General features: G+C 42.8%; 5 protein-coding genes across 14 annotated transcripts; 4 read left to right on the forward strand and 1 right to left on the reverse strand.

The window, feature by feature from the left end:
• The first annotated feature begins 17,436 nt into the window (after nucleotides 1–17,436).
• Nucleotides 17,437–75,013, forward strand: MIA3 (MIA SH3 domain ER export factor 3). 4 transcript variants are annotated; one of them, XM_058275255.1, is made up of 29 exons: nucleotides 17,446–17,600; nucleotides 20,334–20,467; nucleotides 29,491–29,577; nucleotides 31,804–34,624; nucleotides 36,062–36,223; nucleotides 39,142–39,278; nucleotides 53,799–53,930; nucleotides 56,560–56,581; nucleotides 59,303–59,391; nucleotides 59,669–59,746; nucleotides 59,839–59,949; nucleotides 60,939–61,010; nucleotides 61,178–61,282; nucleotides 61,923–62,045; nucleotides 62,127–62,238; nucleotides 63,488–63,543; nucleotides 63,634–63,724; nucleotides 63,891–64,029; nucleotides 68,824–68,925; nucleotides 69,565–69,625; nucleotides 69,744–69,779; nucleotides 69,856–69,923; nucleotides 70,047–70,147; nucleotides 70,292–70,429; nucleotides 71,108–71,194; nucleotides 71,302–71,381; nucleotides 71,521–71,592; nucleotides 73,062–73,212; nucleotides 74,174–75,013. In XM_058275255.1, exons 1-29 carry the CDS (start codon nucleotides 17,468–17,470, stop codon nucleotides 74,479–74,481), a joined length of 5,808 nt encoding a protein of 1,935 aa, XP_058131238.1. In that variant the 5' UTR covers nucleotides 17,446–17,467; the 3' UTR covers nucleotides 74,482–75,013. The 4 variants fall into 4 exon arrangements, with proteins under 4 accessions (XP_058131242.1, XP_058131238.1, XP_058131239.1 ...); XM_058275256.1 differs by having other exon boundaries at nucleotides 71,126–71,194; XM_058275259.2 differs by lacking the exon at nucleotides 71,521–71,592 and having other exon boundaries at nucleotides 17,437–17,600; nucleotides 71,126–71,194.
• A 1,930-nt stretch (nucleotides 75,014–76,943) lies between these two features.
• Nucleotides 76,944–141,032, reverse strand: AIDA (axin interactor, dorsalization associated). The gene is made up of 10 exons (XM_004482076.4): nucleotides 140,693–141,032; nucleotides 124,740–124,809; nucleotides 114,595–114,648; nucleotides 114,149–114,203; nucleotides 101,005–101,068; nucleotides 100,705–100,811; nucleotides 83,712–83,834; nucleotides 81,414–81,536; nucleotides 78,942–79,059; nucleotides 76,944–78,799 (listed from the first exon to the last, which is right to left on the reverse strand). The coding sequence occupies exons 1-10, from the start codon at nucleotides 140,800–140,802 to the stop codon at nucleotides 78,703–78,705; spliced, it is 921 nt and encodes a 306-aa protein (XP_004482133.1). The 5' UTR covers nucleotides 140,803–141,032; the 3' UTR covers nucleotides 76,944–78,702.
• On the forward strand, nucleotides 141,016–161,525 carry BROX (BRO1 domain and CAAX motif containing). 5 transcript variants are annotated; one of them, XM_004482082.5, is made up of 15 exons: nucleotides 141,293–141,420; nucleotides 141,771–141,882; nucleotides 144,528–144,629; nucleotides 145,339–145,455; nucleotides 147,878–147,984; nucleotides 148,326–148,422; nucleotides 151,213–151,308; nucleotides 152,345–152,417; nucleotides 153,317–153,422; nucleotides 154,296–154,385; nucleotides 155,608–155,693; nucleotides 156,632–156,713; nucleotides 157,010–157,160; nucleotides 157,968–158,127; nucleotides 159,329–161,525. In XM_004482082.5, exons 4-15 carry the CDS (start codon nucleotides 145,355–145,357, stop codon nucleotides 159,413–159,415), a joined length of 1,236 nt encoding a protein of 411 aa, XP_004482139.1. In that variant the 5' UTR covers nucleotides 141,293–141,420; nucleotides 141,771–141,882; nucleotides 144,528–144,629; nucleotides 145,339–145,354; the 3' UTR covers nucleotides 159,416–161,525. The 5 variants fall into 5 exon arrangements, with proteins under 5 accessions (XP_004482138.1, XP_004482140.1, XP_071063855.1 ...); XM_004482083.4 differs by lacking the exon at nucleotides 141,771–141,882 and having other exon boundaries at nucleotides 141,028–141,420; XM_004482084.5 differs by lacking the exon at nucleotides 144,528–144,629.
• Nucleotides 161,526–166,731: 5,206 nt separating this feature from the next.
• Nucleotides 166,732–182,515, forward strand: FAM177B (family with sequence similarity 177 member B). 3 transcript variants are annotated; one of them, XR_011645573.1, is made up of 9 exons: nucleotides 166,732–166,903; nucleotides 171,454–171,802; nucleotides 171,926–171,992; nucleotides 174,693–174,790; nucleotides 175,412–175,665; nucleotides 175,782–175,970; nucleotides 176,485–176,530; nucleotides 177,159–177,257; nucleotides 178,135–182,515. XR_011645573.1 is itself a non-coding variant. In XM_004482080.4 (6 exons), the coding sequence occupies exons 2-5, from the start codon at nucleotides 171,635–171,637 to the stop codon at nucleotides 175,640–175,642; spliced, it is 564 nt and encodes a 187-aa protein (XP_004482137.1). In that variant the 5' UTR covers nucleotides 166,732–166,903; nucleotides 171,454–171,634; the 3' UTR covers nucleotides 175,643–175,665; nucleotides 175,782–176,449. The 3 variants fall into 3 exon arrangements, 1 of the variants encoding a protein (XP_004482137.1); XR_189139.4 differs by having other exon boundaries at nucleotides 176,485–177,257; XM_004482080.4 differs by lacking the exons at nucleotides 176,485–176,530; nucleotides 177,159–177,257; nucleotides 178,135–182,515 and having other exon boundaries at nucleotides 175,782–176,449.
• Nucleotides 182,516–210,000: 27,485 nt separating this feature from the next.
• Nucleotides 210,001–215,157, forward strand: LOC131280822 (ral guanine nucleotide dissociation stimulator-like). The gene is given in 9 exon segments (XM_071207311.1): nucleotides 210,001–210,852; nucleotides 211,156–211,188; nucleotides 211,190–211,372; nucleotides 211,657–211,760; nucleotides 212,244–212,328; nucleotides 213,471–213,539; nucleotides 213,990–214,076; nucleotides 214,749–214,869; nucleotides 215,039–215,157. Coding segments are annotated over 9 exon segments (1,653 nt in total).
• The last annotated feature ends 26,479 nt before the right edge of the window (nucleotides 215,158–241,636 follow it).

Here is a 241,636-nt window from a genome sequence, read left to right on the forward strand (position 1 = left end):
AGTCTATCTTAGAGAAGGATCCATGAGCACTTGAAAAGAAAGTATGTCCTGATATTCAATGCTCCTTAGATGTCTGTCTGGTCTAGTTCATTTATCATGTTATTCAGGTTCTCTGTTTCTTTATTTATCCTCTCTCCAGATGTTCTTTGCAATATTGAGAATGGTATATTGAAGTCTCAAACTATTATGGTAGAGATCTATTTCTCCATTCAGTTTTGCCAGTGTTTGCCTCATGTATCTTGGGGCACTCAGGTTAGGTGCATAAATATTTAGTATAGTTACAGCTTCTTGGTGAATTGCCCATTTTATTAATATATAATGACTTCCTTCATCACTTAAACAATTTACATTTGAAATCTATTTTGTCTGATATTAGTATTGCTACTCCAACTTTTTTGGTTACTATTTACATGGAATACCTTTTTCCAATCCTTCACTTTTAACCTGGTTGTGTTGTTATGTCTGAGGTGGGTCTCTAGCAAACAACATATAGATGGCACATGTTTTTTTAATCCATTCAATCAGTCTGTTCGTTGATTGGGGAGTTCAAACCATTAACATTCAATGTTATTATTGTAAAAGCATTACTTACTCTATTTTGTTCTTTGACTCTCTGTTGTCATATTATTCTATTGTGTCTTCTTATCCTTTTGTTTACCCTTCTAATAATCTTCATTTTTACACTCTTCTCTAAATCTCTTGCCCTTGTTTTTTCCTTTGGATGCAGCACTCCCTTTGGCATCTCTTGTAATTCTGGTCTTTTGTTAACATATTCTAAACAGTTTTGTTTGTCTGTGAAGACTTTGAACTCATCCTCATTTTTAAAGGACAGTTTTGCCAGATACAGAATTCTTGGCTTGCAGTTTTTCTCTTTCAGTACCTTAAATGCATCATACCACTTTTTTCTCACCTTCTTGGTTTTTGCTGATAAGAGGTTGGCACTTAATCTCATTGAGTTTCCCTTGTATGTGATGTTTTGCTTTCCTCTTGCTGCTTTCAGAATCCTTTCTTTATCTCTGATATTTGTCATTCTGAATAGTAGGTGTCTTGGGGTAGGTCTATTTGGATTTATTCTGTTTGGGGTGTGTTCTTCTTGAATATTGAAATTTATGTCCTTCATAAGGGCTGGGAAATTTTCAGTCATTGTTTCCTCAAGTATTCTTTCTGCCCATTTTCCATTCTCCTCCTTCTGGGACACTGATAATGCAAATGTTTGTGCATTTCACATTGTCATTCAGTACCCTGAGACTCTGTTCCATTTTTTCCATTTTCTTCTCTTTGTGTTCACCTGTCTTTTTCAGTTCAGATGTTGTGTCTTTGAAATTATTAATTCTGTCTTTGAGCAATTCATATCTGCCCTTATGTGTCTCTAATGTATTTTTTATTTTATCCATCATGTCTTTCATTCCCATAAGGTCTGTTACTTTTCTTTACAGGCTTTTAGATTGTTATTTATGCTCACAAAGAATCTTCTTACTATCCTTTATTTCTCAGTCATATTTTCTTCAAATTCCAGAAGTAATTAGGAGAATTGTGAGATTTTCACTTACTAATTATCTTAAATCTTGTTTCTCTTCAGGATATTTGGTTAATTCCTTTGGCTGGTACATTTCTTATTTCCTAGTATGGCTTGTAGTGTTTTGCTGATGTCTAGCATCTGAATATGTTGGTGAATTTACTCTGATAGCCAATTTTGCTCTCTTGCCTATTTTTTCCCAAAGCTCTTTTTGATATTTGGTTCAACTTATTCTAAGTCTTTAAAATTTCCCAGGTTAAGTTATTAAAACTGGGCCAGGGACTCACAAATGGGGTGCAGATTTTCTTCCATAGGTTAGGATACAGAGAGAACGGAGAATCATTTTTTTCTCATGCAATTTCCAGGATGGCCAGCTGTTGGTGCTCATTGGTGAACATTTCCATGGAGGTGTATTAATCTCAGCTTTCCTATGTTCCTGTGTTGACTCTCCAGAGTGGAGATTCAAAGCAGGCTCTGCTGGCCAAATTCACTGAAGAAAAGCCCCCAACTCCCTCTCTCTTCTCCCTGGAAACAACTGACAGGGAAGAAGATATCTATTCCACTCTTAGCTGCAGTGAGCCAGGGGTTTTATCCCTGCTTATTATCTTGGGGTGGGGGAGGGGAAAACCCTTTCTGGTGTCATGGAGGCTTGGCAGCTCACTTTTGTTGTTTCAACTTCTTCCTCTCTCTATCCCTTAACCTCTTGAGAGTTGTGTAGCACTGTTCTGGTCTGCTGACCCTCAGAGTAGCTCTTTGGGACAGCTTGATGAGAAGAGAGGAAGGAAAAAAGTGAAGACCAAACCTCTTATATTTTTTAATGTAACATTTTGTGAATCTTTCAGAGATCTTTTGTTACTAACTTCTAATTTTTAAAAAAAGATAATGATTTAAAAAAACATATGAAATACAAAAAAAAAAAAAGACCAAACCAGAGATGGTGGAATGAAAAGAAAGCAATGGAAGGGGGGAAAATGAGGGAAAGAAAAGAAGTAAAGAAACTAAGGACAAGAAATATGGAAAAGGAAAAAAAAAAAAAAAAACAACCTAGAAAAAACAGGTTTGCCTCTGAGGCCCCTAGGAACCATCTCAGGCTGCCAGTGCGCATCAATCAATCACCCTGGAGCCAGCCCTCCACAGGTAAGGAACCTGGTTTTAGTGAATAAAATGAAGAATAAAAAAGTAAAATAAATAATAAGTATAGCAGATTGAAAAACCTAAGGCAAGAAAATCTCGGGCACCAGGTGCGGCTGGGCGCCTGAGAACCCGCTGGGTCCCTTGGACCCCTTCCCTTAGGAGGTCCTGGGAATTGGACCAGGGGCCGAGATCCTGAGGCAGCCTTCCTGCACGAGCCACGCCCACTCCACCCTTGGGTGGGCTTGTCCGCTGGCCCTGTCCTGCGCTCCTCAGGGGAGCTGGGCTTCTGACGGCTCGCCGGCATCGCCCTGGCTTCCTTCTCGCCCTGGCTGGGAGCCCTGGTTCCCACCCACCTCCTCACTGACCGAGCTCCTCTCTCCCAGGGCGGCTGGGTGAGACAGCCTGCCTGATCCGACCCCCTCCCGTCTCCCTGGGGCCTCTTCAGTGCTGGCTGGGGTCTGTTTTGAGATTCCAAGGGGCTCAGCTGGCCCAACTCACTGAAGAGAAACCACTCTGCCAGACCCCTCTCCGCCCAGGGAGTGTTCTTTCCCCACTCACTTGGCTCAGTGAGCCAGGGCTCTGCCAAGGCTGTTCGCCGTGGGCATGGGGTGTATGTGCCGTTCCCAGTTCCTGGGTGAGTAACCCACAGTCTTCATTTGGCCTCTTGGCCTCTCTGTTCCTCTCCCTCCTGGACGACGAGCAGACTATCCTGGTCTCAGATCCCCCAAGCAGCTTTTTGCCCTTCCTCTGTTGTTTTTGTGAGAGACCTGAGTCCTGACTACCTATTCAGAAGTGTCTTCCTGGAAGTCTCCCATAAAGTTTATTGATATTCTCAAAGAACCAACTTTTGATTTCACTGATTTTCTCTGTTTTCTATTTTATTGATATCTGATCTTATCTTTATTACTTTCCTTCTTCTGTTTATTGGAATCTAATTTGCTCTTCTTTTCCTATTTTCTTATGATGGCAGCTGTGGTTATTGATTTTAGATCTTTCTAGTTTTCTAGTTCTAGATCTTTCTAGTAAAAGGTATTTAGGGCTATAAACAGCACTTTAGAGGAAAACCACAACTTCTGATATGTTATGTTTTCATTTTCATGCAGTATGAATTACTTTAAAATTTCCCTTTTGATTACTGCTTTGACTCATAGCATATTTAAGTATTACACAGCTTTCAACGTCTGGAGATCTTTCAGAGATCTTTTGTTATTGACTTCTAATTTAATTCTGACTTCTAATTTTGGTCAGAGAACATATTTTGCATAACATGAATTTATTAAACTTCATACACTTTAAATAAATGTGCATTCTGATGTTGCTGGGTGGAGGGTTCTATAAATGTCAATTAGGTCAATTTAATCTATATCCTTTCTGATTTTCTGTCTACATGCTCTATCAATTATTGAGAAAGAGGTTTTGAGATCTCTGACGATAACTGCAGATTTGCTCAGTTTTCCCAGCAGTTCTATCAGTTTTTGCTTCATGTATTTTGAAGTCCTGTTATTAGTTATATAAACACTTAAAATTGTAATAATTTCCTGATAAGGTGATTCTTTCAGTTTTATGAAATGACATTCCTTCTTTACCTCTGGTAATATTTTTTACTCTAAAAATCTATTTTGCCTGTTATAATATGGCTTCCTTTTAATTAGTTTTATCTCGGTATTTATTTTTTATATTTAACCTGTTTGTGTCTTTATATTTAAACCATGAATCTACCTTTTGTCTGCATAGATTTGTCTATTCTGCATAGTTCATATAAATGGAATTATACATATGTGGTATTTTATGACTGGCTTTTTTTTACCTCTTTTACTTAGAAAGGTTCACCCACATTGTAGCATGTATCAGTACTTCATTCCTTTTTAATGCTGAATAATATTCCATTGTATGGATATACTGTATCTTTTGTATCCATACCTCAGTTGTTGGACACTTGGGTTTTTCCCACTTTTTGTCTCTTATGAGTAATGCTGTTATGAATATTCATGTACATATTTTATGTGGCTATATGTTTTTTATTGAATATATACCTAAGAGTGGAATTGCTGGATCTTATCATATGGTAATCCCATTTAACCTTTTGGAAAACCACTGTTTTCCAAAGTGGCTGCACAATTTTCCATTCCTACCAGCAGTGTATAAGGGTTCTAATCTCTCCACATCCTCACCAATACTTGTTATTTTCCATTTTGTTGTTGTTGTTATTGTAGCCAACCTAAGGAGTGTGAAGTGCTAACTCATTGTGGTTTTGATTTGCATTTTCCTAAAGACTAATGACAGGGAAACGGACTTGGCCCAGTGGTTAGGGCGTCCCTCTACCACATGGGAGGTCCGCGGTTCAAGCCCCGGGCCTCCTTGACCCGTGTGGAGCTGGCCATGCGCAGTGCTGATGCGTGCAAGGAGTGCTGTGCCACGCAGGGGTGCCCCCCCGCGTAGGGGAGCCCCACGCGCAAGGAGTGCACCTGTAAGGAGAGCTGTCCAGCTCGAAAGAAAGTGCAGCCTGCCCAGGAATGGCGCCGCCCACACTTCCCGTGCCGCTGACGACAACAGAAGTGGACAAAGAAACAAGACGCAGGAAATAGACACAGAGAACAGACAACCGGGGGAGGGGGGGAATTAAATAAATAAATAAATCTTAAAAAAAAAAAACCACAACTAAAGACTAATGACATTGTGCATCTTTTCATGTGCTTATCGGCTATTCTATAGCCTCTAGAATAATTTTTGTTGAGATTCTTTGCCCACTTTTCAATTGACTTGTCTTTTTATTACTGAGTTATGAGTTCTTTATATATTCTAGATACTAGTCCTTTATCAGGTATATTCTTTGCCAATATTCTTTCCCATTTTGTGGGTTGTCTTTTCACTGTCTTGATCTTGTCCTTTGAAGTACAGGAGTTTTAAATACTGATAGAGTCCAGTTTTTCCATTTTTCCTTTGGTTGCTTGTGTTTTTGGTGTCATGTCTGATAAAACTTCATATTTTCTTCTTTTTTCTCAAAGATTTCTGTTTTTAAAATTATCCCTTCCCCCACCATTCACTGTTTGCCGTTGCTGTCTGTTCTCTGTGTCCATCTTCTGTGTGCTCTCTGTGTCTGCTTGTCTTCTCCTTAGGAGGACTGAGAACCTAAACCCAGGACCTCCCTTGTGGAAGAGAGGGGCTCAATCACCTGAGCCCCCTCAGCTCCCTGGTTTGTTATATCTCTCATTGTCTTTCCTCTTTGTGTCTCTTTTGTTGTGTCATCTTACTGTGTAAGCTCACCATGCCTGCCTGCTACACCAGCTTGCCTTCTCCAGAAGGCACCAGGAACCAAACCCAGGCCCTCCCTTGTGGTAGGCAGAAGCCCAATTGCTGAGGCACATCCATTTCCCCTTTTCTTTTTTTTTTCCTCTCATTTTTAAAAAATGTTACATTAAAAAAATATGAGGTCCCCATTTACCCCCCACTCCCTAACCCCACTCCTCCCACATCAACAACCTCTTTCATCATCATGGCACATTCACAGCATTTGGTGAATACATTTTGGAGCACTGATGCACCACATGGATAATGGTTTACATTGTAGTTTACCCTCTCCCCCAGTCCACCCACTGGGCCATGGCAGGACATGCAATGTCCAGCATCTGTCCCTGCAGTACCACCCAGGACAACTCCAAGTCCTGAAAATGCCCCCACATCACATCTCTTCTTCCCTTTCCCTACCTTCAGCAGCTACCGTGGCCACTTTCTCCACATCAGTGCTATCATTTCTTCCATTACTAATTGGTCTTATATTTGGCCCATTTTGAGTTAATCTTTGATACTTTTAAAAAAAGATTTGTATTTCCCCCCTTTCCCTCCTTCTGCCCTGCTGTTTTTGCTGTCTGTGTTGCCTTCTCTTCTCATTTTCTCTCCTCTAGGATTCACCAGGGTTCAATCCTGGAGACCTCTGATGGGGAAAGAGGTTCCCTGTCAATTACGCTTTTCCCCAGTTCCTGGTTTCTGCTGGGCTTTACTTTGACTCTCCCCTTGTCTCTCTTTGAGGCATCATCATCTTGCTGCATGACTCTCTTGTGCAGGGCATTGGCTCACCACACAGGCACTTGTGCGGGCACTGGCTTGCTGCTTTCTCTTTTTCTTTTTCACCAGGAGGCCCCAGGGATTGAACCCAGGTCCTCCCATATCATAGGTGGAAGCTCTATCACTTGAGCCACATCCGCTTCCCTTGAGTTAATCTTTATGTATAATGTGAGATAAGAGTCCAATTTCATCTTTTGCATGTAAATATCCAGTTGTCCTAGCACCATTTGTGTAAAGACTTCACCTTCATGTTGAAAGGTATTTTCATTTTGTATACAATTCTAAGATGTCAGATTTTTGTCTTCAATATTGTATTGTTTCCAATGAGAAGTCTTTTCTCCTCTATACATATTGTGTCTGTTTTTTCCAGATGCTTTTGAGATCATTTTCCTTATCCCTGGTTTTAAACCTTTTGATGTGCATTGGTATAATTTTCTTCATGTTTCTTGTGTTTTGGGTTTGTGGAGTGGCTCGGATATGTGAGTTTGTAGTTTTCATCAAATCTGGAATGCTTTCACCCATTAATTCTTCAAACATTTTTTCGGTCTTGACTCCTTTTGTGATTCCAGTGACAAATATAATGGGTAGCTTGAAGTTATGCATTCTGATCTACTGTTTATTTCGTTCTGCCTCCCTTTTCTCTGTGTTTCATTTTGGAGAGTTTATATCATCACTATGTCAAGTTCACTAATCTTATTCAATGTCTAATTTGTTGTTAACCTCATCCAGTGTATTTTTCATCTCAGCTATGGGATTTTTCATCCCAGCTATGGGATTTTTCATCCCTAGAAGTTAGATTTGAGTCATTTTTCTATCATTTATGTCTTTTCTCTACAGGCTTATACTTTTCTATAGCATCTTGAAAAAATGGAATATAACTATTTTGGTATCTTTGTGTAATAACTCTATCATCTGTGTAATTTTTAACACAGTTTCTATTGACTAATTTTTCTTTTCTTTCTTTTTTTTTTTTTTAAAGATTTATTTATTTATTTAAATATCTCCCCTCCCCTCCCCTGGTTGTCTGTTCTTGGTGTCTATTTGCTGCGTCTTGTTTCTTTGTCCGCTTCTGTTGTCAGCTGCACGGGAAGTGTGGGCGGCGCCATTCCTGGGCAGGCTGCTCTCTCTTTTCACGCTGGGCGGCTTTCCTCACGGGCGCACTCCTTGCGCGTGGGGCTCCCCCACGCGGGGGACACCCTTGCGTGGCACAGCACTCCTTGCGCGCATCAGCACCGCGCATGGGCCAGCTCCACACGGGTCAAGGAGGCCCGGGGCTTGAACCACGGACCTCCCATGTGGTAGACGGACGCCCTAACCACTGGGCCAAAGTCCGTTTCCCTTGACTAATTTTTATTTCCATTATGAGCTACATTTTCCTGTGGGTTTTTTTATTTTTATTTTTTGCATGTCTATTTTTTTAAAAATTTAATTCCTGACATCAATTACCCTTGTTGAGTGTTGGATATTTTAAATAATCTTGAGCTTTTTTTCTGGAATGAAGTGAGTTTACCTGGAAACAATTTGATCATTGAAAGACTTACTTTTTTTAAAAAAACACTTTTAGGTGGCGGAATTGCCCCAGTGGTTAGGGCGTCCGTCTACCACATGGGAGGTCTGCGATTCAATCCCGAGGCCTCCTTGACCCGTGTGCAGCTGGCCCATGTGCAGTGCTGATGCACGCAAGGAGTGCCCTGCCATGCAGGGGTGTCTCCCGTGTAGGGGAGCCCCACGCGCAAGGAGTGCACCCCGTAAGGAGAGCTGCCTAGCGCGAAACAAAATGCAGCCTGCCCAAGAATGGTGCCACCCACATGGAGAGCTGACACAACAAGATGATGCAATGAAAAGAAACACAGATTCCCGTGCCACTGATGACAACAGAAGCGGACAAAGAAGACGCAGCAAATAGACACAGAGAACAGACAACCGGGGTGGGGGGGGAAGGGAAGAGAAATAAATAAATCTTTTTAAAAAAAACTTTTATTGAGATATATATATTCACATACAATATAATCCATCCAAAGTATATAATCAATGGCTCTCATAATCACAGAGTTGTGCATTTATCACCACAATTTATTTTTAGAAGATTTCCATTGATCCAAACAGGATCCAAACATACCCTATGACCCCCTTTAATTGACACTTAACATTGGTGTGATACTTTTGTTACAATTGATGAAAGAATATTCCAATATAACTGTTAACTATAGGCCATAGTTTGCAGTAGGTGTATTTTTTCCCATACACCACACCATTATTTTTTAGTTTTTTAGTTGTCTAATGTGGAGAGTGATTCTGGTCCCTGTTACTCCGTTTTGGCTGGAACCTGAAGTTCCCAAGAAATATTTTACACGATTCTCTGAACGCTGATTGATTTTGTCATTGGCAACAGACTGAATTCTTTCTGGTAACTTAACTGTGAGACCTTCAGGACTTTCCTGGGCAGGCATCATGGCAAGTTTACAATGATGTATGTTGTTACGCTATCTCTGATTTGTTTCAGATGTCTTATTCTTGTCTTTTCAATCAGACTGTAAATTTCCTGAGGTCAGGAACTCTCAGTTTTTTAAAATATATTTCTACCACCACCCCATCCCAAGAATCTAGTAGAGTCTGGATCACATTGTAAGTACTCAATGAAACTTGATTACTGCAGTTATTACTAATTAGCTATTGTAAGCCCAAAACCTGACACAATGTTTTTAACTGGCACTGAACCACAACCCTACCTGATCTGGATAAACAATACACTTGGGATTTGAATTTATGTTGATTAAACATCAATGCCACATATTCAAATTCTATGAGTGAAAACCAATGCTGATTCACTCACTAATTATACATGTTGCCAAGAAGAACTACCACTCCCTCTCCTGTACTATGGTCAGCTGAGAAATTTTCTCTCATTATCCACCAAGTTTGTTATTAATAGCATGTTAATATCTCTTTAAGGCAATTTGAAACACTGGAAAATTTACAAACTGAGCAGCCACTTCTCCAGCAACTGAGAGCTCTGACCCTTCATAAAAAGGAACATCTAAATACTAGCCAAAGTAAATATTAGGTAAATTAAGATTCAATTAGATCATTTTGAAACTTTGCTCTTTCCACCAATGAATTGTCATGTCATTCCACTCTAAACAGAAAAACAAAAAACTAAAATTGTTCTTTATCTTCTTTAATATTCTGATAGTGTAATGGAAAAAACCAAAGTATGATTTCATTCACTCTCTCCACAACACATATGCTCTCATTCAACAATAAATATAATCAAGATTCTGCTCCTGATGCTCAGGATTCTATTGGGGGCAGGCAGGAAGACACAAATTGACTTATTCTCATAATATCTTCTCCCCTTGGTACTCTTTCTATATCAAAGATTTGCTTAAGTAAATAGTTTAATACATTTATAGTATGTGAAGAATTGTATGCAAAACCAACAAATTGTGTGTTGAGAACCTCATGCATTCCAGGTCTTTTCCTGGGCACAGAGGTAACAGCAATGAACAGAACAAAACCTCTGCCTCCGTGGAACTTATACTTGGGCTGAGGGGTCAGTCAAGTAGTTAAACCAATGTTAAGTCAGGTGGTAAATGCTCTAAAGAAAAATAAAGCAGGGCACCAGGATAGATAAGTCATGAGAGGGAATTCTGTTGTACGTGGGGTGGCCAGTGGGGTGGTCGGAGATGGTCTCTTGATTAAGGTTGATAAGGAATTGTTAGAGCCTTGAGGAAGTGAGGGAACTAAGTCAGCTGGGGGTCTGTCTGGGGGACATATTCCAGGTTGAGGCAGAACAGCAAGTGCAAACGCTCTGAAGCAGGATTGGTCTTAATCTGTCGGGTGGAACTAACAGAGCAAGAGGAGAGGAAATGGGGGTCAAGGGAATGAGGGGAGTCAGATCAAGGAAGGAGGTGGCAGGCCAGCAAAGTCTTTGGATTTGACCTCGAAATGGGAAGCCATGGGAAGGTATTGAGCAGAGGAGGGGCATGACCAGATTTATGTCATAATACTGTCATTCTGACTGACTTTGGGAGGATGAGGGCAGAAGCAGGGAGGACAGTGAGAAGGCTGTTGCAGTATTTCAGGTGAGAGGTAGTGGCTTGTCTCGTGGTAGCCTAGGAGATGGTGAGAAGTGGTCAAATTCTAGATATAGTTAAAATAATTTTGCTGAGTGATAGAAGGCAGCCAAAAAAGAATACATGCCGTATGACTCCATTTATATTAAATTCTAAAAAGTGCCAACTAACCTATGACTGTGAAGGTTGCTTGGAGACAGGCAGGAAAGGGAAGGAGGTGCTAAAAAGGGGCACAGGGAGTCTTCTGGGGGCGATGACGATGTTCATCATCTTGACTGTGATCACCACATGAGTGGCATACGTCAAAACTTAGCAAATCATACACTTTATGCAGTTAATTGTGTGTCAATTATATCTCAAAAGAGCTACTGAAATACAGAAGGCACAGGATCGAGGGATGTATTGGATCTGGAGCATTAGAAAAAGAGTGGTGTCCAGGATGGTGTATTAGTCAGCCAAAGGGGTGCTGATGCAAAGTACCAGATGTCTGTTGGCTTTTATAAAAGGTATTTATTTGGGGTAGAAGCTTACAGTTACAGGCCCTAAAAGAGTAAGTTACTTTCCTCACCAAAGTCTGTTGCCACATGTTGGAGCAAAACGGCTGCCTGTTGCCGAGAGGGCTCAGCCTTCCTGTCCCTCCCAGGCTCCGTGGTCCCAGCTTCTCCCAGTCTCAGCTGTAGGCTGCAGGGTTTGTCTCTCTCCCCGGGGCATGTTTCTTCCTGGACTCAGCTGCAGCTGTAGGCTGTCAAGCTTGTCTCTCTTCCCAGAGCCTCTCCAGTCTAGTGAGCGGTCTCTCTGCATTCTCTGTATTCTCCTTTTCCGTGTGCTTCCTTCCATGTGAGAGTCTGTTTTACCAACCCACAGGGGCTGGGACTCGACAATGAGTTGCACTCTAATGACGTGGCTTGATCAGAGCCCTAATCTTAACATAATTTAATCAGACGTCTCAGCTAAATCTAATACAGTTACAGGGTTATCACGCCAGAGGAACCAACCAGTTTAAAACATAATCTGTATTTCTTTTTGGAATTTATAGATACTATCAAACTGCTACAAATGGTTTGTATATTTTTGGCTTGAGTACCTGGAAGATCTGCAAAGATAGAGAAGACTAAAAGGAGCTGGTTTGAGAGGAAAATAAGTTTGGTTTATGATACATTAGAGATACCTATTAGTTACACCTAAGAGGCTAAAAAAGAAAAGTAGAAAAGAAATAAGAACTCCTAATGGCAGCACTGCTCAGGCAGATGGTGCCTTTCCTTGACCTTATCCACACTGTATGTTTTCTCTAGACAGCTTCTGAACTACACAGGACCAATGCAATTTCTAACAGCATCTGCAGACAGACATCAGTGATCATCTCTTCCTCACCTTTTCATATGGATTCCATGTATAGCTCCCATTCATTTTGTTGTTAAGGGATCTGTTTAGTTTTGGAAACCAACCGGTAGACTTGATTGGGGTTTGAGGTTGATGAATAACCTTAGCCCAGTCTGCAGTTAGAAGCTCCTGGCCACAGACCAATGCAAAGTGCTCCAGATAGAATGGGGGAACTGTGGCCACTGCCCTGGGCTGACCTGTAGGCTTGTGTCCTTTTTTTATTATTATTATTGTGCATGTAGATAATTTAGTTATATTACAATTTCCTCTCTTACTCAGAAAGAAAATCCAAAAACTGTCGCTTTATGAAGAATTTACAGAGCTGTGATTAAAAGGGAGGGCGCTACCTGGGCTTGAATCTTCATTCCATCACTCACTAGAGGTGTGAATATGTCAATTTACTTATTCCTAAAGTGGAGATAGTAGGGGGACCTACTATTGTGGTGCTACAGCTGTGAAGACTTGAATTGAAATATACAAAGAACTTTGAACATCTGGTCATTAAAGAAACTCGCTCAGTAAATCTTAGCTCCTATTATTTAGCTTTTCCCTACTCTGATATTTACAGTTTATTCATTTTATGCTCGTTGTTTCCACTAAAATGTGGGCTTCCTTAGACAACTGAGGCAGGTTGATATAGGGACAGAGGGCAGGGGCTGGACGTGGCCAGAGGACAGGGCTGTGAGGCCCGCCCAGAAACCCGAGGCGAAGCTGCTACTAGCCGGAAAGACCCGCTACGACCTGGCCAGGAGGTCCCGTTGGAACTCTTCTGGAAAACTCCACCCAGGCCTCCCCTTTGGGCCCCGAGAGCTGCCAGGCGGGGATCCTAAGGCCACAGTCAGAGTGGCAAACAGTGGACCCCTGCCCGGCAGCAGCAGGAGAGGGGAGGGGCCGGTAAGGCCGGACCTGGGCCCGCGAGCCGTCCCCCCTGCAGCCACCTCTAGGGCCTGTCCTGCTCTTCTTGTTTCTTCATAACCTCCTCGCCCGCTGCCTGCCCTAAGGCGTGGCCTTATATTCTAGAAGCCCAGAACCCAGAGCATTCTGCTAAAATATTTGGGGAGTCAAGCCAGGAGACAAAGAGGCAAGTAATGCTCCCTGACCCCCACCAAAGTCTGGTGAGTTTTAAATTAAAGGCTTTCTGCGCCCTCTTTGGTTTTCTTATGGAGGCCCCTGAGACTCTCACGCTGGACCATTCCCGGAGGTCTGTTACTTGCTCAGTCCCCAGGGGGCTCTGCAATTCCTGGTACTGCATTACCCCTGGGGCTCCAGAGGCAGTTTGCCTGTGAGCTGCAGAGCAATCAGTCTTTGACTTTTTAATGTGCCTCTTTAATGTCTGGTTTTAACTGCAAAACTTGGTCCCTGGCAGTGGCCTCTCTCATGGCCGCTTCCTAAGACCTCTGCAAGAGTAGGCCGAAGGAACGGTCCCTTGTCCAGTCCCTCTTGTAGGAAGAAAATTCGGCTTGGCAGCTTTGGTCCAGAACCTAGGTCCAGACGTCTCCCAAGTCCTGGGTTGCCCTGGGGACACGTGGAAGCATGATCGCTGCAATTTTCTGGATGCCGGCAACCAGAGCAGCAATTCCAAACGTCCCCCAAGACTTAAGTGGCTTGGGCACTTCAGTTTGGAGAGCAAAAGTTCAGTCATGCTGGGATCTGTGACACCAGATCGGCTGACAGACTCTTTTCCCCATTTCTCCCTAGAACAGTAAGTGCAGCCTCTAGCATTCCAGCAGATTTCCCATCAGGGTGTCCTCTCAGAAATTGAGACAACCTGCCTACTGATTGGTCTGAAAAGGAAAAGGCTTATCTTTCCCTGCCACACTACAGTTGCAATTCGTTTTGATGTCTTATTCACAAGGGGAATTAGTTTAACTGCTGGAAAAGCAGAAAAACTTAGCAACATTAATATTACTAATAAAATAGTTGTAGTTGCTTAGTTAATAAACAAAAGTGCCCAATTTGATTTCAAGTAAAACCTTAACTAGAAACTGTAACTAAGTTAAGATCATTATACAGAAGCCTTTATTATAAAGCAGCAAAAGTGAATATATCTCAGTAAAATTGCTTAATAAATTTAAAATATACAGCAAAAGGATAATATCTGAAATAGCTGTAACTGGGTGGATTTAGCCTAGACCTACTCTTGTGATGTTAATCTTAAACTAATTTATGATTACTTCAGGTCCTGCCTCACCCTTGTGTATACTTGCTATAGTAATGGTAATTATAAACTAAACTTACCTTTGATTATGGTTACTTTGTGACTAGCTTACTAGCTTTGCCCTTAGACATGAGCTACTAAATTAAACTTACCTTTGTGGTTACTTAAAGTCAAGCCTCACCCTCCTGTACGCTTGCTATTGTGATGGAATTTCCACTTGAGTTGGCCTTTGCTTATGGTGATGTCAGGACTGGCCTCACTCTTGGGTGTGCTTGCTCACCACTGTAATAGTAACTACTCTGCGCTCCTGTTTGCAGCCATGGCCACTTCTGCCCCCCATGGCTCAGGGGGAATACAAGTTTGAGACACCTCTGTCTCCTGTCCTTCCATTGGTGTTAACGGCCCTGCTTTCTCTCATGATTATCCAGGTGTGGCCTCCAAATCACCAACTCTGGGCAAGAGCCCAGAAGGACCCCGCAACCTTTGAGGAAATTGGTGCATGATGGGAATCTTTGGCCCTGGGGTTTGACGTCAACTCTTCCAGTCCAGTGGCTGCCAGAGTTCTGTTATCTTCCCAGATTGGGGAGTGTGGGGGGGGTGGCAGTTCCACCTTGAGTGTCAAATATTCTGAAAGCTGCAATTCATGAGAAAAACCAGTTTTCCTTGAGCCTGCAATGACCTCAGTGAGTATTTACTCCAATTGGTTGTGCTCATCCAAGGTCGGTCAAAGTTGAACTGGGAAATAAACAAAGCTCTGAAGTAAAGGAAAACGTAGGCTATTTTAAAGCAGTGGGAACATTTTGGTTATAGGCTAATAACTAAAAAGGACAAAATTCTTGTGCAAAACTGCATGGTCACAGTGCAGAGTAGAATAATCAGAAATAGCCTTCAAAGAGATCTTTTTAAATGTTATTGTACAGTTAAAATTATTTTGTGAAAATTACAAGTAACAGTGAGTTGTGTGTTTTTGTGTCTAATACTACTTGTGTCTGCCTTATTGCTAAGTTATATTGTCTTATACAGTGGAATGGTAAAATCAAATAAACAAATGAAAATATTTAAAAGAGGTCTATTCAAATTGTTGAAAATTAAATATGTGCTTAAAGGTCATATAGAATCTGAATATGGAAACTATTGGGAAAGGAAAAAGTTTTTCCTAAGTTCTTTGACCTACCCAGACCTGGGAGCTTTCTCTGCAAGAGCTATAGGGGAAAGAAGGGCAAGGTGACCAGATAAGGAAATGGAAAGTTTAGGTTAAAACTGTTTTCTAGGCTGGGGATTAAGAATCACAGATTGTCCTGTAATTCCCCAAACCTTTAACAGCCTTAAAATAATCCAGTTGTCAAATTTCAGTAAGTTAAGGAAAAGTCCTTGAAAGCTATGGAAAGATTTTTCAAATTTAAGATGAAAACAAATTAAACAATTACAACACATTCCAGATCCTGGCAGTCATTATGCTTTTAAGGTTCTCCACCTTTTTAGAATTTTATTAGGAAAGTGGAGGAGGAAAGTCTTAAAAGACCCAACCAGGGCTGCACATACCTTATTATAGCATGCCTGCAACCACGCCTAGGGTTGTGTACTACTTTTTTCTTATTTCTTAATAAACTCTTTACTCCCTTGCCTACCCTTTGTTGTGCCCTCAAATTCTTTTATGCAACAGAGCCAAGAACCTAGAACTCCAGAACACTGAGCATTCTGCTAGCACAAGGACCAGGGTATGTTGTCTTCTGACTGCCATCCTCCTCCTCCTCCACAATCCAGCGCTCGGCCAGGGTCTGGCATGAAATGGACATTTGTGTTGAATTAAATTACTTCTCCCCTCTGCAGATAAAGGCCTAGGAATCTCAAGCTCTCAGGGGCCCATTGCCACTCCATCACCCCCCCACCCCGCCCTCCCCCCAGGAATCCAACAAAGACTGAGTAGGGCCCAGGCTCTACTTCACAGTCCCAATCCACTCCCCTTCCACATCGCCCTTCCCTGAGCAAGCGGGATGGACCGCAAGGGGCCGCGGGGAGTCTGAAGGGGCAGGAGCCAGATGCTTAGCGTGGCAAACCGTGGGTGGAGCGTGGTAATTCGGGGAAGGAGGGACCGAACCAAGAATGGGGGCAGGGTATGGGCGGGTTTGGGACGGACCAGAAACCACCAGAAAAGTCTTGTTGGGCTGGCGCGGGGCTGCGCGATCCAAGCGTGCAGAGAGGAGTGTGGGACGCCTGGAGCGGCGCGGCGGGCCGCCCGTGAAGGAGCAGGGGCACCGGCAGGCGGCTGGGGAGGGAGGGCTGGGGGCCCGGGGCCAGGCAGCCGGTGGGGGACGCGGCGGGCAGCGCGGGCAACTCCCCGTCCTCCTCCTCACTGGGCCTCCTTCAGACCCCGCTGACGTGTCACTCGGGAACAGCGCCAACCTTCCCGGGCCGCGCGCCCCGCCCCACTCGCGCGTCGCCGGCCCCCCTCCCCTCTCCCCTCCCCCACCCCGCTCCTCGCCCCGCCCCCGTGAGGCCGCCCCCGCCTCCCTTCCCCCCCGCGCCGCGGGCCCTCGCCCCGCCTCCTAAGGCCCCGCCCACCGTCCCTCTACGTCTGGTCCCGCCCCTGGCCCCGCGTCCGCCGGCCCCTCCGCGCTCCGCCCCGCGCGCCCCACCCTCGCGGGCCCGCGCCTGCCGTCCTCCCTGCCCCTCTACTCCCGGCCCCCATGCCCCGCCCCTCGCCCGGCCCCCGCCCCCGCCCCCGCCCCCGCCCTCCGCGGAGTGGGCCCCAAAATGGCCGCGGCGCGGGCCCCGCTGCGCTGGCTGCTGGTGCCCCGCCCCTCTCCCCGCCCCCTCGCCCTCCTCGCCCTCCTCGCCCCGCCCCTCGCCGGCCCCCGCCCCCGCCCTCCGCGGAGTGGGCCCCAACATGGCCGCGGCGCGGGCCCCGCGGCGCTGGCTGCTGGTGCCCCGCCCCTCTCCCCGCCCCCTCGCCCTCCTCGCCCCGCCCCTCGCCGGCCCCCGCCCCCGCCCCCGCCCTCCGCGGAGTGGGCCCCAACATGGCCGCGGCGCGGGCCCCGCTGCGCTGGCTGCTGGTGCCCCGCCCCTCTCCCCGCCCCCTCGCCCTCCTCGCCCCGCCCCTCGCCGGCCCCCGCCCCCGCCCTCCGCGGAGTGGGCCCCAACATGGCCGCGGCGCGGGCCCCGCTGCGCTGGCTGCTGGTGCTCGGGCCGCTCTGGGCGCTGCCGGCGGGGGCGGCCGGGAGCCTGGGCCGGCGCTTCTCCGAGCACAAGCTCTGCGCCGACGAAGACTGCAGCAGTGAGTGCCCGCAGCGCGGCGGCGCGCCCCGGGGGCTGCGCGGCGGCGCGGGGCGCGGGGCGGGGGGCCGCCCGGGGGCCGGGTGGGGGCGGGGGTCGCAGCTTGCGAGGGGCGCGGGAGTGGGCGAGCGGGCGCCGCGTCTGTCGCCTCGGCGCTGCGGGCGCCTGGGCCCGCCGGCCTGGCCGCGGGGCTCGCCTCCCACTTGTTGCCCGCGTTTGATGTCGCCTTCGCTGCCCGGAGCGGGGTGGCCCTCGGTTCGCCCAGGGCTCCTCACAGGGTCGCCCCCGGCCCCCGGTGCGCCTCGGCCCCGAGGGGACTGGGGCTGCGCGCCGCGGGCTCCCCGCGTGCCTGCGCGCTCTGCTGCCCCAGCCCCGGGCCTGGGCCGCGCAGCTGCCGGCGGGGCGCGGGGGCCCGGGCGCGCCGGGGCGGGCCGTGGTGGGCTGCGGAGGGCCCCGCCCGCCGGCCCCCGCGCCCTCGGCTCCTCGGGTTTGGGGTCGCCCTGCGCTTGGACCCGGGAGGGGAGGTTAGGCTGGAGGGGGGCCCGAGTCCGGGGTATTCCACCCAGAGCCGCGCTGCCCTGGCCTTTCCGTGCGTGTGGGCTCCTGGCACCTGCCGGCCGGGGCAGCAGAAACGCCCAAATTTTTCGCTTTTGGAGGAGGCGAAGGCTCTGCCCTGGCCCCCTGGGACTGGCAGCCTCTTCTGTGCGCAGCAGGCGGAATGATCGCCAGTCCCGGGTCGGGGGTGGGCCGCGGGAAGGGCCGAGCTCTGCGGCTCGAGAGGGACACTGGGGTGTGATAAATACCTAAAGGGTCTTACAGGCCGGCCTCAGCCTTCGCCACTTGGGCGATCCTCTTCCTGTGTGTGCGGAGCCGGGGTCATTCCTGTGGCTTCCCGTCTGTTCTCACACAACCTCGTAACATTGACAGCGGCTGCCCATGCCTTGGAAGCAAAATATAGAGAGATGGGAAAAAGTCATAATGAAAAGGCTAAGAAGTATTCAGATTGGTGTTTTCTAAAGCAAATTTCCTAAGTTGAAGAATTTGTATCACTCTTAACATCATTAAAGAAAGAAGGAAGGGGGTTGATATCTAATCCGTGTTAAGCCCTTCCTGGAGGTAACCCTAGGGCTGATACAAACACACACTGTGAAAGCGGAACAACTTCCACAACTTCTTTTTCCTTCAGTTTTCCCGGAGTGAAACCAGGCGTTTTTAGCAAGCAGGGTTGGATATGCCAACATGTTTGCTCTTCTTTGCTTCCAAGCACTATCGCACCTGGGTTCCTCAAAATAAGTTACCTAGAGATCACATCACTGATACCTCCTCAGTCCTAAGAAATACACTTGTGCTGGAAGGGTCCATACTTGTTCAAAGTAATTTGAGAAATGGTGTGTGTCCAAGCAGATGTGTCCAGACACAACAGGCAGCTGTGTGCATGGGGCCTGGGTCTGGGTTGTGTTGTATAAAGAATTTAGTAAGGTGTGTGTATAAGGTGTCTTTGGATGCTTTTCAAGTACCTGTTTCACAGTGTGCACTAGGTGGTTTGTAGGATATATGGTTATAAATTTCAATATCTTCTAAGGGGGAGCAAGAGTGACATTGCCATTTCCAGTTCTGATAGAAACCCCAACCTTAACTTGTCCAGTTTTCAACCTTGCCTCCTGCCCACTCATATCTGAGTAAAGATGCTGACAAGTTTTAAAATCAGATTTTAGCTTCAAAAAACAACCTCCCCAAATCTATATTTATTCCTCAACTATCCTCCTATGTGTTTAAAGATACTTGCCATAAATTTTATTGCTAATTGGCTTTTTAAAAAGACATTATTTCCATTTCATCTCCCCCCACCCCGGTTTTTAAATGCATTTATTGACTGTTACATCAGAAACTATTTGTCCCACAAAAAGAAAACATTATCAGTTTCTAGATTGTCATTTAAAGTCCTGCATTTTAGGACCGAAGGTAACTGAGTATCCTCAGAGCTTTGCTTGGTCCCTGCCACTTGGGATGTCTGTTTTCGAGTTTGTAGAAAAATAAAAGGGCATGTCTTCATTTGTTTTGAAATCTTAACATTGAATACAGTAGACATTATTTAGTTTTAGAAAATAGTGCTTTTTGATGTGATGGGATCCCTAATATGGTATGATGTCCTGTCTTGTTAATTTATTCAGATAATGTACAGAGAGAATAGCTTAATTGGAGATGAAGCTGACAGTGTTTGCTGCTGTATGGTAGCAGTTACAGCCACTTAAAGGTAGTGCCTTTTAGTGGTTAGTTCAAGTTAATTGACCCCGTGGGGGTTCCTGGGGACTCTTCCCAGTTCCAAATTACCTCTGTTTGTAGCCATGCTTCAGCCATTCAGCATCAGCCTTTGAAAATTTTTGTTTTTAATGTATGAAACAGCAAAGATTGAGGTTTGGAGGGTTAAACAGGGAACTGAGAACTGCCCTTGAGACCAGCCATGTGTGGCAGTGAACACACCGCTCTGTTTCTCAGCATCCTCCACAGGGAAAAACAGGAAAAGCTTTCCCTTCCCCTGGCTGCTGGAAAGGGGGTACTGTGATTTGTAACAGTAAAGCACTAAGGATTTTAGGTGCTTTGAGCATAAATGGAAAGGGATTCCAGAGAGTACTGGAGAAACTTGATTGTTGTTTCCAATATTTAAATCAATGTGGGCTGTACAAGTTGAAACCTGAGAATTGATTATGTTTTTTTTTTTTCTCTTTATGTACAGTGTTAATGTACCGGGGTGAGGCGGTAGAAGATTTCACAGGTCCAGACTGTCGTTTCGTGAGCTTTAAAAGAGATGACCCTGTATATGTCTACTATAAACTGGCAGGGATAGCGCCTGAAGTTTGGGCTGGAACTGTAAGTACAATTTTGACATACCTTATTTTCTTTTTATTGACTTGTTTAGCACTGTACATTTAAATAAAAAAACATGCATTATCAGTATCTTTCTTGGGGTTAAGTTGTCCTCTCTGCTAGCCTGGGAAGAAAGAAGATGCCTGTGTCCCAGCTCCAGGTCTGGTGGATCGGGCTTAGCAGAGACCTCTAGTAGGACTGAGCTGATTCTGGCTATTGCTCATAGCATCAGCTTCTAGGTCTTACTGACCGTGGACATTCCAAACTTCTCAAAGGTTGAAATGGTGAAAACCTGGAAATTCTTAACTTCATTTCTTTGAAAAGGAAGGAGCTCTCATAGGGCCCTCGGACATTAGACTCACTCCTCTAAACTAAGTGCACGATAGCCACCTTAGATTCCAAGGGCTGCCCTAAGTACTGCAAACTGGGCTAGCTCAAAACAACAGATTGTCACCGTTCTGGGGGCTAGAAGTCCAAAAGCTAGGTACCAGCAGAGTCACAGCAGGGTCATGCTCTGTCTGAAGCCTGTAAGGAAGACTTTCTTCTACCACGTCGCTCTCCTTTTTTTTTTTTGAGGAACGAGGGCCTGGGGATTGAACCTGGGACCTCACACACGGGGAGCCCATACTCAGCCACTGAGCCACATCAGCTTCCCTGGGTTGGTTTTATTATCTGTTTTGCTTGTTGTTTTTGTTTTTTCAGGAGGCACCGGGAACTGAACCTGGGACCTCTCATGTAGGAGGTGGGCACTCAACCACTTGAGCCACATCGGCTCCCTCTCCTGTCTTCTGGCAGTGGCCTGCTGGCCATCCATGGTATTCTCTGCCTCAGTTGTCACGTGGCATTCTTTCTCTCTGTCGATTTCTCTCCCTCTTATAAGGACATCATTTGTATTGGGTCAGGACCTACCCTAATCTAACTCGCCCTCCTCTGAATCACATCTCCAAAGACCCTGTGTCCACATCAGGTCACAGTCACAGGACTGGGCTTCAGGATTTGAACATGTCTTCTGGAGGATACAGTTCAACCCATTTAATAGTGTGTCCGGCATGCAAGTTTAGAGTCGATTTTATATGTATTTCTTTTTCTCTATAATTACCTTTTTCATATTTGTAAAAATTTAGTGTCCTGGGAATGGTGTTACCTAATTTTTGTGCTATTATTAGTCTGTTAAAAAAAGGTAAAGGTCATCTCTGTTTGTTGCTTTTTAGCAATTTCTGAGTCATCCCCTTCCTGAATTTGGGGTACCTGTTCCTGGAGGCTCCCCCAGGGACTGTATTTCCAGCCAGTGTCACGGGTGTCCTGATAGCAGCCATGGAAGTCAGTGAATGCACTGCGCTTTGATGCTTATAATGAGATTCACTAGGAGTAACCTGACCGAGAGCCTTGGGAATTATTCCTTTCCTTTTTTTCTTTTTTTAATCCCCCCCCTTGCAGCTTGCTTGCTGTCTGTTCTCTGTGTCCATTCACTGCACGCTCTTCTGTGTTTTTGCTTGTCTCCCTTTTTTTGTTGTTGTGTTGCCTGCCTTCACAAGGAGGCCCCAGGACGTGAACCCAGGGCCTCCCATGTGATGAATGGGAGCCCAACTGATTGAGCCATAGCCGCTTCTCTCCTTTTCTTTTTAAAAAAAGTGCTTACTTAAAATAGAAAGGGTCCTTGAGGTCTTTAGATTGTCCCAACATAAGGAAATGCCTGGCCCCACTTGTGAATGCTTTCATTTTCAACAAATCATCAGCCAGTACAGAAAATAGACTGGAGAACTCCGGAGAGGGAAAAGGATGCATTTTGATGGCATTCTGGATTTCTAGGAAGGAATCTTGAGAGATGAGGTGGTCAGATACAACCCTTGTGTTCAGGCAGACCCCAGTTGAATCACTCCATACAAATAAGGATCTATGCTTTTTCTTTCCAGTCCACCAAACGAGATTTCTTGATAATCTGCAAGCTTGGGAGTGCTTTTCCTTGTGCCTAGGCGGCATTTTTCATATTGTGGTTAAGCTCCTTTCCCCTTCCCCCTTGAGCATTTGGATAAATGAACTCGACTTGTATTTTCCCACCTCCATGCTTTTGCTGGTGACCATACTCATGTCTGGAAATCCTGCTAGATTTTCTGAGTCGCAGCTGTCATCCTGCCTTCTTAGGGAAGCCCTGCTTCCACCCCCACCCAGAAGGGATCTTTGCTGTCCCATAATTGTGCAGGTAATACTTTGTTTTCATTGCTCTCAAGGCATTCATTTATACTGCCTTGGATCGCAGTTAGTTTGTCTATTGTCTTAGCTCCATATTAAAGTTAAAAACTCTGCAATGGGGAGCAGATGTAGCTCAGTGTTGAACACCTGCTACCCACGTACGAGGTCCCAGGTTCAATTTCCAGTGCCTCCTAAAAACAACAAATGAAAAAAACCAGCTCTCACTGGGGAGTGGATGTAGCTGAAGAATTGAGTGCCTGCTTCCCATGAACAAGGTCCAGGGTTCAATCCCCAGTACCTCCTTTAAAAAAAAAAAAAGTTCTGCATTGGAAGAGTCCATGTCTTATCCATCTTGCTTTTGATTATTTCATTACAGGGCAGCGGCATCTATTCACATTTATCCTATAGTAGCTTACACAGGGTTTATTCTCTTGAAGTGATAATCTACTTTATTTTCCATATCAAGTCCATGATTCCTTGGCAGGGATGATATGTGGAAGCAAAATCAAGCAAAATCAAACAAGTTGGAAATAAAGATTACTTTCTGGGAAACGGATGTGGATCAACCAATTGGGCTCCCGTCTACCATAGAGGAGGTCCAAGGTTCAAGGGCTCCTGGTGAGGGCAGGCTGGCCTGTGCGGCGAGCTGGCCCACATGGAGTGCCAGCCCATGCAGGAATGCTGCTCCATGCAGGAGTGCCCCCTTACATGGGAATGCTGCCCTGTGCGGGAAAGCCACCCCATGCAAATGTGCTGGCCGACACTGAGAACTGGTGCACAAGATGACGCAACAAGAGACATGGAGGAGAGAAAATAAGAAGACGTAGCAGAACAGGGAGTTGAGGTGGCACAAGAGAGTTATTGCCTCTCTTCCACTCCAGAAGGTCCCAGGATGTTCCCGGAGCTGCCTAATGAGAATACAAGCAGACATAGAAGAACACACAGCGAATGCACAAAGAGAGCAGACAATGGGGGGAGCGATAAATCTTTAAAAAAAAAAATTACTTTATGTCATAAGGGCCTGTGATTTTGCAGCATTTTTTTTTGTGAGCTCATAAGAAATGGGACATCACCCAGTGTATAACTATTGGTTTTATGTGGTCTCTGGTCTTAGTTGTACAAAGATTAAACAAAGAAAAATGTCTTTCCTTTTTCCATATATTTCTGATATGTTTCCCTTTTCCAGATTCTCCCTTAATAAAATTTTCCCCAGAAGAAAAAAGTATATTTTCCCTCAGTCCCCCCTCTCATTTCGTGAGTCTTATATTTTAGGAAATTAAAAATTCTCTCTAGCTTTCAAAACAATTCTTGTTTCTGTGTTTTAGTTGTCATTCTGCTGTCTTTTTTAGAATTTTAGACTTTAATTAGATTTTAATTGCCAACATGGTAGCTTTTTTTGATGTGCCAGGGCTGGAGATTGAACCTGAGACTTCATATGTGAGAAGCCAAAGCTCAGCTGCCACACCACATCAGCTCCCTTAGTCGGTTTTTCCGTTTGTTTGCTTCTTGTTTTTTTTTTTAATCAATTTTGTTGATACATATTAATAAAGCATATAATTTACCCAGAGTGTACTGCCACTGGTATTTGTTATAATCACATATTTATTTGTGCATTCATCACTTCAATCATTATTAAAGACTTTTCATTATTTCAATAATAATAAACAAAAAACAAACAAGGAAATTCCTCCCCTCTCAATCTGTTTCCCCTGCTGTACAAAGCTGGTATTTCTGGCTCTTCTTGCACAATTATTTATTTGTTTATTAAGCAGTTTTATTGAGATATATTCACATACCACATGATTTAGCTGAAGTGTTTAATAATGGCAATTTTTTAGCTATAAAAAAGACCTATATTGTAAAATTGTAAAATAAACAGAAAAACATATTGAAAGAAATTACAGATTTTAAACAAAAGTGCAAGGCCAGGTTAGATTTAATATAATAAATTACAAAAAATATATACAGGAATACCAATTGGGCTCCCATCTACCATATAGGAGTCCAGGGTTCGATGCCCAGGGAGTCCTGGTGAGGGCAAGCTGGCCTGTGTGGTGAGCTGGCCCACGCAGAGTGCCAGCCCATGCAGGAATGTCGCCCTGCGCAGGAATGCCACCCAGCGTGGGAAAGCTGCCCTGCATGGGAGTGCCAGCCAACATGGAGAGCTGGTGCAGCAAGGTGACGCAACAAGACACAGAGTAGAGAAAATAAGACGGAGCAGAACTGGGAGTTGAGGTGGTGCAAGAGAGTAATTGCCTCTCTCCCGCTCTGGAAGGTCCCAGGGTTGGTTCCTGGAGCCGCTTAATGAGAACACAAGCAGACACAGAAGAACACACAGTGAATGGTGACAGGGAGCAGACAATGGGGAGAATGGGGCGGGGGAGGGTAGAAATAAATAAAAAATAAATCTTTAAAAAAATATATATCATAGCAACAAATATTTCTAAATGTAAATAATTCAAATATAGAAATTATAACAATTCTAATTTTTATATTACAGCTCTAATTGTTGGGACATAATGATCTCCAAGAATGAAATAAATTATTGGTTTAGTTAATTTCCATTTAGGCCATAATTCTTTCTAGATAATCAAATTCCTATTTGAGAATTTTTCACATCTTATTGGAATGAATTACAGCAGATAACAGTTTTCTAGTTCACAATTTTACAAGGCAGAAAAACTCAGAATCTTGTTCAACAGTAAGTTCTGTGAAATCATTGATCCAGATAGATAATTTTAATTAAAGAGTATGAATAAGAAATGAAGTATCCAAAAATATATCTTTTCTTCTGCCCTCCTCAATTAAAGCAAGTGTTTATCTTGTATGAAAAAAAATTGGAGAATACTGATCACAGTAACAATTTGCCAGTTGCACCGAGTAATTATTGTTCATAAACTATAATATTATTTTACATTTATTTGGTCGTCTTCTTTTTTGGTTACTATTTGCATGGAATACCTTTTTCCAACCTTTACTTTTAACCTGGTTGTGTCCTTCCATCTAAGGTGGGCCTCTTGTAGATGACATATAGGCAGCTCATATTTTTTAATCCAGTATATCCATCTTTGTCTTTTGATTGGGGAGTTCAATCCATTAACATTCAGCGTATTATTGTAAAGGCACTACTTCATGCATTTTGCCCTTCAGCTCTCTGGTCATATTGTTCTATTACCTGTCTTCTTATCCTTTAGTTTACCCTTCCTAATAATATTCATTTCTAAACTCTTCTCCAAATCTCTTGCCCTTGTTTGTTCCTTCCAGACTGCAGCACCCCCTTCAGTATCTCTTGCAAAGCTGGTCTTTTAACATGCCATCAGTTTTTGTTTTGAAGACTTTGAACTCACTCTCATTTTTTAAGGACAGCTTTGCCAGATACAGAATTCTTGGCTGGCAGTTTTCTCTTTCAGTACCTTAAATATATCATACCTCTTCCTTCTCTCCTCCATGGTTTCTGATGAGAGGCTGGCACTTAATCTTATAGAATTTCCCTTGTATGTGATGCTTTTCTTTTCTCTTGCTGTTTTCAGAATCCTCTCTTTACCTCTGATATTTGTCATACTGAATAGTAGGTGCCTTGGGGTGGTCTCTTTGGATTTATTTTGTTTGGGGTGCATTGTCCTTCTTAGATATTGAAATTTATGTCCTTCATAAGGGTTGGTGTAGCAGTTTGGTATTATTGATGAATTCCGAAAAGAAATACTGGATTATGTTTGTAAACTGGTCTTTTCTTCTGGGTATATGAGGTTATATTGATTGCTTAATCAAGTAAACCTCTTGTGTCAATAGGGCATTGAGTACCTGCCCTTTGGTGGGTGGGGACTTGCGGATAAAAGGCATGGCAAAACACAGAGTTGGGGTTTTTGATGTTGGAGTTTGATGGTGAAGCCTTAAGCTGGATCCCCAAAAGTAAGCTCACAGAGGAAAAAGAAGCAAGCCCCAGAAAGGGAGGAACCCAGGAAGCCTGAACCCTCACAGATGTCGGCAGCCATCTTGCTCTAACATGTGAAAATAGACTTTAGTGAGGGAAGTACGTATGCTTTACGGTCTGGTATCTGTAAGCTCCTACCCCGAATAAATATCCTTTATAAACAACCAATTTCTGGTATTTTGCATCAGCACCCCTTTGGCCGACTAATACAGAATTTGGTACCAAGAAGTGGGGAAGTGTTTTTGCAATTACCGAAATGCTGGAACAGTTTTATAATGGGTAAGGGGTATTCTTTGGAGGAATTGTGAGGTACTTGGAAGAAAAGACCTACAATGCTTTGAAGAGACTGTTGATAGTAATATGGATGCTAAAGAGACTTTATGATGCCTTAGAAGTTAATGATGAAACTATTACTGGAAACTGGAGGAAAGGTGATCCATGTTTTAAAGTTACAGAGAACTTAGCAAAATTAACTCCTGATGTTTTATGGAAGGCAGAATTTGAAAATGGCAAGCCTGGGCATTTAGCTGAAGGAATTTTCAAAGTAAACCTGGAGAATGTGACTTGGCTTCTGCTTCTAACTTATAGCAAAGTGCTAGATGAGAGAGATATGCTGAGGACTGAACTGTCGGGTACAAAGAAAACAAACTGACTCTGGAAATTCCAAGCTTCTGGAAATCAAGATCCCAGATGAAAGTGCCCAATTGGAGGACTTAACTAAACTTGAAACTTGTAAATCAAGATTGAAGATTTAGATATCTAGGAAAGACTTGTGGAAAGTCTTACTGTCTGAAGGCTTGGACCCCTGGTTCCTGCATGCTTAGCCAACAAGGTTTTTGAGAGAGCTGTATGAACAAAACCACCATCAGCTTGGACTAAAAGGGACATGGAAAGGAAAGATTGAAGAAGAAACAGCTTTAAGAGGAAAACCATGGAATTTAAGAGGAAAACCATGAGATCTGGAATTAAGACGTCACCTTGGGCCAAGAGTGGAACCCCACCCTTGTATACAGAGAGGGTGAGTTTGCCCCAGCAGTTCAAGAGGGGGATGTTCCCACCTGATGTTTGGGGGTTCTGGGAGAGTTTTGCCACCCAGGGTACAGAGAGGGTGGAGCACATTCCCCAGTGATTATGGTGGTTAAGGTCAGCCCCCCACAGGTCTGAGAGGGGTAGACCTGTCCCCCATGGATTAGGGAAGGCCGGGTGGTCAACTTGTTGCTCTGAGAGGGTTGAGCCTGTATGTGAAAGGTTAGGGAAGACCAGGTGGTCAGCTCATTATTCTGAGAGGGTTGAGCCTATATGCCAAAAGTTTGGGGGGATGTTGTCTTCACATCACTGTACTATGGGGTTAAGACTAACCCATAGATTGGGTAAGGTGTGGCAGTTACCTCACTACTCTTGGAGGGTGAGGTCTGGATCGTGGTCGACACTCAGATGTTTGATGAGGGTGGCACCAAGAAAATGGCCATTGGGCAAGCATGTGGAGAGGGTGGGTTCTTCTAAGGCACCAAGGAGAAGAAACCATCACTTAAGAATGACTCAGACTGAAATCCAGTGGAGGATGCCCTGCAGGTTTACTCAACTGTAGAGGACCTGTGATTCATGTTTCCCTGTCTGTTTCTCCTTATTGTAAAGAAAATGTTAATCCTTTGTCCATTTGTGTATTGGAAACAGATAAATTGTTTTGTAGATTTCAGAGGTCTATAGCAGATAAGATTTTGCCCCAAGACAAACTGATTTTCTTTAAAAGCAGATCCCTCCCCCCTGGACAGCTTTTGGCTCTTCGTGGTTATTTTATTTTTTGTGATGGCATTCAGTTCTGCCTGGTAGTCTGCTGCCATCTTCCCACAATCCTCCTGTTTTTTTTTGTTTTTTTGTTTTGGAGGCCCTGGGATTGAACCCAGGGCCTCAGGTGTGAAAAGTAGGCCATCAATGACTTGAGCCTCTTCCCACATTGCTCCCTGTGGTAGCTTTTAATTGCCCTGTCTTATCTAATCTTCATGGCAGGATTCTCCTACTATGCTGGCTTTTACATAGTTGTCAGATAGACCAGAGCATTCATGAAATGAGGATATTTTAGGAGTTAGTGATAAGATGGCCTTCTTTATTTTTGTGCATTGAGTCTGCATGTTAGGGTTCTTCTCTAATGATGGGAAGAGACCTACCCCTCCTTTTCAAAAGTAGCTAGTAAAGGATAGTGTATGCTTCCTAAGAGGACACACTGTCTATACTTTAGCTGTTAGTGCTGAAGACGAGTGGGCTTATATTCTACAGAAGTTTTAATTTTCCCAGAACTAAATTTGGTGTGTAGATTAGTGTGAATTACATTGCAATTTTGTTTTCTCCCTAAATACCTACTGAAAAAGCTAGTACATCAGCTTAATATTAATAAAATGTGCCATTTGTTGTAGTAGACATACATTTATAACTTCCATATTCTTTTTATTAATTTTCCTGAGTATTTATTGATTTAAGAATGACTTTTGAGTACTAGTTTATGGGCAGTGCAGTGAAATATGCAGGCAAATTCTTCCTAGAGGTTATTTCTAAATGTGTTTCTAACTAGTTTTGATTTTCATGGTTTTAATCATATAATGTACAGTAATATATTTCTTATGCAGATATTTTCCCTTCGAAAGTTTGGCTTTATATGCCTTGTTTAAAATTAAGCTGAATGTTGAGAGAAAATGTCAATGGTTTTAGAAACGTTGGCTTAACAATATTCTATACTTAAATTTTTATTGGAATAATAATCTCAGTGTAATTATTGTAGCAACTGTATCTCTGGGCTGTTATCTACCTTGCCTATATATTTGTGTATTTCCTCTCCCTACTAAGAAGACTCATTTATATTTCTCATAAAGAAATTTGCTTATCTGTTGCCTTTGCCTATTTCTTCTTGTAGGTTGGGCGTGTTTTTGGGTATTTTCCAAAGGATTTAATCCATGTAGTTCATGAATATGCTAAAGAAGAGCTTCAACTTCCAACAGATGTAAGTTGTGGATTTCTTTTTTGTTGTTCTTAATTACAAATTAGCTTATAAATTTGTCAGTTAAACTCAGTTAACTGTCTTCGAATTTTATATGGGGAGATATGGGTCAGGAAAATTTAAAAAACCCTAACAGTCATGTATCAGTTTCATTTTGAACCAGACTACCTTAAAAAGAGAGAAAGTTTGAAAAGAACTAAAAGAGGACTCTCTGTCATAATCTGAAAGTTATCTAACATAACAAAGTACGTGTTTTCATACAAGGTTGCTTATGCTTATACAGGGTTTTTCTTGGCCTGCTTCATATGTGAAAAAATTTAAGAATTCTATATCTTTGCATCTAATTATTAAATTTAAGAGGTAAACCATTTCTTTTTGTAAGCAAAAAGAAAAGATGTCCCATTGAATAGCAGTTAGACATTTTACATATATATATATAAATCTGATTAAATAAATCATACTCTAAATTATGTATAGGGTTAGAAATGCAGACTTACGAGGATTTTCTTATTATTGACTCTTAAGTGATTTTAGGAATTATATTTATGTTATAGATTGGAAAAGAACTTGGGAATTTACTTTCAGGTGAGAGCCCATCTCTAATCTGTATGGTACTGACTGTACATTCTATAAAGCGTTCCTCTGTGGTGCACTGGCTTAAAGTGGCTTTGTGACTAAAAGGATTTTGTGTTCTGAGATCTTCGTTCTAGCTGATGATTTTCTGGAGTTTCAAAATTCATAATAACTGACATTTCACCTGTATTTACAAAATCTTTGAGGGGCTCTTTGTTTGGAGTTGCTGCGGAGCCTGCAAGCTGCTGGCAAATCTTAGACAAGATGGGCAGAATGAGTGAGGCCTCAGCACGATTGCTATCCTTAAAGTTTAATAGTCTAGAGGGTCATAAAATCAGCCCTAATGCCTATTTGGCCTCACTTCTAATGAAGAGACTGCCTGGGATATAAATGAGGGACAGGAGTTCCTCACCTCTTTGAGATTCCAGCTTCTCAATGTAGCTGCCACTGCATGCTTCCGCAATATGAAGAAAATGGCTTAGAAATGCATGTGATGGGAAGAGGAAATCACTTATCCCTATTGCACTGGGCAGGTCTCCCTGGAGGACTGTGAAACTTTAGTTAGAAGAAGAAAATTGCCTGTAGTGTTTTTTTTTTCTTTTCCCTCAGTTTATACTTCCTTTTGAGCCAGTTTGCTTATTAGTGAAGGAACAGAAGAATATAGATTTACAGATAATCCTAAGAGCAGATCTTAATGACTTCTCAGAACCCTTGTTTCGATTAGTGTCTGTCCCTGACTAAATCTGTGCTGGTGTCATTCTTTTGGTAATAATTAAGTGAGAAAGCCCCCCTGGCACCATTCTTTGTCTCTTTAAGTTATTTACTTGCCATATACCTGCATCTCAACAAGATACGATTTATCTTACCCAAACTAGGGAAAATAGAAACAAACAAACAAAAAAATCCATTGAGATTTAGAGCCTGATAACAAGGTAAATTCTGCCTATTTCTTGCTGGGTGAGCAGAGAAATATAGTCTGGAGGGCATGATGTAGAGAGACTGGGTGGTAGCCCAGCTTTTCCTGGGCTAGTTATTAACAAGGTAAATTCTCAGAACATCAGGCACAGATGTTGGGAGACCCAATAGATGACACCCTGTTTTTTTCCTTATCTGTGCTCAGATCAAATTGAGACTCCTAGAAGTCACGCAAATGAAGATCAAAATGTCTCCATCATTTACTAATGAATCTTTCTTGGGTAATATGGCTCAAGTGTGTAGCAATAATGGGATTTCTAACATTGGAGACTAGAATGAGACTTAATCAGCCATGGACAGAGCCAGCCAACGGGAGGGCCTCCCCCAGTGGGAATTGTTACTATAAAACTGACAGCATGAAGAACTGAGGATGGGTATCCCCAGTTGGCAGGTCCCAAAGAGTGAAAAGGGCCTGGCTGAATAAACTCTCCAACCACACAAGTCATTCCTTCCCCTTCCCGGGGAAGAGAGGATGAAGGGAAGCCAGGGGTGTTACTCAGGTGGGAGGAGGAAGCCACTGAAAAGAGGGTTCCAGCCGCCTACCCCACTACTGCCTAAGAACAGTCCTCACCTGCGGTCATCTTAAAAGCCCCTCTAGAGCCAAACATGAATTTGAATCATGGGTAAGAGTTTGCTCTTGTGGCAGTTGATTACACACTGTTGTTTTTCTTTCTCTAACAGGAGACAGATTTTGTTTGTTTTGATGGAGGAAGAGATGATTTTAATAATTACAATGTAGAAGAAATTTTAGGATATTTGGAATTGTACAATTCTGAAATTGGAGATTCTGAGAAAGCTATAGCAAAACCTTCTCAGCATGTGGAAAAACCTCCTGAAATACCTGAGGATAGTGACCCTGAACCCGAACCAGTAGAAGCCAAATTAGAGGAACGTGAAAGTTCATTCTCTGAAGACACTAAAGATAAAGAGGAAAGATTTGAGGTTCAGAAGAACCACCCTCATGTACACAGTCAAACAGATAACGCTCATGGGAAGCATTCTTCATTTGAACCTTTTGAAGAAACGCTGCAGGATAAACTGAAAGTGCCAGAAAGTGAAAACAACAAAACGAGCAATAGTTCTCAAGTCTCAAATGAACAGAAGATTGATGCTTATAAACTTCTCAAAAAAGAAATGACCCTGGACTTGAAAACCAAATTTGGCTCAACTGCTGATGCACTTGTTTCTGATGATGAGACAACCAGACTTGTTACTTCATTAGAAGATGATTTTGATGAGGACTTGGATGCTGAGTATTATCCAGAGGGGAAGGAGGAAGAAGAGGAAGATAAAGAAAACTTTGATGACATCCCGTTATTAACCTTTACAGATGAAGAAGATACGAAAACTCCAGTGAAATTGAGAGTTGAGAAATATTCAACAGATGAAGAACAGAATTTGAATGAAGAGGATAAGGTTGAGATAACTCAGGCCCCTGGCATCAGAAAAGATGATAAAAGTATTCTCACAACCTTGGGGGATACTATCCTCTCTATTGTCACAGGAAGTGAAGAGAAAACAGATACTATGGATTTGAAGAGTTCTAATTCAGAGGAGGAAAAGGAAGATGATGATGTATTAGTCCCAGGTAGCAGTTGGAGAGAAGCGCAATCAGCAGATTTTATGGAGCCTAAAAATGCAGAAGATGGTCTTTTGATTGAAGAAGTCCCTAAAACAAATGAAGACAAAGACCCAGAAATGGACACAGAACTTCACATTAAAGGAAAAGAGAGGAAAGTTGGGGACTCCCTGAGGGGCCTAGGGCAAGACGGGACAGAGTTAGAAGGTGAGAAGCAAGGAGGGGGGACTGCACATGATTCTACTCAAAGCACTAATCTTAAATCTCTGCTAGCTGCTGAAATAGGTAAAGAAACATTAAAACCAGCCTTTGAGAACAAGGAAAATGACCAAAAAGGAGCAACTATTCATATCTCAAAAGAAAAGCCTGGAGAGCAGATTTTGGATGGTGGTTCACAGAGTGAACCTGTCCCTAAAACTTTGGGGACTCAAATGGACGAAGCCAAGGTGAAACAGGAATCCATGGGTGTGGCACCACTCGTAGGAGGTAATCAGCATAATGCATCCAAAGACAGTGTGGAGGACGCAGATGTTTTGGTAAGTGGACCAGAACCACACACACTTCCAGTGGAGCATCAAGGTGAGGAATTTAAAGAGGAACTAGTTCTTAAAACCCCAAATCAACCTCGATTCTCCTCTCCAGATGAAGCTGGTTTGCCAACAGAACAGGAAGACAAAGTTTCCATTCTGGGAAAAAATCTCTCCTGGCAACAAGAAAGAGATGGGGCCGCTGCAGTTGGTAAGCAGGTGAATGGGAAGACAGGGCTGTCTGAGGACGAGGTCAAGGAGGAATCCTCAGATGAAGAGTTTGTCCATCACGAGGCAATGCAGGATACACAAGAACTAGAAAAGATAGGTCAAACCGATAGCGTGGAACTACCAGGTTTCCATAAGGAAAAGCCGGAAGTGGAAGATACTGATTACATGCCCGAAGAACTGCTGGAGGATGAAAATGCTGTAAGTGCAAAACAGTCTAAAGAAAAAAACACTGGGCTTCAGGACAGGAGCTTCGATGTTAAGCTACAAGTCCCTGAAAGAGCTATTTTAGGGACCAGCAGTCCTGATCCAGAAACTGAAAAAGACAAAGAAGAAACTAGTATGATTTTGGAGAATGAAAGGAAAAGTGAAACCATGGCCAAAGGAGTAGATTTTAAAAACAGAGAACCAGCTAATGTGGTAGAAAAAGAAGAAAGCCCTCTTGTGGATAAGAAAACACGCTGGCCATCTCAAGTGAGTGACCTCCCTGAAGAGCCACAAATTCAGGCTCCAGGGTTAGGTGAAGTATTTCAGAGGAAGGATTCTGATTATCTGGGAGAGGACAACCAGGTGGGACACCCAAAGACCTCGGGGCTTACTGAGAAGCCTGGGGTAGAGAAATCCTCAGAAGAGGGCCAGGAGGATTTGCAGACCCTCCTGGATGTGGAAAGCCAGGGGTCTGCTTCTGAAGAACGTGAAGATGACCTGTTCCACTGGCCTCCACCTACAGCTGTGCAGCCGGAGTATGGTGACCCAATGAAGGACTTGCCTATAATAGGGAGCTTCTTCAAAGAGCAGCAGTCTTTGCAGCGGTTCCAGAAGTACTTTGACGTCCATGAGCTGGAAGCCATGTTCCAAGAGATGTCATTAAAGCTGAAGTCAGCTCAGCAAGAGAGCCTGCCCTACAATGTGGACAAAGTCTTAGATAAAGTTTTTCGTGCTTCTGAGTCACATATTCTGAGTGTAGCAGAGAAAATGCTCGATACCCGTGTGACTGAAAATAAAGACCTGGGAGTGAAGGACAGTAACATATTTGAAGAGGCCGCAGTGCTGGATGATATTCAAGACCTGATCTATTTTGTCAGGTACACACACTCCACATTGGAGAAGTCTGTACCAGTGGCAACAGCACAGCTTCCAGTCGAAGGCTGGGATGGACCTATTGAAGGTAAAGTACTTACCCATGGCCTTGTAGAGTTGGACTTGAGGAACAGGTAGATGTGTGTGTGGGGTTCATAGAAGTACCTCAAGCCTTGATTTAAAGCTCTCTTCACAGTTTATCTTAGGAGTGTGCACACTCCTAAGTTCACAGTGTGCCTTAGGAGAGAGACAGCGTAATGAGGACCGCGTGTCCCCTCTTGCCTTTCTTTAGGCTGCAGCCGTTGAAACTGGCTAGTATGTTTAAAAGCAGACTTTTTAACAGGCAAATGAAGCACAAGGAGAGCAGTTAACTAAGGGCAGATTTCATATAGTACCATGAAAGGGCTTCAATGAACAAATTTCTTTAACATAAAATATCTCCTTTCCTATGAAGGACTGACTGCCTTTAACTTTTAAATGGATGCCTTGCCTGAGTTTTCTCCTTGCCCCCCAACTTTGCATCTTCTGTGGATTCATGTGCTTTCTTGCTTCCTGGGAGCACTTATGGTTAAACTCTACCAAGCCCTCGGGATCTTTTCATTCAGATTACCCCAGGCAAGACCCAGGATGAGGGCCTTTGTCGTGTAGCACTTGACACTTGACATGTAGAAGGCATTCGGCAAATACTTGCTGAACTGACTGAGCCAAAACCTGACTGAACACTGTGATTCTTAGTTCCATGCCTATTCTCTATACCTATGCTTTTCAAACTGGGGTACTTGAGGGTTTATACCATAACCTCAGGGGAACACAAAGCCACAGAATAAATGTATCTTCCCAGAGTGCCGATTTTTCCTGAGAGCTGGGGAAGGGGAGCATTCTTGCATTTAATCAAAGCACGCATAGTTGGGGATTAGAATGCAAAATTCAAATGTATTTTCAGGCTCAAATGTGAGACTTAAAAGAAATTTATCTTTGCTATGGGTCTCCTTGAGCTGTTACCTGAGCCTCTCAGGGAAGGGCTCACTCTTTTTTACTCTAAGCATTACTTTGAAAGTATTTGAGAGACTCGTGAGCAAGGTGCCTTTCTTTATGTGTAATGCCCTTCTCCGTACTACCTCTATGAGACAAGCATGCTTTGTGTGTGTAAGTTCAGCTTACTTGTGTGTAGAAGAGATGGTTTCTATTTCTGCTCTTGACTGGAATACTCTTTTGCATATGTATATGTGTGTGCTTATATTGGTTTGCCAGGAGAAGTTAAGTTATTGAAGTCCCTACTATAAATATATTTGTTTATGAAATACTTGGGAAAATAAAAGTTTCATTGTAATTTTTATTATGTGGATGAGCCACCTCTGAAGTGGGATAAAAGACAGTGAGGCTCCACGGGGTGCCAGTGACAGGGAAGGCAGTGCTCTGGTGCCCCTGGAGGTGTCTGATGAGAGAGTACTGGTCAGGCGTGAGCTGAAGGGGAGGGGTAGTGTCACTCAGATTTGCTAGCCTAATGCAACCTTCTCCCCTGTAGAGGTGCAGCCACCGCATGAGGATGATTTCCCAGCAGAGATCACCGAAGATCTTAAAATGCAGGTTCCTGAAGAACCTGACCGCTTGGATCAGCCCGTGACTAGTGACACGGCTGCCTCTCAAATATTGGAGAAGCTGCATACCGAGAAGGATTTAGACCCAGGTAAAGCACACTTATTTTTCTCTTCAAAGTAGGGGCATATCACAAACCAGACCACCTAGGAGATTTGTTGTCAAAGGTAGGAAATCAAGGGAAAACTGTTACAGGTGTATGCCAGTAAAAGAAGAAAAGAAATCCCAGAACTAATTGAGAGAAAAGCAGAAGTTAAGACAGATGGAGATCAAAAGTAGGAAGGAGGCCAGAGACCCTAGCTAACCCACAAACCAATGTTGGCTATCACTTGCTTGTGTAAATAATTTTAATGTAAAACAAGAAGGCCTTCTGCTTTAAAATAGTAGTATTCACCTGGACCGATAGCATCAACCACAGTGGGAATTTTAGAAATGCAACTTTTCCGACCCTGAATCAGAAACTCAGAAGTAGGGCTCAGCAATCTGTTTAACAAGCCATCCAGAAAATTCTGGTGCAAGTTGAAGTTTGAGGACCACTGCTCCAAAACTAATTCTGTGCTTTTTCCTACTTTCTCCAGCCTCCCCAGTAGAATACAGTGTAGCTCAGCTCTTTCTCTGATTTGCTACCTGAACATGTTAAGTAAAACTTGTTTAAGGAACAGTGAAGAGGATATTTATATCCAGGTATCTTTATATTATAAGGTAGGAAAAAATATAATACGAACTTTGCAGTGTATAATAGTCCAGTGTAGGTTGACACGTCAGCAGTACTTAATCACAGTAAAGTTCATAGTAACTACCCTCTGGGAGAGCAACTCAAGGCATTTGAATTGAGAGAGTTGTTTTGAAAATTAAAGAAGACGGCACATGGTGTAGCTCAGTGGTTGATTGCCTGCTTCCCACATATGAGGTCCAAGGTTCAAGTCCCAGTACTTCCAAAAAAAAAAAAAAGAACAAAAATTAAAAAAGAAAATGCAGTCTCAGTGATGGTATCAATGCTTTCTCATTTTTTATATAGCTCATTTTAGCAGTAAATCAGAAGAACAGCTGATTGGTTATTTTATCTAATGTGGTAAACTGATGACAGTGTTACTGTTTTTTGTGTTTTGTAGACATTATGGTCTATAAGCATAGGTATAACATTACCCAGTAACACTTGCAAGGCGTGGCAGCACTGGTCAGACCAAACCTCCAAAGTCTTGGAGAGGTCCCAGCAGGGAGATGAATTCAGTTAATCTGAGAAGGAGTGGCAGTATCAGAGGACTCCCATGCTCCAGTAGACATTGCATTCATGTACAGTACTCTGTATTTGCAAAGTCTTTTATTTTATTTTATATATATATTTTTAAGTCCACAATTTTATTTATTTACTTTTTAATAAGTTTAAATCTTTGAGGGGTACAGCATCACACAGATTCGGTGTCCAATGGCCTTAGGTGGAAGGTTGTTTCAGAACTTAGCATGAACCATGCCACTAATTCCATGGGCAAGAGTTACCTTTCCTCAGATTACTCTGGTTTTAGTAGGTTTGCCGCCAGGAGTCACTGTGTTGTTTTTTGCTTTGTAGACATAAGCACATCTCCTGCCCAAATAGAATTCAGTTTCATCTCGGGCATAAACGCCTTCAATTCTAAGAAGGGCTGTGTGCTCTCTCTGGTTCTGGAGCCCCCACTTATAGCCAGCAAAAGTGGCTTTGGACCACAGCCTTCTAGACATACTTGCCGTGTTAGAAGTCCTGTTCCCAGCAGGCCTCCACAGGCTCCAAGACGGCGGAAAGAGCCAAAGTCATTTAATTCATAAGACTTTCCTGCCTGTTGAAGATGTCACGTACCTCATTACTTTCTTGTTCAAATACTTGCAGGATTAGGAAAAATTCTGCTTACAGGGTTAAGAAGTCTTTGCCATGTCTTTTAAGTTACAAAATGGCATAAACTGCCTTTGCAGGCCAGTTTTCCTAATCTTTTCAATATGCCTACGTGCATCTCAGGTGCCATCCGTGGTGGACTCTCCTGTTGCAAAACGTGCCCAGAACTCACAGACTTAGACTGAAACCCCCTCCCCACACCTCCTCATGTTCAGTCCTTCAAGGCATAGCTGGGATTTGACCTCTTTTACAGAGCCTCCGCCCTATAAGCTGTTCCCTTTAGTCTCTTGGCTTTTACCATACTCTGTCACATAGCTGTCATCTATCCATTCTTTTTTTTTTTTTTTTTTTTTGCGTCATCTTGCTGCATCACCTCTCCATGTGCGTGGCGCCATTCCTGGGCAGGCTGCATTTTCTTTTGCGCTGGGCGGCTCTCCTTACGGGGCGCACTCCTTGCGTGTGGGGCTCCCCTACATGGGGGACACCCCTGCGTGGCACGGCACTCCTTGCGTGCATCAGCACTGCTCATGGGCCAGCTCCACATGGGTCAAGGAGGCCCGGGGTTTGAACTGCGGACCTCCCATGTGGTAGATGGATGCCCTAACCACTGGGCCAAGTCAGCTTCCCATCTATCCATTCAGTAAGTGTCCTCATGCTCCTGCCGGGTACCTGCCATCATGCCATGTAATGGCACATTCCACCTGCTGATTTGCAAACCGAGACTCACTCTTTGTCACTTACTGTTTTCCTGAAGTTTCTAATATAATGCCTTTCCCGCACTAAATAAATATTTATTAAATGTGACTGTGTATGGAGAAAGCATACAATTCTGTTTTTTTCTCAGTTCTCATAAGTAAATAATGGTTTTCATAGCAGTTGCCTTGCCAGGATGTTGATGGAGTGAGTTGGTGGGGAAGTCGGGAGGAGGTGGGACTGGAGATGTGTTCATTTTACAGTTGAAGGGAATGATGGCTCTAATTGGGATTCTGAACTTTTCCTCTATATAATTGTCCTTAGCAGAACCACACACTTCAGGTCCAGTGACTAATATTTTAGTGGACCCTCAATAAATACTTAAAGTGAATGGAATCAAATTTTCTTTAAAAGCATAAACTAAAACATCAGTTTCCCCCCCTCAATTTTAGGGATAATTGCTACTGAAGGCACTCCCGTTGATGTGGAAAAGCAACCAGAAACAAATGCTGAAGAGCCAGCCAGTGTTACACCTTTGGGAAATGCAATTCTCTTAATATATTCATTCATTCTTTATTTAACTAAGATGGTAAGTTTGGTACATATAACTTCTTCAGATAGAATGTTGATTATTAGAGTTTTAAAGCTGATTTTGAACAGGGGGTAAAGAACTTAAGATGTCATTATGAAAATTACTCCTGATCCTTTGAAGATAGCTTGGCTTTTATGGCTTCTTAGTTTGGTTCAGTGCACGCTTGAGCAGGGTTTATTGCATGCCAGGGCTGGACACAAACACAGCCCATCTATTAAATAATGTGATTCTTCCTCTCAAAGTCCTTTCAGTCTGGCAGAGACCTGAAGACATTCACTTGAAACATAATATAGTATAGGCAGAAATAGAAGTGTTTACCTGGTAGTAGAGTGAGTTATTCAATAAATTGACTCATCATGGTGGGGGGATGATCCGGGAAGTTCAGAAGAAGTTAGTTGAAACATGTTTTGAGCAGAGAGTTAAAGGACAAAGGGAATTAATTGGACATGTGGTTTGTTGACTAGAGGGGCTGTGGGATGGGGTACAGAGAGAAGAATTAGCATGTACAGAGAAATGGAGGCATAAAATTAGGGTGATTTGGGGAGGCCAGGGAAGCATGAGGAGTTGGTGTTTTTAAAGTGTAGAAGTACACTCCCTGGTGGAGGGAGGCAGGGATAAATCATACAGGATGCTGTGTGTTATGATAAGTGGCTTTAGACCGTAAGGGATAGGGACCCTTTGAAGGTTTTAAGCAGGAAAACGAAAGGGTCAGATTTGTTTCTTAAGAAGAGTCACTTGTGGCAGAATATTTCTAAACAGCCAGATCCGAAAGAGACATTTATTCTGTCTGGGTATTTATCTACTCTTTTTAAGGCTTAGCTCCTAAAAAGATATATATAGGACACATTTCTTGGTAATTTATAAGGCATGGACAGGCTTTTAGAAGTTGGAGATCAAGTTGCCTTTGGGGCTAAAGGGAAAGAATCCTCCCCAACAAAAAGATTTTCCTTTTTGGTTCTGTTAATTCAAGACTTTGTGGGAGAGAGAAGGTTTTTTGTTCTGTAAAATGTGTGGGTTTTGGAGCCAGGAAGATCCCAAATCCATTTTCTAAACTTAGTAAACTTTGAACCTCAGCTTCCTCATCTGAAAAATGTGAATCATTCCCTGCTCCAGGGGTCAGAGTTGAGCGAGTGGATCTATGTGAAGGGTTTAGTGTGGTGCCTGGCACTTCCCATTTGGATGGTCAGAGGACATTGATTCTCTGGGGTCACTCCTGAACGCCTGGGGCTGACTGGCCAGAATCAAAAATCTCCTGGCCCTGAGTTAGCTAGGGATTTTTCAGCGTTCAGCTTCCTGGTAGTTGTTTTTCTCCAGAAGTAGTTCTTTGCCTATCCTCAGGGAATCTTAACCTATATAGTGCACAGCTTAGAATTCAGTCCAAGACTCGAATGCCCCCTGGCAGATTTTGGGAACTCCTTTTCTTTGCAGCGCCTATCTTTCTGGTATCCTTCCTTGCATATTTCCAGCATCTCAGTCTTTCCACACTGATCTCCCTTACCTTGGTATCTCTGTACTCTGCTTGGGGTCCTTTGCCCTTTCCTGACATCTGGAGAGGGCCTCCAGGTAGAAAGCTGGGTGGTGCAGGGCTCACCTCATTTGTTGGCCTTCTCCCAGGGATCACAGAACTGCCTGTTCTCTATCTTTAAAGCAGGGTTGTTTTTCTCTTTCATATATTTTGTCTAGTTCTCTAGTAGTTTACAGTAGGAGGGCAAATCTCATATCAGTTACTTTGTCTCTAGAATTCTTTTTATTTATCTTAATTTATTTTTAAATTGTGTATTCATTGAAGAAACGGGTCTGTTTGGCTTCTAGGGCATAATATGGCCTGGATTTTGCTAAGTACATCCCCATGGTATAGTTTGACATGTTTCTCTGGTTCTTTATATTTCCTGGGCATTGGTAGTCAGATTCAGGTTTAATGTTGTTTGGCCAAAATACTGGATTTTCCATCAGACATTTCCTGTCTGGGTGCGCCTCCCTTGGCGATGTAACATGCCACTGGTGACATTGCCTACATCTAATATATTACAGGTTGCAAAATGATAAATTTCTGATTATTTTGTTCCTTTTTCATTTAAAGAGTCAAATACCTGTACAAAGAGAAACTGAAAATCCGCTATTCTTTTCCCTGAGATTCAGTTTGTACAGCTATGGCAGGGTAAATGCCTGGTTCTTTTCCTTTATTAAAAGTTTTCAGAGTGATAAGTTCTTTTCCTGACATTATTCAATGATATCGGTCCTTTCTGAGAATCATTATGATCTCATGGTTTAAAAAATATTTGGTGTGTTTCAGCTCCCATAGTTCTTATACTTGATGTTCAGTTCCCCTCATTGTGGGCTAGTGGGAGCCCCCTTGTGTTGGCTCCCGGCCTGCTGGTAACCAGGACACCAGCTGTGGTCACTGATCCCTTCCTTGCTTTCTAGTATGACAAGGGGTTCCAAGCTTATCTTGTCTGTTTTGTGCCCAACACTTGAAGGAGCCATTTTTCTAAGGTGCCCTCATTCCCTTTAATGGGAAATGGGAAATGGTGAGACCACATTTTGGGTACTAAGTTGCTTTTTGCTATTGAGTTGGCCATTATTTCTAGGCCTTTTCAGAGGACAAAGCTAGGAAGTAATGTGGGGTTTTTTTAATGTAAAAATTCATCGCAAAGTCGAGGATACTTCTAACTGAAAATCAAGAAGCTAGATTCAACTATCGTAGGTTTATATTTTCTTTCACCTATGTTGGAAATTCCAGTTTTCAATAGCATCAACATATTTATCTTACAGTAGTCACCCAAAAGTATTAAAAATGCCAGTATCAGTACTACCACCAGCCATGTTTTGTGTTATTGAAAATATTTTAAGGATGTTTTGCAGTTCTTTTCATCTTGAAACTATATTATATTCCATTAGGATAGGTTTGAACTAGTTCCTTTCTGTGATCCTGCTACCAACTTGATACATGGTTACATTGTTTCCCTTTTGCTTTTCATGAAATGCTTAAAGTTTTCTTTGGTTTTATAGTTCTTTAACATATTTACAAGATCCAAAGTCAAATGTACAAAACAAGACATATTCAGAGAGGACTAGATTTTTTTCCAGTTATATCCACCCTGTTGTTACCTCTCTATAGGTAGCTTTTCAGATTGATTTCATTGTTTATCCTACCATTAAAAAATAAACAAATGACTTCCACACCCAGCCATGATAAAATTATAGGTAAACCAGATTTACCCTCCCAACTGAAACCACTAAAAAGAAAAACAGACAAAATAAATGAAACAGCAGTTTTCAAGATACTAGACATTAGGCAACAAAGGACAGGAATTCCTGCGAGATGGGGAACAAATGCAGGGAGCCCTACTGTTCTCTCAGATTGCTGCCTTGAGAGAATTTCCAGCCATGGTGCAGGAAAAAAGGAAACAAAGTAGAGTTCAGTGGACATCCTGCATTGAGCAGCAGCTGAGAGTCCAGAAAGACCAGGGTAGCTGGAGTTCACCGGCGGAGTACCACAGAAAAGAGAGGTAGAGAGAGAGAGAACTCTGGCAGTCTGCAAAGGGTCTTTCAGATACTCAGCAGGGTGCTGGTCAGCATATGAATGCAACAACTACTCAAGGCCAGTGAAACCTTCTAAGTGATTGGAAGGTACAGTTCCTGATAAAAGGCCAGGAATAATGCCTGGAAAACCTCTTAATTCTAGAAGAATTGGGTAGAAGATTCAGAGAGGTCTTGCTTCAAGCTAAATGCTGCTCTGGTATTGCCTAACAAATCTTAAAACCATGACCCCAAAGAATCAGATTGTTTCCCAGTAACTTAACTGGATCCCAGAACAAAGCTCAAAAATTCACAATGCCTCATACCTAATCAAAGATTACCAGGTATGCAAACCTGGAAACATAACCCATGATGAGAAACAAACAGGAAAATATAACCCATGATGAGAAAAAACAACCAATTGAAACTGGCCAAGAACTTATAGTAGTTAGAATTAGACTTTAAAACAGTTATTATTACTGTATTCCAGATGTTTAAAAGTTAAGTAGCAACATAGAAGAAATTTTAAAAAGACCCAAATCAAACTTCTAGAGATGAAGACTATAGTACTTGAGATGATACAGTGGATGGGATTAATACCACATTGGGCATTGCAGACAAAAAGATTAGTGAACTTGAAGACAAAGCAATAGAAGCTTTCCAAAATGAAACAAAAAGAGAAAAAAATTCAAGAAAAATGAACAGAGCATGAATGAACTGTGGGATACTTTCAGGAAGCCTAATATAAGTGTAATAGGAATCCTTGGAGGAGAGGAGAGAATAGCTGTTCAGAAAAGTAATAGAAATAAAGGCTGAAAATTTTTCCAAATTTTATGAAAACTATAAATCTTTAGATTCAAGAAACTCAGTAAAACCCAAGCATAAGAATCACGAAGAAAACTATACCAGTATAGCATTATCAGATTGCCCAAAACAAGTGAAAAAGAGCAATCTTAAAAGCAGTCCAGGGAAGCGGACTTGGCCCAGTGGTTAGGGGATCCGTCTACCACATGGGAGGTCGCCGGTTCAAACCCCGGGCCTCCTTGACCCATGTGGAGCTGGCCCACGCACACTGCTGATGCGCGCAAGGAGTGCCCTGCCACGCAGGGGTGTCCCCGCGTAGGGGAGCCCCACACACAAAGAGTGTGCCCTGTAAGGAGAGCTGCCCAGTGCAAAAGAAAGTTCAGCCTGCCCAGGAATGGTGCCGCACACAGGGAGAGCTGACACACAAGATGACACAACAAAAAGAAACACAGATTCCCGCGCCACTGACAACAGAAGTGGACAAAAAAGAACACGCAGCAAATGGACAAAGAGAGCAGACAACGGGGGGTTGGGGGGAAGGGGAAAGAAAAAAAAAAAAAGGCAGTCCAGGGGGGAAAAAAGAGACATTTTACATAGTAAAGAAGTCAGACAGGGATGACATTAGATTTCTCAGTGGAAATACGACATGGGAGAATACAATGGAATGCTTCTTTAATATATTTGAAAGACAAAATTGCCGGCTTACAATATCATACCCAGTGACATATCTTACCAAAAAAAAGGTGAAATGAAAATCTTTTCCAATATACAAGAACTAAAAGAATTCACCACCAGTACACCTGCACCATAGTAAATGTCAGGCATGAGGATAATGGCAACAGATGGAAGTAATGGAGCTACTCAAAGGAGTGATAAATGCCAGAAAGGCTAACTACATGGGTAAATACATTTTCTGTTTTCTTATTATTATAAACATATTTTAAATATATTTTCTATTTTCTTATTTAAATATCTTTAAAGTTAATGACTGTTTAACAAAAATATTACCTATCGTAGTGTGAGGTTTAGAACATATGTAAAAGAAAATGTATGACAACAATAGTATAAAGGCTAGGAGAGGGAGAAACTGTAGTATGCTGTTATAAAGTTCTTATTACACACATGAAGTGGTATAATATCACTTGAAGGTAGACTGTGATCAGTTAAAAATATATACTATAATGTCCCAAAGAATCGAAAAGTAGGGACTAGAACAGATACTTATGTACCTATGTTCATAGCAGCAATATTCATGATTACCAAAAGATGGAAGCAGCCCAAGTGTTCATCAGCTGATGAATGGATGAACAAAACATGGTATATATATACACAATGGAATATTATTCAACCACAAATAGGAATGAGGTTCTGATACCTGCAACAACATAGATGACCCTTGAAGACATTATGTTGGGTCAGATAAGCCAAACACAAAAGGACAACTATTGTATTCTCTCACTGATATGAGATAATTAGAATAAGCAAATTTAAAGAGTCAGAAAGTAGAAGATATATTACCAGAAGCTGGGGTGGGGTTCAGGAATGCTTAATTGGTACATAATTTCTGTTTGGGGAAATGCAAAAGTTTTGGTAATGGATAGTGGTGGTGATGGTACCACAACATTGTGAATGTAATCACCACCACTGAACTATATATCTGGATGTAGTTAAAAGGGGAAATTTTAGCTTGTATATATGTTATTAGAATAAAATATTAAAATAAAACAACAACCATAGGGCTGTACAACATAAACAGTGAACCCTAATGTAACCTATGGACTATAGATAATAATATAATTATAATACTCATCAATTTTAACAAAGATACCGCACTAATGCAGTATGTTAATGGCAGCAGGTACATGGGAACTCTCTTATTTTCTGCATGATTTTTCTATAAACCTACAACTTCTCTAATAAAATTTAAAAAAAATATATGTACTATAAGCTCTAAAGCAACCACTAAAATAACAAAAAGAGTTATGTTTTTTAAGCCAACAAAGAGATAAATTAGAATCAGTAAAAAGACTCAGTTGATCCACAAGAAGGCAAAATATGAGGGAAAAGGAAACAAAGAAAAGGAGGGACAAAAAAAAAAATGAAGCAAGATGTAAGCAAGACATTAAACTTAAACCTAACCATATTAATAATTACATTGGATGGAAATTGTCTAAGTATCCTAATTAAAAGACAAATGTTACCAGATTAAATAAAAAAGCATGACCCAAATAGGTTCTGCCTACAAAACTACACTTTCAATTAAAAGGACAAAAATAATTAAAAGTACCAGGAATGAGAAAGTGTGACAGTTTGAATTTGGTGAATACCCCCAAAAAGATTTTTTTTTAACTAACCCATTCCCGTGGGTGGGAGACCCTTTGATTGCATCAGATTGTTAACCTGGATTATATCACTTGATTAGATTGCTTTTGATTGGACTACATCAATGAGTTGTGACTCAGGTTGGGTCTACTCCCTCTTGCTGCATCTTATATAAACTGAGAACAATGAGACACAGAGAGAAAGAAAGCTGCCATTTTGATCCTGCCCTGTGAGAGAGAGAGAGAGAGGACTCAAGGATCATTAGCAGCTGAAGCTGAAGCAAGAAGTCCCCAAGAGGCTGGGCCCACAAAGCAGCCCAAGGCTGAAAAGTCTGGCCATATGTCTGATTGCCCAAGATGGCTCAGGAAGAAAGCAAAGAAGCCAAGGCAAGAGAGGAGGCCTAGGAAGAGACAACCATATACCCAATCACCCACAGCTGACCTACAGAAGATGTGAGCCTTGAGGGGAAGGCAGGGAGCCTGGCAGAGATTGTCTACCATCTTGCCTTGCCATGTGGCAGAATGCCAGTATCATCAGATGCTGACTTTGGTGAGAAAGCATTTCTGGTGGTGCCTTGGTTTAGCAATTTCATTGCTTTGGAACTGTGTTTTTACCTTAATAAAATTCCCATTATAAAAGCCAACACATTGGTACTTTGCACTGGCAGCCCCTATGTCAAACTAAAATAAAAAGATCTCCATGCTCACACTAGTCAAAAGAAAACTGGAATGGCGTAATACCAAAGGAGATTCCAAAGCAAAGAAAATTGTCAGGAGTTAAGAAAGATATCCTATAATGAAAAAGGAGTGAATTAATCAAAGTGATCATGACAATCCTAAATGTTTGTGCTCTTGATAATGAACATTCAAAATACATGAAGCAGGGAAACGGACTTTGGCCCAGTGGTTAGGGCGTCCGTCTACCATATGGGAGGTCCACGGTTCAAACCCCGGGCCTCCTTGACCCGTGTGGAGCTGGCCATGCGCGGCGCTGATGCGCGCAAGGAGTGCCGTGCCACGCAAGGGTGTCCCCCGCGTGGGGAAGCCCCACGCGCAAGGAGCGCGCCCGTGAGGAAAGCCGCCCAGCGTGAAAAGAAAGAGCAGCCTGCCCAGGAATGGCGCTGCCCACACTTCCCGTGCCGCTGACGACAACAGAAGCGGACAAAGAAACAAGACGCAGCAAATAGACACCAAGAACAGACAACCAGGGGAGGGGGGGAAATTAAATAAATAAATAAATCTTTAAAAAAAAAAAAATACATGAAGCAAAAAATTAATAGAACTACAAGGAAAAACAGATCAACCCACAGTTCTAGTTGGAGATTTCAACACTGCCTCTTTAATAATTGATAGAACAAGTAGACAGGAAGCCAGTGAGAGGGGCATTTTGATATTATTTATGAATTCCAAAAAGATATAGAATATGTTTATAAACTGGTCTGTTTCTCTGGGTCTGATACCCTTTGTATTAGATTCAGCTGAGATGGCATTGATCAAATTATGTTTAGGGCTTTGATTAGGGCATGCAGGCTTGATTCCCTGCCCCCTTGGTGAAATACAGAGAGGAATAATCAAATCAAAACGTCAATTGAAGTACATACCCAGAGAAGAACAACACAGAGGAGGAGAGACAGCTCATTAGACACTGCAGAGGCCTCGGGAAGAGAGATGAGTCAGATAGTTTACAGCTGACCTTGTGAAGAGAACAGAGCAGCTGAGCCTGGAAAGAAATGAGCCTTGGGGAGAGAGACAAGGCTTATGCCAGCCTATAGCTGAGATCAGAAGAAGCTGGGACCATAGAGCCTTAAGAGGAAAGAGGAATCCGAAAACTCACAGACATTGCCTGCCACCTTGCTTCAACACGTGGCAACAGAGTTTGGTGAGGAAGTAACTTTGAGTTGGACTCTTTAGAGCCTTGTTACTATAAGCTTTCACCCCAAATAAATACTCTTTATAAAAGCCAGCAGATTTCTGGTACTTAGCAACAGCACCCCTTTTGGCTGACTAATATAGTAAGTTTTCAGTAGGTGTGAACAGCTAACTTGACCTTATTTACATTTATAGAACTCTTCACCTAATGAGATCAGAACACTTATTCTTTTCAAGTGAACATGGAATATTTACCTAGAAAACCACAACAAGTCTCAATGAATAAAAAAGGATTCATGTCATAGAGTATGTTCTCTGATCTCAATAAACTAGAAGTCGGTAACAGAAAGATCTCTGGAAAATTCCCAAATATTTGGAAACGAAATGACATACTTCTAAATAAATTATGGGTCAAGGACAGTATCAAAGGGGAATTAGGAAATTTTTTGAACTGAATAAAAATGAAAATACAACATACTAAATTTGTGCACTGCCACTAAAATACTTGGAAATCTAAGAAAAGTCTCAAATCAGTGGCCTCAGTTTTCATCATAAGAAATTAGAAAAATAGCAAATTAATTCCCAAGTAAGAAGAAAGGAACAGTAAAGGTAAGAGCATGAATCAGTGAAATAGAAAAAAAGAAAATAGAGAAGATGAATAAAACCAAGAACTGGTTTTTTGAGATTAATAAAATTGGTTGACTTCTAGCCAAGCATAATCAGAATAAAAAGAGTTACAAATTATCAACATCAGCAATTAAAGAGGGCACCTCACTACAGATTTTACAGATATTGAAAGAAAAATAATGGAATATTATGAACAATAAGGCAATTATCTTGATAATTTAGATGAAATGAAGAAATTCTACCTAAAACAAATTCAGAAGCTCATTTGAGAAGAAATAACTAACTTCAATAGTCTTATAATTATTAGAGAAATGGAATTTATAAGTTAAAAAATCTTACCTTAAAGAAACTCCCAGCCCAGAAGACTTTAGTAGTGAATTTTATAAAAGATAAAGAAGAAATAATACTACTTCTACACAGATTTTCTTAGAAAATTGAAGAGGAGAAGATACTTCCTAACTCATCATATGAGGCCAGTATTACCATGATACTGAAACCAAAGACATACAAGAAAAGAAAACCAGTGGCCAGTATCTCTGATAAGCATGGGTAAAAAAATTCTAAACAAAATTTTAGCAAATAGAATTCAACAATATATTTTATTATATATATGCAACATAATGCATCATGACCAAGTAGAATTTGTCCCAAGAATGCAAGGTTGGTTTAATATCCAGAAATCACTCATTGTAATTCAGTTAAAAAAAAAAAAAAAGCAAACTAAAAAAAAAAGACAAAAAGCACTAAAAAAAATCCAACATTGATTATTGATTAAAAAAACTTTTAGTGAACTAGGAACATACAGGGATTTAAAATAACCTCTATGGAAAACTTGCAGCTGACATTCTTAATAGTGAAGACTGAATGTTTTCCTCCAAGAACAGAAACAGCACAAGGATGCAAACTCCCCACATCTATCCACCGCTGTCCTACTGAAATGCAGTAAGATGACAGCTAGTGTACTAAGGCAAGGAAGAAAATGCACCCAGACCGGGAAGTAAGAGGTAGAATTCTCTTTATTTGCAAACAACATGAATATTTATATATAAAATGTGATGAGATCTACAAAAAAAAGTTGCAAGGACTAATAAGGTTGCCAGATAAAGATTAACATCCAAAAGCAATTTTATTTCTATATACTAGCAATGAACAATCAGAAATGGAAACTTTAAAAAATTCCATTTACATAACATCAAAAATATGAAATATTTAAGGATGAATCTGTCCAAAAATTTTTCAAGGCCTATACATTAAGAACTATAAAATGGTGATAGAAATTAAGGACCTAAGTACATGGGGAAAAATACCTTGTTCTTGTGTCAGAACACTACATATTGTTAAAATGTCAGTTATTGCAAACTTAACACAATTTCTATCACGAGCACAGTAGACTTTTTTTTTTTAAAGACTTATTTTTATTTCTCTCCCCCTGTTCCCCCCATTGTCTGCTTTCTATGTGTTCTTCTGTGTCTGCTTGTATTTTCATGAGGCAGCTCTGGGAGCCGATCCTGGGACTTTCTGGAGTGGGAAAGAGGCAATTACTCTCTTACACCACCTCAGCTCCCTGTTCTGCTTCATCTTCTTACTTTCTCTCCTCTGTGTCTCTTGTTGCGTCATGTTGCTGCGCCAGCTTTCTGCATCTGCTGGCACTCCTGCTTGGGGCGGCTTTTCCCTTGTAAGGCAGCATTCCCCTGCAGTGCTGCTCTCCTGTGCAGGGCCGCATTCCTGCATGGGCCGGCACTCTGTGTGGGCCAGCTTGCCCTCACCAGAAGGCCCTGGGCATGGAACCATGGACCTCTTATATGGTAGGGGGGAGCTTAATTGGCTGAGCCACATCTGTTTCCCACAGTAGACTTTTTTTTTTCTGTAGAAAATGACAAGCTGATTCTATAGTTCATATGGAAAATGAAAAGAGCCTAGAATAGCCCAATATTACCTGACTTATAAAGCTACATTAATTAGTACAGCATGTTATTAGCATAAAGATAGGCAAATAGATTAATGGAACAAAATAAAAGTCTGGAAATGGGTCCACACATATAGGAGCAACAAATTTCTGACAAGATGGAAAGACAAGTCAAGAAAGGAAAGTCTTCAGCAGATAGTGCAGGGCCTAATAGATATTCATATGCAAAAAAAATGGCTTTGATCCATATCTCACCTGAAATTTAAAAATTAATGCAAAATGGGTTATGATCTAAATGTAAAACTTGTAGAAGAAAGCCATAAGAATAAAGAACATCACAATGAATCTCAGAACAAATTATATGGAGTAAGAAAAAGCCAGAGAAAATAGAATGCATGGTGTATTTCCAAATATATAAAACACTAGGAAATGTAAACTAATGTATTCTGACAAAAGTTGTGCCGGGGGTGGGGAGGGGTGGTAAGGGGCAGGAGGGTGGGATTTCTAAAGGAATGAGGAAACTTTGGGAGGTGAAAGATATGTCCATTATCTTGATTGTGATGATGGTGAAATTCTGTCAAAATTTATCTAATTGTGTGCTCTAGACTTGAGTTTATTACATGGCAATTTTACCTCTAAAGCTAATGAAAAATACATTCATCTTCCCTGCCCACTTTCATAGATAAAAGTAATATTCTGTATTTACTTTTCTCTACCTTGGGATTTTTTTTATACAATGTACTCTGGAAATATTCCTTAGCAAAATATGTAGAATTATTTTATTTTTTACACCTTCATCCTATACCTTGATTTATTCAAGTAATCTTCTATTGAAGGGCATTTTAATATTTCCAGTCATTTGTTATAAATAATGACATAGTTTTAGATATATATCTTTTTAACATTTTGTTGGTATCTTTGGGATAGAATTTTTTCAGAGTGGGATTGTTGTGTCAGTAGGTAAATATACAAGTGATTTTGAGAGATGTTGCCAAATTTCCCATTTTGCATAAAAATCAGCAGCGCCTCTTTCCCCCACAGTCTGTCACTACAGAGTATGTTGTCAAACGTTTGGACACTGCCAATATAAGTGAGAAATGGAATCTCAGTGTATGTTTAATTTGCATATCTATTATTATGAGAGAGCAGAGCATGTTTCTATATGGCTGTGAAACTGTTTACGGTTCATTTTTTTGAGAACTATCTGTTCATTCTTCAGCTGATGGTTTTTTTTTTTCATAGGTTTGCTGGCTATTTAGTTCCCTATTTGTAAAGCTCTTTATATTTTAGGAATAGCGATCTTTTGTCTGTAATGTAACAAATATTTTTTCTCAGATTGTCATTGGCAAACTTGGCTTATTTTGTATTTTTGTGAGCTGAGGGAGGTTGGGCAATACTTTTGAATACTCAAATTTATGTTTTTCCCTTGTTGGTTCTAGACTTTGAGGCGTAATTTTAGGAAGGCTTTCCCCACTCAGTTCACAGAAAAATTCATCCTTGTTTTTTCTATTATTTTTTTTTACATTCAGCCTTCTGATTGCTTTGTATTCTTGGGCCAGAACTATACTGCTTTAATTACAGAGCCTGCCCTCACCTCCCCACCCTCCAGTGGTCTTTTTTACAGGGTTTTGCTGCCTGTTCTTATTTTTCCAAATTAACTTTAAATTCAACTTGAAGACACGTCATTAATATTCAATTACCTTTTTTCTCCCCAGGTTAAATGTTCTCAGTTTCTTCAACTCTTAGAACGTGATTTCAAAGTAGTCATTATCCTTGTCCTTTTTCTCAAGTCACGTAATCTTAAAATGTGGGACCCCGAACTGAACTCTTGGGGATCATGGAGTAATGCGTGATTGCAGGGGATAAGGCCTTTTGAAAAGCGTCAGCACGAGCGGGGCAGTCGGGCATCCCGAGCTGCGCAAGGGCGGGCGGGAGGCCGCCGGCCGGCAAGGCAGGCGCCCCTCCGGCTGCGGTGGGGCTATGCCGGGTGTCTCGCCGCGCGTGCCTAAACCGCGAGCCCTCTGGGCGGTAGGACTGGCCTGCCCTTCTCCTTACCCAAACCCGCGCCCTTTCTCCCAGCTACCCGGCCTCCGACCTCCCTTTCTCACCTAGTTTCTGGTCAGCTAAGCGCTCTCCCCGCCGCCTCTCTGTGCTTGGTTTCTTCCGAGGTCTCTTTTCGTCCCCGCCTCGCTCTACAGTTGGTTTCTTCCGTTCCGGCCCCTCCCACTGCGTGTCCCGCAGCCGTAGGCACGTTTACGTGGGCTCTGGGGCAGTATTTGATGACGTATTGGACGGCGGCGTCGGGCGGAAAGTGTCCCCAGCGGGGAAGGCGAAGTTCATTCTCGGTCCCCGCCCCCCGGCCGGTTTCTTAGCAGAGGGGGAAACACTAAAGAGAGGGGCCTAGCGCTTCTCCGTAGGAAGCGTCGCCTCTTCTTTGCTGTCCCTCCGCAATGGACTCAGTACCTGCCTCTCTTCCCTCTGTCACCGCCTCCCCGGGGGACCCGGAACTGCTGGGACCCCTGTCGGTGCTCTACGCAGCTCTCATAGCTGAGCTACTGGAGGTGACGGGCCCTATTCCCAGGGAGGGACCCCAGCTCTCGAAGGCGGGTGGACGAGTTCTGAGCAGAGTGGGTGCACTGACTGACAGGGCGAGGGGAAAATGGAGTGTCCAGCCCGAGGCAAGCAGGACGTTGCGTTGCTGTTTACGGGGACCAGTGTCCTTGAGGTTTTCTCTGCGTGTTCTTTTTGTATCGAGCACTGTGTTAGGTTCTGGTATGCAGTCATGAGCAAAACACGCCCTGCTGGTCCATTTCCCCTGACACTGGGCACTGTGGAGGATAGGGCCCGGATGGTGGTTACTTGTGTACTTGTGGATGACAGTTTCATGTACTGTCTTCGAGGAAGCATTTAAAACTAAGACACTGAGTTTTATAGAAGGCAGTTAAATTCAGAGCATTCTATCCAGACCAGTTACGAGTAGTTGACTGAATTTACTCAGCGTGTGTCATAGTCTTTAAGAGTAGAATAGAAATAAGATTAAAAGTCTTAGAGGAATCACATATTATTTGTGTTATTCATTATCATTTTGGTTTTATTTGGAGCCATAAAAGTTAACTACTACTAAAGTATCTTCTGAATTTTTTGTCTTATGTGTTTTTTCCAACAAAAACCGACTTTTCCAGGTGAAAAGTATGATCCAGAGGGATTCTAGCCATGTGTGAGACAGAAGATGTGGTAGACCCTACTGCAAACTTTAAATACATACTCAATTTAAAGACATTTTGATTCAAAATGTTTAAAAACACTACAAGCCAAACAAAATATGAGGCTGCCATTATTCAGTCTTAATGCAGTGGGAGCCATTGAAGCTTTTGAGAGGGTTGGATTTAGAATTTTTTTGGGTAATTCTCTATGGCTGCTTTATTGTAAATTTCTTTAAGGCTTCCTGTTATTCTCATATTTCTATTTCAGTTAGTTGCTACATTGCCTGATGATGTTCGGCCTGGACCCGATTTTTATGGACTGCCATGGCAGCCTGTACTTATCACTGCCTTCTTGGGAATTGTTTCATTTACCATTTTCTTCTGGAGAACCATCCTTGTTGTGAGTAGATTAACTTATATTTTGCTTCATAAATACAAGAGGTAGTTTGTAATCACCAGTCCTTTTGTTTCTTTTTCACTCACTTGTATACAAATTGGTGCATATTCGCCAAGCTAACCTTGTAAAATAATCCCTTGTAATCTTCCTTGGTAAAAAAACTTAAAAGGGACAAGACCTGTGTATCTTGATGGGAAAAATTCAATTTATAAGTCCCTTATATAAAAACTTAAAAATTAAGTATTAGGTGAGCACATATACGCTGTAGGACTTGGAAGTTCTTAGAGCCGTTCTGAAAAGCGGTTTAATAATATGTACTAGAAGTCTTAAAAATGTTCACATCAATAATTTTATGCAGCATAATACCATATCTAGTAATCAACTCTATGGAAATAATCATGCATTAAAGATCTTGTATAAAGACATTCAATGGGATAGTATTTATTAGGGTGAAAACTTGGCACAACCTAAATGACCCATAGTAAAAGAATTGTTAAATTGTCTATTGTACAGTCATATAAGGGAATATTTCGACAGCTCTTAATGTGTATATTTTTTGAAGACATTGGAGCATAGAAAATACTTGATTTAATGTTAAGTGGAAAAAAGCCAGAAATCAAAAATTTTCAAATGTAGATAAACTATATTCTTATATAAACACATGTGTACACACACAGAAAAAAAGTGCAAGGAAATACAACAAAATGATAAAAATGCTTATATCTAGGAGATGATGTAATTTTTATTTGTTTTCATTATAAATACCTGTTTCCTAAAGTTTCCTCTTTGATCATGTCCTATTAGGCTCAGAAAATATCTTACAATTTGGAAATACCACTTATAGAGTGTCCAAAGACACACTATTCAATTTTTTATTCCTTAGTCTTTTTTCTGTACAGTTTATCTTTCATGCTTGTATGTGTATGTATACCCATTCATGTACATATATTTATGATTGTACTGTTTGTTCTCTCTCTCTTTAAAAATTATTCCTTTGCATTTTTTGGAATTCTTAAAAAATTTGAAACATTTCTACTTAAAAATGAAAATGTTTTACTGGTTTTTTGATTATATTGATTATAACTACGGCCATAAAGGAGCAGCTTCAACACCCCAAGAAGTTCTTTTTTTTTTTTTTAAGGAGGCACCTGGGATTAAACCTGGGCTCATGTACATGGAAAGCAGGCGGTCAACTACTGAGCTACATCTGCTCCCTTCCTCATTCCTCTTTACAGTAAATTTGCCCCAGGGCCCCAGGAAAGCATTGATCTCTTTCTGTATCTATAAATTAGTTTTGTCTTACAGAATTTTTCATTTTGTATCAATGAAATCATAATGTATACATTCTTTTTTGTCTGAACTTCTTCCACTCAGCATAAGGTTTTTACATTTATCTACATTATATCAGTAGTTTGTTTTTCTTGCTAATAGTGTAGTTTATCTGTTCACCTGTAGATATATTGCTGATAAGAAAAAATTTTTAATTTAAAAGGATGTTTTCTGTTTCTTACAAACTGACTTTTTTAATGAAAAGAACTTCACTAGTTTTGTGATTATATTAGTAGTACATGCACATTGTAGAAAAATTCAAATAGTATATAGAAAAGTACAAAGAAAAAAGTAAAATCACAATCCCACTACCAGAGAGGCTGTATTTGTTAACCCTGATTAAAGATATTTCCAGACAGCTTTCTTCAACCATATTGCTAATTCTAAATAAGTGAGATTTTATTATATGTTGTTTGCCCTTTTTTCAGTGTTTCTTGCATACTTATAATTGCTGCGAAATATTTTATGAAATATTGCACCAATTTTAGACCTTGAAATTATTTCAGATGTTTTGCTACTATAAATAACACAGGTGAGAGGAAAATGCCTGGGAATATGAAAATTTAAACAAGAAAATAAATAGAACAATAAAATCTTAAAACTAGTGTATGTTTCTTTATGCCTTCGTGTCTGTTTGTTGAGAGTAATATAAGGCTAACTTTTTAAAAGTCAGCTATTTTTGTGTTAAAGATTATAATTGGGCTTGTTTTAATTTTTTTTCTTCAAGAATCAAAAAAGACATTCTTGTAGAAAACAGAAAATATATAAAAACCAAAAGACCACCACCCAGAGATTATCATTATTTCCATTTTTATGAATTTCATTTATCTTTCCTGCTTTCTCTCTTTCTCTTCTCCAGATAGCCATATATTTGTTATGTCGGTTGTGTATGTTTATGTTGATATCTTTATATAAAGTACACTATATGTTGTGTACTTTGTAATTAATTGCAAAGATAAAAGTATATATTTCTAGTTCATATTTACTATGAGAATATTATCTATTTACATTATTAAAATTACATGCTCATTTTATACATTAGGTCCACTTAATAGATATGTAAGTTTATCTTTAATTGCAAAAGAAGGTATTTATCTTAGTGCTTTTATTAGAAACTATTTATGAAGTAACACTGCCAATTATAAATAAATTTTAACCATTTCTTGTTTTTTAATCTCATGAATTCATTTTGCTGAATTAAATTATTAAATTTTTATTTGGTTACAATTTTGACTGTTATATTAGAAAATATTATATTGCCATTAATGTTTTGACATCAAATTTAATTTTATTTCTCTCCTAGGTAAAGAATAGAGTATATCAAGGTAAATTTTTAGACTTATTTTGTTATTTGTACTATTTCTTCTGTATTGATATTTAAGCTAGAAGTCGATAAATTAATTTCTAGTGCCTGAATGACTTGACTTCAGGAAATTTAATAACCCTAAATTTCTAGCTTGGATGATAGAGTATATGATGGTACTACCAACTGAGATAGGAGATGAGGAAGAACGAGTAGTGGGAGTAGAGAGAAGATAACTAGTTTAATTTGGGCAGACTGACTTTGAGGGACCTTAGGGACATTTGGGTACAGTGGTTTTGGAGGCAGTTGATTATATGAATTTTAAGTTTGGAGAGAGGGAAGAGTAAAGATTATTAAGAACTGTGTGCCTATCAAGAAGCATATGACCTGGAAGATATAGATAATATGAGGCAATATATGTGTCTAAATAGAAATTTTAAAAATATGTATTATAATGATAGCTAAGTACACTTCCAGTGGAGAAAAAGTAGAAATAGGGTACAAAATGGTGATGAGAAATTAGGTATTTGCTATGTAGAAAGTGGGATTAAATGGGATAGTCTGTTTTGGCTGCCTGGCCCATAAGGGTAGGCTCTCAGATACTGTTTTATCATAGTGGTAGTGGCATTGGAGGTAGTGAAGTCTTGACCTGAGGGGAGGAGAGCTCTAACATTGGGTAACATGGAAGAGATATTTGGATATTGGGTCAGATGATAGAATTAAATGCCAGTTACAGGAGCCTGGGATTCTGGGCACTGGTGTAGATGCTTTTCATATGTTACCTTACTATAAGACAGTTACTTTACCTATGATATTTATGTATAAGGTGTTGGCAACAATCTCATCTTAGATGAACAACATTAATCAAGGCTTAGAAAGGTTAGTTGTTCAAGGTCCTATAGCTACTAACTGGTGAAGCCGGGATTTCAACCCAGATATGTATATTCCAAAGTCCATGCTTTTCAGACTACACTACCCTAGTTTTCTTGAAGTAAAATCTATTGGGGAATATAAAGATATTGTTGCCTATGAGTAGGCCAATTCAATTATATTTTAGGGCGTGGATGTGGCTCAAGCAGTTGAGTACTTGCTTCCTGCATGGGAGGTCCTGGTTTCGGTTCCCGGTACCTCCTAAAAACAAAAAAACAACGAGCAAACAAACAAAAAAGCCAACTCAGAGGAGCTGTTGAGGCTCAGCAGTTGATACCGGCTTCCCACATACAAGATCCCCAGTTCAATCCTTTGCTTCAGTTCCTCAAAAATATTATATTTTAGAAGGATCTCTGGTAGATACTGAAAAATATAGCTTGAAGTGAGGAGAACATGGAATGATCGGGGATTTTTTAAAGTGGTTATCATGATCTAAGTGTACTGGAAATAGTAGAACCTTGGAGAATGATATGATTTGGCAGTAGCGTGAGGGAGGTATCTGCAAGTTCTCAAGCCTGTGTGACAAGAAGAATGAAGTGGCAGATGATAGGAAGACAAGATGAGAGAGAGGAGTCTGTTGAGGGACATGGGTAAGAAAAATCTGAGCATGGAAAAGAGATTGGTTTGGGGTGTTTGAAATAAAACCTCTGGGGAAATTTCAGTGAGCACTAAGAAATGTTGGACTTATATTTAGATGAAGGGTAGTTCTAGAGAGGCAGATTTAGGGGTAATCACAGGAGATAATAGGGGAGATTGAGCTAGCTGGATAGCAGCACATGGAACAAGACATGCTATATTTTAAAGCTTTAGAGGAAAGTGTGTAAGTCATATAGCTAGGAATAATTAATACTAAATGCTAATTAAAATAACAAATATTTGTCTTCTGTGTGTACTACCATCAGGTTCTTTTAAATGTCATGTAAGCTAACTTGACCTCATTCTTGACCTTTGATAAATTAATTATACAGGCAATGACTGCTGTTGTAGGATGGAAAGTAGTGAGAATATTTGCCTGTTTGTTTTCTACTTTTTTTCTATTCTTAAGGCTAACTTGTATTGTAAGATCATCTTTTGAGTCATTGGTGTTTTGATCATGAAAATTGCAAATATGAATATTAAAAATGTACTAAGTTTGAAAAGACTTGGGAAGTTGAGTGTAACAAAAATTTGAGGGTCTCTACTCCATGGTAGGCACCTTGATACTTGTTAATTATTGAAAAGTTTATATTTGACCAAAAAGATAACATATAAACTGAGTGTTGATGTGCTGGTGGTTTGATCAACACAGTATTTTTCATAGATAATTTGAGGAATAGAAATGAATATTGAAATGCTTGCATTTTCTATGTGTTTCTTCTTTGTAGATGACTTATATTTGACATCCCATTTTCTGAAAGAAAGGTGTTTTTTGTTTGTTTGTTTGTTTTTTACGGTAGTACAGGGACTTGAACCCAGGACCTCATAATGGGAAGCAGGTGCTCAACCACTGAGCTATATCTATTCCCCAAGAAAGGTGCTTAATGAAGGGAGGGAAATTAGGCTAAAACATTTTACTGTGTTTTCCCATTTTTGAAAAAAAAAAATTAATTGAAATCTCATTAAAATAAGTCCTTATTGTCTTATTTTTCTTAAGTTTCAATCATATTTTTATACCTTTAATGCCATTAATTACAGATTGCTTTCTCAAGGGATAGTGGTTATCCTAACAAGTTCTTTACCCTCGTGGTGCCAGATAACACGCCTTTGCTGCTAACATATTGGGTAATTTAATTTAGTAGTCATAATAATCTTATGGATTTTTCTCCCTTTTTAGTCACTGAACAACAAATTTCTGAGAAAATGAAGAATATCATGAAAGAAAATGCAGAACTTGTGCAAAAATTGTCAAATTATGAACAGAAGGTACAGTTACTCTTTCAGTTCTCCCCTCCTCATGGGTCCAGCTTGAATTATTTCTACCTGTGTTAGAGTTCAGTTATTATGGTGCTATAAATCATATTTTCTTATTTCATTGCTTTTTTTTATTTTACAAAACCTCCAAATCTAAGGCAATCACAGTATGTGTAAATTAATACTATTTTCTTTTGAAGGGGATATCCATGAGCAGATAAATTTTGATAGCACTAAAATCTCCAATTCTGAGTTCTGAATATTTTATTATATATTTATATTTATATAGATCAAGGAATCAAAGAAACATGCTCAAGAAACCAAGAAACAAAATATGATTCTCTCTGATGAGGCAGTTAAATTTAAGGTAAAAATTCCCTCTCTTTTCAGTATTATAATCTAAAAATAGAAATGAAACTAATGAGTAATTATTACTAATGCTAATACCTCTTTTGGTAGGATAAAATCAAGAGACTTGAAGAAACTAATGAAATTTTGGGTGACCGAGCTAAAAATCTTCGTGTTATGTTGGAATCTGAGCGAGAACAGAATGCCAAGAATCAGGACTTGGTGAGGGAGTTGCTGCTACTTGTTACTGTAATTTTGGCTTTTGTGCTATTTTGTACATTGGGTGAGTTGAACTCTATATTTTTCCATGCCGTTACCTAAAATAAGAGAGGACAACAGGAAAGTTGAACCTAATTTTGTCCCTTTTTGTGGAATTTTATGTACTGATTTCACAACCTAACTGTTTTGGGAGAGCCTAGGAAGTATTTCCCCGTTCTGGGTAATTTTTATATTGCTTGACTTCTGTCTTCCAAAGCATACAGGAAAACTAAGAAACTCTAGCCAGTTTGAACAGTCCTACTGTTTTGTTTTGTGTTGGTTCTTTTTTCAAAATAAACTTTTAACTTTAGAATAGTTTTCAGAATTATATAAAACTTTCAGGGATAGTACAGTGGGTTTCCTTATCACTCAAACCCACTTAAACTTGAACACTTAGCTGAATAGTGTTTACTCGGTTTTCCCACTGTGAAGTTACTCTTTTCTTCCTCCTTTGCATACTGACCTCATTGGAAGGAAGTCACTTTGCACAACCCATGCTTAAGGAGGCAGTATCTTCAAAAAATTATCTGGAATTCCTCTGTATTGTAGATTTGTCTATTCTCCCCCAAGTCCTACTGTTTTTAATCCAGACAAGAGAATCTTTACAGTCCACTTGGAGATTTTTTCTTCACCATTAGGAAGAATCATTGATTTGAACTGTTTTACTTGAAAGCTTTTCCATCTTCTTAGATTTTACCTTTTTGTCTGGTCATTTCCCATATTACCTTATAACCAGGAAGGTTGTAGCTACTATGAAACACATATACATGGTATTCTTCCTTCTTCATCTCTTTATGTTTTTGACTTTGATCCTAGGCCAAAACTGGATCACTGTTTTTACCCAAAGCCTAGGGAATGACTGGGATATGTTTTGTTAGTGTTTCTTTTTAGCGTATATCTCTGTTTCTACTGAAATCCTTTGAACATGTTTTGTATTCTGTCTCTATACACAGATACTGGAAAACAAGAAATCTATAGAGAAGCTAAAAGATGTTATTTCAGTGAATGCCTCAGAATTTTCAGAGGTAAAACTGCTCATAATTCCTGCAGGATATTGATAGCATACCTTAGTTTTTTTGATGTATGTTAGAATATGGAAACAGTGGAAACTAATATGATGTCTGGTTGGGAAAGTGCAACCTTTTCTGTTTTTCTTGGGAATCAACTTGTTTATAGGAATGTTTTGTGTTAGGTTCAAATTGCCCTTAATGAAGCTAAACTTAGTGAAGAGAAGGTGAAGTCTGAGTGCCATCGGGTTCAAGAAGAGAATGGGAAGCTAAAGAAGAAGAAGGAGCAGGTACAGAGAAGTAATGCTATAGATGATGTCAGCTAAAGAACTAAATATCATTGTCTCTTGAGTATCTTTTCTCAGATCGTTTTGAAAATGAAATATGAGTGCAGGGTTTTGTTCTTAGACATGTAAAATGTGAAGCATGGTCCCAGAATTGAGGACATAGATATGTCTTCCCCATCGCTTCTAAGTTTCCTCTCCATCTGCATAGCTTCTGGTGGCTGTGAGAGTGCTTGTCTTTGTTTGTCAAACACCAACTAGTTATTAACTGGGGTGGCCGCAAAGGGCTGATGGATAGACTTTTTATACCAAAGAATTAGATACTTTATAAGCCTCCTTGAGCAGTTATTGCTTCACTGACCTAGCGGAGATTGCATAATCTGTAGTTCTGGGCCTGGGAAACAGTGAGATGTGCCCTTCTATTCCATTTTCTGAAGGGTGCAGTGAACTGGGTCAGCTTTCTGGACAGCTCTCAAGTTTCACTGCATCTGAGGTTGGGACCACTCTCCTCTCTCCCTTTAACGGTGACCTTAGCCTGCAGTCACAGGTCCAGGAGGGGCTTTTGCCTACTCCCTTGCCTCGTTCACACGTCCTGGGGGCTCTGGTGTGAAAGCCTCCTTTGGTAATTCATGTGATGACTTTTCAGTTGCAGAAGGAAATTGAAGACTGGAGTAAGTCACATGCTGAGCTCAGTGAGCAAATCAAATCATTTCAGAAGTCTCAGAAAGATTTGGAAGGAGCTCTTTCCTACAAAGATGATAATATTGATGTAAGTTCATTCTCATGAATACAGTTTTAAATATGCTTAATTTGAGATTCTCTTTCTGATCTCCTTTTTCTTCTCTTCTAGGCTTTGACTAATTGCATTACACAGTTGAATCGGTTAGATTGTGACTCTGATTCTGAGAGTAAAAATAAAGGAGGAATTGAGTTGGATGAATTAGCAAATGGAGAAGTGGGAGGTAAGATCAGTCTCAGGGCTGGATCCCTTTTTGTCCTCCTGTCATTTATTAAGTGCACTGACTCAACTTTTGGGCTGGACGTTTTCCTCTTGAGTGTGAGCATCCTTAGATTTACATGTATGTCTGTGTGCATTGGGTGACAGAAGTAGCTGGGGTGTGGTAAGCAGTGGGCAGGAGAATTAAATACTTGTGCACTGGAAGTGGAGCAGCCTCAGTGTGTCTTACTTCTCTAAGTATTGGACACTATAGAATTAAGGTATAGTAGGAGGAGAAACTTGTTTCTTAAGTCTCGGGAGGTGACATTTGATTTTTTTTCCCCCCTAAAGATTTATTTATTTATTTATTTCTCCCCCCCGTTGTCTGTTTGCTGTGTCTTCTTTGTCCACTTCTGTTGTTGTCAGCAGCATGGGAATCTGTGTCTCTTTTTGTTGAACATCTTGTTGTGTCAGCTCTCCCTGTGTGCGGCGCCATTCCTGGGCAGGCTGCATTTTCCTTCGTGCAGGGCGGCTCTCCTTACAGGATGCACTCCTTGCGCGTGGGGCTCCCCTCCACGGGAGACACCCCTGCGTGGCAGGGCACTCCTTGCGCGCATCAGCACTGCACATGTGCCAGCTCCACACGGGTCAAGGAGGCCCAGGGTTTGAACCGCGGCCCTCCCATGTGGTAGACGGATGCCCTAACCAAGTCTGCTGGGCCAAGTCCACTGCCCTGACATTCAATTTGAATGCTCCTCATCTCAGTTCTGTGGTTTTAAGGCCCACACCCAGTTTTCAGATGTAATAGGAGCCATAAACTAAGGCCATGAGCGTAGAGGCTAAATAGTAGCAGTGTTTATCCTGCTCATGAGGACAGTGTTTCTAAACACTGTTTCCCAAGTTGATTATGACTTGCACAGTGGGGGTTTTGAGCCACATTTGGTAGCAGATTCAGGGGTAGAAAAAGGAGTGAATGTTTCTGAAATATGACATTGGACCAGGCAGATCTAGGAGAGAAGAGAGCTTTAGCTCCTGTATCCCATCTTGGCTCAAGAACAGCACAGATAACATTTTTTAGTACAAACTGAGAATTCACTTTTTGAATCTAACTTTGTGATTCTCTTAAGAGTCAAGTAGCCTGATAAATCCTGTTGATTAATATATATTTTTAATGTCTGAGCTGGAGATAATTTTTAATTTTTGGAAATCAGGAAACTAGAACAATGTTAAGAAGCAAGGTAGAAAAAAACAACTAAAGCCTTTTGTTTTTTTAGGTGACCGGAATGAGAAGCTGAAAAATCAAATTAAACAGATGATGGATGTCTCTCGGGTATAATCCTTTTTATAGTGTACCCTAAGTGCCTGTGAGTTCTTTGTATGCCTCTTTTCTAAGAATACTTCTCTCTCATGCAATTTTCAGACAAAAACTGCAATATCAGTAGTTGAAGAGGATCTAAAGCTATTACAAGTTAAGCTAAGAGCCTCAATGTCCACTAAATGTGACCTGGAAGGTAAGTTGTTTCTTGAGAAGAAACTGCATTGTCTTTAATTGGTTTTGCATTGGAAAGATAAAGAATGGCTCCCTGCTGTCATGCATCCCACCTCTCCCAGCACCATCCTCAGTCAAGTTCTCAAGTTCATATGCACACATGTAACTCAAATATTTACCCTTTGCAGACCAGATAAAGAAATTAGAAGATGATCGCAATTTGTTGCAGTCTGCCAAAGCTGGCCTGGAGGATGAATGCAAAACCCTGAGGCAGAAAGTAGAGATTCTGAATGAACTCTACCAGCAGAAAGAGATGGCTCTGCAAAAGTAAGATTTTTGTTGGTCATTGTTAAAAGTATTGTATGGCTGATGTATACTAAAGTAATTTATAAAAGTTGTTTACTATTGTTCCCTAATTTACAATTAGTGTAGATATGTCTTTCTTTCTGACTCATTTTCCATAACTTGCATTTTTCTTTTCATTCTAATTAGTTTTCAGAAATTGTTGCCTGTAATTTATTTGAGGGAGGAGTAGTTTACTGGTATTAATAGTTACTGTTGGAAGTGCTACTTTTTTTAAAGATCCATTTCCTTCTTGTGGCTTCACCACTTACTTCACTTTGCTTTCTTTGTGATTAATTCTGAGTTACCTTCCGTTTGTTTTAACTGACTTGTTATAGAACCTTTAAAAATCCTGAGTGATTTATAGGACATGTTTTTTAGTAGAATAAAAGGAATTTTCTTCATGATAAAGTACATTACGATACAGTGAATAAAATGCAAGTTTATTCAGTTTCTCCAACATCCATTCAATCATCATGACTCGTTGGGTCCCTGCTCTCCACCCCAAAAGCCGCTGTTCACACCCATCTCGTCTTTTCTGCCAGCCCCCTAACTAATCGCCTTATCTCTGATTTCCCTTTCTTGTATCGCTTCTTCCAAACTCTTGGTGTTTTTTTCTACAACTACTACAGTGGACCCTTGACCTTGGCAAACCCGCAGGGCACTTCTCCCAGCTGGCCCCGGGCTGCTCTCCAGGTGCACTTCCCGCAGCTCCTGAACCGCAGGAGCTTCCGGAACTGCGGCCACAGCCACACTCGGCTGCTTCCTCCACACCACATGACGCCCCTCGGTCTTCATATGTAATGTTGGTTTCCCTGCAGTGCAAATGTCCTTTACACTGCTTTCACTGGGCAATGTCCTTCTTACTCAAATGTTATGCTTCTTAAAGTATTCTCTGGGGTGAGTTATGGCAAAAAAATAGGTAGATAGTCATAGAGTCTGGGTAAGTACTCATTTTTTTCTTAGACTGTAACTGACATATATATTTGTGTTTAAATCTGCATATTAGTATTGGCTTTCTATTTGAAGACCTGTTCAGTGTTCTTCTGTCTTTTGGAATCCTTTTAATGATTTTGCCTTTCCCCCATTTAAGTTATAGGTTGTTGCACTTTTCTTTTTGTAATTACTCTAAAGACTGTAGCACCCATCCTGAATTGTAATATTTAAAGTCTGATATAAACTAACAGATTTGCCTCTCCCTGGGCTTTAATTTCATTCTTCACTTCCTCCTGGTTTACATGCTATTATAATGCTTTTCCATTCTCTGTATACTTCAGAGTGCACATGAGATTTCTTTTACAGTTATCTGATCAATACTCATTTAGATTTATACACACATCTGTAGCTCCTGAACTTTTTATTCTGTCTTAACTCTTCAGTCTTTCATTTGAGGTCATGTTCATTCTCCATGAAGAATATCTTTGAATGGCAGATTAAATGAGTTTATCTTTATCTGAAAATGTTTTAACTTTGACTTCATTTTCAAGGCTCTTTCTGCTAATTGTAGAATTTTGGCAATTATTTAATTTCAGCACTTTAAAGAGAACCAACTGTCTTGTGGCTTTAAAGTTCCTTTGAGGAACCCAGTGTCATTCTTATTTTCCCTTTTTGTGTGTTACACCACTATCCTTGCTGCTGTAGTCATTTTCCTTTTTTTTCCTTTCTAAGTTTTGTTGGGAGGTGACTAGGTGTCTGTCCATCCCCCACACACACACCTTTTCTCTGCGTTTATGCTGCTGGGGCTCTTGGCATCAGCACCTCTTGAATTTTGGGATCACTGTCTTTCCTCATACATTGATTCTGCCTTATTCTCTCCTCTTCTTTTGAGATGCCAATTAAATATGTTAGACTTTTTTAAAAAAAACTGTTGCCCTTATGTCTCTTACTTTCTTACCTGAATTTGCTTCATTCTGGGTATTTTTTTCTGACCTGTCTTCCAGTTTACTAAATCTCTTCAGTTGTCAAATATGCTGGTAAAATCACTCATTGGGTTCTTGATTTCAGTATTCAGTGTTTCCATTTTATATGTTTTAATCCTCCGTTGAAATTCACAGTTGTTGATTTTTACTTTGTTTGCTTATACATAAGGCACAGTTATTTTAAAGTCTGCATGTGTGTTCCTTAGGGGTTCACTTTTGTTGTCTTTTAGATTTTGATCACAGTGTATTGTCTTGTGGAGTGTCTGATCAGTTTTGATGGATTTGTACATAGTTGTTGAGGAAGTATGAGGCCTAGGATGATGTCACCTTCCTGCAAAAAAGATCTGTGTTTACTTAAAGCAGGTGGTCATCTCTTCAATCCAGTTAGCAATTGAGATCATTCAACAGCGGCCCAGTCCCACTGAACACTGTATTGCCTGTTTGGTATTCCACATGTGCAGCTTTATCTAGTTCCAGCCCAGTGCCTAGGGCTCTTTTAGGGTCCCTCCTGCCCCCATTGGCAGACTCTAAATTCTGCTTGTTTTATCCCTAAACCCATAAATCTGTTAAAAGCTCTGCTCACCTGCTTACTATCTCTCTTTTATTTGGGAATTCATGCATGAACCTAGGGGAAAACTTACTCTAGATGTCAGGCCTACCTGTGATTCTGGGTTTCCTTTTTTCTGGATCTTATTCTGATATATTTTCATTGCCATTTAAAGCTCTGATGCCGTCAAACACATTTTTTTGTATTTTGGCCGGCTGTTCTCTCAGTGTTCTCAGACTGACTCATCCATTATTAGAATCTTTCTTCAAGACTCACTTTTCTTAGCTCCCTTAAGCCAGATCACAGGTTGCTCTCTTCCTAGTTGTATCTTTTATACATTAAACTGTGAATCCCTTTAGTGCAGGGATAGTACTTCACCCACATTTTTATCTGTTCAGCACCTTAAGGGTAACCAGTGTAGTATAGCCACTGGTCTATAACGTATTTGTTGTAGTATTGAATAGGTGGCTATAAAAGAATTCTCTTTGGTGTTACTGACCTGTTTTGCTGTTGCCCTTTAAATTTTGCTACTGACCCATAAAAATTAAGTTTCAAGTTAAGTATCTTTTTAGTCAGAACTATTGGTTCTGGGGAAAAAAAAGGGGGGGTGGGGGGAGGAAAGAAATACAAGGATAACCAAGAAGTAATGTTTTCAAATCATTGTGTTGCTACCTTTAGTCTGTATCATAGTGATTGACTTCTTTAGCTTGAAGATTATATGATTAAAACCTGTTTCCAGCAGGTTAAAATGGTGATTATGGTGCTTATGGAAAAGTTCGGATCATTTTTCATTTCAGTAAACAGTGCTAATGAACAGTAGCAATCCTGTTGCAGTAGATTGACATTGCTGAGCTTGAAGGTTAGCCAGTTAAAGCCTGTGTCCAATAGATAACACCCTGATTATGGGACAGTATGTATTTTTTTTTATCCCCCACCTTGTGGCTTTTTATGTGCTGTCTGCTCTCTGTCTTTTTGCTGTACATTCTTTTGTATCTGTGTTTTTATTTCCCCTCCCCCCTTGCAGCTTGCTTGCTCTCTGTGCCCATTCGCTGAGGGCTCTTTTGTGTTCTTGCTTGTCTTCCTTCTTTTTTGTTGTGTCACCTTGCTGAGTCGGCTCTCTGTGGCACCTACAGGCTGGGCGGCACTCCGTGGCAGGTGGGTGAGCCTGCCTTCTTCACAAGGAGGCCCCAGGATGCGAACTGAGGGCCTCCCATATGGTAGATAGTAGCTGCTTCCCCATTATGTATTATTTTTCTCTTTGATAGACGTTGCCAATGCTAAGCTTGCCTCTTTCTTTAATCAAGATTTCATTGATAGATGGTTGGAATTCCATATCTGAAGTGTGGAAATGTTCTTTGGTTAATTGTGTACTTAGAAGATATGTTTGAAAAGGCTTTTTTGTCAGCTATCTTTATCATGGTACCAGTCTTGTATTGAGAAATAGTCTTCCCATGGTAGAAATAAGAAAAGTAATTACAGGTAGAAATAAGACAACTGTCCTTTTTGTCTCCTAATAGACCTAATTGTATTGGGTTGATCACTCTGGCTTTCTGCATTATATTAAAAATAAAATGAGCTTTCATCTCAGACATAAGAGACTTGCCCATAATGTATTTTACAATTGTTGTATTTACTAGTGAGTAGAGAATTATGAGAAATTAGAAAATGTGGTCAACTTGTCAGCAGGGCCAGACTTTGATTTTTTTCCTTAAATGGTAGGTTTGTATTTCTTCTTGTGATATTGTCTGTATGTTGATGCATTTTATTTTTATTTTTATTTATTTATTTTTAAAGATTTATTTATTTCTCTCCCCTTCCCCGCCCCGCCCCAGTTGTCTGTTCTCTGTGTCTATTTGCTGCATCTTCTTTGTCCGCTTCTGTTGTTGTCAGCGACATGGGAATCTGTCTTTCTTTTTGTTGCATCATCTTGCTGTGTCAGCTCTCTGTGTGGGCAGCACCATTCTTGGGCAGGCTGCACTTTCTTTCATGCTGGACAGCTCTCCTTATGGGGTGCACTCCTTGCGCATGGGGCTCCCCTATGCTGGGACACCCCTGCGAGGCAGGGCACTCCTTTGCATCAGCACTGCGCGTGGGCCAGCTCCACACGGGTCGAGGAGGCCCAGGGTTTGAACTGCGGACCTCCCATGTGGTAGACGGTCGCCCTAATCACTGGGCCAAGTCTGCTTCCCTGTTGATGCATTTTAGAGAACAATGGGAAGTGCCATTGAATAGAGGATTCAGACTGCTTAGAAGAGAAATAACCACTTTCACGTGGTAACTGGTTTTATGTCATTTATTTTTTGCTCATCTTAGGAAGTTGAGTCAAGAAGAGTATGACCGGCAAGAAAGAGAGCAGCGACTATCAGCTGCAGATGAAAAAGCGGTTTTGGCTGCAGAGGAAGTGAAAACTTACAAGTGAGTTCAGCTTCTAAAGAGGGCGTTAGTGATAATAAAACTACTGTTTGTCCTTTTAAAAATACCATTTTTATACTGTATGGAACAAAATAGCACAGAAGCATAAATAAATGGTCCGAGAATATGAACACAGTTGACTTGAGAAAAAATAAATTTTAAGTTGACAAATGAAAAAATAAGTTAACAAAACCTGGTTCATACAAATATTTTTGGGTGGTTTTGTATATTCACATTATTCTTTAGGAAAATAGTTTTTGTAGGAAGTATCAGAAACTATGAAAATGATCATGCCATTTCATAGAGCCAGTAATCATAGGGAAATTTTCTGTAGATATGATTAAAGGAAGATAAAAGCTTTATAGGTGAAGATACTTATAGCAGGATTATTTGAGAACCTAATGAAGAAGGGTTAGGGAAATTACATTGTATCAACTCAGAATCTCCAGCCCTTAAATAATAAGGAAATTATGTAGCATTAGTTTTGATTATAATGTAGTCTCACTATAACCATGTGAAATATATTTTTATATGTTTGGATACAATCTATAGTTGTACAGTCATTAGAATAAGGGAAACATGGTCATGTTATTTAAATTTTTATTCAGTTCTTTAATTGATAAAAGCAAGTATAATTCTTAGGCGGAGAATTGAAGAAATGGAAGACGAATTACAGAAAACAGAGCGCTCATTTAAAGACCAGGTAATAATTATCCTACCCTATAGTTGTAGAATTCTTTGTTATCTAATACAGACTATTAATTATAATAGCTATTATAATGAATTCCTAAACATATTTTTTGATGTCTTGTCTTTTTTAGATTGCTGCCCATGAGAAGAAAGCTCATGATAACTGGGTAAGACTTTTTTTTCTTTCCTTGATTTTGTGCATAGTCTACCACAACTGAATTTGAATATTTTTTTCTTCAATAGCTCAAAGCTCGTGCTGCAGAAAGAGCTATAGCTGAAGAGAAAAGGGAAGCTGCAAACTTGAGACACAAGTATGCAATTTCGATACGTAGTATTTTCAGTGTTTTAGAGATTTAAAGGCTGTGCTATTGGCATCTAGTAAAGGAATTGATTTTCTGTATCATATTCAAGTCCATTCTTTCTCTGTATTTGAGATTACTGGAAATAACCCAAAAGATGGCAATGCTGCAAGAAGAACCTGTGATTGTAAAGCCAATGCCAGGAAGACCTAATGTACAAAACCCTCCCCGGAGAGGTAGGGGGTGCTTCGTAAAGGGCAGTTGTTTTTTGTGTGTGTGCACGCAAATAAATGACTTTTTATTTCTGTGTGTAAGAGCTATGATGCCCAAGCACATCCTCACGAAGAGGTTATTGTTAAAGTGGTGCCTGTCTTCTTCAGGTCCTCTGAGCCAGAACGGCTCTTTTGGCCCATCCCCCGTGAGTGGTGGAGAGTGCTCCCCTCCCCTGACAGCGGACCTGCCTGGGAGACCTCGCTCTGCTACTCTTAACCGAAGAGAGATGCCTAGAGGCGAATTTGGTAAGCAGCCACGTGTTACCTTGCGATGAATGATTTCAAGAGTTTTGTTTTTTTTTAAGATTTCTAATGCAAATAAGAATTTGGGTTTATCCAGAATAGAGAATAATTATTTCTTAATTGGTCTTGATGGATAAATAGTCTATGGCAAGATATGCTTTAGAATAGAAAGCATTTAATAATTTCCTGGAGCTTCCTTTATTGCTTTTTCTTCGTTTTAAAATTTTTACTACGAAGGAGAAGCTTTTATTTTTAAGTTAAATTTCTACGGTGTTCTCCCTTCTTATTAGAAAAGTAACCTTAAAACTTTATAGTTGGTGCAGCATACATCCATTTCTCACTATAATATTAAATGCTGTATATCTATTTTTAATTAGGCATTTATGTAATACTTGGGAAGATATGACAGATTTTGTACACACTGGAAAAAAGGAACCTCTAGAACTGTAATAAGCCTGTAGTTTGAAGTACAAGACCAGGGCAGTTAAGTGTTTATTGCTACTCTTTCAATCCAAAGCAGTTCTTCCTTTAACTTTTAAAAAAGTCTGTGTTTAAATTTTAGGCAATTCCCCTTCATGTGTATTGGGAGACCTATTTTCAGTGTTGCTTTCTAGGTAGAATTAAACCTTGACCTGTCCATAATTGGTTTTGCTTTTTTTTTTCTGAAAAAATACCTGCAAGGAACTCTTTCTTTCTCAGGGTCAGTCGATGGGCCTCTACCTCGTCCTCGATGGTCATCTGAGGCCTTTGGGAAACCTTCTGCCTCTGGTAAGAACCTCAGTGTGTCAAGGAGGAGGAAGTAGGTGGAGGATTTTTTATTTTTCCTCGCAGTGTACAAGTCAGTAAATCTAAATCAGTTCTCTGGCCTTTAACAGATCCAGGACTTGGTGGTGCAGCACCCGTGATGAATAGCTCAAGAAGCTCTTCCCCTGCTAAGGTGATAGATGAGGGCAAGGTAAGATCTGCAGTCATTTTTGAATTTTAATTAGATACTTCAGGAAACATTTAACTTTTGCTACAACATCCTCTCCTTGCCTCATCTCCTGTTTGTGTGTTCTGTTATGTATGTATTATCTTATTTATTTTTTAAAAAGCAAACTGTTCCTCAAGAACCTGAAGGTCCCTCTGTCCCCACCATTACATCTTTGGCCGAGCATTCAGTAGCAGTAAGTACTTAGAGGTTGAGGAGTGACCTGAGCTTTTACTTGGTGTATTTCTGGAAAGGATCTGAGGAGCATGATACTGATCTTCACTGCTTTAAATTGCATGGTGATATATATGGCTCTGGCTATTCTTGACTTGGGAGTGTTGCTGGGTTGCCGAAATCTGGTTGGTTGGTGGTTTTTTCCTCCTTTCTCCTGGTTTAGTTAGGCGATTAACCTGTTTAGAACATTTGCTGTAATTTTAATAACTAAAAAATGTGAAAAGTCACCACTCTCAACCGCTTCAGTGTTGAATATTCTTCGGCACAGTAAATTTTTGTTATGCCTTTGTTTGGAAGTGTGCTTTTATGAATCCTTTAAGTTATAGTTTAAGTAAACCCTGTTTTTAATGAGCAAAAATTTCAGACTAGTAACTGAAGAATGTTAACTGAAATAAAATACCGAATAACGAAAATCTGTAATTACCCATTGAGCCAGTTCCCAGCAGTGGCCTTAAATTATACTCACTTGAGTGTATTCCCTCATAGCCTGCCTAACAGTTAAGTCCTGTGATCATATCTCACAGTGCTTCACCACATGAAGAGCAGAATGAGTTTATTTATACTTCCCAATTGATTACTAATATGATGCACAGTATTGCTAGTGAATGAAGATAAATAGTAGAGCTATGCCTTAGTAACTTGTGTTTATAACATTGTGTTGGAAAATACTTTCAAGTTCCACTGCAGGAAGCCAGGACATCTAAGAACTCTTTTTTATCCAAGGGCAACTTCTACAGAGTAGAAGACCCCTTTGTTTTAGAGGGGAAGCAGAGGTGGACGCAGCAAGGACTTATAGCCATTTTATTGAATTCTGGCTCAATCTCTTATGTGCTGTGTGACCATTACAAATTATCTGATACTCTCTGTGCCTCTGTTCCCTTGTATTTAAAACAAGGTGGTCATACATAGAATTGAGGGATGTGAGAAATGGAGATAATATATGAAAGGCCTCTTAAAGATATTCTGAATAATAGCTATTTCATGTGTAGAGGATGGATTTTTCATTTCCTTTCATTATCTGCATTCTTAATATGGAAATAAGCTGTTGTGATGGGAGCAATGTGGGGAGGGGCGCACAGGTTGTCCTAGAAATAGATATTGCTGTGGATAGTACGTTTTTATTATTTGGGAATTACTGCTGTTAATATTCTGACAGTCTTCTTGCTTTTCCTTCCGTTTGCAGATACAGGTACTGGTGTGAACGGCAGGACTGTTTAGACCTCCGGCACCCTTTTCACCCCTCTAAGCTGTCAGTGGGAACAAATGGGAGGGGTAGAGATTTGTTGCATGAAATCTGCTCTGTAAATCTGGTGGAAAGTAAAGGTGCCAGCTGTCAGCTCTTGCTTCATTGGGTTGCAGCTTGTATTGGTGTTGGTGCTTTTATCTGTCATACTATGGTAATTAAAAACTGTAATTTCTTTTGCTCTGCAGGTTACCATGGCTGCAAAGGGGCCCCCTCCTTTCCCAGGAGCTCCCCTCATGAGCTCTCCCCGGGGAGGCCCTCTGCCACCACCCATTCGATACGGACCCCCTCCTCAGCTCTGTGGGCCTTTTGGGCCTCGGCCACTTCCTCCACCATTTGGTATGATGATGTGAACAGTAGTAACTGACGTGTAAAGCATATTCATGTCATCTTTCTATTCCTTGGTTAAAATTTAAGTTGCTTTTGCAGGGCTTGGCAGTGGAAACCTTATAGATAGATGACTACATTTTAACTTTTTCTCAAGTTTCTTGGGACACCTGTGTTGCTACATAATCTTCCTATACCCAGAGGGCTACAGGTAGCTCTTGTAGAGTATGAAAGGGTTTCTTCCAAGAAAGCCAGAAGTATGAATTCTGTGGATGTTCATGGAACACCCAAGACTATGTAACAGGCTCTAAAGGGTAGAAATGTGGCAGGATACAGCCCTTAAGTCCAGGAGTTGAAGATGTCATGTAGGACCAGATACATGCAGTAGACCACATGAAGCTTGTAACCACGCACACTGGAGCAGACGCAGTGGGCCGGAGTACGAGAGGGAGAACTCCCTCGCTCCCCACCCTGGGAACAGATGGAAGGGAGATGTTAAAGAGAAAGCAGGATTTTATTGCTACCTAGTGAACATTGTTGAATTTAATAAATGGAGCTGGAAGGCCATGCAGTTTGTTTTGATGTTACTTGTTAAGTCTCTGCTGAGCTCTGCATGAATTTTTAAGAGCTACATTAGTAGACAATGGAAATTATTTTTTTCAAAATTTCCTGGTTGCAGTGAAGCTCTTGTTTCATAATCTATCATCTTTGTGTGGTATAAGGTACTTACAAGTGCAGCTCAAGCTCTTGTGAGATAATTGTGGCAGAATTGCTTAGTGGAAAAAACAGTCTGGAACTAGGTAGAGCTGCGCTTGTGTGACTGGCTGGCCTGTAACTTAATCTCGCCAAGCTTCAGTTTGCCTGATGTATGGAGTGTGGGTAGGTGTGTGAGAAACTGAAGAATGTATTAGTGTACCTGGAATCATCTTAATTTCAGTGTTTATACTTATTTACATAACTTTTCTTCTTCCAGGTCCTGGGCTGCGTCCCCCACTAGGCTTAAGAGAATATGCACCAGGTGTGCCACCTGGAAAACGGGACCTGCCTGTTGATCCTCGAGAGTTTTTACCAGGACCCAAGCCATTTAGACCTTTAGGCTCTCTTGGCCCGAGAGAGTATTTGATTCCTGGTACCCAGTTGCCACCTCCTCATGGTTCCCAGGATTATCCACCTTCACCTGCTGGAAGAGACTTACTGCCTTCAGGCTCCAGAGCTGAGCCCCCACCTGCTTCTCAGAGCAGTAGCCAGGACTCATCACAGGCTTTAAAACAGAGCCCTTAGCCATGACCTCTGACCCTCAGCCTGAGAAAAAGAGTGGACTGCACTAGTCATTAAAGGATTTCACTGGCTTCAAAATCCAAAAATTGATTTAAAAAGTTTTGTTTGTAGAATTAAGCTGCCCTGGCAATATGCATTTTTGAGCCAAACAATTCAAAAATATCATTTCCCCCCCTACTATGAAGACTGCCTCTTAGGCTAGAGCCTCCTTACAACTTTGAAATGTGCAATAAAAAGTACCTGTGTTCTAGTTAATGTAGCATACGTAATTACTAAATGATTTAGAGTGTCATGAAATATACAAACATTTCCTGTGGAAATGCTTTAAGAGCATGTATTTCCATTTATTACCCTGTTTTTAGTGTATACCAGTTGATTACAGAGTAATGGGATTTATAAGCTTGATTTTTTTAAAGTATCTGGTCACAAAGACTGTTACGCTAAAAATGTTTACTAAAAAATCACTGAACTTTATTTCCCCTCTTATAGTTCTTTGTAGTAATAGTAATAATTCATAAAAATGTGTTTATTACTATTTCTCAGTTGTCTGTTGAGTCATTGGATTGTTTTCTCAGCAGTCTTGTGCCATCCTACTGACCTGTAAGCTCATATTCCCATAACTGAAGAAAGATGACGACTTTGTAGCACGCTGTTTTAAAGGTTCAACCTCGGGGTCACCTGTGAACTCACAAATGATTTCAGCGGCCCCCACCTGTTTAGCATTTAGTACCTTTCTGTGATCCTCATTGCCTATTTGAGAATAGTGTTCTGAATGTGAATTACTAGCATGAGTTGTTTATTCCTTTTACCATTCTTGTATTAATGGTGGATACTAGAAAAATGGAAATGTCATGACCGTAAAAGATAGGAAGCGACTTTAGAATTTAGGGTGGAGTCTATTCTCTCTGCCATACTTAGCCACTTTTTTCAAGGAAGATTAAAAAAAATTAGAAGAGTATATAATGTGCATGAAAAGACAATTCAGGACTATAAGACTTCTCTAACCTGCCCTAGATCAACAACCGTAGGCTGAACACAAATATTTTTGTTGATAGGTAATACTCCAAGATTAATATTTGAACTTTGGTGCATCTAGTTAAAAATTAATAAACCTAAGAATCTGAGATCGCATCATACAATTTTTTTTTTTTATACACATTACTACAGGGACTTTAAAACAATATTTCTAAGAACTCATTGATGTTTTAAATTACAGTAACTTTCTGGCACATTTTAAGAAGTTGATCATTTAGATTAAATAGCTTTCCAAAAGGCTGATACTCTAGTTTACAGCTAAGCTTATACTCTCCCATTCCCTGAAATTCTATAATGTTGTTAAAGCCTACAGAATGTCCTGTCACTGTTGTGATATTTAAGCCACAAAAAGATACCTTTTCTAAAAGGAGCAGAAGCTTCGATATGAAAGCTTTCTCTTTATACTAAACTACTCAAACTATCATCTCTTTACTTTAGAAAATAAGGACTTTTGAAAGAAGAGAATTGTCTTAACGTTCAAAAGGAATATAGACCAGTTCCAAAGGAAAAGAGAGTTCAATCTCCATGTCCTCCCATTTAATGTCAACAATAGAAGAAATTAAACCTAAGAGGAAAATGCCATTGTTAATCACATAGGCCGTATTTTTAATCACCCCCCCACTTGTGACTTTCTGTGCTGTCTGCTCGCTGTGTCCATTTTGCTGTACGTTCTTCTGTGTCTGTATTTATTTTCCCTCCCCCCTCTGCTCTCTTTGCTCGTCTGCCCTCAGCTCTTCTGTGTTCTTGCTGGTCTGTCTCAGTTCTTCTGTTGTGTCACCTTTGCTGAGTCAGCTCTCCATGGCACCTGTGGGCCCGACGGCGCTCTGCAGCGCTTGCAGGCTGGGTGGCGCTCCATGGCGCTCGCGGGCGGCTCTCCACAGCGTGTGGGTGAGCCTGCCTTCACAGGGAGGCCCTGGGACAGGAACTGAAGGCCTCCCATATGGAAGGCGGGAGTGCATCTGAATGAGCCACAGCTGCTTCCTGTAAGCCATTTTTAACCATGTAAAATAAGTGGAAGCCACTAACAGCTTTTGAATTTGTCAGTCTCCTCAGGACACAAAACAATGCAGAAGTTAATATAATTTCTAGTTTTAAACAGCATTTAAATATAGATTATACCAGCTAGGAAGACAGTTAAGTAGGAAAAGTAAATCTATTTTTTATTCAAAACTAGCCTTTTTATGCATTTGTTGCATATCTCATCTATGGAGAACTCAGTAAGATGCCGACTGATGGCATCACCTGAGCAGCTCTGAACCAGCCCCATTTGCTTTCTAACACCCACCTAGGGGCACGCTTCTGCGGCAAAGCCCCAAACAGGCTGCGGTGTGCATCCGGCGGGTGAAGCGCTCTCCCGTTTAAATCAGACTTACCTAAAAAGTTATCCTTTGATATACATGTCATGGTCTAAGAAAAAAGAATAAACAATATCAGTTTTGCTACATTTTAATAGGTTTTTTAAAAGTGATTATTTTTTAGGTCTCCTTAGCAACATGAAATAAAAGGTACTGAGTACTCCACAGGGTACAGAGTGCTGCCAAGCACCTTAGAAAATGTATGACACGGAGAATATGTGGTTCTTGCCCCTTGAGGAGCTTACAGTCTAGGGATCTAACAACAGAGTCTAAGTGGTAAGTGAACAAAGTACCTTATTAAGGCAAATTCTTCATCCCCTAGAGTGAATCACTGTAGAATTTGGAATTAATCTAATCAAGATTAGACAAGACTAGATTTGGTTGAGAACTCTTTTAGGCTTTTATAGTTTTTATTAACATCTATCTAGTAAACAGAATTGACCTAATAGACAATTGAAAGTAAAGACTAGATCTCTTGAAGTGCAAGGGCCAAAAGAACTTACTGTGGTTACTTAATTTAAAAAGCAAACATACGGAATTGTATGATTTAGGATTATACTAGGTTAAAAATGGGCCAGTACTGACACTGCATTCCCCTCATGTCACTTAAAAGTGACTATTAAAATAAGTGGGCTCTGCATCTAACCCACAGAAAGCCCACTATGACCCCAAGGTCTGTGTATCAAATATCACCCCATGCATACTATGGGAGTTTCATTTAGGCCCCACTGCTCAGTCAAAATAACGTACATAGTCAAATTACAATAAGCTAATGACCTGCATATTTTCATGTGGATGAATACCAATGTATCTAAATAGGAAATAAATGGCAATCTATCTACCTGTATCAGAAAATAGAATGATCTTTCCAGATGTGCATACTCATCACTATAAGAGGAGGTATGCAGGTCTTAAAGTTTCACAATCAGTTGTCCGAAAACAGCAGTTACTCCTGCAGTATCTTGTTAGCATCTGACTCAGTTTTAGGTTACATGATTTAGTAGACATTACAAAACCATCTGCCAGCTACTTTATAGTAGCTGAATACTCATGAAATTTGTAATTATTCTGAGAGGATTCCAACATTAACCTTAGAAACTTTATCGGAAAGAATAAGAATGCGATGTAGAAGACCAGCTAATCAACATGACTAAAAATATGCTCACTTTTCAAAAAGTAACCTGGTCATTTGGAGAAATCATGGCTGTAACGTGGGGAACAAACGCTCCCACCTGGGCCGCTGATGGGGCCACGGCACATGTTTCTAATGAACACTCAGATCAGGATGACATTAAGCCACCCCTGAGGAGCAGCTTAGGCATTTCCAGACCTTCTCAGGCAGGCAGGCAGGCAACATAACTGTTGCAATGAATTCTTCTCAAAGCAGTTTCATATCTTACCCACATCAACCCAAAGTTTGAAGTTGCCTCAAAAACCAAAAAAGCATATGAGAGCAGAAGTGAGCAGATGTGTAAACTCTGGCACATTCTTATTGCTGTATTGAGTCTGAAGATGAGCATGTCCTACCCACAGCAGTGTTGTTCCAGGAGGCAGGGTAGGTAGAGTGGTAAGTTAGAAAATAGACGATTAATTGCACAATTAATAGAAAAGTAAAAACATCTCAAAATCTATTAAGCCCATATCCAAAGGAGTCTTCTATGTCAGTGATGTGCTGGCCTTGAAATTCTGTGGAACAGCTGTGCATCAGACTCTGGCCTCCTGGCATGGGTACAGCCGGCTTCCCGCTCGTGGGAGGGTGAAGATGCTACACAGAGCTATGATGGTTTCTACTGAGTGGTAAATTTCACAGAAGTTCAGGACTTTCATGTCAGAGTCATTCCTTGTGCAAAGTTTGATGTAGGTGAAGATAAAGTGGTTTCTTGGTCAATAACTGCAATTTCTTTCTTTTAAAGTCAGTGGGTTTCTTGTATCTGTAACCACAGTAGAAAGATCATTGTTTAAAAATACCTTGATGATCTATTCTAAGATTTATATACTGGATAAGGAGGGACTAAGAAGAAAGATACAATAGTGACCATTAAATTAATACTAATTCTAGATGTTATCACTTACAGTTCTATTACAATTGGCCCAGGTTTAAGTTCATCCATCTCCATGAAAGCAAAACACTTGGTGCTGGTAAATCTTTTCTTAGGCTTGTAGTGTTTGAATTCAAAGAAGATAGCTGCACCTAAAGAATTTTTAAAAAGCGAAACAAAAAAAAAAACGACGTAAGCTGCAGACAGCACATCTGTAGCTTGACAGTCCATTTTCTTTGATCTCCAGAAGTATTGGAACAAGCAACAGTTAATACATTCTATGAAGTAACCTGTTTCAAACAGTCTCTCATGATATAAGCATATAATTCTAGTTGTCACCCAAAAACACTTCTGTATCTGAATGCAGTGATGTTTCTCTACATGATCTGATTTTTACAAACTTCCTGAGCTAAACTGACTGAAGAAAGTATAGAAGTTTTATACACAAGCAGAAGCATAAACTACTAAAGAAAACAAGATATTTGTCAAATACTAACATTACCTATAGTAACTCATTTGGTAGAAAGGGCATTTAAAGAGTTCCTAGAAAAAAATTGAAACTTTAATCACTTCTCCCTCTGAAACAAAAATGCAAAATTTCAGTCTTTGGAGTGTTCTGGACTTGAAACAATGTACATCATGTGATGATGCTGTTTTTAAATGGTACCCGTTTTTCAAAGCACTGTTTTTCCCTCCTGAAATCGCACAGGTCTGTATGAAGACGGGGCTGAAGAGCAAGCCTAGCCCCACCATGAACAACTGGAAATGAAAAATTTATATAGTTTTATCTCCCCAAAGCCCAGCAGATAAGCTCCCCTTCCCCCCAAACAAAAGTTAAAAATAGAGAAATAACTTGCCTTATCAGTGTAGCCAAGAACAATTTCTAAAGAAGGCATAAAAACTAATGCAAGGAAATCAGTTTCACTCCCAACTAGTTACTTATTAACGTTGCCTTAACCAGAGCGCTGCTGTGTCTTGGCTTTTAAAGACCACCGACACACACCTAATACTTAGAACTCCATGTGGCCAGAAGCTTAGCACTTCAGAAATGGTTGCACAGCCCTGGCGCTTGGGTCCAAAGGGAGAACCTCGCCTCTACGGGGGGGAAGAAAAGCCAGTCGCCCTGGAGAGGGGATGTGGGGGCGGGGGAGAGGGGCACACTCAGCCAGTCTGTTCCAACTCACACGGCAGAAGGGTTTGGCCCAGGCGGCCTCCCTGGTAGGCTTCCCTCTCCCTCCCACGGCAGTAATGCCAAAGGGGTGGTTAAGAGAGCAGACCACATTCCTCAGTCTCCCCAGCTAGGGAGCCCATCTCCCTTCAGGGTACCTCTGAGGTCTTAGTACATGTGAAGATAAAATTACATTTGAAAACAATATTAAAGCCCCATCATTTTGAGAAAGTGAATTTTTAAATTATTCATCTGCATCACCAATAAATAATAGATTTCTTGTATCCCTGGTATGCACAGCTTTGTACATCATGCCATATATAAGAAACAACAAATGTGAAATGAATATAGTTTAGAAGATTAACTGAAGTGCTTGTAAACATGAGGAAAGTATGTTCATCGGCACCGATAGAGGTAAACGACAGTAAATACTAAATCCAAAGCTGAAGAGAATGAATAAAGTCATCCTGAGTCAAGTCATCAACAACACAATGTTAATAAAACAGGCTAGCCCGTGGACACCCACCCCCCATCTCCACACCAGAAACATTTCTCAAAGCAGTGGGGCTAAAAAAACATGTTGTTCATCTTTCTTTATTCAGAAAGCACACTTGATGCTGTAATTCCTTCAATGTTCCTGATGAAGCACCTACTGTCTACATTCTCCTCTAACACACAAGTGCTCACACTGCGGGGTGTATAGAATCACCTAGATGTCGTCTTCACACCCAGACACAGAGCCCCACCCTGAGGTTCAGATGCATGAGGTCTGAGGGGGGGCCCCCGCAGTGGTTCGAACCTGGTGACAGAGGATTCTGAAGTCTTCCTTTCAGAGAACAATGACATTCCCACTAGGAAAAGGATGGGGAAATATTTGATCCCAAGAACTGTTTAACTTAGAAATGTAACTTCATCTTTTAAAAATTATGCTTTTGTTCTTTTCCATCCTGCCAGCTAACTGCAAGTTACAGTATCTACAGAATAAATTCAACAGGAAGAAAAAAACTGGTTCTTTAAACTGTAAGAGAATTATTTTATTTAGAATCTGCTTCCCCTAAACTCTTGGGTATAAGGAAATTTTTCATTCTATTTTGCTAAAGGCAATAAATTTTACTATAAGAAGCATTTGATTATTTAAAGGTATCATATATTATGAAACTAGATAATACAATTCCTAATTCCCACATAAAAAAATATCTTCCATGCAACTCAACAAATACTGTGGCATTTACTTAGGTCAGATACCAGTATGGCTGGCCCATGCGACACACAAATAGGAACAAGATGAATAAGATAAGGCCTCTGTCCATAAAGAGCCAACTGTTCATGATTACAAACCTTTGGTTAATTTTTCAACATGCTTCTGGAGCTCAATGTCCACATTAAAATGAACATATGTATCTTCTTTTCTTGAAGCCACAGGAGTATCTTGCACAGGAGTTAAATCTATGCCATTCAGATCTAGTGAGAAAAAAAGTTTCTGCTTAGAACTACTTAAATATACACATACTGAAAAAAAAAACCCTGCAAATAAACTGCAAAAGATTATTTTTCGAAAAGGGAAAAAGCTGAGAGAAGATTCTCAGACTAGTAGAAAGCCCTATGTGTTATGATCAGGTACCTGAAGAGCTGCTGATATCACAGATGTGGAGTGAGTGGCAGAGAGGAGGGGGAGACCTCATGGAAGGGAGAGCAGGAAGACAAGATTTCATCCTTGTAGTTAAGAGGTGAGACAAGAAGGACATCTGGCTTTCCTTACAGAGTAGGCTACTGTATTTTTGTGTGCAATAAAAATGGATGTGGCTCAAGCAATTGAGCCTACCACATGGGAGGTCCCAGGTGTCTCCTAAAGACGACAAGCAAGACAGCACGCTGATGCAACAAGATGACAGAACAAGAGACAAAGAAAACACAGTGAGAGGTACAACAAAGCAGGGGGCGGAGGTGGCTCAGCGCCTCTGCTCCCACTTGGGCAGACCTGGGTTTGGTTTCCGGTGCCTCCTAAAAAGACGACCAGCAAACGAGGGAGTGGGGAGAAATAAATAAAATAAATCTTTAAAATAAATTTTTTTTGACTATGAATGATATACCATAACAGGGTCTCTGCCCTTAATGTCCAATCTTATTCAAGAGTAATTAATGGTTTGGCAAGGCTGTTAAATCTAACATTATCAGAATTCTGTTGTGTTCAAGTCAGAGGACCAAAAAGTGAACATAAAACCTGCCAATGAAACCCTTCTGTCAATTAATAATTTGCTGGACCCATATGTTACCTAAATTTTGGTTATACTTGCTATTATATAACCTGATTTATAACAACCAGAGCCAAGAATCTTCCAGTTCAATCAAAGTCAACATAAATCTCTTTGATGACTACTCAGTGTTTCTGTGTTATTCAACAGACCCATCTCAGTTTAGTAGATTGTCTAAAAGAATGTAACCGATTGTTCCAGTTCCTAAAGATATTTACACAAAAACATACTTCAGTTCAACTTGTACGCAAAAGTAACATCTACCACATTACCGTTAATTTTTTTTTTTTATTTTTTTTTTTACAATGTACATTCCTGGCTGAGATTCGCAGTTCTGCCTATGGCCTATCAAACACGAGAGCATACGTTCTAGTAGACCATGCATGTGATAACCAGTAACAGCAGAAGCTGAAGTATCACAGCCTTAGCGTTGTGGATCATGGTCTCAACATAGTAAAATTCTTTTCTGTGGCTTAATTTCCTTTTCCTTTAATTGACACATGGGTTGTCTTTGGTACTGATGAACCCATGAGTATGAATTTATTTCAGTGATTGATAAAAGTTTCCTCCAATTTGGCAACAGAAGAATCCAACCACTATGATTTTCCTCTCAAATCAAAGACTGAAAAAATTATTTTCAAGGAATCGCTGGATTGCCATTGGATAGGAGAAATAAATCCTAAAAAATAACCATGTTTAATACCCACGGTACAAGTGAAGGATAAGAAATACTTCCCTTCCAAAAGGCCCCTCGGGATCACATTCAGGAAGTGGATGTTTATAGCTGGGCCCTCTCTTCCTGTCTCCACCGAGGACTCCCTGAAGGCCTGACTCTCATCCAAGCCTGCAGAGGCTCCTGCGTACGAAGCTCTTTTGGACAGGAGCAATGAGAGACCACAGGAGGAGGGAGGGAGGGAAAAACAGGAGAGAACCACACATCCTTGGAAGGTGAGGGACATTTTGCTAACTTTGTTTCCTGAAGGGTGTAGCTTCTGCGATTAAAGATAGTGTGTGTGTCTGATCTGCTCCCTGGATGGAATTTTAGAAATAAAAAAAGACATGTAAAAGAAAACCTCAAAAGCAAAGGTGAATATTAAGTTACATAAATATGAAAATATTTTAAGTAAATCTCTCAGAAATGTTTGGAGGAGTGCAATCGCCTTCCAGGTGTTATGCCTTGTAGAATGGATTAAAATGAGTTGTCAGGGGAGCAGATGTAGCTCAAGTGGTTGAGCACTTCCCATGTATGAGGTCCCAGGTTCGATCCCCGGTACCTCTGTTAAAAAAAAAAAAGAATTGTCACAGGTAGAAAACAACCACAAAAGTTGTCCCAAATGAGAACAATATCAAATTCACTGGAGGAAGAAAATGTAGAGTTATTTACCCTTTACACTAACTGTAATATAGGGATCGATGCACTGCCCCGCATCCTTCAGACCGATCTTCTCAATTCTGATGGTGAGTAATGTCATTCCTGGTTCTGACGGTAACCTTGGTAATAAAGTCCCTGGCAACAAGGAAACAGCAATAAAAATTAGCTCCACCAATAACTTCAGAGCAGGCATTTTAACAAACACAGAAGACTTAGCCTTACTTTTAAGTACTTAGAAACCACCAAGTATTATGTTGGTTTCCAAAACCCCCAAACATTTGATGTTGTCTTTTTGAGGCCACTATTTAATTATACAGACAAATCTGCCCTTACAAATCTCATATTCAATACTAAAACAAATTACCAATTCAAGTTCCAGGAAGCCCAATTACAAGTTGCCAAATCATTAATAATGCATATAGTATACTCATATAACAATTTTTATATGAAGTGGTAGAACAAAGACAGGAAAAGCTTTTTAAGCTTTTTCCTGAAGCTTGGGAAACTTAATACCAGAATTGATCAACAAATCTTTTAGTCACTCCTGATGGAAAAACTAATTTACAATTTAATATTTACTTAAATAATTTTACAGACTAACTTTCCACTCCTTTCCTCAACTTATTCTACATGACCTCTTTTCTCAGAAGTGAATACCACTGAGAATGCCATCTAACACTGCAAATGCAACCCTATGCTTGAAATCTTTATCCATATATCACATTTTTAAAAAATGAAAATCACCCAGAACCACAAGAGAGCATTTCTCCACTCAGGAAGTGATATGAAGGAAGAAGTCAACTGTGCAGTTTGTTCATTTGTTTCAAACCATCTATGGAGAACAGATGCCCACAAAAGGGTTTATTCCATTTTAATCCAGTATATATATAGTATCTCAAACTACAGAACCAAATAATTACAAAGGACTTTGACTGACATCTTTCAAGTTTCTATTCAACAATGTTTTATCCTACCCTTGAAGCATTTGGTGCACATGAATCAACCAACTTATTAAAAATGTGTTAGGGAAACGGACTTTGGCCCAGTGGTTAGGGCGTCCGTCTACCACATGGGAGGTCCGCGGTTCAAACCCCGGGCCTCCTTGAGCCGTGTGGAGCTGGCCCATGCGCAGTGCTGATGCACACAAGGAGTGCCGTGCCACGCAAGGGTGTCCCCCGCGTGGGGGAGCCCCACGCGCAGGGAGTGCGCCCATGAGGAAAGCCGCCCAGCGTGAAAAGAAAGAGCAGCCTGCCCAGGAATGGCGCCGCCCACACTTCCCGTGCCGCTGACGACAACAAAAGCAGACAAAGAAACAAGACGCAACAAATAGACACCAAGAACAGACAACCAGGGGAGGGGGGGAAATTAAATAAATAAATCTTTAAAAAATAAAAAAATAAAAAAATAAAAAAATAAAAATGTGTTAGCATTTGATTGGCTTAGCACAGCCTTGAGGAAATTTTTTAGAGTGATGGAAATGTTCTAAAATTGGATTGTGGTGATGGTTTCACAACTCTATAAATTTATTAAAAATCATTACATTGCATGCTTCTAATGGGTAAATTTTATGATATGAAAATTATACCTCAAAAAAGCTGTAAAACTGTACTATATATTGCATATAAAATGTAAATATAGGTCAATATAAAGATGAAATTAGATTAGTCATTATGTAGGGGTGGGGAAAGACAGCGATTGAGAGGCGACTATTAAGGAAGGAGTGTCGACTTTTTGTTTTTCTAGTAATGAAATTATTCTAAAATTTTTGTGGTAATGAATGCACAACATTGTAATTATACTAAAAGCCACTGATTATACACTTTGGCTAGATCATATAGTATATGGATATATCTTAAAAATAGAAAACTGCTTAAAAAAATTAATATGCAAGAATAGCCAGAAATAGCAGCTATGCACAGAAGGGGAACCAGAGAGGTTGAGAGGTGATGAATTTTTTTGTGTTTTTTATTATGATGGAAATAAATTGCTCTAAAATTACTGAAGGGATGAAAGCACAACTAATGTGATTATACCAAATATCACTGATTGTATACTTTGGATGGACTATAAGCTTTATTAATCTGTATCAGTAAAATTGATTTGTTTTTTAAAAATAAAGCTGTAAAACTAATAGCGGTAAAAATGTCCAACAGTTTTTACTTTCTAATTTAAAAATGTGGGAATGGCACAGAAAATGCAGGTATGGGAAAGAGGCTTTGTTACACTGTTGCACTGAGAGACTTTCTTGGGCTCAAGGGTTTATTCTCTACACACACTTGAAAGGAAACATTCTCAGGGTCTCATCCTCTGGCTGACTCTTTTACAAATGAAGGCACCTCCAGAACAGGGGCTTTTAACTGGACTCTAAGGGACGAGCTTCAGAGAGTTAAGAAACACCCCTGAAATGTTATGTTAATTTGGATGCATGAATTTTTCTGAATTTTTCTGGAGAAAGGTTTGTACTCATATCAGATTCTCAAAGGAGTCTGTTCCCAAAAGAGATTCTCAAAAATTGCTTTAGAAGATTACCATTACTCTAAATAGAGATAGGTTTAAAATCAAAGCTCTGTTGTGTTTGTGTGGAAGACTGGTTAGGAGAATTGCTGGAAACAGAGATTGAACTTTTTAAACGATTGAAGATTACCTATGAATTTTAATTAATTTTCCATATGCTTTCTGTTTTCCAATATCACAGAAATACAAGAGTCAGTAAAAGACAAATTTTGGTGGTGACACAAAAGAATTATAAAAAGTAGAAAATCAAAATGGAACACTCAAAGCAGTACAGAATACCATTTTAGAAGTAAAAATATAACATTACACATTGAACGTATCTTAAAAACCATTCTGCCAAATTTGAACCCATTTCAAAAATAAAGTTTTCTGATATTAAAGATAAAAGGTATTGAACTGTACCCGCTGTCTAGGCCTTTTTAACCTTTTAAGTCATGAAATCTAATACATATTCAGAAGAGCAAATAAACAAGTATACCACTTAGTGAAAAACCAGAAAGCAAGCCTCCAGAGGACCAGCCCTCAGGTCATCGAAGTGGACACCACCCAGGAGCTCCCTCCAGCCCCCAGGGCCTGTTCCCAATCAGTCCCCACAGGATGATCTGGCTTTTAACCTAAAAAGCATCCCTGCATAATACAGTTTTGCCTGCTTTTGAAGTTCAGATTTATTGCCAGTAACTGTAATTTGCTCATTTTTACCATTATATAGTTTTAGTTAATATACCAGTTTACACATCCATTCTTCTGCAGATGGACACTTGAGCTGCTTCAAGCTGCTGGACACACTAACATTGCTGCTATAGACATTCTTGTGCATGGGTTTTGGTGCACATAAGCACACATTTCTGAAAGAAAGCAATGACCGAGTTACTATGTAATGACCAAGTATCTTCCAAAGTGGCTCTGCCAACTTGTATCGCCAGCACGATGGCAGTAACATTCCCACTGTCCACATCCTCGCTAACAGGTCCATTTTACCCAATTCAGGGTATGAGGGAAAATGGCACTTAACATGCACTTCTCCAATGACTAATGAAGTTGAGCACCATTTCCTATTAAATTGAGCATTTGGATTTCCTCTTTTCTGAAGTATCTGTTCAATTATTTTGTCCATTTTTCTATTGGATTATCCCTCTTTTTATTGAAAAAGAATATGAGTTCTCAAATATTTTTCATATAAGCCATTTGATGGATACATGTTTTGCAAATATCTTCTCACTCAATGGCTTCCCTTTGGGAAAAAAAACACTTTTTATAAAGTGTAACATATGTATTAAAAAGTACACTGATTTTAAGTGGAGTTTAATGAATTTTCAAAAAGCACGCATACCTGTACACCTAGCACCAGATCGAGGAAAATAACTGCCATCATCCTAGCAGACCTAGCTGTGCCCCAAATCACTGTCTCTCCCAAAAAGATAACGATCCTGGCTTCCAACACCCAAGATTAGTTTTCTTTGCTTAAAATGCCTTTTCTCAGCTAACAGTGTCTTCTGGTTGGCATAAATTCTTAATGTTTACACAAATTTCTTAAACTCTTCAGTGCTTTCTGTGTCCTATTCAACAAATCTTTCTCTCTTCCAAGTTCATGAAGGCATTTCCTTATCTTACAAAAGTTTTGTTTTGAAATTTGCATTTGGTTCTACAATCCTCTGAGAATTTTTTGTTGATTGGGGTAGCCCAATTTCATTCTATTCCACATGGATGCTCAGTTTCCCCAGCACCATCTAGACTGTCATTTCTCCCATGGATCTGCAGTAAAACCTGGATCATAAATCAGAGTTTGTTTCTGGGCTCTCCATTCCATTTCACTGGACTGTTTCCTTATCCTTGCATCTTAATTATTATAGCTCTACAAAAAGTCTTGACATATGGTAAAGCAAATTCTCCCACTTGATTTTATATAGTACTTCAACAGCATTAATTACTTTTGGCCCTTTGCATTTCTATGTAAATCACAGAATCTGCTGGTTAAGTTCTTAAAAAACATCAACAGCAGCAACAAAAAAAAACATTAGAATTGCAGCAAAATTCAGAATAATTTCAGAAATAATCCTATCTTTACAGATTGCTTTTTCACTTCCTGAACAGGTATATACCTCTCCATTTATTTAGAACTTGTTAATTTTTCTCAGTAAGTTTTACTGTTTCTTTTGCAGAGGCCTTGCATTTCTTTGGTTGGATTTATTTAAAGGTACCAGATATATTTTTTTAATACTATTTGAACATCTGAGCACTGGATATGCTCCTTCCTATTGGAACACCATGCTCCTGGTCCTTTCAGTAGAGAAACCTACAGGACATCATTTCTGCTTTTTTCTTTTTCTTTTTTTAAATTAAAAAAAATTTTTTTCTTCCCCTCCCCCACCCTGCTGTTTCTGCCATCTGTCCATTTGCTGTGTGACCTTCTGTATCTATTTCTCTTTTTGTCTTCTCTTCTTTCTCTTCCAGGATTCACCAGGATTTGATCCTGGGGACCTCTGATGTGGCGAAAGGTTCTCTGTCAATTGCGCCACCTCAGTTCCTGGTCTCTGCTGTGCTTCACCTTGACTCTCGCCCTTGTCTCTCTTTCGTTGCATCGTCATCTTGCTGCATGACTCACTTGCATGGGCACTGGTTCACCATGCGGGCACTTGGCTTGCCACACAGGCGCTTAGCTTGCCGTGCGGACACTCAACTCACCACACAGGCACTCGTGAGAGCACTCAGCTCACCACGAAGGCACCCACGTGGTCACGTGGCTCGCTATGCAGGGTCTCGCTCACTGCATGGGCACTCGGCTCACCTTGCAGGCACCCTCTCTCTTCTTCTTTTTCACCAGGAGGTCCCAAGAATCAAATCCAGGTCCTCCCATATGGTAGGCAGAGGCCCTATCACTTGAGCCACATCTGCTTCTCCGCTTTTTTCTTAATCCCTTTCGGTGGAGAGACCTAGGGGACATTGTTTTTGCTTTTTCTTTTTTAATCTTGAACTCATACTGATACCTCTTATTCTAATCCAATACCAAGAGCGTTCCCTACCTTTCTTCCATTCCATATTCACAGCTCTCTTCTCCCACATTGAGAACCTTGGTTCCTAATTACATCAGTATATTTACTTCATTGTTCAATCCTACAATACACACAAAACAGTTTCAAAATTGTGATACCAGTATCACTACAAACCACAAACTTACTAAATAAAATCTAAGATTTTTATGTGGTTCCTTTTATCACTGAAATATATTCTATTGAGAGTGTACAATGTATTTTATTTGAAATTACTTGGATTATAACTTTTTTCTTCATCATCTTTCCTTCTTTATTTTTATTCATGTGATAAATAGTTAAGTTTATTTGTTGCTGTTTCCATCACATAGTAAGTTATTTACCCCTCCATCCCTGTTGATTTCATTTTTGTTTTTAATATGTTGGTTCAAAATTCAAAAAATATATAAGAAGTTATACTTAAAGGTATGACATTACTTTCCCTACCCCTTCCATCCTCCATTCCTACCCAATACCTCTAGACAATTAATTCCATTAATTTCTGCTTTGTTTTTCCTATGCCTTTTCATTGTTGTTGTAAAAATAAGCATAATAAGTTAGACAGATAAAGATATCAATCAGTATTGTCCAATAGAAATGAGAGCCACAAACATAGGTTGCATATGTAATTTTACATTTTCTAATAGCCACAGTTAAGTAAAAAGAAACAGATGAAATTAATTTTAATAATATAGTCGAACTCAAAATAGCCAAATTATTTCTCATTTCAACATGTAACCATTACATTAGCAATTATTCCTGAAATATTTTACTTGCTTTTTTCATACTAAGTGTCTTTGAAACCTTGCATGCATTTTACACTTACAGTCCATCAATTTGGACAAGTGCTGAATAGAGATACGGGGCTAATGACTACCATACAGGACAGCTCAGATAAATGAATAAGAGGTAAAAACATATTCTCTCCCCTCCTTCTATTTTGTACAAAAGGTGACATTATTAGGTTCTTCTCTAATCCAAGGTAGAGTGTAAAACATGTCACTCCATAATGCAGGTTCAGTTTTACTTTTATTGGAGAATAGCTTCTTCTGACTCTCTATCTAGGACTACAGATAATACAGAAAGGTGACAATTCAAAGTATGGTTTCCAGTGTGCTCTCTCCCTGCACAGTCAGCTCCTACTCACCGTTTCATTGTCAGTTCAGGCTAAATTGCTTTTTCTGGACAACCTCATTTAGCCTCGTTTGCTCACTCGTTTGCACATTTCCTGTAATTATTATGTATTTACAGCCCTGACTCTCTAACTACATACATAGTAAGCAACCTGAAAGAAGGGTCTGGATTGTATAGTTTGCACAAGCAATAGATAAGTCATTGTGGAGTGAATATTTTGTTGAATGAATAAATGAATTTTATAGTTTTTTAGATGTTATTATGGTCTAGTAAACAAATGGATAGAAAATATAAAGCAATGTTCTTTCTTATAATGTCCATTAAAGATAAAATACCAGAATAATACCATATCATCTATAGTCCTGGAGTTAGATGAGAAAGGTAGCATATTTGTTATCAAAGATAAAACCACATGATACTTATAAATCAAGGCAATACATTAAAAGCAAGATTTCCAAATGATGAATTAAAATATCCAACTATAAAAAGTAATAAAAGAATAAGTAGCTATGTTTATAAAACTTGAAGAATATAACTGAGAAAAGAAATCATCGTACTTGAGCCAGTGTAAACTAAAGCTTTTCCATTAGAATTAGATTAGATTATTTGCTGTTAGATATAAAGCAAGGATCCGGAATAATAAAATGTTCTTCCACATAGAAGAGTTGCATAAATAACAAATAGTCAACCTTTAGAGAGCACTAGTTATGTGCCAGGCACTGTTCTAACCATTTATATACATGTTACCTCATTTAACCTTCATAATAACTATGACATAGGTGCTAGTGCTAGTCTGATTTTTCAGAGATGAAAACTAAGGCAAAGAAAAGTTAAGTTACTAGCCCATTATACCAGAGCAATCTGGCTCCAAAGTCCATGCTTTTAATCACCATCCTTCATTTTCCCAATCTGAAATTTTACTTATTCATAGAACCTAAAAAGGACCTACATTTCGCTTTTCATAGCAGTAATTTTTGCATCTTTTGACTTATAGCAGGTTTTGGGAAACAAAAAACAAAACAATGCCTATGCATTATACTTAAAAAGGACAAGTGTTAAAGAGATTTAGGAAATAGCATGCATTGCTGGTGGGAATGTGTGATGGTTTGAAGCTGTATGTACCCCAAAAAAGCATGTTCTTAAAGTTAACCCACTCCTGTGGGTGTGGACTCAGTGTAAGGAGGGCCTTTAGATGAGTAGGATCTTAACTTCAGATGTGACCCACCTCATTCAGGGTAGGTCTTAGTCCTTATACTGCAAGAGAATGAAATTCAGACACAGAGAAAAAGCCGTAGAAACAAAAAGTTGAAAGCACAAAACCAGGAAGAGAAGGGAGAGACCAGCAGATGCCCACACGTGCCGCGCCATGTGACAGAGGAGTCCAGGATCACTGTCAGCTGGTTTTTGGGGAGAAAGCATTGTTTGATGATGCCCTGATTTGGACATTTTTCTCAGCTTTGACATTGTAAGCTTGTAGGCTAGTAAATTCCCACTGTTAAAAAATGACCGATTTTATGGTATCTGCTTTGAATAGCTTTAGCAAACTAAAATACAGTATAAAATGGATCACTCTGGAAAACAGTTTGGTGGTTCCTCAGAACACTAAGCATAGATTTACCATATGACCCGGCAATCCCACTTCTAGGTCTATACCTAAAAGCATGGACTCAAACAGATACTTGCACACTCATGTTCACAGTGGCATAACTCACAATTGCCAAAAGATGGAAGCAACCCAAGTGCCCATCAACAGATGACTAGATAAGCAAAATGTGGCATACACATAAGAAAAGAATATTATTCAGCTGTAAAAAGGAATGACGGGTGAGCTGATGTGGCTCAGTGGTTCAGCACCTGCTTCCCACATACAAGGTCCTGGGTTCAATCCCCAGCCCCTGGTACCTCAAAAAACAGAAAGTAAAACCAAAGCAGGGAAACGGACTTTGGCCCAGTGGTTAGGGCGTCCGTCTACCATATGGGAGGTCCGCGGTTCAAACCCCGGGCCTCCTTGACCCGTGTGCAGCTGGCCATGCGCAGTGCTGATGCGCGCAAGGAGTGCCGTGCCACGCAAGGGTGTCCCCCGCGTGGGGGAGCCCCACGCACAAGGAGTGCGCCCGTGAGGAAAGCCGCCCAGCGTGAAAAGAAAGAGCAGCCTGCCGAGGAATGGCGCTGCCCACACTTCCCGCGCCGCTGACGACAACAGAAGCGGAGAAAGAAACAAAAGCAGACAAAGAAACAAGACGCAGCAAATAGACACCAAGAACAGACAACCAGGGGAAGGGGGGGAATTAAATAAATAAATAAATCTTAAAAAAAAAAAACCCAAAGCAAAAAGGAATGATGATCTGATACACGTGACAAAACAGATGGACCTTGAAGACATCATGTTGAGTGAAGAAAAAAAAACAGACACAAAAGGACAAATGTTCTATCATCTCACTTATATGAAATAATTAGAATGTGCAAATTTGTAGAATCAGAAACTAACAAACTGGTTACCAGGGGCTGGGGTGGGAGTAGGAAATGGGGTATGAATGCTTAATTGGTATGGAGTTGCTGTTTGGGGTGATGGGAAAGTTTGGGATGGTGGTGATGGCAGCCCAACACTGTGAATGTAATTAACTGAATTATATACCTGAATGTGGTTAAAAGGGGAAACTGCAGATTGTATATATGTTACTTGATTAAAAATTTTTTAAAACACAACCATAGGACTGTGTAACACAGGGAGCCTTAATGTAACTATGCACTAAAGTTAATAGAGTAATCATAGTAATAATGTTTTTCCATTGGCAACAAAAGTACCATATTACTGTAAAATGTTAATAACAGGGACACTGCGTGTATAAGGGAGGTTAAATAAGAGCTCTGTACTTTTTGTATGATTTTTCTGTAAAACTGTTTCTCTAATAAAATAATTTTTAAAAGATAAAAATTTATAATCTCATGGTTCTATAGGCCAGAAATCTTTTAAGGGTCTCTTCCTGGGATAAAATCAGGGCGTTGGTAGGGCTGCACTCCTTTCTGTGGCTCCAGGGGAAGACTCTCTTTGCTCTAATTGTTCAACCGGGAATTAGCAACATTGGTGAGGTTCCTCTCTTGGCCCGAGGTGATGTCCTAATTCCAGATCTCAGCTTCCATGGTTTTCCTCTTAAAGCTGTTTTTCCTTTAATCTCTCCTTTCCATGTCCTTTTTATTCCAGGCTGACAGTGGTTTTGTTTATACATCTCTCTCAAAAAGTCTGTTGGTTTAGCATGCAGGAAGCAAGAGTCCAAGCCATCAGACAGTAAGACTTTCCACAAGATTTTCCTAGGTAATTGCACCTTCAATCTTGCTTTACCAGTTCCAAGTTTACTTAAGTCCTCCAATGGGGCACTTTCATCTGGGAGCTTGATTTCCAGAGGCTTGGGATTTCCAGAATCAGTTTCTGTTTTCTTTGTGCCCGACAGTTCAGTCCTTAGCTTATCTCTGTCGTTTAGCATTTTGCTATAAGCTACAAGCAGAAGCCAAGCTACATTGTCGAGGTTTACTTTGGAAATTTCTTCAGTTAAACGCCCAGGCTTGTCATTTTCAAATTCTGCCTTCCATAAAACATTGCGAGTTAACCTTGCTAAGTTCTCTGCAACTTTAAAACACAGATCACCTTTCCTCCAGTTTCCAATAATGGTTTCATCATTTACTTCTGACGCATCATAAAAAGTCTCTTTAGCATCCATATTGCTATCAACAGTCTCCTCAAAGTGATCTAGGCCTTTTCCATCAAGCATCTCACAATTCCTCCAAAAAATGCTCCTTACCCATTTATAAAACCATTCTAGCATTTCAGTAATTGCAAAAGCACTTCCCCACTCCTCAGTACCATATTCTGTTTTAGTCAGCCAAAAGGGTGCTGATGCAAAACACCGAAATCTGCTGGACATTAAAAGGATATTTGTTTGGGGTAGGAGCTTACAGGTACCAGGCAATAAAGCATAAGATACTTCCCTCACCAAAGTCTATTTTCGCATGTTGAAGCAAGATGGCTGCCGAAGTCTGTGAGGGCTCAGGCTTCCTGGGTTCCTCCTTTTCCTCCACAAGATCAGCTGTAGACTATGAGGTTCTCTAGGCTTTGCCTCTCTCCACAAGGTTAGCTGTAGACTATAAGGTGAACAGCTCTGTCTCTTTCCCGGGGCTCCAGCTTAAGTCTTCAGCATCAAACTCCAACATCAAAACTCCAACATCAGAAACCCACAACTCTGTCCTTTGCCAAGCCTTTATCTGTGAGTCCCCACCCACCAAGGAGTGGGGACTCAACACCCTAATGATGTGGCCCAATCAAAGCCCTAATCATAACTCAATCAGGCCCAGGTACAGATCAGATTACAAACATAATCCAATATCTATTTTTGGAATTGATAACCATATCAAACTGCTACAACTGGTGTAACAGAAAATTGGGGGGAAGTTTCAGTCTGCAGAAAAGAAGTTCTTCATAACCCTTGCCCTCCCTCTCGTCCCTTCCTTCCTGGTGCTGCAGTCAACCAAAGACAGCATGACTTACCTGCATAAATTTGAAAGAACTAAAGATTGCTGGTTATGTTATGTGCTACAAGGAATGCTAGGTCTACAGTTTTGATGTATACACTTGATTTTAATCTCTTTATAAAAGCTTTTTTCTAGATTTGACATTTTTCCTATATCATTTTACTGTATTTTCACATGGTTCTTTATTGCCTTTCTTTACACTTGTGGAAAGAAGTTATGGGCTTGTGACCTTAAACTTGCAGGGACGATTGGCTGCTTTAGTAAGCTGAATTGTATCGTCTTTTTGATTGTTTTACATAGTACCAGTCCTTGAGAATTATTATTTTTTTAGTCCATTACTAACTTTAAAAAAAAATCCCATTACTAAACCTTAATTTAATTAACCATATACTTTAGTTTATGTATAAAGATCCTCTAGAAAACAATAACGTTGTATATTAAGACATTTTTAATTAGGATAAAATTGCTACTGTATATTAACAATATAGAGTTAGAGTTCTGAGTTAAATACTATCCTTATCACTGGTAACAGAACATAAACCATATTTAATCAGATGCAGGTGGTATTCACATCACTAGAATGATCAATATGAATTTCTTGGGTGTATCCCTTTCCTTTTAGTATAGTGCAGATAGAGTCAAATATTGATAAACTACAGTTAGATTTCTCTTCTGATTAGAATCTTTTCCTACATCATTTAAAATTTATTGCCCTCATTCAATTTTTGCTCCTGTGAAACATCTTCAATGAACAGTAATTAGTAATTTCAACTAGGTGGATTGTATATACTTGCAGATTTACCAAATTTAGAGAAACTAGAAAAGATGTAGAATTTTGTTCCGTCTTCTGTAAGCCCATATAGTTAAGACACCTGCTTACATTGATTTTCAAATACATCCAGTCAGGATTTAGAATTGCAGTCATTGGCAAGTATCTACACCTTCATAGAACTGCTAAAAGTCCCAGGATCACTTTTAAGGAATTTTTATTAAAGATAAACAAAGCCAGCTGAGTAAAAAAAATAAATAAAAAATCTAAATCAGAGACCTAAACTCACAACTGGAAGATCTAGAAAAGAAGAGAAAACTAAACCCAAAGTGAACAGAAGGAAGGAAACTATAAAGATAAGAGCAGAAATAAATGAAATAGACAAAAAAAAACAAAAAACAACCCGGAAAGAATCAAGAAAACCAAAAGATGGTTCTTGGAAACCTCAATAAACTTGACAAACCTTTAGCTAAACTGACGAAGAGAGAAGACACAAACAACTATAATAAAAAATGAAAGGAGGGAACACATTACTACTGACCCCACAGAAACGAAAAGGATTATAAAAGGATACTATGAACAACTGTATGCCAGCAAATTAGATAACCTAGAGGAAACAGACAAATTCCTAGAAACACACAAACTACATATACAGCCTCAAGAAGGAATAGAGGCTCTCAAAAGAACAATAAAGGTAAAGTATTTTAATGAGTAACCAAAAACCTCCTTAAAAGAAAAACAAACAAAAAAAACCCTGCAAAACATAAAAAACAACAAAGCCCTGGACCAGATGCCTTCACTGGTAAATTTTACCAAACATACTAAGAATTAACACCAATCATGTTCAAACTCTCCCAAAACACTGAAGAGGTGGGAACACTCTATAACACATGCTAGGAGGCCAACATCACCCTAATACCAAAGCAAGACGGCTAACACAAGAAAACTACAGACCAACCCCCCTTATGAATATAGATGCAAAACTCCTCAACATAATACTAGCAAACTAAGTCCAACAGCACATGTAAAGAATTCTATTCCATGATCCCAGGTATGCAAGGGTGGTTCAAGCTAAGAAAACCAGCTGAAGTAATGCACCACAGTAACAGAATGAAGAGGGCAATGTCTCACACCTCACTATTTCTTTCCTAAGTGAGGAAGGATATCAACAAGTCTCAAGTCTTAATGAAAATCAGCAAGAAGACTTGCAGAAAAACAGCATTGCGGGAAGCGGACTTGGCCCAGTGGATAGGGCATCCGCCTACCACATGGGAGGTCCGCGGTTCAAACCCTAGGCCTCCTTGACCCGTGTGGAGCTGGCCCATGCGCAGTGCTGATGGGCGCAAGGAGTGCTGTGCCACACAGGGGTGTCCCCCCTGTAGAGGAGCCCTGAGCGCTAGGAGTGTAAGGAGAGCTGCCCAGCGTGAAAGGAAGCGCAGCCTGCCCAGGAATGTCGCCGCACACAGGGAGAGCGACACAGCAAGATGACACAACCAAAAGAAACACAGATTGCCGGTGCTGCTAATAAGGATAGAAGCGGTCACAGAAGAACATTCAGTGAATGGATACAGAGAGCAGACAACTGGGGAGGGGGGGGGGAATAAATCTTTTCTAAACAAACAAATAAAAACAGCATTGCCTTACTCTTTCGATACAAACCTATGCCTGGGTGAGGGACTCTTTCCCCAATTATTCTGCTTAGCCTGAGAATCTGACTTGGAGAGAAAAGAACACGGAGCTCAATCTAACTGTGTACCTTAGATCATACTCACTGCTCTGCCCTGAAGACATGTTCTGGATTTCTGTGAAGAATGCCCTGATATTCGCAAGAAAACAGTGAACATTTTGCTGCATTTTTCAACACTATCTCGCAAGATGAACCCAAAATCGAATATTTATTTGAGCAGCAAAAAACAAGTACAGACCTTACAGTAAAATTTATTTATTTTTTGTTTCAAATATGTTTTAAGCCTATGTAGGCTATATAAGAGATCAAAGAACTAACATGTGGGAAGCGGACTTGGCCCAGTGGATAGGGCGTCCATCTACCACATGGGAGGCCCGCGGTTCAAGCCCCAGGCCTCCTTGACCCGTGTGGAGCTGGCCCAGGCGCAGCGCTGATGCACGCAAGGAGTGCCCTGCCACGCAGGGGTGCCCCTGTGTAGGGGAGCGCCACATGCAAGGAGTGCACCCCGTAAGGAGAGCTACCCAGCGCGAAAGAAAGTGCAGCCTGCCCAGGTGTGGCGCCACACACACAGAGAGCTGACACAACAAGGTGACACAACAAAAAGAAACACAGGGAAACGGACTTGGCCCAGTGGTTGGGGCGTCCGTCTGCCACATGGGAGGTCCGCGGTTCGGACCCCGGGCCTCCTTGACTCGTGTGGAGCTGGCCCATGTGCAGTGCTGATGCGCACAAGGAGTGCCCTGCCACGCAGGGGTGTCCCCCGTGTATGGGAGCCCCGGGGAGCCCAACGCGCAGGGAGTACGCCCCGTAAGGAGAGCCGCCCAGCGGGAAAGAAAGTGCAGCCTGCCCAGGAATGGCGCCGCCCACACTTCCCATGCCGCTGACAACAACAGAAGCGGACAAAGAAACAAGACGCAGAGAACAGACAACTGGGGGAGGGGGGGAATTAAATAAATAAATAAATCTTAAAAAAAAAAAAAAAAAGAAAGAAAGAAAGAAACAGAGATTCCCGTGCCACTGACAACAACAGAAGTGGACAAAGAAGATGATGCAGCAAAATAACAGAGAACAGACAACCCGGGGCGGGGGCGGGAAGGGGAGAGAAAGAAAGAAATAAATAAATCTTTGAAAAAAAACTAACATGTATCTATAATAATTTTAAAACTACTAGGTCCATATTTGAGCTTGATCATGTTATTACTCAGTAAGAAAATGCTTTTAAAAGCATTTTCAATAAATGTTCAGGTTTAAATAACAAGTGGTAAATTTACATCCTCTATTTAAATGAACTCTTCCAAGCCTTCCTTTAGAGAAATTAAAACCCATTTTGGCTTAAGTCAGTTATTTAGTGGAAAGTTACTATGTTTGCTTTTAGTTTTTAAAACTTTGAAAAATATTAACATAAAGAAAGGTAAGCAAAGCTTAACTATTCCCCCACTCCCCAAGAAAGAGTGGCTAAAAGCCATTTTTATTTATAAACGGGAAAACTACTCAGGGTCATACCACATCCACATACCATAACATATCCCATACTGCATTAGTAAGAGGTGGCAGTTACACAACTATGCATTTACCAAACTCTTAAAAGTGCACATGACAAAGATAAATTCTACATATGCAAATGATACTTTAAAAAAGTTAAATTAAAAAACAATGTCACAATTACTAAAACTACCCTGCCACTGAAATGCAGGCACAGTCCAGCCATCACTGAAATCTTGGGTTCCCTCAGGCTAACAAGGAAAACTTTCCCTGTTTCACAAGTAAGTTAAAAGCTGAGTATCACCTTGCTATTTCATTAATATATAATTTCAATGAATATAATTAAAAAAAATTTTTTAGAGGGTACCAGGGATTGAACCCAGGACCTCGTACATGCAAAGCAGGTGCTCAATCAACTGAGTAACATCCATTCCCTCAGTGAAAATAATTTTATAGGTTATTTTTTAATGATATTTACAGGCTCTGGACAATATAGTGCCTGTAATTTTCCCAATAATTCTATAACGTACTGTTATTCCCATTTAAAGATGATTATGATGAGAATAACCAACAGTAATATTTAGCATAGGACAGGTACTGTGCTAACTGCTTCATTTTTTTGTTTAATATTCACAGTAACCTCATGAGAAAGGCATTATTATTCTATTTATAACTAAAGAAAGTGAGTTTTAGATTGATTTAAGAAACAGGTGCAAATTCACCCAACTAGCATTGGCAGAGCCTAGAATCAAACCAGGTATCTGTAGCTCCAAGCTTACGTTTTTCTTTCTCCATAATGCTCCTGGCCAAGGAGTATTAAAAATACTGGAATATTACTTTACTTTTATAACCAAGAAAGACATGTATGAAACACAAATTGTATTCATCTGTATAATAAAGCTTCTAGAGTCTATTCTAAAATGCATCACTACATCAAAGCATGCTGCTCTACTTTCTAAAGTAAACTAGTTTACCAGAAATGAAAACTGTGCACTGTATAAGAACAGAAAACAGAGCAAAGAGGTCACTGGGCAAGGTGAAGAATTCAGTCAGGGTGCCTCCCTAGGTTACTGACAGGAAGAGAGATCTTCCTCGAGATTGCCTGTCAATTAAAAAAAGCTTTCCATAAATTCACTGCTCCCTAAAACAAGCTGGAAGAAAAAGGGCAATCGTTCAATATCCATTCTGCCCCACTACAATTTGGTTGGTTAAAGAAGTACTTATGACAGTGTGAAGAAAAGAGTTAACACAGCAGGGTCAGAGACTGTTTTTCTCAGAAAGGCCCCCTTGCAAGGTTAGGCCTTGGCTGGCATCTGAGAACTTGAAATGGGGAGGGTTCCCACCATTCCCTGATAAGAACAGCCAACTATGCCTAAACAGTTTGTACAAACAATATGGTTCATGACAGGCAGAGCTGGCCTATGTGACCAGCCCCCATAAAAACCCTGGGCACTGAGGCTCTAACGAGCTTCCCAAGTGGACAACACTGCACATGTTATCAGAACTCACTGCCAGAAGAATTTCACACATCCTGTTCAACTCTGCAGGGAGAGGACTCTCAGATACTTGCACAGGGTTTCCTCCAGACTTTGCCCCTTCAAGCCTTTTCCCTTGGCTGATTTTGTTTTGTACCTTTCGCTCATGTACATGACTAAAGGCTGAGTCCTGTGAGTCTTCCTAGCAAATCACCAAACCTGGAGGTGGTCTTGGGACCACTGATACAGATAATAAGACACTTCCAGACTACACTTAGAAAATAGCTACTGCTGATAACATGGCCTTGAAAAGTCCTCCCTGCTAGACAAGATGAAATTCCAAACACTGCGTCACTGAACTAAGTAATGTGCATTTTTAGGAAGTGATACTCACCAGGAACTCTTGCAGGAAAGGAATCAGGAGACCCAGCGCCAGCACCCCCCTCCTCTTCATCTTCTTCAAATTCCAAATTCTCTTCTTCACCAGGAGCTAAAATTCTTCTATATAGAAAAGGATAGAAAAAGTAGTGAGCTACAAAACTACATATAGTAGTGAAGCCTCATGGCTATCACTTCCCAGTAAGATACCCAGAGATGATTAAAAACAAAACTAAACAAAATAACAACAGCAAAACAAATATCTGAAAAAGAAGTATAAAATAAGAGGACTAATATGGATGCTTATTTATCTTACCTTAATGGGACAGGCTGAACGTCAAATGGGAATTCTTTATTATAAGTAAGAATATTCTTTAGGACTAGAATAGAAGACAGAGAATGAAAAAGAAACATGAATTCTTCCATGAACCAGATCAAAAATTCTATCTTAAAATGACTAATTTTAATCAATTTTACTATGCCTATTCATAATTCTAAAACAATTCTCAACCTCACTATCATTCCAGAGCCAAAATGCATTTGCCCATTGAAGATCTTGGCAAAAAAAAAAATCCCCCCAGTCTACTCAAGGTATCAGTAATCTCAGAGCACTGTCAGGGGTCCAAAGAGACTAAGTTCCAGAGGCCCAGTACCTTCATCAAAAAGAAACCTCAAAATAGTTCTCCTATATACAATATCCTAGGTGAGACACAGGGCACACAGCAGAGAATGCCTCCTTCCTGGTATCCTTTAATTATAAGATTGGCATCAAAAATGACCAAGTAGAGGTATATGAGCACATCTTATTCTATGTCCTGAGTAAATGTTCCCACAACCCCATAAAACTGGTAAAGATTGAAACAGCAAGATTATAATTTACAGATTCCTTTCATGATAAGTTTGTTTTACATATATATAAAATCTTATTAGAAAATATATTATATATATTTATCTGTATATGTGTATACATACACATACACATGGACAAAAAGTATACTCAAGATGTCCTCAAACAACATAGTACCACCTATTGTATCCTGGTTGCTACTGATCTATATTTCAATGATTACATTCTGGCACGTAAAGGTAAAGAAAGATTTCTACAGTTCTGGCTATATCTGTAGAGCTACTGTTAATATACAATTTAGTACTCAATTTCTCCCTTTATGGGTTCCCAGTAACTACCTGCAATTATATCAAAGTGAATTGACAGCATTCAATGGGCATTCCAAAACGCTCCCATGAATTTGTACTGAACTTACTAAGCCTATCGTTTTAGCACCCTGGAGTTTAGTAACATGAGTATAGCATATTGCCATCCCAAAGGAGCAAACCCCAAAAGTAAAAGTTACAATTACATAACTTACTCCAAATAGGAGCCAGATTCATTTATCAGATTTCTTATATATGTATTTCTACTAAATCCTCCAGTGAGAGAAGACTGAGATTTATGTCTATATTCTCATTCTTATTTTTCCTCTCTCCCTTCAGCTCTCATCCTCTCCCTTCCTTTTTTGATTCTCACCAAATATACATTAAGTGCCCATAATGTTTCAAGCACTGTTCAGGTGCTAAAGATCTGGCAGTGATCAAGACAGAGGGTTCCTGCCCTCAATATGTGGGACTTGATTCTGGTCATGAAAGGCAGATGATAGATAAGTCCACAAATAAATGAGATAATGTAAGACTGTGGTTACTATTATGAAGGATACAAACAGGACGATTTTGAAAGTAGAGAACTTCAGGTAAGGTGGACAGAAGGCCTTTCAGAACTAAATTACTAGAAAACATTTGAACAGTGGCCCAGGATGAGAGGAATCACACAAAAGTAGCTCTAGGATAAGGGTTTTCCCAGTATTAGAGAACAGACCAGAACAAGAGGAAGGTTCTGAGACAGGAATGAGTTCGGCTTGTTCAAGGGTAGAGCGGCTTGTATGCTGATGTCTGATAAGCAAAGGAAAAGTAGCAGAAGACAAAAATTAAGTTTGAAATCAATTACTAGCCCTACGATCACACCGCATGATTGAAGCATTCAACTATTCTAAATCTCAGTTTTCACAAATGGGAATAACACTTCCTTCACAGACTGTTGAGAGAATAATGTAAATGAAATTACATGGAAAATTTTAAAGTACCATACAAGTATAAGCCTGCTTTATTACATGGGAATTATTTCTCTCTACGATTTTCTCTATATAGTTAATTAGAATCTTAGTATTTTCAGATCTCGCTAAGAAGCAGAATTTTTAAAATATAAAACATCCTTTCTAGACTTGGTGCATGACTGCTCACTGTGAGTACACTATTAATGGAACTCAACAAATATCAATTAGTTTCTAACATAAATTGTGCAAGATACTGAAAATGGGGGAGTAGATGATAAAATAAAGAAAGACCATATAGCATTCACACCAAAACAAAAAGCATGGATATTTTTCATAATAATAAAAAGAAAAAAGCCAACCCTTAAAAATAAGTATAAAACAACATCAGCGGAAGCGGCTGTGGCTCAATCAGTTGGGCTCCCATCTACCATATATTTTTAATTTTTTTAATTTCTCTCCCCTTCCCCCACCTCCCCACCCTGGTTGTCTGTTCTCAGTGTCTATTTGCTGCGTGTTCTTCTTTTTGTCCGCTTCTGTTGTTATCAGCGGCACAGGAATCTGTGTTTCTTTTTGTTGTGTCATCTTGCTGCGTCAGCTCTCCGTGTGGGCAGCGCCATTCCTGGGCAGGCTGAACCTTCTTTTGCGCTGGGCGGCTCTCCTTACAGGGCGCACTCCTTGCACGTGGGGCCCCCCTACGCGGGGGACACCCCTGCGTGGCAGGGCACTCCTTGTGCGCATTAGCACTGCACATGGGCCTGCTCCACACGGGTCAAGAAGGCCCGGGGTTTGAACCGCAGACCTCCCATGTGGTAGACGGACGCCCTAACCACTGGGCCAAGTCCACTTCCCCCATCTATGATATGGGAGGCCCTGGGTTCGCATCCCAGGACCTCCTTGTGAAGGCAGGCTCGCCTGTGCTGTGGAGCACTGCCCAGCCCGCAAACGCCGTGGAGTGCTGCCCAGCTCACAGACACCACAGAGAACCGACTCAGCAAGGTGATGCAACAGAAAAAAAGGGAGACAAGCAAAAACACAGAGGAGCATACAGTGAATGGACACAGAGAGCAGAGAGCAAGCAAGCCACAAGGGGGGAGGGGAAATAAAATAAATACGGACATAGAAAATGCACAGCGAATGGACACAGATCAGACAGCAAGCAAAAAACAAACAAACAAAAAGACCACAAGGAGGGGGGATAAAAAAACAATCCGTAAAAAGTTGAGGCCCCACCCTAAGCAAGATGGCAGAATGAGATGCTTCAGGTTGTGAACCCCACAGAATCTTGGAACAACCATCAAGAAATGGCAAAAACATCTTCCTCAAAGCTCCAGAAAATAGTTCAAGGACTGCAGAAATAGGGCAAGTATTGAATCAAGAAAGAGGCTACTTAAAAGTGCTAGGAGGGGAGTGGATGTAGCTCAAGTGGTTGAGCGCCTGCTTCTCATGTACCAGGTCCTGGGTTCAATCCCCGGTACCTCCTAAAAACAAACACAAATGAAAAAACCAACTCTCACTGGGGAGCAGATGTAGCTCAGTGGTTGAGCACCTGCTTCCCAAGTATGAGGTCTTGAGTTGATTCCTTGATATTTCCTTAAAAAAAAAAAACAAAAAAAACTGGTAGGATATGGTGGCAACCTGGCTGGCCCGTCCCCCACACCTCACCAGCTCTGTACAGAGTAGGCAGGTGCTCCCAGTACAGATCTGGTCCTAATACCAGAGGGAGCATGTATGTCCGGCCCAATCTTGCCCTGCTTGTGGAATTCTCCTACAGAAGGTTGAGGGAGAGTGGCCAAGTCATGCTGCCTGGGGTGAGGGATTGTTGGCTGTAAGACATATAGTACAGTGCTCAGTAGGAAATAGTTTCCTAGGGAGGAGGCGACAACTGGCATGGGGTAAATAGGGGAAATCCAAGGACCCGAACAAGCCCAAGATAAGAGGGAGGTGCAGAACAGACCAGGGAGGCCCAATGCTTTGGCCTGGAGATATTCTCTAAGCTCTTTGCATGGACAAGCCCTGAAGGAGAGAGCACTACTCACAGGCCAATCTGCAAAAACTGGGTAAAGTGATTTCTTTTTTCATTTTTTCTTTTGTTAGCTCTTGGCATTCCAGGAAAACTCTTATCACAACACTAGCTGGATGCAAGCTTAAGGAACAGTTGCCTCAGAGTCTAAATTCCAGATATAACACATTAAAATATCAAAATTTCCAGGTTTCAACAAAAGGTTACAAACACACCAACAAACAGGAAGTGATGGCCCAGGCAAAGGAGAAGATTAAAGCATTAGAGACCATAAAAGAGGAAACAAGACCTGGGACATACCAGACAAAGACTTTTAAAAAATGGTCCTAAATAAACTTAAAGAGTTAAAGGAAAACATGAACTAAGAACTAGATGAAATCAGGAACACATGAGAGGAACACAAAGAGAATTTCAACAGAGAGATGAAAATTTTGAAAAGGAACCGAACAGCTGAAGACCACGTTTACAGAAATAAAAAATTCCTTAGAGGGGTTTAAGAGCAGATTAGAGCTGGCAGAAGAAAGAATCAGAGAACATGAAAATAAGATGATTGAAATCATCCAGTCTGAGGAACAGAAGAAAAGAGGAAAAGTGAAAGAGCCCGAGGAAGCTGTCGAGATACCATCAAGCATAAGAATACCCACACTATGGGAGTAGAGGAGAAAGAGACAAGGTGCAGAGAGACTATTAAAGGAAATAGAAGCTAAGAACTTCCCAAATTTAATGAAAGACATGTATATATTAATACAAATCTAAGACACACAACAAACTCCCAAAAGGACAAACTCAAATAGACCCATTCTGCTGGTATTATATTAGACTGCTGAATGCCAAAGATTTTAAAGAAAGAATTCTGAAAGTCATGTGAGAGAAGCAACGGTGTCATGTAACAGGAAGCCTCAATAAGATTAAGCGCCAACTTCTCATTGGAAATCATGGCAACAGAAGGTAGTGGGATGGCATATTTAAAGTGTTAAAGGCTGGAAGCAGATGTGGCTCAGGTGACAGGATTCCCACCTACCACATGGGAGGTCCCTAGTTCCAATCCCAGTGCCTCCTAAAGAAGACAGAGAGCTGGCACGATGGATAGGTGGGGCAAGCTGACACAACAAGAGACATAAGAAGAAAAACATAATGAGACACACAACAAAGCAGGAAGCAGAGGTTCCCAGTGCCTCCTAAAGAAGACAGCAAGCTGATGCAACGGGCAGGTACTGTAAGATGCACAACAAGAGACTCAAGGAGGAAAAACATAATGAAAGACACAACAAAGCAGGGATCAGACGTGGCTCAAGTCATTAGGCACCTCCTCCCACATCAGAGGTCCCAGGTTCAGCTCCTGATGCCTCCTAAAGAAACAAGGAAGATGAAAAGACATAGCACATGCAAACAATGACGCGGTGGGGAGAAATAATAAAAATAAAAATTTTAAAAAGTGCTAACGGCAAAAAATTGCCACTCAAGGATTTTTATGTTGCATAAAATGGTCTTTTAAAAGTGAGGGAGAGGGAAGTGGATTTGCTCAATGGATAAAGCATGCACCTACCACATGGGAGGTCCAAGGGTCAAACCCAGGACCCATGTGGTGATGCTGGCCCATGCACAGTCCTGATGCATGCAAGGAGTGCTGTGCCATGCAGGGGTGTCCCCCGCGTAGGGGAGCCCCACACGCAAGGAGTGTGCCCCATAAGGAGAGCCGCCCAGCATGAAAAAAGTGCAGCCTGCCCAGGCGTGGAGTCACACACACGGAGAGCTGACGCAGCAAGATGACGCAACAAAAAGAGACACAGATTCCTGGTGCCACTGACAAGAACACAAGCGGACACAGAAGAACACACAGCAAATGGACACAGAGAGCACACTATTGGGGGGAAGGGCAGAGAAGGGGAGAGAAATAAATAAAAAATAAATCTTAAAAAAAGAATGACGGAGAGATGAATACATTTGCAGATAAACAAAAGCCGAGGATGTTAATTGCCATTAAACCTACCTACAAGTTCTGCAGATTGAAAGGAAAGGACAATAGACAAGAGGTTAAAGCCGCATAAACAAAGTTCTCCAGTGAGGCTAACAACATGGGTAAATATAAATACCAGGACTGTAGTATTTTTGGTTTGTAACTCTACTTTTTATTTCCTTCAAAGTCTAAAAGGTAAATATCTAAAATGTAATTATAAATCAGTAATTTGGACTCATGATGTATAATCATATAATCTGTGACACCCATAAAGGTGGGGGGACAGAGGGCTATAAGAACACAGTTTTTGTAAACCACTGAAGTTACACAAGATTATTGTAGATTCAGAATGTTAAGTTTAAGGCCCATGGTTAACTACGAAGAAAACATCAGAGTATATGCAAACCCACAGAGACAGAAATTAGAGTACAGGTTGCCAGGTCAGGTGCAGGGGCAGTGGAGAGCTCACGCACAATGAGGGAGGGTTTCTGTCTGCGGAGAGGGGACCACAATCCTGTGACTGTGACTAATCCCACTGAAGGTTATGCTTGGGAGTGCGTGAGATGGTAACGCTTATGCTGTATATGTACTACTATAAAAAAAGAAAAGAAAAAGAAGAAAGAGCAACTGAAGAGACAATGACAATTGAAGGCAATACCTGATCCTGGATGCGATCTAGCAATACAGGAGAAAAGACTCAAAGGGCCATTACTGGGACATATGAAACAATTGGAATATAGACTCTAAGGTTTACATCAATGTTCAATTTCTTACACTTGATAATTGCACTTAAGGTGGTTACATAAGTGAATAATCTTATTCTTAGGAAATGAACATGGCAATATAAAGTATTCAAGGAACATAATGTATATAACCTATACTCGAGTGTTCAGAAAATGGAATGATAAACAGATGGACAGTCAGATAAATGGATAGACAGAATGATAGGGCAAATGTGGCAAGATGTTAACATTGGTGGCTCTGGGCATCTGGGGGGTTAGGGTTTATTGGTATTCCCTGTATGAGGCTTGTACTGTTTTTGTAATTGTCCTGCACTTAAAAATTAAAAATTAAAAAAGTAGAAAATTTTATCAGTTTGAGAATATCTTGCATTTGTATTGTAATAGAAAAATGAACCAGTGTTTTCTTTCTTAGGTATTAAAGCTTTAAAAAGGAAACGTTTGTTCTGGCATAAGAGCCTTTCATTATTTTATAAGTACAGAGTATAAAGATATGTAATTTATGTAAGTAATTTTGGGAGGAAAAAAGATCCTCTCTAACTTCCTGTAACTGTAGGATAGATTTCCATTTTCACCAATAATGGATATAACAGATTCTAATGTCCTTGGAAAACAGGGTTCTACTTAAACTTCACATAGGCTTTGCTGTCCATCAGTACTAGTGACTTAGGAGATTTAGGAGAGGTCTGGGCAGAGGAAAAGCAAATTTATAATTTCATAGATGGTACTGTTATGAGCATATCATGGGTAGGGGACTAATTGGATCATTCAATGGAACTTACATACTTAGAATCACTCAAAGGCAGGCATGTGATGATGTGCTATACCCTGGTAAAAATTCAGCCTACCTGAACTACTCTCACTTCCCTGAACCTTATACTCTAAAAATGACATACATACAAATATCAAAATGTGATCTGCTTTGTGGCCTACCTATTTTGCTTTTGTGGTAGGCAAAATGGGCAAGTACTTCCCAAATGAAAACTTATGGGACAAGATTCCTTGATATATTCAATTCTATTCAACTTAATGAAATTTTACTGAGTTCATACTATATGCAAAGAATTGAATTAGGCTCTATGAGAAAAATATAGAGGTTATTCACAATCTTCTTGAGGAGATAAATATAGTAATAATACAGGGCAGACTATAATAATGGATAAAGAGTATTCCTACAAAGGAGAGAAGGTAAAGTTTAATATTTTTTCAAAAGATTTATTTATTTTTTCCCTCCCCACTCATTGTCTGCCTCTGTGTCCATTTGCTGTGTGTTCTTCTGTGTCTGCTTGTCTTCTCTTTAGGTGGCTCCAGGAACCAATCCTGGGACATTCCAGAGTGGGAGAGAGGTGCTCAATCCTTGTGCCACCTCTGCTCCCTGGTCTGCTGTGTCTCTTATTGTCTTCCTCTGTGTCTCTTTTTGTTGCTCCATCTTGCTGCACCAGCTCTTCAATCCAGCCAACCTGCTGCATGGGCCAGCACTACTGTGCAGGGCAGCTCTCTGCTTGGTCTAGCTCGCTGTGCAGGCCAGCACTCCACACGGGCCAGCTCTCTGCTTGGGCCAGCCTGCCACAGGAGCCAATTTGCAGTAAAGTTTAATTTTGACTGGGGAAAGCAGAGACAGCTTTCTGGGAAAGGTAGAAATTTGAGGGGGACAATGAAGAAAGAATCAATGGGAGAAAATTTTCCAGGGTAGTGGTGGAAGATACAGTTGAATAAGTAGTAGTATATTACTGACGCTTAACATAAGGAAATTAAATGACCAGTACTTTCAAAATCTCGGTTTTTGTATGGATTTGAAACAAGATAATTAGGAGATTTAAGAAATTTTGGAAGAAATGATATATTGGCAACATAAACCAAGTCCAACATACTAATTGTTTCACTTATTAATTCTCCTTTTCAACAGTCTTAGAAGAGGCAGGGGCTATTTTAACCAAGAACACTTAATATGAAATATAGTCAAATACCAATCTGTAGAAAGTGTTCAAATTAATAATGTAGTTTAACTCGTAACTTAACTTGTACTTAGCTGTCATAAATTCAGAATTATAGAATATATCCTACTAAGTTACAGTATATGTACTTATGTTCCTTTAAAAAGCAATATAAAAAATGGGATCAGGACCCAAGGAAGATATATAATTAGCCAATAAGCAGGTGAAAAGATATTCAGCATTAGTCATCAGGGAAAAGCAATTTAAAGCCACAGTGATTGTATTCTACCAGCTTCAGAGACGGGAGGGAAAGCAAGCCTGGCAGAGATGCCCACTCCACTTCCAGTGTACTGAGTGGCTGGCTACTGGAAGACGCTCTGCGCCTGTGTTCAAGCCCTGGGCAGGACAGCCTCCTTCCAGACATGGTTCCAGCCTCTTTCTTGAAGGCATCATGGCTGCCCTCAGACCCCTCGTGAAGCCCAAGATCGTCACAAAGAGAACCAAGAAGGGAGCGGATGTAGCTCAAGTGACTGAATGCTCACTTCCCATGTATAAGGTCCTGGGTTCCATCTCTGGTACCTCCTAAAAACAAAAACAAACAAAAAAAACCAACTCTCATTGGGGAGCGGATGTACCTTAGTGGTTGGGCGCCTGCTTCCCATGTACAAGGTCTTGAGTTCAATCCCTGGTATCTCCCCTCAAAAATAAAGAGGACCAAGAGGTTCACCTGGCACCAGTCAGATAGACAGGTCAAAATTAAGTGTAACTGGCAAAAACACAGAGGCGTTAACCACATGCAGAGACAATTCAAAGGCCAGATCTTCATGCCCAACATTGATGATGGAAGCAACAAGAAAATGAAGCACATGCTTCTAGCGGCTTCCAAAAGTTCCTGGTCTACAGTGTCAAGGAGTTGGAAATGCTGCTGAGGTGCAACAAATTTACTGTGCTGAGAATGCTCATGACATTTCTTTCAAGAACCACAAAGCCATAGTGGAAAGAGCAGCTCAGCTGGCCATTAGAGTCACCAATCCCAGCGCCTGTGTGTGCAGCAAGGAAAATGAATAGATAGCTTATTTTCAAGTTTTATTTGTGTGAAGTAAAACCATAAAAAGTGAAAAACAAACAAAAAAAACCACATTAAACCTTCTAGGGAGCTGGAAGCAAAGGTCAAATAATAATTATTGGTGAGGAAGTGGTGAAACCAGAACTCTTTTACTTTGATGGTGGGAATGCAAAATGGTACAGGTGCTTTGGAAGACAGTTAGGCAGTTCCTCAAACTGTTAAACATACAATTATCTTATGACCCAGCAATTCTATTTCTAGGTATGAAAACATATGTCCACACAGAAACCTGCATACAATTCTTTATAGCAGCATTATAACAGCCAAAGGTGGAAGCAACCCAAATGTCCACCAGATGATAAGTGAATAAACAAAATGTGGTATGAACAGAATGGAATATTATTCAGCCATAAAAAGGAATGAAGTACTGATATATTTTACAACATGAATTAACCTTGAAAACATTATACTAAGTGAAAGAAGCCAATCACAATCACTTATTGCATGATTACATTCATATGAAAGTCCAAAGCTGGGAAACCGACTTTGGCCCAGTGGTTAGGGCGTCCGTCTACCATATGGGAGGTCCGCGGTTCAAACCCCGGTCCTCCTTGAGCCGTGTGGAGCTGGCCATGCGCAGTGCTGATGCGCGCAAGGAGTGCCGTGCCACGCAGGGGTGTCCCCCGCGTGGGGAAGCCCCACGCGCAAGGAGTGCGCCCGTGAGGAAAGCCGCCCAGCGTGAAAAGAAAGAGCAGCCTGCCCAGGAATGGCGCCGCCCACACTTCCCGTGCCGCTGACGACAACAGAAGCGACAAAGAAACAAGACGCAGCAAATAGACACCAAGAACAGACAACCAGGGGAGGGGGGGAAATTAAATAAATAAATAAATCTTTAAAAAAAAAAAAAAAAAAAAGAAAGTCCAAAGCAGGAAACTCTACTGAGAAAGCAAGTAGAGTAGAAGTTGCTTAGATTGGGGGGGTGGCAGAAGGAGAGCAGGATGGATGGGGGTAGTGGTAGCTAAAAATTATGAAGTATCCTTTTTTATTTTTGTTCTTTAATTAGACAAGTTGTAGGTTTATAGAAAAACCATGCAGAAAATAAAGAGTTCCCATTTTGCATTAACGTGGTGACTTTGTTAAAATTAATGAAAGAATTTATTATAATTGTACTATTAACTAAAGTTTACAGTTTACATTAGAGTTCACAGTTTGTGCTTTACAGTCCTAAGGTTGTGTTTTTTAAAAAATTTTTATTCTAGTAACATATATGCAACCTAAAATTTCCTCTTTTAACCACATTCAGAGATATAATTCAATGCTGTTAATTATCTTCACAATGTTGTGTTACCATTACTACCATCCATTACCAAAACTTGTTCACCACCCCAAACAGAAATAGGGTTTCTTTCTGGGGCAGTGAAAATGTTCTAAAATTGACTGTGGTGATAATTGCACAACTCTGTAAATACATTAAAAACCACTGAATCGTACATTTTAAATGGGTGAGTTGTATGGTACATGAATTATACCTCAATACAGCTGTTTTTTTAAAAAGCAATATCAAATTTAAAGTCACCTAAAAAGATATTAGGTGCCAAGAAAAGAGAAGCTGAATGAAAATCATTAAATAAATTCACAACATAATAAAAGGAATACCAATAGTACTATCTTTCCTTTATATTACCACTCCAAATTTTAAAAAGAAAAAGAAAAAGAGAGAAATAGAAGACTGATATAGACTTTAGTCAAGCTTCTACTAACATCTAGGTCAACTACCTCTCAGGAGCTTGGACTGGATAACTATAATGTTTAGGGCTGATGTCAGCATTGCACTACTGCAGGAACTAATAACGGACAGTGCTGGAAGGAACCTCCGGAGCTTCGGGGACACTCAGACCAGGGTTGAAACCCAGTTCCGGCATTTATAAGCTGTGCGGTCACAAGCAAGAGTCAATATTATTTGCAAAATGCAATTGAGAGAATCAATCCAAGTTTCTGGCATATAGCTGCTTCTCTAAAAAATGGTAACCATTATTACCAACAAAATATCTTGTTAGGTAATAGGAGAAATATTGAGCAGGTTTGTAGAAAGAGATCATAAAATGTCTGGGGTTAAATGGCTTACAATCTTTATCATCATCCTATTTCTGTAAGAATTTTAAATTTTGTATGGAAACCAACTAAAAGACTAATGGAAAATAGTGACTAAATAAGGTTAGCCAAATTCCTAATTATTCTTATAACATTATAATTTTCTTTAAAACTATTATACAAAACAGACCTAACTGTAGTTGTAATCTTTTACTTAAAGCCACCAAAGTCCTTTTCTTAAAATAACCTTAGATATATCCAGTCACAAAAGACCAAATGTTCTATGATTCCATTTATATGAAATCTAGAATAGGCAAATTTATGGAGACAGAAAGTAGATTGGTGGTTGTCTAGGCTGGGAATTGGAGAGTCGTAGAAAATGGGGAGTGATGCTAACGGGTACAGGACTTCATTTTGGGGTGATGAAAACGCTATGAAAATCTCCTGTGGTGAGGGCTGCACACACAACTCTGAATATAGGTGAATTGTATGGTATGTGAGTTATATCTCAATAAAGCTGTTATAAAAAAATCTTATACAAAAGTATTTGCTAATGCTTTAAAAAAAAAAGAGCCATAAAACAAAATCCCAGGCACAAGAAAATATGGTCATTAAAAATAAAAATTTGTGAGAGATTTCAATTACTTGACTGATGGTCTATATACATTGACCCATGCAAGGACTACTATTTCTGAAAACAAAAGTAGTTTTTATAAGAAAAACCTTGATTAGATTAAGTAACCAAAACTATCAAATTGGCATGTTAATCATAATTCTTGCCATCCTCAGAAGGATAATACTCTGAAGAGATGATACAAATATAGTTATCTAAAAACTACAAGAGTCAAAACAAATCTGATATGGATTTTTACTTTTTGTTACTTCCCTCTGCTAAACAGAAACAAAAGAAATCAGATCTCCTTCAGTTCAAACTGTGAGAATTCCTTTCTTGTTCCAGAGCAGGGGTTTTAACCCTTATTGCTCCACGGGCCCCTCTGCCAGTCAGGTGGAAACCGCAGACCCCCTCCTAAGCCCACACTCCACTGTGTGTTATTTAATAATATATCACACCTGCACCAACACGTCCTCACGAGAATGTTTTTTTCTGAATTTCAATTCAACTGTTCTAGACATACAGCTTCAATCAAATTGCTCCTACTTCAAATAATATATAACTATTTTACAGAGCCGCTAAAAACAGTTGGACTATACTTTTCAATGACATATATTGTAAATGGGCATAATGACTATAACTTTATGTTCTCTTTCAAGTGTTTACCAAAGTAAATATAATCTTATTAAAATGCCTAAGGCTCATATATATTTAGATGAGGTGAAACCTACCATGAAATAATTGTCCACATTACATAATGAAGATAAAATTCAAACAATAACTATAGATACTGTAAGAATTATGAAAACACACCAAAAAATCACATGACTAAAAATTAACATAAATCAACACATATGCTAAGTAATATTAATATCTATGGTAGATTAAATATTTTCTAAAGGAATATCACTAAAACATATAAAATAAAACTTACTTGGTTCTAGCTTCTTCAAATCCTCCAGTTTAAATTCTTCTTGGGACTGTGTAGACTAAATTTAAAATATACATATTACATCTTTTTATTACAAAGATTTCACTACACTTGCATTATCTAGGGAAAAATAGCCAAAATAAATGTATCTATTTCTTGCCTTCAATGTACAAAATGAAAAGTCACAAACTGATTTTTGTTCATTTTTACCTTCTTGGAAACATTCAGGCTAAAAGTAACAGAAAAAAACTGAATTCATATATTTTATTTACAGAATATTATTAACTAATTCCTGTAAGGATCAGTTTAACAGATAAATTCCTACTATTCTAAAACCCTTCTGCACAGTAATGCTGCTTTGGGATAATGCTTAATGATTTATCTGAATAATTTAGAATAATTCCCTTTCCTTGTGTTGTAAACAGAAAACCCCCACAAAACCCTATTACCTGTAAGGCTGCACTTCGCAATTCCAAGCATGCTGCAATTTTGCCTATTGTTTTCTGTAAGAAAAAGAAAAACTTGTAAGTACCCAAAATATTTTAACAGTTGTCAACATAATCAACTTTTTTTCCTTCTTCCCCTTCCCTCTCCCACCCTACTGTTTTTGCTGTGTGATCTTCTGTATTTCTTTTTTTTTTTTTGGTCTTCTCTTCTTTCTCCTCTAGGATTCACCAGCATTCAATCCTGGGGACCTCTGATATGGAAAGAGATTCCCTATCAATTGTGCCATCTCAGTTCCTGGTCTCTGCTGTGCTTCACCTTGACACTCCCCTTCCTCTCTCTTTTGTTGCATCATCATCTTGCTGCATGACACATTTGCACAGGCACTAGCTCACCGCGTGGGCACTCGGCTCACTGCACCGGCACTTGGCTCGCTGAGCTGAGCAGGCACTCATGTGGTCACTGGCTTGCCACGGAGGCACTGGCTCACAGCTCACGCATGTTTTCTCTTCTTCTTTTTTACCAGGAGGCCCCAGAGATCAAAACTGGGTCCTCTCGTATGGTAGGCGAAGGCCCTATCACTTGAGCCACATCTGTTTCCCTCAACTTACTTTTTATTGAAAAGGAATCTTAAATCTTTCAAATAAGTAAAATTTTACTTCTTTCTGTCATCTTACAGACTATAGAGAAAATAGGAGGAAAAGGGCTGGGATAAGACAGAGCAGCTGAGTGCATTTTCTCTCCTGAGCTCACTTGCCATAACCAGCTAACTCTAAATAAGTTTTTGACAACTGCTTTAGATATGATTGCAAGGGCAATGAAAAAGCCTTCCCAAAATGTTCCTTCTCAACCTCTGCCTTCTTTACTTTTCCATAAAGCCTCAAACTCACTAAAAAGCCTTAAAAATGAAACTATGAAAGTTAGCCTAATGGTATCATTTAATTTTCGCTTAAGTACCATTTAAATAAATAAGCAATGCTAAGCAAAATTAATATTTGTGATGAATTTTATAATCAGATATGTTTTACATAATATAGTAAGCTATAAAATAGATAAAAATGATACGGCACAGTCCTTGCCCTTGATAAACTCCATTCTATTATGTGAGATAAGACAAGTACAGAATCATTATAATATAAAGCAGAGGCCCTCAATTCTATAAGCCTCAGCAAAGAGAGTTGTTACATGTCCTGAAGAAATAAATGGGACATGAGTGGTAGTAGCAATTAAGCTCCAATGACTGGAAGGAGTTCTAAAACCACAGAGTTTAGGAAATTGTCACAGTTCAATTGTCTAAAATTCCAAACTGAAAGCAGGGGGAGATAAATGAAGTAGTGGCAGTCATCCTGAAGATTACCTTTAGCTGAGGAATTTGTTTCCACTTTAGCAATAAATTACAGAGAAAGCGTCTGAATGCAAGAATGACTCCATCAGTTAACCCACTTAAGATTTCTGTGATGATAGTATACATAGATTGAAGTGGAAAAAGGAAAAGACTAAAAGTAAAATCAGTCAGTTTATTTCAACTGAACAGAAAAATAGTAATCAGAACATGAGACTAGGGTGGGATTGAAAAGGAGACAACCCATTCAAAAAATATCTATAAAAGCAGATAGCTTGATTATGCCCACCCACCATACTTTCAAGTCCTTTCATAGAGGCATCCCTTAAGTTTTTATTAGAAATAAATTCAGAGCATAAGACTGAATTATTTATGTACAATATTTTGAATGACTGCACAATAAAATATTCTGAAAAAAAAAAAAGACCCTTTTCTAAAATGTATAGATGACTTGGAAAAGTTTTGTAAATGATGGGGGCAGGTATAGCTCAGTGGTTGACTATCTGCTTCCCATGTATGAGGTCCTGGGTTCAAACCCCAGTGCCTCCTAAAGAAAGATAAAATTAAAAATAAAAATTAAAGCATGCATGACCATATTTTAAAAAAAAAACTGTAAATGAGATTTGGTGTTTTTCTCTTTTGTCAATTTTCTTTGGAAGGTAAATGAGAAACTAAGAAAAGTAACAAATATTGCCCTGGCCACTGGTACTTGGGTATTAGTCAACTATTATATCTGTAATAAACAGCTGGTGTAGTAACTTGCAAAGTAATCTATTACTAGGCAAGGTATAACTCTTAGCCAAGGAACAAGTAACAATATTTAACCATCTCCACAACTTTTAGAACTTTCTTTTAATCCCAAAATAACAATTAAAAACATGCCTGATTTTATTCTGAAGTTATTACACTTAAATATAGTAACAGCAAGATTCAAAATACACATAGATTTATTTACCCTCTTAAATACCTACTACTCTGAAACCAGTAATAGTTTTTCTATTAAAATCTCATATCTTCAAATTGTTATTCAAATATACAACTCAAATCTCACAAAACTAGTAAATAATTTAAAACATAATAAAAACAATAATGGTTACAACTATTAAATATTTACTAAGTGAAAGACTCTCCTCAATGATTTACGAACATTAATTCCTTTAATCCTCACTATAACCCTATGAGATAGAATGTCGGGGGAAACGGACTTGGCCCAGTGGTTAGGGCGTCCGTCTACCACATGGGAGGTCCGCGGTTCAAACCCCGGGTCTCCTTGACCCGTGTGGAGCTGGCCATGCGCAGTGCTGATGCGCACAACGAGTGCCCTGCCATGCAGGGGTGTCCCCCGCGTAGGGGAGCCCCATGTGCAAGGAGTGCGCCCCGAAAAGAGAGCCGCCCAGCGCGAAAGAAAGAGCAGCCTGCCCAGGAATGGCGCCGCCCACACTTCCCTTGCCACTGACAACAACAGAAGCGGACAAAGAAATAAGACAAGACGCAGCAAAATAGACACAGAGAACAGACAACCGGGGTGGGGGGTGGGATTAAATAAAAATAAAATCTTATAAAAAAAAAAAAAGAGACAGAATATTACTTTTCCCACCATTTTACAGATATGAAAACTGAAGCACAGAAATTAAGCAACTTGCCTTGGACATCAATGCCTCTGGACTAAAAAGCAACACACTTATTTTAATATGGTTTAGTTATAAAACTTACCAATTTTATGTACCTCCAATTTTGGTTTTTGCAAAAGAATTTTGTCTATACAAAGTGAGATGTATCAATGAATAAGTCCTTTAAAATATTAACCAATTCATTTCCTGTTTTTATCATAAAATCCATTTAATGAGATGCTTTTAACATTAAGGTAAAATGTTAAACAACTATGAGTCCATTAAAATATTTTAAATTTAAACATTTCTTGAAGACCAACAAAAGTAATAACTTTCTTTATATTACAGAAGTTGTCAGCTTATAAAACAATCATGCATAATGTGCAGAATTCCCATACATCACCCCACCACTGAGTATTTACATTTTGTGGAACACTTGTTACAAATTATAAAAGAACATCATCAAAACATTATTGTTAACTATGGTCCGAAGCTTACATTTGGTGAACTTTTTCCATAAACCACCTGATTGTTAACACCATGTATTATTATACATTTGTTATAATTCATGAGAAAACACTCATATTTGTACTGTTAACCATGGTCCATCTCCTATTGGGTTGTGTAGTCCCATGCCTTGTACACGCCATCCAATGTGTACACTCAGTGGCTGTTTCATCACAGAGTTGCAGAAGCAATACTTTTTTATACATAACCTACTGAATGACTCAAAATACCAATAGGCATTATTCGTAAATATGTTAACAGATCACACCCAACCTCAGTATTTAAAAAGGATTGAAACACTGCCAATTTCAGCTGTAGCACTTTCAAAACATGTAGCACTTGATTTTACTATTGATGTCAAAATCAAGTACTTGCTTCAGCAATTAAACTTCACCTTTTTTAGGAAAAAAGGTTCAGAAAAGTAATTAAGAAGCATAAGGAAGGTCATGTGTACCAAAGTATAATTATCAATATTAACTAATTTACATTAAGATTAAAAACCGAAGTTTGATTTAGAAGGCTTAAATTGTTAGAACTTTACTTAAATTAATTGCTCATACCTAATATGGTATTAGAAATGGAAAATGTTCTCAATTTTCAGAATATTGGCTCTTTTACTTGGTTATTGCTAGGGAAGGTGATAACTCAAAAAGAGCAGTTAAAGAAAAGATGGAATAAAAAGGACGATAAAAAGCTAAATTAATTTTGCTAAAATGTATGCAATTTATACAAGGAAAAATAGGTAAAAAAAAAAAAAATACACACAGATTAGTAAATGTATTCATTCCCCAGCATCTTCTACCTGTTTTGGATATTGGAACCCTTGTACAGTGTTGGTATGATTGTAAACTGGTGCAGCCATGGTAGAAAACAGTTTGGCAGTTACTCAGAAAGTTGAACATGGAATTACCATATGACTCAGCAATCCCACATCTAAGTGCATACATACCCCAAAGAACTGAAAGCAGAGACTCAACAAGTATCGGTAGACCAGTGTTCATAGTGTCGTACAGCCAAACAGTGGAATCAACCCATGTGCCCGTCACTAGTGAATGGATAAAGAAAATGTGGCATACACACACAATGTAATATTATTCAGTCATAAAAAGGAATAAAAAAACTCTAATATATGCCACAACAGGGATAATTCTTGAAGATATTATGTAAAATAAGCTAAACATAGAAGGACAAATACTGTATGATCTTATTTACATGAAATACCTAGAATAAGCAAATTCAGAGAGACAGAAATAAATTACAGGTTACCAAGAGATGGGGATAAAGCAGGGGGGATGGCGAGTACTGCTTAATGGGTACAGGGTTTCTGTTTGAGGTGATAAAAAAATTTGGGAAAAAAAAGAGAAAAAGAAAAAAAAATCTGGGAAATGGATGATGGTGGTATAATATTGTGAATATAATACCACTAACTTATACTCTTGAAAGTGGTTAAAACGGGAAATTTTGAGTTGAACATGTGTGATGGCTTGGAGCTATGTATCCAGAAAAGCATGTTCTTAAAATTAATCCATTCCTACAGGCTAAAGTTAACAGTCATATTTTAAGGATGTTCTTTCACAGTTTGTAACAAACGTGTCACTACAATGCAAGGTGCTGGTGGTGGGGTGATGATGTATGGAAACTGTGTATGATGGTATGCATGTTTGTTTTTTGTTTTTAAGATTTATTTTTATTTATTTCTCTCCCCTTCCCCTCCCCCCGCCCCCAGTTGTCTGCTCTCTGTGTCCATTCGCTGTGTGTTCTTCTGTGACTGCTTCTATCCTTATTAGCGGCACTGGGAATATGTGTTCTTTTCGTTGCATTATCTTGTTGTGTCAGCTCTCCGTGTGTGCGGCACCATTCTTGGGCAGGCTGCACTTTCTTTTGCACTGGGCGGCTCTCTTACAAGGCACAATCCCTGCACGTGGGGCTCCCCTACGCAGGGGACACCCCTGCATGGCACGGCACTCCTTGCGCACATCAGCACTGTGCATGGGTCAGCTCTACACGGATCAAGGAGGCCCGGGGTTTGAACCGGGGACCTCCCATGTGGCAGGCGGATGCCCTATCCATTGGGTCAAGTCTGCTTCCCTACATGTTTGCTTTGTAAGTTCACAACTTTACTAGGCACTTATTATTTATGTATGTTCATGTACGAATGATACACTTCAATAAATTTTTTAAGTGAAAAAAAATTCCATTCTTATAGGTATGAACCTTCTAAACAGGACCTTTGGATGAGGTTGCTTTGGTTAAGATATGACCTAGCCCAATCAGGACAGGTTTTAATTCTATTACTGAAGCCCTCAAAAGGAAGGTCATAGAGAAAGGGAAGATGCAGGGAGCAGCCAGAACCTGGACGTCAATGGACCTGAGGAGCCTGGAAAAGTTGCCATGTACACTGCCATGTGACAGAAAAGCCAAGGACCACGGACCACCAGCAGCCAGCCCCAGAAGGCCACAGTCTTCTGAGACGAAGCATAACCTTGACGGTACCTCCTAGCTTCAAAACTGTGAGCCAGTCAGTTCCTGCTGTTTAAGTCAACCCACTGCATGCTACTTGCTTTAACAGCCAGGAAACTAAAACTATGTTACAATACAAACGGTAAAAAAAAAAATAACAGAAACTGTGAGTCTTATTAGAAGTTATGGAGAAATTGGCACTATCCTTGCAATGAAACAAATGAGTAATATTTCCTTATAATCTATGTTTGAAAAAATAATTAGCACAGTAGCACTTAATCCATTCTGAATTTTTTAGATTCACACAGCTAGTCATCTACTGTCTAGGTAGAGCTGGAGAAGAGGAAGAAAGTGAAAAGGGAAGAACCTATAAAATATAAAAAAGAAATAAAGTGCTGGAACTTTCATTACCACCAAGTTTGATTCAAAACAGGGAAAATCTTTCTAAGCATCATGAGACAGGATGTTCTAATCTATCCAGAAACTTACATGAGAAAACCTACTACATGAAAGAAGAAAAATCAGTGGAATGAACACTTCTGGCAACTATTTTTTGGCTACTAAGCCCAGTTGTTATGACAAAACTATTGAGAAATTAAATAAAAGCTAAGTCAACTAATCATGAGGGAGGATCAAATAAGAATCACTGATGTTCTTATTTTATACCAGAAATCTTTGAGGATATTATGCATAAAATTCCATAGGCAGTTTTTATACTCTTTATCATCAATTAAAAAACTTTAGAGATCAGTAGTTGTTTTAGAGTTTTTTACATTTAAAATATTATGAAGATGTACACAAGTTAATTCTCTCAAAAATAAGGGTCTATCTTAAAATAATATTCATATATGAATAGACATCAATAACCCAAGACCTAATAAAGCATTTGTCTATCAAACATTTTTGAGAGTTTACTGTGGGCTAGACAGCAAAGAATTTCATAAAGTTTTTTTCATAAAAAATTTTTTCCCAAAGGCATAATTCTAAAAACTGCCACTGCTACAAAAACATTTAAAATATCTAAAGAATATATAATTCAAAAGAGAAAACATAAAGAACAATTTTGCTTAAAATAGCATAGGCAATATTCTCTATTTTCTTCTTTTTTAGAAAATAAAACTTAGGTTCCTTTCCTTTGGCTTATGTACCAAGTCTGGCATTCAATTATTTTGCAGGCCCAACAGTCTGTATCAAAATTACCCATATGTTCTTCAGAACAGTAGATACAATGAAATGTTCTAAGAAAGGTGCAGGGGAACTTCCAAAAATAAATTTAAGAAACACTGCACACCCAAACGCTTTTTTAAAAATATGACATACATATTAGCATATTAAAAGCCCCAAGAAGTCACCACCTCTCTCTGTTCAAATACTATCTATTAATTTTTCAGAACCAATGTTCCCCAGAACATGTCTGGGAAATCTTTGTTTTCTAATCATTTATTAACTTGGATTCTCTGGTAACTTTTCCATAAATGACATTCAAATAAGGCCTATATATCAGCATGAGAGTTTTGGTCCTTTGTGAATGTTGCACTTGCAGTTCTTAAGAAAATTAAACTTTTGCATCCAACTTGCCTTATATTCATAACATAGTACAGAGTGATTTCAGGGTCCTTCTCCAAGCCCAAGGAATAAGCAGGCAGGTACAGTTCTCTCTGTAGTCACAACTGCAGCCACAAATACCTCCTAGGCAGGTATTATAAATAATAAATACCTCAGAAATGAAGCCTCCAGGAAAGGAGGAGGTGCAGAATGCTTCAAAGGGAGAAGCTGTAGGGACACTTTTTATGAACATTTAGTGTTATCTAATTGCTCATTTCATATATAAGGAAGTTGAGGCCCAGAGAAAGAGCCAGGATTCAGACTAAGTCTTCTGACTCCACATCTCAGACTCTTTCTCTCTACATCATGCCACCTTCCAAGTCCTTTTGCAGTATAAAATCTGGGGGCCTTTACAATGAAAAAGAAACTGCCAAAAGATAGACAGGTGGCTGCTAAGAAATAGCGATAAATTAAAGAAAAATTTCAACCTTATAAAGTTAAAAAACAAAATTAAGGAAAAGATAATTGTTTTCACTAGACTAATCGTCATCATGATGATGAAAGAACAAGGTTCATTTCTTGATAGTGTTTTGTGTGTGTGTAATTTTAGTATGTTTTAGAAGGTCAATTCACTTTATATTTGGTTAGAGAAAGTATGCAAATTCTAGGCAAATAAATTACTCAAATCATTAAAAAATTGAATTTCCTAAAATTTCATATTCATATTTTGCTAGCTGTTAATTTACTCAGATATTTGAGAAACTGTTCATCAAAATGTAGGTGTCTTAAGTTCCAATTCTGTGATGCCAGCTAATCAGTTTCAATGTAGTAAAGAATATAGTTTTTGCTCCTTTCCTTAAACAAGTCAACCATTTCCTCTGTGGTCATTCTTTTCCAGGGCTAAAATTCCAAGTCTCCTAAATCTACAGAGATGTTCTAACAAAAGGTCATCTCACTCTGGGTAAGTCTCCGGGTCTGGAATCTAGATTTCAGAAAGACTAAAGTAAGCTCTCTCAATGTTCTAAGGATTACAGCATATCTCCTACAACAGAAGTTGTTTCAGATAAATTGCAAATTCTAAGCAGAACTGTTCAAAATGTACACTAATACAAAAATAAGGAAACAAGGAGAAACAAAAAACAATAGGTCCACAAAGGCATAAATAATTCTTATGGTTATTAGCAATTCATAAGGAAAAAAGAAAATGTCCTTTTTAATTGTAACATGTTTTATTGGAGGGAAATACAAAAACAAAAACATTAGATAAAGGATTTATTTATTTATTTTTTTAAAGATTTATTTATTTATTTCTCTCCCCTTTACCCCCACCCCGGTTGTCTGTTCTCTATGTCTATTTGCTGCATCTTCTTTGTCCGCTTCTGTTGTTGTGAGTCACACAGGAATCTGTGTTTCTTTTTGTTGCATCATCTTGCTGTGTCAGCTCTCCATGTGGGCGGTGCCATTCCTGGGCAGGCTGCACTTTCTTTCACGCTGGGCGGTTCTCCTTACAGGGCGCACTCCTTGCACGTGGGGCTCCCCTACGCGGGGGACACCCCTGCATGGCAGGGCACTTCTTGCGCACATCAGCACTGCGCATGGGCCAGCTGCACACGGGTCAAGGAGGCCCAGGGTTTGAACCGTGGACCCCCCATGTGGTAGACGGACGCCCTAACCACTGGGCCAAGTCCGCCACCCCCTAAGTATTTAAAAAATGCAAAAATACTAACTTGTACAGGAAATGTGGCTAACCCAAATAACTGGGTGTTTTTTCTTCCTAAAATCCTAAAACTAAGAGTAAGGACTAATACAAAGCTGTTTAGACTTGACTTAAAATGTGTGCAAAATTTCACTCCTGCCCCTAGCCCTTTGTGCAAAAGAAAAAGAGTAGAAGAAAATTAGTTTACCATAGTTTGCACATTGCTTTTTCTTAAGAGATGAATTTTATCACATGAATATTTAAGGGAAGGACTAACACCAACAATAATTTTTTTTTTTATCTACAAGATTAAAAGTTGACTTAACAGTAGATACTTTGAGCCAGGAGAAAATGGGAGTTGTTTCCTCCCCTTTCTTAAGGTACCTTAAAGCTTCTTAAAGTATCCCATTTTTCATAATCTCTAATAGTATAGGGAGTCAACTTGACACACAAAAAATTTATTCAAGGAAAAAAGCAGCATTGAAACATTTTGCAACTGTATGCATTTATTTTGGTGACAAATACTTATGCAATATTCTTGACTGGAACTAGTTTTTTCCAGCAGTGGGTCTTTTTTGTTTATTTGTTTTTTGATTTGTTTTTATTGAGAGGAAATAGAAAAGGAGTTAAGAAAGTTCAGAGTGAAATAAGTGTTGAGGTAGGATGCAATTACTCACAATCCTTCTAAATCCCCAAGTGACTCTAGACAAACTCCAGTCTCTGGATACCCAATCAAAGTGTGGATGGCCTCTACTAGGAGTTAACAAAGGCAAAATGGCTTCTGCTAGGCCAAAATGATTAAAGAAATTCATTAAGTGATAAATCATATGAATCACTTGATAAAAATTCAACTTGGGCAAAACAAAATTTGTATTATTCTCTTTAATTAAAAGTAGAACAGTTTTTTGTTTATTCTTTTGCTTAATGGACTATCAAGACAGAACACTTCTCATTTGTAATCTGATATATCTAGAGATTGTTTTATGGTACCTTTTGTTCTTCTGTGAATTCAGAATTATTATGTTGCGCTTGGGCCTCTTTTTGTAGATGTCTTGCTAATCTGTAAGAAGAAAAGCACATTCTTTAAAACTTAAGGAAAGCAAACTTTTCAAGTACAACAAGGTGAAATAATTTAAATCTTTTAAAAAGCAGACAGTGAAGTACAGTAATACTTTGTTCTATGTTCAAAGTATAAATCTACATGACTTCTGGAATCATATTCTTTATACAATGAGGATGAAAATAAGATACAATACTGTTCATATGATTTCACTGGGACAAACTCCAGCTCCAGGAAATAGAAACAGAATCTCAGAGCTGGAAGGAATCTCAAAGGATATCCAATCCAAAAACCTTTATTATGCATGAATTTCTTCTATAACAAGCCACTAAGTAGTTGTCCAGATACTGCTTTAACACTTCCAGAGAATACCAGTAATAGTACCAACCAGAGACAATGTATCATCATTAATTTGCTGATGGGATTAATCGAAAACGAAATTACAGCATAAAGAGTACATTTTCAATGACAAAGCAATAATACTCTTATTTATCCAATTATACTTCTGAAAACATTTTTCATAAGAAAACCGTCCTTCAGTCAGACATGGAAATCTGTCTGCCCAACTATCATCATACTTAAAAGTAGCAGTGAGACCTTAAGTATGTTTTCAGGGGTGAATCTATGCCACTAACCCAAGCTCAACAGTGAAGAATCAAAACTATTTCTGAGACAGCAAAAGCCAAAAGATTGTCTCTTATAACAAAACAAAAATATAAATACCCCAATTAAAAAACAGGCAAAGGATTCAAATAGATATTACTCCAGAGGAGATATTAAAATGGCCAATAAGCATATGAAAAGATTTTCAATATCATTAGCCATTAGGGAAATGCAAATCAAAAGAACAATGAAATATTACTTCACACCCACTGGGTTTGCTATACTCAAAAAACAAAACAACAAAAAATGGAAAACAAGTGCTGGGGAGGATGTGGAAAAATTGGAACCCTTATATATTGCTGGCGGAAATGTAAATGGTTATCACCACTGTGTAAAACAGCCTGGCAGTTCCTCAAAATGTTAAAACATAAAGTTAACAAATGATCCAGCAACTTCATTAATAGGTACATACCCTGGCCTACTGAAAACATGTTTCCATAAAAACCTGTACATGGAAAGATGGAGGATTAGAGAGGCAGAGAGTTCACTTCTCTCTCAGAAAAATAGCTAGAGAGGTGGAGACTGCCTGGAGGGCTGCTCTGGAGTTCAGGATACCAGGGGAAGGCGAGACACGACCCAGAAGAGAGAGGAGCGAAGGAAAGGAGTCCAGCCTGGCTGAAAAGTCCCGTGAGGAAAGCTGCAGCAGCTCCTGCTGCTACCTATCCTTCTACTCTCAGGGCAAACAGCAGGGGGCCACTGGCCCCTGTCGGGAAGTTATGGACTGCAGGGGTTGCAGGGGCCCACTCTCTTAGAGAGGGGAGAGGGAGGGACAGTGCCTACAGCTCATCCAGATTTTGGCCAGTGAACTTGGTCTGCTGCCTTGGAGGGAGCACACACTTTCAGGCCCAGGTGGGGCCAAGACATTGCTTTCCTTGCAAGCTGGCAGGCAGCTAAGGATAACCTGCCTTCTCAAACACCCTCCCTGCTGCCTGGGCTGGTGCTGAGGACACAAGGGGAGAGAGGGGGAGAAAAGCCTCTGAGAACGTTTGCTTGTGAGGCTTAGCCTGACATGAGGACATGGCTTCTATACTGCCCACCCACAGAGTTAGAGAATGCATTCTCCATGGGCATCTGGGATCTGAGGTGAGAGGTCTGCCGAAGAGCACCACCCACTGGCAGACCAGAAAAGTAAAGGTGCCTTTACTACCCGCTTCTCTCCAAGGCCCTTGAAAACTGGCCTGCACTCCATCACTAGGTCCTTAGCCCTGGTTTGAGCAGTTAGACAGGGGAAATCCTAAATACCTAGAACAAGTTGAACCAAGAACCAAATAACAGTGGTAACACACAGCTACTTAACTGTAATCCCTAGGCAAGAGAGAGAAACTGAACACCAGAGTAAACTCAGCGTCAGAATCAGATGCCTGGACATGAGCAAAAAATTACAAGCCATACTAAGAAAAAGGAAGATATGACTCAGGCAAAGAAATAAATCAAAGCTCCAAATGACACACTGTACTTGGAATAACTAATCAATGAGTTTCATAAAAACCTCCTAAATCAAATCATGGAGTTGAAGGACAATATGGCTAAATAAATAAATACATTAAGAAGAAACTGGGTGAGCACAAAGAAAAATTTAAAACCTTGGATAGAAAAATAACAGAGCTTCTAGGAATGAAAGACACAATAAGCGAGACTAAAAATACAATGGAGGCATACAACGGCAGATTTGAAATCACAAAAGGAAGAATCAGCAAAGTAGAGCTGATTTCAATTTCAGCAGAAATTCAAAAGAGAGAATAGAGCAAGAAAGTGGAAAAAAGGGGCAGGGACACAGGAGTGGAATGACAGCATGAAGGGCACCAGCATCCACGTTATGAGAGTTCCAGAAGAGGGACGGGAAAAGGGGCAGGAAGAACATCGGAGGGAACAGTGGCTGGAAATTTCCCACCTCTCAAGAAAGACATGACTACACGTGTCCAGGAAGCACAGCACACTCCAATTTGAATAAATCCAGATAGACAGCTGCACTCTCTCGGGAAGTTTCCAGGGGGGTCGTGCATAGGGAGGGTCTAGTGGCCGTGCTCTCTGTGGAACCTCCACTGTGATGGCTTCGGTTTTGTTCTGACCAGCTGCCTTCCTTTGTTTTCTACACCAACCTTCCTTACCTCTCCCTTCAAAGAGTTTACACCCTTATTCTTAAACCACGACTAAAGGGTGAGGGTCATTCTTCTATAGCTGAATCCTGCTGGTTAGGGACAATAGTCCCTACCTGACGGGGTGTGAAACTCTCAGACTACCCTCCTGAGGTCAAGGGAAGGCCTGTCCAGCACCATGGCTGGAAAGGAATGAAATCCCTGCATCACTACAATTTTCTCTGTAAAGCATCCAACCATTCTTCATCAGGTGTTGAGGAGTGTTTCTTGCCTTCTTGACTCCTAGTTGGTTTGTCAAAGATATTGCCGGTGGCTGGGTTTCTAGGTTCTTGGCTATGTCACAAAAAGAAACTTAAAGATATGCCAAAAGATAGGCAAACAAAAGGGTTTTCTCATTATATTAATAAAAGGTACAATCCACCAGGAAGGAATAACAGTCATAAATACTATGTACTATGTTCTAACCAGGGTACCCCAAAATACATGGCCAAACTCTGGCAAAACTGAAAGGCGAAATAAACATCTCTACAGCAATAGATAGAATACCTAGACAGAAGATCAACAAAGAAATAGAGAATATGAACAATATGATAAATAAGCTGGACACAACAGATATATACAGAACCCTGCACCCAAATCAGCAAGTTATACATTCTTCTCAAGTGCCTGTGGATCTTTCTCCAGCATAGACCACATGTTGGGCCGCAAAACAGCTCTCAATAAATTTAAGACTGAAATTACACAAAGCACCTTCTCTGACCATAAATGCAATGAAGCTGGAAATCAGAAATAGGTGAAAATGTGGAAAATTTGCAAATATATGGACACTAAACAACACACTCCTAAACAATGAGTGGGTCAAAAAAGAATTTGCAAGAGAAATTAGTAGTTATCTCGAGATGAATGAAAACAAGAACACAACTTATCAAAATGCAGAGAGGGAAATTCATGGCCTAAATGCCTGTATTAAAAAAGAAAAAAGGGGAAGTGCACTTGGCCCAGTGGTTAGGGCATCCGTCTACCTCATGGGAGGTCCGCGGTTCAAACCCCGGGCCTCCTTGACCCATGTGGAGCTGGCCCATGCACAGTGTTGATGCGCGCAAGGAGTGCCCTGCCACGCAGGGGTGTACCCACGTACGGGAGCCCCATGCACAAGGAGTGCGCCCTGTAAGGAGAGCCGCCCAGCGCAAAAGAAAGTGCAGCCTGCCCAGGAATGGCGCTGCACACATGGAGAGCTGACACAGCAAGATGACACAACCAAAAGAAACACAGATTCCCGTGCCACTAACAACAGAAGCAGACAAAGAAGAACATGCAGCAAATAGACACAGAGAACAGACAGCTGAGGTGGGGGGAGAAGGGGAGAGAAATAAATAAATAAATCTTTAAAAGAAAAAAGAGCTAAAATCAAAGACCTAACTGAACTGGAAGAAGAGCAGCAGAACCAACCCCAAAGCAAGCAGAAAGAAAGAAATAACAAAGATTAGAGCAGAAATAAATGAAATTGAAAACAAGACTAAAAACAATAAAGAAAATCAACAAAACCAAGAGCTGGTTCTTTGTGAAGAGCGATAAAACCAACAAACCCTTACCAAGACTAACAAAGAAAAAAGAGAGAAGATGCAAATAAATCACGAATGAGAGGGAGACATGGCTGATCCCACAGAAATAAAAAGGTTCATTAGAGGATACTATGAGAAACTGTATGCCAACAAATTAGACAACCTAAAGAAAACGGTCGAATTTCTAGACATGCATAAACAACCCACAGTGACTTTCCAAGAAATACAGGAATTCAAAAAACCAATCATGAGCAAAGAGATTGAATCAGTGATCAAAAATCATCCACAGGGGGAAGCAGATGTGGCTCAACTGATAGAGTCTGCCTACCATACAGGAGATCCAGGGTTCAAACCCAGGGCCTCTTGGCCTATGTGGTGAGCTGACCCACGCACAGTGCTGATGCGCACAAGGAGTGCTGTGCCACCTAGGGGTGTCCCCCACATAGGGGAGCCCCATGCATAAGAACTGAGCCCCGCAAGGAGAGCTGCCCTGCGTGAAAAGAGCGCAGCCTGCCCAGGAGTGGCGAAGCACACATGGGAGAGCTGACGCAGCAAGATGACGCAACAAAAAGAGACAAAGATTCCCAGTGCTGCCAAGAATGCAAGCAGACGCAGAAGAACACACAGCAAATGGTCACAAGAGAGCAGACAATATGGGGGGGAGGGGAGAGAAATAAAAATCTTAAAAAAAAAATTATCCACAGGGAGATGTGACTCGAGTGGTTGAGCGCCTGCTTCCCACACGGGAGGTTCAAGGTTCAGTTCTCGGTGCCTCCTAAAAACAAACAAACAAACAAACAAACCCAAGCAATACAAACAAACATACCAAAAAAAACAACTCAGGGAACTGATGGGGCTCAGTGGTTGAGCACCAGCTTCCCACATGAGTTCCCAGGTTCAATCCCTGGTTCCCAGTACCTCAAGGGAAAAAAAATCATCCACAAAGGAAAGTCTATGACCAGATAGCTTCACGGGTAAATTCTACCAAACATTTTGAGAAGAATTAACACAAATCCTGTTTAAACTCTTCCAAAAAACTGAAAAGGGGGGAAAATTACCCAACACATTTTATGAAGCCAATATTGCCCTAATACCAAAGCCAGTTAAAAACACAAGAAAAGAAAATTACAGACTAATCTCTCTAAAGAACAAAAATGCAAAAATTCTCAACAAAACTCATAAATACAATCCAATATTATATCAAAAGAATACACACTATGAACAAATGGGTTTTATTTCTGGTATAAAAGGATAGTACAATGTAAAAAAATCAATTAATGTAATCACCACATTAACAAATCAAAGAGAAGAAAACTACATAATCATCTCAATTGATGCAGAAAGACATTTGACAAAATCCAGCATCCTTTCTTGATAAAAGCACTCTGAAAGAATAGGTATAGAATGTAAGTTCCTCAACATAATAGGGCATATATGAAAATCCCACAGCCAACAAAGTACTCAGGCGAGAGGTTGAAAGCATTCCCTCTATGATCAGGAACAAGACAAAGATGCCCGCTGCCACCACTGTTATTCAACATTGTGCTAGAAGTTCTAGTTAAAGCAATTAGACAAGAAATAAAAGGCATCCAAATTGGAAAAGAAGAAGTAAAACTCTCACTATTTGCAGATGACATGATCCTGTATTTAGAAAATCCTGGAATATCAACAACAAAGCTTTATTTTTTTTTAAGATTTATTTTTATTTCTCTCCCCTTTCCCCCTGTTGTCTGCTCTGTGTCCATTTGCTGTGTGTTCTTCTGTGCCTGCTTGCATTCTTGTCAGCAGCACTGGGAAACCGTGTCTCTCCTTCAGTGCGTCATCTTGCTGCGTCAGCTCTCTGTGTGTGCAGCGCCGCTCCTGGGCGGGCTGTGCTTTTTTGATGCAGGGCGGCTCTCCTTATGGGGTGCGCTCCTTGCTTGTGGTGCACCGCTTCGCGGCGGCGCCCCTGCGTGGCACAGCACTCCTTGTGCACGGCAGCACTGCGTGTGGGCCAGCTCACCACACAGGTCAGGAGGCCCTGGGTATCAAGCCCTGGACCCTCCATATGGTAGGTGGACTCTCTATCAGTTGAGCCATGTCCACTTCCCTAAAGCTTTTAGAGCTAATAAACGAGTTCAACAAAGTGGTAGGATACAAGATCAACGTGCAAAATCAGAACTATTTTTATACACTTGCAGCAAGCAACATGAGGAGGAAATAAAAAAAAAAAATTCCATTTGCAAGAGTAACAAAAAGACTCAAATACCTAGGAATTACTTTAAACAGGAATGGAAAGAATCTGTATTCAGAAAACTACAAAACACTGCCAATAGAAATCAAAGACCTAAACAAATGAAAGGACATTCTGTGTTCATGGATTGGAAGACTAAATACTGTGAAGATATCAATTCTACCCAAACTGATGTATAGATTACACACGATACCAAGCAAAATTCCAACAGATGACAGAAATAGAAAAATCAATTACCAAATGTATTTGGAAGGGAAAGGGGTCAAAAATAGCCAAAAACATCCTAAAAAAGAAGAGCAAAGTTGGAAGACACACACTTCTTGACTTGAAATGTATTATAATGCTACAGTCGTCAAAATGGCATGGTACTGGCATAAGGATTCACACATTGATCAATGGAATTGAATTGAGAGTTCAGAAATAAATTCTGATCTCTATGGTCTACTGATTTTTAAAAAATATACTCCCCCCCCCACACCATGGCTTGTTACAGACTGCTCTCTGTGTCCATTCGCTGTGTGTTCTTCTGTGTCTGTATTTATTTTATTTCCCCTGCCCCCTTGCTGCTTGCTTGCTGTCTGCTCTCTGTGTCCATTCGCTGCACGCTCTTCTGTTTTTGCTTGTCTCCCCTTTTTGCTGCATCACCTTGCTGAGCTGCTCTCCACAGCACTTGCGGGCCAGGAGGCACTCCGCAGTATCTGCAGGCTGGGCGGCGCTCCACGTCGCTTGCAGGCTGGTGGCTCTCCGCAGTGTGCGGTTGAGCCTACCTTCCCAAGGAGGCCCCGGGACGTGAACCCAGGGCCTTCCATATGGTAGACGGGAGCCCGACTGATTGAGCCACAGCCGCTACCGTCAAATGACTTTTGATAAGCTAATAAGTCTACTTTTCTGGGGCAGAACAGTTTCTTCAACAAATGGCACTGGGAGAACTGGATATCCATACCTAAAAGAATGAAAGAGGACCCCTATATAAGAATTAACTCAAAATGGATCAAAGACCTAAACATAAAAGCCAAGAGCACAAAACTAGAGGATAAAGTAGGGAAGCATCTACAAGACCCTGTAGTAGGTGGGTTTCTTAAACCTTATACCTAAAGCACAAGCAACAAAAGAAAAAATAGATAAATGGGACCTCCTCAAAATAAACACTTCTGTACCTCAAAGGCCTTTGTGAAGAGGATAAAAGGCAGCCTACTCAATGTGAAAAAATATTTGGAAATCACATATCTGAAAAGGGTCACATATATAAAGAGATCCTACAAGTCAACAATAAAAGGACGAATGGCCCAAATAAAAATTGGGCAAATAGGGAAACGGCTGTGACTCAATTAGTTGGGCTCCTGTCTACATATGGGAGGCCCTGGGTTCGTGTCCCGGAGCCTCCTTGTGAAGTCAGGCTCGCCCGCACACAGCGGAACGCCACCCAGCCTGTAAGCGCCCTGAGAGAGCCGACTCAGCAAGGTGATGCAACAAAATGGGAGACAAGTAAAAACAGAGGAGTGAGCAGTGAATAGACACAGAGAGCAGACAGCAAGCAAGCCACAAAAGGGGGGGGGGTGATAAAAAAATTTGGGCAAAAGATCTGAAAAGACATTTTCTAAAGAAGAAATATAAAAATGGTAAAAAAAACACATGAAAAAAAAAGTTTACCATCACTGGCTATTAGGGAAATGCAAATCAAAACTGCAATGAGATAACATTTCATATCTACTAGAATGGCCGCTATTAACAAAACTAGGAACTGTAAGTGTTGGAGAGGATGTGGAGACAGGAATGCTTATATACTGTTGGTGGGAATGTAAAATGGTACAGCCACTGTGGAAGTCTGTTTGGCAGTCCCTAAGGAAGTTGGATATAGATCTGCTATGTGGCCTGGCAAAACCACTAGTAGGCATATACCCAGAAGATCTGAAAGCAGTGACACAGACATCTGCAACCGATATTTATAGTGACATTATTCACAACTGCCAAAAGGTGAAAACAACCCAGGGGTCCATCAACTGATGAATGGATAAACAAATTGTGGTATATATACACAATGGAAAATCACTCAGTTTTAAGAAGAAATGAAGTTGTGAAGCATATGACAACATAGATGAACCTAGAGGACATTATGTCGAATGAAGAAAGCTAGGCACAAAAGGACAAATACTGCATGATTTCACCATTATGAACTAAATATAATGAGCAAACTCAAGGAGTTAATAGCTAGAATCTAAGTCACCAGAGAATAGAATGTGGTTAGAGAATGGGAAGTTGAGGCTTAATTTGTGAAGAATTGGCAAAAAAGTTGTTTGTAAATGGTTGGAAATAAATAGAAATGGTGAAAACACATCATAAGATTTGTAAGTAGTAGCACTAACATATGGGTATGATAGTGGTTTGCTTTTTGGTTTTCTTTTTTTGAATAATGAAAATACTCCAATATCGATTCAAGCGATAAATGCACAACTCTGTGATTATACAATATGCCATGGTACACTGTAGATAAACTATATGGCCTGTCAACAACAACAAAAAAGTAGGGTGGGTTGGGGGAAAATAAATCGAATGTAAGATAATGACTATAGTTTGTAGTAGTACTTTAATGATGTTCTTTCATAATTTGTTACTAATGTTTCACAATCATGCAAGGTATCGGTTTCGGGGTGACGTATGGGAGCCCTATATGATGTTATGCATGTTTGTTTTGTAAGTTCGCAATTTTTACTATATATTTATTATTTACGTATGTTCATGTATGAGTGATACACTTCAACAAACTTTTTAAATGAAAAAGAAAAAAAATTGTACATAATATTAATAGCATAATTATTCACTATAGCCAAAACTGGAACAAGCCCAAATATCCATCAAGGGATGAATGATTAAGCAAAATGTGGTTTATCTCATCAGAATATTACAAAGGAATGAAGCACTGATCCATGCTACAACTGGGATGAACTTTGAAAATATTATGCTAAGTGAAAGAAGCCAGATAAATGGCCATATATCGTATGATTCCATTTACATGATATGTTCAGAAAGCAGAACAGTGGTTCCTAGGGGGTAGGAGAGGGGGAAATTGGGAGTGACTGTTAACAGGTATGGGATTTATTTTCAGGTGATGGGTGTGCAACATTATGAATATACTAAAAGCCACTGAATTATGCACTTTAAAAAGGTGAATATTGTGTTACATGAAATGTATCTCAAAAAAATTTATGGGTACAGAGGGAACCCAAAAGATTCAAAGGATCCACTGGTGAAACATAACTGGCAAAAAAGTTTTTGAAAATATGATTCCTAAGCACACTATACTATTCTGGATAGGGAATGGGGTCAAAAATAGAAAGGGTACCAAGTGCTAGATTTTCTACCAAGCCAAATGCAGAAGATAGTTCACTGAGTTTCCAAAAAAAGGTAGCAGGTGGGAGTTCTAGTGTAGGCAATCATGTCTTTATAGATCAGGCACACTCTACATTATACTCCAATCTATGACACATTTGTATCCTCCTCATAATAAAGCAAGAAATTCCTACCAAAAAACAAAAACAAAAACAAAACCCCTAACATTTGCTAGAATAGATGCACCACATTACTTAAATGATTTCCATCCATTTCTTTCTTTTCCCCCAAGGCTGGAAACTCCATATTTTTTCCTAAAATGTCTTTTATATATCCAATTTTTATGGATTCTATACAGAAGAAGGTACAAATAGGAAGATACATAGCCATCGTCTTGGTTTCTTTTCTAAATCTTGCTGGCCTACCTCCTACACAGAGCACTCTTTAGAATTATATCTGTACCCTTACCAATGTCAACTATACATATACCTCAACAGAGAGAAGTTATAGTGTCCCAGGAATTCCTTTATGTGAATTCCACACATCATTTGCTAATAGTAGCTATTAACCTAAGCAGGGTCATTTTCAGAAGAATGAACATATAGCTCTAAACTCCTGTTCAGGGAAGCGGACTTGGCCCAGTGGATAGGGTGCCCGCCTACCACACGAGAGGTCCACAGTTCAAACCCCAGGCCTCCTTGACTCGTGTGGAGCTGGCCCATGCGCAGTGCTGATGCGCACAAAGAGTGCCGCGCCACGCAGGGGTGTCCCCATGTAGGGGAGCTCCACGCACAAGGAATGCACCCCGTGAGGAGAGTTGCCCAGGGCGAAAGAAAGTGCAGCCTGCCCAGGAATGGCGCTGCACACACGGAGAGCTGACACAACAAGATGATGCAACAAAAAGAAACAGATTCCCATGCTGCTGACAACAACAGAAGCGGACAAAGAAGAACACGCAGCAAATAGACACAGAGAACAGACAACCAGGGTGGGGGGGGGAGGGAGCGATATAAATAAAAATAAATCTTAAAAAAAAAAAAAGATAAATAAAGCAGACTATTTTTTAAAAAACTGTTCAAATGTTAATAGTAGCAAAAAAGCTAACTTCAATCAGAGAATCCTGTTTTTTTAAAATTAGGCAATAGACTAGATGGAAATATCTGCAAATCAAAAATCTGATAAAGGACTTATCCAGAATATACAAAAGAACCCTTACAACTCAGTAGATATATGATAGTGAACTCAAAAAAATCAAACGAATTACCAGACAAGTTTTACAGATAACAAATGTGCATCTGGAAAGATTTCCAACATCATTAGGGAAAGGCAAATTAAAACCACAATGAAATACACTACACACCCACTAGAATGCTACAATAAAAGACAATAACTAATGCTGGTGAGGATTTGGAGAAACAGGAAATCTCATACATTCCTTGCGGAAATGTAAAATCCTACTAGACACTTTGAAAGACACTTTGACAGTTTTTTAAAAAGTAACAAATTTACCTTATGACCCACTCTTAGATATCTACCTCAAATAAATGAAAAGATTCGTATGTGAATGTTCAAAGCAGCATTACTGATAATAGCCAAAAAGCACAAACCCAAATGCTCCTCAACTAGTGAATAGATACACAAAATGTGGTATGTCCATACAAATATAACAATACTCAGTGATAAAAAAGAACGAAGTACTGATACATACTGCTGCAAGGATGAACCTCAAAAAGAGTATGCTTAAATGGCAGGCCATGTATTTTATGATTCCATTTACAAGAAATGCTCAGAAAAGACGCAGTCAAAGAGACAGAATGGGACTAGGAGCAGGAACATGGAGGGACTGCAAAAAGGGATCGTTTGAAATGATGGAATTGTTGCAAAATTTCGTTGTGGCAATGGCTGTACAACTCAAAATCATTTACTTGTATACATAAAATGGGTGAATTTTATGGTATATAAATTATACCACAATAAAGTTGTTACAAAAAAAAGACAAAAAAATTTTCTAAGTCCACAAAACATTGTGCCATTCTAAGAGAAAGTGAGATATGATTCTGTTCACTTTGGAAAAACCTTCATGCTTTGCATATCAGATGAGTAGGTAGCATTTCTACTGGTAAAGGAGAGAAGCCCGCCTACTTGTTCTTTCAAGACTCACCTCTGAATGGCACAGTCCTTGCAAAGGTGCCTACAGGTAGAAGACAACTCTTCTTCCGGGACAGTTTTAACTAGACTTGAAACACACAAACAAGTGGATGGCTGAACCCCAAAAGCACTCCATGACACAGAATAGTTCTCAAACTATCTGTAGTGAAGCACGAGTTTTTTCTCCCAATCTGTTCCAGACTGATACTTTTGTAAAATACAATTAAAATATTATGAAGATGTCAAATTGTTAGAATGTTTCTAAATGCTTACTGGCAATTTATGGTTGCAGACGAGGAACAGTTTGCAGACTAGCATCAATTTGTGGACCACCCTTTCAGTAGCACTGATTTAAAAGCATGGTAAAGTGACTAAAACCAGGTATTACCTAGTCTTCAAACTCATCCACTCATTTAATAAACAATTACTGAGCAGCCACCTGCCAGATAAATACCTCAGGAGTGATCCTGTGAAATGTCTGATTCTCAGCAACAATTTCTGTATAACCTAAGGGTCGTATATCTCCAGGTGGCTGAAAGAAGTGGCTTGCTGAATAGTTATTTTTAATTGACCATGTACATTTAGGGTAATAATTTTAGTTTTGACATAATTTGTTAAAATTTTCCAACAGTATTTTGGCACCAACTCCTTTACGCTCCCAAAGCATACTCGTTACTTTATCTGTTTAACAATTATTTATTGACAGCCTAATACTTCTGTGGACACCAAGTATACACCGGAGACCAAAAGAGACTCCATCCCCAATTCCCTGCCCTCAAAGAGCTGATTCTAGCAGGGAAAGAGTAAACAAATTGAATATGAACAAAATACTGTGCTTTAGATGGTGGTAAGTATTATGGGAAAAATTAAGCAAGATGCAGGGTAAGTTCAAGACTTTTACCATTATTCAAGGAGTGGATGTAGAGAGCCGGTTTTGCAATTTTAAGCAGGATGCCCAACAAGGATCTCACTGAGGAGGTAACATCTGAACAAACACCTGAAGGAGGTGACCAAGCAACCCAAGGAGATAATGGGGCAAAGTGTGCTCCAGAGAAAAGGTACAAGCAGCCTAGGCAAAAAGCATGATTCAGGATTTAGTGAGGAATATGGTAGCCTTATTCCTTTCATACATCTGTGACAATATTGACCAGTTACACTGACATTCATTATTCATTAGACTCAGTGCTTTGAGGGCAGAAGTTATACCTTACTCATCTTTGTATGCTCAGCTCTTGTTGAGCGATGAGATTGTTTAAACTACAGCATTACTACATTATGAGAGCACAAACCTGCTCATTCTCTCAACAGCTTTCCCCACAAACCCACGCCTGTATGCTGTATGATTATAAAGACCGCTGCTTACTCAATTAGAAATCCCAATTATCCTATACTCTTACTTCTCCTTCAGTCTCAATATCCAATCAGTGACCAAATCCTGTCAATTCTTGTTTATATAGTTACCACGGTCCTCACTTGGTCTTCTTTACCCCAGACTTTTCTCCCAAATAGATTATTTAAACCAAAAGGGGCGGCGGACTTGGCCCAGTGGTTAGGGCGTCCATCTACCACATGGGAGGGCCATGGTTCAAACCCTGGGCCTCCTTGACCCGTGTGGAGCTGGCCCATGCGCAGTGCTGATGCGCGCAAGGAGTGCCCTGCCACACAGGGGTGTCCCCCGCGCCCCACGCGCAGGGAATGCGCCCCGTAAGGAGAGCCACCCAGCGCGAAACAAAGTGCAGCCTGCCCAGGAATGGTGCCGCACACACGGAGAGCTGAGGCAGCAAGATGATGCAACAAAAAGAGACACAGATTCCCCTGCCGCTGACAACAGAAGTGGACAAAGAAGACGCAGCAAAAAGACACAGAGAACAGACAACTGGGGTGGGGTGGGGGGAAGGGGAGAGAAATAAATAAATCTTAAAAAAAAATAAAAAATAAACCAAAAGGCCAATTTCCTTTCATTTCTAGATATACAAATTTTAAACTCAACTTTATTTTATATGTAATCCGTATGTTTACAAAACTTAATCCAATCATTACAAATTTCCATCCAAATTTGACACTATCAGTTTTTATAATAGTTTGGGGACTAATCTGAATCATGAAGTTCAAAGGTTAGTACTGAGGTCCAACAATGGGTTTGGTCTGCATGTTTCTATAACCATCATTAAGATGTTTGCAGAAATTCCAAGTAAACAGCTCGTATATTCAATTTTCCCTTTTAAGTCAGTTGGACATGGTATTCTTCACTCTCCATTGTGAGGGCTGGTGCAGAACGCCAACAGCTGCTAGGGCCCACCCCACCCACAAGTGAAAGGCTGCTTTATATTTCAGGCTTTGCAATTTTTAGGTAACATACGGACTGATGATACATACACATAGATGCTCGCTGTCCCACCAGCTATCCAGCATGGAAGGCTATGTTCTCTGGTAATGAATGGAGTCCTCTAATTTTTCCATTTAAAGACCATCCTATTAATGCATCTTTCACAGCCCCTTAAGCCCTGTGTAATAGGGAAGACAGGATTTGGAACTTTAAAATCCTGATTTCAGTGGTATAGTTTTGTGACCCTGGGCAATCTGTTTAACCTCAGCTTCGGTTTCCTCATATTGTAAAATGAGACTATTAATGATATTCTCACTGGGTAGTTGCAAGAGCAAACTACCGCGTGAACGCACCAAACAATCGTAGTTTTACACATGGCCCAGGGCTTGGCTGTTTTCAGGGCATCTGAAATTACAAGCACTTCAAAGTCACTAGGACTGGGGAGAGAACACTGACACATTTAAATGACCTTAATGCTCAAATAAAAAAACATATTGTGGGGACAGGATAAAAATTTAGATCTTCCAAAGACCAGTACTGTGTTCTTTCCAGAAGACACTGCGAGGGAAAAAGAAAAAAAAAGATTTTACTCGCACACGGTGTCACACTGGTAAAACATCAGACAGTATCTTGCTTTAAGCCAAGTAGTAAATGGCCAACAACTTGCAAACAATAGCATTTTGGTAGGCCGTGTTTATTTTCAGTAAAAGGCGTAGGAAAAGCAAGATTTTACATACACAAAAATTTTGTCTTTTAAGAACGCCCCTTAACGTTTCCTGAGGAAACCAAAAGGAGAGACATCCGACCTCGGCGGACCCAGGAAACGGGTCCTCCCAGGGACCCCGCGGCTATACATCACACCCAGGAAGAGGAGGAGCGCCCGAGGGGCGAGCGGCGGCCCCGGGGCGAGCTCCCGTAATTCATATTTTGCTCTTTTCTGTTCACATCCTGAGCGGACTCCACCCAAAGCGACCGAGCGGAGAGGTGGGTGGGACTCACAGCCCAGCAAATAACAGTCCCAGAAACTGGAAGAGAGGCGCGGTGCGCCGGGCAAACCCGGCTCCCGAGAAGGACGGGGGCAGGGGGCGCGGGGAGCCTCCTTCCGGCAGGAGCGGCGCCCTCGGCCCCGCCGCCTCCGGGGGGCGCCGCTCCCCTCCCGCGCCAGCAGGTCCCTCCCGAGCTAGAGCGGGAGAGGGGAGGCGGAGGGGCCGCTCGCTCCCAGCGCGGGCGGAGGCGCACGACGACTCCTCGGAGAGTTTGAAAGAAAGCGAGGGCAGCGGCGGGAGGAAGGACGCCGGCGGCAGCCCCGGGCCCGCGGGGCCGCGAGCGGGCGACCTGCGGGGACGCCGCCCCCACCGGGACCGCAACCTGTGGCGCGGAGGCGCGCGGGGGGCGGCGGCGCGGCGAGCGCGGCGGGCCCCGGGGCCGCGGGCCGCGCCCTGAGGAGGCTCGAGGCGGGCGCCGCGCGGAGGGCGCCGGCCGAGGGCGAGCCGCCGGGCCGCGCCCGCGCCCGCGGTTAGTCACTCACATCTGATACTCGTCTATCGCCTCCACCAGCTGGCCCCAAGAGTCGAAGTCGGCGCCTCTCCTAAAACTGGCGCCCCAGCGCTGCAGCAGGCTCCGGGTCACTTCCGACATGGCCGGTGCCCACCCCGTCCCCTCCCGCCCCGACCCCAGCAAGGCCGGGCTCTAGGGCGCCATCCTCCCCGGGCCTGGCCCCGACATTAACAGGGCCAGGAGGAGCCGCAACGGTCACCGCCGCCACCCACCGGGGAGCCGCCCAAGCCCATTTGCCGCCACAGCCAAACTTGGCGGCTCCGAGGCGGCCGCCCCGCGCCAGCCCCGCCCCGAGGCCCGCCCCGCGTTTCGTTGAGGCCGCCCCAGTCCCCGCGGCGGCCGCCATCGCTACCGAGGCATCTTCCTCGGCTTGGGAGGCCTGGCCGACCCTTCCGTTCCTCTACGGGGAGGTGCCGCCGTTCGAGAGCTAAGCCCGTGGAGGAGAAGGCAGGGAAGGCTGATGCACGGGGTGTTCTCGGGGGGCTTCGACCGCGGGGCAGCCTCCGCCTTTCGGCGGCGCGCGCTTCCGCCTCGGTAGCCGTCATGGCCGCCCGGGCCACGTGACGCCCGCGGGGCTTGGCCTGGTTTCCTGTCCCTCCGGTTGCGTAGCCTCGGTGTCCCGACTCCCTTTTCCTTGCTTGTGCACTTGGGAATTGCCTTTCTACCCTCAGGAGGACTGCTGTACAACTCTGAAGTGCGGTAAGTGTGAGATGGGCGTTACCCAGTACCCTCCCCTGTGTTTCCCCAGAGACCAAGCTATAGGCTCATCCCCTTTTCCACCAGTCTCCTTCGACCACCCCCTCCCGAACTGGGTCCCGTAAAGTGGCTTTGCAGTGCCTTGAGGCAAATGAAAGGAAGTCCGTATTGACCCGAACAGTGGTATGCACAGCTAGATTCGCCCAATCCTCTGGCCCTGGCTTTGCCGCCGGCACTTGGAGATCTTGAACCTTAAATAGGGGTTTGTTCGGCTGTGGTTTCCCTGCCTCTCCCGGGTTGATAGTATCGGCTTTGCACCAGAATAGCTGTTCAAAAAGAGGGGCTACTCTTAGGTTGACGCCTGCGCAAGTCGCCGCGGGCCCCGACCGCCACCGCCCGGGCCGGGAGGAAGAGGTTGGAGGGGAAACAGGAAGTGGATGCTCAGCGCTCGGGGGCGGCGCGCAGGTAGGTCTTTCGGGGACCGGGGTCTCAGGAGAGGGGCTCCAGGCCAGGACTCAGTGCTGCTGTGTAGGGGTTTAGGTGGCCATACGAACGTTGTACTGGTGGCTTCGACTCACCCTCCGAATTCCTGAAAAGTGAAGGGTGCGGGGTCGCAGAAGGGGAAAGATGCGGCGGGGGCAGAGAATACTGTACTTGACTCTTACCTGCTTCATTCCTGAGGGAAAGATCTACCTTAGAACCTTCCACTTTTTCATCCAGGAAATGGGAGGCTGCTGTAGCAGGAAGTGCTTGTTGAAATTTGCTTTCCCAAAATCAAGTGTAGTATATGGCATTGTCTCAAGAAGGCTTGATAGTAGTTGCACGAAGAAGCTGTATTGTTTACTTGGGCGCTAAAGGAGATTTCCATGGAAGATGTTTAGATGATGTTTTTTAAAAAGGACTTGTTAAAAGTACTCAAGTTTTATTAGGTACACATTGCGTTTTCTACTCTTTAAATATCTGGTGCTGCCCTAACCGTTTCAGTCATCAAAACGTAAATATCTTTAGGGAAGTGCTTGAAGTAGGTATTTCATTGACTGTGAAACCTACATTTTTCCTAATAGTAAGAAATGTCAATTGATAACCTTGTATAATGCATTCAAAGTAAGTAAACCTTCCTTCTTTATTACTCCCTAGAATCTAATTGCCATATTTAGGCTTCAGCTAGGTCTTCCTGTATTATCTGCACTACCTACCCAGGGATTTTTAGAGAAGTGACATTGCTTTTTTAAACCTCAAAGGTATGGACTCTTATTTTTTTTCAGGTTGACATTTTACATAAGTAGTTATTTTTCAGAGCGTTTCGGTTTTTAGGTTAAAAGTAATTGAAGCCATAAGTAGACTTTTTAATGAGGGTCGCCATGTGAACCTGTTTTGGAAATTACATTCACCTGGTCCTATGCCCCTCTCACTTGTCCTTGTCCAACACAAGTCTAATACTGTTACTCAAAAGTGTAGTCTGGGCATCAGTACCTTCTGGGAGCTTGTTAGAAATGCAGGTTCTTAAACCCCAGACAGTTGAATTAGAACTTTCATTTTAACAAGACTGCCTTCCCCCCAGGTGTTTTTTTAATGCATGTTGAAGTTTGAAAATCACTGCTCTTGTTGTAGAATTTGAGAGAGGTTCAATTATTTGAGTATAGAAAGGCCAGGACTCAGGAATGATTTTGAGAAGGAAAAATGGTTTATTGACGGCCAGTCGGACTCGGGAGCTTTCTGTTTTAAACCGGAGCCCCAACAAGATTTTTAAGTTCCTTTTATACAGAGTGGGGAGTCAAATGGTGCTTTTATCAAAGAAAACTACTTTCTTTGTTAGTTAAATCTTTGCCTGAGTACCGGGTAGGTTTTGAATTAACATACGCCCACCCCTCAGGTGAGCTTGAATTAGCATCTTGCCCACATTCCGTCTGGATGCAACCCTGACTACACATTCAGTCTTGCATCCTTTCTGCACATTTAAAGCCCATACCGCTTAACTGGATTTCTAGAGACTAGGCACACTTGGATACAGAATTAGATGATTTTGAATTTATGCACAGGCTATATTATATTTACCATCCGAGGCCAAGTCCAAGTTCCCTTAAGTTTCGGCATCACCACCATCAGAGTTTCCCTGGACTGACTGGTATGTGCATAGAGTTTGCATTGCTAAATGGCCTGGGACTGGAGTCGTTGCCATGGTCACCAAGGGCAGGACTGCAGCCTCTTACCTTCCACACCCACAAGCCAGGACAGACAGCTTAGGTTAAGGTTCTCTCTGAAGAGACAAAGAGCCTCCCACCCATAGCCCACATCACTCTGTTTGTAGTTATTGTGGGCAAATTTCCAAATACCCATTTTTCATAGGCCTGGTTTAAATATAAATTACTGTAAATAGTCATTTAAAATAAGGTTTACTTATAGCATTAAAGCATTTTACTTATGTTTCTATGTATATGGTATTTCATATATAAAATATATACCCATGTATATTCTATAGTAAATTTAAAAATATTTTTAGAGAAGTTTCAGCTTTACATTTACAGAAAAATTACACGGAACGTATAGGAAATTCCCGTGTAATACCCCCCCACACACACACATACATATTTTCCCCTATTATTGACATCTTTGATTAGTATGGTACATTTGTGATTGTTGATGAACCAATAGGGAAGCATTGCTACTAACCAAAGTCTATACTTTACATTATGTTTTACACTTTGAGCTAGGTAGTTCCATAGGTCTTGAAAAATGGATTATATCATGTGTCTGTCATTGCAGTATCATACAAAAGAAACTCACCACCCCAAATATGCCCTATGTTCTGTCCATTCATCCTTCTCCCTCCCTTCTGAATCTTTATATTAATGTTACAAGTTCTTCTGTTAACACAAGGTAATAACTACGATAACAGTAAATCTGCTTTGGTCTGTGGTTACACTCCCCCCTTATGATTGTTAATTATTCAATCTTGAGTGGTTTAGGATGTCTTCTCTGACTGCTTCAAGCTAAGAGGGGATTTAGATATCATGAGGCAGGTGGAAGAAATTATTTTGCTTGCAGTTGTGAATACTCCTTGATTTTTGAGATGGAACTGGTCCATCATCATTGTTTTGTTGTTTGTCTAGGGCAAGCCTGAAGAAGTGGAGAATAGGAGTTGGCTGCTATTCTGCTGGGATTCAGGGCTCAACTGGCTTATGATTTAAGTCTCTAAAAAATATACTGAACAGGTATATTGAAAATTATAGGTTCAAATAAAAGGAGTCTAAGAATCATGATTAAGGGAATTATTAAATGAGTGTAACTATGTTATATTGGGGAAATAGGTTAACACTGCCAAAGGGGTGTTGATTTTATGAGGCTGTGTGCCTTGCTTCTGGTGTCCAGATATCTCTAGAACCCTCGGGAGTATTCTTTTTTGAGGCTGTGTGTACTGTGGCAGTTAGGAAATCTGTCTGAGACCTGCATAAGTGTAACCTCTGGAATGACCTTCTGGCTCACTTTGAAATCTCTTAGCCATAAAAATTCTCTTTTATTTAATGTTTCCTCCTTTTGGTCAAGGTCTCTTACAAATATATCAGTGGTTAGCACTTGTTAATAATCCCTCAGTGCCAAGGAGGCTCATCCCTGGAAGTCATGTCCCACATCATCGGGAGGGTAATGAGTTTATTTGCTGAGTTTGGCTTAGAGAGAGGCCACATTTGAGTAACAAGGAGGCAATAAGGAGGTAACTCTTAGGCATTAATTATAATTAGGCTAAGTTTCACTTTTATGGGAATAAGGTTCAGATGTACAAGCATTAAGATCAAAGACTTGGCATATAGGCCTGTTTTCTTAGGTAGGCTTATATATTCCAGAGATATTTTTATTTAAAAAAAAATACTATTTCTACTGTGTAGTAAGTATTATTGTCTATTTTTTTATGTGTTTTATCTATAGACAATATCTGGGAAAGATGACCCATTGGTTTCATAGGAACCCATTAAAAGCCACAGCTCCTGTCTCTTTTAACTACTATGGTGTGGCTGCTGGCCCTGCTGCTTCAAAAATTTGCAAGTAAGTTTTAGTCAATCTTTTTTTTTTTTAAACCATTGTCTGTATAGAAATATATAACACACTTAGACTTCTTATAAACATTTATGATATATAAAGAGCTAAATCATAGATAGATCTTTTAACTTTAGCAGTCAACTAGGCCAGGGTCCTTATTTTTAGATCAGTATTGTTGGTTGGCCAGATAATAAACTCAGTAAGTTCAAATCAGAGAGAGATCCAGGAACCTGGAATGGCCTTCAAAGCATTCATTTTGGAAAAGGGGGAGTAAATAAATTATATGTCTTAGATCATGGATTGGCAGACTGTGGCCCACAGATGAGACCTACTGCTTGTTTTTGTAAATAAAGTTTTGTTGGAACACAGCCACCCCATTCATTTACATATTATCTTTGGCTACCTCTGGTTCCCACCAGAGACCTTCTGGCCCAGGAAGCTTAAAATATGTATACTATTTGGCCTTTTACACAAAGAGTTTGCTGGTCTCTGATTTAAATGTAAGATGAGACAAGAGAAAATAATTTACATCAGAAAACCTTGTTATAGGGCAGCTTAGTAGAGCACTTGGCTGGAACAAAAGAGATTGACTGATACTTCAAAGGAGGAGTCATCCAGCCCGAATGACTAATTTACTCTGGGAGGTTGCAAAGGATTCAGGTTATTTGTGATATAAAATCTGGAAGATCAAAACACTGATGGTACTAGTATACAGAAATCAGGAGAGTTGTTGTCTTTCCTGGAAAGAAGTAATTGGAGCAAGGAGTAGGAAAACTGACTTACTAATCTAGATCAGAGTTTGGAAAACTTTTTCTGTAAAGGGCTAGACAGTTAAATATTTTAGACCTTGTGGGCCACATATAGTTTCTGTACTATATTTTTCTTTATTATTATAATACTTAAAGATGTAAAAGCATTCTTAACTTGAGAACCATATAAAAATAAGCTGTGGGCCAGAGAAAAATAGCTACAGGTTATAGTTTTATCTGTAGCATTTGGGTAATTCCTCTTCATTTCTTTGGGCCTAATTACTTATCTATAAAATGAGCAACTTGAATTTCTACAGAACATTTTTCTCAAATTTTATGTTATTAACATGAACATAACTTTATACAAGTTGGGCTGTAGTGATGTTCGAACACCTAAGTGGAAATAGCAAATTATTTGAGTCTGAAATAGGCCTTTAAGGATTTATCTTTCTTCATAGTCTGAATCACTCTTTCCCTGATTCTGGTTAAATACCTGAAACAATGACCAATTCGTAAGGTGGCCCATCCTATTTTCAGTCAGCTGTATGTAATTATTCATATGTGTGTGCTTGGAAGAAGCCTTCTTAGAGTTAGTGCCACCAAATGAGCACTTCATCTACATCTAGACCATTCAAGATTAAAGCTTTTGAGTGTGTACTTTGCCCTAGTCACCAACTAAGGGTTGAGTATGCAGTTTACTTTCTTTGTGCTTACAGTTTAGAGTTAGTCTTTTTTTAGCCATTTACACCCATTTCAGGTATATTCAGTTATTGTTCATGTAATGTGATTTCTAGAACCCTACTAAGCTAATTGCCTTCTGGCATTAGATATGGAACTGGAACCAGATGAAGTTCAAAACTGAAGATGTAGATCCGGGAATGGATGTAGTTGAAATTGTCGTAACAGGACAGTTACTCTCAAAAGAGAGAAAACCAGAGCCAAAGAATAAACATTTTAGGAGGTGGGATTAAGAAGGGGGCAGAGAAAAAATATAGAGGGAACTTTCAGAGGTAAGAGGAGAACCTGGAAAGTTAAATGTTAGTGGAATCAAGGGAGAAAAGAATGTCAGAAAGGAAAAGGTGAATCTGTACCATTTATTGCGACAGAGAAGTCAAGGACAACGGAGACTAGGAAGCAGCTTTAAAACAACTAGTGGCCACGTGTTTTTACATATTCTTGATATGCAGATTCATTTCTAAAACGTGGTTTTCTACTTAATTAAGTATATTTTGGTATTTTCTGTGTGATGTCACAGTTCAGAAATTTTAAGGACATGGTAAAATCATACACGTTGAATTTGGATTTTTCAGAAACCTACTGTGAACCAGTCAGTTTACGTTTTTCACTCTTAATTTCCCTCAAATCATACATCTGTGCGTTTGTTTGATTTTTTAATTAATAACTTGCCATGTATTTTTATTATATAATTATATCCATAATTTGCTCCCTTAATTAGACTGAATTTTAGTACAACTTATAAAACAATTCTTAAAACTTTCATTTATCTTTAGTGCTAGTCGTAATTAAACACATTCCTGTGTACTAGGTAATACCTTAGAGGAAATGTGTGCGGGGGGTGGGGGCAGATTGTTTTGTTTTAAAGGTCTTATATGGAAACCTTTAAGCCACTTTTATGTAAATATGTCATAATACAGTTTACTATTTTTTTCTTATTTAAGTGATTTGAGAACATCCAGAGCCCAATTGCTTGAACTGTTTACTGATTTGAGTTGTAATCCAGAAATGATGAAAAATGCAGCAGATTCATATTTTTCACTTTTACAAGGTTAGTTATTTGTACGAACTTTTGAGTTTCTTAAGAAACAACTATTTAATTCTTAGACTTTCCAAATTTGAACTGTTGAATTCTTCAGGCTGTATTACTTTGGTATGATTAAGTTTCAGAAGTCTGAGAATATTAAGTTGATATGTGGTCTTTCTAACATTTTGAAAATTAAATGTGGACATAGTTTATATTGCATTACCTTAGGAAACAGTATGGAATAGAGAAGGTGGGACAGGGATTAGGAGTTTCATTCAGAAAAGGTATTATTTGAAAACTTTTCTAAACAGAGCATTTGGTGTTTCTTCTAAAATTCAAATGCTTTATACCTTTTCTTCTTTTAGGGTTCATAAATTCATTGGATGAATCTACCCAAGAAAGCAAGTTACGATATATTCAGAATTTCAAGTGGACTGATACATTACAAGGACAGATTCCAAGGTAAGCAATGCTAACATAGTATTAAGTTGAAGCCAGTTTTGTAACTATTTAGCCAGTGGCTAACCCATAGCCTCTGTATTTGAAGAGGAAAAATAAAGGTGTGATTCGCATTTTATCTTATCAAGAAATTAATGAAAAGCACTTGACCTAAACTCCTGATTTATCTATTAAATAAAATTATAATTTTTTGTTCTAGAGATAATCAATACAAATATTAAGTAGAATTGCAGTCTTGACTTTTTTTTTTTTAAGATTTATTTATTTCTCTCCTCTTCCCCTTTGTTGTCTGCTGTCTGTGTCCATTCGCTGTGTGTTCTTCTCCATCCACTTGTATTATCAGGCAGCACTGGGATACTTACTGCATCTCTTTTCTGTTAAGTCATCTTTCTGCGTCAGCTCTCTGTGTATGCGGCGCCATTCCTGGGCAGGCTGGGCTTTTTTCACGAGGTGGCTTTCCTTGCAGGGTGCATTCCTTGTGCGTGTGGCTCCCTATGCGGGGCCATTCCTGCATAGCACAGCACCCCTTGCATGCATCAGCACTGCACGTGGTCCAGCTCACCACACAGGTCAGGAGGTCCTGGGTATAGGATCCTGGACCTTCCATATGGTAGGCAGACACTTTATCAGTTGAGCCACGTCCGCTTCCCAGTCTTGACTTTTAATAACAATGTTATAAGCACACAGAGAACAGTTTGGAAGGAGCAGATGTGGCTCAAGCAGTTGAGTGCCTCCTTCCCACATGGGAGGTCCCAGGTTCAGTTCTTGGTGCCTCCTAAAAGGACAAAACAACAAGCAAAACAAATGAAAAAAACCAACTCAGGGTAGCCAATCTGGCTCAGTGGTTGAGCACTGGCTTCCCACGTACAAGGTTCAGGGTTCAATCCCTAGCCCCTGGTACCTCAGGAAAGAAAAATTTTTTGAGGTTTGGACCCCAAACCTGGCTTTCAGTCTTGGGCTACATTCAAGCAGAGCAGGATTTTGTCTTTTCACCTACTTTTCTTTTTCTGATAGTTCAGCATCTTTAGTCAGTCTCTTTCTTTCTTTTTAAAAACTTCCTTGCAGAGCTTTCTCATCATTTTCAGGCTGCCTGTAGGAATAACAGTAGATAAAAATTGTCATTAATATCTTACTTAATATGCTCTTGTCATCTTTTTATGTCATGTTCAGTAATAGAATTTGATGGATGAAAGCAAGGTATAAAAATACTTGTTTTAATATGATATGAAATACCTAGAATAAAAAAATTCATAGAAACTGAAAGATCAGAAATTACTCAGGGCCGAGGAGGGGGATAGTGGAGAGTTATTATTTAATGGCTCCAAAATTTCTGTTTAGGTTTGATGGAAAGGGTTTGGTAATCGATGGTGGTAATGGTAACACACTATTTGAATGTAATTAATGCCACTGGATTGTATACTTAAAAACGGTTAAAATGGCAAATTTTATGTTATATATATGTTACCATAATAAAATTTTAAAAATATATTTATGTATGATAAAACCTGCAAAACCTGTAAAGTCTTCCTCCAATAGTTATTCCTAAGCATACTAGGGTGATATACTTTCTAAATATACAAGGGAGTAGAAATAGAATTAATTAACTAATTAGTAGCATAAATACACACACTTTTTTTAGGATCTTTTTCTTTGTGTTATACTGATTGGCTTGGCATTCAAGATCTGCATTTTGACTTCAGCTTGGCTTTTTGATCTTTTCTTCGTCAGTTTTTTTTTTTAAGATTTATTTTTTATTTATTTCTCTCCCCTTCCCCACCCCCATCCCCCATTGTCTGCTCTCTCTGTCCATTTACTGCGTGTTCTTCTTTGTCCACTTCTGTTGTTGTCAGCGGCATGGGAATCTGTGTCTTTTTTTATTGGGTCGTCTTGTTGTGCCAGCTCTCCATGTGTGCGGCCCCACTCCTGGGCAGGCTGAACTTTGTTTCACGCTGGGCGGCTCTCCTTACGCGGCGCAGTCCTTGTGTGTGGGGCTCCCTACGCGGGGGACAGCCCTGTGTGGCACGGCACTCCTTGCGCGCATCAGCACTGCGTGTGGGCCAACCAGCTCCACATGTGTCAGGGAGGCCCGGGGTTTGAACTGTGGACCTCCCATGTGGTAGACGGACGCCCTATCCACTGGGCCAAGTCCGCTTCCCCTCAGTTTCTTTTTAAAAACTGTATGTTCCGCTCACCCTGGTTTGGTCACAGCTATCAAAAAAATCTTTCTACTTTCTTGGGCTTTAGCATTATCCTTCCCTCAACTGGCATGTCCTTCTGCTTCCCTTCTAGCCATCTTTCAAGGCACAATTCGGATTTTTTATATACATTAAGCCTTCTATAATCATTCCAGCCTGAAATAATTTCTCTCCTATCAATTCCATTATCTTAAAATGTGTTATAAGAACCCTGCTCCAGAATCACTTGAGTACTTGTTAAAAATTCTGATTCTGGACCCCATTTCAGACTTTCTGACTTGGTTCGAATCCCAGAAATCTCTGTTTAAAGCTTCTGTATGTTCAATGAAGTTTGGAAGCACTATTGTCACATTTGCTATTATGAGATGCATACTGGGCATTTTTATATAGCCGCATATTAATTACCAATATGTGTGTGTGTCTTATCTCCCCATCTATATGAAAAACAGGATGTGTGTTTTCTTCATATGTTTCATGGTAGCTGGGACAGTATCAATTGGCATATAGTTCTTTATAATTTTGATTGGATATATAGTTGGCTTCATGGAGAAATGTCTTAGTAACTGATAGATTTTAATAAACGTGTTTATAATTCTAGTTCCCAGCAGGATGCTGTTTTTGAATTAATTTCCATGGGATTTAATGTTGCTTTATGGTATACCAAATATGCTTCAAGACTGGCTGGAAAAGAAAAGTAAGTTCAAAGTGGGGGGTTTTATGCATATGTGTTATTTTTCAAGTATACGGAGTATCAGTATTAAAAAGTCTATGCTAGTGATAAAAAATACTACTTTGGATAAAGGAAGGTTGCCTCATAATAATATTTTCAGTATCAGAATTACAGAGCCTGGTGCTAAAAGGGGAAATTAAAAAAAAAAATCTTGTCATGAAGAAGGTCTTTATAAATAAGACCTTAAACCAAGAAACCATAAAGGAAAAGATTGAATATTAGACCCCATAAAAGTACCATAAACGAAGTTAAAAAACAAATGACAGGCTGGTCCAAAAACCTTGCAACTAGTATGACAGATTGTTGTTGTTTTTTTAATAATGTATAAAGGACTCTTAAAAATCTACAAGGAAAAGACCAGCGAATCAATTGAAAAAGAAAGCGCAAAGGACACAAACAGGCAGTTCACAAAGAAATACAAAAGACTTATTAGAATGTGCAAAGATGCTTTAAATAATTAAAGAATTGCAAAATAAAATGAGATGTAATTTTTATGTTAGCCAAAGTGAGTACTAGCAATAGGAAACTGGCAAATTAATTATGATGCATCCATACGTGGGAATAACATACTGGCACTTAAAAACTAAAGTTGCATTTTATGTACTGATGTAAAATTATCTATAAAGAATGTTAGGTGATAATGGCAAAGACAGAGTAATGAGTTAGCTACCCTCGTGTATGTGTGTGGTTTTTAAATGTGTCCATGTATTAAGTGTTTGTTGTATAATGGTTGTATATGCACAGAAGATCTGGAGAAAACAAGAAACCTTTGTCCAGAGTTTATCTTTAGGCACGTTTTTTGTTTGTTTTATAATATCTTTGAATTTTTTCATATGCATTTGTTGTTTTTTGAAGTTTCATAATTAGAATTTTCAAAAGGAATAAAGCCAGAAGTGAGAAACACAAATGACTAATGTGGTTTTATGAGAATTTATTGGTTGTTGGTTTTAATACCAGAAACAATATTTATTCTCTAACTAATATAACCGCTGTTTTTAAGCATAACAGAAGATGAAGCAAAAGAAGTTCATCGAAGCTTAAAAATTGCAGCTGGGATTTTTAAGCACTTAAAGGTAGGAAAAAAAAGTGTATTCTTAATGCTTTAATTTTTGAGTTCTTTTTTTGGGAGGTGGGAAGGAGTTGTTTCATTAGGTAAAAAGAGCTCATATGTGCTCTGTTTTCATTGCATTCACTACCTTATTGATGAGAGCTGTCAGTTACAGACAATATTAACTGTCTCGTTTTAGTACTAAAATTGTCAGTGGATTTTAAAATTAGAAAATTCAAGTTTTAATATGCTGATTATTTTTCTGCCTCTTCTCAAAAGATAGAGAACAAAGCAGGGAAATTGATAGTTCTTACCGTTTCTCAGCAGTTGCCACATGCGGTCATAATTCTGTAAAACTGAACTGATTATATTCTCTGCATCTTAGTGAAAAGACTAGAGAGACAGTCAGTACACACTAGTTATATTAAATTGCCTGTAGATATGATGAGAATTAGGAGAAAAAATAATGTATTTTCCAACAGAATTTTCCCCACTTCACTCTGATTAAGCCACTGTTTACTGAAGGCCTACTGGAGGCCAGTGTTGGGTTCTCTCATGATAAAATCAGATACTTTACAGTGATTTGACAGCTCTGAGCTGAGTTAGATATTTCCATATATCTTATTAATGTGAACATTTCAGGTGATCATGGAAAAGGGGACTTGGATTACTATTCCAGTTAAACAGCTAAGCAATCTAGTATGGCCCAAATTTTGATCTTTTTATTTCTTGTGCTTGTAAAAGTTGGGTTGTATACTCTACAGGAGCTTTTATTCTCTTTTTGACAGTTTTCATTTGCCTTCAGAATTTCTAGTAAATCCCCAAACTGAGTGTCTCATAACTTCTGTTTTCTTCATCTCTAACAACTAGATTAAAATACAATTTGACTTTTTTCTTTTCTTTTTTTTTTTCCATTTCTCTCAGGAAAATCATATCCCAAAACTTATTACACCTGCAGAAAAGGGAAGGGATTTAGAGGCACGACTCATAGAAGCTTATATTATCCAGTGTCAGGCTGAAGCTCAAGAAGGTATTCCTAAATGTTATAAGATTGTGTAAAGAAAATCTATATTGGCATTTAATTCTTCTTTGTTTAATCAGGATAAGCTAGAACTGAGTTTCAGGTTTTGAGAGAGTTCTATAGTGAGGAATAAGTTTACTTTTAGCTTTTGCCTTCATTCTTAGCCAGCAGGAAAAGACTTGCAGTTTATGGCCCTTGTTAAGTGATTTTGGTTTCATGCAGTTTCTGACAGCATAAAATTAATTCTTTACCTTCTCTTTTCCCTCCCTCCCTTCCTGCTCATTCCTTTTCTTCCTCTTCTCACGGCTTAATATGACTCCCAGATTGGTTTCTTTCTTTCTTCAATCAGACAGCACTGATAATGGAGGAATGACAGAGCCGGGCAGGATTCCTGGGTTGGTGTTAATCTACTGTAGTCAGGTGTCAGGTTCCTGCTCTTGGACTCAAAGATCTATACTAAAAAATTGATCCATGATCGCCACTATTTGGCTTACCTTAAAACATTTGTCTTTCAATATCAGGAAGTAAATGGGGACTTAAGTGAAAACAAGTAAAGAAACCTTGCTTTTGTTTTTCTTTATTTTAAATATCCGGTGCCTTAGAAATATTTAGGCTTCCAATATATCATGCTGTTTTGTAGTAGCAATTCTCTGTGATTAGCTAGTGACTTATTGGAACAAATGGTATTAGAATCAACAAGCTCATTGTTATCTGTTTATGTTTGCACTTTCTGTAATTTATTTTTCCTGCTAAAAGTGTTCTAGCAGTCTACTAAAATCCCAATTTTAAGATTGTAAGACTGTCTTTTGCTGTTATCCTTGAAGTTAAGGTGAACGCAAGTGACTTTAATCATAGATTCACTTTATTCTGTTTTGATTACAGTAACAATTGCTCGAGCAATTGAACTAAAACATGCTCCTGGACTAATTGCTGCACTGGCATATGAAACAGCCAATTTCTATCAAAAAGCTGGTAAGCTTATAATTCTATTGTTACTGTTTTTAGTCTTCAGGCTTTTAGGTTTATCTCCTCTTAGTAGGGAATTGATAAAATAATTCTCAAAATGTTTCATTATTTGTAAAACTGGAATAATTGCCTTAAAAAGAAAGAATTAGAGCTGTTCATAGTTAATAAGCTATATAAGTGTTCTAATGGAAAGGAGACCATATATTTTTAACCAGCTATAACTAATAATATCTATACTTAGTTATAACTAAGGCATTGTTACGTCAGTGAAATAAGCACCTAAACAATCTGCGCATGGTAGAGAAATTTCTAGAGGAAGGTGGGGTTTTAGCCTACTTCTGTGATACAAATACAAGGATTAAAAAAATGCTAGTCTAAAGTTGCTAGTATGCTTTGAAGTGTGGGAGGAGTAGGACATTCTGTAGTTTGTACAGAGATCAGAAAGAACTGAGCACATTCAGCTGTAGCTGAAGCACAGGATGAGTGATCGTAGGGAAAGATCGGAAAAGTACACAGGGGTGAGAACAGGAATTGGTTTGTAAGTCTGTCTGAAGATTTGTAGCTATTTGGGACCCATTAAGATAGTAAATCAGTCTGACTTGATGAGTTTTAAATTTAAGAAAGATCCCTATTATTCTGGTATGGCAGATGGAACTGCTAGGTGAAAGAGCAGTAGGCTGATTCTACTTAGGACTTAGGAAGAAATTACTACAGTTTATAGAAGAAATGATGAAACTTTGACAAAGATGGCAAAGTAGGAAATGACGAGGGGAAGTCAGTTGGAGACATGTTTAGCAAAAGGATATATGAGTGTATATGTGGGATTTATACAAGTTTCAGTGATGGGGAAGGTGAACGAGTTAAAGTAGACTCCATGTTTCTGATTTCAGTGACTAGGCTTCTCTTTGCATTGCTATATTAAGAAAAAAAATTTTAAATAGAAATATAGTAACGAGTATTTACTTTGAAATTCTTAATCACATCTGTTTTTATCATTATCTTAAACTTAATAAATCAAGGAGTGCCATGGTATTGTAAAAAGTCTTATTATGTAGCTTAAACCACAGGAGAAAATAACTTTAAATAAAGCAGAGCTTTAAAAATATGTGTAAATACTTGAGTTTTAGACTTGAATGGCATTCTGATTTTAGCATCAGAACACATTAATTAAAAGTCCTCTAGTGAATCAGGGTGAAATTATATTTTGCTTTTTAAAATGTAACTTTAGATCATACTTTATCCAGTTTGGAACCTGCGTACTCTGTGAAATGGAGAAAATATCTTCACTTGAAAATGTGTTTTTATACAGCTTATGTAAGTATGTATAGCCCTGCAACCTTATCTACTGTCTTTTCAACCCTTGAGTGCCAGATCACTCATCTCCCCAGACTCCTCATTAACATTTTATATATAATGGATAGTGCTTAGTAAATGTCCACTGATAGTGTCATTGTAAACTAAAGTGGGTAGAAAGAGAGATGTAGACTTGTAGAACAAAATTATAACTATGCAGTTACTTTTTTATTCAGAAATCACTTTCAGGCTGGAACCTTCTGCATACCTAATGAGAGTCCTCTCAATTGTTTCATCCCATACATTGAGAACGATACTTATTAAGTAGTCTAAAGGTACACCATGCAGTGTATCACCTGGGTTGGTGAAGAGCCATCAATAAGCATCCTTTTCAAGTTCCTTATCAGTCTTACTATTCCCACCAAACAAATGTACTGGTTTTGTTGATTAGAATATCTTGTGAGAGATAGTGAAAAGTTTTTGTCAGGTCTAAGTATATTATTTCTCCTTCTTACCCTTAGAATCAGTTTTCGAATGCGCTAAGACCATGTGTAATCCCTGCATTGATGGAGACATGTGAAGAGTGCATATGTCCTACTTCAGGCTGCTGCACCTTGCTCTTAAAAACCTCTTTCATGCTTAACCTCAGAACCCTCCCTCTACCTCTGCGTTAGCACAGTAATTGCCATCTTTTATCCACTGTGCTCTAATTTTAAAGGCAGGTTTCATCCAATACTTTTTGCCCTCAGGCGATGATTAGAAAGCTAGTTTGGCTCAAGGCTTGACATAATTCCAGCTTTTACGTGAGTCCCATTGAGCAGACATGGAAAAGAGTTACATAAAGAAATGTAAGATTTGCAATGATACTTCAAACAATGAACAAAGGCGTTTATTTATCCAACACACATATAAAATGATAGTGGGAAGGGAATGAATAAAAAATGTGTTTCTTTTATCAGGCTTATTGTTATCATGGTCAGACTTTGTTGGCTAGTGATAAATGTGGTGAAGCAATCAGGTCTCTCCAAGAAGCAGAAAAATGTAAGTATTCCTGCCAAAATATTAACTCCCTTTTAAAAATCAAATGTTTTATCACAAAGGGGAGTAGGGGTAAAAGAGATTTTGGCTGAGTTAATGAACAGTGGTAGTAATGGGAGGAATGAAGAAGTTCTGAAAACCTAGAACCTCTAGAAGATACCCAGCTTCCACTTAGATGGTTACTATATTGGTATCAGTATGATGGTGCTTAAAGACTGGTAAAATGTTTTCCTACCCTTTTTAAAGCCTTTTAATAGTAATTAATTAAAATTAGATCATTGTGTTTCTTTCACATGCAGTTTATGCAAAGGCAGAAGCATTATGCAAAGAATATGGAGAAACCAAAGGCCCAGGACCAACAGTCAAACCTTCGGGACACTTGTTCTTTAGGAAACTTGGAAGTCTTGTAAAGAATACCCTAGAAAAATGTCAGAGAGAAAATGGTTTTATGTGAGTACAGCTGTTGTATCTTTCGGTGATATGTTTTTCTGTTAGTCTCTATTCCCAAAGGTTTTATGTTAAATTATGCTTAAGTTAGCGTTAATTTTCTCTTTAAATTGGTGATTAAATTCTGTCATGTAGGACCTAACTTTTATTCTACCTTATGTAAAATGGGAATTATAAACATACAGCCCTTTTCATTAGGACACTCACATACTGTTTCTAATTTCCTCTTAACTTTGTTTCCTTGTCCTTCCGTCTTTAGGTTTTGTACATGTCTACTCATTGCCCTTTGCATATTTCCTCTCACTGTGGCTTTCAGCTACCTGTAAAGCAAGAAATTAATTTTTCTCTCAATCCTTCCCAGTTTTATCAAATAGTTTTCCATTGTTAAATCCGTGTTGTTCAAACTATAGATCACCACCTATGTATGTTGGTGGAATTAATCTTGTCCCTGTGTTATCTCTCTACGTTATTTCCCTTAAATTCTGCATCTAGTCATACTGAGCTGCTTTCTCTTCCTTGAACATGCCTGGGTTCCCCTTTCATCGCCTCTTTTGTAAAGCATCTTGGAACCCCCTTGTCCGTTGTTCTCATGGCACCCTATATCCAACATTGCTGCAGTTACATTGCACTGTAGTTCACAGGGTCTCTTGACTGTCTTACCTAACGCATCTGCATGCATGTGAAGCAGCGAAATCTTCTCTCTTACTCATCATTACGTTGTCCTTGTCTCACACAGCGCCTTGATCGGGTAAGGCCCTCAGGTAGTGAGTGAATAAATGGATGAATTGCTCTTTAAATTGTTTCTTGCAGTTACTTTCAAAAAATTCCAACAGAAGCCCCACAACTGGAACTCAAAGCAAATTATGGTCTCGTCGAGCCTGTCCCTTTCGAATTTCCTCCTGTAAGTGCACACTGGACACCAGAAACGCTGGCTGCATTCGATCTCACCAAGAGACCCAAGGATGACAGTGTATGAACTGGGTTTTTTTTTTCTTTCCATTCATAAAAGTTGAAAAAGCGGATACAGAATTAGCATTTTGTTATTTTTTCTGTTTCAGTGGATATATATGTTTGTCTAAATATCAAATGAGTGTCACTGACTGGTGTAATCTCTTGTAGAACCCTTTGAGATTAGATCTCTAGTCCTTAATTGTCTTCCGATTTTCTACATAGTTGATCATCACTGTTTTCAAGACATTATCTTGCCTTTTTACAACTTATCAGTGCACTTCTAAGAAGAGTGCAGGGAGAAAGGCCTTAAAAGGATTCTCATCCATGTTTGTATTGCTGCAGCACTACTGTCTTTTTAATTTAGTATAGTGCAGGGGCAGCTGATGATGTGACCGAGTTTCAATATTCCACGAAGTCATGCAGGGGTAAAATAAAACTGCTTTCATTTACATCTAAGTGCATCTTCATGTACTAAATCAAATGGTAGGTAAGTGGAAAATTTGAGGTTTAATTACCAGAAGACTAGGAATCTGTGACAAAGAGAATGGGAATGCTTTTTCAGTTATTGCTCCTTGAAATTGGATTCATATATTTCTCTTCCTTCCCAAACTGAAACTGTTACTCTGTAAAACAACCATTTTGTATCCTGTTGGATCTCTAAAATAAGGCCTTAAGAGACAGACTGTTAGTTTCATATCAAACTTAAGGGTTCCACATACATAGATTCATCACTCGGTTTCTCTCTCCCTAGAAAGAATGTAGAGTAGGAGTATCATTAGATTGGTTTTCCCCCCTACCAATCTAGGTTTTCATCTTCACTGAAGTGTTGCTTTTTGATTAGTTCTTAAATTGAACTGCTATGTAGTTTCTGCAACAGCTTTGTTAGCGTTGTAGTGTAATTTAAGATGACATCTTTAAAAAGTCTGAAAAGGAAAAGATCTCGTGTTTTTTTTTTTTCTCTTCTTTTTTCACTAGGTACTGGGGATTTAGCCCAGGACCCCATACATGGGAACCACTGAACTACATCTGCTTCCCAGTGAGAGTTGGTTTTTTTTTTTTCATTTTGTTTGTTTGTTTGTAGGAGGTACCAAGGGTCAAACCTAGGACTTCATACATGGGAACTGGGCACTCACTCAACCACTGAGCTGCATCTGCTCTCCTAGTGTTTCTTTCCTGAATCTTAATTTATGTACTTATACTGTATTTTTCTTTCTGCCTAGACCAAACCCAAACCAGAAGAAGAAATAAAACCTGCGAAAGAACCAGATATCAAACCTCAAAAGGACACTGGGTGCCACATCTCCTAAAACTCATCGATACAATGTGCGCTTTGAATTTCTGTACTACTAGATAAGATAAACCATGGAACTTCAGTTCAGGTTCCTCTGAAGACTATAAAATAATTTATAGTTCTGCTTTCAGTTTATCTGTTCTTGATTTTTTACTATAGTAGAGATATCTCATGCTTTGTTTCCAAGCGCTCCTCCTAGTCAGGACAGTGTTCTAAAGACTTCACTGTGCCTCTAAAGGGCGTATTTGGGAGTTGTCTCTTTTTTGAACCCTGGGTGGTTTTAGAGTTAAATTGTAGGTCAAATTAAATTGTAGGTCAGAATCATGTGGCTTCTGATACGCTTTTCCATCTTCACAAAAAAGTTTATTTTCCTTCCTCTTATTTGATATCAGCGGAATGACAGGAATTGGATTTTGACAGTTTTTCCCCTCATTATATTAATTTTAGCACATACTTGTTATGTTTTGAGTCACTTCATTTTTCTGTTGGAAAAAAGTCACTTGTGGTTAAAGATCAGAAAACATTCATACCAAATTCTTACATAGTTTAGAATGTATAATTCACTGGAAAATCAGTATTTATAGGTCTGTTGAGACCTTGTGAGGACTTACTCCTGTTCTGGTAGCCCCGTGCTTCATTTCAGACTCAGTCAACCTACAGCGATTTTTTACCAGTACCTTTTTTAATGGCGTTTCTACTTAGAGGACAGAACTTTTTAACAGTTCTTAGTGTTTCTATATGAGAGAAGACAGAATAAAAATGTTTTTTGAAGAAGTCCAGTGCTGCACGGTGGAAAGAAAAACCTTTAAACTTTTAAATGAGTTATGTTGTCCTGAATTACACTGACAGCTCTCTACTTCTTTTTTTTTTTAAAGAAGTTAGAGTAAAATGCTTTTGTTACCTAATTTCAGTGTACATTGTTTTTATATAATTTTCTAATATTCATATTGTCAGAATTATATAGGCCAATGGCTGTAGCAAACACTTAGAGAACAAATGTAGATACAGTATCATCTTAAAAATAGATTGTATTGTTTAAAACAGAATTAGTTTAGTATATACACAAACTGAAGAAATAGTGGATGCATAATACTTTAACAAAAGTCACACATAGGTCTATGTTTTACTCTCTGGGGGATGCAGCCAGTTTTCCTATGATAAATGAGACATGTTCACTTAGTAAAAGTAATTAAAATAGAAGGTGTGTCTGTTGAGCTTACTATGTGGTAGGCATCGTGCTGAGCATTTACATAGATAAACCTAGAACTCACATGGCAACTCTGGGGGAAATGAGTATGTTGTCCTGAGGAAAATCTGCATTAAGTGTTGACATTGGAATATGCATTTCATTATAAAGATTAGATTAAATAGATTATGCCTATCTCAATATTGTATTCAAATAAATGGTTACTGAAACCACATATCATAGTTTGCACTCCTTAGGCTACATAGAATCAGTGAGGTTTTGTTTTAATATATGGAAATGCTGATTACTCTTTGCAGTGAGTGTCACATTGAAAATCTGAAACTGCATTTTCCAAAATCAGTGGAATAATGACTAGACAGGCATTTCATTTTATTGGACTATCTATAGAAAGAAATGTTTAATTCAACTTCACTGTATTTTGTGCAGTCCTTATTTAATAAAATCATTGATCTATTTGTTTATGCCATTTACTGACAAAATTTTAAATAGAATTTGATGCCAGCTTATTGCTCTGCCTATAGAACATACTTGTCTTAGGTACTAGTTCTTATTATCCTGGTTACTAAACTTTCACATTGACATTTTTGTGGAATATAGTACCATAAATGAAATGGAAACATGTAATATGTCCAGTGCTTCTGTAAAACTCAAGTAAATACTGTTATTACTTTAGATCAGTGATTGGTGGCTTTGGCATGGGCAGATAATATCCTTTCGACTCAGCCAAAATGACGTTGTGGGACTAAAATACCCCATTATATAATATTCTTTGAAATGGCATTGGAAATTTTGGGGGTTTAACAAAGGTAAAGAAGTTGCATGAAGGTGATATTAGAGAGAGATATGACTATTTGTGCTGTCGCATACATTTAATAATGAGTTGTCTATTTATGAAAATAAAAGGTAATTTTACTTACAATTTCATGGAATTTTGATTTGTTTTTTGACAAATGTCTTTACATTTACTAAGCCAGACCCTGAGTTAATACAATGCAAAATCATAGTTCTTCACAGTGACCTTTAAAAATGACAGCTATATTTGCAACCAGTTGTTTTATGCAACAGGAATTCATTATTAGTCAGCACATCTTGACCTGTTTGATTCCTACTGGTCTCTCACCTCTTAATCTGAAAGTAGCATTTACCTGGCCTTTACCTGATACATAGCATTATCCAGTGTGAGGCAGTAGTGCGTACTGTGGTAAGCTAAGCTGGAGAGTTTATCATTATTACAATAGAATACTCTGTAGAGAACTTGGCATTTTGCAATTTTCAGATTGCGATTTCAGTGCTTTATAAATGTCCTTAGAAAAAAAACAATATATTCAGGAGTACGCCTTCATTTCCCAGAGTAATTGCTTTGTAAAATACCTGTTTTAATATATGTGTAAAAATATACAGCAGCATCTCTTTGGGTTTGTGTCTAAAGACTTTTTCAATTGATATTTGAGTATTTTGATTAAAATTTTAGACATGATTTAGCAGTAAGCTAAACGAATTAAAATAGTTAATTGGAAGGGCAGCTTATTCTATGAATTATTTTAAAAAAAAATATTCAATCATGTTTATCCCAAACACTTCTGCAGCAATTCATTATATCTACTACCTGCTGATGGTCTTGAGGTAGGTGTAAGCTCATGTACTCACTCTTTGTGTGCTCACCAGAGGAAAGTTAGATCACGAGGTGACTTGAATTTTAATTCTCTAATGCAGCTGCTCGATTGGTTTGCCTTGAGCAATTGATCTCAGCCGTGGAGGTGCTAGCTGGACAAGGCGGGAGGTGGCAGAACCCCCCGGCTTGTCACCTGCCCAGAGCAGCCTCTTCCAGGTCTCCAAGTTCCTTCCCATTTCCCCCAGTAGTCTGAACAAATGATTAGTGAATGCCTTGCTGGGGCAAAGGTTGGGAAACACCCCAGTGGGACAGGCGTGTAGGTAACATCCCTCTCATCCTCAGTAATTGGGTGCACGGGCACCTGTAAATAAAGGTATAAAAATCTTGCCGTGTGAGGTTCTGTCAGCAACTCTGTAGCTTTTTCTACGTTGCTTTAATTCATATTTCTTATTTCTCGCTCTACCATTTACCCCCAGCTTTGGTGTGAATCGCTGGCGTGGTGAGTCACTGTTCCCGGCTGGAGTGGACACTACCCGGTGCTGAGAGAGCCTAGAGAAACGAGGGCAGGTGCCGCTCGGCCGCTCGGCCGCTCAGCATCTGGGGCCCAGGAGCAGGGCCTTGCATGTCCCATCCTTGCGTTCACCAGAAGCCTGACCATGAGGCCACCTCCCGGGAAGGGGAGAAGGGAGCAGGAGAATACCAGCAGTAGCCAGGGCCAAGACTGCCAACTGGCTTTTTTTTATGTTAACATTAAAAAAATATGAGGTCCCCATATACCCCCACCCCCCTCACCCCACTCCCCCCATAACAACAGCCCCCTCCATCATCATGGGACATCCACTGCACTCGGTGAATACATTTCCGAGCACTGCTGCACCTCATGGTCAGAGGTCCACATTATAGTTTACACTCTCCTGTGTAATTACTCAGTACCAATTCTTAGCTGCATTTTAAACAAGTTCATTTGAAAAAGTTTTTTAGAGAAATGAAAATAGAAACAACTCTAAAATGTTTAGTATACCTTCCTGAAGTTAAGTGCAAGTGGTGTGATTTTCTTGACACAGATTATAATGATGGGTTTCCTGAAAGAGTTAATTAAAACTGAATGATTATAGTAAATGTAAGGACGAAAATATTCAGTTAAGAGTAGGCCTTTTAAAAGCAGGAAATAAAGGCAATTCCAAGTCTGTTCTCTACTAATTTTTCAAATACATAGTACCTTCCCCCAGCCATCAAAATTAACTAACTGGATGGATTCGTTTATGAAACATTTACTGAGTTCTGGCTGTTCATCAGTTACTGTTGTAAGGGCAGAAGATCCAGCGGTGAACAGGCAGGTAATAAACCACCTGGGGGGGAGGGGGGGAGACACGTGACTATCCTGCACGTGTTAGATGGTGTCAAGAGTCCAGAAGAACAGGAGATGTTGAGTGCTCGAGGGTGGAGGTGAGGGGAATGGGAAGTTGCCTTGAGCAGAGGAGCTCAGACTTTAAACCAGAAGCCTGAAGGAAGTGAGGTCTCCTGGTCTAAGGGAAGACGGAGTAGAAGGAGACAACAGCCATGGTAGGGCCTGCGGAGAGCGCTTCGTGAGATCGAGGAACTGCACACACAAAAGGCCGGGGTGGTTGGGGTGGTGGACGGGAGAGTGGTACACATGCGGGCAGGAAAGCACGGCGGTCACGTGTAGAGGTGCTGGCCACTCTGGGTGAGCTGGGAACCCGCGGGAGACATTTAAGCAGAGAAATGACACTGTCTCTTAGTAATGATTTAACAACTCAGCCTGCTTTCTACTGGAATAGACGGCAGGGGACAAAGGTAGAACCGTGGAGGCCAGTCAGGAAGCCACTGCAATGATCCTGGAGGGAGGTGCTGGCTCAGATCAGGGTGGTGGCAGGAGAGTGGTGAGAACTATTAGGATTCCGGGAATATTTAGACCCAACAGAATTTCTCGATGGAGTTCATGTAAAGTGTGAGAGGAGGAGGAGAATCAATTGTGACTCTAATGTTCTTGTCCTGAACAACTGGAAGAATGGAGTTGCCAGTTGGATGGAAGGACTGCCAGAGGAGTAGGTGTGAGAGTGTGTGTGTGTGTGTTAGGGGTGGGGGTGGATGGAAAATGGGGTGCTTCGGAATCATGAGTGAAGATTTAGACATGATAGGATTGAATTCTCTATTGGATATCCAAGTAAAAGTCTCAGTCGGCAGCTGCATCTGTGAATCTGGAGTTAGGGGAAGAGTCTGACATGGAGACATGACTTTTGGAGTCATCTGTGTATGTAGGTAGTACTTAGATACGAAAGGCCGAAGGAAATCATCAGGAGACTAAATGAAGTTAGAAAAGAAGAGGTCCAGTCACTGAGACCTAGGTACTCCAGTCTTGAGAGGTCAGGGAGAGTATATGCTCTATTGATTATCAAGAACTATCCATGATAACCTAGATTAGAGGCTTTATTTTATTTTTTAAAGATTTATTTTTATCTTTATTTCTCTCCCCCCCCACCCATTGTCTGCTCTCTGTGTCCATCTGCTGTGTGTTCTGTGACCGCTTCTATCCTTATCAGAGGCACCAGGAATCTGTGTCTCTTTGTTGTGTCATCTTGCTGTGTCAGCTCTCCGTGTGGGCGGCGCCATTCCTGGGCAGGCTGCACTTTCTTTCGCGCTGGGCGGCTCTCCTTACGGGGCGCACTCCTTGCGCGTGGGGATCCCCTATGCGGGGGACACCCCTGCGTGGCAGGGCGCTCCTTGCGCGCATCAGCACTGCACATGGGCCAGCTCCACACGGGTCAAGGAGGCCTGGGGTTTGAACCGCGGACCTCCCATGTGGTAGACGGACGCCCCAACCACTGGGCCAAGTCGGCTTCCCTAGATAAGAGGTTTTAAAGAAATGATAGGGTGGGTGCTCATAAGAATTAAACTGAGGTGAAAAGTATGTTGCAAGGCAATATTTGGTCCTCTGAGATATCTTTTACAAAACATCCATGTTTAGGGAGGTACTTGGTGTGAAGTTGGCAATGCGCCCAAGGTTTTTGTAAATAAAAATCAGTAGATTCCAAACTGTTCAGTATTGAGCCATCTCTGTATGAAGGACACTGCAATTACAAAGGTGAATTTTGCATAGCACATTCTAAAATGCCCAGTAGGTGGCAGAAAAAATTCACTTAAATTGATTGTTCTTGCTCTCGCGCACCCGCGTGCACTCTCTCTCTCTCTGTCTCTCTCTCTCTGTCTCTCTGTCTCTCTGTCTCTCTCTCCCTCCCTCTCTCTGGCTCTCTCTCTCACTCTCTCTCAACTCCTCCAAGAGCTCTCTGAATTACAAATATATGTAGTTTTAATATATATAATAAATATATATGTATCCATCTAACACACAATCTCTGATACCTTGAGGAACAGACTAATATCTTCTTCAGAGAGCCAATAAATATCATTACTCTGTGATATAATGGGAAAGAACCAGACGTGGAAAGGTGTGTGTGTGTGTGTGTGTGTTTAACTGGGGTTTGAAAATAGATGAGTTTGACAGTGGTCTTGAGAAGAGTAAATTGATTGTAGTAAAACGATTAAGTCTTGTTCTTAAACTTTCGATACTTCAGCTTTTTACCTTGAGGGGGATCCTCGGGGAGGGAGCACCCAGGGGCACGGAAGGTTTAGAAAGCAGAAAACAAGAAACTCTCTCAGAAAACAATAGACAAGGTATCTTGAAACTGGCTTGCTGTTTGAGCTTTCTGTAATTCACCAACTCACCAAACACAAGCCGGTCTCAGCTACAATTTAGCCGTTAACCCTTCTCCTAGTCTTGATGTGGGCTATAGGTGGAAGGCTCTGTGTCTCTTCAGAGATAACTAAGTTGTTTGACTTGTGGGTGTGGAACGGTAAGAGGCTGCAGTCTTGCTCTTAGGGACAGTGACAGCAAGCTCCAGTCCCAGGAAATGTTTAACAAAGCAAGGGCTATAAACTTTAAGTATTTAAGAAAAATGCAAAAACCAAAGCTTATCTAAAATGTCTAGAGTCCTTGCTAAAAGCTTACCTAAGATGTGGAAGAAATATATGCTAATTGAAGCCTATTGAGAACTGAAACAAAAAGACCATTTGGCCTTTCCTCTCTGTATAAAAGACGTTTAAAAATCTTGTTCAGAGCTCGAGATTCAAACTGAAAGCTCCCGAGTCCGGCCGGCCGTCAATAAACCATTTTTCCTTCTCAAAATCATTCCTAAGTCCTAGCCTCTCTATACTCAAATAATTGAACTTCTCTTAAATTCCACAACAGTCTCACTGTGCACTGGTCTTTAAACTGGCCTGCACATTGGGATCAGCTGGGGAATTTTTAAAACTTCTGATGTCCATGCCCCGCTCCCAGAGAGTGTGATTTCAATAGACCTGGCTTTGGAATTTTTCAAAAAGTCCTCCCGATGATTCTGAGTGCAAGTTTAAGAGCTCCTGGGTTTCTTTACTGTTAAAAGTGTAAACGTGGAAGGCCCTCCCACAACTCAAACAGGTTCTGCCCCGGGCGAGACCACAAGGAAGCACACGTCCACGCCAGCGTACGTGAAGGCTCTCTGTGACCGCACCCTAGCTCTCTTCATTTATCATCGACCAAACTTCCAGCACCAAATGTTGTACTACCTTGAATATAAAACACATAACCAATTAAAAGAATGAAAGAGAAAACCAGAGGGCTTATGTAGGTAAGTTGCTCTTTGAAAATGCTTTGGCTTTTGTTTTCTTTTTCTTTTTTCTGATGGTTGTTGTAGAATATGTTTTTAAACAGTCTTTTCATTTCTTATAGCATGGAAATCGCTTACTTTTACCATAGTAGTAGGGTTAGCACGTTGTCGGTCTTAAATACCAAATGAAGATGCTTTTTCTTTGCTCTTCTTTGGCATCCAAAGCTGAATGGTAGCAACATTTCCTATTTCTTACCAAGGCGTTTCTTGATACACGGTCACTAAAACCATCTGAAGGCTTCACACTTCCTCAGGGAGCCCTGAATTGGGCAGGTACGACATCACCTTGCTGTGGATGACAAATTAACCCTTGACAAGCTTTTTGCAACTTGGATCCCTGACAATGACAAAAACTCAGTATTGTACCAATGAGATTTGCTGATTTATTCATATACACATGCTCTCACATGTATATATGAATATAGGTGTGTATGTGTACATTCCATTAGGTTTGTTTTGGCCATAAAATCTCTAAAAAATTCAATCCTTTTTCATGGATGGCTGATAATCCATTTATATTTGTTATGATTATTAATTTATTTGAACTTAGTTCTAGCATTTTATTTTGTGTTTCTATTAATTGTACTTTTTCTTTGCTCTCTTTCTGTTCCTCTTTCTGGCCTTCTGTGGGATTGATCATTTATTTTCCTTTTTTTCTTCTTCTGCTGGTTTTGCAGTTACACATTCTGTTTTACTTGGTAACTTTAAGTAGTTAACATACATATTTTACAAACTATCCTCCTCCAAAACAATATTTAGAAGAGGTCATCTCCTCATCATTTATGTCGTTGTTGTCTAATACTAAATATCACTTTGTTTTTATATCATCCAGTTCCAAAATAGTGTTTTAGGAGTCAATGCTTATTAAGATTTGTTATCCTCTTTACTAATTTTGTTTCTTGCACCTCACTCTTATCTCTGGGTTCATCTTCCTTCTTGCTGACTGTCTTAGTTTGCTAGAGCTGCTATAACAAATACCACAGACTGCCTTAAATGACAAGGATTTAGCGTCTAACGGTTTTGGGGACTAGGAGTCCAAGATCAAGATGTCAGAAGGGTCATAATTTCCCCAAAGTCTACAGCGCTCCGGTGGTGATTTGCCAGCAATCATAACTCAGTCTCTGCCCCTGTCACATGGCAACCGTCTCCTCCTGTCTTCTGCTCCTGTGTCCCAATTTCCTCAACTCTCCTCCGTCACGTTGGACTAAGGCCCGCCCTGGTTCACTTTGGCTTCACCTCGACTAATAGGGTCTTAAATGGTCCTGTTTACGAGTGAGTTCACAGCCTCAGGATCTGGGGTGGAAACTGAACTAGTCTTGGTGGAGGAAGAGTCAATCCATAATATTGACATATGGTTTTATGTTATTGTTCTTTCAGTAAGAATGTGGGAATGGTTTACTCTTTTATAGATCTGAAAATGTCATTATTTTACTCTTTCAATGATTTTTTAGCTAGGTATTGAATTCTTTTGGACAATAATCTATTGTTTTTTTGTTACCTGTTGTTCCTGAATTGAAAAGACTGTTTATTCCTTTGTGAGCAATCTGCCTTCTCTATTGTAACCTTTAAGATTTTCTGTAATTTTCATGATCTACATTTGGTTTTAGTCTTATTTATCCTTCTCAACATAATGTATGCTCCTCAAATTTGAAATTTTGTGTCTTCACTCAATTATGGAAAATTTATAACCATTACCTCTTCAGACTTTATCTGCCCCATTCTTTTGATTCACTTCTTCTTAGATGTTATGTTGAACTTTTTCATTTATTCTTTTTTTTTTAAGATTTATTTTTATTTATTTCTTCCCCTGCCCGCCCCCCCCCCCCCCCCCCAGTTATCTGTTCTCTGTGTCTATTTGCTGCATGTTCTTCTTTGTCCACTTCTGTTGTTGTCAGCAGCATGGGAATCTGTGTCTCTTTTTGTTGCATCATCTTGCTGCGTCAGTTCTCCGCCTGTGCGGCGCCATTCCTGGGCAGGCTGCACTTTCTTTCACACTGGACAGCTCTCCTTCTGGGGCACACTCCTTGCGCATGGGGTTCCCCTACGCGGGGGACACTCCTGCGTGGCACTGTACTCCCTGCGCGTGTCAGCACTGCGCATGGGCCAGCTCTACACGGGTCAGGGAGGCCCGGGGTTTGAACCACGGACCTCCCATGTGGTAGACGGACGCCCTAACCACTGGGCCAAGTCTGCTTCCCTTTCATTTATTCTTTATATCTAATAACTTTCTTTCATGTTAATTGACTATGTGTCTCTGCTGTATTATGAGAGATTTCCTCAGATTTGTTCACCTATGTTTAATCTTTCAACCTAATCTACATTGACTGTATATTTCATTTCAGAATTTCTGTTCAGTTCTTTTTCAAATCAACCTATTCTTTTTGCATATTATAGTATTTTGCCTCCTTTCTCTCTTTGACATATTAAACACACACATTTTTAAATCTCATATTGCTCTACTATTACTAATCATGAGCGTTCTCTGAACCTTCCTCATGATGGGGGATTTCTTTATGTGGTTTGTAATTTTTTGCAATGAGCACATGCTCAGGAGGTTGGTTGTTTTTTTCTGTTGGTTTGGTTTTTTTTTTCCCAGTGTCAGTCCAGTGTACACTTGTTGAAGCATCCCTCCAGGGAGGTTTTGTGTTTGTGTCTGATGAAGCTTGGTGGGTTACACTACCTTTGGCTCAGCTTCACTTTCAGTTCTCATATCACATGGGAAATATGATTTTGGGTCACATACCAGCACGTGGAACTGGCCTAGGGTTCCAACATTTCTTAGATGACTATTTTTACCCATGTAGCTAGCCGATGACAAATTACTTTGCCACTTTTTCAGGACACTGGGTAGTTTATCTAGTATACACTATATAGATAAGGCAGTACTTTACTATATTAATTTTATGCAGGTAGCTTCATTCAGCTCCCCACACTCATGAGATCTTTGATTTAGATTCTCCTCCCTGCACAGGTGTTGAAACTCCAGTCCCAAAGCTGATATTTGGTTCTGAAATGTCCAGGAGCCAGTTCAGCTTCAGCAGCTTACTCTTAAGATTTTGAGTTTTCTCTTTTTTCTGATACCTAGGTATTCTCTTTCTCTCTTTCTTTCTTAGCGTAGTTATGATTTAATGTTTGTGTTTGTTTAATTTTGCCCATCATTTCTGTATTTGGACCAGAAAGGAAAATTCTACATCAGCTCAGTCTGCCATATTTGCTGATATAATCTTAAAATATGTTAACTGTTAATCAAGAGATGAAGTGTGCTTACCACATTGGAATAATGCCTGACATGCGTTATTAAGTAAATGATAGGTACTTAAAAATAACTAGTTTTTATTAGACACTTGCTATGTGATAAAAATTATTCGAATTCACATGTCTTTACTCATTGACTCCTTGAAACAATTTTATAAGGTTGGTATTATATCATTCCATTTTATCTGTATTTTGTAAGATGAGGAAACCAAGGCATAAGGGTATTAAGTAAAAGGATTTTGAACCTAACATTCGGGCTCCAAAGCTTTTCAGCTTCATTGAGGTAAAATTTAAATTAACTAATTTTAAGTGTAGAATCCAATTGGTCTTGACAAATTGTTTTGCTTGTTGTTTGTTTTTGTTTTTCCTAGGAGGCACCAGGAACCAAACCTGGGACCTACCATGTGGGAAGTAGGCGCTCAACTGTTTGAGCCACATCACTCCCCTGTTGATTAATTTTAATCACTGAATAATAGCCCAGTGAATGGATATGCCATGATTTGTTTATTCATTCACCAGTTGAAGGGCATTAGGGCTGTTGCCAGGATTTGGCTTTTATAAATAAAGCTTCTATGAACATTCACATACAAATTTTTGGATGGGCATGATTTCCCTTCTCTTGTAGTGGAGTTACAGGATTATATGGTAAGGGTACATTTAACTTTATAAGAAACTTCTGAACTGTCTTCCGAAGCATCTGTACCAGTTTTCATTCCCACTAGTAATGTGTGAGACTAATCGCTCCACATCCTTGCTGACACTTGGTATTTTCAGTCTTTTTAATTTCAGTCATTTTAATTGGTATGTCATGGTATCTCATTATGGTTTTAATTTTCATTTGTCTAATAACTAACGACATTATGCATCTTTTCATGTGTTTATTTGCTATCTGCAAATTTTCTTTGGTGAAGTTTCTATTTAAATCTTTTGCCCATGTTTTAATTGAATTGTTTCTTTCACTGATTAAGTTGCAATAGTTCTTTATATTCTGGAAACAAGCCCTTTACCGGATATATATTTTGCAAATATTTTCTCCCTGTCTGTGCAAAACCTAGCTTGTCTGCTTTTTACCTCTACCTATATCGCCTCTCAATATTTATTGAAATTAATGGGAAACTTCTTCAAGGAGATGGCCCTTTCCTGCTAGCAGTTGTGGGTTTTGAAACTAATAAGAGCTAAGGGAACCTTACTGAAATTTTTGTTTGAAAATACGATGTTCACATTTTCACTACTAAGTGAATCTCTTTTTGATACAGAACTGAACAATCCATCTTTGAACTTGAAGAATTGATGAGAGCACCGCTGTGATTACCGCTGAAGTCTCGGTCTTTTCCATTCGCTGAAAGTAACTAGACCCTTCTGAGTTGCGGAAACACTGCCCTGGGCAACTCGTCCTCAAGTGCCCTATTTCCAATTCGCTAGTTGTTTTGTTTCGTTATGGAGAAAGAGAGTGTCCAGCAGTTAGAACAGGAGAAGAACGGACCTTCCAAAAGGACTCCCAAAAGGATCATCTACTTTGTTGATGGAGACTTCATGGAGGAGGATAGCACAGAGGAGGAGGAGGAGGGAAAGGAGGAGCAGAGGACGGAGTCAACGCTCAATGCTGTAAACGAGACGATCGCTGTTGGGGAGCATGGGGTTGAATGAGTGAGAGACTGAGCCAGACGAGACTTGTCAGGGTTCCTATGACTAATTACCCTCAACTCGGTCTCTCTCTTTTCTTCTCAGTCCAGACCTTCATGGGGGGCCTATCTATGGTCTTGGGCGGGGCGAATAGCAAGCACCTCGTTTTCTAGTAAGTACTTCTAAGTTGTTGTTGTTTCTGTCCTAAATATACAATTCTCAGAGATGGATGGGAATGCTGACGGCTTGACCCGCCCTCAGCATTCTGAGGAAGTGACGTGGTCTCGGGCTCTGCTATTGCCCGTGGCAGAGACCCTCACATCTCCAGGAGACCCTTCCATCTCTCGCCGACTCTTGCTAGTAAATTCTTTTGTTGGCCCCAAGTCTGTCTTCTTCTAAAGTTCTTCTCATTGATCCGGGTTGTCTTTCTTAGGAAGATGCAAAATAGATCTAGGCTCCATTTTCATAGGACAAGTATTTGAAGGCAACAGTCAGGTCTTCCTGACTTGAATCTTTGCAAAACAAACTTTCAAGTTCTTTCAATCTTATATTACATTGTTCCAAGTCCCCATATGATAGGCACTTCCTTATAAACACAAATTTCATTGACCACTGTGTGTGGAGGGGCGTAATGAATGGTCTAAGCAGCTATTTATCACGGATGATATTCTAAATCTTATTTTGCTTGATTTTCACCAATTTTCTTTAGAACACCATTGGCCAGCATCTAATTACTCATTTCCTTCTAACTTGCATAAGATTGGGTATTTGACAGGGAAGAAAATGGTTTTAGAAATCTGAGAAAATGTAAGATGAAACTCTTAGGACATGATCTTCATTCATTCATTAGACATGCGTTCCCTCAATGCCTACTGTGTGCCTGGCACTGTGCTGGACCCTGGGCACAGAAACAAATGACACAGCCCCTGCTTTCCAGGGGCTCAGTATTAAGTGGGTAATGTAGACATGCCTATAAGTGCAATTTATTGTCACAATTACCAGACTAAAGGCGCACAGGGACTGTGGACTGAAGAGCTTTGGTAATGCTGACATACGGAGGGGACACCTCAACAGAGCTGTGAAAATATGTCTGGCTAAGGCCAACTTGGGACTGGGCAAGAGAGTGACCGGGGTGGGGAAGGGGCTGGGAGCTCTTTAAATTACAGTGAAAAGTGATAGGGGTTCTTTAGTCAGATGGTACGAGACTCCAAGGAATGAGAAGAGCTCCTACATAAGGGTGGAGGATTAATGATCTGGAAGTAACAAAGGGGACCCAGGAAAATACAGACCTACCCTGTTCATAGGACTCGCTAGAAGAAAGGAATATCTTCCAGAGAGTTCTATGCTTTAGTTCAGGCAAGATTGCTTGAAGAATTAAGAGATAACATTTTTGGAGGGAGGAGCCCAGAGGAAATGAGGTAGGGGATGAGGAAGCGCCATGGGATGGGGAGAACGGAGGCCCAGTGACAGTGTCTGCATGTGGGCTTTGGCTCAGGGCGGCCAGGGTAGGCTGCCTGGAGGATCCACAGAGAACTGTGGTGCTAAAGTGCTCCTGATCGGAGTCTCTTTTTTTTTTTTTAAGATTTATTTTATTTATTTCGCTCCCCTACCCCCCCTTGTCTGCTCTCTGTGTCCATTCGCTGTGTGTTCTTCTGCGTCTGCTTGTGTCTCTTTTTTGTTGCATCATCTTGCTGCGTCAGCTCTCCGTGTGTGCGGCGCCGCTCCTGGGCGGGCTGTGCTTTTTTGACGCTGGGCGGCTCTCCTTCTGGGGCGCACTCCTTGATGTGGGGCTCCCCTATGCAGGGGACACCCCTCCGTAGCACAGCACTCCTTGCATGCATCAGCACTGAGCGTAGGCCAGCTCACCACACGGGTCAAGGAGGCCCTGGGTTTGAACCCTGGACCCCTCATATGGTAGATGGACGCTCTATCAGTTGAGCCACTTCGGCTTCCCTGATTGGGGCCTCTTGACAGAAGTGGAGGCATAACTATGACAGCCATCAGTGCTGCAGTCTCCTCATAGAGACTTTGGGTAGAGCTGGAATGGTACTTAATTCATTCTTTCAATTTAAAATTCTAGAAGCTCATAAACAGGAAAGCTTCATAAGATTTATTCAGATATTTTAGAGACTTCTCTTCTACACGTGTACTTGTTATTGTGGCAAATACACAGAATAAAGAACTACAAAATTTTTTAAAGATAAGGCACATGAAAAATAGCATCATTTTGATGGGCTGTATGAGCAATGTCCCTAGAGACGGAGTGAGTCAGGGGAATCAGAAAGTCCTATCGTGGTGGGTCAGAAGTCCTCTAAGGTCAGAGGAGAGCCTTTCAGGAGGCACCTTTAGATGACCGCCCTTTGATCACGTTCAGCCTTACTCCTGGCTCACGTGATCCCGGTGCAGATCACGTTGCCACTGACTGCAGACGGCGAGGACCTCGTTCTGGCGGCAGACGGTGAAGCTGCAGGGCTTGTCCCAAGGCCTCGGGCATTTCTGACGTGGCTCTTGCTAACACTGAATTGAGTTTTTGGTATAATTGGGAATACCCCCACAGGTGATGTTTAGCCAATGCACATGGGGATGGCTTCATCGGTTCTGATTGGTCAGGACCTGTGGTAAGTGTTTTGAAAATCTTTCCTGATAAATACATCTAGAAAGGATCATTTCATGTAGACACCTGTGAAGACAAAAATTTGACAAATGTCCTTGGAATCCCAGACTTTTTTGAGAATTCAGAGCAACTGCAATCTTTTATCAGCTTCAGAGTTAAGCGTAGTAACAGATCACCTGCAGGCAAATTTAAATCCTTAGCACCTCTCAGCTTCAGGTATTAATTCCGTTTACCACAGTGTGTGTTCTCTCCTTTCAGCATGTGAATTCCTCGGTGGAAGGCTGGCTGTCTTCTTTGGTCTTAATCAACCGAAATATCAGTATGTGTTAAATGAGTATGAAAGAATGCAAAATAAGGTGCGTGCCATGGGGTCGGGCCCCCAGGGCCCCATAGCAGGGATGTGGGTTGCGCCAACTTCGGGCTGGTGTAGCGGAGAATTTCCCCATGTGGCGATAATGCACCGCAGTTTCCCTGAGCTCACTTATTTTTCTGAGTCCCCTCACCCGCGTGACACCTCTCCCCTGCCGGGCCACCATGGAGGCAGAATGCCACGAGGAGGGTCGGGGAGGGCAGTCGAGCGTGGAAGCCGAGGCTGCCAGGGAAGCTTTTTAAAAAATGGTATTGTGGTAAAAAGATCCCATTTTAACCACTTTCCAGGACACAGTTTTGGAGGGTATTAAGTTCCCAATGTCGTGCTACCATCACCGCCACCTGTTACCAAAACTTTTCCATCACCCCGAAGAACCCTGCACCCAGGAAGCATCAACTCCCCATTCCACGGACCCCCTGCCTTGCCCCCATCCCGGCAACCGTCCTCGACTTTCTGTCTCTCTGAATTTGCATATTCTAGGGACTTCATGGAGGAGAAATCACATGTATTTGTCTCAAGGAAGCTTTCACAAGGGCATCTCTGCAAGGCTGAGTTCAGAGGTATTTGACTCTGCGGTTATCCTTTTCCTCACGTCTCTCCTTAACAGAAACGGGACAAGGAAAAGGAAGAGAGTGGCCCAAAGGCCCAGCCGGCAGTGGTCCCTAATGAGAAGTGTCACCTGAAGGCGGGGGCCCCAGAGTATGGAACCAGGCGACAGGACCGCGGGCACTCCTCGGTGGACCGCCTCCTCAGGGGACAGCCCGGCACAGACCCCAGCCCTGGACGAGGCCGCAGCGGCCCCCGTAGTTCCTCTGCATCTCTGTGCCTGGACTCCTGATTACCATGGCAACAGCGCCACAGGTAGCACTTCCGATCTCCTCGTGATTTATTCTCAAGCATCCAGCAACAATCAGATGATTTCGGGTTTTTTCTCCATGTGAATATCAATTTATACCCGCCCCCCTTCTCCGCCCTAGAATCCTGTGAGTCAGCTGAGGTCTGTGAGTGCTGACGTTTGCGCAGTAATAGAACCACCTCAAGGACCTTGGCTCTGGAGTTGGCAGCTCTTCGGCTTTGAGGTGGGGTGCTAGGAAGAAGCTCTGTTCCTCAGAAGTCTTTGGGCACCACAAAGTCGGAGTAAATCCCCTTTTAGGTTTTGGCATACGGTATGTCCTTCCAAACAATCGTCCTGGCGCAGCTGGGGCTTGCTTTACAATAAGCTTATATTGCTAATAGCTTGTTTATAAGATATTCATCAAGGTCTTTGCAAACTAGGTACTTTAAAAAAAACCCATTAATTAATTAATTAAAATTAAGCCCTGGAAAACATTCGCAAAAATGGAATGATTTTCTTTTTCAATTGTCAACAACTTTTTAAAACCTGAAAAGATCAAGTACAGAAATCATAGCTAGATTCCACGGGCTGTGCTGGCCAAAAGAAACTGTGATGAGGTAGAAAACACAGAGGACTTGCAGTAAGAAAGCCTGAGTTCAAGTCTCAGCTCTGCCACTTTCCAGATGAGTGATTTTAGGTGTCCAGATTTCTGAGCCTCACTCTCCTTCTTGGTAAAATACAGGTGGCAGTTGTTTGTTACTCAAGGGCTTATTGTCAAAATGAAATAATAAATGCACAAATACTTCTTAAGCGGTGAGTATGAGTTCTTAATATTTAATTAACAGCTCTTACAGACGGTTACAGTGGTGGACCCAGAGAACGACGCCTTCCGTAAGTCCTGTCCTCGTGGAGGCCACCAGCGCAGACGCTGGGCTTGGCCGTGTGGCTTGCTCTGCCCAATGGGATAATAGCAAATGTGGTGCAGCAGAGGCTGTGCTCTTACAAAGCTCCCTACCGAAAGGAAGCCTCCTAGACTTCTGACTGCTGAGGGCACATGTGGAAAGAGTCTTCAGGGATGAAAGACCATCTTCTTCGGCCCATGCCCAGCCGAGCACCCAGCTGAATGCAGGTCAGTGACCCAAACTATTCATAAGAAGAAGAAGAACCAGCTAGCTGAGCCTAGTTAGCGCGCATACTTGTTGTAAGTTTTGGGGTGATTCTTCATGTAGTCATATGTGACTGGAATAACAGCTCTGAGAGAAAGGAAAGGGGGTTGATTTGATATAAACCCCGAGGCAGAACTAGGCCTGGAGTATAGGGTGTGGCTAGCCGAGTATATCAGGACAGGTCGGTTATGCTGCAGAAGCAAACAACGCCAGCATCTCAGTGGCCTGAAACAACACAGTCTCCTTGAGAAGTCCCCTGGGAGCTGGGCGGCCTCCTGGGCAGGTGTTCTCCCGTTTTGCTGGGAGGTGCGTGCTTCTTTGATCTTATGGTTCTTCCATCGTGCTGCTCTCAGGGCCATTGCCGCGGACAGGGCAGACAGTTAAAGCCCTGGCAAGCAGAGCCTCTGCTGAGAAGTGAATCGTGTCCCTCGGCTTCTGTTTCTTCCACCCACGTAAGTCACATGACCATGACTAACTTTAAGGGTGAGAGCAAGATAGGGGAGAAAGGGAAACACTTTCTTTCAGTGGCAAAGGAGAGAAAGGACAGGCTTGAGAGCCAGCACGGGTTTGGTTTGATGTCAGTTCTGCTGCCACTTTCTGAGTGCTCTTGTGTGAGTTACTCAACCTCTCGGTGTTCTCATCTGTAACTCTTTTCTATTCTTCTATTCAGGTGAGATATACTGTCCCTATGTTCCTGTTCCAAACATACAGGAGATAGAATCTGATTGGCCTTGTTTGGTCAGGCGACCACCCCTAGTCCAATCAAATGTGACCAGAGAGGTAGAGTCATGTAGCAGCCACATGGGAACAGGACCTGTTTCTGGGTAAAGATGGTCCTCAGAAAAAGTGGATGAAGTAAACTAGGTAGATATCCCATGGCTGTTCCAAAGGTAAGACATGCATATCAAGGTAAAATGCAGAGGTCTGGTTAGTTGCTCGGGTCATAGTATCAATTATAATTATTAATATTGAATCAGTACCTGGTTTCATGGAGGCTATAGATGATTTGAACTGGGTCTGGAATGATTTGTCCTCACTATGGAGTCAGTCTTAGTTCTTCATCTCACACCTTCAGTTATTTCCATTTCAAGATGAATTAAATTTGAGGATTTTATGATGTGGCAAAGGATGTGGTCAAGTCTAGCGATTAAGCATTAGTTACTTGAATCTCAGGAAAAGGTCATATGGAAGATGTCCCCTTACTGGGGATCCCAAAGCACTAGGCAAAGCAAAGTTTGATATTTGGAGGAAAGGATTACATTTGACAAATTTTGCCCCTCTATCTGGCCAAAGTTGTACCCTCAATCCAATTTTCCTTTCAATTAACAGAAACAGAGGTTGCCTTCCTTTATGATCAGTGACCACAAGCAAATTAATAGAATCTTGAGCAAAATATAAGGAAGAAAACTGGGACCCAATACCAGATCTTATCCCTGTGGCTGCAAAATAAGATCACAAGTGCTTTAATATTCAGATTATTCATTCATTTAATAAATATTAATTGAGCACCCACTATGTACCAGTTACTGTTTTGGGTACTATCAACCAAACAGACAAAAATCTCTGCTCTCCTCTTGGCCTTGGGTTCCTGCCAGCCACATTAGCAGGCTGTGTAGTCTTCTTGTGGTTAGCCGGCCTCTCAGATGGAGCCCCATTATTTCACCTCGTGGTATTTGTGCCTTTGTGTGGTCCCCCCCCACTTTGTAGTGGGGGGGGCTGTGTACCCATGGCAGCAGTGAGGTCTGTCACTTCTGAGGTGATGAAAGACGCTGTGGTTTCTCTGGTGTCTCCCACTCTTTCTCTCTCGGGTCACCCGCTCCGGGGGCAGCTGGCTGCCCTCTAGTGAGGACATCCAGGCAGCCTGTGGGGCGGTCAGTGTGGTAAGGAATGAAAGTCCTGCCCACAGCCAGGGAGGAAGCGCGGCCCGGCGACAGCCCTGCGTGAGCTCAGAAGCCGTTCCCCCTCCGGCCTCAGACGGCAGCAGCTCCACCTAATGCTCCTCCACCACTTCACGGACGCCCTGAGGCAGAACCACCAACCACGTACAGAGACCCGGAATCCCGATGCACAGACACTGTGGGGTAGGAAGCGTTTGTTGCTTTAAGCGGCTAGGTTTAGGGGAAATTATTTACACTGCCATGGATAACTAACACTAAATATTCCTGAGGACACTTAGGGAGAGCGCAACAAGAACCAGAGTGCCCCGGGAGGGCAGGCGTTCTGCCTTCCTCCCCCGAGGCTAGACGGAATCCCCCGGGCTGTGTTAGAGGCCGTCCTACCTTACCATCGTGTGCTGGGGCTTAACCGGACAACTGTCTCCTGCAAGGTTTTAGTCTGGCTTTTTCATTTACCAACAGAGGCTGAAAGTGAATGCTTGGCATCTGGGAAGGAAAGATACCTTGGGTTTTAAAGGAGAAGCATAGTGGAAATTACAGAGCCAGGAATTGCAGATTTTAATCCCAGTATCTCCATTCATTAGCCGTAGCCAGGCTACACATCGGTCTCGTCCTCAAAATGGGAATAATAAAAACCTGTCTCTCTAAGAAGGATAAGAAATAACCGAGATTCTGTGTGCGACAGCAGTATTCAGAGCTCTAGTGAACCCCCCGATTAGTGTCCCCTTGTCCCCTTTGGTGTCCTCACGCCCTGTGGGATAACACCTAGAAGCCGAGAACTGTGCAGGCAGGATTTGCTAGATAGTATTTCTCTGCTCCTCTTTGCTTTAATTCCTACTTGAGGTATAATTCTATGGAAAACTAAACATTTTCTATTCAACCGCCTGCTCACCCCTCCCCGAGCCCCCCAGGAATACACACAGCTAAGAATGGCTTGATCAACTGAGAAGTGTCATTGCGGGAAACAACTCTGTGCCCCACGTTGCTGCTGTCAGGACAGCTGGGTGGCGCTGAGCACAGCTGCCTGCCGAGGGCAGCTAAGCGTAGTGCGACTTGTGCTCAGGACCTGTGGTCAGCAGTCCCATCACGGTGCAGGTCTTTGCCTGCTGGGCTTGGACTCCGTGCAAAGGAGGAAGGCAGCACTGACGGTGGGAGAGGGTCTTCACACTCAGCAGTGGGACCAAGATGAGGGAGGCGGGGGTACCTTAATTTTCTAAGGAAGCCACTCTCGCTCACCAAGCGGCTGATTAAGAGCTCAGTTTTGGGTCAGAGTGAAGGGGAGAGGCTTCTTCTCAACGGGCCCTCTGGAACCAGCAACTAGACGTCTTTCCCTAGAAAGGTGGGAAGGGAAGTTAAGGCCTCCTCGGCCTGGAGGCTTGGAGTAGCTTCTGGCCTGCAGTGGGAGGAGAACTAGGAGAAGAAGGCGGGATAGGACAAAAGGAATCTCCAACCCTCTGGCTGAGTCTAGTGTATGAAAAATACACCAATTATCCTAATATTAATTAGAAACCTAGCGAGGTGGAAGGAGCACTGTAAGGAGTTGTGACAATCAGACTCTGTTCCTGACTCTGCTACTCAAGTGTTATGTGACTTTGGAAAAGTCAGTTACTATCTCTGGTCTTGGTTTCCCAATCTATGTAACGAGAAGTTTGGACTAAATGAGCTATTCCCAAATTATATTCTTAATATTAATGCTTTATATTAAAATAGAGGCTCTGAGAAACTTAATTGTTTGGAGGAGTTGATTTTACCAACACAGTAAATGTGTCTTTGCTGCACGACTTTTCAGGGTGTGTAATATGCTCTTGGGCATTGCCGAGCCCCGGAAGGCACGCAGAGTGTACGATCTTGCCTGATGCACTTCATCAGAAAATCGTTTTATATGGAGCATTTGGGGAAGTAGCAGTGTGAGGAACTTACTTTGGGAATGGGTAAACTAGATAATCAGTGAAGTGTCTTCTAGTTCTAATAGTCTTACTCAATAAAGCTGGAATAGTATCCAGAAGTTGGACATTTGCCAGGTGTATAATTGAATGTTATCCTGGGGAAACATTTTATTTTTACCAGCATCTCCTTTAGACATTTTTCTCTTTTTAATGTCCTCACCATTCTTGGTGTCAGCTGAGCTAGAAATTTCAGTACTTTAGGGGCAACCTTGACTCTCAGCTGTCAGTCTAGCCATTGCGAAATCCCGACAAGTCATCCTTTATGTCATCTCTGAAACTCATTTCCTTGCAGCCACTCTGCTTCCAGGCTTTCCTGTTGGGCTTCTCTGGATGGGTGTATTACCTGAAGGTCTCTAGCTAGTGGGGACATGAAATCCCCCTCTTGCAGCTTGGCTGTTCTTTTTCCTGATGCCAGTCTTTTTCCAGACCTTGAATCTAATCAGGTCACTCTCCTTCTCAAAAACCTTCAGAGGTTGCACATTGTTCAAATTTGCAATTCTAAGTTCATGCATGGTCTTACTCTAACTCATCTTACCTTTCCGATCTCTAATGGCCATGCTCCCTGCCTTTTAAAGACATTTTATTTTCTGCTTTTTCGTCTTGATTCCTATACTTTTCTATCCTTGAGATTCCCACCTCTTAGCTCTTCTGATTAGAATGTGTGTCTTCATTTGCATCATTCTGATACCATCTCTTCTCTGAAACCTTCCTTTGCACCCCCTTTTAGACAGGTGCTCTCCTTTCCCTGTTTTTTTGGTATTATAGTTATTTGTAAATTAATGCTAACCACTCTCCAGATAATAGATTTATTGAATGCAGGGCCTGCTTTTTATCCGGGGGTCCCTCCCAGCAAATGTTGTGCTGTTTTGCTCATAGGTCTGCAATAAAAGCTCAGTGATGGAGGTATGGTGTATCGATTAGGGCCTGGCTTAAAAGTTCTACAGCCAGACCAGTCACCCGTGACCCCGTTCATTTGTTCCCTTATTCAGCAACTCTTCCTTCTGTGTGTCGGGCACATGGGGAAGACCCTATAACCAATCCCTTGGATCCCCCAGTCCAGCTCCAAATCCTCAAGGAGAGGGCCAGTACACCCCAAATGACCCCCAAGCTTTCTGAGCAGCAGTGAGCAGAGCGCCCAGCCCAGGTCCCCGTGCTGCCGTTGTGGGCTCCTTTCGCCCAGGCAGTAAGCAAGCTCTCATTAAAACCCCACATGAAAGGACACCTGTCCTTTGATCGCGTTTCCAAAGCCTCCGTTTCAGGTTCATCCTATTATGCCTCCGGAACAAGCCTGCACTAAACAATTCACGAATCCTGGTGCACCTCCTTAAGTACTATTTACGGTAACCTCCATAAAGTGCTCAGTAAACACAAGTCCCAAAGCAGAAGGCTGGAAAGATGCAGCAGGCCGAAAAATAAAGCTTCCGTGGTGATTTCAGTGAATGATAATTTCTTGCTTCCACGGATACTCCACAAACACAGCTGTCAGAAGTACATTGTGTAAATCAGATGCTAATTAAATTAAATTCCCACTGGAATTAAGGCAGCAAAGTATTGTGTTTTCTTGCAAACCAGGCCTCTCAATCAAGACAGCTGGAACACTGGCATTTCAGGTATGGGAGCAACAGCTGCAGAGAAGCAAAGCAACTGCTTTTTCTTTTCCTCATTTTCTTTTTTTTTTGTAACTGCTCTTTATCATTAAATTGCCATCAGTAATGGGAAAATAGTTGCGATTTTTTTCTTACAACATTAGTAATGTTAGATATGCAAATGAGGGAAGGGGTGTGGCTCCAGCGATTGCACTCCCATTTACCACATGGAGGACACGGGTTCGTGGGTTTGATCCCCGGGTCCTCTGGTAAAAAAGGAAAATAGCATCCCAGACATGTGCGGAGAGGCGCCTGCGGCAGGGAGAAGCCTCCAGGTTGACGCACCAAAAAGAGGAGGAAACAACCAGACAGGAAAATAAATGCAAATGATCTAGTGGAAACAGAGCTGGATTGGGAAAGGAGAGACCTGGGTTCTGATGTAAGTTTTGATAAAATCATTTTACAACTCGAATTTGCAGAATCTGGCTTCCTCCTCGTTTCCCTCCATCCCTCCTTCCTTCCTTTCTGCTAAATATTTATTGAGTGCCAATTCGTGCCAGGCCCTGTCCTGTGTGATGGAGAGACAGAGAGGAAAACATAACCCCTGTCCTCTGGAGGCCCACATTCTCTTTGAAGAGCCAGGAGACAGGACTCTACGATCTGGGAAACTTCCAGGACTTAGGCAGCTGCTATTCCAACTTGAAACTTTATTTAGCCAGCATTTAGCAGATAGCGACTCTTTCTCAGTACTATACCTCAACTTTCTATTGAAAGATGCAGGAAACACATCCCTGTCCTTGCCGTCAGTTTCCAGAGTCTAGTTGGAAATGAAAAGCACACATGTCTAAAATAACGTTTGAAATATTCCACAGCCATGGATTAACAGGTAAAAGAAACTATTAGCTAAACTATGTAGAGAAATGTTGAGGCTGACACTCGGGTAAAGAAGTCATCCAAGGAATGCCTTTATCACTCATTCAGGAAGTACTTACTGAACACCTACTACATGCCAGATTCTGTGCTGTGTGTTGCGGATGGCGAGGAGATGGTGTCTGCCATCGAGAGGCTTCCATAAAAATTTAATTATAATAAACTGTGACCCACACAAATACAGGCAACTGATCTTTGACAAAGGAGCAAAAGCATTTCAATGCAGAAGGGACAGTTTTTTTCAACAAATGGTTTTGGAACAATTGGACATCCACAAGCAAAATAATAATAAAATAATAAAAAACATTAATAATCTAGATACAGACTTTACACCTTTCACAAAAAATCAGCTCAAAATGGATCATGGACCTACGTGCAAAATGCAACATTGTAACACTTCCAGAAGACAAAATGCAACATTGTAACACTTCCAGAAGACAAAACCAAAGAAAATCTAGGTGCCCTTGGGCTTGGCAATGACTTCTTAGATACAACTACAGAAGCACAATCCATGAAAGAAAAACTGACCAGTTGGATTTCGTTAAAATGAAAAAAACTTCTGGGAAACGGACTTTGGCCCAGTGGTTAGGGCGTCCGTCTACCACATGGGAGGCCCTTGGTCCAAGCCCCGGGCCTCCTTGACCCGCGTGGAGCTGGCCCATGTGCAGTGCTGATGCGCGCAAGGAGTGCCGTGCTACACAGGGGTGTCCCCCGCGTGGGGGAGCCCCACGCGCAAGGAGTGCGCCCGTGAGGAGAGCCGCCCAGCACGAAGGAGGGAGCAGCCTGCCCAGGAATGGCGCCGCCCACACTTCCCGTGCCGCTGACGACAACAGAAGCGACAAAGAAACAAGACGCAGCAAATAGACACAGAGAACAGACAACCAGGGGAGGGGGGGAAATTAAATAAATAAATAAATCTTTAAAAAAAAAAAAAGAAAAAAGAAAAAAACTTCCGTGCTGCAAAGGACACTGTTAAAAGAAAGAAAAGACAAGCCACAGATTGGAAATTTACAAAACACGTTTCTGACTAAGGAATATACAATAGACAAATATACAAAGAACTCTTAAACCTTAACAGGAAGTAAACTAACAACCCAGTTTCAAACGGGCAGAAGAGCTGAGCAGGCACCTCACCAAAAAAAAGATACACAGATAGCAAACAAGCATATGAATACATGTTCAAAACCACGTATCACTAGGAAATTGCAAATGCAAATGAGACACTGGGGCACATATCTTGGAATGGCGAGAATCCAGAACACTGGCAATAGCCAATGCTGATGAGGGTGTGGGGAAGCAGGACGTCTCATTCACTGCTGGCACGGGTGCAAAATGGCAGAGGCACTTTTGGAAGAAAATTTGGCAGTTTCTTACAAAGCAAAAAACAAGTTTAGTGTATGATTCAGCAATCACAATCACACTCTTAGGTATTTACCCAAAAGAGTTGAAAATTTATGTCCACATGAAAATCTGTACACAAATATTTATAGCAACTTTATTCATAATTGCCCCAAATTGGAAGCACCCAAAATGTGCTTCAGTAAGTCAATGGATAAGCAAACTCTGGTACATCCGTCCAGGAACGTGTTATTCAGCAAGGAACAGAAATGAGCTCTCAGCAGGCCGCAGAAAGACATGGGAGAACCTTGATACATATTGCTAGGTTTAAAACGCCAGTCTGAAAAGGCTACATACTATGTGATTGCAACTAGACAACGGTCCAGAAAGGGCAATACTGCAGAGACAATATAAAGATCCATAGTTGCCAGGGGCTCGGAGGAGTGAGGAGGGATGAAAAGCAGAGCACGGGGTATTTTTGGAGCAGTGCAATTGTTCTCTATGATTCCTTACTGATGGCTGCCTGACAGTAGCACAGCACAAAGTGAATCCTACCGTAAACCATAACAATGTATCAGTATTGGCTCATCAGTTGTAACAATTGTATAGCACTAACGCAAGAGGTTAATAATAAGGGAAACTATGGGTGTGTTTAGAGGTGAGTATTTGGGAACTCAGTGCTTTCTGTGCAATTTTTCAGTAAATCTAAAACTGCTCTAAATAAAGTTCTTTCAAGTAGATGAAATTTTTAAAAAGTGGATACAGCAATCATTAGAAGAGGGCACATGAGGGGATTTTTTTCTTAAAAAACAGACAAACTGAAAGGTTATTGAAAATACTCTATCTCGGCAATCCTTTCCATAGCCTCTACCTTTTGGGTTCCACATATTGTTCCCATCAATATTCTGAGACTTAAAATCCTCGAGGGAAGAGCCTGCATGCTGTCCTCGCTCTGCACAGTGTAGATCCAGCACAGGGAGGGGATCCTTTCACGAGACAGTGAGGGACGATGAGGAGCTTTCTCGGGAACACACGACAGGGAGCGGAGGTGACAAGAGCCTGGGCTCCCGTCTACCAGAAGGGAGGTCCAGGGTTCCGTTCCCGGGGCCTCCTGGTGAAGGCACGCTGGCCCATGTGGTGAGCTGGCCTGAGCAGAGAGCTGGCCCATGCGGAGTGCTGGCCTGCATGGTGAGCTGGCCCGGGTGGACAGCTGGCACAGCAAGATGATGCAACAAAAGGAGACACAGAGGAGGGACAGTAAGAGACGCAGCAGACCAGGGAGCTGAGGTGGTGCAAGAGATTGAGCGCCTCTCTCCCACTCGGGAAGGTCCCAGGATCAGTTCCTGGAGCCACCTAAAGGGAAGACAAGCAGACACAGAAGAACACACAGCGAATGGACACCGAGAGCAGACAACGGAGGGGGACGGGCGGGGAGAGGGGATAAATAAATCTGAAAAAAGAAAGAACACATGATGGAGCAACAACACACAAACTGTGGTGTATTCATACAATGGAATGCCATCTAGAAATACAAAGGAATGGACAAGAATCATATCAAAAAACAATGCTAAAAAAAGACCAAAATACCCCATTATGCTGAGCAAAAGAGGCCTTAAACAAAAGAGCATATAATAAATTCCCAATATGAAGTTCTAAAACAGGCAGAACTAATCTATGATGGAAAAAAATCAGAACAGTGGTTGTCCCTGGGGAGTGGGTGAGGAGACTGACTGGAAGGGGGCATTTTGAAAAATTTTCAAAATACGATGTGGGGGATATTCCCAAAGAACTGGGAGTGAAACCTGTTCTCTTCTGGAGAATGGGCACCTTGCTAAGTCCTGATAGAGGAATCCCGTGAAGCAGTGGTTCTTAATCAGGGAGCAGATCAGAATCCTCAGGGGAGTCTTAAAACACCCACATAAGGAAGTGGATATGGCTCAAGTGATTGGGCTCCCGCCTGCCACATGGGAGGTCCCTGGTTTGGTTCCCGGTGCCTCCTAAAGAAGACAACGGGCTTGTGCAATGGGCAAGCATGGCAAGATGATGCAACAAGATGATGCAACAAGAGGCACAAGAAGAAAAACATAATGAGAAACACAACAAAGTAGGGAGCGGAGATGGCTCAGGTGATCGGGTGCCTCCCTCCCACATTGGAGGTCCTGGGTTCATTCCCAGTGCCTCCCTTTTTTTTTTAAAGATTTATTTTTTCATTTCTCTCCATTCCCCCCCCCAACTCTGGTTGTCTGTTCTCTGTGTCTATTTGCTGCGTCTTCTTCTTTGTCCGCTTCTGTTGTTGTTAGCGGCACGGGAATCTATGTTTCTTTTTTGTTGCATCATCTTGTTGTGTCAGCTCTCCGTGTGTGTGGTGCCATTCTTGGGCAGGCTGCACTTTACCGCTGGGCAGCTCTCCTTATAGGGCGCACTCCTTGCGCATGGGGCTCCCCTACACGGGGGACACCCCTGCGTGGCACGGCACTCCTTGCGCGCATCAGCACTGTGCATGGGCCAGCTCCACATGGGTCAAGGAGGCCCGGGGTTTGAACCGCGGACCTCCCATGTGGTAGATGGACGCCCTAACCGCTGGGCCAAGTCTGCTTCCCCCCAGTGCCTCCTAAAGGAACAAGGAAGATGAACAGATACAGAGAGTACAAACAATGAGGGGGTGGGGGGAAATAAAGAAATAAATCTTGAAATAAACAAACAAACCCACATACCAGGGCCATATTCCTGGTGATTTCAGAAGGTCTGAGGTGGGGCCTGGGATATGTGTGTCTTTAAGTGTTTCTCAGGTAAGTTTTATATGAACCCTTGGTTATGCTGTCCTACCACAAGGGATGGGAATTCTCTGCCCAGCAAACTAGCTCAGAATAAAGAGCCTCTGGCACAAGAGCTTCCTGTGCGTGCTCTGGGGGCTCCTCCTTGGTTAGTGGCCGTGGGCAAAGTGGAGGCCTCTGCAGGCAGTACTGTCATTCCAATGCAGGGGGCACCCATTTACTACCTGCCAGTGAAAGGGAGAAGCGTGGCCGTCAGCTGGTGTTTCTTTTAGGTCAGGAACTCTAATTCCTTGCAAAAGGCAGGTTCTCCACATGGACATAAATGAGACGTGGTCAACCTGGCTCTGGGATTTTGGAAATGTTTCTACCCCCTTGACTTGTAAATGGAAATAAAGTCCTTCTTTCCTCACTTCCCCAGTCTTCCTCTCTTCCCACTTCTCCTCTGTTCTCCCTGATCACTTTAAAATTCAAACAGGAAGGTATGAAATATACGGTTATGTCTCTACTGATTTCTTCTGGTTTTCCTTCCACTCTTGAAAGTTACACTGCTCTGTCCACACTTGTCGCATCTGTAACAGCTAGCGCAGGGCCTATGTACATAGCAGGGCCATCGACGAATTCCATTCACAGAGAAGAGAAGGTCAGGGTCGAAGGTGAAAAGTGGATGGGGACCGTTTTCCCTGTCTTTTAAAGATCTAATGAAGGTTTTGACAGTTTCCCATGATCCCAAAGGTCCTAGGATATGCTGAGTTGATCATCAGTAGTTATCTTTTCCTATGAGTCACATATTTTTTCATATGTTAAATGGTGGTTAATTTTTAAAATTTCAATATTCCTAAAGTTTAAAAACACTCTGTACCTGTATTAGTCAGCCAAATGGGTGCTGATGCAAAGTACTGGGAATTTGTTGGCTTTTAGACAGGGTATTTCTTTCAGTTACAAGGCCCTAAAAAGCCCAGCTCAGGGCTGCTTCCTCACCAAGTCTGATGCCCTGTGTTGAAGCAAGATGGCGGGTGATCCCTGCCTGCTTTCTCCAGCCTTCTTGCTGCCCTGTTCTCTTCAGCTACAAACTATCAGGCAAACGGCCCGTCTCTCCCCAGGCTATAGCTGTTTGAGTCTTCTCCTCTCTGTCACATAAGCATGTTCTCTCCTCTGGCATCTGTGAAGTTCTCTCTCCTCCCGTGTGGCTTCTTGAGTGACTGTCCATTTACATCAAGGGGGTGGGGCTCAATCTGAGCCACGCCCTACTGACGTGGTTGAATCAAAGCCCTAATCTTAACAGGTAATTGAATCAAGGCCTGTCAGCTGCCTGTATTCAAAGGGGATCACACCCAGAGGAACAGATTAATTTAAAAATATAATCTCTCTTTCTGGGATTCATAAATAATCTCAAACTACCCCAGTATCCAACAAGCAACAAATCCTCTTTCCCCACTTTCTCCCATCCCCTGGTAACCTCTAATCCACTTTCCATCTCTATGAATTTCCTGTTTTTAAATATTTCGTATATGTGAGCTAATACAGTATTTGTCTTTATGTGCCTTGCTTATTTCACTCAATGTTTTCGAGGTTCATCCATGTTGTAGCATGTCTCGGAACTTCATTCCTTTTTACAGTTGAATAATATTGCATTGTGCGTGCATCCTGCATTTTGCTTGTCTGTTCATCTTTTGATAGACACTTGGGCTATTTCCACCTCTGGACTATTCTGAATAATGTTGCTATCACCATTAGTGTGTTGTGTCACATATTTTTGAAGACATAGCCATTTGGATGTTATCCAATAGTGTTGTTTGGTATTTACTAGGTAAAGTTAGCAGTTTCTTCACACAGTCTTTTTTTAGTTTCCAACGTAGGTAGAAACAAAAACCTGCTCAGAGTTGATATTTCTGTGAGGACAAACTTAAAAAGGTCCATTTTACTCCAAAGGGAAAAACAGCGCAGCCGTCTCCTCACGAAGCCCGGGAGAGCGCATAATTTCCAGGCGGCAGCCTGACTCCACTTCTTCTCTCCCCAGGCCACTTAAAAAGTGTCACAATGTTTGTCTTTGCTCGGGACCCAACCTACGAAATGCCACACGCACGGCAGTGGAAGCTGCCGTAGACAGAGTCCTGCGATGAACATCTGGAAATGTGTCCCAGAATTGAAGGGAAAACCTATAGACCGCAGCAGACACAGGGGAAAAGCCCCAACTAAAGAGCTTTGAATTAGTGTGAACAATGAGGCAGTGTATAAAGGGGCAGAAAAGTGGACTTAAAGGCAGGTGAGCTCCTCCCAAGAAACAGCAGAATAAGTTGGTTCCAAAGTCAATAAATGCAACTACTAACAGCATTTTCTGGTCTCTTAAGATGCTCCATTAACACACACACGCGCACACACACACACACGTCCTATGTGAAATAAGCCTGGGAAATGCTCCACATCACAGCCCCCTCTTGGAGACTCACGATCTCTTTTTAGCTCTGAGATGTCCTGCAGTAAAGGATCCTATTTAATTTTCCTTTACTCAGAGTTTCCCGAATTTATTTTGACTACAAATAACAGTTTACTAACATCCTGGGAAACTTTTGTTCTAAGGTTGCAGTTCTCAGACTTTTTGGTCCCAGGGCCCCTTATCAGTCCGGGTCTCTTGAGGAGGGGGAAACCAGAGAAGGTTTACTATAAAGACTCCTTAACTGTAGCCTGGGGTTACCTGGTAGGAAAGGTGAGAGCAGCCCCTGCCCCTAGGGCTGATTTGAGGAAGAGGCCTCATACCTTACAGCTGAGATCTTGTTGGCGAGGTGCCCTGTCAATGGAAATTGCTGGAAATCTGCTCTCTGGGGTGTGGGGGACAGCTGCTCACAGCGAGGTGTCTCACGGAGACGTTCTGCCACAAAACCGCGCGGGCGGCAGGGGTGCCAGGGAAGCTGTAGTCTGCTGAGTGCTGCTGGCTGCGGGAGCCTGCTTCTGGAGAACTTGACAGCACACCTTGCAGGAAGCGGCTGCTAGGGGGGCCACCTGTGTGCTGCAGAAACAGATGCTGGGGAAGATGCCACAGGGCAGGAGCCTGCTGACAGCTCGCAGCAGCAGGAGGAAGGAAACCCCTCCTTCCGCACTGTCTCTCCAGCTACCTCTCCTGACAAAGCCTACTGCCAGCTGGCCAAGGAAAAAATAGCGGAAGGGCCCTGGTTCATTTTGTACAGAGCAGGCAAGGAAGAGGACCGTGACTGAGAGGCAATCCACTGCTAACTGGCACAGTTGTAATGGTCTGGTATTATTTATTTACTAATTAGGAGCTAATGCTCACTGATCATTTATCATGTGCCAAGCATTGCTCTTAGTTCTTTACATCAGCACATTTAATCCTCCCACAATTCTGTGTGAAAAATACTATTACATTCCAACAGCTCTCAGACATCACAAAATCAAGACATAGAGAAGTGACGCCACTTGTCCCATGTCAAAGAACCAGTGAGCGGCAGATCTAAGGGCCCAGCCCAGGCAAGCGCACTCAGATTCTTTCTTTCACACTTGAGACCTTTTTTGCTTTTTGCAATGTTGTATTTACAGTGCCCGCACACAAAAATTCATAAACATTAATGAATGCATAGTTCCGTGTTTTTTAAACTTTTATGTTATTGCAAGCGTTTTTTCCCTAATCGCCTGTTGTCCCATGACATTTAAAAAATTTGTTGTGGTAATACATAAAAAACATAAAATTTACCACTTTCGCCATGTTTACATGTGCAATCCAGTGGCATTAATTATGGTTCCGGTGTTGTGCCACCACTAAAACGTTTTCATCACCCCAAACAGCAGCTCCCTACCCGTTAAGCCACAGCACCTGTTCTCCTCTCCATCTTCAACCCTTGCTAACTTCTAACTTCTCCCTCATGAATTGTTAATACCAAAGATACACTGCATATCTGTTTATGCCCTGTAGGTACACCTTCGCTTATTACATAAAGAGAGCAAGATTCCTCTTCCCACACCACCAGCCTAGCCAGTGCTTGCCCCTTGTGGCAACAGCACCCCTGCCGAGAAGGCCTAACGGTAACTGTGCAAATGGCATACATTCATTTCTTGCAAGTCAGGAGCAGGGTTCAGAGGTTCATAAATGTGAACTTGGATCAGTTACTTCATCTCTAGGCCTCAATTTCTACAACCATCAGGGACGTGAATTCAAATGTGTACAGGGGCAGGGAGTGGATATGGCTCGAGCAGTTGAGTGCCTGCCTCCCACATGGGAGGTCTTGGGTTAGGTTCCCAGTGCTTCCTAAAGAATACAAATAAACAACAAGCAGACAATGAGCAAAAAAACAACGAGCAGACAAGCAAAAAAATGAGCAGAGAAGCAGAAAAAGCAACAAGCACAATGAGCAAATACAATGAGAATAAAACAACGATCAAACAGACAGGGGAGCCATCTCAGTGGTGTGTGTGTGGGGGGGGCATGTATACAGGGGCTCTGCTTATATCAGAAATGTGTGAATTTTGCCAGTGGAACATTTAGAAAGCAGGAGAGACTGTTGCAAAACTAGAGACGACTGAACCTGGTTAGAGTCCTTCATATTCAGTTTTAAAAACCACTTTGCCCGAGAAGCAAAATACTTCCGTGGGCTGGATTTTGTCCCCAGAGGCTGCTGGTTTGCAACCTTTGGTCGAAGGTCCCTCTCAACTCCCAGTCCTGTCTTCAGTTAGGCGGACGATGCATGTGGTACCTCTTTGCCGCTGTGGGGTTCTGAATGTCCATGTAGCTACCAGTGGTTTTTTTGCTATTGTAAACGGTATTGCCAGAAATCTTTCCTATACCTGTTTCTTGATGCTCACAGGCAAGAGCTTATCTTGGGCAGTGTTGGCTGGGTCTTGCAGGACACCACCACTGAGACTGAGGTGGCAGAGCAGGAGAGCTCCTGTGGCTAACCCCTGTGAAAGAGGCAGAGGAGAAGCACGGGGAACGGGCAGGGAGCGCCGCAGGTGGCAGTGCACGCATGACTATGGCAGCGAGGAGGCCTGGGTAGGGAAAGCTTCAGGTACTTCCCGCAGTACAGCTCGATGAGAGTCTTGGCCAGACCAACGAGGTGCTCTAGGGCAGCGGCTGCCCACAGAGCCGTCCCATGCTGTCAGAATGGGCAACCCCGGGCCCATTGCCACACTCACAGTCTCTAACTGAGGGTTGCCCAGGAAGGGTGGCCTGCTAGTTTGGAAGCTGAGGCAGATTCTGAAGGCACCTGCGGCTGGACCCTCTTAGCTAGCTGCATTTCCTGTGGCGGCATCTCTTAAAGGGAGCTGCAAGCAGCGCATCTCTGTGGCTACACATGGATATATATCTAGGAGTGGGTTATGGCTCTTCGGTTCTCTTAGTTTTAAAAATAATAGGTGCATATACTACATTCTTGAAAAAGTATATATTTTTAGAAATCAATAAAGAGAACAGTTATTGAAATGCATTTATCAGAAAGATGGGAGACTGGATTAAGACCCTATTACTCTCTTTCTGGACCCCAATCCAGCTCCCAACCACTGCTCCTGAGTAGATTATTTGGGGGGGGCCGACAGATAGGGTCTAGAGCAGGGTTCTGGGCTTTTTTTTTTTTTAAGATTTATTTATTTATTTATTTATTTTAAATTTCTCTCCCCTTCCCGGTCCCCCACCCCCACGTTGTCTGCTCTCTGTGCTCATTCACTGTGTGTTCTTCTGTGTCTGCTTGTATTCTTGTCAGCGGCATCTGGAATCTGTCTCTTTTTGTTGCGTCATCTTGCTGTGTCAGCTCTCCGTGTGTGCAGCGCCATTCCTGGGCAGGCTGCACTTTCTTTCGCGCTGGGCGGCTCTCCTTACGGGGTGCACTCCTTGTGCGTGGGGCTCCCCTACGCGGGGACACCTCTGCGTGGCACGGCACTCCTTGCGCGCATCAGCGCTGCGCATGGGCCAGCTGCACACGGGGCAGGAGGCCCTGGAATTGAACGTTGGACCTCCCACATGGTAGGCGGACGCCCTATCCCTTGGACCAAATCCGCTTCTGTTTTTTTTGTTTTTTTTGAGGTACCAGGGGCCGGGGATTGAACTGGGACCTGTAGGAAGCTGGCGTTCAGCCACTGAGCCACATCAGCTCCCCTGAGTTGGTTATTTCATTTGTTTTGCTGGTTGTTTGTTTTTTGGAGGCACCAGGAACTGAACCCGGGACCTCCCATGTGGGAAGCAGGTGCTTAACCACTTGAGCCTCATCCGGTTCTTAAAAGGGGGTCCGTGAGCTTGAATTTAAATTTTAAAAAAACCAAACGATTCGTGTTGGTGTGGGTGTGATCTCTTTATTAAATAACACACAGTAGAGTGTGGACTTCGGAGGGGGTCCGTGGCTTTCACCTGACTGGCAAAGGGGTCCGTGGAACAAAAAAGGTTAAGAGCCCTTGGGCTGGAGTGTCTGAGCAAGTCCTGGGTTTTGCCGCAGTTGAGAGAGAAAAAGCCTTGGAAGGACCTTAAGCCTCTCCAGCCCCTACCAGCTCTTGGGGATCAGCAGCTGAAAGTCCTGGGGCAGAGATGAGAGGAAGGGGGCAGGAGCTTGCGTGAGAGTTCTGGGGCCCTGCTGGTTTCCTCAGCGCCAGAGCAGCAGGGAAGGAACTGAAGAGGAGGGTTGTGGCCCTCCTCTCCCGAGGCTGGCAGCGCCCGCCCCCCACGGCCGAGGAGGCCTGGCAGGAGAAGGTTTCCCTCTTGACAAGGAGCTGGTGACTTAGTGTTGCACACATCTCCCTCTAGCTCACAGATGGGCTGAGGAGCGAGACCTGCCTCCCAGGAGTGACTGCTGTCCTGAGCAGGCAATATCACAGCACAAATGCAAGGTCCTTCAACCTTCGGCAGCGCCTACGAGCTAAAGCTGTGAGAACCCGAACAAAACACACAGTATAAAAAACTACTTTCTGAAAGTAGACAAGAGGGCCTCTTAAATTAAAAAGCTTAGTAGATAAAGCGAAAGGAAAAAATAATCACTGCAGAAATCTGAATTAGTTTCCTGGGAGATTAAGTAAAAGCAATACCTCAAAGCACAGAGCACAAATACAAAGGGGTGGAAATGTGCAAAAAAGATAAAATATTTGGAGGAAAAGTCAAGAACCTGAGCCTATGAAAAATAGGTTGTCAAAAATAAGGGATAAAAAAATTAAGAAAAAATAAGGGACAAAGGAACACCTGGGGAAAAGGCAATAATTAAATCAATAATAGGAAAAAAAGTTTCCCTGATATAAGAAACACTTGAGGTTGCAAATGTCAGTAGTTCACTAAGTTCTACATAGAATTTATGAAAAAAGACAATACCTAGACATAGACTAGGTAAAGAAAAATCTTACAAAATATTAGATGTAATAACACATTATTTACAATGGAAGCTGAATTAGATTAACATTGGATTTTTTTCATCTGCCATACTAGAAACTAAAAGATAATGAAATAACATCTAGTTTCCTAAAAGAAAACAACTGGTACCCAGGGCTACTGCATAGCCAGAATACAATTGTTTAGCCATACCTGTTTTAAAAATATTGAAATGCTTCCACATTACATAGGAAATAGCATAGGCATATCCAATTCCACAATGGATAAGAAATAGTTCCCCTCCCCTGTATTCCCTCTCCCTATGCATATCTTCCACAGGATTCACCAACTAAAGAATTAATTCCTGGGAAACGGATTTGGCTCAATGGATAGAGCATCTGCCTACCACATGGGAGGTCCAGGGTTCAAACCCAGGGCCTCCTTGACCTGTGTGGTGAGCTGGCCCATATGCAGTGCTGATGCGCGCAAGGAGTACTGTGCCATGCAGGGGTGTCCCCTGAGTAGGGGTGCCCCACACACAAGGAGTACGCCCTGCAAGGAAAGCCACCCCATGTGAAAAAAATGCAACCTGCCCAGGAGTGGTGCTGCCCACGTGGAGAGCTAATACAGCAAGATGATGCAACAAAAAGAGAGACAGAGATTCCTGGTGCCTTCAAGAATGCAAGCAGACGCAGAAGAACACACAGCAAAGGAACACAAAGAGCAGACAACGGGAGGGGGAAGGGTAGAGAAATAAATAAAAATAAATAAATCTTAAAAAAAAAAAAGAATTAATTCCTGGTACACCAGGGGTTCTTCTGTCTTATTTATTGGTCAGTGCCTGGTTAAGTATTTTGAATATCAATTCTGTTGCCAAGATATCTGACAGGCAGAATGAAAGTTATTAGAGAATAAATCACCTATCTTCCCCATTTGAAGAAAATGTTTGACAAAGAACTCTAGAACTTCTGTTGTTTCAAGGGATTCAAGAGAGAAGAAAATAGAGAAAAATGTATTGCGGAATAAGCCTGCAATAGATACTAAAGTTTAAATGGATAATGATAGAGTGACCAGGGTTATATCAGATAGAATTTGCATTCTTGAAATAGAAGATATTTTGTGCAAAGGAACATCTAATAGAAAGGGTGAAATTAAAGGTACCACATAATCTCACCTAAACCTGGATGGATGAAAGAGAAAGGAGGGAAATAACAATCCTTGGGTTTCATCTTATTTTGGGGGTGTTTTCGTTTCCTCGGCTGCTTAAAGCAGATATCATAAAATGGGGTGGGTTTATACAGTGGGAGTTTATTTGCTTACAGTTTTCAGGCCAAGAAAATGCCCAAATGAAGGCGTCATCAAGTGATGCTTTCTCCCTGAAGGCCAGCTGCCAGCGGTCCTGGCTCCTCTGCCACACGGCAAGGCACGTGGCGGCCTTGTTGGGCTCGTCCTTCTCTTCTGGGCTTTGTTGCTTTCAGCTTCTTGCTTCCATAGCTTTCTCTCTGTCGGTATTCATTCCATTTATAAAGGATTCCATTTATAAAGTAAGAGGATTAAGACCCATTCTGAATGAGGTGGGTCACACGGTAACTGAGGTAGCCTCATCACAAGATGCTACTTACAGGGGGCTCACAGCCACAGGGAGGGAGCAGCTTTAGAACGTGGTTTTAGAACATGCAGTTCTAAGCCACCATGGGGGGGAATGTAGAGAATGGGAAAGTCATAACATTCTGAAGATTCTTATCTTATTTAGGGGACACAGCAGTAAATAGAGCACATGTGTGAGGAAAAATAGTTGTCATCTTGTTTTCAGGAAAGCTCATGAATATGTATGATTATGGATGTCAGAAAATAGAAAATAACTATTAGGAAAAGAAAAGTATTGTAAAACTTTCAAATCAACAAGGAAGAAAATAATTAAATAGCAATTGATTACACAGCAACAATTATTTTTAAAAAAAGATGGAAACCACAAATTAAATAATAAAAATAAAGATGGAAGGAAGTTGACTTGGCCCAGTGGTTAGGGCATCCGTCTACCACATGGGAGGTCCACAGTTCAAACCCCGGGCCTCCTTGACCTGTGTGGAACTGGCCCATGCGCAGTGCTGATGCGCGCAAGGAGTGCCATGCTAAGCAGGGGTGTCCCCCGCGGAGGGGAGCCCCACGCGCAAGGAGTGCACCCATAAGGAGAGCTGCCCAGTGCAAAAGAAAGTGCAGCCTGCCCAGGAATGGTGCTGCATACACGGAGAGCTGACACAACAAGATGATGCAACAAAAAAAACACAGATTCCCGGTGCCACTGATAAGGGTAGAAGCGGTCACAGAAGAGCATACAGCGAATGGACACAGAGAACAGACAACTGAGGGGGGAGGAGGGGGAAGGGGAGAGAAATAAATAAAAAAATATATAAAAAAATAAAGATGGATGCAACAAAAAGAAGTAGTTATTTTGAACTAGATAAGTTCATCCATTAAAAGATAAAACTTTCTGATAGGGTAAAAAATAAAGCTCATATATTTATACATCACTCTTAAAGTGAAAGAAAAAAAGATAAAAAATAAAGGGATCAACAAAGAGATACTAGAAAAAATGCACACACACACACAAAGAAATCAGGAGTGGTAATTACTATCATACAAGGTGGAATGTAAAGTTAAAACATGAAACAGGATAAAAAATATTATGCAATGATAAGGGGCACAATTTACAAAGAAGGTATGTAATAACTCTGTATACACTAAGCAGCATTACATTAAATACATGAAACCAAAAGCAATTAGAATGTACTGCCAAAACTTGATAAAAATACATCATTCTGAGAGATTTTAATTCATGTCTTTCAGATCAACAAATCTAGCAGTCAGAAGTGTGAGGGCATGCAAAGATTTAATAATGTAAAAATAAAAAGTTTTAGGACCCATAAATAGAGTACGTTTTCTCAATGTCTGTGAAGGAGTTTAAAAATTATTTCCTTGATCACAAAAACTCTTAATAGAATTTACAAAGTACAGATTTCTCAGGCAAAATCTTTTAATCAAAACCCAATGACATGTAATATATATATACTAAAAGGATGATAATTACACTTTCTTGTATTTTATTTAATTTTTTTTAAAGATTTATTTATTATTTATTCCCCCCCCCCCCAGGCTGTCTGCTCTCTGTGTTCATTTGCTGCGTGTTCTTCTGTGTCCGCTTGTATTCTTTTCAGCGGCACCTGGAATCTGTTTCTTTTTGGTGAGTCATCTTGTGTCAGCTCTCCGTGTGTGCGGCGCCATTCCTGGGCAGGCTGCACTATCTTTCGCGCTGGGCGGCTCTCCTTTCGGGGCGCACTCCTAGTGCGTGAGGCTCCCCTGCGCGGGGACACCCTGCGTGGCAGGGCACTCCTTGCGCGCATCAGCACTGCGCGTGGTCCAGCTCCACACGGGTCAGGAAGCCCTGGGTTTGAACCTGAACCTCATATGTGGCAGGGGGACGCCCTATTTGTTGGGCCAAATCCACTTCCCTGCATTTTAAAATTAAGAAATGCCTTATAACTAACCCTGGGAAAACTCTGTCTTTATTTGTGAAGATAATATAATAAAAATATCAATTTTCCAAACATGAATAGACATATAACACATTTTAATGAGCTTCACTATTGAATTCATTGATGGGAGAAAATGATCTTAAAGTTTCTACAGATGATTCAGTGTCAAAACTTTTTAAGAAAATCATGAAAAAGAAGGATAATGAGAAGGACTTGCCTTTTCATATGTTGAAATATATTATAAGATCTCTATAATAAAATTTTTGTGGTACTTACCTCTCTATCATTATGAATTGACCCACTTTATTCCTGATAATATTTCTTGCTTTGAAGAAGACAAGAAAGAAATACCTCCTTTGTCTGATATTAATATAACCACTCTGGCTTTCTTCTGTTTCCAGTTTGCTGGCCTAGGATATCTTTTCCATCCTTTTATTTTAAATCTATTTGTGTCTTTATTTTTTAAATGAGTTACTGGTATTTGGATCTTTAAAAACAAACAAACAAAAACAATCTCACCATCTCCGCTTTTTCTTTGGAGTATTTAGACCATATGGTGGTTTGGAGCTGGATGTACCCCAGAAAAACATGTTCTTAAACTTGACCCATTCCTGTGGGTGTGAAGGCATGATAAGTAGGGCCTTCTGGTGAGGCTACTTCAGTTAAGGTGTGGCCCAGCTCCACCAGGGTCTTAATCTTGCCAATGGAATCCTTCATAAGCAGAATGAAAATCAGACAGAGAGAAGTCCACAGAGGGAGCAGCCGAAGCTGAACAGTAATGGAACCCAGGAGAAAAGGGAGAGGCCAGGAGATGCTGTCACGTGCCTCACCACGTCACAGCCAAGGACCAAGGCTCTCTCTACCAGCCCCAGGACACGACAGTCTTGGAGGAGAAAGCATGCGTTGATGATGCCTTGCTTTGGACTTCTATCCTGGCCTCTAAACCATGAGCTAATGAAGGCCTGTTATGTAAGCCACCCCATGGCGTGGTATTTCCTTGAGTAGTCAAGGAAACTAGAACAGACCATTAGATTCAATATGATCATTGACATGGTTGGGTTTCTATTTGTCCCGTATGCTTTTAATTCTCCTTTCCTCTTATTCCTCATTTTTTTGGATTAAAAAATGAGTCCACCTTATCTCCATCATCGGCTTCTTAGTGATAACTCTTTGTTTTGTTATTTTAGTGGTTACTTTAAGGTTTATAGTATACATCTTTAACTGATCACAGTCTACCTTCATGTGAAATTATACCACTTCATGTACAGTATAAGTTGCTTATAACAGTATATTTCCATCTCTTCCCTCCTGGCCTTTGTATTAAATTCATGATGCTGGTATAGTAATAGGCAAAAAGAAAAGGTGAAGAGGATAGACTGCCTAGAAATAGGTATCAGCATACATGGTAATGTAATGTGCCAAAAGTGCTTTTTCATTTTAGTAGGAAAACGATGGTTTATTTTAAGTTGGTTATGACACAACTAGTCTGAAGGAAAATAAAGTTGGACCCTGTTTAGTTTGCCAAAGTCTGCCAGTGTAAAATACCAGAAATGGGTTGGCTTTCATAATGGGGCTTTATTAGGGTGAAATCTTACAGTTCCGAGGAGTGGAAGTATCCAAATCGAGGAGTCATCAGGGATGCTGCCTCATCAAGGGCTGGCTGCTGGCGATCCTGGACTCCTGCCCTGTGACAAGGCACCATGACGACTGCTCTCTCCTTCTCCAGCACATGAGCCCTCCACGCTCAGCTGTGTGTGATCGAGCATATGGCTCATCTCTTCCCTCTCCTCCCAGCCCCAGGAATTGGGGTTGGCAACAAGATGGGATGGGAGTCTCCAGCCATAGGATTCCCTCTTTCTCTCAAGGTCCACAGTGGTAGGGAGAAGGTAGGATAGAAGAAAGAAATGGAGAAATCTTGGGCATGTCAGGAAAGCTAGCAGAAAAGGAGTAAAGGATCTGGGCTCCTGCCGGGATAAGTTGAGGGACTTTCCACCTACCTGTGTTGCTAGAATGCAGGGTTGATGCTAGGACAGGGCAGGGATTGGCGTGAATCTTTGATGCCATTTTAATTACTTAGGGTCTCATAACCTTCTCTAGGATGCAGGGATAGGAGGGTCGTGTCTGAATGCCACCCCTCGTGAATGCTGTCCCTCGGCTACAATTCTCCATAAGTCCACAGAAGAAAGGGGGACAAGACAGGGAAGCTGTAAATCTGAGTGTTATGAACTAGACACTGATTTCAGTGTATCTGTGTAGGATTAATGTTGACCTAGGGGATAGTAATTGAAAGCAACTGAAATTATTGAAAAGCAAAGGAAAACTTTCTCTTGGCTTATAAGTGGACAGATCCTTTTCTATATTTTACTTATCAGTTCTAAGAATCTAGATTGTGTGAAGAGAGAAAAATAGAACCAGAACAAGCTGCTGCCTGTGCGGTAGCTAACAATGACAGTTCAGAGGAGAGAAGAAGAAACAGGATACATAGAGAAAGCAGACTCTCAGGGATCTGCGCTCTAAACCCCAAGCAGGAAATGCAGTTACTGCAAACACTAGTTACACAAGCATTTGTTAAATGCATTCTGTGTGCCAGGCAGAGGCACAGTGTTAGGTGCTTTCACAGTTGACTCACCACACTAGAACCCTTTGTTCAGTCCTCTATGGAGCAAAGAAAACTACAAGTGATCCATTTTTTTCCATTTCATTGTTTCATTTCTCTGTAGGAAAGACGCATCTGAAAAATTATCCATCCATTTCAGAATTCCTCAACTGATTGGCCAGGACCCAATCAGTTCTGAAATTGATTAAATGAGTCTCAAATGTCAATTGAAAAAAAAAAAGAACTGGGAAGTGGACATGGCTCAACTGATAGAGCATCCACCTACCACACGGAGGGTCCAGGGTTCAATCTCCAGGGCCTCCTGACCTGTGTGGTGAGCTGGCCCACACGCAGTGCTGCCATGCACAAGGAGTGCCGTGCCATGCAGGGGCACACCCATGTAGGGGTGCCCCAAGTGCAAGGAGTGCACCCGCCCCACGTGAAAAAAGCACAGCCAGCCCAGGAGTGGCGCCGTACACCCGAAGAGCTGACGCAGCAAGATGACGCAAGAAAAAAGAGATGCAGTTTCTCAGTGCTGCCTCACAATGCAAGCGGATGCAGGAAAACACATAGCTAATGGGCACAGAGAGCAGACAACAGGGGGTGGGGAGGGGGAGAGAAATAAATAAATAAACCTTAAAAAAAAGAGAAAGTGGTTGAAAAGAAGGTATAAAATGATCATAAAAAGAAAAAGAACTGTTGGGAGCAGATGCAGCACGTGGTTGAGCACCCGCTCCCCATGTACGAGGTCCCAGTTTTGATCCCTGGAACCTCCAAATAACAAACAAGCAAACGAAAAAACCCAACCCTCACTGGGGAGTGGATATAGCTCAGTGACTGAGCAACCGATTCCCATCTACAAGGTCGTGTATTCAATTCCCAGTATCTCCTATAAAAATGTGGAATAAAAAAGAAAATATCAGAGAGTAGACAGTAAAGATAGGTGGTTTCATGAAAGCTTTGTTTCAGTTTCATAGATATGTGTGTGTGTGTATTGGGTCAGCATGGAAAAGGTATTTTTTTCCTCTGGGTCAAGGTAAAAAAATTGAGGAGCACTGATCTATTTCATTGCTCTGACATATACAATGGTTTCTACCCAATAGACATATCAGGAGTGAACTGTGTGTGAGAACATCTTGTTAAAAGGATGGGTCTTCTGTTGTACTTCTTTAGGGACATTGTCAAACATGCTCACAAAGCAAATAGACGGCAAAGGATAAGTAAATCAAAAGGTTTCTGATTAGATTGAGTTTTCTTGAATAATCACTTCCCTGAAGGGTGCAAATCATGTGCCAGTTGTGGAAGCTCAGACATCTAGCTTTCCTGCACCAATTATAAATCATCTTCTTCCCCTTCTCTCAAGACACGCTCCCTATATTTCTTAAGCTCGCATGCAATCATCTGAAAACACATTTATAAATCTCTGGAGTGGGGAATATAGTGAGAACAGATGATAGAGTTGTGTTATGAATGATTTAAGGCAGCATACATCATGAGTGCCTGAAAGGGGAATTCAACTGGCAGTTTAAAACTAAAATCCCAAGAAAGGTAAAACATGAAGAGTGAAATGAGCCCTGAGTGTGGTATTTTCAAAAATGATGCTGACTAGGTTGTTTGTAGAATTCTTTTTTGTTTTCAACTCAGGAAAGCCACAGAATCTTGCAGGGTGTGCAAAACCATTTCTGGTCTGTTGGCATGTGTGTTTTGATTTTGAAGAAGAGAACAAATGGCACTTTTGAAACTTCCAACCAGATTTTCAAGATCTGATGTACTCTGGGACGTCCCAGGCGCTGAGGTGCGCAGATGCCGGTAAAGCATGCCGAAGGTCCACGCTGCCATCTCAGAGAAATGGGCGGGAGACCCAAGGGCTGAGGACAGAATAGTGCCGGGGAGTCCTCTGTTCTCCTCTCCCTCTGTTTTATTTAGTCTGCCAGAGCTCTCAAAAAGGCCACACAATGGCTCAAATAATGGGAATTTATGGGCTCCCAGTCTGGGGCTACAGGTCCAAAATCAAGCTCTTGGCAAGGTTTCCTTCTTCCCGAAGCCAGGAGCGTTCTGGTGCTGGCTGCCGGCCAGCCTTGCGGTTCGGTGGCTTGTACCCCTGCCGCCCGTCCCACGGCAGTGTCCCCTCCTTTCTGGCTTCTGTGACTTCCGAGTTTTCCTTATAAAGCCTCTGGTAATCTGGCTTAAGGCCCACCTGCTTCAGTTGGCCACACCCTAACAAAAACAACCTTTTAACAGGTCCTGTTTACAACAGGCTCATACCCACAGGAATACGGATTCAGATTAGGAATACGTCTATGTGGGGGTTCACAGCGCAACCCACCACACCCCAAACATTTCATAGGAAAAGTATCAAACCTACCAAAAAGTTGAAGGAATATCACAATCAACATCTGTATAACTCATCAGTTAACATCATGACACATTTGTTTTCTCTATCATGTACATACACGTATGTATACATATGCATACATAGATATGCCTGTGAATACATATGTATACACATAGGTGCGATATGTTCTATGTGTATACATATATTAATATATAACTTAGTTGCAGACATCATGACATCATGCCAATCTACCTATAACTACTTCGGCAACTATTTCCTAAGAAAAAGGATATTCTCCCACAAAATCATAATAGTTAAATTGATTTAGCGCTCTCTCTCAATAGAGAGCCTAATCCAAGTCCCCCATTGGTCGCAGCACCTGGGATTCCTGATCCAGTGGCAGCGTTGTAGCCCGCAGCGCTTCGCGTTCCCAGCCTGGGCAGGCACTGACATCTGCGAAGTGTCTTTCTGCTTCCGTGCAGAGAGCCGAAGCCCGCACCAGGACCCCAGGACCGCACGCCGCTGCCCCACTCCCCGCCGCCTCGAGGGGGGGAAGGCGCCGCGGCGGCGAGGGGCCCGGCCTGGCTGCGAGTGTGCTTCGGGGCCACGTCCTTCTCCTCACCCCGAGAGGACGCGCAGGCGGTTCTGAGGGGCGGGACTGCAGGCTTTTTGTTTCCAAACAAGCGCGCACATTAAAGGTCCAGCGCACTGAGGGGCATGTATACCCGCCCCAAGGCCCACTCCAGCCCCCGACCCCGCGTCCGGCCCCGCCGTCCCCCTCTGCTCCTCTCCAGGCGCCCCCCTCCAGCTCGCGGCTCTCCCCGCCTCCAGGGGCGGCCGGTTTCATCCGCGCAGCCGGCTTCTCCCCCACGACGGCGCCTCCGCGGGAGCCCGGCTCCTCTCCGCCGGGCTCCGGGGCGACTGCCCCGGCTCGCCCGCAGCCCCCAGGCCCTCGCGGGCCCCACGCGGGGGAGCCGGCCCGCAGGCTCCACGGCGCTCCGTCGGCGCTCGGCGCATGCGCGGGGCGCGCGCTCCTCCGCCCGAGGGCTGCGCGCTCCTTCCCGCGCGTGTCCCGTCACGTGCTCAGCAGCGGAAGAGCGCGTGGCGGAATCCCCCCTCAGGGGGCAGCCTCGAGGCGGGGCGCGAGGCCCAGCGGTAGCGCTGCATTCTGGGTAAGAAAGCAAGCCCCGCGCCCCGAGGTACCCAAGGAGCCACTCTGCAGAGCAGTGACCCCTGGTGGCGAGCTGCTCCGGAGCCATCCCCGGAAGTTCAAGGCCATCCACATGTATTGGGTACATTTTACAGTAAAAGAGGCTATGCTGGTATAAAGATGAACAAGTTGGAGTGGCTGCTCTCAAGGAGATAAAAGCACAGGAAAGAGCACTCCACGGAAGTAAGACGGTGTTCTAACGACTCTGGAACACGTACAGACCCAACGTTATGGGTGAACAGATGAAGAAAGAGACTAATCCACCTGGGAGGACTGGCCAAGGCTTAGAGGAGGGGGTGGTCTTTACTCTGCATATTGAAAAATTGGTAGGATTTTGATAGGTAGAGAAGGCTGAATAAGACGTTATGGCTGCTGGGATCTTGGCTCCGTCATCGGTGGGCTGTGTTTTAATTTCCTTATTGGTAAAATTAGAAAAGGGATAGCACCTACAGAACATGAGTAGAAAATGCCATGATGTACATGAAAGCACAGGCCAAAGTGTCCAGCATCACAGCCATCCCTTCTGCTGTTCCTTCATTTAAGAGGAGAAAATATGGTAAGCCAAGTGGAGTGTGCAAGACTTTTGGGGGGAATAGTAAGCAGTGATATTTGAAAGAAAGGTAGAGTAAGTACAGAATATGTCTGAAAAGCTGCTCTGGAGCAAATAAATATGGCCAAGTACATGAAAAGACCTTGGATGACGTTCTGAGGCGTCTGTCCTTCATTTGCCATGTGATGGTGGGCCTATTGGTCAGAATTTAGCTAGGACACCCTACTAATTACTCAAAGTCTGTCCCAATCCCATCTGAATATTCTGTAACTAAAGATTAAATTGGAAAGTTAACCTCCAACAAAAATTAATCACAAAAGTTAACCTCCAAAAATTTTAGCCACAGGATTTATTTTAAGGGCAATAACTCAATTCAAAGAATTCTTAATTAAAGTATCACACAGAGAGCAGCTGCAAGAAGCAACTACTCTCCTAGGGATAGGGACCGTGGAGAAGGGTTTGGAATCAATGAAACCTAGAAGTTTGGGAGAGGAGCTCCACAAAGCCAAGGGGCAGCCTTGTGCAGTTGGTGCTGGTGTCTCCAAGTCCAAAGGAACGTGGAAGGGCCCTGTGGAGGACCTCTGAGGAGAAGGCATTGACTGGCAAGTGCTGGCATCTCCGAAGGGGCACAATGGAGCTGGTTCTATAATTGCTCTAGAAACTGCAGACTGACACGATGTTCTGCCCCTGGAAAGAACTGTTGCTCCCGGGGGAAGAAAGGTTGCTAGGGTGGTACTGGCAGAAACAGGAGGAAGAAGGAAAGGAGCAGAGCTCTTCTTTCTGCTCCAGCCTTGCCCTCTTCCTCTAAGTTCTCCTCTTGGCAGAGCCTAACTTGGATCCAGCAGGCAGAGAAGTGGTTTACCGAGCTCCAGACCGAGCTGCTGACTGGACTCAGGAGGAGTTTGGCTCTGAGCACTTCGAGCTGGCGGGACCCTGGGAGGGCTGCACCCACAGGTCCAAAACTCGGGCTTTGCTGATGTCTCGGGGGTGTGGACAGGTCCTGTCGGGAGGCGGTGCAAGACACGGCCTGATGGGACCTACGACCACAGTCTTGCCCTGATTCCCCTCATGGCACGTCGAGTTGCTGAGCGGCTGTCCCGGGAAGCCGATGCCAGAATGGATCCTGCTGTGTGGTGAGGAGACTCGGGGTGGGCCCCAGTGACTAGCCTGGGCTCCCCAAAATGGAAAGGATGGAGCAGCGGGCTCTGATCCCAGCTGGGTCTCCTCCGAGCTGGGGCCCAAGCCGCCCGCAGCCTTCCCAGGGAGTTGGGGTGGGGGATGTGTTGGCAGAACGGCGTCCAGGGAACAAGACGATCCAGGAGAGGGGATGGACAGACAGGGACTTTGGCAGGGTTCTGACAGTTGAAGGGCCCAGGGGAAATGACCTAAGGAGGTGACCTCACTTCCTCGGTGACAGAACTTGGAACCCTGGTAACCAGGCACCCAGATTCCACAGGCAGCCCCTTCCCAGCTCACTTGGCAGGAGACGCTCGAGAGAGCAACATGTTCCCCTGCTGCATGGCGCGACCCCGAGGCTCCAGCCTCCACCAAAGCGGGAACGAATCCCCTTGTCAGCGCTTCTGACATTGGCTCAGGCCTCAGCCACGGAGCCGCTGGCCATCGGCACCCAGGAGGCACCCAGAGGTGACACGGGGTGGCCCAGGGGAGCCAGTCAGCACAGGCCACCGCTGTGCTCCTCCTGGGCAGCCCCACGTCCATCCTCTTCCCAGGGTGTGGGGGCGTGGACAGGGGGACCACCACAGGCAGGAGCGGCTGTCAGGGTTGGGGACCCGGAGGGCCTTCCCTGTCCCCTGCCAGGTGACGGGTGGGGGTGGGAAGAGGCAGCTTGGGGACATCCATGTGGGCCGTGTCTTTCCTGAGCCTCGAGCTCCCCTCTTCTCTCCTGCGGGCTCAAGGGAAGGCAGACCCCACCTGGGCCTGCGCTGGTCCCGGCCCGATGGAGGGCAGCGTCCCCTGCGGGGGAGGACAGGCCCCTCGCTGACGCCCCTCGGCCCGGCCGCCGGGCACTGTGTTCGCAGAGCTCCACGCAGGTGGTGGGCGAGGAGCTGGAGGAGGGGCTGGTCTACAGCGTCTCTCTGAGGAAGGTGCCGGTCCATCGGGGCCCCGGCCAGGGCCGGCGCTGGTTCCAGGTGAGAGCAGGTGCCAAGTGGGGGGCCCGAGGCAGCCGGGGAGCACCCGGGGCCGTGGTCCACCCTGACCGCCGCCCGCGCGCTCTTCAGGGCTTTCCCACCCGAGTGGCCCCATAGCCTGCTCCCCGAGGAATCTGGGACCCCCCAGTCCCCAGCACACTGCCACTCCACAGACGGGGGAAGGTCACCGCACACGTGGAGGGGGCGGGAGAGGGTCTTTAGCGCAGGATGCCCGTCAGGGCCGGCTGGAGGGTGGGCGCGCCGCAGACACGTGCGCCTCGTGCTGCTGTGTTGCGAGTCCCCTCCTCGGCCCCACGTCCCCGGCAGCATCTCCGTGGCTGTCCTTGCCCATCTGCTCTGAGCCATCCAGCTCTCCTGCAGAGGGGGGTTCTCGCCGTCTTCATAAGCGCCCCCTTGGCCCTCCCGGGTAGGAGCTGGGGCTGCCTCGGCTGCCCAGGATCCCAGGAGGGCGGCTCAGAGCAGCCTTTCGGCCTTCGGGGCTGCTGGAGCCGCAGGTCCTGTCCCGGGGCCCTGCCGGCTCTGCTGCCCTGGACACCACCCGCAGCCCCCAGGCAGGGGTCCTCCCGGCCCCCGCAGAGGCCGCAGGACAGGGCCGGCCGGGAGAGGCCACGCAGACCTCCCTTTCTCCAGGGTGAGGCCAGGTGAGGCCGGCTGACCTCGCGCAGGGGCAGTGGTGGGGGACCCCGGCTGTCTTTGGGGGGAGCGTCCCTGCAGCCCCTGGCCCTGGCCCTGGCGTTTCCCTTCCTTGTCCTGAGGTGGGGTCGGGGCGGCCCACGGCACCCCCTTGTTCCTCTGACCCTGGGACAGGGCAGTCCAGAAGGTGGTCTCCTGACCAGGAGGGTCTGCAGTTGCCCAGGGTCTGCTCAGCCCATCGGCCCTGCAGGGGCCTTTCTCCCCAAGGACCCTCCAGGCACCCGCCCTTTCAGGCCAGGGGCCTCGCCTCTCAGGTGCTGGCTCAGCTGCGGTTCCGTGCAGAGGCCGAGGACCTTTCTCCACTAGGGCCCGCACAGCCCCAGCAGGACGTCGCTCAGGGCTCGGGGCAGCAGGGGGGCCCTGGCCCCGCCCGGCTGGCTCCAGGCGCCGCGTCTGACCCCCCTGCCCCCTCTGTCCCCCCCAGAGGAAGAACGAGGGGGCCCTCGCGAGGGGGGAGAGCCGCGCCGTGTGCACGGTGCAGGCAGGCTGCTGGGAGGCCCTGGCGGAGCACCTGGTGCCCGCCTGGCAGGAGGGCGACCTCGGCTACGTGCGCACCTTCCTGGGGACCTACCGCGTGTTCACCTCCACCGAGCAGGTCCTGGACCGGCTGTTCCACCGGTGAGCGCCCCCCCCCGCCCCCTGGGCTGCTGCGCCCCCACGCGCTGGGCGTCTCAGAAACGCCACTGCCCCCGCTGGCCTCAGTGTCCTCCTTGGGAAGGGGGCATCCTGAGGACCAGCCCCCAGGGCTGAGTGGGAAGGGCCGCCCCAGCCTGGCTCCTAACAGGGCGGCTGGAGGCGCAGGGCTGCTCCTGGGCAGGACTTCCCTCTGCCCAGGGGAGGGGCTCTTGGCCTCGTGCCCTTGGCACCCACTTTTCTCATTTCTCAGGGAGGTCTGCGAGCCCTTTCGGGCCTCCGGCCTCGGTGTGGTCAGAGCAGGGATCCCTGTGGGCTGCAGAGGGCTCCAGGCCCACCCCGGGTCTGAGGAGGTGCCGCTGGGGGCTCCCCCTTCCCCTGGTAGACAGCAAGTGTCTACTCGGTGCACGCGCTCCCTCAGGCACCTGGCTTCATGCAGCAGACATGGCAGACCAAAGATGCTGCCTTCTGGGTGCCTTTGGAGGGAGGGCCGCCGGCAATAGGCCGAGCCATCTTCAGCAAGGGGGACACTCGGCCAGCAGCTGTGACAGCCGCACGGTCTCCCCTGGGTATGGAGGTGACCTCGGTGGGAGGGGCGAGCCTTGAGGACACCTTGACGTGAAAACGTAGGTGCACTTTGGGTGAGGGCGAGGGGCTCTCGTGCCCAGACCCCACTGTGGGGCATTGGGTGGTGGGTGGCGGGGTAGGACTGGGCAGGGTCTGGGGCCACACGTCCTCCATCCCCTGGAAGGCTGAGCCCAGAGGGCTTCCCCCTCCCCTTGCCAAGGAGTAAGGAAGCTGAGGTGGGGTCCTGGGGCACTGTCTGCACAGGAGGCCAGGGGGCTCATTCCCCAGAGAAGCCCACCCCTCCTCTGCCCCCTCCCAGCCCCCAGGCCCCCACACACCACCTCACCCAGACCCCCGAAGGGAGGGGTGAGCGGCCTGCTGCCAATCTGCCGGGGGCCTCAGTCCTGTCTGCCTCCTGCAGGGGTGGCGGGGGGGCCGTGCCATGGGAAGGGGAGACACACACGACACCAGGCGGGAGAGGAGGCAGCTCCTCGGGCAGGCGCTCCTGGGGGGCCGCGAGGGCCTGGGGCGGGAGGACGGGCCCTGCCCCCTCCACACTCACCCGCTGCTGAAGCTCCTACTGTGTGTCAGCACCGGGCTGTGGCCAGGCCAGTCAGAGCCCTTGCTGTCCTCGTGGACTTCGTGTGGAGTGGGGGGGTCCCTGGGGGCCGCGTGGAGGGCAAGGCCGGCGTCTGACCGTGCTGCCCCCTGCCCTCAGCACCCTCTGCGCCCTGCTGGGCACCTGGATGGACCAGTACTGGGAGGACTTCCTGCAGCCCCCGGGCACTCCCTGCCTCCAGCTGCTGGCGGCCCTCGCCCAGGAGCATCTGCCGCGCTCCTCCTTGCGCAGATGCCACACCAGGAGCCCCCGGAGGCAGAGCCGGAGAGTGAAGGGCCTCGGGGTGGGGCACGTGAGCCTGTGGGCCGGGGCTGGGATTGCACCACAGAGGCAGGAGCCAGCAGAGGCTGCCCTCGGGCTGCGAGCAAGGGGAGCCCCAGGCATGTCCCCTGGGAGCCTGCGAGGGGAGCACTTTCCTGGGCAGGACCTTGCCCTCAGGGAGTGGGATCTTCTCTGCATTGGAATGACCCTCAGAGCCATTCATGGTGGGAAACTGCCTCTCGTCCAGCTCCTGTGTCAGCGCCGGAGCCGCCGATGCCTCCAGTGGGACCGCCAGCGCCAGTTCCACCCCCTGCGGCCGACACAGGTCCAGAGCCAGAGGCGGCTCCATCACCACCCGGAGTGCCAGCTAGCGAGGTGGCACCAGCGCCCGCCGTGCAGATAGAGCCTGACGCATTCCGTGCCCTGGCGCCAGCTCCTGAGCTGCAGGTGGCTCCAGCACCACCACCGCTGCCCCCCACAGGGATGGGGCCTGTGTCCTCCCTGGAGCTCGACCATGCGACCCGGGCAGCCGGAGCAGCTGCTCAGGAGCCGCAGGCAGCCGCAGCGCCGTCAGGAGCACGAGCTGCAGAGCCGGGGGCACGTCCAGCCGCACCTGCCTCGCCGCCGCTCCACGCATCGGCACTGCCCGCTCTCGAGGGAGGGCCTGCTCCTGCAGCAGCAGAAGCGCTGGCCTGCGAGCTGGAAGGTGCCTCGGGGCCACCTGCACTGCCACCTGTGGAGGGAGCGCCAGTGCCCCCTGCGCAGGCAGAGCCGGCCCCTTCTGCAGGGGCAGCCCCTGCTGCACCATCTGCACTCCCAGTTGGCGAGGGGGAGGCGGTCCCACCGCCACCTCCGGTGCTGCCTGCACAGGTCGCTGCAGTGCCCACTCTGGAGGTCCAGCCGGTTCAGGCACCCTCAGGAGCGACGGCTCTCGAGGGGGAGGCCAGTCTGGCAGCAGCCCCTGAGCCATGGCCAGAGCTCAGCTCAGCAGCAGGGCGGGCTGCCCCCCCACAGCCTTCCTGCCCCTGGTGCGGGCCCTGCTGGGACGGTCTGCGTGAGCAGAAGCCTGAGCTCCTGGCCTTCCCTCCCGAGCTGGTGGCAGAGCAGCTGTCGCTCATGGATGCGGTGAGCAGCTGGCTCGGCAAGGCGGGGTGGGGGAGCCTTCCTCCCAGGACCTGCCGCCCCAGCCTTGCCCACCCTAACCCCGAATCCTGCCATCTGTGCCCAAGCCCTGGTCCCCTGCCAGCCTCGTTCCCTGGGCGAGTTTCTTGAGCCCAAGCCCGCACTTGTGCCTCTGGAGAGGAGACCTAGGACACTGGCCGTCCCTGCCACACGCACTGCTGTGACGATGACCCCGGCCAGGGTCCCGAGGGCCTGCGGGATCTGAGCTGGGGGGTGTGTGGCCGGCTGACTTGCCCTCCTCCCCAGGAGCTGTTCAAGAAGGTGGTGCCCCACCACTGCCCCGGGCTCCATCTGGTCCCAGTGCCTCCAGAAGGGCAAGGAGCACGTGGCACCCACCGTGCGCGCCGTCATCAGCCAGGTCAACCGCGTGGCCGACTGCGTCATTGCCACCTGCCTCGGGGACCGCAGCGTGAAGGCCGCAGACAGGGCCAGGGTGGTGGAGCACTGGATCGAGGTGGCCAGGGTGCGTGCCGGGCCCTCTCTGGGCTCCTGGGGCCCCTCTGCACTCTGGGGGGCTCTCGGCCTCCGGGCCCTGCCCTGCCTGGAGCACAGCCCTCCTCCCTCCTCACGTCTCCCCCAGGCTCTTCCCTCAGGTGGAGCGTGGGGGTCCCACTCTGGGGCCCTGGCTCGGCCTCAGGGGCTCCATGGGGGTCTCTCATCCAGAGGGGGAGGTCAGCCGAGGGGGCTGGAGTGGGAGCAGGGCACGCTCAGACCTCCCCTCACGGCCCATTCTTTCTCCCTCCCCAGGAGTGCCGAACCCTCCACAACTTCTCCTCAGCCCTCGCCATCCTCTCTGCTCTCGAAAGCCACGTGATGGGCCGTCAGGAGAAGACATGGGCAGAAGTTTCCAGGTGGGTGGGCTTCTCTCCAGGGGATGCCGGGAGGACCAGGGGCCCTGCGGGAGGCTGGGCATCACCCTGCAGGGAGCCAGGAGGCAGCGGGACCTGGGCAGGGGCCGGGTGGGCTGGGGCGCCAGGTCTCGCCAGGACCTGAGGTCAGCTGTTGTGCGTCACCACTGGTGCCATCCGCGGTCAGGCAGAGTCGAGCCAGAGGAGAGCACGTGCAGGGTGTGCTGGTCAGCAGCCCGCTCTGTCCAGGGGACAGCTCCCCGTGTCAACAGCAGCCGCTCGTCAACTAGGAGTGGGGGTCCCCGCGGTGCCCGCCTGAGAGCTCAGCTCCCAAACCCACGCTGTCCTGCTGTGCTTGGAGCTGCCCAGTCTCAGCACCACCCACCAGGCAGTCCGGGTCCCAGGACCCAGCTCCAGCGTAGTGGGCTGTCCCCTGGACGCTCCCACCCACTCCCACCTTTCTCCTTCCTTCTTGCCCTCCCCCAGGGCCAGCTTCCGCCTCTTTCAGACACTGTCTGGGAAGGTCTCCACTGAGATCAACGCCTCCCTGGGCAGCGAGCTGATCTCCCAGGTGAAGAGCAGGCGGGGGGCCGGGGCTCAGGAGGGGGGCTTGTGAGTGCTTCCCTGCGTGTTTCTTTGCAAACCTCCAGTCAGGCCTCTTCTGGAGGAAGATGAAGAGAACTCTGCCTGGTTCGTGGGCAGGTGGGGGGCAGCCACACAGCCATAGGCCGGGGTTGGTGCTCGGATGAGGTGGGGAGTGGGGGCTGGGATGTTCCAGGAGGAGATGATGAACTGGCAGGATGAGAAGTCTCCATCCACGTGGGGGTCTCAGAACTGTACCTCGTTACGAATGGCTTGTGTCAGAGAGCTAGGCGAAGTCTTTGGGAGATGGGAAACCACGGCAGGTCCTTTCTGACTGTCACTAGAAGCTTCCACCTAGTAGATGCAGCATGACTTCGATGTCCAGTACTGCAAGGACGTGTGTCCCAGCCGTGCAGCGGGAGGATGGGGTGCCCCTGCAGGCAGAACATCCCGAGTGGACCCCCGGGAGGAGGCTCCGTTGTTGGGGCCTCGGGCAGCCTTTGGGTTTTCAGTCGCGTGGCTGGGGCAGGCAGGATCTGCGCAACTAGGCTTCCCGGGACACCCCATCCTCCAGCTCCACTGCTGGGACGACACAAGGCCCCTCGCGCATCCACGCGCAGAGGCCGGGAGAAGCGGACAGCTGCTGGCAGTGGCGGCTGTGGGGCGACATCCGCGCAGATGAGGCCTCCGGCCGGAGGGAGCCGCCTGTCCTGGGTGCCCCGAGCGTGTCCTTCCCTGGGCCTGTGTGTCCTTCTGCGGAATGGAAGCACAAGCACCCAGCGGTGCCACCCTCACCGCCAGCTGGCGGGGTTGACGGGAGAGAAGGAACGTGGTCGAGCGTTCCCGGGAGCTCCCGAGCGGGAGAGCAGGATGGCCAGAGCGTTTGTGCCACTGGCGTGCACCCCCGAGGCCTCTGGACTCCCAGAAGGGGTCAGGTCTTGTGGTCACATCCCAGATATCCAAACAGGCTCAGGGAGGCCAGGCCGCTTGCACCAGGCCCCCAGGCCACCTCCGGCACGTGGTGGCAGCAGATTTCCACCTGCCCACTTGGCCCAGGGGTCCAAGGCCCCAGGGACAACGGGGAGGGGCCGAGGGCCTCACTGACCCCGAGCTGCTCAATCCTGACTGGAGGGGAACCCCGAGTTTGCGACCTTGGACGCGAACCCCAACAGAGCCCAGCAGCAGCAGCAGCAGGAGGGTGTGGGGATGGCTCCTGCCTGGGGGCCAGGGCGGGTGGCCTCCAAGTCAGGGTGGGGCCCTCCTCCCAGCCATCACTCCTGGGCCTCTGAGCCCGGGCAGCCTCCCTTCCATGTCTGTTCCCCTGGAAGCTTGAGGGCCGGGAGCCGAGGGAATCCTCGGGGACTAGTGGCAGCAAGTCAGAGCAAGAGCCTGGAAGAGCCGAGGCTGGGGGACTGGGTGGGGTGGGGTGTGGCCTTAGGATGGAAGAAACGCCGGTGCTGGGAGGGCACTGCAGGGGAGTTTGGGGTCCTTGGAGGCCGGGCGGGGGTCTATGGGGTGACAGCTGGGTGCCTGAGCGTGTGCCGGGGTGATGCTGGGTGGTCCTAGGAGTCTGAGCCTGCGGGGTGGTCAGGGCAGGGTGTCGGGGGCCCCTGAGCACCTGCGCTCATCCCCACCCACTCCACGCCACAGGGTGCCATCCAGGGCACTGTCCCGTGGCTGGGGACATTCCTCACTCGGTTTTCGCTGGTGGACTCTGCCATGCAGGAGTTTCTGGATGTGAGTGAGCCTGGGGGCTGGGGCCGCGTGGGAAAGGGTCCCTGAGGCTTGGGAGGAGAGGCCGGCCCGAGCCCCGAGCGCTGAGCAGTGGGCACACTGCATCTCCCGAGAGCCTGCCGGCCGCCCTGGAGCTGGGTGCGTGGACTTGTGGCGGCAGAGTGCGTGCAGGGTAGTCCGGGGGCGTCTCTCCACTGTGCTCAGAGGCTGGGCCGGGCGGGCTCTCGGGCTCCCCTGGCGGGCCCCACTTCTGCACCCACAAGCCTGCCTGGGTCCTTGCCTGGTCTGGGCTGTCCTGTGCCTGTGCAACCCGCAGTCGTGCTGCGCGACAAGGGCGCAGGGGCGATGGGCACGGCAATGGCTGGGAGCCCCCTTGTGACGGATGTGACCTCTCTGCCTTCCAGGGCACCATGGTGTCCTGGAAGACTGCTGGGGAGCTGGAGGAGAGAAGACAGCGCCGCCCAGTCCCCTTGTCCCATGCAAGGGTGGGTGTTCCCCTGGTGGAAAGTCATCTTCCTGGAGGAGGAGCTGTGTGAACTCAGCCCTGAGGGCAGGTAGTGCCCAGAAGGCAGGAGAGGGCTGGGGAACCCAGGGGTCAAAGCAGCCCCCGGGCCCCGGCCCACCGGGCAAGCCCTCCCAGGCCTCAGCAGTGCCTCCTCCTCCGTCTGGCCCCAGGAATACCAGCTGGTGGCCGAGCTGCAGAGGCTGCAGGCGCGCTGCTGCTACGACTGCCTTGTGCCCGATGGGCGCTTTGGGGCCTGGTTTGAGCCGTGGAGCAGCTCGGCCAGAAGGACAGGTGAGGACATCAGGCCCCGGTGGGATGGGAGCGCCTGGTAGCTCCTGGCCCGCCTATGCCCTGCTGCCCGAGGAGGCTGGGGCACGCGGATGCCAACTGCTGTGCGGACCCCAGGAGGCAGCCCAAGCTGAGGCTCCCGGGAGCCTGACGGCTGCCCCCTGTCCTGTAGCCTCCTCCTGTCTCGTGAGTGGGAGCCGGCACCCGAGTCGGCCAGTGAGAGCCTCCAGGCCCAACACCCCCTGGAAGGCAGCGAGCTGTGGAACGGAGTTCCCCTTGGAGGGCAGGTGAGGGTGGGCTGGCCGGGGCTCAGGGAAGCTCCAGGCTAAGCGTGGCCTGGGGGGGCCTGCCTGCCACTGAGCGCTGGGATCCCAGCTCCACTCCCGACCAGCCCTGGGGCTGGGAGAGTCGCCCCCTCCCTGGGCCCATTTCCTGCTCTGGGCAATGGGGTGGTGCTGCGGGAGCTGGAGGCAGTTGGGGCCCCCTGGCTCCTCTTGATGGACCTAGGACTTAGGCGTCTGCAGATTTACCAGGGCAGAGGTGGGCAGGCATGCCAGGGGAGGCCCCCAAGGTAAGCCGAGCCTCTGTCCAGCTGCCAGGACCCCGACGCTGAGTCCAGTGGCAGCAGCACCGCCAGCTCCAGCGTCCAGCTCCAGAGTGGCCCTGACTTGAGCAGCGGGGATGCAGGGGATTCTGCTGACACGCCCGTGGCTGGCTTCTCTGGCTCTGCGGGGGGAATCTACCTGGACCACATCCCGGAGGCCCAGGATGGCCAGGAAGCCAAGGTGACTGCCCAGCCCTGCTCCCTGGGTCCTCGCCCTCCCGCCGCCCCTCCTGTGCCTGCGGGGCTCTCCCCTTGTCCACGAGGGGTGGAGCCCCGTTGCCTCGTCCAGACCTTCTAGAGCCTCCCGGAGCTTCTCGAGCAGCCCGGGCTGCCCCAAGGCTCCCGGCCTCTGCTGACCTCCCGTCCCCCACAGCCGGGGCCGTCGACCTGCGCATGGTCTCGGATCGGCTCCAGCATCACGTCAGCGTCGGGAGGATCGTCCTCTTCCTCCTCCATCCAAGCCAGGGCCACCCGGACCAGCCGAAAGCGCCGTGACTCACGGCCGCACTACAAACGGCACGTGGGCGACCGCTGCTTTGTTCGTGTCGCCCTGGCCGAGGACAGCGGCCACAAGGTCCAGAGCATCTTGGTGAGCTGGGCATGCGGCCACCCCCTGGCTGCGGTGGCTCAGGCAGTCTGCACCTGAGCGGTGCCGTGGTCCCTGCCTGGCGCCCTGGAGCAAACTTGCCTGTGGATGGGGATGGACAGACGGCCACGTCCAGGGGCAGGAAGAGTATGTGTGAGATGGCGGTCAGGACTCAGGACGGTGGACATAGGCAGGCCCAGGGGGCATGTGCTTGGTGGGCCGAGGAGCAGCTGGGAGGCCAGGGCTGAAGGAGCAGGGGCCGGGGAAGGGCTGCAGTCAGAGAAGTTGGGAGTCGGGTCCCATTAGGCCCTGGAGCTGCCGGATGGAGTTTGATTTTCTAAGGAGCCTCGGAAGGGTCAGAGCAGAGCAGGGACAGCAGGAGAGCTTTGGCCTCAGAGTGGACGGTGAGGTGGTGCGTGGAGACACCGGCAGGCGAGGGACTGCTGCCGTGACCCAGAGAGGAGGACGGGGTCTGCCCAGGTTGGTGGCCGTGAAGGCGTGAGCAGGGCCCAGATTCCGGATGGATGTGCAGATGGAGCCACCCCTGCCCCACGGCCCAGAGGCTGCAGAGCCATGGTGGTGCACAGCCGCACGGGCTGCACTTCTCTTGTGGCCAGGAGCTGGCGTGCTGGTTCTAAGCTGTCCCTGAGTGAGCCTTGGCCTGAGCCCTGCCTGCACCGGGGCCCTCGTGCTCAAGGCAGCTGCGGTCTAGACCTTGCTGAGCACAGCAGCCTCCTGGAGCCCAGGGCCTCCTGCGGGGCCATAGGGTGTCTTCCAGCCTCCTCTCGGACATCTGGGCTTGGCCTGGACGTGTGTGTTCTGCCTGGGGGTTCAGTGCTATGTGGAGGCCTCCTGGAGGGGCAGAGGCAGGGCAGGCGCCCTCCCCGAGGGCGAGCCATCTCCTGTGCTGGGGAGGGAGGAGGGACAGAGAGAGGCCCTGAGGTCACTCCACAGTCCCCACCCTCTGCTGCGATGCCACCCTTTGTCCCAGGGCTCTGGGAGGCCCTAGCAATCGTGCAGGCCGAGGAGCCAGAGGACGGGGTTCAGCCTGCAGGGCAGGGGATTTGGACCCTCCCTTGGAAACACCCTCAAGACAGAGGTGCAGGTTCTTGTAGGAGATGGGGTGAGGAAGGACTGGAAAAGAGCCCTCACTGCCTGGAGTGTCCCCGGGGGAGCAAGAGAGGACAGGGAGGCCCCTGTAGACCCAGCCCCGAGCAGAGGGGCCTCCTCGGGGTCTCTGGCAGCTGCGCCGTGGGGAGGCGGCTCCGGGACCCATGCCCTGAGGCCTGTGGCTGACCCACTGCAGGTGACCGACCAAGACAGGGCTCCAGCCGTGACCCGCAAGGCCCTGGAAGAGCTCGAGCTGGCTGGGGAGCAGCCCGCGGACTACCAGCTGGTGCAGATCCTCTCAGGAGATGGCCGTGAGTCGGGGCGAGTGGAGAGGTGGGGGCGCAGGGGTGGGGGGGCAGCACGGCCAGGGCCAAAGGTGCGAGGCCCCGCTCAGGAGGCTGGGTGCGGGGCTGCCCTGGGCGCGCTCGGCAGGCTGGCCCGGGGCGCGCCGGGCTCAGGGGCGTGCGCTGGGCTGGAGAAGGCCAGTTTCAGCGCCTCCATCCCCAGGCGGGAGGCGGCAGCGGTGCTGGGGGACGAGGCGACCTCGTGGCAGCTGCACTCTGAGGCTGGCAGTGGGAGGCAGAGTCGCTTTTGGAACAAGGGTCCCCGCGTCCAGCTGTGCCTCTGCAGAACCTTCCCTGGTCGCTCAGGGTGTCGTGCAGGCGGCTCCTCTGTGGTCCTGGAGTTGGACTGGGGAAGTTGGGTGCCCGGGCGAGGCCGGCTCTCGTGGGGACACAGAGGGTGGGGTTCGTGCGTGCCCCGGAGCACGGCTGACGCCCCTCTGCCCACCCCAGCGCTGCAGATCCCGGACGGCACCAACGTGTATTACGCTATGGCGCCCTCGCGCGCTTATCGGTTTCTTCTCCTGAGGAAGAGCACGGCCCTGGACGCCGAGGGCAAGGAGAGGGCTCTCTCAGCCCTTCGCGGGAGTCGGCAGAAGGGGCCCAGGTTCCGGAAGGGGAAACTGTAACTGGCCCAGCTGCCCCCCAGCCTCAGGCCCCCTTCCCTTCCAGGTCCGCCTGGCCGAGTCGTTCTGCTGACCCCAGCCAGTGTGGGCCCGGCAGGCAGGCGCTTCCCTCCCCAGCAGCCAGTCTGCGCCCCCCCCCCCAAGGCTCCACTCCCACCCCTGAGCCTGTCCCTCCCCTCGACACATGGCTAGTGGGAGGGAGGAGCTGCGCGGGATTGTCAGAGAACTGAATTGAGAATCGACAGCAGCAAAGACTCTCTATCTAAAGGGGAGGGGCGAGATCTACCTTTGTCCTTAGTAGATGTTCGATGTGAAGGTTTTATTATTAAATTCTAGTTTCCACTATAGCCTGGGAGTTGAGTTTGGTTCTTGCATTTCCTGTGTTTACTGAAATGAGATACAGGCGCTCGCAGTGCTCAATCAAAGGAGAAATCCTGCAGACTCATCCGTTGATTTTAGAAGGGAGAGGCAACAAGAGCCAGCTACCCCTCCCCGGGCTCCTGACGCCAGCATGGGAACCCACAGCAGAGAGCATTTCGGTGCGTCTTGGTGTTCCACCCGAGGGAGCCGAGAGCACCAGGAGGACCGTCGCGCTTAGCCCATTCCCAAAGCCCGTTTCCTGAGCCTGGGCAGGGCAGCAGCCACCTTTCCACCACTTTGGAGGAAGAAGGAACCTTTCCCGCTTCTTGCCTGAGGCTTTGCTTGCACACCAAAGAGGAACTTGTCGTTTTCAAGGGGCAACGATAGGGTGACAGCAGCAGGAGGTAGGGCAAGGATGAGCGCAGAGCTGAGAATGAGGAATGGAAAGGCACAGAGGAGCAAATGAGGAGGATTCTTGGCCCCAGTGCAAGGGCAGGCAGACCCAGCCTCCTCAGTGCCCCGCAGGGCCTCACGGTCCACGCTTGACCTTGGAGTTCCTGCTTTGTGATCCTCATCCCTGGCACCAGAATTCCTTTTCCTGAGGCGGGGCAGGGGTCTGAGCTGCAGCGTCCCGGGCTCCAGCTGGGCCTCCTTGGTGTCACACCACTGCTCCCTGTGGACGAGTGCTTCCCACTGCCGTGCCATTCCCTGTGCACGTCCTTCCCCCGGAACATCCCCGCAGGCCCCCCTCTGCGCGGGCTCCCCGGGGGCTCTGCTTGCTGGCCGGGGCCTGCGCCAGCACATGGGAGTCCTCGATGCCAAGACAGGAGCGCTCCTTCCTGGCGGCCAGAGACCCCACGCGCCCTTTTCTGTGGGTCGAGGGGAAGTCGGGCCGAGCGGTCTGAGGTCCACACTCCCCGCCCAGAGCAGAGAGTGGAGGGTGGTATTGAAGAAGAGAGCGTGGCTGGCCCGGGGTCACTGAAGGTGTGGGAGCGGGGAAGTGGCGTCCCCCGAGGTTTAGAAAGCTGACGCTGATGGCGGTGTGAGGATGACTCGGCGCCACGAGCGTCTCAAGACCCTCTGGCTCCGCCCTGGAAAGATGCAGGAAGACCCAGCCTTGTGGGGTCTCAGCCTGGGCTGCTCCTCTGCTTCTCCCCCGTGCTGCCTCTGAGATCAAGGTTTCTGCCCTATTCCTGAATCCTGAATCCTGGTCCCCAGTTGATCCTCAGTGCTAGGCGGTGGATCACGCTCTGATTTCCTGTTGCTGCCCTTGACTTTCTGGACTGCCCAAGACCATCCCCCTTGCAAGTTGAACCTTCGACCCGACAGCCTGCCTGGGCCCCTGGCAAGAGCTGATATGAATAGCGTCCTATTCCAAGACGCTGTTCTGACATCCTTGCTATTACGAAACCCCCAGAGACTGTCTGGGTAGTGGGACCTAGTAGGTGCCACACATAAGTGCCAGGGTTTCAGAGAGGAACCCGACTCCACACTTAAGGAAACTAGAGTTCAGGGGAAGATATGTGAAACAGAAATAATCAGCAAACAAAGATAGAAACATAAACTCTAATACAGGAGAGGCATTTTTAAGTGCTTGAGATCTATAAGCACATTTAAACCTCACAAAAATCTTCAATGCTACATGTTGTTATCATTCACATTTTAAAGATGGTCAATGTGAGACAGAGGGAGATTAAGCGTCTGGTCCAAGGTCAGGCATCTAGGAAGGGATGGCGCTGACATTCAGACCCCACAGCAGTCCGGCTCTGGAGTCCATGATCTTGAGAACTGCAGTAGAGTGACTTGCTAAAAGGCCAAGGAGGTGCACGGAGGAGGAAGGGACTTAGCTGGGCATGGGTTGAGGTTTTCAGAAAGGTTTTGGAAGGAAGGGGAGGGCTGGAGAGCTAATAAATATCATGGGTTGGATTCCATTCAGCATCATTTGGATACTGACTTAATTGAGTCTGGTCCCACTTCCCAGCATCAGAAATAGGCCGCTTTCTATCACCCACGCTGACTCCAACATACTGAAGTTATCTGGGCCATGACTAATGGTGAGCTAAGTGTCAGGAAGAGGAATGTTAGGATGATGAGCATGTGTGTGGACCTCTGGGAAAGAACAGTGATGAGAAGCTGCAGAAGATGTGAGAAGGGGAGAAGAGATCCCAGGGAAGCAGGAGAAGGTGGAAGCGGGGGAGAAGGTGGATGCTGGGTTGGGAGGAGAAGGGAACTGCAGTTCTGACCCTTAGCACATTCCAAGCACAGGGATACATGTTTTATGTAAACCGTCTGTGATGGTTTGAGATTTTTGTGAATCCCCAAAAGAGAAAGATTGTCGATAAGCTGATATATTCTTCAGGGGGTGATACCTTTGATAATACTGGATTCAGTCCTGAGGGGTCCTTGATTAAATTACTGGTGAAGATTAGGACTTTGGGTTGACTGTGTCAGTAAGGTGTGACCAGGTTGAGTCCCCGCCCCCTTGAGGCACCACTAAAAAGGGACACTCAGTGAAGAAGACACACAGAGAAGAGAACTTTGTCGTTTTTGATCCTGCTGTGTGACAGAAAGAAGGCTCAAACAGCTGAAGCTCTGGGGAGAGATGGACCCCATGCCTGAACTCATGGCTGACTGTGGGAAGAGAGCCGAGACTGATACAGGAAGCCCTGAGCCAGCCTGCAGCCGGAGGGAAGCTGCACCCTCGCAGAGCTCGCCCGCCACCTTGCGTCAACGTGTGGCCACTGACTTTGGTGAGAAAGCAACTTTGAGTTGGACTTCTTAGGGCTTTGTCATTGTACATTTTTACCCCAAATAAATACCGTTTATAAAAGCCCACAGATTTCTGATACTTTGTATTAGTACCCCTTTGACAGACGAAGATACCATCTCACTTCATTTTTATTATAAAAAGGTGTAGAGGTAGGTGTGATTCTCATTTAGCTGTTGAAGAAATGGAATCAGAGAAGTTTGAGGAACTAGCTATAATTATAGTTAATAAATAAAACAGGGTTTGTAACCTTTTTTGTTCCACGGACCCCTTATGAAGTCTACGCTATAGTGTGTATTATTTAATATATATATCACACCTGTGCCAACATATCCCCACAAGAATAATGACTTTTTTTGAATTTCAATTCAAGCTCACAGACCCCTTGTTAAGAGCCCCTGAAATAGACAATCCCAGGACTGAAGGTCTGGTCAGCCTGCTTCCACTGCTCTTTCCGTGAAACGATGCTCGTTTCCTCATTAGAAGAAACCAGGAATGGATAGATACTTCCTTCTCTGTGACAAAGACATGGGTCCAGGAAGGAAGGAAGGGCAGGTCACATGAGAGGCGAGGTCTCCTGTGAAAATCAGGGGCGGGATTCAGGTCTTGAGGGCGGAACAGATTTGGAAAGACTGTTGAGGGGGTTGCAACAGGAATGTAAGTGGAAATCCACAGAGGGGTGACAAACTGGGTTCACTTTCTACGTGGACTGGAGGGAAGTGTGTGTGTGTGTTCTTTGGCTTCCTTGCAGCTTCTTTTTTCCCCAGTAGTGGTGAGGAGTTGGTGTCACAACCCCTTTCTCTGCCTGGCACTTTTAATGACCCGCCATCTCTGTAACCTGGTAAGGATGAAGATCGGCTTATGCTCCGTGGTCGATTGTCGAGGTAAAACCTGTTCAGAAACCGCTGTGCTGTGCTTGGCTATGCCAAGCAGCCCAGAGCCCACCGCTCTTCTCTACGTCAGCCCACATTTTATTCAACAACAAGGCCCATCTCAGTTACTAAATGAGATCAGGCGTATGAGAAGGCTTTGTAAATTAAGTGCTCTGTAAATATCAGCTATGACTATTATCACAACCTGCAGCATTGGTCAATTCCCAGAACTTTCGTCCTGGGGCCTGAATGTGGGCAGACAAAATCCTCTCTAAGAAACTCATTAAAAAGTCCTGACATTGTGTTTGGAACTGGACACTAGGTGTCGCGATTCGATAAGATACATTATGAATGTTTTTGCCCTGGTTCCAAAATGCCTGTTGATAGAGGAATACTGAGATCTTTTTTTTCGCTGTTTGAAAAACCTGGTTTTGCTGTTTGAATACCTGGTTGTGTTTCATGGCATTTACAGCGAGTTCACTCAAAGTCACCCAGGGGAGATTAGTCCTTGGACTTAGCTTCGCTCCTTCTTCACTTCCTTGAGTTTAGAACCATTTATCTTGCTGAGATGCCTGCAAAACAGATGGCTCCTCAGTCCTGGTTTCATCCACTCAGGACTGAGCACTGCATATGCCAGGCCCTGGGCTGCAAGCTGGGGGCACAGAAACCAGCAAAACAGACACAGTTTTGGCAATTATGCAGTTTACCCCGATAATTCTTTCTTGGATTTGGTTTCCACATTGAGAATCTGCCGAGGTAGCCACAGGCAGTTCACCTGGATCTCGTACCCATCGTGTTCCTTTGGGCTTCATCTTTGGACTTCTTTGCTCCTGTTAATGGAATACATTCTCTCAATTTATCAAGCTCAAAAACCTCAGTGATTTTGTTTGAATGCTCCACTTCCTCTCCCCTCACGCTCAATCGATTCTCACACCCAAGCTTCAGAACAGGCCTTCCCCTCCATCTCCTTCCCCAAAACCGTCAGCACCCAGAACTCCAGGACCCCAGCCTGGGTGACAAGGAGAGACTCCTAACTGGCTTCCCTGCCTCTTTCCTCTGACCGCCGACAAACCCTCTGCCATGCCGACAGATAATTCTCGTGGAGAGCACTCCTCACCACGTAACCCCCAGCCTCATTCTTCATTCTACAGTATTTAACCACCTCTCATTAGGTACCAAATTAAATACAAACTCCTCTCCTTAGCAACTAAGGCTCCCCATTCTCTGTCTTCAACCTGCGTAGTCTGTACTAGCCTTCGAAACCAACGAAAAAGGGGGTCAGAGTGGTTTCCATGTCAGGCATTGGGCTAAGGCAGATGGGGTTGAAATAGAAATGAGACTAGACCCATTTCCTTTGGATCAGCAGAAAGCTAAGGTTCTTAAATTAAGCACAATAAATTCTTGGCACAACTGCGCTGGGCAGTACATTAGGACCCCAAGGAGGAAGAGGCGGATTTCTCTCTTTTATGTCCATCTTTGTTCAGCCTTCGCGCGTTTGCTCTTGGTGTTTCCTCCTCCTCATTTCATTTCCCTGACCACAATTCTACCCCTTCTTAAAGACCAATCCACTGCCAACTTCTCCACAAAGTCTTTCCTCTGTTTAAACTTGATTTGCCTCGCCCTGTAGTTCCTCTCTTTAGCTCCTTTAGAGTCTCTGCTAGTCCTCATCTTCCACAGCTTCCCATTCTTGTCATCGTATCTATTGTCCCCAAATATTAGTACCGCATGGAAGGAAACAGCTCTCTTTTTTTCATTCCTTGAGGCATCTATTACTGGGACTAATACACAGTATTTATTTAATTTGAACAAGGGGGGAAATTCTGCAAGAATAAAGGGAATGAGATATCTTTGCTTGAAATTTTAACAAGAATATACTGTTTGACCTGCTCTGTACAAAAGACATTACTGGGTTCTATAAAGTTCTCTTGCAAGGTTAGAACTTAAAGGGAATAAACAGGAGGAGTTACTAATTTATCATTCTTCTTTCTCTGTATTTGACTTTCTTAGTGATAGGAAAATATTAAATTTGCATTTTTCAGCTCTTCTTGCTTGAAAAATAACACCTTGTATGTAATACAAGTAAAGTGGGACTCTCCCTTTTGTGAATTTTTACAACAGTCATTTGCCTGAGAACCAATTTTTGGCAACAGATATATAAAAACCTCTTTTAGCTTAAAACTGAGAGATAAAATGAAAGGAAAAAAACTGGAGTCTAGCTTAAGCTCAATTATATCAAATGGAATGCATAAATACACAGAAACATCCAAATGTCTACAATTTGAAATGGCAGTTTATCTAAATCTAGGCAAAGCTGGAGCTCAATGGACATATCCAGATTCAGTCTTGGATGCACTGCTCTAAGCAGTACTCTCTAAGAGCCAGAAAACAGTTGGTATTGATGAGTCATGAAAGTTTAACTCCCAGAGAAGGAGAACACCTACCTAGAAGTTGAACTCCTTTTCTTCTCTAAAGTTCTGGCCTCTGTCTCTCAGAACTTTTATTTCTATCTCTTTTTTACTAATCTTTCTTAAGATCTCGGCTCTACCTTCAAACTTCAGGGACCCCAGAGAAGAGCTTTAGACCTTCCCCTGCTTACTCTTCACCACTCTCAGTGAGCAGAGCACTAATCTGAACCCCCAATGTTGTCTTCTTCTGTTCTGTCTTGTCAGCTAAAGCTTAGTTCTAAAAGTGCAATTAAACTTTCCCTGGAACACTTCATTAACTCACGCATGAGTACTCCTGGCATTTAAATAAGAGAAACACTATCTGTTTTGCTCCGATGTGCTGGGGTTTTTTGTTTGTTTGTTTGTGTTTTCTATCTGGTTGTGTCATCGTTTTTTTTTGTTGTTGTTGTTGTTGTTGTTGTTTGTTTTGGTGTATCACCAGCTGCACAGGGGCCTGCGCCTCTCTCCATGCAGGGTGCAGATCTGGGAAGCATTTCTTATTTTTAAAAATTTTTTTACCAGGATGTCCCTGGGCTCGAACCTGGGGCCTCCATCTGATAAAACCAAGCTCAATTGCTTGAGCCACAGCCGCTTCCCGGATACACTGTTATCACAATAGTCTTCGAATAACCCTGAGCCTGGAACTCCTGTACTCAATCCTCAGTGGACTTGTACGCAGCAAGGGAAAGGAATGACCTACAGTTCCAGCAACGTAGGTGACGCTCACAGAGTCCCACAGGATCCCACAGATAGAGGCTCCTCACAAGAACGCATACGACGTTGTGCCACCATTATGAATTCAAGAGTAGGCAAGGAAAATCTCTGTTTATCTGTGAGGATTACGTGAGGAGATTCACACAAAGCCCTTGGAACAGTAGATGAGTTGAAACTGGTAAGTGTGAGCCACTTTTCATCTCTCTGAAATGAACAGAATTGTCCTCATAAAGTGGTCTCAAATGAGGGCCCTTCAGCTGCCCAGATGAAGGAATGACCAACCAAACCTCCACTAAGTAGCTCTCCTCAGAGAACACTGCTCGCCTCTGACAAGGGAAGTGATGCTACAGTGAAAAGAGGCTCATGAAGACGCCAGAGTCAGAAAGAGGCTGGTGAATAAAAGCCAGCGTGCATGTTGGCTTTGTAAGTTCACAACTTTTACTATGCGCTTAATCGTTTATGTCTGTTCATCCGTAAATGATATGAAGATAATAATAATCGGATTGGTTAGGGGGAAAACACTTTATTTAGTAGTAATATTTGACATTGTTCTTTAATCATTAGTTAAAAAGGTTTAAAAACAATGTAAGTTATTGGTGGTAGGGTAAGATGTTATATATGTTTGTTTTGTAAGTTCACAACTATTAAACATTTATTGTTTATGTATGAGTGATATAGTTCAGTAAATTAAAAAAAAAAAACACAAAAAACAATAGGAACCATCGCCTGGCTCAGGAAAGGAGCAGCATGGGGCAAGGAGGTGCAGCTAGTAAGTTCTTTCTGAGAGGAGGATGAGGAGAGTGGGAGGAACAGAGAAGCACATGTAGAGGCTGCTCCAGAGAGGGGTCTGTCCCATCTCACCCACCATAGCTTCCACCAGTCCTTCCTAAATGCACCCCAGATAAATACAATCCATGGCCAGCATGTTTTATAGTTTAAGAAAAAACCATGGGCTTGCTCTGGAAGCAGTTCAGAAAACGTCGGAAGATCCCTAGATCACTGCCAGGTAGACCCTGCCCTCTTGGTACTGAATCTGGAGCAGCCACGATGGTCAGTGCTTTGCTCCTGTATGGCATTAGCCTGCCCATCTTGCCCTAGATGTCTTGAGGAGGCAGATAGGAAGGATGGGACTCCATGCCTTCATCTGGGTCCAGGGTTATGTCCCACACTAGGTGTTCTTTATTGTACTCACAAGCTGAGGACATATATTGCGCCCACATTATTCTTTTAATGCTTGGATCACTTTAAAGTTCTCTAGTAAGAATGTATGTGTGCTTGGAACTATTGACTAACAGAAATACCAGTTTTTAAAAAGTGGAATACTACTTTCTATTTAATCTTCTCCCTTTCCACCCCTTCTCCTTTTACTCAGGAATTTTCAGAGGCCAAGTAACAAATAGTGGTTTCGGTTTTATGGTGTTTTTTTTTTTTTTTTAACAGATGTTATCAAGAAAGCTTTGGAAGTGCTTTTAAAAAATATTTCTTATATCTAAATTTCAATATATAAAGGTAAAATATGTCTTCATAAAGATTTAAGCTGCACTTAAACTGTCATCTTCAAATTTATGGACAATCATAATCCAAAAGTAATTATAATCCTCAATAATTGTAATGACACCCTTAAGTTCTTCACTTCTCAAAATGTGTTCTACCTGAGAATGACTGTAACCTGATTATATTTCAACACCCTGTGTCATTACATAATTGTTCTCTGAAACTCATGACTGGCGGCACCGTGGGCATTTAACAAGCACTATTTGATTTTCTCATCTGGATGGTGTTCCCTTCTTTCTTGCCTCAAAAAAAAGGTATGGAAAGTGCAAACATAAAGACAGAAGTATAAACTATTCATGGACGTTTTTCAGAAGAGAGGATTTTATTCAGGTTATGTTTTGGGTAACAGAAAAATGAAACCTTGCTCAAAAATTGGGAGACGAGTTGGCATTCCTCTAGCTACGGGAAGTGAAGCCTGAACCTCTGTGTAGCTCTTGAATGTAGCCTAATGAGAGCAGGCATTTCGGGCTGACTCAGACCGTGTACGGTTCTTTAGATTAGTCCTCAGAAACTTTGCTTCCAAAGAGCTGAGCTGGATTTGTTGTAAAATTTGAGAGAGGTTCAATTATTTGCATATAGAAAGGCCAGGACTCAGGAACGTTTTGAGAAGGAAAAATGGTTTATTGACAGCTGGCTGGACTCAGGAACTTTCAGTTTCGAACCTGAGCCTCGAACAAGATTTCCAAGTTCCTTTTACACAGGGTGGGGAGTCAAATGGTGCTTTTATCAAAGAAAACTACTTTCTCTGTTAGTTAAGTCTTTGCCTGAGTACCGGGTAGGTTTTGAATTAACATATCGCCCACATCTCAGGTGAGCTTGAATTAGCATCTTGCCACATTCCCTCTGGATGCAACCTTGACTACACATTCAGTCTTCCATCCTTTCTGAACATTCAAAGCCCATATCACGTAACTGGATTTCTAGAGACTAGGCACACTTGGATACAGAATTAGATGATTTTGAATTTATGCACAGGCTATATTGTACTTCCCATTCAAGGCCAAGTCCAAGTTCCCTTAAGTTTTAGCATCACCACCATCAGTCTCCCTGCACTGACTGTTATGTGCATAGAGTCTGCATTGCTAAACTGCTTCTCTGGGACTGGAGTCGTTGCCATGGTCACCAAGGGCAGGACTGCAGCCTCTTACCTTCCACACCCACAAGCCAGGACAGACAGCTTAGGTGAAGGTTCTCTCTGAAGAGACAAAGAGCCTCCCACCCATAGCCCACATCAGATTGAACCATACATTTTAAAGATTATAAATGTAGCAAATACTCTCTCTCTAACTGAGACAGAGGGGTCTGTCTAATGAGCAAAAGCTATGCAACATTAACCTCTAAAACATGCAAGTGAAGGAAGCCAGTCACAAAAGGTCACCTACTGCCAGATTTCATTTATATGGAAAATCCAGAAGAGGTAAATCCATAAAGACAGAACCTAGAGCGGCGGCTGCCAGGGGGTAGAGTAGAGTGGGGAGGGACTGCCTAAGAGGTGCAGGGTTTTATTTTGGAGTGAGGAAATGTCTTGGAACTAGATACAGGTGGGGGGGTGGAGAGTATTGTGGATGTACGAAATACCACTGAATACTCATTTTAAAGTGGTTAATTGTCTATGATGTGAATTTCATCTCAATGACATGTTTCAAAATTACCTTAGGTAGGGGCCCAAGTCAAGGAGTGGTCCCTGTGCTTCCTGAAATGGTACCTACAATTGTATGTTTCTGGGTATTTGTTTTCCTGGGAGAATAGGTATAAATTGCATTGTGTTCTCAAAAGGAGCCATGACTGAATAAGATTAAGAATCACTGACCTATGGATGAGTTCCAGGAAAAAAACGAGAGCCCAGGAGCAAAGCCTCTTGCTGGTGCAAGACATCTAAAGGGGTGGGGGAGGGACTGGTACAAGCAATGGATCTGGAGGAGCAAACTAGAAAATAGCTGTCCAGGAGCAGACAGCCGTCCTTCCCTGGAAGATGAGATTTATTTATTGTAAATACTTTGAGCTCAGTTTGACAGAATTGATTTTTTTCAAGTCGATCTTGCAAAAATTATTCAGGTCAAAAGACTTTCCACCCAGACACTCTGTGGAGAAGGAAGACACCTGCTGTGGACAGCAGGCTGGTAAACACTTCAGCAAGCAGGCAGAGGAGAAGTGACCTGGCTGGGTTCCTGTGCTTAGAACTTGCTAAGGGGGGGATGAGGGTCTCGTCATTTAGACTGACCATTTCAGGTCCTTTCTGTTGGTTTAGGGTTTGGCCATAGGTCCTCCTTCTCCAAAGAAGTGAGTCTTTTTTTATTCATTCAGTCTCAGATGGGAACTTAAGATTCCTGCTGATGCTGGAGCTTCCGCGGGGACATGGAGCAGGTGGGTGGGGAGGAGGGAACAGAGAGAGAAGGGAGTGTGGGCAGAGGGATGCGCAGCTCCAGGGAGCCTCACACTGACCCCACACCTTCCGCTGGGAAGAGTGGGAAGGCCTAGGCTGTAGCCTCTGAAACCGAGGGCCTCCTGTTCTGATCGCTACTCCATTCGTACTGCTGCATTCAGTCAATTCTTGAAGGTCCCGTTAAAAAAGGAGTCTTTTAGAGAAATAGAAATATCCCTGAGATCAACGCTGAAGACCTCTCCTGCTAACCCTGACACTACTGGTTAATTCCATAACGAGCCGGGCAGAGGGAGGAACGAGGGGAAGCCCAGTGATCGGGCTTCAGACTTCGCCTCTCAGAATTCCTGACCCATCAGCGTTAGAAACGATGAGCGGCCTATAGGTCACAGCTTCAGTGATCATGTATTTGAAATAAAACTTTGCTCAGGTGATCTGACAAGTGTGAGGGTAGTTCTGTGGGTACTGGGATAGAGTGCTTCAGATTATCCTGACGCTCAGCCAACGGAGGCAGACTTCTGTTTAGCTTCCAGGGCTACACCCTTCCCAACCTGCCGTGGGATCTGCTGGCCCAGTGCCGCGCAAACCGTAAGGCATTTGCAAGTCCCCTAAGCTTAAACTTTGAAAGCTGTACAAAAATTACTTGTTAACATTTTGGATAGTATTACACTTTTAAATTTAGGCACTTTGGCTTCTAGATTTCATTTTTTGAACTCCATTTTGTTTGAATAAGTGTTAAATTTCAAGAAAAAAGGAAGCGGACCTGGCCCAATGGATAGGGCGTCCGCCTACCACATGGGAGGTCCGCGGTTCAAACCCCGGGCCTCCTTGACCCGTGTGGAGCTGGCCCATGTGCAGTGCTGATGCGTGCAAGGAGTGCCGTGCCACGCAGGGGTGTCCCCCACGGAGGGGAGCCCCACGCACAAGGAGTGGTAAGGAGTCCCACCCAGTGTGAAAGAAAGTGGAGCCTGCCCAGGAATGGCGCTGCAGACATGGAGAGCTGACACAACAAGATGACGCAACAAAAGAAACACAGATTCCCATGCTGCTGATAAGGACAGAAGCGGGCACAGAAGAGCACACAGGGAATGGACACAGAGCAGACAACTGGGGGGGAGTGGGGAAGGGAGAGAAAAAAAAATCTTAAAAGAAAAAATTTCAAGATAAAGCTGTTATTGACCATGATGCAGTCATTTGAGAAGATAGGGATGAACTATCAAAAAAGCCCACAGAAGTTTGCTCTGGATGTTGTGATGGACAGTGTGCCGGGGACGAGAGCTCCCCACGTGAGTACCTGAAGTCCTTGGAGAGCCCTGAGGTTCGTCCAGCTTTTAAGAGGTGTAGAAAGAATATCTATCTTTGTAAACTGAGATCCCTTTAGGACCTTAAAAAAAAAAAGCTGAATGTTTCTCTTTCTCTTCAGTCTATAAATAAACAGGAAGAGGAAGGTAAAAACTGGGTAATCTGCTCTTTTAAGTGATTCATGTTGGTTTGACTGAACAGTTAATTATTTTTGTTATTTTGTATTTCACTTCATGACTGAAAGAATTTTAAAACATTAAACATATACTTGCTTCATTAAAGTAACTAGGAGTGATTTCATTTTCAGGCTCATGCCTTCACCTCTGCTTCTACAAAATGATTCGTGTCACACTTGGAAAGTTTGGAAAAGGGAGAAACGTCTTAAATGAAAAGAGGTATTTTTCAAGTTCTGTATGCTGCTTATTTGTCAAGGAAAAACTGCGAGTGGTTTTACAGCTTGACTGTTTTCATTTCATGTTATTTAAATAAACACATTAATTTTAGATTTGGAAATGTTTGGACGGTTAGCTTTTCTGAGTCATCTAGAGCCACTGTTCATTTTATTGTTGATCATATATATATTTTTTTGAGTCCCAGTGGCAGTAGTTTAACTCTCTCCTTATACCTAATGCCTTTCTTCAGAGGTATTTTATCATTCTTCATTCCCTGTATTTGACTTTCTTAGTGATAGGAATAGATTAAATTTGCATTTTTCCGTTCTTCCAGCTTGAAGAATGACACCTTGTATTTAATACAAGTAAAGTGGAACTCTGCTTTTTTGTGACCTTTTACAACATTCATTAGCCTGGTAACTAATTTCTGGATATATATATATAAAACACACATACATATCTCTTTCACCTTAAAAATTGAGATAAAATGAAATGACAAAATTAGAATCCAACTTGAGTTTAATTATATCAAGCAAAATGCATAAATACATTTATGTATTTAGGTTATCTGATATAAACTCTCATCTACTTCTCATTAAAGCAACAGTGGCAAATGGCTACTCGGCTTCTGTTTGAAGTTATGGACAACTCCTTCTGCCTGTTCCAAGTAACTTATTTCCATTGATTGAGTTATTAGTTCCTTTATTCCTCAAACATTTACAGAATACTTATTATGTCATTCCCGGTGTTAAGGTCCTAGAGTGAAAAAGATGACAAAGGCATACTTCTTGCCCTCCAGGGAGTCTAAATTCCTGTGGGGGATGACAGATGTATAAACATGTGAAATAGCATACAGTGTGGTCATTGCCACTGCAGAGATGAGAAATCTTTATTAGTCCAGAGGACAAGTCATTCTCTCTTCCTGAAAGACACTAGGAGGCTTCCTAGAGTCACATTTGAGATGGTCTTGATGGTTGAATAGGAGTTTGTTAGTTGAAGAAGAGGCAGGAGACACTCTGGGTACAGAGAGAAACACATGCAAAGACCTTTAATAAGAAAGGGCTGGGAAGATGGTGGTGGGGTGTTTAGAGGCCTATTGCATGGAATCTTATGGTCTTTTAGCAAGAAAGTAGGTTTTATCAGAGGGGGTAAGGAGACACAAATTTTGGGAAAGATATGGAGGGAAAAGGTGGAGGATGAGTCTGAAAAAATAGCTGGAGGTTCTGTGTAGGAAAAATCCTATCTGCCAAGGAATTGGGTTTTATCCTGTAAGCAACAAAAAGGCTGAGTGTCTTTCAGTACAAATAAAAACAGCTATCGCTTATATCCCAGTTTAAATGTGCTAGACATCGTTGTAAGTTTAGGTACATTAGATTATTTCGACTTTACACCGACCCTACGAGGTCGGTACTACTATTGTTCCCATTTTAAGATGATGAAAGTGAGCCGTAGAGAGGTTAAGTGATGCAAGCCCACGCAGCTGGGAAGTGACAAAGATGGGATTTGAACTAAGGGAGCTTTGAAAAAACATATCTGATGGTAATGGAGAGTATGGCCCAGAAATAGTGGCAAGAAGTTCAGTCTGGAGGCTATTATAATAATCCACACAGGAGAATTTATACTGAGACAGTGACTAGGATGGAAAAATACATCAAAATTCTTTCTCTCGTATGCTTGCTAAGGGACCCAAGCCCTGGGAGTTCTCTAGGATAACTTCATCATAGATTAGAGCTTTGAGGAGGGAGGTCAAGAGAAGAATTTAACAAATATTTATTGCCTGCTTCCCTCCGTGCAAACTCTGTGCAACTCTGCTCTCCTTTCAGGCACCATCTGCTTCATTTTTTATTACAACTAAATCTCCTTGCAGGGATAGAGTCCACCATTTCAATGTGGCATGGTATTTCCACAGTGCACAGGTGTTCCAAGAGAGATGTTCTTTTGTGTTTTCTAACCAAACTAAAATGAACTGCTCAGTGTCTTGCTATGAATCCCTGTCAGAAATTGGTCCAGGCTTTGACAGCGTTTGGCCAGCAGTGGGCCAAAAACTCAAACGTTTTAGTAAATCATTTTAATCCAAACACTCTCTTCTTGTGTTAAAACCCCCCTCGGTAGCCTGCCTAGGACTGGACGGCTCCTAGCCCCGCTTCGTGCGGGCCCTCTTCCCCAGCCCAGGCTCCCTGTGTGGGTGACTGATGGGGTGGTGGGAACTGCTGCCCACCTTCCGACGATCCTGTTTTTGGTTTCTCCTGGCAAGGCAACCCAAGGCAGTTTTCTTAACGGGAAAGTTTGGTCTCAAGCGTCCAATTTGTCTCACTTTACTTTGCCAGTGGGCAGATAATGCCATTTGCTCATGCTTCTCTCAATCAACTCTTCCTGAGCTCGGTTTTGTCCTGGCATCAGGGCTGAGTAAAACGGTTTGCGCCCTCAAGAAGCTTACAGTCTAGTGTCCTGAGCTGGTAAAGGTCCAGGCAGGTACAAGGAAGGACGCTGTGACTTAAGGAAAGAAGTGAACGTTGGGGACTGGTGAGTGACGCAGGACTGAGAAGACGAAGGCGAGCGTGGCGCTGAGGGGCAGCTCCTGCGGGAGCAGCTCGCGGCTCGAGGGAAGGGCAGGGGTCCGCGGAAGTGCGACCCCGGCCTCACAGGAGGGACTGACGCCCCGCAGCAGACACTCTGACGCTGGTTTGGGGAGTTGGGGAAACTGGAAACTGGACCTAACGGCCACAGGGCGAGAACGGACCGCGGTAGCTGAGCCTGACGGGAAACAGGAAGCGGCGAGGAGCAAGCCCCGCCCCCCTGCGGGCTCTGCCTCCTCTATCGCCCCCTGGCGGCGAAGCTGGCGAGGCGCGGGTCTGCAGGGCAGAGGGCACGTGAGCAAGTCGTGCTCCCAGCAGCGGCTGCACGCTCTGAGCTAACCCGGGCTGGGGACGGGTTTCAGCGTGCTGCGTGCTGCGTGCTGGAGAACTGGGGAGTTAGAGTTTGTTTTCATGTTCCTAGCTCAGCGCTATTGCCCTGTCTGTTCTTTTTGCCTTGAACACATTTTCCCAGGCATGCCTTTTTTTCACATTCTTCAAGTCTCTGATCAAATGTCACTTTTTTGTGTGAATGTAATTAACAGGCAAAAACTATATACGTGAATGTGGTTAAAAGGGGAAAGTTTAGGTTGTACATATGTTACTAGAATAATTTTTTTTTTTAAAAAAGGACTGTACAACACGGTGAAGCCTATTGTAAATGGAGAGTAGTTAATAGTACAATGATAAAAATGTTCTTTATTGACTCATAACAAATGTACCACACGAATGCAAGGTGTTAATCATAGGGTGGTGTATGGATCTCTATATTTCATGCCTGGTTTTCCTGTAAACCAACAATTTCTCTAGTTAAAAAAGAAAAAGCAAGGAAAAATGTCACTTCTCGATGATCGTAACTGCGCCCGCCTCCTCCACCCCATCCCCCTTTATCTCGTTCCACTTTCCCCAAAGTATCTTCTGCCTCCCCCACTAGAATATAAATTCCACAAGGGCGGGCATTGTTGTCTCTTCCGTTCACCAGTGTACTGGCTCCCACACCTAGAACAACAGTCATTCTCTGAATATTTGTTGAATGAACAGATGCATGAGGATTTACTGAGGAAGAATCAGAAAGTTATTTTGGGCCAAAAAGCCTAATAAGGAGAGTGTGGTGTCGGTCTTAGATGTTACTGATCTCCCTCCCGTGTGGAGGGAGGAGCTGAAGGAAGGAAATGAAGGGGAGATTTTAAAAACAGCATCTGTGGGATGGGCTTCAGCAGTGTTGTTTTGTGCTCAGGTGATAGAGTGAGAAGAGGCATGAGAAGAGAACATTTGTAGGTACACTAAACATAAAGCCTAGACGTTGGAAACTTAAGCCATATGCTGTTTGACTTTGCTGGATGAAATATTGAAGAGGGTATGGCAAAAGAGGTCAGCAGAGTCTATCCATATTTATATTTATTTATATGTAGACTCACTGTCCCATTTTCCAGCGTGCCACAAAAATCCCTATACATTTTTTGGCGTGCTTCTCAATACCAAAATTCTACTTGACCTCCAGGAGAAAAAAAAGAAAGGACTAGAAAAGCATAGTACAGGGAAACGACTGTGGCTCAACCAAGTGGGCCTCCGTCGACCATATAGAAGGTCCAGGGTTCGAAGCCCAGGCCTCCTGGTGAGGGCGAGCTGGCCCACGTGCAGTGCTGGCCCATACTGGAATGCCACCCTGTGCAGAAGTGCCTCCCTGCGTGGGAATGCTGCCCAGGGCAGGAAAGCCGCCCTGCACAGGAGTGCCGGCAGACGCTGAGAGCTGGCGCAGCAAGATGACGCCACAAGAGACACAGAGGAGAGAAAAGAAGAAGACACAGCAGAGCAGGGAGTTGAGGTGGCACAAGAGAGTAATCGCCTCTCTCCCACCCCGAAAAGTCCCAGGATCAGTTCCTAGAGCCACCTAATGAGAATACAAGCAGACACAGAAGAAGACACAGTGAATGGACACAGAGAGCAGACAACAGGGGGAATGGGGCGAGGGGGGGGGAGGAAATAAATAAACATTTTTTTAAAAAAAAGCATAGTACAGGAGAGCAGATGTGGTTCAAGCAGTTGAGCACCTGCCTCCCACATGGGAGGTCCTGGGTTTGGTTCCTGGTGCCTCCTGAAAAAAAACCACACACACATAAACAAACAACAAGCAAAACAAATGAAAAAACCAACTAAAGGAAGATGATATGAGTCAGTAGTTGAGCACTGGCTTCCCACATACGTTCAATCCCTGGTCCTTAGTACCTAAAAAAAACAAAAAACAAAAAACAAAACAAACAAAGTACATGGCTTTGAAAAAAACTACACAAAAGTCCTTCAAAAACAACTACACTGAACAGACTAACCTGGTTCAATGGTGTTTTCCACTCTGAGAAAAGAAGGTAAAATCCTGGACTACCTTACTAAATAATATGCAACCATAAATTTTTGCCTTATAATCATGTGAAAATCAGATCGGTTTCTTTGAAGCAGTCTTACACATTATCTCTTCAGTTCCTAACGAACCCATTTTCCTTTGGTTTTGCTTCTGCTTTTTATTACAAAATTTTAAGAAAAGTATGTAAAAGTGAGTGTTGTAATACAGTATCATGACAGTCCAATATTCTTTTCATACTTTTGGGGAAACAGTTTCTTTAGAAATATTTAAGGAATCTTGCTTGTGTGCAAGAAGAGTTGCCAAGATTAGCAAATAAAAATACAATATGTCCAACTAAGTTTGAATTTCATGCTTTTTTAGTATAAGTATGCCCCATATATTACAAGACCTACTTATATTAAGATATTATTCATTGTTTATCAGAAATTCAAATTTAACTGGTCATCTTGTATTTTATCTGGCATCTGTATATGCACAGCATTTTGTTAGGCTGTGAGTATTTGCAATTTGGGGTCCTCACAGAACAAAAATAGAAAAATCAGAAATAACCCTCCATGGTTCGGTCATGTCTACTCAAGGCAAATACAGTCAATCTATACTGTATTGTCTGGTTTTAATAGTGTTAAAGAGAATGTTAAACAAAGACAATGCTAAAAATAAAGGAAGTGACTTCTGATAACCAATCTGGATGGTTCTGTAAAGATCATATATCCCTCTTAACACATTAACCCATTGTTTTTGCAGGGAGAGTGTTGCTTTAATCTTTCTAATCCATAGTTAATTTCTTCTTAGGGAGTGTGTTTGTAACCTTTGAGATTCAGAGCTGAAAATTCATGTTTTTACTTCCCTGGTGGTGAGATCTTCCAGTTAAGAGTAGAATATACTCATCTCCTATGTGCCTGTTTTAGGTACCAAACCATGCAGTGAGAGTTTTACTGAAAACGAAAGGCTTGTTTTACTAGTTAAGTTCGCATTTAGGAGGTGAAGCTTTCTCTGGCAGGAATTTCTCTGCTTAGTTGTGATTATGTTGGGAAGAAAAGAAAGCCAGGCTTGTGTACCAGTGATACATGTGGAATGTCCATTGCTTTTGCAGAAAGACAAACATAAACTGGAATTTAGAATTAGTAACTTGTTTACGAGCTCTTTGGAGCAAATCCACAGGAACTTTTAGTTAGTGAATACCATGCCAAGTTTCCCTGTTGTATCTCTTTTGTGCATGGTATTTCCATTGTTTTCAAACTTACACAGCCTTGCAGAAAAAACATCTTGTTAGTATATAATGTGTCACCTGTGAAAATCACGTTTCATTTGGATTCCGTAGGAGAAAAAAGTTGAATAAGACATTATTTTATTTCTATCTATAAATTTGGTCACCTCAAGGGGGTAAGAACCAGTATTAAAATATCAATTTGGGAGCTTGACCAAATGGGGACAACATTAAATACAAAAGAGTTTTTATGGTTAAGAGATTTCAGTGTGAGTCAGGTCATTCCAGATGTTATGCTTATGCACATCTCAGGAGGATCTCACTAACTCCAGCAGTAAACAAAGCCCCAAGGGCTCTAGAGACGTGCTGGACACTATAGGAGGGGCACACAACCCCATGAAATGAGCACCCCATCAGTGGGCCTTACTATGGAATATATGGTAACCTATTTCCCCAAGGTAACAGAGTTATTCATTTATAATTTTCCTTCACAGGATTCTTCTACCCCTTTTATTTGAACCTATAATCAGCTCTATACCTGTTAAATATATGTCCCAGAGACTTAAATCTCGGTCTGTTCATGTGCTGGTTGAGCCCTGGATCTCAGCAGAGTTACAGCCAACACCTACTCTCCAGTTCATTGGAGTCGCCCAGGACAACTAACAAGATGATGATGATGGACAACGCCCATCCCCAAAGCAGAGAGTATCTACAACTGCAAGCAAGACAGTTCCATCCACCTGCCCCATGGGATCTAAGCCCCCTCTCAGTCTGAAGCTGAGTGGGTAAAATCATCTCCAAATACTCAAGATTGAGAAATGAACAAACATAAAAGGGAAGTGCAACCATGGATCGAAGTATACTTATTATTGTAGTAATAGAAGAACTTGTAACACTGATATGAAGATAGTGCTCACCAGAGGTTCTTAGGGGAGGGAGAGGGAAGAACAGGTTGAACATAGGGCATTGTTAAGGTACTTGAATTGTTCTGCATGATATTGCAGTGATGGACGTTTTGTCAAAACCTCTAAAATTGTATGGTGCAAAATGTAAACTATAATTTAAACTACAGACCATGGTTAGTGATAATGCTTCAGTATTTGTTCATCAGTTGTAACAAATGCACACACTAATGTAAGATGTTATTAATAGGGGAAAATGTGAGAGGGGGAGAGTGTGGGGTATATGGGAATCCCCTATATTTTTTATGTAATTTTTCTATAACCTAAAACACTTTCAAAAATAAAGTAAAAAAAATTATAAAGATATACAGTGAAAAAAAAATCTTCATGGGATATACAAGCCTATAGAATTAGACCAAAATATCAAAAATCATGTATATACATTTTAACATTAAATTGGTACATTCCTGAGGCAGTTCCCCTTTCAGGAAGGAAACACTACCCTAAATTTAAAAAGATTCATCTTTCACTTTAGTCTAAGAGATCACAGAAAATTGGAATCCTCATAGAAAAATCCCTTGCCTTTAGTACCCTGCTGTAGAGTTGGGAATTATTAACTGAAAAGCACTGGCTGAACTAAATCATCAGTGGATTCACAATCTGTAATCAATGTAATTTTGTGCTAAACAGTTAATATAGCAGGGAAGTGCTGTTGTGGTTGCCTCCAAGAATAAACTAGTTGATTCCAGATGACTACATGTTTAAAGGGAAAGGGATATACTTTTAGACGTAGCTGCTGCTGATGTTGATGTTAACAGTGAAAAAGAAATAAAGATAAGAAAAATAAACCCACGTGTGCACTAAAGAAAATGGAGAATGTATAAATAGAGTTTGTAAACAATGACCTTATTATCCCTATTAACCCATCTGGTTGAGCCAGTTGTTGAGTATCAAAAAATGCAGGAAGCATTTTCCCTTTATTTTTCTCTCCCACTTCGGAGTAACATGCCTGTTATCCACTGTCACTCACGACGTCTCATAAACATCTCCTGAACAGTTCTCAGGATGCTGTGGTCACCCTGATGCCATTATATAGATACTGTATAGGGAAACCCCAAAGCCCAGGAGGGAGATGTGATGGGAAGGTCACATCTAACCCTTTCAAGTATCTCACAGTAGCCTCCTTCCGTATTGCATGCTCCAGCCGGAAGTTACTTGACCAAGTAGAGGAGGGCTCTATGCTAGGGAAAGTGGGGAGAACAGTGGACTGGGAAGGAGGAGATCTTAAGCTAGTCCTGTCTCTGGGTCTACTGAGGTACTGACCTTGGAAAAACCACTTTGCCTAGCTGGACTTTAGTTCCCTTCTCTGTATACCAAAGCATTTGTGATACATGGTTTCCAAACTTTATATATCATGATTGTGTGATTCTATCTATTGTGATTTTAACACTGGAGTTATAAATGCTTTTGGGAGTTGTGTCAGGTCTCTTATGAAATGATCAGGAAGCAGTGAAGATGTGCAAATCCTCCTCCTCTCATTGGTCTGGGGGGAAAAGCTGGTTCCACAACTCCTGTGAGAAGAGATGGATGCTACAGGATGGCCAGGCAAATTTGTGTTCTTGGTGAATTGACGTCTTGGTGTTTGAATGCTAGGAATAGAAACTTACTGACACTAAAACTAATAAGTAAAATGGAAAACCTACTGGAAGTAAGTAGAATTTTCATAGAATTTAGAACCTACTGAAAGTACATAGAGTTTTCATAGGACAGGAAGTTTAGCTGGATCTCACCAGAGATTGGTAATCAAAAGCTGGAAAGATGCGAACTGAAAGTATTATTTCTCTGAGATAATTATTTTTTCTCTACCCCTTCTTCCTTCTCTCCTCCTTTTTAATCCTACTTCCTCCTCTTCCTCCAATTTCTCCCCTTCTCTCTTTACTAGTTTTAGGTATCTTGCTCATGTATAACTCAATTCTAGATTTACGTGACATTTCTATCTAACTCTAGAGAAGACCAAGTGCAGAGAGAAAATGGGGAGCTGTACACAAACTCCAAAATCTGTGCATGAGAGACCGTCCTAGCCCTATTTGGGTTAAGTACCTACACCTGGTCAAGTTTGTTGTGACAATGAGTATGGATCATTTAGCTTGGGGTCCATTCAGCAGGCGCTCTGGGAAAACGTGATCTGAAACAGGGTGTGATATGGTTATTCTCCTTCAGATTATTTTGGTTGCAGTTAAGCAAAAATGATATTGAAAGAAAATATGTATATGTCGTGTAATCAAAGGAAACAGAAGAGTTTGAGAGTCCTTGGCAAAGGGTGTTTATAGATCTTTTTAGGACACTGCCATTTGTGTGATTCACCTCTAATGGCCAGCTTCTTTCTGTGTTTCCCTATTCCACACTTAAAACTCCTGAAAGGAAGATTAATCCGTTTTAGTCAGGCATGGTAGGGTGACCAACTTGTCCCTTTTCCTAGGATTATCTCAGTTTAAGCACTAAAAGTCCTGCATTCTGGGATTCCCTCAGACTGTGGAAAACAAGGGTGGTTGGTGTATTAGTCAGCCAAAGGGGTGCTGATACAAAGTACCAGAAATTGGTTGGATTTAATAAAGTGTATTTGGGAGGCGGATTTGGCTCAACAGATAGAGCATCTGCCTATCACATGGGAGGTCCAAGGTTCAAACCCAGGGCCTCCTGACCCATGTGATGAGCTGGCCCATGCGCAGTGCTGATGCGTGCAAGGAGTGCCATGCTCCGCAGAGGTGTCCCCTGTGTAGGGGAGCCCTATGCGCAAGGAGTGCACCCCGTAAGGAGATCTGCCTAGCACAGAAAAAAAAAAAAAAAGGACAGCTTGCCCAGGAATGGCACCGCACACATGGAGAGCTGACGCAGCAAGATGACGCAACAAAAAGAGAACCAGATTCCTGATGCTGCTGACAAGAATACAAGTGGACACAGAAGAACACACAACGAATGGACACAGAAAAGCCGACAACTGGAGGGGAGGGGGGAAGGGGACAGAAATAAATTTTTTTTTTTTAAGAGGGAATTTATTTGGGATAGAAGCTTACAGATACCAGGCCATAAATCATAAGTTACTTCCCTCACAAAGTCTATTTTCACCTGTGGGAGTAAGATGGCTTCTGACGTCTGTGAAGGTTCAGGCTTCCTAGGTTCTTCTCTTCCCAGGGCTTGCTTCTTTCTGGGCTCAGGGTTCCTCTCTTTCTGGGGCTTGCTTCTCTTTCCTCTGTGTGCTTACTTCTCAGGGCTGCAGCTTAAGACTTCAGCATCAGCTCCAACATCAAAACTCCAACATTAAGAATGCTTCTACTCTGTCCTTTGCCATGTGTTTTATCTGAGTCCCCATCCACCAAGGTGTGGGGACTAAACGTCCTAATGACATGGCCTAATCAAAGCCCTAATCATAACTTAATCATGCCTAGGTATAGACCAGATTACAAACATAATTCAATATCTACTTTTGGAATTTTTAACCATATCAGACTGCTACAGTTGGTGACCCTAAGATACGGTAATTTGTGCTCATGTGGCCTTAATAAGGGATGGTACCTGTGTACTGGGGCCATTCCTACATAGAGGGGAATTGTCGTGAGCTAGAGAAACATGTTAAGGAGTGCCTACTCAATTTTACTTCTTGACTGCTTAGCACACAC

This window comes from Dasypus novemcinctus, chromosome 13, assembly GCF_030445035.2.
Source record: "Dasypus novemcinctus isolate mDasNov1 chromosome 13, mDasNov1.1.hap2, whole genome shotgun sequence".
Lineage (NCBI taxonomy): Eukaryota > Metazoa > Chordata > Mammalia > Cingulata > Dasypodidae > Dasypus > Dasypus novemcinctus.

Bases quoted from the DNA above. Each gene is read 5' to 3' on its own strand.
- MIA3 (XM_058275255.1), top strand. From the start codon at position 17,468: ATGGCCGCGGCGCGGGCCCCGCTGCGCTGGCTGCTGGTGCTCGGGCCG. The intron at 69,780-69,855 runs GTAAGACTTTTT...TTTCTTCAATAG, and splicing joins AGAAAGCTCATGATAACTGG to CTCAAAGCTCGTGCTGCAGA. The intron at 70,430-71,107 runs GTAAGCAGCCAC...AATACCTGCAAG, and splicing joins GATGCCTAGAGGCGAATTTG to GAACTCTTTCTTTCTCAGGG.
- AIDA (XM_004482076.4), bottom strand. From the start codon at position 140,802: ATGTCGGAAGTGACCCGGAGCCTGCTGCAGCGCTGGGGCGCCAGTTTT. The intron at 83,835-100,704 runs GTGAGTATCACT...CCTTGTTGCCAG, and splicing joins CTTTCCTGCAAGAGTTCCTG to GGACTTTATTACCAAGGTTA. The intron at 81,537-83,711 runs GTAAATAACTCT...TTTTCTCACTAG, and splicing joins TATTACAGTTAGTGTAAAGG to ATCTGAATGGCATAGATTTA.
- BROX (XM_004482081.4), top strand. From the start codon at position 145,355: ATGACCCATTGGTTTCATAGGAACCCATTAAAAGCCACAGCTCCTGTC. The intron at 152,418-153,316 runs GTAGGAAAAAAA...CATTTCTCTCAG, and splicing joins GGATTTTTAAGCACTTAAAG to GAAAATCATATCCCAAAACT. The intron at 153,423-154,295 runs GTATTCCTAAAT...TTTTGATTACAG, and splicing joins TCAGGCTGAAGCTCAAGAAG to TAACAATTGCTCGAGCAATT.
- FAM177B (XM_004482080.4), top strand. From the start codon at position 171,635: ATGGAGAAAGAGAGTGTCCAGCAGTTAGAACAGGAGAAGAACGGACCT. The intron at 171,803-171,925 runs GTAAACGAGACG...TTTTCTTCTCAG, and splicing joins CGGAGTCAACGCTCAATGCT to TCCAGACCTTCATGGGGGGC. The intron at 171,993-174,692 runs GTAAGTACTTCT...CTCTCCTTTCAG, and splicing joins AGCAAGCACCTCGTTTTCTA to CATGTGAATTCCTCGGTGGA.